The 288,358-nt window shown below is 44.1% G+C and overlaps 7 protein-coding genes and 1 pseudogene across 11 annotated transcripts in view; 4 read left to right on the top strand and 4 right to left on the bottom strand.

The window, feature by feature from the left end:
* The window catches only part of LOC119660813 (WASH complex subunit 4-like), a 141,277-nt gene extending 50,556 nt beyond the window's left edge, over nt 1-90,721 (bottom strand). Inside the window, exons 1-8 of the mRNA XM_038069654.1 lie at nt 90,561-90,721; nt 89,969-90,501; nt 89,689-89,913; nt 89,339-89,587; nt 68,672-68,854; nt 68,276-68,608; nt 67,567-68,206; nt 54,497-54,831 (exon numbers count right to left, since the gene is read on the bottom strand). Of these exons, the coding sequence (XP_037925582.1) occupies nt 54,497-54,831; nt 67,567-68,206; nt 68,276-68,608; nt 68,672-68,854; nt 89,339-89,587; nt 89,689-89,913; nt 89,969-90,501; nt 90,561-90,594 (2,532 nt within the window). The 5' untranslated portion in view covers nt 90,595-90,721. The remainder of the gene's footprint in view (nt 1-54,496; nt 54,832-67,566; nt 68,207-68,275; nt 68,609-68,671; nt 68,855-89,338; nt 89,588-89,688; nt 89,914-89,968; nt 90,502-90,560) is intronic.
* Nucleotides 90,722-114,615: 23,894 nt separating this feature from the next.
* LOC119660849 lies at nt 114,616-218,185 on the top strand (annotated as a pseudogene).
* Nucleotides 218,186-242,363: 24,178 nt separating this feature from the next.
* Nucleotides 242,364-244,632, top strand: LOC119660824. The gene is made up of 4 exons (XM_038069683.1): nt 242,364-242,991; nt 243,775-243,878; nt 243,940-243,978; nt 244,056-244,632. Exons 1-4 carry the CDS (start codon nt 242,906-242,908, stop codon nt 244,145-244,147), a joined length of 321 nt encoding a protein of 106 aa, XP_037925611.1. The 5' UTR covers nt 242,364-242,905; the 3' UTR covers nt 244,148-244,632.
* A 3,936-nt stretch (nt 244,633-248,568) lies between these two features.
* Nucleotides 248,569-248,991, top strand: LOC119660848 (sentrin-specific protease 1-like). The gene has a single exon (XM_038069746.1). The coding sequence runs from the start codon at nt 248,569-248,571 to the stop codon at nt 248,989-248,991; it is 423 nt and encodes a 140-aa protein (XP_037925674.1).
* A 1,169-nt stretch (nt 248,992-250,160) lies between these two features.
* LOC119660847 lies at nt 250,161-258,302 on the bottom strand. The gene is made up of 7 exons (XM_038069745.1): nt 258,278-258,302; nt 258,162-258,218; nt 257,897-258,093; nt 257,657-257,848; nt 257,377-257,601; nt 257,095-257,310; nt 250,161-250,208 (listed from the first exon to the last, which is right to left on the bottom strand). Exons 1-7 carry the CDS (start codon nt 258,300-258,302, stop codon nt 250,161-250,163), a joined length of 960 nt encoding a protein of 319 aa, XP_037925673.1.
* Nucleotides 258,303-259,494: 1,192 nt separating this feature from the next.
* LOC119660846 lies at nt 259,495-260,766 on the bottom strand. The gene has a single exon (XM_038069744.1). The coding sequence runs from the start codon at nt 260,764-260,766 to the stop codon at nt 259,495-259,497; it is 1,272 nt and encodes a 423-aa protein (XP_037925672.1).
* A 328-nt stretch (nt 260,767-261,094) lies between these two features.
* On the bottom strand, nt 261,095-263,437 carry LOC119660845. The gene is made up of 2 exons (XM_038069743.1): nt 262,129-263,437; nt 261,095-261,897 (listed from the first exon to the last, which is right to left on the bottom strand). The coding sequence occupies exons 1-2, from the start codon at nt 263,435-263,437 to the stop codon at nt 261,095-261,097; spliced, it is 2,112 nt and encodes a 703-aa protein (XP_037925671.1).
* A 13,905-nt stretch (nt 263,438-277,342) lies between these two features.
* The window catches only part of LOC119660819 (WASH complex subunit 4-like), a 113,384-nt gene continuing 102,368 nt past the window's right edge, over nt 277,343-288,358 (top strand). For 2 of the 5 annotated variants that reach the window (XR_005250490.1, XM_038069674.1), the window contains exons 1-3: nt 277,357-278,037; nt 278,097-278,629; nt 278,685-278,909. Coding sequence is in view for 4 of the 5 variants with exons in the window: in XM_038069674.1 (XP_037925602.1) it covers nt 278,004-278,037; nt 278,097-278,629; nt 278,685-278,909 (792 nt within the window). In the remaining variant the exon portion in view is untranslated. Of the gene's footprint in view, nt 278,038-278,096; nt 278,630-278,684; nt 278,910-278,941; nt 279,251-288,358 lie in introns of those variants that run through there. The other 3 variants (XM_038069673.1, XM_038069677.1, XM_038069676.1) reach the window with 3 other exon arrangements.

Genomic DNA, 288,358 nt, shown 5'->3' with positions numbered 1-288,358 from the left:
TAAGCTGGTGGATTCTTAACATGCGTAATTAGTTCGCATAACCCTCCATTCCAACGAGGCCTTGTGATGCGGGCAGCTTGCGCTGTTGGCAGCATGCGCCGTGTTCTGCCTTCTTGCCTTCGTGCAATTTGCACAATTAGCGGCTTTGTGTTTATTCGTACAGTCTCTGTACGAATGGCCCTCTTGCCCACAATGTGGGCAAAGTTCCTTCTCGGTGCAATTGCGAGCTACATGCCCATACTGCTGGCATTTGTAGCAGCGGGAGGTGTCCAAGTAGTCCTCCACTCTATGGGACATCCACCCAACATAAACCCTACCCCTTTCAAGAAGGTCCCTTCTGGTACTTGGGTGCACCTCGAAGACCCAATGCACTGTCGGCGCATCCCTATTCCCCGTCCTAAACAGTGCACGGGTGTCTCCACTCTTTTCTCCCGCATTTTGGGACTTCATCGCCTCCTCCACCTCCTTTGGATCCATCTCCCTTGGGATACCCGGAACAATAATCCTCGGTAGATTACCAGTTTCTTTCCGCGCCGATAGGCCTGCCTTCTCCAAACTGGTACTCGCTAAAAAAACCTTTAGGTCTTCCTCCGTTGTCGCTTCAACAATAACCCCGTTATTTTACGTGCTTCTCACGCCTTTGATTTTTATCCCTTGTGCGGCAGGGTTTATAGCCAGTTGGAGAGCTTTCCTCGCGTCGACTTCCGTATCGGCTGCAGTTATCCTAACTGCGACCTCTTGCTTCTTCTTGCTTATGGTCTCAATTGCCTTTGTTTTCGGCGGCGCTTTCATAGCAGCAACCTCCGCAAAGGTCGTCGGTACCCTTTTCTCAGCGGTAGGTAGAGCTCGCTAGATAACTACCGCTGGTTTGACTCCAATTCGCAGTCATAGCACGTTCGCTGCTTGTCCTGCAGCCCTTTGCACCCTCAGCTCACCATTCTTTTCTAGCAGAGCAACGCAAATCTTCTGCAAGTTCCCCCTTTCCTTTCTCTACTGTCTCCCCCTCAGCACTATCACTGGATTCGCTCAGGATATCATCCTGAAATCCAGCCCTCGTCAGTGGACCGCTACCCCCCTTGTTGAGCCCACGCTCTCTCACGAACTTATCCAGATCCTCCTCGGAGCCACTGGAGACATCCATTGCGGGGCCTCTCTCTTCCTTCACGTTTTTCGGCCTCTGGCCGCTCCCGTCTGCTATGTTCGCCATAGCTTCGATCATCGCTTCCTTAATAGTCTTCAGTCTGACCTTCGGTCGCTTTCGGATTTTTCCCCTTTCGTTTTCCGGAGGTCGCTCATAACGGCCTTCGAAATGCCCGCTTTCCGCTTGGGCTCCACTTTGTCCCCTTTTTGCACCAAAATTTTTAGAATTTCTACTTTTTCCCGTTACGGTAACCCCAATTTACCGAGAACGACAACCCTTTTTTCTCCCAACTAAGCCTATCCACCAAGACGAACAACTTTGCCTTAGTAACCTTTGCTCTAAAGCAAATTTTTGGTTACGGCAACCCCAATATCACCAGAACGGTAACACATTTTTTCCCGTTTCTGAGTAACTTCTATCCCCACTCTTTAATACAAGCAACTTTTACTCAGACACTTTCACTCTAGGATCACCTTTTAGTTACGGCAACCCTAGCGATGAAGGAATGGTAACACTTACCTGCCTACTCTGGGCCGCAGGTCCAAGCTCCGTCCACAGAGTACCCACTCCAGTACTTTGATTACGCCCACGAATGCTCCTTCTAGTCCAAAAAGTCCAAAGTTCGTTCAAATCCTCCCAGTGGAAAATTCCCAGAACAAAGCCGATTGTAACGGCTTTTTTAAAAAGTTGACAATTTTCCACAACACCACTTTTTTACGAAAGTTCACCTTGTTCTCACTGCACTTGCAACTTTTGGTGCACTTCGCACTCCGATTCGCACGTGCACTCGTGTTAACGAATTCGCTATGTATGGAAAATTTCCAAAACAAAAGCGAATCGTAACGGTTTTTCCCAAAAGTTCGAAATTTTCCACGAAGACACTTTTTTATCAAAATTCACCTTGTTCTCACGGCACTTGCCACTTTACGTCCACTTCGCACTTCAATTCCGGCAGTTAACGAGTTTGTAGTGAATGGAACATTCCCAAACAGGACGAAACGTAACGGTTTTTTTCAAATTCGAATTTAGTCGTCGCGGCACCTCAAAACACGGTCCACGCTCATACTTCACCACACAACGCAACAAAACAAATATCGCACTCAAATAACCCTCTAAAGATTAAATTTACACTCCGCCCGAGTTACGAATAGCGGGCTTGCGCTATTCAAAACGATAAATTTTAAGTCTCTTCCGCGAGACTTATTATTCGAAACGCCACTTTTATTAATTTAAAAGCACTTTATTATAAACTTCGAATAACACTGGTATTCTACTTAATACTATATCCCGGAACTAAGTATTACTATAAGAACTGAATTACAATAACCCGACTCGACTTCGATATAATGAGAACTGAGAACTAAATCTTTCCGAGGTATGAAGACCAAAACCAATACTGTCTAATGTTGGGATGAGTTCTATATTTATAGTGTTCCGGACAAAGGATGCAAAATGCTGATAGTGCATTTTGCATATTCTGTAATACGATATTTTAATTACGCGATGATCTTCATTTGATCTAGTTTGTTTATAGATCGAATGAATTCATCCATTGTTTGAAATGATGAAATAGTGATGACTCATCGTATTGAAGATACGAATTGGATATTGGAAAAGATAAGATGATGAGTCATATGAGATTGAACGGATCGATGTTTACATTAGTTAAGGGATGTTTACATATGAACTTAGGTTAGTGTTTACATTGGTTGAGGATGTTTATATATGTACTTATATTACTGATGATATGGACTGATGTCATCATCTGGATTATTGGTGAAGGTGACCTTGTGGTTAGGTACAAGTGTACTTGGTGTAATGGGTGTAAGGTCCTCTATAACTCCCGCGTAAAACACGTCTGTTCGCTTCGAATGTTCCCAGAGAACTAGTAGGTAGGGACATGAAAGTCCTGGGGGTTTAACGTGAGTACCTGCCGTGAAGGCATAATCCCACGGTCCTCTTCGGACACGGATTGATTTTGTGACCACAATGAGAGCCCCGCCATGCAAGCACAGCGGTCCTGGTTTATACTGAGTGCAGGCTCAGCATTCATACCAGTGGATGCGAGGCCTATCTAACACCTCTGCCGCAACTAAGGGGTATGGCGCCCGAGTTGTAAAACGCAACTCCACGCGTGAGCTCCGGGGAGCTCTGCCCGCGATGTAGGCATAACCACAACCACCATGAAACTCCCACTAGGGGGCCAACCGCAAATAACCGAACCGAGAGTACATCTTCCAGAATTTCTCCTGGAGATCCACTCTCGGAGGATTTTTAAGCGTGGAAGAACGCTGTTCCTCGTCCAGCACCTCCTTCACAAACATGCTTAATCGCGACATTAGTCTAGCTTCTAGATATGACTCCGACGGTGATTCCGGTGTCACATCATATGGTCCTCTAACCTGAGTCGCCGTGCTAGAAGTTCCCTGTTGGGTGTTGTCTGTCGCTGGATAAGCGGAATCTTCGCAGGTTGCCGAAATCCAACGCTGCTTTGTTCGTGCCCCTCGATTATGTGTCGACGCCCAGGCCCCTGCCCCTCGTTCATCTCCATTCGGCATTGGGTCACCTTCGTTCTCGGACATTTTGAATGAGAAGAAAAAGAAAATGAATAATGACAAAACAAAAAAAAAACCAAATTTATCTGTCAGAAAAAAAAACTACGACAAGAAAGACAAGAGCAAAGGGGAAAAAGAAAAAAAACAACAGCCAAATAAAACCAAAAATGCAGTAAAATGTACTCTGAGGACTCCTCCCTCTCTCTAATTTGTCAACTCCATAGTCAACTTCCGCAGAACTTCCGGATGACCAAAAAGCCATCCCAACCTCATAATTTTTTTTCCATCTGTGTGCAGAAAACTTCCACACACAGTGTTTTCTCATGAAGAGACAACAATCGAGTTGCTCCCCGTCGCAGAATATTAAATAAAAAGAACAAGCAAAAAAGGGATCGCGAGAATTCAATCTTCCTCGTCTGGAGTCAGAGAACAAAGTGAAGATGAATCATTGAGGACGGAACGGGACAGCATATAGCCGACTACCTGCGTATTCCATCAAGGATCCATCTCACCCGTCACTTCTTCCCTACGAAAAAGAAAGAATATTTAATTTTCTTCAAAATTCCGAAACGAAGAGATAGCCGTTTCACATAAAGGTAGGGAAGGACACTCCTCCGAAGCTCGGACGGCAATACCTTTCAGCTTATAGCCGCAAAGGCCCGTAGATCCAGAGGCTTCTGGGAGGCAATCACCTACGAGACGTATCTCAAGACGAACACAACAAACGACTAGCTCTTATGGTATTCTACCAAGGATAGGGCAGGAAACTCTACGTTACAAGGTGGGAAAGGAAATTGAGGCTTAGGAACACTTGCTTCCGGGGAAAAAGGCGTGAAACCGAAAACTAGAAATCTGAAGACAAGTGTACGTGGAGCCTAGCCGGGAACAATATTGAGAATCTATTGATTCTCTATCCGACACCACCAAACGAAGTTGTGAGCCGGAATAGGCTATCTTCCACTTGATTCAGGAAACCTTAAAAATAATAAATTATGCCTGAATCCAGGAAATGTTGGGCCCCACGTTGGGCGCCATTTGTAATGGTACGAGTGGAAATAGGAGATCAGGTGCACCCGGAACATTTCAAAATTATATGGAAAATCTACTTGCTGGCATACCCAACGTTGCAATCTATTTCGACGACATAGGCATTACAGGTCCAGATGAAGATAGCCATCTAAGATCATTAAGAGAAGTTTTTAAACGTCTGCGTGAAGCTGGTTTTCGTATCGAAAAGAACAAATGTAGCTTTTTTCAAGACAGTATCGACTATTTGGGCCATCAATTCAACCGAAAAGGGATCTATCCAGTGGAAGACAAGCTGATAGCAATCAAAAATGCTGCAATACCCACTAACAAGGAGTTACGATCTTTTCTGGGATTGGTCAATTTTTACGAGAAATTCATACCCAACTTACATGGAGCATGTTCCGAACTACACGCATTAACTGGTACAAAGTCGCAATGGCGATGGTCAATAAAGGAACAGAAACAATTTGATAATGTTAGACATATGATAGCTAGCGCCCGTCATCTAACTCCTTACGATCACACAAAACCGCTTTATTTGGCAACAGACGCATCCGATGTAGGCCTTGGTGCTGTTTTATATCATCAGGACGAGGCTAACAACGAGTTACCTATCGCCTACGCGTCACGAAAATTGAACGAAGCAGAACAAAAATACGCTACCATTGACAAGGAGGCATTAGCAATATTTTTCGCCGTGAAGAAATTTGATCCATATTTACGTGGGACAAAGTTTACATTAATTACGGATCACAAGCCGCTTCAACACCTGTTGGGAGACAAACGAAATTTGCAAAAAATCGTAAACAACCGTCTGACGAGATGGGCACTAATTTTAGGTGCATACAATTACGATATACAGTATCGTCAAGGCAAATACAATATTCTAGCTGATTGCTTATCACGCTTACCAAACGCACATGAAGCAATTTCGGAGGAAGCGCAGAAGATTCATAAAATTTATGCGGTAATTCAAACACGGAAGCTTGATGATATTGTACTAACAGAACAGGAACTTAGGAAGCAGACGAAACATAACCTAATATTACGACGAGTAATTGAGTTAATTGAGCGTCACTGGCCAGACACGAAGTGTATCAACAACGAGCTGAAACCATACTACGACAAACGGGAGGAACTATCATACGAAAACGGTATTTTGATGTGGCAAGGACGAATTATCGTGCCCGATAATCTTCAAGAAGTAACATTGAGGCATCTTCATACAGGGCATACAGGCATTGGCTCTATGCGTGCGTTAGCGAGGTACTATGTATGGTGGCCGAACATCGACAAGGACGTGGAACATACAGTCAAATCATGCATGGCATGTCAACGGCAACGCCCAAAACAATCTGAACTGCCAATCTACTTTTGGTCCCTGCCAGAGCATTGTTGGCAACGACTGCAGGTCCCTTCGAAGGAAAAATGTGGATTGTGCTTGTTGATGCTTTATCAAAGTGGGTAGAAGCAGATGTACTTTATGCTGCCACCACAAGAACTTTGTGCGAATTCCTAGAGGAGAAGTTTATAACATTTGGTTATCCGGAAATTATCGTGTCGGATAATGGTAGTCAATTTACGTCAGAAGAGTTTCGAAATTATTGTCAAAGTCATGGAATAAAACATGTAACGTCTTCACCGTACCATCCGAAAACCAACGGACTAGCCGAACGATTCGTACGAACATTCAAGGAGCGCATGAAAGCCAGTGAATATGATGGTTTATCACAACGTCAGCGCTTGCGCACATTTCTATTTACATATCGAAACCCACCACACTCCTTTACAGGGCAGGTACCATCTGAATTTTTGCTAGGTCGACGCCTGCGAACTTTATTTGACAATCTGAAGCCTAATGTACGGCGAGAGATGCATTTTAAACATGTAAAACAAAATCTTCAAGCAGAGCAGTCTAACAGAGAGTTCCTACCAGCACAACCAGTATTCGTAAAGACAGACATCGAGAAAATGTGGGAACCAGCCAACATAGTCGAAAGAACAAATCGATATTCCTACCGTGTTCGAAAAGGACGGTGTAGAAAGAAGACGACATGCAGATCATATCCGAGAACGGAGGGTACTACCACCATCAATCGACTTCCGGGATGTTTCAGATTTTAAGCGAAACAGTTTCCATTACCAATCTGCAAGCCCGACAGCAAATGATGAACAGGAACATCAGCAGTCTATGCAGCCCGCTATACCGTCGCATGAAAACGGAAACATGAGTGAACAAGGACAACACACCGAAGCACAACAAATTGAACATCCAGTACGGCGAAGCCAACGGCTAAGAAATCGACCCAAGAGACTAGTCGAAGAGATGTAAAATTACTGAAGGAAGGAGAAATGTAACAGTGTGAACTAGCCATTAAATGTAATACATAGTGTGAATTAACAATTAAGTTTACTACAACTGTATTAAATATACATTCAACTGTCAAATATTTTTTCAAATAAATATGATTCCACAACAAAAAGCAATATTGCACTTTAACAGTAGTGAAATAAAGTACATTCATTCCGGCTAACAAACTCTATGTAGCACATGCCGGATGTGCATTACCAAAATCAGCATAATCATGTTATAAAATATTGTAAAGAATGAAATGAAAGACACTAGTCTTTTTATCACGGGAATAAACGGTTCTTTTCTGAACAAAACTCTGTTTCATTTATTTTTTTACTCGACGTGTCTATCACACACATAACTCAGGCTATTTTCCCTATTCACCTAGCTACAATTCGTGAGTTGCGTGAATGGGTTGAAAAGTTTGAGAATCAGCAAGACTGCTTGGCCGTACGCCAGTTGGCTAAATTTTCGGGTCCAAAGCGACATTTGTCGGAAGTGGACGCTACCGAACCTTCTGGCGTACGCGGCAGCCCGAGTCGCCATGACATGCTCGAAGCAGAGGTCGAAGCGGTACAGCCCAGGGGTTGTTGGAACTGTGGGGATCTAGAACACCAATGGCAGGATCGTATGGGGGAGTTGCGTCGATTTTGCTATGGTTGCGGAACTCCTAATATCATGAAGCCACAATGTCCCCATTGCTCAGTGCAAAAAAAAATGGACAAATCGCTCCCTCGGGGAAGGGAGCCGCAAACCTCATATGCCACCACAACACTAGTCTCATCGACTCTCGGTCCGCCTTTCGTGTTGAAGCGGTCCGATAAACCAGATTTGACCCCACCACTAATGGTTTCAAGGAAACCAATGCTTTCGGTTCTGAGGCCGTTGCACGTAAGACTGCAACAATATCAAGCGGGCAGAGAACGGATCTTCGGAGTAGCAGAGATGGCGACGAAAAAACCGAAGCGCTCAACTCTTCGCTTACGCCAATATTGGATGCGAATAATGCGCAACCGTCGTCTTTACTACTCTGCCATTCTCACGAGTCGGCCCAATAACGATATTCGCCCGTATGCGGATGTCACAGTCTTGGGTGAGCGTGTTTCAGGACTGATTGATACTGGAGCCACTGTAAGTTGCTTAGCTTCGGATTTCGCCCGGAAAATTGTTAACGACGGTCGGTACAAATGGGAGAGATTACGCATCGATCTCAGGACAGCTGACGGGACTAGCCACTCGACAGTAGGCAGAGTGTCGGCTGACATCACGTTTCGTGATCGGACGGAATCGATGTCGTTCCTCCTTATCCCGTCGTTAACGCAAAATCTTTACCTTGGAGCTGATTTTGTGCGCAAGTTCGATCTCGCACAGGACTTATTTGTACCTTCCATTTGTTCAATCGAAAATGTCAAGAACGTCAATCAACACTAGTTGACGACACACCAGCGAGCAAGGCTCGAGGCTGTCATTGGCAGTTTTCCATCTTTCGAGTCGTAGGACGTACAAGTCTAACGACACACGTCATTGATGTCGGCGGTAACAAACCGATTAAACAGAGACACTTCTCAGTCTCTCCCCCAACGAAAAGCTCCTCTACGAAGAGATTGATAGGATGCTGGCTTTGGGAGTCATCGAAGAATCGCAAAGCGCCTGGTCTTCGCCAGTTACCCTTGTGGTGAAACCTGGTAAAGCACGACTTTGCCTTGATGCACGTAAAGTGAATAGTGTAACAGTGAAGGACGCTTATCCTTTACCTCTCATCGGGGGGATCTTCAGTCGTCTTCCGAAGGCTAGATTCATTACGAGTCTTGATCTGAAGGATGCGTTCTGGCAAATTCCTCTGGATGAGGCGTCCAAGGATAAGACCGCCTTCACCGTCCCAGGTCGGCCACTCTATCAGTTTGTGATCATGCCGTTTGGGCTCTGCAATGCACCTCAAACCGCGCAGCGACTGATGGATAAGGTCATCCCTGCCCACTTACGTCATCAAATCTTTGTATATTTAGATGACTTGCTGCTTATTACAGATACCTTCGACCGGCACCTGTTGCTCTTAAGCGAAGTGGCTCTCTGTATGAGACGCGCTGACTTGACGTTGAACATCCGGAAGAGCAAGTTTGTCATGAAGGAAGTTCGATACTTGGGGTAAATCATCGGTAACGGGACGATTTGTACCGATCCCGACAAGGTACACGCCATCAAAGATTTTTCGCGGCCGAAAACCGTCAAGCAACTGCGGCGGTTTCTTGGGATGTGTGGGTGGTATCAGCGATTTGTGCCAAATTACGCTTCGCTGACTGCACCGTTGACAGACATGCTTCAGAAGAAGCGTCAGTTTTGCTGGTCTGAGGAAGCTATCTCGGCCTTCGACGCTCTGAAAACGAGTCTCTGCTCGGCTCCAGTTCTGCACAGCCCCGACTTCTCCAAGCCTTTCGCCATACACTGTGACGCAAGTCAACATGGTATAGGAGCGGTGCTGATGCAGAAGACAGAGGAGGGACATGAAGTTCCTATAGCGTATATATCGAAAAAGCTTACACAGCCTCAGCGAAACTACACTGTCACTGAGCAGGAATGTCTGGTAGCGGTGGAGACAGTGCGCAAATTCCGAGCGTATGTTGAAGGCACCACATACGAAGTGGTAACTGACCACGCTTCGCTCAAATGGCTGATGAACCAGTCATTAAACACAGAAAGGGATCACAACATCTGGTTCCGGATTCTCTATCTCGAATGTATTCATCAGCGGAGGTGGATGCTTTGGAGAGAAGTGGGAACAACGCAGACGTGGACTTTGATTCACCACATTTTCGGTCTGCGAACTATTTGCAACTAATAGAGCGTATTAGGGAGAATATTGTCGTAAACACGCTAAACACAAAAACAAACACTAAACTGACAAATCGAATTGACACTGACAAGTTTGACAAGTTCCACACTAACAGGTTCCACCGACTGCAAGAAAATCCGGCGAATATTCGAGACCACAGTATACACGGTGACGTAAGTGTTCCCGCAAAGCGGAGGACATTCTCGCACACATTCGGCGAAGTATAACAAGCCGAACGCGAGCCTGCTACAAAAAAAAATAAAAAAAGCGAAATCGTGAGCGAGAGTATCGTATGTGCGAAAAGTGTTGCCGAGAGTGCGAAATTAGTATAACCGTGATTAAATTGAATTAGTAAAATAAAGTGTGTGTGTAAATAAAACGGAAAATAGTGTTTTTAATCAAAACGAACCCAGAACGCATATAACATTGGTGTCAGAAGTGGGATTAAAAAAAGAAAGTGAGTGTGAGTGACTCTGAACTGTGTGAAAAAAAAAACAGAGCAGTGTAAATAGTCGGAAATACCGCGAGATATTTATTCGCTTAAGGTGAGTGAGCCAAAGGCTGAGCTCGCGAAACGAGGATTGCCGACGCGAGGTAATAAAGCCAGCCTTTTAGCGGAATTAATAGAAGTCCTCACGAACGAAGGATTCGACCCGGATACCTACGAATTCCCGGAAGCGAAAGAATTATCGGATGACTCGGAAACTGAACAATTACCCGAGCAGGCGCCAACCAAAACCGACAAAATAATGGAAATGCTGTCAGCTATGACATCGACGATGAATCAACGACTCGAGCAACAAACTGTATCGATAAATTCAATAACATCAGCGATGAATCAACGATTCGAGGAGCAATCAACATCAATAACAGCATCGATAAATCAACGCCTCGAAGAACAAACTGTGTCGATGAATCAACGATTCGAGGAGCAGGCAACAAAGACGACGGTTATTACCGATCAACTGGCGAAAATCGATTCGAGGTTCTGCGAAGTCCGCGAGGAAATCCGGAAAACGGAAGAAGGCCTAAATGACAAAATCGAGAAAGTCGACAAACGAACGTTGCAGCTCAAGGAGGAAGTTGATGACAGAATCAAGGAACTAACCCAGCGGCTCGAGGGAATACAGCAGAATGGTAGCGTGACAATTGAACGAGCAGCGGTAAAGGGCCTGAAAGCCCCAATATTCGACGAACAAATTCCATGGGGCGTATACAAAACGCAATTCGAAGCAGCCGCCATTCATAACCGCTGGACCGATGAGGAGTGGGCGACCGCGTTGGTATTGGCATTAAAAGGACCAGCTGCCGCTATCCTCCAAACACTTCCTGCAGAGAAACAGAAGCATTATGGTGCTCTTATCACAACCTTGGAGACTCGATACGGTGACAGCAACCTAATCTCCGTCTATCGATCTCAGCTACGAGGACGAGTGCAGAAGCCTGGTGAAACACTTCAGGAACTTGCCCAGGATATCGAGAGGCTGGCACATCTTGGCTACCCAGAGAGTCCGGAAAGCCGCACCGTGCAAGGAGTCGACGCTTTCATCAATGCTTTACGAGACCCCGAGCTGAAACATGCCGTGACGATGGCCGAACAGAGAAATTCTGTCCAACAGGCGCTCTCGTACAGCCTACGCTACCTAGCCAGCAGAGAGCAGAGCAAAACCGCTGCAAAAGTTCGAGAGGTAGCTGAAGAACGGGTTCACGACTGCGAGTGTCGACGAGCCGAAATTTTAAAGGAGTCATCGGCAGCAGGAGTACCAAGATGCTGGAATTGTGGAGAAAAGGGTCACCTAAAACGTGACTGTAAAAAGCCACAACGGGCATACTTCTGCCAACATTGTGCAGCTATGCGCAGACGAACGGCGCGCAATTCTGCCTCTCCCGTCGAGGAAGCGGGAAACGAGTAAAAGCCAATTTCGTGGGGCAGAAGTTGGCTAATAGAATCTGTGGCCCCGACGACAACACCATCATAATCGCCCGTCTTCACAAAAACGATCATGACTTGAGCTTAAGCGGACGGATCAACAGCGAATGGCGAGTTATAACTATCGACACTGGCGCAATGAAGTCGATTCTGAGGCCAGACAAAGCGAATGTGAGGTTATTTGGATCCAGTAACTACGTGCTTAGAACAGCGACAGGGGAAGCAGTACCAGTACTAGGAGAGGTCAACCGAAAGGTTCAGCTTGGCGACCTGGAATTCAGGCACGATTTCCTAGTGGCGAATATTACTGACGAATGCATCATCGGAATGGATTTCCTCAAAGCGCACGACTTCTCACTCGACTTCAAAGAGCGACTCCTTAAGTGGCAGAACGTCGAAGTTCCGATAGAAATCACACATATGGAAGCTAAAAGGCTGCGAGTGATCATAGACAGCAATACGACCATTTCACCGTTATCGGAAAGTTTAATATCTGCAAAAATAGACGGCAATCCGCAAGGCCACAGGTTCTATCTCGTGGAGCCAACGAAAACGCCAGCCGTCAAAAATCTAATGCTGGCAAGAATACTGATCAAACCACGCGACGACAATGTAATACCGATAAGAGTCCTAAACACATCGGAAAGGCCAGTAGCCATAAAACAGGGTGACGTAATCGGTCTCTGCGAACCAGTGGCAACGATAACGAGGCTGGAATCGAGTGAAATTAAAGCTGAGGTGCCATTGCGACGAGTATCTACTGAGGTTCTGGAACCAACCCGGTTGTCAGCTGAAGAATATCAGAAGGCGGCGAATCTGGTGGACGAGTTTTCTGACGTCTTTGCCGAAAGCAGCGATGATCGCGGAAGGACGAAGCTGGTAACTCATCGCATCAACACTGGAGATTCAAAGCCTATCCGGCAGGCACCTCGTCGACTACCACTCGCTAAGCAACCTGAAGTCGACAAAATGATGGCCGACATGGAAAAACAGGGAATCATTGAGCCATCAAATAGTCCATGGAGGTCACCGGTGGTCTTGGTCAAAAAGAAGGACGGAAGCACTCGATTCTGCGTAGACTATCGGCAACTAAATGATGTCACTAAGAAGGATAACTACCCGCTGCCGCGCATCGATGACATTATGGATACACTTGCAGGATCAGTATGGTTTTCGACTCTGGACCTAATAAGTGGATACTGGCAAGTGGAAATCGAGGAAAGCGATCGAGAAAGACTGCCTTTTCTGTTGGATCGGGGCTATGGCAGTTTGTGGTGATGCCATTCGGTCTATGCAATGCTCCAGCAACGTTCGAAAGGCTGATGGAATGCGTACTTCGAGGACTAAGCTGGCAAATTTGTCTAGTGTATCTCGACGACATAATCGTGATCGGTCGGAGTTTCGAGGAACATCTGAAAAATCTTCGAGAAGTATTCCTAAGGCCACGATCTGCAAACCTAAAACTTAGCCCGAAGAAGTGCACCTTGTTTGCTAAGGAAGTAAAATATCTGGGCCATACAGTTTCTGCCGATGGAATTAAAACCGATCCGGATAAAATCAAGGCGATAAAGGATTGGCCAACACCGAAAGACAAACGTCAGCTACGCAGTTTCCTGGGGCTAGCCACATATTACCGACGATTCGTGAAGGGCTTCGCGCAAATCGCCAAATGTTTACATCAACTGACGGAGAAGCACCGGCCATACAAATGGGACGAGCAATGCCAGAATGCGTTCGATACACTCAAAGCTAAACTGATCGAAACACCCATGCTGGAATATCCACGACCGGGAGTAACCTTCACCATCGACACCGATGCCAGCAATATCGGGATAGGCGCAGTACTGTCACAGAAAGTGGACGGCGAGGAGAGACCAATTTCATTTTACAGCCGAGTACTGTCAAAGAGTGAAAGGAATTATTGCGTCACCCGCAGGGAATTATTGGCGGTTGTAAAGGCGACCAAACATTACCACAAATACCTGTATGGCCAGAAGTTCATAGTCCGGACCGACCATGGAGCACTACGATCGCTGTTAAATTTTAAAAATCCGGAAGGACAAATTGCCCGATGGATCGAACGATTGCAAGCCTATGACTTTGAAATCGTACATCGGAAAGGTCGCACCCACAGCAGTGCTGACGCATTATCTCGACGGCCTTGTCCACAGGATTGCAAACATTGTTGGAAGACGGAACACAAGGCGACCGAAATCGAAGTCAACGCGTTAGCGGTGGAACCAGAAATTGGATGGTCTGCGGAAGAAATACGCAAGGCTCAATTGGACGACGAGGACATCGGTTTAATCATTACAGCGAAGGAAAAGAGCCAGCGTCCTGCCTGGGCGGATATATCGAACAAAAGCGCCACGTTGAAGAGCTACTGGGCACAATGGGACTCCCTGCATATTGAAAATGGTGTCCTGAAACGGAAATGGGAATCACCGGACGGTCAGCAACATCGTATGCAGCTACTACTTCCACGTTCCAGGGTAAAGGAAGTACTGGCAGAACTGCACGAAGGCGCAACCGGAGGACATTTAGGTGTCAACAAAACTTTGGCGAAGGTTCGTGAGCGTTTCTACTGGATGCACGCGCGAGAAGACGTTGAAGACTGGTGCCGTAAATGCCATGCATGCGCGTCTGTCAAAGGCCCAAAACACAAACCTCGTGGAAAAATGCAGCTCTACAATGTGGGGGTACCCTTCGAGCGTATCGCCATCGATGTCGCAGGACCATTCCCAGAAACAAATGATGGTAACCGTTACACTTTAGTGATCTCGGACTATTTCAGTAATTGCCCTGAAGTATACGCAATCCCGAACCAAGAAGCAACCACGATTGCCGAACAGCTGGTGTTCAATTGGATAAGCCGTTACGGGGTCCCGAACGAAATCCATTCGGACCAAGGAAGGAATTTCGAGTCGCAGATATTCAGCGAAATGTGCAACTTGTTAGGAATCCAAAAAACTCGCACGACACCGTTACACCCTCAATCGGACGGCATGGTCGAAAGATTCAACAAGACCCTCAAGGACCATCTTGCCAAGGTCGTTAGCGAGAATCAACGCGATTGGGACCGCCATATTCCCATATTCTTGATGGCTTACCGATCAGCTGAACACTCGACAACCGGGGAGTCGCCCGCCACAGTAATTTTTGGAAACAATATCCGGATGCCAGCCGATCTGAAATTCGGAACACCGCCGGGATATTCAGGCATCATGTCGGAGTACGTTAGCGAACTGAAAAACAAACTGAATTATGTACACCACTTGGTAAGGAAACGGTTAGGAATTACCAGCGACCGCATGAAGACACGGTACGACAGGCGGGCTAATACCGCAGGTTTCCAGGCTGACGATCTGGTGTGGCTCTACAACCCGAAACGACAAAAAGGTTTATCACCGAAACTACAAGCGGACTGGGAAGGGCCGTACCTGGTGATTACCCGCATCAATGACGTCGTTTATCGTATTCAACGGCACGGAAAACCGAGAGCGAAGATGAAAGTGATACATATCGACCGTCTGGCACCATATACGGCTAACGACCCAACACATTAGAAGCGGCACCCTTTCGGGGCGAAAGGATTAAAGGGGGGGTAGTGTCGTAAACACGCTAAACTAGTGCTGCGACATCAATATCGATGTTTTCGAATTATCGATATTTTTGCTAATATATCGATGTTTTTTACATCGATTTTTTGATTCAGATGTTTATCACGTATCGATATTTTTGGTTCGATTTTTTAACTCGATATTCCTGGCAATATTCAATTATAATAAGTTGAGTTTGTGTGCGCTTGCGCGGCTTGCCCTCACATGTCCATGTACAACACGACGTCGTCCGTCCGTCAACGACAAAGTAAGAACAACGATCGGAGTTCGGCAGCCAACTACGGCACGCGCTTGCTGTTGCTTTTCTATGATACGGTTGCTACTTGAGTGACAGGGATAGTTATAGTGAGTTGAAGTTGTGCTTCTTTTTTGCCTTCATCGTGTTTCATGTGTATCGTGTCGTCTTCTCTTTATTATTAATTCGTCGTCGGATGTCGGGTTAAGTCTAAGTTCAAGTTTGTCTGTCGTAGGGAATTCATTTTAATTATATCGATCGTGTTGTAGTTTCGATGCGAAAAATTTTGGGAAAAATCGACTGTTGTGTCGAGCAATTAAAATGTATTCTTACTGGTGATTTTATTGAAACAATAGGAAGTCACTTGTAGAGTTGTAACTGTGAAATTCGGTAGAAAATCAGTGCTAAAATTGACACTTTTTCATTTTTCTTCGAGTTGATTGTGTTAGAGTTGAACTATCAAATCGCGTTTTAGACTCTGTTGTGCTGTAATGTCGCCCAAAAATTAACTATCCCGGTTCGAATTTTTCGGCCGAAATAAAATCAAATTAGCCCTGCATATTGACTTTTCGACAAACGGCGCCAGTTGCAAAATCTCACGGTAAGTGGAAAATTTCGTAAAGCCTTGTATGAGAAACCAGTAAGGACGTTATTTATACCCAGTTTTTACCCAATTTGCTCAATTTCCAATTATATTCTATTGTTCGGATAGCTTCTTTCAAAGTAACTTTAAATTAATGTGGAATATTCTGTACTCTTGGTGATGATTTTGATTCTTAATTTTCTTGCAGGCATTCCTATAGATTCATTCTTAGCTTCATTATGGCTCTTGCGCCTAAAAGCGAAGTGTGGAAGTTTTATGTAAGAATAAATGACAAAATAGCAAAATGCAATGTTTGCGGAAATAATATAAAAACAAGCGGAAATACCACCAATTTAAGATGCCATATAAAAACAAATCACAAAAACATTTTCGAAGAACACTTTAATCGCTCAAATCAAAATAACACATGAGTAGCTTCAAGTTTAGAAACACCAAGTGAAGCAGCAATTGAAATCGGAAATAAATCCACGAGTTCGACTTCCACATCCCTAACCGCTTCTTCCTCAAGAGCAAGCACGTTAAGCCCAAGTCCTTCGATTGCCAGTACCAGCTCGGGGTCCACGTGTATTTCTGTTAGTAATTATAAGCAGTATGGTTCCCTAAACCAAAGCTTCGCCAACATCAGTTCGTTTCGAGAAGGAGGAAATAAAAACTCCAAAATAACTGATGGGATTCTGTTTATGATTTGTCGCGATAGCGAACCAATATCGGTCGTCGAAAATGAGGGCTTCCAATATCTTATGAAATTAGTTGCTCCCTTATATAAAATTCCATTGAGAAGGACTTTCGACGAATTACTCGATAAGAAATACGAATTTGTTTCCAATATGTTAAAAGAAAAATTGTCAGGTATACAATACATTTGCTTGACAACCGATGTGTGGACAGAAACACATCAAACAAGAAGTTTTCTAGGAGTAACAGCCCATTATGTTTCAAATGATACTGACGACCTAAAACTTCAGGGTGTCACACTAGGGGTTTATGAATTAGAAGAAAGGCACACAGGAGAAAATTTAGCACAAACACTGAAGGAAATATGCACCAAGTGGAACATCAAAGATGATGTCGTTATTGCTGTCGTTACTGATGGAGGGAGTAATATGATTAAGGCTGTAGAATTGGCTTTCGACAAGAAAAGACACACCTATTGCTTTGCCCACCTACTAAATCTTCTGGCTCAAAAGTCCATTGAATCTCTCCCTCAGCTAAAAAGTTTACTGGAACAAGTGAAGACTATAGTCAGCTGGTTTAGAAGCAGTGTAATTGGAAGCGATGAGCTTAGAAAGAGGACTGTCAATTCTACTGAAAGGACTTTAATTCAATCGGTTTCCACAAAATGGAATTCCACGTATTATATGGTGGAACGATTTTTGGCGCTTCGGGAAATCGTAAGCAGTATTATAAACTTTAATACAACAGCTCCACCAATGATAACAGCGAAGGATGTAGAATTCCTTCAGGATTTTGTATTACTTTTTAAGCCAATCGAAGTTGCTACTAAAGAAGCATGTGGTGAGAAATTCGTTACGTCGAGTATGATCATTCCGATCGTACGCCTTTTAAGAAAAAAAATATCTGAAGCTTCAATCACAACGGACCTAGCAAAATCCCTGAAGAATAACATCTTTGCGGAATGGAATAAACGATTTCTTAACATTGAACACAACCAGCTTTTTGCAACAGCAACAATATTAGATCCTCGCTTCAAAAATTTGCATTTCGACGATAAAGCGGCATTAGGCAGTGTTATACGGAAGCTATCAAATGAATTGAGAAAAGACTTAATCGAGTCAGAATCCGATAGCGATGCACCTTCTCATTCTTCTGGGTCCAAAGGTAAATTCCTTTTTATATTGACATCAGACCAGTAGCTTCTGAAATTAAATATTATCCCAGAAAATGAATACAGCTTATGGGACGATCATCATAAAATGGTTCAGGAAGCTTGGAAATCTCGAAAAAAATCCAGAATAGTCGAGGAACTAGATACACCGAATTCGATACCACCCGAATTTTCAGTTTATTTGAAACAGCCTGTAGTACGACTTAAAGACTCTCCGTTCGAGGTATGGACTGAAATCGTTCACAAGGTAAGATAGCTAAAAAAAAAATTTATATGTGTATACAGCATATTTACAATCTAACAAATAATAGCTGTGAAATGCATTTTATTCGGTTCATCTTCTTTCTACAGGACTCATCGTTACTGAAAATGGTCAAAAAATATTTATGCGTTATGGCAACATCTGTTCCGTGTGAACGCGTTTTTTCAGCGAGTGGAAATATTGCAAACTGCAAGAGAAGCTGCCTCTTGGGAGAAAAACTACATAAGCTACTTTTCCTCAAAAGTGTAGATAAAACATTTTGGGGTCATAATTGATTTCGATAGTGCCCGGGTTTCGTTTCAATACTTTTATAATAAAAAAATGAAATAAAGGTTTTCTTTCTATTCGAGATACATTGTTATTTGTTTCCTTATTTAGATCTTGCTTTCTTTGCATTGATAAATCGAAAGAAATATCGATGTTTGCTAAAATCGCTGTTTTCATTCGATGTTTTTATCGGCATCGAAACATTCTAATTCAAACATCGATATTTAATGATATCGATATTTTTTGTCGATGTCGCAGCACTAGCGGGAACAACAGGCTTGGAAGCTTTGGATTCCCGAGGAGCTGACGATGGAGGTGATCACACGTGCCCATGATCATCTTTTGAGTGCACATGGGGGGGTTGGTAAAACCTTGGGTAGACTGCAGTTGTGGTTTTATTGGCCTAAAATGGTTTCTCAGGTCAAGGACTATATCTGCAATTGTGAAACGTGCAAGACGTCAAAAGCTCCTAACCAAACGCTCCGACCTCTAATGGGAAAAGCGCTCATCTCCGATCGAGTATTTCAACGTTTGTATATCGATTTGATCGGTCCATACCCCAGACCTCGTGTCGGAAATATCGGAACAATAGTCGTTCTCGATTCTCTCTCGAAGTTTTCATTTGTGGAGCTGATTAAACGGTTTACCGCCAACGTGCTGACTGAATACTTGGAGAAGAGAATCTTTCATGTGTTTGGAATCCCTGAGTCGATCACGTCTGATAATGGGGTACAGTTCAAATTCGTGGCTTTCAACGATCTTCTGAACCAGTATGGCATTCAACACATTTACACCGCTTTATCCTCCCCGCAGGCAAACGCCACGGAGCGAATAAATCGCTCACTGTTGGCTGCTATACGCGCTTATATCGGTCCTGATCAAAGAGATTGGGATAACAAGTTGTCATCCATCAACTGTGCCTTGCGTTCAGCGAAACACGTCTCGATAGGGACATCACCCTATCACGTCGTTTTTGGGCAAAGCATGGTCACCCATGGGAGTACCTACGCCCTTTTACGACGCCTGAACGCCTTACCTGATGCGACCTTGGAGGTCTGTTCTCAGGATAAACTTGCTATTCTGAGAGCAGAGGTTCAGGGGCGAATCCTCCAGGTAAGAGAGACACAGGAAAGGAGTTACAACTTGCGATCCCGAGCTCGTGAATTTCAGATCGGAGATGTCGTGTATAAGCGGCTCATCAACTTAAGCAGTGCAGCAAAGCGGTACAATACCAAATTGGATCGGAAGTTCGTGAAGGCGAAGGTAATCGGTCGAGTCGGAACGGTTCAATACGAGCTGGAGGACATGGAGGGTCGTAACCTGGGCATCGCTCACGCGAAGGACCTTAAGGCCTAACGTAGGTTTGGGTCTCGGGCTGCCTTTCCTCGTAAGCACACCAACACTCAGCCGCTATCAGCAGTGATGCCCTCACTGGTCTTCAGCTGTCTTTCCTCGAGCGGGTCTCGAAAACCCAGCTGCCCTGTAGTGACCGCGGCTGCGCGACGGGAGCGGAATCTCATTCGGCTCTTTCTTAATTAATTTGCTTAAACAATACATTTAATAGTGTGCAATTGCCTTAATGTTCGCCGCAGATTGCACATTATTGAATGCATTCGGGCGAATTGATCTTGACAAGAGGCGAATGATTTGCCGCATCCGCAGGCGCATGCGCATGTTGCCGCAACATTGCTTAGCGAGTGAGAAAGGCTATGTAGCGGGAACTGAAGCGGTGCGCGAGAAAAAGAACGGGGAGTTGGTTGGCTGGAGGAGCGTTGAAGCGATGCGGAAGAAAAGAACAAGGTGGAGGAGCGGTGCGCAAGAGGAGAGGTTGTTTTCTTTGGGAGCGTTGAAGCGGTGCGGAAGAAAAACGGTGGAAGACAAGAAAGTCGAGTGCTTTGTTTTGGGTACTTGAGTGTTTATGAGTGTCAAACACTGTGGAGAAATTCGGGAAAAATTTTCGCTAGTAGAAAAAGACCGATTTTGGACAGCTAAGAATCCGGTGCGGACCCACGCATCGGAATAGACACGTTGTGTTGTAGTAGTGAAGCGTGAGGGATCAAAGCGCATCAATTGCCGGAGAGATAACAGGCAAGCTAATTATATCTGGGAATGTAGAAATTACCGACATTGGCGACAGGGCGAATTGTGGAACATGGCCCATGGGTCAACTTTTTAGGAATACTCGGAATACTGATACCATGGGAACCGGGATAGCTCCTGGACTCTCACTTCGGGTGAACACCCGTTGTATGTGAGTACAGCTCGATTATTTGCGGTAGGCCCCCTAGAGCGAGTTTCATGGGGGTTGTGGTTATGCTCAAGCGAAAAGAGACCTTCGGGCGTCGGCGTGGTGTTACGTTTCAACACGGGTGCCATACTCCTTAGTTCGGTAGAGATTTAGGTATGTCTTGCATCCACCAGTATGAATGCTAAGCCATGTATTTGGTATAGACTGGTATCGTTGTTGCTTGTCTCAGCGGGGCTCTGATTGTAGTCAAAACATCAATCCGTATCTTAAGAAGACCCTGGGATTATGTCGCAAGACAGGTGCTCACGTTAAACCCTCAAGGACTTAACTGTCCTTCGCTGCTGATCGGACGTGTTTGCGCGAGTGGAGAGTTAATTTGATCTGTGCAGGGTGATTTGCGTACGAGATTCGTCTTTTTACGTTGTGCAGTGAAATCTGAGCGTGGACCGTGTTGTGAGGTGTCGTGACAAGTGAATTTGAATTTTTGAGAAAAAAAAAAAACCGTTGCGATTCGTTTTTGTTTTGGAAATTTTCCATACATTGCGAATTCGTTAACTGCGAGTGTACGTGGGAATTGGAGAGCAAAGTGCACGAAAAGTGGCAAGTGGAGTGGGAATAAGGTGGATTTTAATAAAAAAGTGTTGTTGTGGAAAATTTCCAACTTTTGAAAAAAGCCGTTGCGAGCGGCTTTTGTTTTGGGAATTTTCCACTGTGTGCAATTGAATGAAAGTAGACTTTTTGGACCAGAAGGAACATTTGTTGGCGGATTTAAAGTACTGGAGTGGGAACTCTGTGGACGGAGCTTGGACCTGCGACCCAGAGTAGGCAGGTAAGTGTTACCATTCTCTCAGGGTTACAGTTGCCGTAACTGAAAAGTGATCCTAGCGTAGAAGTGTCTAAGCGAAAGTTGTTTGTTTTAAAGAGTGGGGATTGAGGTTATCCAGAAACGGGAAAAAAGTGTTACCGTCCTGGTGATATTGGGGTTGCCGTAACCAAAAATTTGCTTCAGAGCAAATGTTACTGAGACAAAGTTATTCACCTTGGTGGATAGGCTTAGAAGCCGCCAAGGTTTGGAAAAAAGGGTTGCCATTCTCGGTAAATTAGGGTTGCTGTAAGGAAAAAAAACTTTTTAGGAAAAGTTGTTCTAATCTAGAGGTTGATTTTAAGGCGTGATTAAAATTTGCTCGTGGTAGTTGGCTTGAGTGAGAATTTTGAGTGAAATTTCGCTTTTGGTTGGTAAAGTTGATAAAGTAGAAATTTAAACAATTTTGGGGGAAAAGGGGGATAAAATGGAGCCCAAACGGAAAGTAGAGATTTCGAAGGCCGTTATGACCGACCTCCGGAAAACAAAAGGGGAAAAGTCCCCTGTGCGGAAGCGACCGAAGGTTAAATTGAAGACGAACAAGGAAGCTATGGCGAACATAGCAGACGGGAGCGGCCAGAGGCCCAAAAGTGCGAAGGAAAAGAGATGCCTCGCAATGGATGTATCCAGTGGCTCCGACGAGGATCTGGATAGGTTCGTTAGAGAGCGTGGGCTTAACAAGCGGGGTAGTGGTCCACTGACGAGGGCTGGATTTCAGGATGATATCCTGAGTGAATCCAGTGATAGTGCTGAAGAGGAGACAGTTGAGAAGGGAAAGAGGGGTGAAGGAACGTGGGAGCAAGTAAAAGGGAGCAAGAAGCGTCACGTAACGAGACCGGAACAACCCAGCAAGGGACCGGCGAAAGAACGACGGGCCGAGGGAACCTCCGATGAGATGTTCAAAGTCGTCAAAAGAAATCAGGGAAATTTGCCTGAACAAGCGGTACAACGTCGATAAAGCGGCGACCGCTGCAATCTTAAAGCAAGTAGAAAACTTGCAGAAGATTTGCGTTGCTCTGCTAGAAAAGAATGGTGAGTTGAGGGTGCAAAGGGCTACAGGACACGCAGCGAAAGTGCTGTGACCGCCAATTGAAGTCAAACCAGCGGTAATTATCCAGCGAGCTGTACCTACCGCTGAGAAAAAGGTATCGACGACCTTTGCGGAGGTTGCTGCTATGAAAGCGATGCCGAAAACAAAGGCAATTAAGGCCATAAGCAAGAAGATGAAAGAGGTATTCGCAGTTAGGATAACTGCAGCCGATAAGGAAATCGACGCGAGGAAGGCTCTCTAATAGGCTATAAACCCTGCCGCACAAGGGATAAAAATTAAAGGCGTGAGGAGCACGCAAAATAACGGGGTCATTGTTAAAGCCGCAACGGAGGAAGACCTAAAGATTCTTTTAGCTAGTACCAATTTGGAGAAGGCCGGCCTATTGGCGTGGAAAGAAACTGGTAATCTACCGAGGATTATTGTTCTGGGTATCCCAGGGGAGATGGACCCAAAGGGGGTGGAGGAGGCGATGAAGTCTCAAAATGCGGGAGAAAAGAGTGCAGACACCCGTGCACTGTTTAGCACCGGGAATAGGGATGCGCCGACAGTGCATTGGGTCTTCGAGGTGCACCCAAGTACCAGAAGGGACCTTCTTGACAGGGGTAGAGTTTATGTTGGGTGGATGTCCCATAGAGTGGAGGACTACTTGGACACCTCCCGCTGCTACAAATGCCAGCAGTATGGGCATGTAGCTCGGAATTGCACCGAGAAGGAAGTTTGCCCACATTGTGGACAAGAGGGCCATTCGTACAGAGACTGTACGAATAAACATAAAGCCGCTAACTGTGAAAATTGCACGAAGGCAAGAAGGTAGAACACGGCGCATGCTGCCCGCATCACAAGGCCTCGTTGGAATGGAGGGTTATGCGAACTAACTACGCATGTTAAGAATCCACCAGCTTAATATGCAGGGTTCAAGGACAGTGTCAAATGAGGTGGCAAACCTCATTAGGAAAAACAAAGTAGACATAGTGTTGGCACAGGAGCCATACGTCTACAGGGGAAAAGTTTGCTGCCTAGGCAGCACAACAACGGTCGTTGCAATGGAAAGTAGCGATACGAAATGCAAAGCAGCGGTCCTGTACAGAAAGGACCGAATAACTGCGCTTAAATTGAGCCACTTAAGTGACTCACACTGCATGGTAATGCAGGCCACAGGAGGGTTTGGGAGTATATACTTCATAAGCTTATATTTCCAGTACGCCAACAAAATAGAACCGGGGATACAAACTATGGAAAAGGCACTGGACATCATAGGTGATAAACCTATTATCATTGCCATAGATTCCAATGCGATCTCGCCCCTGTGGGACCCGGTATGTGCCAGGAGGCATCAGAATGATAGAAGATTGGCAAGAAGGAGGAAATTAGAGGAAGCAATTGCAAGGAGAGGGCTTATTATCCTCAATAAAACAAGTGAGCTTCCGACATATCGAGGGAATGTTCCGGGTAGAGAATCTTATATTGATGTAACTCTGGCCACGCCGGGATTGGCTATCAGATTGGTAAAGGAATGGAGGGTGGTAGACAGCCTTACATCCAGCGATCATAGGGTAATTGAAATTACTCTACGCAGGAATGAAATGCGCCCTGTGCGACCCAATAAAAGGCCTAGATTTAACATCGGGAGTGCCAGTGGGGAAAGTTCGAACGAGAGCTGAGGAGCACAGCGGAAACCCCCATAGAACTACTATGGACTGTAGGATTAGAGCTGAAATGTTCGCCGAGGAAATGCAGAAATGCATAATTGAAGCCAGTGAGAAGGGAATTCCTCGGAAAAAAATCCGGAGCGGAAATATACCAGGCTGGAGCGGGAAAATTTCAAAGCTAAAAGGCGATTTCAACAGGGCGAGAAGAAAGCTCCAGAAGACTAGGGATACTGTCGACTGGGACGCTAAGCTGAATTCATTTAGGCTTTCTCGTAAAGCATATAAAGACGAGCTACGCGAGTCCAAGCAAAAGAGTTGGACGAAGTTTGTCTCCGAAATTGGGAATGAAAATCCATGGGGAATTCCGTACAGGTCAGCCATGGGGAGACTCCGTAGGGAAGAACCCCTCGGTGCAATTAACACCGTGGGAGGGAAGACGGGAAATTGGATAGACACTGCAAGAGCCATGCTGAATGGTTTCCTCCCTGATGAAGAGCTCAAAATGGACACGGAAACTAAGCGTGCCTTCAGGCAATCCATCAGGAGATCTCTTAAGCACCGTAATGAAAATGAGGGAGGAAGTGTTGAAAGTGAAAGGCCATTCGAAATAGCGGAGCTGCTAAATGCAGTTAACCGCTTCCGAAATGGGAAAGCACCAGGGGCAGATCAGATTGGGGTTGAAATCTTCAAGCGTGCAATTTTGGCAGTCCCTCACGAGATGCTACGCATGTATAATCAGTGCCTCGAAGGGGAAGTCTTCCTTGATATATGGAAAATTGGCTCGGTCAGAGCCATCTATAAGGAAGGGGGTAAAAACAGGGAAGAAATAAAGTCTTACAGGTCTCTATATCTATTACCTGTAGCGGGAAAATTACTGGAAACACTTATTTTGAATCGGCTCGACCCAATACTGACGACCGGGACTCGTGTTAAACGCTGATATAAAGCCGCTCTCGGTGGTGGAAACTTTTAAATACCTGGAGGCAGTATACAACACGTCAGGAGCCCTATCTATAAACATCGGAGACTTCTGTTGAAATATTATCTTTTACATTTCATACAAAAACTAATTCTTTTCTACTTTTATTACTGTACCCTAATAAACCTTTTTCTTAGAAAAGAGATAAAGTCCGGAACTCATTCTTTTACTGTTTATACAAGTGTGCATGTAAAATGAGTTAGATAAATGCTTGTGGTACATATAGTTACATATCTGCTAGTTTTGTTCAATAAGTACAGTCTTCGATAGACCTTTTTCAAGTTAGTTAGTCACTCCTTGCTTAATAGAAAAGAATAAATAAAATTAATAATAGAAGAGAACAATTGTGCTTTCATTTAAATAGATTCTGTGCCAATATTTCAATAGGTTATGGGCCCAGTACACGTTGTGAATTAGTTTCGGTTTTGAAAAGTAATTTTGAACAATACAAAGACAGTGAAGAATAGTGGATTCGGTGAAAATTGAAAAACAATAAAATATAGGTAGTTATGAATCGTGCTAGTGCGAAAAGAAACATTAAACCCTTTGACGGTGAAAAATATAGTGTCTGGAAATTTCGAATTCGCGCCTTATTAACCGAATTAAATGTTGTGCAAGTTGTAGACAGTGAAGTTCCGGATGAAATAACCGAAGAGTGGAAAATTGCAGAAAGGACTGCAAAAAGTGTAATAGTAGAATATTTAAGTGATTCCTTTTTGAGTTTTGCAAAGGAAGAAAATACGACAAAAGAAATAATAAGTGACTTGGATGCAATATACGAACGAAAAAGTGTCGCAACCCAATTGGCTTTAAGAAAGAAGTTACTCTCTTTAAAGTTGCAAGGTGATACAAAACTGATAAAACCTTTCACTAATTTCGACGACATTATTCGCGACATGTTGGCGGCTGGCGCAAAATTAGATGAAACTGATAAAGTTGCACATTTGCTGTTGTCATTACCGAATTCGTATGATGGTGTGATAACTGCAATAGAGACATTATCAGATGATAACTTAAGTCTAGGTTTCGTTAAAACACGACTGTTGGACCATGAAGTTAAATTAACGAATGAGGGACGAAATTTATGTGAACAAGTGCTCCATGTTGAAAATGTGTCATACAATAAAAAGAAATTTAAGCAAAAAGGTGCTATGAATAAAAGCGACTTTAACAGACATAATAATAAAATTAATAAATTAAAATTCCCTAAAAATACAAGAAAATTTGAATGTCACCATTGTGGAAGGAAAGGGCACATCAAAAAGGACTGCTATTATTATAAAAACTCTAAATCGAAGTTCGATAAAAAGAATGAAACTATGGATAAGAAAAGTGAATCATCAGCAAAGAATGCTTACGCTTCGGGATTCGCATTTATGATTGGTGATAATTATGAGAGTGACCACGTGAAGAATGAAATAGAATTTGTCATCGATTCTGGTGCATCCGACTGTGGCGCGGCAGGATCTGCAGCATTCGAAATTTATTTCGTTGCGGATGCGGACGGGCCACATCACACTATTCGCACTAATTGTTCATTATATTAAAAGTTTAAAAGTGATAATAAAATTAAAGCCGCTGCAAGAGACGGCGTTGAGGTGTTTAGCATCGCGAGTTCTCCGTTTTCTTTGGTGTTTTTGGTCTGCGCTGGAGAGCGTCCGCTCCAGTCGTCGTTTTTCTCGGTTCGTGCGTGCATTTGTGGGTACGGCCTGCCGTGTCGGTGTAAATTTCACCGCGTTTCAGTATAAACTCACCGCGTCTGCATCACAAACTCGTACTTTTCAGGAAGAAAAATGTCGTTTGACAATAAAGACGCAGCAGGCCCATCGGACCCACAAGTGACCGCCCTCGCCGTACGCGTTCCTCCGTTTTGGCGGCGGAACCCCGAGCTGTGGTTCGTGCATTTGGAAGCACAGTTCCAAATGTCCGGCATCACATCGGACGCGACCCGTTTCAACTACGCGGTGGTCGGCCTGGACGAAGAGTCCATACTTCTGGTGTCCGACGTAGTGAAGTCGGCATCGTACTCGCAGCTCAAGAGCGAGTTGATCAGGCGCCTGTCGGCAAGCGAGTCGGCAAAATTAGACCACTTGCTGGCGGGTTTAACGTTGGGGGATCGAACTCCCAGCCAATTGCTTCGTGAAATGAGGCAATTGGGTGGGAGCAAGATCGGCGACGATCTGATCAAGTCGCTCTGGCTGCGTCGGCTCCCGGAGGGCACCCAGGCGATCCTAGCCTGCGTCTCCGGTTCCTTGGAGGAACTAGCAGCAACGGCCGATCAGGTACAGGTACGTTCGCCCAACCATAGCGGCCGTTCAACCACAGTCGGATGAGGTCAGCGACTTACGGCGCGAGATCGCGGCCTTAACTGCCAGCGTGGCCGAGATGCGGGCGACGTTGGACGCTCAGCGTTCGAGTGCCAGGTCGCGAGCTCGCTCACGGTCTGCCACACGAAAAGGGCGTTCGGGTAGCAGGTCGTCAAGACAGCCTGCGGACCAGGGTATTTGCTGGTATCATCGTAAGTTCGGAGATAAAGCGACAAGATGTACGCTACCTTGCAAATTCGCGCCTACCGCAAAAAACTAGGTCCGCGGGGGGTCTTGGCGACGGCCACCCAGAGCGCAGCGCCACGTCGCCTAACTATTTTCGACCCCCTCAGCAGGCGCAACTACCTCGTCGACACGGGTGCGGAGGTTTCGGTTCTTCCCGTACCCCAGCATCATCGACTATTTCCACAACCCCTCAAACTGGCGGCAGCAAATTCCTCCCGCATCAATACATACGGGTACAGGCAAGTGGACGTGAGTCTTGGCTTGCGTAGGACGTTTCCGTGGCGTTTCATCCTGGCGGATGTCAGCTTCCCCATATTAGGCGCAGACTTCTTGTGTCACTATGGGTTGCTGGTGGACTTGCAACATAAGTCCCTTATAGACCCCACAACCAAACTAAATTCGTCGGGCCAAATGGTATCTCACGCTGACAATAACCTTTCCGTTCTTTTGGAAGACATCTCCGACTCTCGTGTTCGGACACTCCTCCAAAAGTTCAGCCAGATAACTACCGAGTGTAGTCTCTCGAAACCAGTAAAGCACAATGTGCAGCACCACATAAATACTACTGGTTCCCCGATTTTCTCAAAGGTGCGTCCTCTACCACCCCAGAAACTGGCTATCGCGCGGAAAGAATTTGAACAACTTGTTCAACAGGGTATCTGCAGGCCCTCAAACAGCTGTTGGTCTTCCCCTTTACATATGGTCCCTAAGCCAAATGGCGAATGGCGTCCCTGTGGGGATTACAGAAGGCTAAACGCACAGACTGTTCCTGACCGATATCCGATTCCACTCATCCACGACTTTGCGCATCACCTCGCGAATTGCCGCATCTTTTCGACCTTGGACTTAGCCAAGACATACCACCAAATCCCAGTAGCTCCTGAAGACATTCCAAAGACGGCAATATGCACACCCTTTGGACTCTTCCAGTTCACCCGAATGACTTTCGGATTGTGCAATGCGGCGCAAACCTTTCAAAGGTTCATTCACTCAGTCCTGCGAAACCTCGATTTCTGTTTCGTCTATTTGGATGATGTTTTGGTCGCTTCTTCTACTGAGTCTGAGCACTTAGCCCATCTCGAGTGCATTTTTCAACGTCTCCTTGAGGCCGGTTTAGTCTTAAACGTTGAGAAGTGCAAATTCCTTCAAAAACAGGTGAGATTCCTCGGCCACTCCATTTCCTCTGAAGGAATACAGCCCGACCCAGACAAGGTGCAAGCAATCACAAGCTTCCCGCGTCCAAAAACAGTGAGGGAGTTGAGGAGGTTCTCGGGCATGCTAAACTTTTACCGTCGTTTCCTGCCCAAGGCCGCCCATCACCAGTCCGTTTTGAACGCGTACTTGTCTGGCCCCAAAACAAAAGACACACGAGAGATTGTGTGGTCTGAAGAGGCTGTCTGCGCGTTCAATAAATCCAGACAGCAACTGGCTGATGCTACACTTTTGGCATTTCCTCATCAAGATGCACCCCTAGCCGTTTTTGTTGATGCCTCTGACATCGCAGTAGGTGCTGCCCTTCACCAAAAGGTGGACCAAGTTTGGCAGCCGTTGAGCTTCTTCTCGAAGCAGTTGAATCCCGCTCAACGGAACTACAGCACCTACGATCGCGAACTGCTCGCCGCATACCTGTCCATCAAATACTTCCGTTTCTCCCTAGAAGGCGGGCCGTTCACAGTGTTCACGGACCATAAGCCTCTCACGTTCGCTTTGAAACAGAAGCCCGACAAAGCGTCCCCTCGTCAGCTTCGACACCTGAGCTTCATAAGCCAGTTCACGTCAGACATCCAGCACGTGTCCGGGAAGGACAACATTGTTGCTGACGCTTTGTCTCGTGTCTCCGAAGTTAACATCCCCGCCTCACTCGATTTCTCGGCTATTGCCAAGGCGCAAGTGGATGACGCAGCACTTCAGAGCCTCAAGTCCAACCCCAAATACAAATTTCGGGAGTTGCCCATCTTCGGCTCAAACCTCTCGCTCTGCTGCGAAGACTCGGAAAAGGGACCTCGGCCATACATTCCGGCCACATTTCGCAAGGAAGTGTTCCACGCAGTTCACGACTTGGCGCACCCCGGCATCAGGACAACAAACCGGTTAGTCACCGGAAAATACTTCTGGCCCTCCATGAACAAGGATATCAATTCCTGGGCCAGAGAGTGCATCGCATGCCAGAAGTGTAAAGTCTCCAGGCATGTAAGGAAAGAAGTGGGCTCATTCCCCCGCACTACCAAGCGTTTCCACACAATACACCTCGACATAATAGGGCCTTTGCGAGACTCGCACGGTTACAAGTATTGCCTCACAATCATCGACAGGTTCACGCGGTGGCCTGAGGCAATACCTCTGAAGGACATTACGGCGCAATCTTGTGCCGAAGCCCTCTGCCGAGAGTGGATACCTCGCTTTGGCGTCCCTGCAGTGATCATCACTGACCAGGGAATGCAATTTGAGTCCACCCTTTTCTCCGAGTTAGGCAAACTCCTGGGTTTTAAACGCCAGCGGACTACTGCATACCACCCGCAGTCCAATGGGATGCTAGAACGTTGGCACCGGACGCTGAAAGCCGCCATTATGGCACGCGACGACCCGTCCTGGACTCAAGTCTTGCCTCTCGTCCTACTCGGCCTTCGTACAACCCGCCGAGAGGAATTTGCTGCCAGCCCCGCGGAGCTGGTTTACGGGGAGAACCCAAGACTCCCAAGCGATCCGGTCTTCGACAAGAGATCGGGTCTCACGGAGTCGGGGTTGGTGCGTCTGCTGAGGGACAATCTCCGACGCATCAAAGCGCCACCACCCACTCGACACTCGTCCATACCTGCTTGTTCGCCCAAGGAACTGGACACGTGCACGCACGTGCTGATCAGGACGGATGCCGTCCGGAAGCCGCTGCAGCCTCCATATGAGGGCCCGTACCGCGTTCTCGAGAGGGGAGAACATTTCTTCCAGCTCGAGATCGGTGGTCACAAAAAGGCGGTCTCTTTGTCCAGGCTGAAACACGTGTGCGCCCCGAAGCAACGTCGTGTCCGTTTTGTGGATTAACGGCGAACGAAGTTCGGGGATCCGTCGCCGAAACCCCCTAGGTTTCGTCTGGGGGCGGAGTGATGTGGCGCGGCAGGATCTGCAGCATTCGAAATTTATTTCGGATGTTGCGGATGCGGACGGGTAGATGGCGCTGAACTCAGAAACTCTCCACTCACTCGTTTTCAGAACGCACCAGGGGAGTGGAGAACCAGCGGTAAAAAAATGCCGTTGGTTGGGACAGTAAGGACCGCATGGAAATAAGTCGGTCTCTTCTGTATCCAACCGCGGCTCCGAACACTTCGGCTCGCTCGTGACTTAAGTTTCAAATATCTCTTTTGCTGTTTCTTAAAACTAAAAATATCGTTTGTAATTTTTCTCTCTTAGAGAGTTGAATGCAGTTTTAGTACGACTACGCCACTACAATAGCAATTAACAAAGTGTTTAATCCATAAAGTAAAATTCAAAAATAAAATTGGATAAATACTTAACGAACACATAATAAATAGAGAAGATTTAGCAAAAGACTTTGAGAATCTTCAACATCCGTTGAAATTATCTGTGGCAAAGACTGGATCATTTATAACAGCAACTAAGAGAGGCAAACTGAACGTAATCAGCAAAATAGGGATACAAGGAGAATTAAAGGATGTTTTGTACTGCCCGGAAGTTCCATACAATCTATTATCTGTAACAAAAATGCAAGCAGCTGGAATGACGATAATTTTTAATGAACGTAGTGTCGTTGTTCAAAAAGGTGGTAAGACCTTGATGACAGGTGAGCATTTTAACAGTATTTTGAAATTGAATTTTAAAGTAGGAATTTGTAAGACAAAAAATATTGATCGCACTTTCAATGTTACAAAAGTCAATTATAGCCTGTGGCATCAACGATTAGGACATATAAGCAAACAAATGTTTATAGAATTGAAAAATAAACAAATGATTTATGATTTAGATCAAATTTGTAACATAAATCCTAGTGATGACTTGTGTGAAGCTTGCATTAAAGGTAAGCAAGCCAGGCTACCATTTAATAAAGAAAAGGATAAAAGTCATGTAAAAAGACCATTGTTTATTATTCATTCTGATGTTTGCGGTCCAATATCTCCTACGGCTATAAACAACAAAAATTATTTTGTGTTATTTGTTGATGAATATACACATTATTGTGTGTCATATACGATTGCACATAAATCCGACGTTTTCCTGGTTTTTAAAGACTTTGTGGCAAAAAGTGAAGCACATTTTGATTTAAAAGTAGTAAATTTATAGTGATAATGGAGGAGAATATCTATCAAATGAAATGAAGGACTATTGTTGTGAAAAAGGTATTACTTATCATTTGACAGTTCCGCGAACGCCACAGTTGAATGGTGTTTCGGAACGAATGGTAAGAACGATAACCGAAAAGGCTCGATCCATGATAATTAGTGCTTGTATGGATAAAATTTTCTGGGGTGATGCAGTTCTCACTGCTACCTATTTAATAAATATCACTCCAACTGGAGCCCTAAAACAAACCAAGACACCATATGAAATGTGGCATGGTAAAAAGCCACAAATAAAATATTTGAAGATATTTGGTTCTACTGTTTTTGTACATAACAAAAACAGTAGAACAAAGTTTGATGATAAGTCTTGGAAGGGAATATTAATTGGATACGAGCCAAATGGTTACAAAGTATGGGATGTTGAAAGAGAAAAGTATGCAATAGTAAGAGATGTAATTGTTGATGAACTTGATCTTATAAGATCAAGACCTATTGCGAAATGTGAAGGAGTTAATAAAAGAAACTCTGAAGATAAAACAGATGTTTCTGACAAAAAGTCAAAATCAGTAGAAGGTCAAGTATCTGAAAATATATCAGATAAAAATAATGTGCAAGTAGAAACTGATTCCGCTGGTATTCAGTCAAAATCAGTAGTTGACCGTGAAAAATCTGATAATAGTAAATCAGATGTGACAGATCCCATGAGTGAAAAAAATGAAAATGAAACTTCTGTAAAAGAGAATAATAGTCCGAATTCATCTGATAGTGATAAAAAAATTCCTAATGAACCAAGGAGAAGTGATCGAATTAAGTGTAAGCCATTGGTAAATTATAATGAAGATAATATAAATGATGATCATATTTTATGCGCTCAATCAATAATTTGCAAAATTCCAACTTCATATAATCAAATTAAAGATAGTGACGATAAAGATAAATGGAAGGAAGCAATCAGGGAAGAACTAAATTCTCTTTCAATTAATAAAACTTGGACTTTAGTACCAAGACCAGAAAATAAAAATATTGTTGATTGTAAATGGGTTTTTACAATAAAAAATGACGAATTTGGAAATCCATTAAAATATAAAGCACGCCTTGTTGCAAAAGGTTTTAGTCAGCAATACTTGGTAGATTATAATGAAACCTTCGCACCTGTTGCAAGAATTTCTAGTTTCCGATTCATGATTGCATTCGCCAATCAATTTAATCTACTAATTCATCATATGGATGTAAAGACAGCCGTCTTAAATGGCAAATTAAAAGAAGAAATTTATATGAAAGTTCCACAAGGAATATCATGTAAAGAGAATTTAGTTTGTAAACTGAATAAATCCCTATACGGTTTGAAACAAGCAGCAAGAAGCTGGTTTGAAGAGTTCGATCTTGCTTTAAAAGATAGAGGTTTTCGTAGTTCACCTGTTGATAGGTGTATTTATATTTTAGACAGAAAAGATATTTCGAAAAATATATATGTAGTACTTTATGTTGACGATCTTATGATTGTGACTGCTGATATTGATACATTAAATAATTTTAAAACTTCTCTAGATTCTCAATGGTTGATTTGAAAGAAATAAAGTTATTTTTGGGAATAAAAGTTACTAGGAATGGTGAAGAAATTACTTTAGATCAGAGTGCATATATAGAAACAATTCTGAAGAAATTTAATATGCAAGATTGTAAAGCGGTTTCCACTCGAAAGTAAATTAAACTATGAAGCTCTTAGTTTAGAAGAGAACTACAATGCACCTTCTAGAAATCTAATTGGATGCTTAATGTATGTAATGGTATGTACACGACCTGACTTGAGTGTAGCTGTTAATATTTTGAGCAGATACATGAATAACAATAATCAAGAGTTGTGGAAATATTTGAAGAGAGTATTAAGATATTTAAGAGGGTCCACTAACATTAAATTATTATTATATTAATAGGGTTTGTAGATTCTGATTGGGGTGGAGATACTAATACAGATAGAAAAAGTACCACTGGATATCTATTCAAATTATTTGAAAATTGTACAATAGCGTGGAATACTAGAAGACAAAAATCAGTAGCAGCTTCTTCTACAGAAGCAGAGTATATGGCTTTATTCGAAGCAGTTAGAGAAGCATTATGGTTGAAATCTTTATCAGAAAGTATCAATCTCCATATCCCAGAACCAATTATAATATATGAAGATAATGTTAATTGTATCAGCATAGCAAATAATCCGACCAATCACAAGAGATCGAAACACATTGATATTAAGTATCATTTTTCTAGGGAACAAATAGAAAGAAAAATAATCAAAGTTAGTTATATTTCAACAGATAATCAGCAGGCAGATATTCTAACGAAGCCCGTATCAGCAATCAAGTTTAAGGAGCTCAGAACCGCGATCGGCTTGGAGTAATATAAGGTACCTTAAGTGAGTGGTCTGATTAGGTTTTGACTGGGTTTTCCTAATCCTTGCAACAAATGTTGGACTACAGGTATTTTGTAATTTTCCCAGAACGAACATACAAAGGAATGACTCTAGCATTTTTGATATGATAAATTCTTAGAATTTAAAACATTACATTTCACACGATTAGTTTTTGAGGGGCAGTGTTGAAATATTATCTTTTACATTTCATACAAAAACTAATTCTTTTCTACTTTTATTACTGTCCGGAACTCATTCTTTTACTGTTTATACAAGTGTGCATGTAAAATGAGTTAGATAAATGCTTGTGGTACATATAGTTACATATCTGCTAGTTTTGTTCAATAAGTACAGTCTTCGATAGACCTTTTTCAAGTTAGTTAGTCACTCCTTGCTTAATAGAAAAGAATAAATAAAATTAATAATAGAAGAGAACAATTGTGCTTTCATTTAAACGGATTCTGTGCCAATATTTCAATAACTTCGACCGACAATTAACAACTATAATGGCGGCCCCGCTAAAGCCAGAACAGAGAATAAGAATTATCAAGCAACACCTGATACCACGATTCATACATCGCCTTACCACCCCAGAGGTCACTATACAAACGCTGAAACGGGTGGATAACGCTATCCGTCGAGCAGTAAGAAAAGCTATTCACCTTAACGAACACTGCGACAACCTGGCAATACATGCGTCTACCAAGTGTGGTGGGCTGGCAGTGCTCCAGTTCTCAACGAAGATCCCGGAGATCCTGTCAGCGAAGGGGAAGAAGATGCAACTTCTCCCACCCAAGCTCCACAAGCTGCCCACTTGCGACCGTGGCTGGCATAACAAATGGTTGAAACTGAATTTACCCTCTCGCCGGGACGGCAGGAAAAGGAACTGGAGCAATCCATCTCAGGTAATATATGCAGTGGGAAATTGCAAACACTCCAACACCTGGCTGGACTACCCCCCGGCTCACTGGTCGTCCAGTGATTATATTCGGGAGATTCACCTACGGCTAAATTTGCTGCCGTGCAGGAGAATATCGTCCAACCCAGGACAACTCCGGAAATGCCGCGCTGGATCTTATAAAAATCAAGCGGTATGTCATATCCTGCAAAACTGCCCATCAACACACTGACAGAGAATCACCCGACACAACCATATTGCTAGGCAGGTGGCGGTGACGGTCCGCAGGAATGGCTGACGCGTCCAGGAGGAGTCGCACATACGTGCTGAAAGCGGCATCCTCTATAAGCCTAACTTGCTGCTGCAACACAATAACGAGGTCATTGTGTCTGATGTTGGGGTACATTGGGAAGGCCCAACCCCACTACAGATCGCCTATGAGAACAAATTGTTGAAATATTCAACATTGGAATTCATCGACGTCGTCAGGACGCGATACCCAAATATGAACATCCAAGTGCTGCCCTTTATAATTGGAGCTCGGGGCGCTTGGTGCCATCTTAATAAATTCCTAAAAGACGCCATCCAACTCCCGAAAGGAAAGATCCAAGGGATCTTACATGGCACATACATATATGATTTCGGGGAACAGGTTGAAAGAATATTTGAGATAAGTGGCTTTTTTGAGTGAATAATTTTAATTTTGCAGGGCGTTTGGTAAATTAACTCTGGAACTGATTTCTTCTTCAGGAGAAAAATTTCTGGCGTTCCTTTTTCCACTCAATATTATTTTCAGGAGATTTAAGGGTGATTAAATTGAAAACTAAGGCTAATATTACGCGTCACTAGAAATGGCGGACAAAAGTAAGAAAAGAGTCAGGCCGAAGGCGAAGACTATGCGATGCCTGCGAAGAAAGAAAGGGTGTCACCTCCGTCTCCAAGGTTGGTCGACATGGAGGCGGACTCTGAAGCGGAGATGGATGAAGCTTTCTTAGCAAGATTGGGTTTGGAAGGAAGAGGGCGTAGCGCTACACCGGCGCTACGCATCGTGGGTATATCCACAGAAACAGAGAGTGAGGGTGAGCCAGAAAAGGAGGCGCATAAGGTGCCAGTGAAGGAGCAAACACCGGAAAAGGCCCAGAAGGAAAAAAAAAAACAGAGGAAGAAAAGGAAAATATAGGGAAAGAAAGAAGGGAGACAAAGGAAATGCCGCTGAGATGGTGTTTGACGCGGTAAAAAACATCAGGGAGGTGTGCCTGGACGAGCGGCACAAAGTCAGTAAAATTGCCACGGCGATAATTCTCTCAGAAGTTGAGAGAATGCAAAAGTCATGGTAGGGCTAATTTCGGATGTCAGCCGGAGCAAGGCGCAGCTCGAACTATATCGAAAAGGTGGAATAGGCAACCCGCAACCAGCTGCAAAGAAGCTCAAGCGATAACGACAAGAAGGAGAAGAAGTTAGGAAAGTAAATATTGCGACGCCGGCACAGAAGAGAATTGTAGAAGTACAACGACCAACGACATTCGCAGAAGTTGCGTCAGCAGGATCAAGAAACAACCAGAAGGCGAAAGTGATCGAGAGGGTAAACAGGAAAACTCCGGCGCTGTATGCCGTACGGATCACAGCAACCAGCGAGGATGTCAACACAAAAAAGGCGTTGTTCAAGGCCGCCAACCCAGCCAGGGCGAAAATTAACATAAAAAATGTGAGGAATAAGGGCTCAAATGGTGTAGTAATTGAAGCTGCCAGTGAAGGCGATTTGAAGGCTATCTTAAATAATAAGGAACTTGAAAAGGCAGGTCAGGCGTGAAAGACCAGGGAACGAATCCCAGAATGATAATAAGGCACATTCCTAGGGAGATGACGCAAAGCGAGGTGTAAGAGGCTCTCCTTGAGCAAAATTTCTCCGAGGGGCAAACTTCTACAAGAGGGTTTGAATTGGAGGTCCTCTTCAAAACAGGGAGATTTAATTCAAACAACGTACACTGGGTGCTAGAGGCTAGCCCCAAGGCAAGGAGGGCACTCTGGGAGAAAGGAAGGGTATATCTTTGCTGGACCTCTCATAAAGTCGGGGACTACCTAGATACGTCAAAGTGTTATAAATGCCAAAAGTATGGGCACTCGGCGAAAAACTGTGAGGAAAAGGAAGCATGTCCTCATTGCGGGCAATAGGTACAAGGAATGCCGCCATAAAAATAAGGTAGCAAGTTGCATTAGCTGCAAACGGGCCAATAGGGCAAACACCGGACATGCTGCAAACAGCGGGGACTGTCCGCAACACAAAGCATCGATGGAATGGAGGATTTCAAGAACCAACTACAAATGTTGAGAATCCATCAAATCAACATGCAAAGGTCGAGAACTATGTCAAACGAGGTGGCAAATCTGATACGAGGGAACCAAATTGTTATAATACTGGCCCAAAAGCCATATGAATATGGGAGAAAGTTTGCTGCCTAGGCAGCATCACAGCGGTTGTTGCAATCGAAGACAACGAAAGCAAGCCCAGGGCTGCAATACTGTACAGAAAAGATCGCATTGCAGCCCTCAAATTGAGTCACATAAGCGACTCGCACTGCGTAGTGGTGCAGGTGACTGGGGAATTCGGGAGTATATACTTGATAAGTTTGTACTTTCAGTACGCTTTCAATATAGCAGAAGGTATTGAAAAGCTGGAGAAAGCATTGGACGCAATTGGCGACAGGCCGGCTATTATCGGCATCGAAGTTATCACACTCTTAATCATGCGAATACACACAACGTGATCTATATGCACACGCTTCCCATAGGTAGTTCAGTTCATCAATCGATGCACCTTGAACTCGGTAACTAGGGTTTATTTATACTTGCACATTTGGCACTTTTATAGTTACAGTAATTGCACATTTACACACACATTTTGTATAAATAGAGTAAGTCTTAAGCAGTGTTGTGATTATAGAGAACAAATAAAGTTTATAAATCGAACGAGCGTTATTCTTTTACCATACCCACGGAAGGAAAAGATAACTTCGATGCCAACACTAGCTCACCCATGTGGGACCCGATTTGCGCCAGGAGAACGCAGAACGACCGAAGAATGGCTTGGTTGTTTTCAATAAAACAAGTGAGCTTCCAACCTACATGGGGAACATACTGGGAAATGAGTCCTATATTGACATCAATAGGGACATCAAAATTGGAGGGTGGTAAACAGCCTGACATGCAGCGACCATAGAGCGATTCGCTGGAATGTAACTGAACCTGCACAACCCAACAGGAAGCCTCGGTTCAATGCCAAGAAGGCGAAGTGGGAAAAGTTCCAACGCGAACTGAGGAGTGTAGAGGATTGCGCTCGCAATGAAATTACGCAAACGCGGATAATAAATGCAAGCGAAAAAGCCATCCCTCGGAAACAAATGAGAAATGGCAAAATACCAGGCTGGAATGAGGGAATTTCAAAGTTAAAGAAAGAATTCAACAAGGCAAGAAGAAAACTTCAAAAGACTAGAAATACGGCGAACTGGGATGACAATCTGAGAGATTTCAGGCTAAGGCGTAAAGCCTACAAAGACGAACTGAAAAAAACCAGACTGGAAAGCTGGAGGAAGTTCGTTACTGAAGCAGGAAATGCAAATCCGTTGTGGAGGGAGGAATCGCTCACATGCATTAAAGCTGGGGAGGGAACGATGGAAAACTGGAGGGACACAGCGAAAGCCATGCTGGCAGGCTTCTCCCCTGATGACAATCCACAAGAGGACACGGCGAATCAACGTGCTCTTAGGGACTCGATCAGGACCACGATGGAGATAAAGCGGAAGCTGAGAGGAGTCTTCGACCATCTTTGGTGGCCAGCGGTACTTAAAGAGCTGGAAAGAAAGGCTCATCTTCAGCTATCTACGAGACCGAAAGATAGCTATGGAAGACAATTTCGAGAGGGAAGAGAAAAGAGTTGGCAAAGGCTGCCCGCAGGGTTCTATACTCGGGCCAAGTTTGTAGAATCTTGTCTTTGACCAACTAGTCATCAAGCTGTCCAGTATATCGGAACAAATCACTCCGGTTGCTTACGCAGATGACATCCTCATCCTCATTGAGGGCAGAGGTCGAAGCGAAATTGAAGACCTTGCCCGAAAAGTCACAGACGATATTACCTCGAGGTGCAGCGATGTGAAACTTACGCTATCAGTGAGGAAAACGCAGGCAATCCTCCTGAAAGGGAAATTGTCCAGGAGGCGACAGCCGAAAGTGCAGGGCAGCAAATTGTTGCAGATCTAAAGTACCTGGGCTTATGGATCAGTGGGTGTAAGGGCATAAGCGACATACGACTGAACCCGCTAGCAAGGCAAAAAAGATATTCAGCCAGCTTGCCGGCCTTGCCAGTGAGTGGGGACTAGGAAATTGGGCAAACACTATCCTATACAAAGGGCTATCGCTGGCGATCTTAATTTATGGGGCGATAGGATAGGCACGGCATACGAGCGAAGCATATATAGGGCCCATTAGGTCAGCACAACGAATGGCGCTTCTCGCAGATACGGGAGCATATCGGACTACTTCGACTGAAGCGCTTTGCGTTCTAGCGGGGCAGCTGCCGATAAGGCTGGCGATAATGGAGAGGCATTATACATACATTCTGAGGAAGGGGATCAGCTTCTCGGTGAAAGACGAGGTTTTCAATGGCGAGCACTCCATAAGTATGAAAAGCAAGCTGACGGCAGCCATGATTAAACAATGGCAAAGGGATTGGGACAACAGTGAAAAGGGGCAAACTACAAGGTTGTTCTTCCCAGATATTGAAAGGAGGCTGAAAATGAATTGGATGATAACTCAATCATTACACACGCCAATTTCTATCAGGACATGGTGACTTCAAGAGGAAGTTAAGGCAATTCCAGCTCAGCACAAGTAGTCGCTGCGACTGCGGAGCACAGGAAACGGCACTTCACGTGCTATACGAATGTCTGGTTCATGATGTAGAATGGCATAGGCTGGTAAATTCAAGCATGGCCAGTGCACCCGGAGGACTTTGTTGGGCAGAAGCTGGGAAATTGGATGTTAGGATAATATAATTTCCTGGCCCTAGGGAACATAATGTTAAACTCTTAAGGGGAATACCATGGTAAACCTTTTAATGATAAATTTCTAGGGAGATTTTCATGCTGGTCTCCCAAGGAGATTTCCATGGCAAACTTTTAAGGAGTCTTGGGGAAATCTTAATTGAACTTGTCAATTGCCGGAGAGATAACAGGCAAGGTAATTATATCTGGGAATGTAGAAATTACCGACATTGGCGACAGGGCGAATTGTGGAACATGGCCCATGAGGCAACTTTTTAGGAATACTCGGAATACTGATACCATGGGAACCGGGATAGCTCCTGGACTCTCACTTCGGGTGAACACCCGTTGTATGTGAGTACAGCTCGGTTATTTGCGGTAGGCCCCCTAGTGCGAGTTTCATGGGGGTTGTGGTTATGCTCAAGCGAGAAGAGACCTTCGGGCGTCGGCGTGGTGTTGCGTTTCAACATGGGTGCCGTACTCCTTAGTTCGGTAGAGATTTAGGTATGTTTTGCATCCACCAGTATGGATGCTAAGCCATGTATTTGGTATAGACTGGTATCGTCGTCTTTTTACGTTATGCAGTGAAATCTGAGCGTGGACCGAATTTTTGAAAAAAAAAACCGTTGCGATTCGTTTTTGTTTTGGAAATTTTCCATCCATTGCGAATTCGTTAACTGTGAGTGTACCTGGGAATTGGAGTGCAAAGTGCACGAAAAGTGACAAGTGGAGTGGGAATAAGGTGGATTTTAATAAAAAAGTGTTGTGGAAAATTTCCAACTTTTGAAGAAAGCCGTTACGATCGGCATGAATTTTCCACTGGGTGGAATTAAATGAAAGTAGACTTTTTGGACCAGAAGGAGCATGACATGGACGGCGGATTTAAAGTACTGTGGACGGAGCTTGGACCTGCGACCCAGAGTAGGCAGGTAAGTGTTACCATTCTCTCAGGGTTACAGTTGCCGTAACTGAAAAGTGATCCTAGAGTAAAAGTGTCTAAGCGAAAGTTGTTTGTTTTAAAGAGTGGGGATTGAGGTTACCCAGAAACGGGAAAAAAGTGTTACTGTTCTGGTGATATTGGGGTTGCCGTAACCAAAAATTTGCTTCAGAGCAAAGGTTACTAAGACAAAGCTGTTCGCCTTGGTGGATAGGCTTAGAAGCCACCAAGGTTTGAAAAAAAGCGTTACCATTCGCGGTAAATTAGGGTTGCTGTAAGGAAAAAAACTTTTTAGGAAAAGTGGCTAGGAAAAAGTTAGGTTAGGTTAAGAGGTTGATTCTAAGGCGTGATTAAAATTTGCTCGTGGTAGTTGGCTTGAGTGAGAATTTTGAGTGAAATTTCGCTTTTGGTTGGTAAAGTTAGTAAAGTAGAAATTTAAAAAATTTTCGGGAAAAAGGGGGATAAAGTAGAGCCCAAGCGGAAAGTAGGGATTTCGAAGGCCGTTATGACCGACCTCCGGAAAACAAAAGGGGAAAAATCCCTTGTGCGGAAGCGACCAAAGGTTAAATTGAAGACGAACAAGGAAGCTATGGCGAACATAGCAGACGGGATCGGCCAGAGGCCCAAAAGTGCGAAGGAAGAGAGAGGCCCCGAAATGAATGTATCCAGTGGCTCCGAGGAGGATCTGGATAGGTTCGTTAGAGAGCGTGAGCTTAACAAGCGGGGTAGTGGTCCACTGACGAGGGCTGGATTTCAGGATGATATCCTGAGTGAATCCAGTGATAGTGCTGAAGGGGAGAGAGTTGAGAAGGGAAAGGGGGGTGAAGGAACACGGGAGCAAGTAAAAGAGAGCGAGAAGCGTCGGGTAACGACGCCGGAACAACCCAGCAAGGGACCGGTGGAAGAACGACGGGCCGAGGGAACATCCGATGAGATGTTCAAAGCCGTCGAAGAAATAATGGAAATTTGCCTGAACAAGCGGTACAACGTCGATAAAGCGGCGACCGCTGCAATCTTAAAGCAAGTAGAAAACTTGCAGAAGATTTGCGTTGCTCTGCTAGAAAAGAATGGTGAGTTGAGGGTGCAAAGGGCTACAGGACACGCAGCGAAAGTGCTGTGACCGCCAATTGAAGTCAAACCAGCGGTAATTATCCAGCGAGCTGTACCTACCGCTGAGAAAAAGGTATCGACGACCTTTGCGGAGGTTGCTGCTATGAAAGCGATGCCGAAAACAAAGGCAATTAAGGCCATAAGCAAGAAGATGAAAGAGGTATTCGCAGTTAGGATAACTGCAGCCGATAAGGAAGTCGACGCGAGGAAGGCTCTCTAATAGGCTATAAACCCTGCCGCACAAGGGATAAAAATTAAAGGCGTGAGGAGCACGCAAAATAACGGGGTCATTGTTAAAGCCGCAACGGAGGAAGACCTAAAGATTCTTTTAGCTAGTACCAATTTGGAGAAGGCCGGCCTATTGGCGTGGAAAGAAACTGGTAATCTACCGAGGATTATTGTTCTGGGTATCCCAGGGGAGATGGACCCAAAGGGGGTGGAGGAGGCGATGAAGTCTCAAAATGCGGGAGAAAAGAGTGCAGACACCCGTGCACTGTTTAGGACGGGGAATAGGGATGCGACGACAGTGCATTGGGTCCCATAAGGGACCTTTTTGAAAGGGATAGGGTTTATGTTGGGTGGATGTCCCATAGAGTGGAGGATTACTTGGACACCTCCCGCTGCTACAAGTGCCAGCAGTATGGGCATGTAGCTCGGAATTGCATCGAGAAGGAAGTTTGCCCACATTATGGTAAAGACGGCCATTCGTACAGAGACTGTACGAATAAACATAAAGCCGCGTACAGAGACTGTACGAATAAACATAAAGCCGCGTACAGAGACTGTACGAATAAACATAAAGCCGCTAACTGTGAAAATTGCACGAAGGCAAGAAGGTAGAACACGTCGCATGCTGCCCGCATCACAAGGCCTCGTTGGAATGGAGGGTTATGCGAAGTAACTACGCATGTTAAGAATCCACCAGCTTAATATGCAGGGTTCAAGGACAGTGTCAAATGAGGTGGCAAACCTCATTAGGAAGAACAAAGTAGACATAGTGTTGGCACAGGAGGCATACGTCCACAGGGAAAAAGTTTGCTGCCTAGGCAACACAACAACGGTCGTTGCAATGGAAAGTAGCGATACGAAATGCAAAGCAGCGGTCCTGTACAGAAAGGACCGAATAACTGCGCTTAAATTGAGCCACTTAAGTGACTCACACTGCATGGTAATGCAGGCCACAGGAGGGTTTGGGAGTATATACTTCATAAGTTTATATTTCCAGTACGCCAACAAGATAGAACCGGGGATACAAACTACGGGAAAGGCACTGGACATCATAGGTGATAAACCTATTATCATTGCCATAGATTCCAATGCGATCTCGCCCCTGTGGGACCCGGTATGTGCCAGGAGGCATCAGAGTGATAGAAGATTGACAAGAGGGAGGAAATTAGAGGAAGCAATTGCAAGGAGAGGGCTTATTATCCTCAATAAAACAAGTGAGCTTCCGACATATCGAGGGAATATTCCGGGTAGAGAATCTTATATTGATGTAACTCTGGCCACGCCGGGATTGGCTACCAGATTGGTAAAGGAATGGAGGGTGGTAGACAGCCTTACATTCAGCGATCATAGGGTAATTAAAATTACTCTACGCAGGGATGAAATGCGCCCTGTGCGACCCTATAAAAAGCATAGGTTTAACACCGGGAGTGCCAAGTGGGGAAAGTTCGAACGAGAGCTGAGGAACACAGCGGAAAGCGTCCATAGAGCTACTATAGACTGCAGGATTAGAGCTGAAATGTTCGCCGAGGAAATGCAGAAATGCATAATTGAAGCCAGTGAGAAGGCAATTCCTCGGAAAAAAATCCGGAGCGGAAATATACTAGGCTGGAGCGGGAAAGTTTTAAAGCTAAAAGACGATTTCAACAGGGCGAGAAGAAAGCTCCAGAAGGCTAGGGATACTGCCAACTGGGACGCTAAGCTGAATTCATTTAGGTTTTCTCGTGAAGCATATAAAGACGAGCTACGCAAGTCCAAGCAGAAGAGTTGGACGAAGTTCGTCTCCGAAATTGGGAACGAAAATCCCTGGGGAATTCCGTACAGGTCAGCCATGGGGAGGCTCCGTAGGGAATAACCCCTCGGTGCAATTAACACCGTGGGAGGGAAAACGGGAAATTTGGTAGACACTGCAAGAGCCATGCTGGATGGATTCTTCCCTGATGAAGAGCCAGAAATGGACACGGAAACTCAGCGTGCTCTCAGGCAATCCATCAGGAGATCTCTTAAGACCGTAATGAAAATGAGGGAGAAAGCGTTGAAAGTAAACGGCCATTCGAAATGGCGGAGCTGCTAAACGCAGCTAACCGCATCCGAAATGGGAAAGCACCAGGGGCAGATCAGATTGAGGTTGAAATCTTGAAGCGTGCAATTTTGGCAGTCCCTCACAAGATGCTGCAAATGTATAATCAGTGCCTCGAAGAGGAAGTCTTCCCTGATATATGAAAAATTGGCTCGGTCAGAGCCATCTACAAGGAAGGAGGTAAAGACAGGGAAGAAGTAAAGTCCTACAGGCCTATATGTTTGCTACCTGTAGCAGGCAAATTACTGGAAAAACTTATTTTGAATCGGCTCGACCCACTACTGACGAGCGGGACACGTGTTGCCCAACTTCAGTTTGGATTCCGTAGGGGGAAAGGCACTGAGGATGCCATCTTCGAAGTGAGCCGCATTGACAAGCCGTATGTTTTGGCAATTGCCTTCGATATTGAAGGAGCCGTTGACCACCTATGGTGGCCAGCGGTGGCGAAAGAGTTGGATGTGAGGGGGTGTGGTAGCGATAGAGGAAAATTTTCAGAGGGAAGAGAAAATAGTCACCAAGGGTTGCTCACAGGAGTCCATACTTGGGCCAAGTCTGTGGAACCTGGTGTTTGACGTGCCTCGAGGGAGGGGAAATGGACTCCACCGAGAATATATACAATACCTTATGATAACTTAAATATAATAAGGACGATATGTAGTCTACTGGAGCGTGGATAATTTGATGATGATGATGGTGTTATGATATTATGAAAATTTATTAAAGTTTATTTTACTAAGGTATATTGAAGATGTAGGATGATCGACATATAAATAGTGGCGTACCAGGTAAACTTGTAGCTTATGCAACGCATTTTGCTATAGCAAGTAACATGCAGGGTTCGAATATTACAATTCATTATAATGAGATATTATTCGAAAGAGTAATACTAAATGAAACCGCCACAATCATATGACAACTTATGAGATTCTAAGAATCGTATTAAGTTGAAAATTTTATACGACAGTATAAAGTTATAAAGAAATGAAGTTGGAAGGGCTTCAGAAGAAGATGAAAACACAGAGACATTATTCGATAGAGTAATAAGAAATGAAACCAAGTTATAGAAGGAAATAAGAAGGCTTTAATAAACAACAAGTAATATCATAGCATAACATCAGATTATAAGATTGACAAAAAGGAAGGATTAAAAGATGAAACCACCTTAAAGCATTTAATAAAATGCAATATGATTATTGAATAATGATGGCCGTATGAGTTATAGAGTATTTTCTCCAGAGAGTAATGTTCAGACTGGTATTTACGATGTTATTGAAATCGACTCAACCGAGAATCTATGCAATAGCTTATCATGGGATAAAGGTAATAAGGATGATTGTAATCTATTGGGACGTAGATTACTTGATGATGAAGAACGTTATACTAATAGAAGTCGCATGACTTCTAATAACTTATAAGATTTTAAAAATCATCGTATATTACCACCATATGAGCTATTGATAATTTTCTCCAGAGGGTAACGTTCATAATGTAACTGAGCATTTAGCAGTCATTGAAATAGACTACAGCGAGAATATACACAATACCTTATGATAACTTAAATATAATAAGGACGATATGTAGTCTACTGGAGCGTAGACTATTTGATGATGATGATGATGGTGTTATGGTGTTATGATATTATGAAAATTTATTAAAGTTTATTCTAGTAAGGCATATTGAAGATGTAGGACGGGAGGAAACATACATAAGAGTTTATTTTTTAAACTCATGCCATCGGCTTAATAAAGAAAATATATTATAAGTTGATTATATTAAGGTATAATGATATTATTGAATAAGGTAAAGATATCAGAGTTTAATGATCTTTAAAAACATCAAACAATCTTAATACAGAAGTACTCTTATCCGGAGCTGATATTATAAAGTATCTAATCTGACCAAGTAAACTGGAAGCAAGACAAATAGAAATGAAATAGATTATAAGATGTATAATGCGTTGAGCGTATTTTAGAATATAGTAGTTGGAGATATATTATTTTATAAAGTTTGATAATTTCAAAATGTTTGTTTTTCATTACGGCACAATGGAAAAAATGAGAGTCGATTATAAGGTCTATAATCATAAATCAATTGGCCATAAAGGCTGGATGTACTATTTAAAACGATGCATAATAAATTTCAATGGTATGAAGATGGCCGGGTCAAACGTTAATATTTCCATAACCACACGTATCTAACCTTTTGACTAGTGCCGACTATTGGGACATAGACTGAATTCCTTCTGTCCGTAGCTAAACCCGCAGGGCGGTAGTTCGCTGGCTAAAAGGTTCCGTTGCGGTTTTCCGCCTCGGCCTGATTCCAGTTAATCCGATGGGGAGTTCCGACCCCACGTACCCGAGGAGGGCGATCAGACCCGAGTCTGCACGGGGACTCATCTGAAGTGGCTTCGGTCACGAAACCTTACCAGGGGTATACTGGTACGATGGGAACCGGGGTAGCCCCTGGACTCCTATACTTCAGGAAAATTCCTGTCGTATTTGAGTACAGCTCGGTTGTTGCGGTTGGCCCCCTAGTGGGAGTTTCATCGGGGTTGTGGTTTATGCTCAAGCGAGAAGGGACTTTCGGGCCTCGACGTGGTGTTGCGTATCAGCACGGGTGCCGTACTCCATAATTCGGTAGAGTTTTAGATGATACTTGCATCCACCAGTATGAATGCCAAACCCATGCAAATTGACATAGACTGGTACCGTTGTTGCTTGTCGCAGCGGGGCTCTGATTGTGGTCACAAATTCAATCCGCGTCTTAAGAGGACCGTAGGATTAATCCTACGTTAAACAATAAGCCGTCCCGTAAGGGAGGGGGGTTTGGCCGCGAGGCTTAGGTACCTTCAATGGCTCATGTGCAGTAGAACACTAGGCTTGTCCGTAGCTAAACGTTTTTAATAAGGGATTATGATATGCGTAAAGTTTCCTATCTCATAGGAAAAAGTTGGAAAAAACATCAACACTTATAATCAAAGCATTCATGTATCATAGGAGAAACTTGGAAAAATCATCAACAGATGTAATAAAAAAATTTCCTATCTCATAGGAAAAAGTCGAAAAAATCATCAACACTTATAATAAAAATGTTCCCATGTCATAGGAAAAACTTGACAAAATCATCAACAATTCCTCGGAAAAAAATCCGGAGCCGAAATATACCATGCTGGAGCGGGAACCTGGTGTTTGACGGACTGATAAAAGGGTTATCCGACATTGCAGTGGAGATTACTCCAACTGCATATGCGGATGACATCCTCATCCTCATTGAGGGCAGGAGTCGATCGCACATCGAAAATCTTGCTCGGAACACCACAGAATACGTTAGCACCTGGTGCAAGGAAATGAACTTGAAACTCTCGGCGAATAACACGTAAGCAATCCTGTTGAAGGGAAAGTTGGCCAGAAGGCCCACTTTAAAAATCCAGGGTAATACGATACGAGTCGCATCAGAGTTAAAATACCTGGGGTTATGGTTAAGTGCTAGCACAAACTATCGCCGGCATATTATGGAGACAGCAGGCAAAGCCAAAAGGATATTCAGCAACTTTGTTGGACTTGCTAACTGCTGATTGGGGTTTAGGTCATAGGGTCAAGACATCATATATAGAGGATTGCCGGTTCCCATCCTAACGTATAGAGCGGTAGGGTTGGTAACCATTCACGAGCGGCACAAATATTGGGTCAGTTAGATCTGCCCAACGAAAGGCGCTCATGGCAGTTACAGGTGCATACCGGACTGTCTCAACGGATGCTCTGTGTGTGGTAGCTGGTGAGCTACCGATAAAGCTTGCGGCAATTGAGAGACACTTTCCCTATAAGCTTAGGAGGGGAGCTAGGTTCTCGTTTGAAGGAGAGGTCTTCAACGAGAGGCTGTCTGAGGGAAGGAAAGAAAAAGGGAGGCTGAGAGATATTAGCGAAAAGGGAAGAATTACGAAATGTTTCTTCCCAGATGTCGCAAAGAGAGTTAAGATGAAATGGCTCCATATCAACCATTATGTGAGTCAATTCCTTACGAGACACGGGGATTTTAAGAGCAAATTAGCTCAATTTGGGCTCAGCAGAAGCAGTGACTGCGACTGCGGTTAGGAAGAGACTGCACTACACGTGCTATTTGAATGTCCCAAGTACGAGGGTGAGCGTAATAGGGTGGAAATTAGATGTAGAAGGGACTTTGGGAAATGGCCTGTTTCCCCTGAGGAGTTGGTGGGGGAGAATGTCTTCCCCGCGTTTAATGATTTCTGCAGGGAAGCACTTAAAAGTAAAAAGGCTTCTAGGGTTTTAGACATAAGTGAGTTGGAAGTTGCGAATGAATCAAGAAGGGAGTGAATGAATATGTCAGTGAGTGAACGAACTTATCTAGGATATTAAGTGAAGAAGATTCTATAAGTTAGAGTGGGAGAATTGAATGAATGGACTAATGGGGCCACAGGGAGTTTGAATGAGTGTTAAATGGATGAGTTAGGATGAGAATTCCGATGGCAAGATCAGGGATGCGAAACGAGCATTGCTTGCAACTATTGTTGAACCATCCAGCAACACACTGGTAGAGAATTCCCCGGCACAATCATGTCTCTAAGAAGGTGGCGGTGGCAGCTAGAAAGAGCGGCTGCCAAGTTCAAGAGGAGCCACATATACGCGCCGCAAGCGGTATCCTCTACTAACCGGACCTATTACTGCTTCGCGATAAGGAGATCATCATATCGGATGTCGGAGTGCATTGGGAAGGACCGACTCCACTTCAGATCGCATACCAAAACAAGCTAGCGAAGTACTCTACACCTGAGTTCATTGATGCTGTCAGGACTCGAAACCCGAACAAAACCATCAGAGCCCTGCCCTTTATTGTTGGAGCTCGGGGTGCTTGGTGCCACCTAAATAAATTTTTGAAGGGTCCCATCAATCTCCCGGAAGGCAAAATACGAAGTATCTTGTAAGGCGTCCTCAAGGGAGGCATCGAGTGCCACCGTAGCTTTATGAGGCTGGTCTGGCGATGAAAATTTTTAATCTATGGACTACGACTGGTCGACACCTCAGTCGACACTGACTCTTTGAGGAACAATAAAATGAACTTTTGTATAATTGTACATTTTTGTATCTCATGAAAGTAGTATTAATAAAGAGTTTTCAATAGCCAAATGCGTCGTCATCTAATTAGTGACGCGCATGAATGGATTAACGAAATTGTTTGGAAATCTTAGAGATCGAATTTTGTACGATACGGTTTTTTTCCAATTGTGCCGTGTGTGTTTTTCTCAGTGGCCTATTGTGTGAATGGTTTGTTGTTTATGACTCTAAGTCATAAACAGAGTAATAAAGTGACCCTTTGCGGTACTTTGTGTTTTTGGTGCGAGTTGTTTACGACGTCGTAAACAAATTACGTTGACTAGTGAAAAGTGGAAAGTGTTTGGTGACCGCGTACGGTACAATATTGTGACAGGAGTTGCCGCCCGAATATTTTTCAGATTTTTTGGCCAGGGTTGCCATAACAGTTTTTTTTTCGGATAGAAAAGCTTAAAAAAGTGTTTCCGCCCTAAAAATAGTACTAGTAGCTATGAAGAGGAAGAGACTGTGCAACGGACCAGCAAGAAAGCAGATCTTGAGAGTGCGGTGAGAGAAAGGCGCTGCGGAGCACTCCAGTTCAGCTGAGAATGCCGTCGCCTCGGACTGCGAGATGAGTGGTTGCAGTCGGGGAGTCCATCAGGCTAAGGCAGAGAAGGCCAAGGTAGAGAGGAGTAAGAAGGCGAACCGCCCCAAGGTGGAGAATGCCAAGGAGGAGATGACGGAATGTGGGCAGATTGCTGGCAGACTTGTCACCATTCTGCTGGAAAGTGGCGCGACGCGGGAGGTCATTAATGCAGTCACCAATGCCGTGATTCTGCGTTAAAGCGGGCTTCTGAGCCGAATGGCCCAGAAAATTGCTAACTTGAGCGGGAAGGTGGAGGGGCTAATGGCTGCGAAGGGCAGTCAGGCGGTCCCGGCCGTGGCGGTGCCAGCTGCCGTTGGTGACAGGGTGGCGGCAGCGGCCAGTAGTCTGCCAGTAGTTCCCAAGCCGCCGGAGACTTGGTCGGTAGCGGTGAGGAGCTGAAACAAGGAGGCTTCTTCGAAGGAGGTGGCTTAAGTGGTGATGCGGGAGGTGGCTTCCGCGTTAGGGGTGCGGGTTCACACAGTGAACCCGTTGAAATCTGGGGGGGGTGGCACTTAGGGTGCCATCTGAAAAGGAGCGCAAAAAGGTGATGGAGAACCCCAAGTTCTCGGAGCACGACCTGGATGTGGCTGTGATCCAGAAACTTGGGCCTAGGGTCATAGTATATGACGTCCACTGCTGTATCAGTGCCGATGAACTAATGCAGCAGATACACGAGAACCATCTCGCGAAGGAGATGTTTGCGGAATGATTCCGCAAAGAAGTCAAGATAGTGAGCGTCCGATTCGCGCGGGTCCGGAGGCTGTGGGCAATGATGTGCTGGAGGGTACTCCAGCAGTTATACATAGGTTGACTACCGCTGACCGCGTGTATGTCAAGTGGTTTAGCTACCGAGCTAGATCACATGACTGCTTCCAGCTTGCTTCCGGTGCCTTGGGTTCGACGATAGGGTCGCTGACTGCAAGTCGAAAGACCATGTGCGGGTTCGTTGCTCACAGAGCGGCCATATGGCCTCCTCGTGCAATAACGAAGTGCACTGTAGGAACTGTGCGCTCCGGCCGGGCATATGCTGCGGTCGATGTTGTGCCCCATATACGCTGCACGGGTGGCTAGAGCCAACGCACGTCACTGAGCGCCATGTCGCTCAAACTGCTGCAACTGAACTGCGCCAGAGCGCATTAGCGTAGCTATGCTGCAGGAACCCTGGGCAGTCAATGACTGCGTCAGAGGCTTACCTGGCGACATGTGGGTGTTCACTGCTAGGAGGTCGGCCAAGGCGACCGTTATCGTAAATAATACGCGTCTAGATTGCGTCTGTGTCGAGAGTCTCACTAATGAGTGGGGCGTATGTGTCTCAATAACGGGGCCTTTAGGACGGTGGTACTGTTTGAGTATGTACTGTCCACCTACAGACGACCTGGAGCTGTATACCGCGTACCCGGATGAGGTGGTTCCACGTATTAGTGGAACGCCATTCATCCTGGGAATAAAATGTCCCGTCAAGTGTTTCCACGTTTGAAAGCTGCAGGGGCGTAAGTGATATCGACTTTACATGTGTTAATTTTGTAGCAAAGGCGTTTGTCCAGTCTTGGGGATTGTTGATTGGATGTAGTGTTAGTGGTCACACTCCTATTGAGGTCGTCCTGGTCAATAGGGGTGCGAATGTGAGTGCTGATCCCCCGCTTTAGCCGGTGCATTCGAATACGCGCGGGTGTAACTGGGGTGAATATGTTGCTCGGATGGAGGAGTTAGCCGGCCGCTCACCCTTCTCTGAGTTTGTCTTATTGTCTGTGTATGAAAAGGTTGCGTTATTGAATGAGTGGATGTGTAGCGTGAACGATGACATGCTGACGAAGCCCGAACGGAGGGCTCGGAAGCAGGTCACGTGGTGGACGAATGCCCTTCGTAATAAACGGAGGGAGTTCCGTCGCCTGAGGAAGAGATTCCAAAAGGCGCGTTGTCATAGTGATGTTCATTCTGTTGTTGATGTTGGCCAGCTTAGGCTCGCCTATATGCGAGGTGTGTTTCGTATAAGGTGTTGCTAAGAGAGCCGAAGGAAGACAACTGTAGGCGATTCGTCGGTGAGCACTGCGATGACCCTTGGGGTAGGGTCTACCGGATTTGCAGAGGGAAGCCCAGTCACGACATAGCTGGCATCAAGGTGAACGGAGAACCGATGCAGACTTGGCGTGACAATGTTTGTGCCCTGCTAAGTAAACTGTTTCCAAGATCCGACCCTTCGATGTCTCCGGACGGTCGCGCTCAGGAAGGGGAAGAAATTCCTCCCCTGAGGAGTTGTGAGATCGAGGAGAGCATGGCGAGGCTCAGGTCTCGGAAGTCACCTGGCTGGGATGCAATGACAGGCGAGATATGCAAAGCCATCGGGCAGGCCATCCCATCTTATGTCCAGTGTTTGTTTGAGTGTTGTTTTCAGTAGGGCTATTCACCTGCATTCTGGAAGAATGCCACCAGGGTGGTTGTGCTTCTGAAGCCGCCAGAGAAGGATAAGAGTAGTCCTCGATCGTACCGGGCGATATCTCTTCTCCCGGCCCTTAGCAAGGTCCTGGAGAGGATTATGGTCCAGTGACTGAGGGTGAAAACATCACATCTGGCGTCTGACAGGCAGTATGGCTTGAGGACTGGTAGGTCCACTGACGATGCCTTGATGCATGTTAAGAACTTTGTGGTCCGTTGTCCTAGCAAGTACGTCCTTGGTATCTTTGTTGATTTCAAAGGCGCATTTGATTATCTAAGTTGGTCGTCTGTGTTGTCCAAATTCGTGAGTGTGATTGCCAGGAATTAGCTCTGTGGAAGAGCTACTTCCATGGTAGGAAAGCATTCGTCCAAAGTGTCAGTGAGCGTGTGTGGATGAATGTTGGGCGCAGCTGCCCGGAGGGATCTATCGCACGCATATACTGTATACCTACATACACACTTGTCCGGTTGGAGTAATTGATATTCATATACAAATGACTAAAAAACTAAAACAAAATAATTCTTTGCGACCCCACTCACAAGAATTCATTTCGTTATGGTATTGACGAATTGATATGTGATGATGACGTCATGCAGGTTGTAGAGTGCAGGAAGTTCACAAAAAATTCTAAAGTTTCACCCCCTATAAATTTGTTAATAATAGTCGGATTTTCTTCAGACTTGACCAAATTGTGCGTAATGTTCTTACACTCCCACCAGTTTTCATGACAATCGGTCGAACCGTTTCCGAATAAATCGGGTGTGACAGACAGACAGACGGATAGACAGACACCGCCCTCTTCGGTGCCGTTTGACGTGGAATTTTGGGTATTCAGTTGCTTTGGCTTTGGTTTTATGTGCCAGGCATTCGTTGAACTTTTCTTCAGCCACTAGCTTACGTTCTTCTCTAGCCTTCCCTACTTCCTGTCACTTTGCGGAAGTGAAGTACAATGGAATGGAATGCTCAATATTTTCAAACAGGGTGAAGGGAGTCTCGGGAAAGCTGTAGACTTCTTGAATGGTGAGACTTTTTAAAGCGTCACGAATTTTAGTACGTTGCTTTGGATTAGTGACTGATATGCTCCTAAAGCTAAGCATCGGCTTGGGTGCCAACTCCGAAATTTCAGTTAAATCGCTGTAAGTTATTGAACTGGCGATTGAAGCTGACGATGCAGCAGGCTCGAATATTGAACTGAAGTTTTTCGCTCCGCCACATCGGAGACGCTTCCAAATAATTGCTGTCGCTGCCTTATTTTTTTTAATATTTCTTCATGGAAATTTTGCACAATATTATTCGAATATTATACCTGAATAAATAGATTTTAACTGTATCGTCAAAGAAACCTCACGAAACCTTAGAAAGGAAGCAATTCTTACCGTTGTGTTGATGATCCCTGTTCCATGCGTTCGTAGCGAGTTTGCAATATGACGAATTCCAATGGTGTTCAAATGCTTATTGTTGCTGGAGTATTCGATAAAAATTTGATTGTTCATATTGTAAAGATATTTTGAGACAAATATGTGAATATTTCTCATAATTTCCAAGACGTCAATTCCTTGTTCCAGTTGTTGCGTGGGTAAGTGATCTCCGATTGTAACTAAATTAAATTTATAGTTCCCTAGATGCCGCATTTCACTGTAAGTTCGCCAATCATGCAATGATATTGTTGTCAGGTTGTAGAACATGTTGCTCAGGTAGTTTTCAATCTGGTCTGAAAAGAAAAACAATGTATTGAAATATGCTAGAATTTTTAATATAAAATACAGATTTCGCAAGCACATTTTGTAACGAGATTCATTTCGCCTTATCTTTGTATAGCCACTGAATGACGTTCAGTGATGGCTTCGTGATTACTTAAATATGACCTAGATGCTACATGCGAGCTGATGCATTTGAATATGCGTAGGAAACATCAGACTGCGTGCGGGTATAATCGTTAGTTTATTTTTTTTTGAATAGGTGTTTCATATTCATGGTAAGGTAACCTAATTTAGTGGTAAGCAGAGTTGAGCATATTTATATTTTAATAGAAACAAATACGAATACATTCGTAAAACGGGTTTCTATGAATATGAATACAGTGATGTTGATCTTCGAACCAGTAAATATTTTCGGATTCACATATGAATACGACTGTATTCGTACTTAAAAACGTGAATACGGATGTATTCATATTTACGAGGGGGAATACGAATTATGTTGTATTTAAATATTAGTATTCGGCTGAATGTGCGTCCGAGCTCTCGAAGCGAACGGTCATCAAAAGCAGAAGTTGATCAAGAATCCAGAAGGAAGTATAACGTTCTGGACAGTGGTGCCATTTACGTCCGAAAAAGGTAACTATTATAAGAATATTGAACTAAACAATTTTTGCTACATTCCAGGGCTGCTGCGCACAACAGCAAGTACGGGCTTGGGGACAGGATGTCCGCCAAGAGGTGTAGAATGATACACCCCGAGGAGATGTCATCGGAAGAAGAAGGCAGCTCCCCAGAGTTGCAAGCATTGAACGCGACCCTCCTCGAAAAAATCGAGGGGCTAAAACAAGAAATGGCCGCGACGGTCCAGCAGCTGAACTGTCAGCAAAAAATTATAAAGCAGCTAGAGGATCGCTTGGCATCCCTCGAAGGGAGCATGCCAATCGCAACGTCGGAGCAGCAGCAACGACAACATCTGCAACATGGAGAACGCGAAAAACGACAACATCATCGTGAACAACGGCAACATCAACATGAACAACAACAACACGAGTTACAACTGCAGGAGCAACAACAGAAGGTCAAGATGGAGAAATGTGCGTCGTCATCCAGGAAGAAGGCGACGAATTCAACTTCGTCCAGCGGAGGAAAAAGAAAAACAGAGAAAAGGTGAGTGTAAGTAGAGTTAATGCCCCTCCAACAAACCCTCAGGCATCCTCTCCCCAAGCTACCCGCCCAAAAAATTTCAAAATTTCGCCCATCACTGGGTATAAAATCAATGTTCCTCAATTCTTGAGGGTACTAAAAGAGAAAGCAACCCTAAAAAATACGAGGGCCGATAGGACCCTCATTTTTCCTCAAAGCCTTGAGGATCATGCAGCGATCTTCAATCTTATTAAGGAAAAGAGACGGCATGCCACGACCAGTACCTCTCCGGCTTTAGGGACTCAGTCCTTAGTCATCCGTGGTCTTCATAGAGAGACAGACCCGGCTGACATAATGCGCGAACTCAACGAAGAATACCCGCACCTAAAGTTGAAAAGCGTGTCAAATCTAGTCACGCGAGCCGACAAACTCGCTCACAGCCTGAACCCGGCACTTCCGTTGAAGTCGCAATCGGGGCTGTTCATGGCTACTTTCGAGCCAGAACAAGATCTAAATGAAGCATTTAAGGTGAAATATATCCTTCACCAGAAAATTTCACTTCAAAAAGTCAAGCCGATTAAAGAAGTGCAGTGCTACAACTGCCAAAACTTCCGGCATATCGCCATCAATTGCTCCATCGTGCACCGGTGCGTGCGTGCACGAAAACTCATGTGCGAGGGGAATGCCCAAATCCCACCGCAGACAAACCAACTTGATGAAATTGCGGAAAAGATCATTCGCCCATACTAACGGATAAATTCAGGGCAGAATTAGCACCACAGTTAAAGCTGAAAAAATCACTGTCTCGCAAAACCTAACGGACAAAGAAATCGATGAGGCCATCATATTGGCTACTGATGCCATTAACTCTGCTACACGCAGAAACGCAAAGTTCCTCAAAATCGATGAGATTCAGTTCAATAAACTGCCGCACGAGATAATGAAACACCTGAAAGTCAGGCAAATCTCGCGCAGAAATCTCAAACGAAACTTCCACAAAAATGGCAACAGAATTAACGCGGAATATGAAGTGTTAATTTCTCAGATTAACTGCATTAGTACATTAATCTGTCAAATGGTGAAACAATTCCGTAACAAGGAACTCACCCGCAAGCTAGCGGATGTGAAACCCGGATCTAATATGTTTGAACACATAAATAGGCTAACAGGCCGCAACAGATCCAGAAACTTCGTTCTTACCAATGAAAACATCGGCAGTGACGCTAGGGAAGCTCAAATACTTGCGGAGTCTTTCCTAAATCAACTGAACTCTCCTTCACCTTGTAACAACCAGGCCGCCAGTTCTATTGTAGACACGACAATCAAAGACTTTCTTCATGAGCATTCACTCAAACTACCTTCTCCACCTTTAACCCATCCTGCAAACCAAATGACCCAAAAACCTTTTTGAGCTTATCATAGCTCGGAGCCATCAATGAATGCCTTAACGGCAAGAAAATCAACCGGACCAGATGACATAGCAAATACTGCCATCAAAAAACCTCCCTGGGGCATCAATGAAATTCCTTCTTGCAGTCTTCAACAACTGCATCAATAATGGTTACTTTCCCACTACTTAGAAAGTAGCAAAGATAATCGCCATTAAAAAAAAAGGCGGCTCCCACGAACCACAAAACTTCAGGCCCGTCTCTCTCCTCTCCAACTTGGGCAAGCCCTTCGCAAAAGCATGTACAGCGGGATTAGCCAACATTGCGATCGGAAAAACATTATTCCGACCCATCAATTCGGATTCCGGACAAAACACGGGACCCAAGACGCATTAAGCTGTCTTCACGATTCAGTGAGTAGCAGACTTAACCGTCAATAACAAGCCCACAGTAGTGTGTGCATTAGACCTTAAAAAGGCATTTGATTCCGTGTTGGTCCATGGACTCATCTTCAAATTAATCAGCCTTGATTTCCCTATCCCGGTGATTAGACTTATAATAAGTCTCTTCGAAGGCATTTTTGCGTCAGCGTGAAAAATGATTATTCCGATCTCCTATCGGTCACTTCTCTCTTAGAAAGAGTCTTCGAAAGAACAGAGAATCACCCCAATCCACTCATTAGGCAACTTTATCTGGAGGGTAACTCCACCCCATTGGCCACATTTTTAAGGCCTTGCCAAATTGTGAGCTCTGCATTAAAACCCGCCATTGTCTCCCTCTTCGACACTCCTTACCTGGTAGGGGCGCACAGAGGTTAAGCGCAAAATTGTGAGCACTTCAAAAACATTAAATATAAAAATTAGATTTAAATATTATTTATTAGATTAGATTAAGTTAGAATAAGTAAATAAGCCTTTTCCCATTCGAGGTGCAGGCGCAGTTTTTTTCAAATATATGTTCAGTTTTTTAATCATGAATTGTCAAGATCTATGTGTAACGTAAATACTCCGTAAATAGTAATGTTAGAGAAGGTCGGGCAGACCAAACATTGTAATAGCCACCCGTTTTTTTTAAATATTTAATTATGATACATAAGCTACATTTAGGCTAGAAATAATAAACAAACGCTTTGTATTCAATGTAAGCCACTGATTTTTTGAATAAATGATTTTAAATGAAATAAATGCGTCCGGATGGCTCTAGTGTTTAGGGTGCTAGGCTGTCGTAACGGAAGGTCGCGGTCCAAATCTCATTGGTGGCAGAAGGATTTGGTATCGTGACTGGATGTCGGATACCAGTCGACTCAGCTGTAAATGAGTACCTGAGTCAAATTAGTCAAATTAATCTACAGCAAAGCGTTTTCTTATCTACTGGCAGCAAGGCAGGCAAAGTTGCAGGGCTGCCCTTATATTTTTCTGACACAAAAGCCATGGATTCGTTTTAAGGAAATCTGCGGCGGCTAGGCTGTTCTTCGAGACCGAGAACCTGATAGCAAAATTGTTACAAGCAACGATTTTGGGATAATTCTGTTCCCAGGACCTTGTTGCGGTCAACTTACAATACCAGGTTAATGGCAAGAGGAGATACGCCATGATTACCACTGCTTCCTTACCATATCTCGGCAATAAAATGTTGGCGATTAAGGACTCCTTTGACTGTAGAAGATGAATCGGAAACTCTGAATCGCACACTTTTCAAATGCTTTGAAGAGGCTTGTCCCATTTCCCCGAAACCAAAACGGTAAAATGGTGAAATCAAGAGCTGGCAAGACTCAGCAAATCAACCAGACGACTTTTGAATCGTGCTTATAAAAGCAATAAGAATGAAGACTGGTTAGATTTCCGTAACTCACAACATGAATATAAGAAGCTCGTAAAGTGTTCGAAACGAGGTAGGTTTGTGATGCCGCCAGAGAGCACAGTGCCGATGAAACCTTCATTAAGTGGATCTATGCTATGCTATGTTGACCGCTACCTAACAACAGAAGCGACGGAAGGCTACTCCCAAAGAGATGCGCTATCGCCACTTCTCGTAAGTATATTGATCGACTCACACTACTATGACGTGGCTGGCCTAGTTGTTAGTCTTGATCTGGCAATGGTGTATACAACACGCCGATTTAATTGACAGTTGGTGTTTTAGGCATGAACTTTCAGTAAATCCGAATAAAACCTCAATGGTATTATTTACAAAAAGGAGGAAACTGAATTGCATTTAATGAGGGAAGGAGTGAAATACCGGGGTTGTATGTGTTTTGTTTTCTTTCGATTATATCGACGAAAGACTTCGCGAAGGTCCCATTTCGAGCAACGTGACGGAACGTTTTCTCGAATACTAGAGAAAAACTCCAGCTGAATATGGCCAACGTTTGAACGAATCCATGCCACTGGCCAATGAAGACTTATATAATGCTAAAAATCTCCATAACGAGTATTAACTAGTCATTTGTTTGCAGCAACTGTACAGCTATACAGTAAAACCTTTCTAAGTCAAATTCTTACTTGCCACGAAAAGTTTAGATTGACTAGAATTTTCCAAAAAAGAAGAGCTCGAGACAATCTTAATAATAAGACAATATTATATTGCCGATCATTAAAAAAAGAATCAATTACATATTCCCAATAGATTCAGAGAAAAATGTACTTTTCAGGAAAATTTAATATCTAAAAAAAAAAATGAAAAAAATAAACAACTTTCGACTAATTTTTGGATTTTTTGAATTTTTGAATCCACCTTAAGGACCATTCTAGTTTTAGAAAAATTTTCCCGTTTTTTTTTTCTTTTAACATATTTTGATAGATAATATGTTCAAGAATAACTATATAAAATATTGTATTGATGTCCACATTCGCTTTAATTCTATAAGCATATTTTGAAGCGTGCCTAAGGCGGCTTTTTCTCAAACATGACAAATATGAAACATCAGAAAACTGATGCGGTAGGTAGCACAGACAAAAATTTAGTGAAACGATTTAATGCAATTTTGTTTATATACTTATGCCATAATTATGTAACTACTGGATGCACTGGCAAATTTTTGAAATTTGCGATCATTTTCCCAACAAGAAACACGGCGAAAATCGCTAATGCTATATTCAACAGCTTCCCAAACTCCCAAAATTTACAATATATGGTCAAATTTAGATGATCAGATTTATTGAATTGATTTCAATTCATTTGGAAAGCATACTCCGTGAGCTTTTATCTCTCTCTATTCTTGCGATTTGCGGCGCCACCTCGTTTCCTTCTTTTTCGTAACCATGAAATTTTCATCTTAAGGATTCAAGTCTTTCTGGTTTCTTTTTTTGGAACGTATATCATTTTAATGCCCTGTTTTAAGCGTTCACACTAACACCTCTTAAGAAATTAAAAATCAAAATCGAATGTTCATGTAAGATGCATAATCTCTAAATTTTTAAAGTAACAGTTTTATTTCCGTTGTAAAGAATATTGTATTCAACGTGGTACATTATGCAATGATAAAATTATTTGCAAATTAGCGATTCATTTTTCGATTCATCCCTTATCGGGTATTTTTATTGTAGCTCATTCTCACCGTCGCTTTCGTTGCTTGAAATCTGGCCAACGTGTTCCAGAATTTGAGGTTCATCAAGAATGTAAACTATCAGAAATACCGTAAGGACACAATACAGTACCGTTAGAAGTCACCCTACTCACAAACTCCTCGATCGTTGCCATGCGTTTTTGATTAGGTTCCACGCACCATATTCTTGCAATCTGTCAAAACATTGATCTGCACTTAACACTGAATGTAGGTATTCTGAATAGAACCACTTTTAATAGACACTTTAGGCATAAATTTCGTATATCACAAATCCGGTCCCGTGGAGAACATCATGCACAAAACTGGATCTGGGGTGAGACTTCTGCGGGGTACACTATTTTTGCATTGAAATTTCTGTCTGACGTTAGTTTGTGAATATACTGATGCTAACACCAAACAGATCAAGAGACAAATCAGCGGAGTGGGAAAGGTGATGGAAAGCAAGAGAGGGGAAAATAAAATGGACGAACGATTAACGGTTTCGGTTCAACGGCCCAAATCGCCGAGAATTACGAGATAGTTACGTCACACGTGTTGGATATCCCCCGGGAAACCCTTTTACCAGAACCCGATACAAGATCACAATACGTTATTACGAAACACACCAAATATAATTAGGGTTTTACGCGAATTTGTAGGGAGAGTAAAACCCGTAATTAAAGGAATGTATCCTGGGTTTTTTTTAGCGATATATATAACTGGCTTTTCCAGGATAGTAACTAAGGACATTATGTAAATAGAAATAAGAAAGAGAAAGGAATAGAAAATAAATGTATAAATACGCTGACTCACAGCTTGTTAAAGCAGTCTGAGTCCGAGCTACATAATGATCTAAGTGTAAAATCGAGTTTTTTCTTCGTTATTCGCTCAAGAGGATGGGACACCGCAACCACGGCACCCTCTACACGTAACTGGCGCAGTCGGCCGTTCAACTACCAAGGATTTTATTTTCAGTGTTATATGCGAAAAAAAAAGTGGCGTGGGTGCAAGATTTAGTGGATGCCCTACCGACGTTGGAGCGTAAAGAAAATAATCCGCAAGTGAACAAATACAAAACGAAGAACATGGACTTCAAAACGATAACTGCACACATAAGCTCGTTGCCCAACTTCATGGGGGACCAGCACGATCTTCATACTTTTATAGGCTCGATCGACTCAATCCAAAAGATGATTCAGACTTTTTCAGAAGATCAACAAACGCTCATCAACTATCAAATCATGGGAAAGCTTCTGGGAAAACCGAAAGAAGTCGTCAACGCCTTGCCATCAACGCAGTGGACTTCGATTAAAGGGGCACTTCTATTGCATTTCGACGAACCGGAATCAGAATCCAGACTTATGGAGAAAATACTGGCAGCACACTTCACAACTCCCGCCGAACTATACGAGTATGTAAGTAAGTACTTGAATATTATTTGCAACAAAATTAAAACGAATGTTGCATATACAGCAGAACAAGCTGCAAATGAGATTAAATTAAGAAGGGAAATGGTGAAATATTGCTATATTGATAAATGTCCAGAGCCTGTAAGGGGAGTGCTCTGTGGGCATAAGCCCGACACTTTAGAGGCCGCTTACGCAGTTTTAGTGAATGCGGGATATCTTCGATTTAGTGTAAATCAGAACAGAAACTCATCCCAATACAATAATTATAGTAATACTTTCCGAAATCATGTTAGTAATCGTAATAACGCTCCGAATCAATTCAACCGAAACAGAAATTTTTCTCAATACGATAATACTTTTAGGAATCAAGTTAACCATAATCTTAATCATAATTACCCTCCGACTCAATTCAACACAAGCAGAAATTCTTCTCAAAATAATTATTCCAACAACAATTTTCGTAATCAAGTTTGTGAACCTAATAACAATCAGACTCAATTTAATCACCGTCAGAATTCAGGAAACTACAATCAGAGACCACATAGTCGGAATTTCAGGCGATCTTTCAATGCCTACCGATGTCTCAATGAATACAGCTACCACTTCAGGATCTTCATTACATATGGGCTTCGAAAAATTTTCGATTACCAGCCTCGGAAGACTCCCAATTCTTCGATTAACCATCGAAGGAAGACCTTTAAAATGTCTAATTGATACTGGCAGTACTCATTGCATTATGAACTCAAAATTAGTAGGTCATAATCGGCGATATCCATTAGATAAACCCTTCATCATGAGCACCATACATAAAAAAGAAGAAATAAGATATGGTTTAAAAACTGAATTTCCATCCGAGTTTCGTACAAAACATTATATTGGGTGGAAGTTAATCGATTTCGTATCCAATACATTCGACTGTATTATCGGTCAAAACGCCCTCTCCGGTACGCAAGCAATTTTAGACTTTTCAAAAAATATAATTACAATCAATAATATTTCACTGAGCTTTATCCAAGAAGGGGAAAATTATTCAATGATAGCAAACGAAGTAAGTAACATTTTTAATAAAGAGAGTTCTGAAAATCCCGAAATCTCAGTTAATCCAAATAATGAGACTAATTATACAACCGAAGAAGATTTAATGATAGAAAGAATTAAGGATGAATTTGCCGACATCCAATATGACAAACATAAGAAACTAACTTTCACTCACGAAATAAAGCATGAGCTGAAGCTAACGACTTCTGAACCCATATATCAACAAAATTATAGGTATCCGTACTCCCTTAGAGATTTCGTCAAGCGTCAAATAAAGGAAGATTTAGAACAAGGTATCATCGTACCGTCCAAGTCTCCGTATAATTCCCCAGTATGGGCTGTGCCTAAAAAAAGCAACGAACATAGGTTGGTGATCGATTTTAGAAAAACCAATAATTTAACCACTGCTGATAAATATCCGATTCCTCAGATCGACGATATACTTGGTCAATTAGGTAACGCTAATTATTTTACAAGTATACACTTGGCAAAGGGCTTTCATTAAATTGAGATAAGGCCCGAGGATAGGCATAAAACCGCATTTTCAACAGACGAAGGACATTTTGAATTCACACGGATGCCTTTTGGTCTAACAAATGCACCGTCAACCTTTCAGAGGTTGATGAATTCAATATGGAAAAATGTAAATGATAATATCAAATGCAATCAGTAAATAATTCGGAAAAAAATTGAATTAATTCGGAAGAAAGCAAAATCACAAGCACTCAGTTCACAGTCGATCGAATTGGCAACGAGAGTTACCCAGTAATCAAGACTCGACCACTATCTCGTTGGAATGGTGCTTCGAGCTCGAATTACGACACCACTTAAAATCCCCTCTGACAATCAGGTAAGGGTGAATACTGAAGCCATCTACAACACAGCACTCTGCGACACCTATAAGAAGTACATGGATCCCGCATTAACGGCATTCAACAGAGATCCTCGAGATGAAGCATCAACAACTGTTCTTCACAACCACCTGAAGAATATTATCATTGATACGGCCACAAAGATATTTGGCGCCAGCCGCAAAAGGAGTCGGAACGGCTGGTTTGACGACGAATGTAAGCTGGCTACGGAACGGAAGAATGCCGCATACCGAAAAATATTACATTCTCAAAGAACACGGGCACGCGCGCAGACTAATCACGAACTCCGTCGACAAGAGAAGCGACTTCACAGTACTTTGATGAGCTACTGACCAACCAGAACATCGACGAATTGGAGGTCCCGCCAACTGAAGACGACGGACAAATACTGCCACCACCAAGAATAGGAGAACCAGTCTGTGCAATTCATCGGCTTAAAAATCATAAGTCGCCAGGTGCCGATAGAATTACAGCCGAATTAGTTAAGTATGGAGGCGACCAATTACACCAAGAGGTTCATCAAATTGTGCTCAAAGTATGGGACAGCGAATCAATGTCTGAAGATTGGCAACGAAGCATTATCTGTCTCATACGTAAAAAGGGAGGTATCACACAGTGCAGCAATTATAAAAGTATCACGTTGCTGGGTACCATCTATAAGATATTCTCCGCTATCTTGCTAGGTCGGATAGCTCCATACGCTCAGAACACCATTGACCGATACCAAAGAGGCTTCTGCGGCAAGCGATGGAAAAGCTGTTGGAATATGGACTCCAGTTGCACCATCTATTCATCGATTTGAAAGTCGCCTATGATAGCATAGCCACGGTAAAACTGTACACGGCCATGAGAGAATTCGGTATTCCGACGAAATTGATAAGACTGACTAGGCTGACTGTGACCAATGTGCGAGGCCAGATAAAAGCAGCAGGATCACTCTCAAGACCATTCGACATCAACAACGGTCTACGACAAGGGGATGCCTTATCATGCGTCCTCTTTAACCTGGCCCCGCAGAAATTGATTCGTGATGCTGAGGTGAATACGAGGGGCACGATCCTCTTTAAGCCCACCCAACTACTGGCGTATGCTGACGATATCGAAATCATGGCAAGAACGACCCGAGACGTAAAAACTGCTTTCAATCAAATCGAGTAGGCGGCGCGAGAACTTGGGCTGCACATCAATGAGGCCAAGACAAAGTATATGGTGGCAATGTCAGCACCAAAAACCAACCAACAACATCAAACCGCACTGGTCAAACGGGAAGAATCAAAGTAGGAGACTACAACTTTGAGACCGTTGATAATTTCTCCTATCTAGGGTCGAAAATCACAACCAATAGCAACTAAAACGATGAAACTCGCGCACGGTTATTGTCAGCCAACAGAGCCTATTTCAGCTTACAAAAACTGTTCCGCTCGAAACGTTTCACCATAGGGTCAAAGCTCTTACTGTACAAGACAATGATCTTGCCAGTCCTCATTTATTCCTCAGAGGCTTGAGTTCTTAGGAAGAAGAATTGCGAACTCTTAGCCGCGTTTGAAAGAAGAATCCTCCGACGAATTTATGGCCCCCTACATGAGGATGGACGATTCCGTAGTCTACATAACGGCGAAATCTATGAGCGACACTATGACCGTCAGGGTGTGGATAGACCCCGGCTCAAGAGGTTACGATGAGCGGGTCACTTTATCCGTATGGGGTTAAAGGGTAGAAAAAGAAGACGAGGCAGATCCTGCCTGCGATGAGCGATGGCGTAGATCAGGACACCAGACAGCTTTAAAGGATACCGAATTGGCGGACCTCGACGCAAAACGGAGTTCCTTATTAAAGCAGGCCTAGACCGGATACCGGTTGTTGCGCCGTTGATGATGATGATTGTCCAGAACTCGCGAAACAGACATATGGGGAAGAGTCCTTACTATACGATTCGACGACATAAATCATTTTTGTTAGCCGGGAATTCATTTTAGATGGTCCACACTCTAAGAGACCATCAACGTCAAGCGGAAATACCGCTTAAAATGAGAACGATCTTCTCAGGTCAAATCGTCATATCACAATAGGAATGATGAGGGATGGGTTAAAATGGGGTGGAAAATCAAATCAATACTGTTCCTTAGTAGAATAAACAACCAACAAGCTTCCTCACTAGGATGAGAGCATCCAAAAGATGTGAGACATTTTTAAGGCTCTACCGGAGTGTCCGTCTTTCATTTCTATTACCAAATCTGAGGAGGACTCCGCAAAAATATAGATGCCGAAGAGAACTATAAGAGAACACTCTTGTTATTTGAATATAGGTCAACGTTTGGTATATGAAAATCCCTCACATTATTTTCTTATGATACATCCAAAATGCGACCCAGTTTGATCAATTGAGTCCTAGCTAGAGATTACTTGCGTACCTCTCACATAGGATGGACGCAGTTCCAGATAATCGCCACTTACCCTAAGTAGGGCAAGTGCATCAGTCAGACCTACGCATTCTGTTTTTGAGTAACAGTGGTGGTTATTTCAAGTACTACTTCAATAAAGCGGTACAATAAGAACATCAGAGCACAGTCTCAAGGTGGTATTTGTGTTGAAATGGTTGGACATCACGCTCGGTGATGTTAGCGATATAAACGACGACTCATAGGTATCCTTCAATGCTGACATTTATAAAAACCAAATTTGACTTAGCACTTACATCATCATTCTTTTTCGTCGCGGCTCGACGGTCGGTAAACAAAGTACCGTTCTTGTCATTAACGCAACAGAAGTGTTCCATATCCTGTGTGTTCGTGTCGGCTTTTGGCAAGTCGCTGCTTCCCAGTTAGCATTCTTATAAGTTTTTTTTATCTTTTTTATTGTTGAGGAGCTTGAAGTATAGGCATTTCTTTTCACGGACCCTCATTTCAAGATCATCATTCCAAAGCCAAGTATCTCGGTTGGTGTACTGCTTACCTGGCTTGTTGACCCCGAGGGTTGTAAAGACCGCTTTATGGATCGTGTCTTTAATTTGGTTCCACGATTCTTCCACTTTCGTAATGGTTGGTAACCGCGTAAGTGAGATCATTTCTTCTATTTTCTCACGAAATCGCCGCCTCACGCTGTTTGTTGGAAAACAATGTCTTGAAAAAATACTTCACCTTTCCCTAGACACAACATGCTGGTTTACTTGACTATGTTCACAACGCCTTGATATGCATTGCTTCCTTAAATTATTTTGCATTTCTTCAAAAAAAAAAGAAGAAAACTAGACTTTTATAACCTATAATTCCAATCCTATCGCCATTCTACCCAAAAAATGAGTAAGTTCGACCCAGTTAATACATATATATCGAAGCAAATTTTTCCAACTTACCTTTTAGAACCACGTGGAATCCATTTATCTGCACGGGAGAGATATTAACCAAATCGCGGCAATCTTCTAATCCATTAGTAAATGGATTGGGCTTGTTCTGTGCCAAATTCTCATGAACATGGATTCGGAGGAATGTCTCAATTTGTGCGCACAATTTAACCGCTACCTCCTGCCGATATTGTTTATAGTGCATTTTACTGAAGCTATCAATTGTCTTAAAATTGTTCATTGCATAGAGTTCTTCAAAATTTTTACTGCAAGTATCCGCTGATTGTACTAAATACTTCATTGACGTGTAGAACGCATGGGGCGTCAAACTTTGACTTCCTTTTATATCAATAACTTGCTTAAGATACACAATTAGGATAGACTGATGCCAATACATGAAGGATGGATCACATAATCGCTCAATATTTGATTGTAGGTCAGAAAGCAGAATAAGGCGGTTGAATATTTTATGAAGCTTTTGGAGGTGTTCTGGTGTCAAGACACGCATTGGATTAGCGAAGTTCAAAGCCAAGGATGCTATAAGCATTCGACATTTTGTCGCTGGACCGTATACACACTTCTCTGCTATTTGAAGGGCCGATAGTGTGTCCAGATTTCGTTCATTACGGGATGGCTGAGTTGCTAATTTTTTCTACCAAATAATAAAAATAAAAGGAGATTACTCAAAGTACATAACTAGTGACAATTCCAATAGTCTTACCTTCACTGTTGCGATAATGAATAGCGTCTTGTAGGTTAGATATTGTATTACACACTGTATGATCTGGCCGATTTTAACAAAATTATTTTGAAATGTCAATTGTGCAATCCTGAGGTACTCGATTAATTTGCATATTGACAGTAGGGTAGGTTTGGCCATTTTCAGGTGCAAAAGCACATGTAGATTTGTTATTGATTTAATCAGATTGGACAGCTGTCCGGCATATTTTAGACCTTGCAGGAAAAGGCCACAAAGATTTTTGAAATGAACCACCTGAAATTTATGTGTAGCGGAATTAAGGACGCTGTTCATCTTCAGGCACCAAGTGAGAGTCTGTGAATATAAATAGTTCTGATAGAAAGGAATCGATTATTAATCCTGAACTAGAATTATTACCAGTGAGCAATACTGCTTGGTTTCCTGTGAGATTACTTGGATTTTAGTTTGCAAATAAACTTGACGTAAGGATATCCTTTCTTGCAAGTATTTGTCGTAACTCTTCATGAGAGTCTGAGCATGTTTTTTGAGGAACTGTTCCGGACTCCACATAATGTTTCCGATCAATGTTATCCCAACGTTCTAAAACAAAGATACAGAAAAATGTAAACATGAACGGAAACAAACTGCTGTGTGTAATAAGGACTAACTAATAAAATTCTGATTTGATAAAAGAAAAAATATATATCAGGGTTTGGTCACACATAACTCTTATTACAAGCGATGTCATATTGTCATGACCCCGGCCATTAGGGGCAGATAAGATATCCGTCCGAATGGACTAGCACGAGCAAAATCGATCTCAACTACGGGGGGAAAGCTATTCCAAAATCCGAAGCGAAAAAAGCGATAATGGACGGTGCACAACCGCCCGTACCTGAGTGCCGATCAACTTAAGAGGCTTGCACCAAGATAAGTTTGAAATTCACTCTTATCGGGAAAACACTGCATATAAAAAAGGGTTAAAAATAGAAAGAGAATTTACGATTCAACCGCATTAATGTTTAACTGTGATCAGCAGTTGAAGGAGACCAGCTTATTTTTCTTCAGTTTTAAATGACTATAAGTGGCAACTTCCGCCGCCCTTCCCAAAGCAATTCCTACGAGAAAACAAAATCGGTTCAATGTTTATATGCAGCTTATCCTAGAGTTATGAAAATTTACAGTAATATAGACTTTAATATGAAGCATGATATCCCCAAGTTTGATCAAATCGGACTATTGCTGACAAAATTACAGTAGCTCAAAATTGTCTTTTCCGTGTAAAATTACTATTAACAAAGCCTTTCACATCTGAAGCGCCGCGATTCCAAGTTGCGGTGCACTCAGAACGGAAGTACAGGAAGAAGAAATTGCAGATTTTTGGCATTAAGAAAACGCTATGCGGTAGAGAGCAGTTAAGAGTTAAACGAATTTTCAATGCCAGTTTGGGAGAAGCCAATGGGAACACAGGGATTTACCATGAGTTCCGACTATTCCAACAAACTCCCATACATAATCCTAAGGAAACCTACTCCAAGCACTTGCACCCTCCTTTCCACAGTTATCAACCACTCCTCAACGCCCATTTCCCCCATTGATTGGGACACTGCTCTAGAACTACCAACCCCAAACACAAGTCACAACAGAATACCGGAAACTGAACGCTTCGAGTATAAAGGTGTTGTGTTCCTCTTATGTGAGGAACTCTCTATGCACGGTTTTCATTTGCGCATAATTGAAAATATAGAATGTTCCATCGTTAATTCCAGATGTACATACATATCAAAGATATAAATTTTGTGCTTATTCTAGGTAGGAAGTGTGTTCATCAATGCCATTGCACACGTATTATGGAATTGATGCACTTAGCTGAAAAAGAATGAATTACAATGTGTTCATCACCAGAAAAAGGTTTGCTATTGAATGGAAATTTTACCAAGTTCTGTCAGCATTCGACAATTTTGCATTTTTCATATATAGCCGGCACTGAGAACGAAGCCGACACTGTGCCATATTTACACATTTATTGCAATTCCAATTGCATTAGCAAGATGATATTTCATTGATTCTGCTGATATCTTAGTGTTGTAGAAGGAAGAGTCGGCGGCCATTTTGTGTGTTCGTGTAATGTGTAATAGTGTGTAATAGTAAGTACTTGCCGTGGTGGATGTCCCCGAGCAATATGCGATGAAACTCCTTAACAGCGGGAGAATCAAAATCGGATGGGTAGTATGGAGGGTACGAATGGGGATAGTCCCCACCAAGTGCTACAGGTGTCTGGACTATGGACACACGTCAGCAGCTTGCAAGGGTCCGGACAGGAGGACAGCATGCCGGAGATGCGGCCAAGCGGGTCATCAAGCGAAAACTTGCAAGGAAAGCGAGAGTTGTGTTCTCTGCAGGGATCGTGGTGCGTCTGCCGAAAGCGTCGCACACACTGCGGGCTCGGGACGGTGTCCGATCTTCAGGGCGGAATTGGAGAGGGCTAGGGTGCGAACGCCATGATCCGCATTTTGCAAATTAACATGCACCGGAGTGCAACCGCTCACCAGTTGCTAGCGCAGTTTGCTGCGGAAGTAAATGCTGATCTAGTGCTGATTAGCGAGCAATACCGAAACAAGGACCCGTCCTCATGGTATCTGGACTTATCGGGCACCGCTGCCATCTGGGTTCGGGACGACGTTCGACTTCGTGTTCTTGCCGAAGGCCGGGGGGACGGATTTGCCTGGATCCGGTGTTTAGGGATAACGTTTTTTAGCGTTTACCTGACGCCGAATGAGTCGATTCCGGACTTTCAACGCCGGCTTGATGCTCTGGAGGACGCCGTTTCGAGCACGGAGGGACGAATCCTGGTTGGCGGTGATTTTAATGCCAGGGCTCTTGAATGGGGCATGCCTCAATCAGACTCCAGAGGGAAACGGATTCTGGAAATGGCGGCGAACCGGCGAGAAACACCGGATCCACGCCAACGTTCGGCGCTCAAGTTGTGAAGGAAGCATTCCCGACATCACTTTTGCGTCGGAATCTCTGGCATCATCGGTGGACGGGTAGCGAGTCCTAGAAGACTTCTCGGCAAGTGATCATCAGTACATTGCGTTCGAAGTGCTTGACGCTACTTGCCGGCGAGCACCAACACGACGTTCCCCCTGCGTGTGGAATGTCGCGAAGGTGAACATCGGAAGGTTCGTCGAAGCTCTTGGAGCAGGTAGGGCCGCACTGGGGGGCACTCCGGGGGGTGGTGGTGTCGCAGCTGACACCGTCGTAAATTCAGTGATGAATCTGATAACGACGGTGTGTGAGGCTTTCATGCCCCGGAGAGGCCCCAGGTGCGACAAGCCTTCTATGTACTGGTGGACGGTGGAAATTGCCGACCTGCGGAAGGGGTGTCATAAGCTCCGCCGTTTAGCACAACGTTTGTACGCCAACGAGGAGGCATGTGCCATAAAGGCACAATATAGATCAGCAAAAAGGAGACTCCGCAGCGCTATAAATAAAAGCAAAGCTCGCGGCTGGCAAAATCTTGTTAATGAGGTGAATGATGACCCGTGGGGACTTGGCTATAAGCTTGTCACTCGGAAAATCGGGGCTCTGCGGAAGCCCTGCATACTGAGCACCGACCAGATGGACCGCATTGTGCGGGCATTGTTCCCCAGACACCCTGTACGGGTTGATGTAAACAGCGCGGAAAGCCTCGTGGATTGCCCCCTTTTCACAATGGGAGAACTCGAAGAAGCGGTTCTCACTATGAAAAACAGGAAGGCGCCAGGCCCTGATGGCATCCCGGCGGAAGTTTACAAACTGGTGTTCCGCCAACGGCCAGAATTGCTGCTCGAAGCGTTCAACGCGTGCTTGAAGGAGGACATTTTTCCTTCTCGCTGGAAAGTGGCCAGACTCGCGTTGATCCGTAAGGGTAAAGGAGATCCGGAGCTCCCGTCTGCATACCGACCGCTGCGTATGCTTGACACGGCCGGAAAAATGCTCGAGAAGCTCATCAGGGGTAGACTCGCTGAAGCGATCCGTGCTGCCGGGGACTTATCCGCAAGGCAGTTCGGGTTTAGAACAGGGAAATCTACAGTGGATGCTGTTATGGAGGTCGTAGATGCGTTTAATCGAGCCGGGGCGCACAGCCGCCGATCTCGACGGATAGTGCTCCTCATAACGCTTGACGTCAGAAATGCCTTCAACTCCGTAAGATGGACAGATATGCTAGGCACACTAGAGAACTCCTTTCACGTGCCAAGCTATCTCTTGCGGATATCGAGGGATTATCTGAAAGACCGCTCCCTGTTCTATGAGACGCTAGAGGGCCAGAGGAGGATGGAAATCACGTCGAGAGTAGCGCAGGGATCCATCCTAGGGCCGGACCTCTGGAACGCTTCCTACGATAGTCTGCTGAGACTCGATATGCCTGAAGAGTCGCGCCTGATCGGTTATGCAGACGACGTTGCGGCACTTGTTGCCGGACGCACTGTTGAACAGGCGCAAAGCAGACTTGGCATATTGATGCGACGGGTAAGCGGATGGATGACTGCTCACGGTTTGAACCTTGCGCTGGAGAAAACCGAAGTAGTCATCCTGACCAGAAGGAGAATCCCGACCTTGCGTCCCATATCGATCGGCGAGTTGACTATAGAGTCAAAACCAGCGGTTAAATACCTTGGTTTAATGCTCGACTCGAAGATGAGCTTCTTCGAGCAAATCGAAGCAGCAGTGGACAGGGCTGCAGCTGGAGTCGCGGCCTTGAGTCGGCTAATGGCGAATGTTGGGGGCCCTATATCAACTAGGAGACGTCTCCTCATGGGAGCAACGCAGTCCGTCCTTCTCTATGGTGCGGAGGTATGGGCTGATGCCCTTGACAAGGAGGTGCATCGTAAACCCCTAGCTCAAGTGCAGAGGCGGGGAGCTTTGCGAGTGGCGTCTGCTTATCGCACTGTCTCCGAACCGGCTGTGATGGTGATCGCGGGAGTGATCCCCGTTGCCCTCCTTGCCAAGGAGCGCAAAGCTATCTATCGCTGTAAGGGCGAAAACTTAAGAGAAGTGGTTGCCCGTGAAGAACGTCAACGCACCCTTAACGAGTGGCAAGTTTCTTGGCAAAATGAGCCAAGGGGCAAGTGGACTGCGCGGCTCATCGACAAATTAGACCCGTGGTTGAACAGAAAGCACGGTGAGATTGATTATTTCCTTACCCAACTTCTAAGTGGGCATGGAGGTTTTCAGTCTTACCTGCACAGGATCGGGAAGGCGCGATCTCCTGATTGTGTGTTCTGCAATAGAGTGCCGGATGACGCTGAACACACCTTTTTCTCTTGCGAGAGGTGGGATGGCCTCCGCCAGCAGCTTTATGCAGACACAGGGGAGCTCTCTCCAGACAACATTGTCAGAGAGATGCTGAAGAGCGCTGGCAGCTGGAATCGTATTGCGCATTATGTTCGGGCTCTTCTTACTACGAAGAAGATTGAACTCGACCGGCAGAGGGATGGGATGGTAAGGGGTTCCCTAAACTAACAACTCCCTTCCTCCCCTCCCCTCCCGTTGGTGAAAGGAATTCCCTGACTTGAAGGCTCCCAAAGCCGGGAGAGCGGGAGGGCTAGCCCGAAGTATTGTGTCAAACGGTTCCAGGCTAGTTCTCTGATGACAGGGAGGTGTTTAGTTGGTAGTCCGCCAGCGTGCTGTTGCGGGAGTCCAACACTCTGTGCGTAAACGCATTCACCTACCCTACTCCAAAAAAAAAAAAAAAAAATAGTAAGTACGTTGCATTTATCTTATGTATATTGGAATGATGACTAGTAGCGCACTTTATATATTGCGCACGCTGCTCTATACTTGATTTTGTAAATAATAAAATGTATTTCTTGCCGTTTTTCCGAAATATATGTGTGTGTTTGTTATATTTCATTCCCGAAATGTCCGTGTACAGTATGTATTAATGAATGATGATGATGACAACTTTTCCCCTTACAGCTAGACTCTTTTGCACGTTTCCGTATGCTAGATTTTTGAGAAATATGTGTGTACATATTGGAAAAACTTATGACATTCGTATGTACGTACAAGTATGCACTATTATAAGAGTGTTATGCAGACTATGATTGGAAGCGAATATATGTAGATGTTGATAGCTGTTCTATAGGAAATATATTTTTACACATGTGGCGAGTATGTACATAAGTAGTATTGTTGTATTTTCGTATTGCAGCATTTCTGTATTCGATATTCCCATTGCATATACGCGATTATAGATGCGATTTTGAAATTTCTAATTGGAAGTACATACATCATACCCTAGACATTTTCTTTATGTATTCCAATGTGTGTTCATCAATTCCATTGCGCACGTATTATGGAATTGATGCACTTAGCTGAAAAAGAATGAATTACAATGTGTTCATCACCAGAAAAAGGTTTGCTATTGAATGGAAATTTTACCAAGTGCTGTCAGCATTACCAAGAAAATAAAAAAATAAAAGTGATAGTATTGCACGCTGTAAACATGCTAGAATTTGTTTCGCGGAATATTTCAGTGATTTGCTTATTTTGGGTGTTTTTGAAAATATTCATGCGTCTTTGAATATTTTCGGGTTTAGTTTTTCTATGCAAATGGCGCAGTGAAAAATTATACATAGTGAAACCTCAACAAATTCGCAGTCAACGGTGAGTTGGAAATTTCAAAATTTTGAAATGTCATTGCCTATTGTTGGTAAACGGCAGTTGCTGCGTTTAGTAAAAAGTGAAAAGTAGATATTATTAGGGATGTTAGAAGGCCGCATATCAGAGGGAAATGCAGATATTGCCGAAAGCGTGCAAGCGGATTATTTCAATAGCAATAATCCACCTGAATTTAAAACATGTACCTATTAGTTTGAAGAAGATAATATTCTAGTATTAATTAAAGGGCTGAAAATTTTCCCATAACGGTAAAGCAAACGGCAAAGACCAGTCGAAATTCCTTGTCATTTGCCTTATTCTTATGACTTAATTTTAATTTGAATAGAAGTGACAGAAAATTCTAACGCATCCGTATATTATCAATTAAGATGGGAATTAAAATTTAAATATGTTAACTCGCATTGAAATGATCCTCACAATTTAAACCTGACTCCAAAGAAACTGGATTCCGTCAGACGATGGCGATCTTCCGAAAATCTCTTTTCGTAACAGCCAAAAAAGCTTTCTGCGGGGTTGTTCTGTAGTTATTTGTGCAGCAAAGCACGAAACAATATTTCATCGTCCTCCTTGATATTTCACGCGGCAAATTAGCTTTGACAGTTTTTTACTTTTATGTGTAACTGCCAGTTGCCAGGATACTGAACTTTCTTGGCTCGAGTTGTGAACTCACAAAATATGCGCAGGCTTTCCAATCTGTTTAAATTTGGTTGAAATTTAAAATGCTAATAATTTTAAACACATTTTTTTTTTTCAAAAGCGATCTTTGAGAGTTAGATTGCATCATAGAAGTGACTTTTGTCATTATTGAAAATAAGACAGGGAGTCTATTATTATTATGGGTAACTGCACTTAAATTTACGTGTTACGTTATACATTATATGTACCATTACATTATCTTTTCAGATTCGATTTCTGAAGAAGTTGCAAGTTTCATTTAACTGTTCAGTTTCCATTGGTGTTAAAGCTGGCCTTTGTACCGTTCCATTGGTGCATTGGTTGTAGAAAGTAAGAATACTTTGAAGGGATTTGGAAGGGAATGTAGTTAAAGGCAGCGTTTACACCGTTAGTGCTTTATTCCAGAGAATACTCTTATATTCTAAATCGCCCATACCTAGAATGCTAAAAATATACACAAAATAGCAACGGCCGTATTATGTAAAACTGTTACTAACCATAATTTATATTGAGCAAAAACAAGGAACAATCTAATTTGGTAATTGTTTTATTGAATAGTTAATTGATAACTTAGATAGATATTCAGCTCCTGTAGTTGATGGTATAGTGGTATATCCTCGCCACGTTACGGTTTCCTCATTCCCTGGCTCGCAGGAATCGCTTCTGCACTATGTTGGCAAATGTGAGCCAAAGTAACTTTCAGGCTCACCATAATGATGGTGATCAGAGGGTAGTATAGGTCCCAGGCCGAAACGTGGATTGGTACCTACGATGAAGCATAAAACCTGGGAAACGCCTACTGAACCAACACCGACAGCTCTACTACCAAACCCTATCTCAAGCTCCACGTGGTGACCGCTGGGAGCTCTTTCTTAAAGAATAGCTGCAGACGGAGAAGGATGAAGGCGGTACAAATTGTACCGACTGGTCCTCCAGGTTGGGGGCTGGGTAGGGCTGACAACCCTACACGGAAAACCGAAGTTATGAAGCACAGCAAGAGCCTCGGACTGGACGAATAATAAAACGGCGAACCCGGTAACGACAAAGGAATAACGATTTGCGCGTTTTTTCATGGAACGTGCGCTCTCTGTACAGAGATGAAGCTGGAAAGCAGCTAGCCAATACCCTGTTCCAATATATGGCTGATGTAACAGCGTTACAAAAGATGCATAACCGCAGTCAAGAGAGATCCTGGAAATGAAGCATCAAGAAATAATCTTCACGATCACCTGAAGATCTGATTTCCGAAAGAATGGACATATTGGAGCGATGGGTTGAGTATTTTGATGAACTACTGAACAACCAGAACATCGGCGAGTTGAAGGTCCTCCCAAATGAAGGCAACGGACAAATACTGCCAACCCCAAGTATAGAAGAAACAGTCCGTGCAATTCATCGGCTTAAAAATCATAAGCCGCTAGGTACCGATCTAATTACAGCCGAATTGCTTAAATATGGAGGCAACCAATTACACCAAGGGGGTCATCAAATTGTGGGACAGCGAATCAATGCCAGACGACTGGCGACGAGGCATTATATGTCTCATACATAAAAAGGGAGATATCACACAGTGCAGCAATTATAGAGGTATCACGTTGCTGAGTACCATCTATAAGATATTCTCCTCTATCTTGCTAGGCCGGGTAGCCCCATATGCCCAGAATATCATTGTCGAAGCAGGCTTCACTCCAAGCAAATCAGCAACAGATCAGATTTTCTCTCTGCGGCAAGCGATGGAAAAACTGTTGGAATATGGACATCAGTTGCACCATCTATTCATCGACTTTAAAATCGCCTATGATAGCATAGCCAGGGTAAAACTGTACACAGTCATGAGAGAATTGGGTATCCCGACGAAATTGATGACTGACTAGCCTGACTCTGACCAATGTGCGAGGCCAGATAAAAGCAGCCGGATCATTCTCAAGACTATTCGACATCAACAACGGTCTACGACAAAGGGATGCCCTATCATGTGTCCTCTTTAACCTGACCCTCGAGAAAGTGATGACGATATCGAAATCATGGAAAAAACGACCCGAAACGTAAAAACTGCCTTCATCCAGATCGAGCAGGCGGCGCGAGATCTTGGGCTGCACATCAATGAGGGCAAGACAAAGTATATGATGGCAACGTCAGCACCAGAAACCAACCAAATAACAACATCAAACCGCAATAGTCAAACGGGAAGAATAAATATCGGAGACTACAACTTTGAGACCGTTGATAATTTCTCCTATCTAGGGTCGAAAATCACAATCGATAACAGCTACGATGATGAAATCCGCGCACGGTTGTTGGCAGCCAACAGAGCCTATTTCAGCTTACAAAAACTGGTCCGCTCGAAACGCCTCACCATCGGGTCAAAGGTCTTACTGTACAATGATTTTGCCAGTCCTCATGTATTACTCAGAGACCTGGGTTCTTAGCAAGAAACTCTTGGCCGCGTTCGAGAAAAGAATCCTCCGAAGAATTTTTGGTCCCCTGCATGAGGATGGACGATTCCGTAGCCTACATAACGACGAAATCTATGAGCGATGCTTTGATCGTCAGGCTGTGGATAAAATCCGAGTCAATGGGTTACGGTGACCGGGTCACTTAATCCGTATGGATGAGGATAATCCAGCCCGGAAAGCCTATGAGGGCAATATCTATGGTAGAAAAGGAAGACGAGGTAGACCCTGCATGAGATGGAGCGACGGCGTAGGTCAGGACGCCAGACAGCTTTTAGGGATATCGAATTGGTGGTCCTAAGTGCAAAACCGGGATGTCTGGAGTTCCTTATTAAGGCAGGCCTTAATTGACGAGCGGCTGAAGGGCAGGCGCATCGCAATCTGTAGCGATAGTCAAGTTGCATTGAGGGCGTTGAGTAATACTTTGATCACTTGAACAATCATTCAGGAATGTAGAACCGATTGGATTCTGTTTCTAGATGCAATACGGTGGAATTACTCTGGGTACCAGGTCATTATATAGTAAAGGGAAATCAAATCTCGGATGCCTTAGCAAAAAGGCTTCAACTTCCCCCGTGCCGGGGCCGGAACCAGCAATTCGGGTGTCAGTAGCATTGGCTGATGCTGCTGTCGAAAACTGGGAACAAGCTTCCCATAATGACAGGTAGTGAAGCCTTAATTCTCCTGGAGCCATCAAACTCTTCCTATCAGAACCATACAAACATACAGCAGAGTGGAAAAGCAGAAAGACTTGCAGAAGTATTGTGGGCATTCTGACTGGCCAAATTTTACTAGCTTGGCATATGTTCAGAATGGGAATTATCCAAGATGATACGTGTCCATCCTGTAATGAGGAAGTGGAATCCACGGAACATTTTCCATGTGAGTGACCCGCATATAGACGCATCACATCCACTAACGGAAGTCCTGCAATACATAAACGGATCGCGATATTCCGTTAGACTGGGGAATCGAGTGCAATCGGCCACTAAGATCTGAGTGCCCAGAGGTTTTGCGTCTCCCCCACCTCAAACACACACATATATGAGGTCTGTTGAGTTCTATGCTTCTAATTCATTCATATTTTGCATATTTTTTATACTGTATAATATATTGCAATGTAAACGTAAGATATACGCGAGTCAATTAATGACCGCATTGGAATCTGCGAACATTATTCCACGTGCATGTAAATTGCAACCTAAGCAGATCAATGTCAAACATTTTTTCCCTCAAGGTAGGAAGGTGCATTGTACGCACTTTGTGGTAATCAACATTTTTTATTATTTTCGCATATGTCTACCTATGCACAACATTTGTATTTAAACTGATGGAGGAAAATAAACAGTTCAGTTCGATCGGAAATAAGCCACCTTTTTCTTCTTTTCTAGTGAGGCTGCTAAAGACGATCGAGCTTGGTACCTGAGTTGGTGTATCACCAAATCAAGAACGCTTTCCCCATTGGTGTTTCACCAAAGGGTCAACATTTATTAATTGGTCGATTGATGTTTCACCAAACGACACTGCCAGCAACTACATCGGTTGGTTGGTGTTTCACCAAACAACGCTAGGGAAGAAAATTGCGGCGAAAGAGTCGCAACATTTATTGGGGACCCCGGCGTGATATGGCGAAATGGATTTGTGGACCCAGAAGCAGGAAGCGATTGGGAAGCAGATAGATTCACTCGTGTCCAACTACCGGAAAGATGAACCGCCGAGAAAAACGTTGAACTATTTTCGGAGGCGACAACAAAAACTACTGCTGCTGTTCGAGCAAGGCGACAACCAAATACGAGAGCAGCTCGGGGATGATCAAACCCATCCATACTTTGCAAAGCGGTACAACCATCTCATGATGGAGGCCTTTCAAAAATACTCGGCGGAGTTTGCGGAAAATATTGAAATGCTGCAGGTTCAGTCGGAACACAAGATGATGGAGCAGCAACCAGCGGTCATCTCTCGTGAGGAACCCGGGCTGCAGAAACAGGTCAGACGACAACAGTCAATCAAATCAAATGCGCTTCTGGTGGAGCAATCCCGGCAATACTACGAGTTGCAGGGCACAACCATTCAGTGCTATTGGGATCAGATCGAAGAGATCCACAACATCTGGAAGGCGTCAGAGGAACCAGCGGCAACAGGACGCAATTTCGAGGCATATATTCAGGTGTGGGACAGCGAATCAATGCCTGACGATTGGCGGCATACATAAAAAGGGAGATCCCACACAGTGCAGCAATTATAGAGGTATCACGTTGCTGAGTACCATCTATAAGATATTCTCTGCTATCTTGCTACGCCGGATATGATAGCATAGCCAGGGTAAAACTGTACACGCCATGAGAGAATTCGGTATCCCGACGAAATTAATAAGACTGACTAGGCTGACCCTGACCAATGTGCGAGGCCAGGTAAAAGCAGCAGGATCACTCTCAAGACCATTCAACATCAACAACGGTCTACGACAAGGGGATGCCCTATCATGCGTCCTCTTTAACCTGGCCCTCGAGAAAGTGATCCGTGATGCTGATGTAAATGCAAGAGGTACGATCCTCTTCAAGTCCACCCAACTACTGGCCTATGCTGACGATATCGACATCATGGGAAGAACCACCCGAGATGTACAAACTGCCTTCATCCAGATCGAGCAGGCGGCGCGAGATCTTGGGCTGCACATCAATGAAGGCAAGACAAAATATATGGTGACAACGTCAGCAACGAAGACGAATCAACCAACAGCATCAAACCACACTGGTCAAACAGGAAGAATAAAGATAGGAGAATACAACTTTGAGACCGTTGATAATTTCTCCTATCTAGGGTCGAAAATCACAACCGATAACAGCTACGATAATGAAATCCGCGCACGGTTGTTGTCAGCCAACAGAGTCTTACAAAAACTGTTCCGTTCGAAACGTCTCACCATAGGGTCAAAACTCTTACTGTACAAGACTATGATCTTGTCAGTCCTCATGTATTCCTCGGAAACTTGGGTTCTTAGCAAGAAAAATTGCGAACTCTTGGCCGCGTTCGAGAGAAGAATCCTCCGAAGACTTTTTGGCCCCCTACATGAGGATGGACGATTCCGTAGCCTACACAATGACGAAATCTATGAGCGATACCATGACCGTGCGGTTGTGGAAACAATCCGGCTTAATAGGTTACGGTGGGAGGGTCACTTAATCCGTATGGATGAGGATGATCCAGCCCGGAAAGTCTATAAGGGCAATATCTATGGTAGAAAAAGAAGACGAGACAGACCCTGCCTAAGATGGAGCGATGGCGTAGGTCAGGACGCCAGACAGCTTTTAGGAATATCGAATTGGTGGACCTCGGCGCAAAACCGAGATGTCTGGAGTTCCTTATGAAGGCAGGCCTAGACCGTATACCGGTTTTTGCGCCGTTGATGATGATGATATTCAGGTAGAGCAGCAAGTTCAAAATACGCTCGCTATGATAGCAGAGGCAATTGATTCATAATCCACATAGCGGCCTGCTGCTACCAGCAATGTAAGTACCCATTTACCGAAACTTTTTGTGCCCAAGTTCGAAGGAGATTATTTAGAACGGCAGCAGTTGTTCGACCTGTTCACCCAGATGGTGGATAATCAGCCAATTCCACTATGTGGAAAGATGTGGAACCTGAAAATGAATATTGGAAGCGAAGCGGAACGTTTAATACGACATTTAGCTTTGTCGGATTTAAACTACGCAGCGGCTTGGAAATTATTGCAAGACCGATACAACAATCCTCGGCTTCTAGCAACATCAGATACACCATCAGCCGCAACTCTAAAGTCATTGCATGACACCACACAAGAGTGTCTTCATGGGTTGAAAAATTTGGGAGTTGCGGTGGATACCTGGGATCCACTACTCCTACACATAGTACTCAGAAAATTGGATAAAGCGACCCTCACGTTGTACGAGCAGTCGTTGACAAATCCTAAACAGTTGCAATCGCTGGCCGAGTTTCTGCAATTCCTAGAAACTGCCAGGAATATTACAGCGGAGGACAGCAAGCTACCAAGAACGACGATGTCAGTCACTACCGTCAGCGTAGGTTGCACAATGTGTAAAGAGGCGCATCAACTTTTTGCATACAACGACTTTTTGCGCTTGTCACCCACGGATCGTTTTCATCATCTCCGGAAACACGAGCTCTGCATCAATTGTTTGAAAGGTGGTCATTTTGCATCATCTTTCTCTTCGAGAGGGTGCACGAAGTGCTCCAAGAAACACAACACGCTGGTTCACTTTAAGCCCCGGGAAGAAACATCATCGGACGACCAAACGCAAAATCTTGAGAAAATTAGCTCGAGTCGATAGCTTTCTAAGGCGGCAAACGAGAAGGCTACATTAGCGGCGGTTAGCAACGACAGCGATGGGCTTGACTGTTACGTGTTCCTTAGTACAGCATTAGTTAACGTGAAGGGATCCGATGGAACTACAGTCAGCTGTCGAATGATCTTAGATTCTGGCTCACAAGTCAACATCGTATCAGAAAGACTATTGCGGAAATTAAATATGCCGCTAGCAACTAATTCTAAGCCAATGCGCCTACAAGGAGTGGGACATTTGAAGCTGAAGGCACATCCAAGAGTGAACGTTGAGGTTCAATCAGGAGTGACCAAGTATTCAACGAGAGTTGAAGCAATTGTTCTGCCTCAAATCGTGGCGCCGCAGCCTTCGCGAACTTTTGACGTCTCTACATGCAATGTTCCTAAAAACATTAAGCTATCGAACCCAAGGTTCAATGAATCGAGGCGAGTCGATATGCTAATAGGAGCAGAATACTACCATGAAGTTTTGTGCGTTGGACAAATCAAACTAGGGAAAAACTTGCCGCTGCTACAGAACACGTTACTTGGATGGATAGTTACAGGAAAGCTGACGGAAGAAGATGCATCTGTCGCTACATGCTGCATTTGCACGATGGACGAACTTCTAGAGCGCAGTATTGAGAGATTTTGGCAGATCGAGCAGCTACCAGAGGCCTCCGCAGCACAGACGCCCGCGGAGCAACAATGCGAAGAAATGTTCAATCGGAACACCCTCTTAAGCAATAATCAGTTCACGGTAAGCTTGCCATTCTCAGACAGTGCTGAGAAACTTGGATCTTCAGAGGACATCGCCATTATCAGATGCTATGCACTGGAACGTAAGCTTGCGAAGAATGGGGATTTGAGAAAGCAATACACCAAATTCATGAAGGAGTATCTTGGTCACATGAAGGAAGTCAACCCCGATCAGATACCTCACCCACATTATTTCTTACATCACTGCGTACTTAAACCAGATAGTACCAGCACAAAATTAAGGGTCGTATTCGACGCATCAGCAAAGACCTCTAAGAACGTCTCCTTGAACGACATATTGCATGTGGGACCAACCGTACAAGACGAACTTTTCACAATTTTATTGCGATTTCGACTGTCGAAGTTTGCATTCAAGGCAGACACACAGATGATGTACCGCCAGATTCGACTACAAGAAGGAGAAAGACGCTTCCATCTAATTTGGTGGAGAGAAGATTCAAGCCTACCTATGGAACCTATGGAACTTCATCTGCACCATATTTAGCGACAAGATGCCTTCAGAAGCTCTCATCTGAAAATGCTACAAAATATCCATTGGATTGCGAAGTCCTCAAAAGAAATTTTTGTATGAATGACTTGATGAGTGGCGCCAACAATCTTACAACTGCAAAGGAAATTCAAAGGCAATTAGTAACCGTCCTGAAAAAAGCAGGTTTTAAACTTCGAAAATGGAGTTCCAACCATAACAATCTTCTGCAAGAGGTCCCATCTGAAGATTTGGAGGTGCTTAAGACGCACAATGAAGCTTCAATAAAGACACTAGGAATAATTTGGCTGCTCCCGTTAGAGCTGCAGACACGGTGGTACAGATATCGGGAAGACTTGCAAAAGCTAGACAAAGTGAAGATCCTGAGACATGTGTTCGCTGAAGGAGTGCCAACGTCAGTAAAAATTTATACATTTGCGGATGCTTCGGAGAAAGCATATGAAACTGCGGCATACGTGAGGTCCATCAAGGCCGACGGTACTGTAATAAGCAGACTACTGTACTCAAGGTCTCGAGTAGCTCCCATAGCCAAGACCATAGTAGGGATGACAAGTCTCACAATTCCATGGGGTGAACTATGCGCCGCAATATTTGCCGCAGAGCTGGCATCCCGTATAAAAGCAGATCTTAAGATCGAAGGAGCTACTTCCTACCTATGGACGGATTCGCAGATTGTTCTTGGTTGGATTCACAGAAGCACGTCCAGCCTTTCTCGGCCGCTGAATCGACCGAATTCATGCAATATCAAACAAACGCCAGTGGCGGCATGTGAAGTCCGCTAACAATTTAGCAGATGTTCTCTCAAGAGGAACTACCCCAGACAAGCTTCTCGAGCACTACTTATGGTTCTATGGGCCATTATTCTTACATGGGTGAGAAGCATTGTGGCCTTCGTGTTTCAAGCCGAACACAAACAGGGACGAAGCAAAGGGGAAGAAGAAAGAAATCAGCTTGCCCAGTGAACAAGTCTAGAGCGGGACACTTTGGGAACTAGAGAACAGCAGAAGGTGGAAACATCGTTTGGCCGGTAATTTCGCAGCAAGAAGAAAGCAGCTTCGTGAATAAAATCGAACATTCAAATTCGTTTGGAAAGCTTGAAAGGGTGACAGCATATTGTCTCCGTCTCATAAAGCTTTTAAGAAATAAGGATGGCAAAACTGATCCTTCAAAAAGCACTCGGACACGTTCAAGGCTGGTGGTAAACAATAAACCATTGACTCGACAAGAATTGGATGCAACTTTAAGGCTTGAAAGCAATCCAGCAGCAAGGCTTCGAGGGTGATATAACTCATTCAAGACAGTACAAGGAAGTTGATAAGAAAAGTGCTCTTCTGGGACTCTCAGTGTTCCTGGACGAGGAAGGATTGTTACGAGTGGGAGGAAGGTTACAAGCATGCAATATTTCGTTCGAAGCCAAGCATCCTGCACTTCTACTTTACACGCATTTATTCGTGAAAATGCTGATGACGGATTTGCACGTAATGAATATGCATATAAGGCCTCAGGGCCTACTGGCAATAATTGTCTTATTCTGTTCTGGCCTATAAAGGGAAAAATATAGCACGAGCGATTGTACAACGGTGCACCTATTGTATAAAAGCAAGGCCAAGGATGTATACGCAAATAATGGGTAATTTACCACCCCATCGAGTTCAACTAGCGCGTCCTTTCATCAATTGTGGAGTCGACTTCTGCGGCCCCATCTGGATCCACTATCGTTCTGTTGCTTTAGCACCAAGGCTGCTCATCTTGAAGTTGTTAGCGTTTTGTCTACGGACGCTTTTCTTGGTGCTCTAAAAAGGTTCATTGGACTGCGCGGACATTGTCAGAACCTTTACTGTGATAATGCCACTAATTTCGTAGGGACGAAGCGTCAAATAACGGAACTGATGTCAACGATATACTCTCAAGATGCACAAGACACGATTCTAAAGGAATCCAGTGCAAGGCAAATTACTTTCCATTTTATCCCTCCAAGAGCACCACCCTTTGGTGGTTTATGGGAGCCTGCTGTCAAGTCGGCGAAGCATCTGCTGCAACAAAAGATTGTCTCAGCACCATTAACCTACGAAGAACTATGTACATTGAGCATCGAGATAGAAGCAATTCTCAATTCAAGACCCCTTACAACGCTATCAAGTGACCCAAACGATTTAGACGCATTAACGCATCCAATTACTGGAACTTGGTAGTTTATTTCAATCTGCAGCCATACAAGTCTGAAATACGAGCCTTAAAAAAGAGCACAGTAACCCTGCAACAGCTTTGCCAGCAGCTCCTCTTCAAGGGCCAATATGAACAAGTGGTTCATCACATTCGACACCGCTACTTACATCTCGCGTAAGAAAACGAGCTACTTGCTACGGAACGGAGGGGGGGGGGGGGTTATTCTAATTTATTCATATTTTGCATATTTTTTATACTGTATAATATATTGCAATGTAAACGTAAGATATACGCGAGTCAATTAATGACCGCATTGGAATCTGCGAACATTATTCCACGTGCATGGAAATTGCAACCTAAGCAGATCAATGTCGAACATTTTTTCCCTCAAGGTAGGAAGGTGCATTGTACGCACTTTGTGGTAATCAACATTTTTTATTATTTTCGCATATGTCTACGTATGCACAAAATTTGTATTTAAACTGATGGAGGAAAATAAACAGTTCAGTTCGATCGAAAATAAGCCACCTTTTTCTTCTCCTCTAGTGAGGCTGCTGGAGACGATCGAGCTTGGTACCTGAGTTGGTGTATCAGCAAATCAAGAACCCTTTCCCCATTGGTGTTAATTGGTCGGTTGGTGTTTCACCAAAGGGTCAACATTTACTAATTGGTCCGTTGGTGTTTCACCAAACGACACTCCCAGCAATTACATCGGTTGGTTGGTGTTTCACCAAACATTAGGGAAGAAACTTGGGGCAAAAGAGCCGCAACAGGCGGCATTTTGTCTTGAGTTTGAAGGGAACTAACTGATTATGGTCATGTGGGGTATCAAATGAAAGGAGAAATCTGAAAAAAAAAATCACACATAAAATCTAGACCCCAAAATACATCCGGTTCCGTATTCTATACAAATAAAGTTAATAACAATATATTGTCGTATTTTGTAAATTTATACGAAAACCCCACTTAAGTTCATCCTAGGAGCACAAAATTTGGCACCGGGTATAATACCGGACATAAATCTGCGAAGTTTGAAAGGAAGGAACTATTATTAACAAAGTTATTCAGAGTCAAATTATGGCATTTCAGCCTACTCAGTCTAATCAATTTCGTTGGGATACCGAATTCTCTCATGGCCGTCCTGGCTATGCCATCATAGTCGGCGTTGAAGTCGATGAAAAGATGGTGCAACTGTTGTCCATATTCCTACAGTTTTTCCATCGCTTACCACAGAGAGAAAATCTAATCTGTTACTGGTTTGTGATTTCTCTTTGGTATGTGCGGATGAGATTCTGGACGCATGGGGTTGGAGCAAGATAGCGGAGAATATCTTATAGACGGTAGTCAGCGACGTGATACCTGTATAATTGTTTCACTGCGCGATATTCCCCTTTTAATGTGTACGACATATAATGCCTAGTTACCAATCAGGCATTTTTTGAAGCTGGTGAACCGCTTGGTGTAATTGGTCGCCTCCATATTCGACGGAGTTCTTGGCAGGTCTCCGCGCGTGTCCGTGCCCTTTGGGAATGCAACATTACTCGGCATGTAGCATTCTTCCGTTCCATTGCTAGCTTACATTCATCGTCAAGCCAGCCGTTCCGACTCTTTTCCCGACTGGGGCCAAGTCTGTTTGTGGCCGTATTTATGATAGCGTTTTTCAGGTCATTGTGAGGGTAATTTGTTGATGTTTCATCTTCGCTTCTCTGTTGCGTGCGGTTATTGCGGCATGCATTTTCCCCTTATGGGCGTTGCGGATGGCTATGCTGTAGATCGTTTCAGTGTAGCTCTCACCTGATTGTCAGAAGGGATTCTAGGTGGTATTGCTATGAGAGCCCGGAGCGCCATGCCAACGAGATAGTGATCCGAGTCTATATTGGCACCCCTAAATATTCTGACATCAATCAAGGCTGAGAGATGGCGGTATTCGATCAACACGTGGTCAATTTGGTTGAAAGTGGTATCGTATGGAGAGGCCCACGCTTGTTTGTGGAGCCCTTCCGGGCAAACTAGGAACTTCCAACAACCATTTCGTGTGGCACTGGTAATTGAATAATCCGCGCACGCTCCATGAGAAAATTCGCAGATCGCTATTCTGTTGTCGCTGACGAGTTCGCCGTTTTAAAATCCAGCCTGTCCGAGGCTCCTTTTGTTGCTTCGTATATTCGGTTTTCCGTCTAGGGTTGTCAGCCCTACCCAGCCCCCAACCTGGGGACCAGTCGGTATAGTTTGTCCCGTTTTTAGGCGTCGGAGAGTCGCCTTCATCTTTCTCCGTCCGTAGCTGTCGTTAAGAAAGAGCTCCCAGCGGTCACCACGTGGAGGTGGAGATAGGGTTCGGTAATAGAGCGGTTGGTGTTGGATCAGCACGCATATCCCAGGTTTTATACTCCATCGTGGGTACCAATCCACGTTTCGCCCTGGGACCTATACTACCCTTTGACCCCAATTGACTGCAAATTATCGGAAGCACAAAATAAGGAAAATTAACTCTGGGAACTGGTAAATTTGCACGAATTATGCGGGAATACCAATTATCGGAACACTGTATGAATCAGATACAAAGATAAAAAACGTATCCGAGCAACTATACTTAATTCTGATCATGATCGACGAGGAGGTTTGCTGAAGAAAACTAACTTCAGAACTGAATTGGTCATTCAAACTCAGAACGAATTTTTCCAAGATGTGTGAAATATCGGTACTGATCATTTTTTTGGCCGAAAATTGAATGAACTTTGTGTGCCAACCAACGATCTGTTCATATGAATATATGTATAAAAATTAGGGTGGTCAATGGGTCAAGCGAATTTAACGATGTTTCAACGCACAATGCAGAAGGCCCACGTAACAAAAACGTAAATATCATTCTGGACCGTTTTCAAAGGATGATTGTGCTGTATACTGTCCAAATAGTATTTTTGCAGTTCAAAATTGTTGTTATATTTTGCTTCAGCATGGTTTGGAAGTTCACTGCAGAATCCACTTTAACATTATGTCGACCAGATGTTATTCATTTGCTCAGATCACCTTAGGTTATAGTAAATCAGGTAAATTCTACACATTTTTAATAAAGAACATTGAGAAAAGGACTTAAGCAGTTTTTATTTTTCCGGGGAGTCATGTTCATCACGTAAAACTGTTAACACATGCACGCATAATACGTTTGTGCCCACCTAAGTTCTCACACATTTCTCGAGATCAATTACCTCAACATCTGGTGTTAAAAAAATTACGCTAAGTGGAACTCTACGATCACTACACCTACACCGAATAGACAAAGCATACATGTCGCTAGCGCTTTAAGGGTCAAGTCTACATCTGCCTGCCCTCAAGATGAACGTCATACAATAATTCTGGTAGGTGTATGCAATTCGAACGAATATGAAAAAAGATAACCTAAACGAGAATCACAAATCTCAATAGTAGGCAGAAAAATCTAAAGGTGCAGATTCACCAGAATGATTAACAAACGGAACCTCTCATATGACCTGTGTAAAAAATTCAAAGTGGTTGTAATTAATGAAAGAGTCGTCCTTACCTTCGAATTGACATCCAATAGTTGCTTAAGGACTTTCTGTTCCAATTGTCCGAAGAAATGATGAAACAAAACGCATATTGCATTTATCCTAATTATCAATTCAGTTTCGTCCAAATCAGATAAAACGCTCGAAAATTTTTCAATTGACGTTAAATTAACACGAATATAGTCTTGGAAATGTCCTGATATTTCTGGTAAGGCCTTCGTCGAGATTTGCTCTTTTATTTTGAATATGCTATCCAGGAATGTCTGCCAAGAGGCATTTTATTAGTTACTTTCAAATCTCTAAGAAATTTCTATGCTTTGTATGGGGAGTGATATAGCTTCTAAATCATTGGTAAAGTACTAACCTGAAAAAGACTTCCCGCAAATAACATTTCCAGGGAACTGAGAACATTCGTAAGCCCACTGATTTCATATTCGGTGTACGGGTGGTTGAATCGATCCTTATTCCGACTTATTGAGTAGATTGCCTTCTTGTATGTTTGCCAGAAATTTTGGAGCCTCGAACTGACCAAAATTTCATCGAAAACAATCAATTGCAAGATGGTTTCACTAAGCCGATTAAAAACTTCCTGTGGGAATAATAAACTATTAAATTCCTCTAATGACTTGCAATTGGACACCTACCTGAAATTGCATTGCCAGCTGTAAGTCCAGTCTATTATCTATTGCACGGTAGGTAAACAGAGCCCCCAACTGTTGGAGAATCGTACTTGCAACAGTTATGCATCTTTGCGACAAGTACTGGACAGAATAAAGTAACTCCAACAAATCGCCCATTCCATTTAAGCACTCTTCTCCTTGCTCCTCGTACGCACATAGATGTTCATCAAAGTAAAGTAGCTTAAATTGATGCTGCCGCGCTGCAGTTTTAAGTTTTGTTCCCTCATCGCACAACTGTGAGAATGTTGCTAGAACTTTGTTGAGTGTTTTATTATCTGAATCAGCTAATCGAAATATTGAAATGCATTCACTGGGCGGCGTGTAAGATATGGTTATTGCTGGAATCTCTGCGGAACTTTCAATTTGTACTTTATCCAAATTTGAATGGAAATTTTCCGCGTGACCGTTAGTTAAGCCGTTCAGAAGCGATGTTAGCCTACTATCATAGTTATCGAGGAAACTGCCGAAGGACTTTAGTTGTGTTTCACCGGATGTCACTATAAATGAAACCAAACCAGTCAGTAATGATAGACGGGATCCTTGCTCCATTCTCTACCTTGAGCATCTTGATCCAAATTTTGCGTTAACATTTTTTACCCAACCGCCCCAGCACACAGATTTTAGAAATAATTGACACTCGCCTTGCCGAACTGTCACACTACACCAAAATAATGGATCAAAACATACTAACCCGTTCGTTCCTTTAGAGCTTTTTAAGTGTCATCGCGAGCTGCCGGTAGACATTCGTCGTACCGAACTAAAGGCCTAAACACAACAGCGAACTGACTGCGTGCGTGCGGAGAGAAAGAGCTCTGAAATGAAGTTCAGTCCACGGACTTCTATTAAGCAATAGACAAGTCCGATACGGGGAGATTATGGTTTCCGTGGCCCCGCGATTTGATGATGGATCTGGTACAATGGCCGAAAATAAGACTAAACTAAAACGTAAAAATTTTCGATATCTCCCTGCGTTTTTGAAATATCAAAGGTTGAAGGTTTCCAACTGGCCCCTAGCGAAAACATGTAGTTCGCTACGGTTCCGGTAGCCACCGGTTGTGATGATAGATTTTCGTAAAATGAAAAAAAATTAAACGAAAATAAAGTGTTTCGACATCTCGGTTAGCTTTCGGAATATTGAAAACTTTTCAATATCTCACTTAGACTTAGTCAAATTGACTCTCTCAAATTGAATTTCAGTTCATTCACTGCCATTTTATTATTCAATTTCAATTAAACAAACAACTTAATAAATTCTTTTGTTAAAAATATAGCTTACAAATCTTGAAGGTGGCTATGATTTCATTGAAAATCCCGCTCATTCCTATTCATTTTCGTGCGAATTTACTGTACACACACGACATCATAGTATATAAGTATCACTTTCTAAGAAGAAGCCTCACAACACAAGAAAATCAGGAAACTTTTTATACCGGACGCACCCAGCTTCTGGTTTCCTCACAACTTTTAGACAAATTTGGCTATAAAAGAACTGAAATAATAAAAACTTGTGGTTTCTTTTTCGTTGGTGTGGATATTTATTCTTGCAAATACCGATATTTCGGGAACGACTTGTTCCCTTCATCAGTGCTAACAAGAAGGGTACAAGTGGTTCCCGAGATATCGGTATTTGCAAGAATAAATATCCACACCAACGAAAAAGAAACAACAAGTTTTTATTATTTCAATTAATTAATCGTTGGAAACACAGCATAATTTCACTCAGATATAGAAGAACATTTATTGCGATTTGGCCAAGTTTTCTCCAGGAGCCGCATTTTTGAAGCCAGCCCAATGAAAACAAATCTGCTTGCGCATTTAACCTCTTCCGTCGTTACATCACATGCTATACAAATGGCCTATTTGGACTTAGCGAGGTCCTTTTCCGTCGTTGGATCAGCATATTACCTACCAAATGGTGTATTTGGCCTCGACATGGTTCTCTTCCGTTTCATCACTTCGCATTTGTGTACACAGCAGCAGGTTGTGGCGCGGCAGGATCTGCAGCATTCGAAATTTATTTCGGATGTTGCGGATGCGGACGGGTAGATGGCGCTGAACGTGGAAACTCTCCACTCACGCGTTTTCAGAACGCACCGGGGAAGTGGAGAGCCAGCGGTAAAAAAGTGCCGTTGGTTGGGACAGTAAGGACCGCATGGAAATAAGTCGGTCTCTTCTGTTCCCAACCGCGACACGGAACACTTCAGCGCGATCATAAAAAAAATATTATAATCAAAAAAGTAAGAGTTAAATAGTTAAAGTAAATCAAGTCAAATCATTACAAGTCCAACCTTTTCTTTGCTTTCGCTCCGATCTCGACTTTTCTATTTACTGTCCTCGACACCCGAAAGTTACAACGAAAATTCCCCGGACATCTCACAAGAGCGAGCTTGTCGTGCGAACGGACAATTTTCGATTCCGCCTCGTGAAGTGTGAAAAATTCTGTTTGATAAAAGTCTGAAGAGTTTCAGGGCTCCATCGGTCAGTCTCCTACAAGTGCGGAAAAAGTCATTTACTAAATTGGTGACCCCGATAAAAAAAAAAAAAAAAAAGTAACAAATTATCCGCCATCGCCCCAATTGGTGAAGTTCTATTGACGACAAAATTCGTCCGAGCAACACGGCAGAAATAGAACTCTCAAACGCCTTTCACACACCGGACCAGCCATCATTGCCACGAGATTCCGACAATCTTTGCAGGAAATACTATCCGCGTTTCAGAAGTGTTCCCAAGGTGTGTGTGCGGATTAAGGGCGTAAAAATCTGACGACGTTCGTCAACAAAAAGAAAGTGTCGACGAGATCTCCACATTGCATTCCTGTAAACGCCAGACATTTTTGCTTATCGCTTTGAATTGTGGCTGTGTCGCTCGCAGCTGTTCCGAGTCCGTGCCCAGCCCGCGATCAGGTTCAGAGCAATTGGGCGCTGCAGCGTTCGGAAAGGATAAGTTGAACAACCGCCCGGTCTCCTCGCCGTCAGTGGCCGCGTCATTGCCGTCGTCATTGTGCAGCAAACGGACGTCCCCAGGAACTACACTGTTGGAAGCCGCCGAAGTATCTAGAGCAGCAGAATTCTACATCATCAGCATCGACATCTCTAACAACCTGACCGCCAACACTTTCATCATCATCATCATCGTCGTCCTCGTCTCTTCAGACATAGCCACCATCGTTGCCACCGCAGACGTCGTAGCCGCTGCAGACGCCGTAGCCACCGCTACCACAGCGGACAATTAGGTCATTTACTAAATTACTATTTACTACTATACTACATTTACTACTATTTGCTAAATTAAGTGATTTCGTGCATACATTGTTACAACAAATTAATTTAAATATTGTAAATATAAAAAAAAAAAAGGAAATTAAAGCCGCTGCAAGAGACGGCGTTGAGGTGTTCCAAATCGCAAGTTCTCTGTTTTCCCGGTGTTTTTGGTCTGCGCTGGAGAGCGTCCGCTTCGGTTGTTGTTTTTCTCGGTTCGTGCGTGCATTTGTGGGTACGGCCTGCCGTGTCGGTGTAAATTTCACCGCGTTTCAGTATAAACTCACCGCGTCTGCATCACAATCTCGTACTTCTCGGTAGGAAAAATGTCGTTTGAAAATAAAGACGCGGCAGGCCCATCGGATCCACAAGTGACCGCCCTCGCCGTACGCGTTCCTCCGTTTTGGCGTCGGAACCCCGAGCTGTGGTTCGTGCATTTGGAAGCACAGTTCCAAATGTCCGGTATCACATCGGACGCGACCCGTTTCAACTACGCGGTGGTCGGCCTGGACGAAGAGTCCATACTTCTGGTGTCCGACGTGGTGAAGTCGGCATCGTACGCTCAGCTCAAGAGCGAGTTGATCAGGCGCCTGTCGGCAAGCGAGTCGGCAAAATTAGACCACTTGCTGGCGGGTTTAACGTTGGGTGATCGAACTCCCAGCCAATTGCTTCGTGAAATGAGGCAATTGGGTGGGAGCAAGATCGGCGACGACCTGATCAAGTCGCTCTGGCTGCGTCGGCTCCCGGAGGGCACCCAGGCGATCCTAGCCTGCGTCTCCGGTTCCTTGGAGGAACTAGCAGCAACGGCCGATCAAGTACAGGAGGTGTACGTTCGCCCAACCATAGCGGCCGTTCAACCACCGTCGGATGAGGTCGGCGACTTACGGCGCGAGATCGCGGCCTTAACTGCCAGCGTGGCCGAGATGCGGGCGACGTTGGACGCTCAGCGTTCGAGTGCCAGGCCGCGAGCTCGCTCACGGTCTGCCACACGAAAAGGGCGTTCGGGTAGCAGGTCGTCAAGACAGCCTGCGGACCAGGGTATTTGCTGGTATCATCGTAACTTCGGAGATAAAGCGACAAGATGTACGCTACCTTGCAAATTCGCGCCTACCACAAAAAACTAGGTCCGCGGGGGGTCTTGGCGACGGCCACCCAGAGCGCAGCGCCACGTCGCCTAACTATTTTCGACCCCCTCAGCAGGCGCAACTACCTCGTCGACACGGGTGCGGAGGTTTCGGTTCTTCCCGTACCCCAGCATCATCGACTATATCCACAACCCCTCAAACTGGCGGCAGCAAATTCCTCCCGCATCAATACATACGGGTACAGGCAAGTGGACGTGAGTCTTGGCTTGCGTAGGACGTTTCCGTGGCGTTTCATCCTGGCGGATGTCAGCTTCCCCATATTAGGCGCAGACTTCTTGTGTCACTATGGGTTGCTGGTGGACTTGCAACATAAGTCCCTTATAGACCCCACAACCAAACTAAATTCGTCGGGCCAAATGGTATCTCACGCTGACAATAACCTTTCCGTTCTTTTGGAAGACATCTCCGACTCTCGTGTTCGGACACTCCTCCAAAAGTTCAGCCAGATAACTACCGAGTGTAGTCTCTCGAAACCAGTAAAGCACAATGTGCAGCACCACATAAATACTACTGGTTCCCCGATTTTCTCAAAGGTGCGTCCTCTACCACCCCAGAAACTGGCTATCGCGCGGAAAGAATTTGAACAACTTGTTCAACAGGGTATCTGCAGGCCCTCAAACAGCTGTTGGTCTTCCCCTTTACATATGGTCCCTAAGCCAAATGGCGAATGGCGTCCCTGTGGGGATTACAGAAGGCTAAACGCACAGACTGTTCCTGACCGATATCCGATTCCACTCATCCACGACTTTGCGCATCACCTCGCGAATTGCCGCATCTTTTCGACCTTGGACTTAGCCAAGGCATACCACCAAATCCCAGTAGCTCCTGAAGACATTCCAAAGACGGCAATATGCACACCCTTTGGACTCTTCGAGTTCACCCGAATGACTTTCGGATTGTGCAATGCGGCGCAAACCTTTCAAAGGTTCATTCACTCAGTCCTGCGAAACCTCGATTTCTGTTTCGTCTATTTGGATGATGTTTTGGTCGCTTCTTCTACTGAGTCTGAGCACTTAGCCCATCTCGAGTGCATTTTTCAACGTCTCCTTGAGGCCGGTTTAGTCTTAAACGTTGAGAAGTGCAAATTCCTTCAAAAACAGGTGAGATTCCTCGGCCACTCCATTTCCTCTGAAGGAATACAGCCCGACCCAGACAAGGTGCAAGCAATAACAAGCTTCCCGCGTCCAAAAACAGTGAGGGAGTTGAGGAGGTTCTTGGGCATGCTAAACTTTTACCGTCGTTTCCTGCCCAAGGCCGCCCATCACCAGTCCGTTTTGAACGCGTACTTGTCTGGCCCCAAAACAAAAGACACACGAGAGATTGTGTGGTCTGAAGAGGCTGTCTGCGCGTTCAATAAATCCAGACAGCAACTGGCTGATGCTACACTTTTGGCATTTCCTCATCAAGATGCACCCCTAGCCGTTTTTGTTGATGCCTCTGACATCGCAGTAGGTGCTGCCCTTCACCAAATGGTGGACCAAGTTTGGCAGCCGTTGAGCTTCTTCTCGAAGCAGTTGAATCCCGCTCAACGGAACTACAGCACCTACGATCGCGAACTGCTCGCCGCATACCTGTCCATCAAATACTTCCGTTTCTCCCTAGAAGGCGGGCCGTTCACAGTGTTCACGGACCATAAGCCTCTCACGTTCGCTTTGAAACAGAAGCCCGACAAAGCGTCCCCTCGTCAGCTTCGACACCTGAGCTTCATAAGCCAGTTCACGTCAGACATCCAGCACGTGTCCGGGAAGGACAACATTGTTGCTGACGCTTTGTCTCGTGTCTCCGAAGTTAACATCCCCGCCTCACTCGATTTCTCGGCTATTGCCAAGGCGCAAGTGGATGACACAGCACTTCAGAGCCTCAAGTCCAACCCCAAATACAAATTTCGGGAGTTGCCCATCTTCGGCTCAAACCTCTCGCTCTGCTGCGAAGACTCGGAAAAGGGACCTCGGCCATACATTCCGGCCACATTTCGCAAGGAAGTGTTCCACGCAGTTCACGACTTGGCGCACCCCGGCATCAGGACAACAAACCGGTTAGTCACCGGAAAATACTTCTGGCCCTCCATGAACAAGGATATCAATTCCTGGGCCAGAGAGTGCATCGCATGCCAGAAGTGTAAAGTCTCCAGGCATGTAAGGAAAGAAGTGGGCTCATTCCCCCGCACTACCAAGCGTTTCCACACAATACACCTCGACATAATAGGGCCTTTGCGAGACTCGCACGGTTACAAGTATTGCCTCACAATCATCGACAGGTTCACGCGGTGGCCTGAGGCAATACCTCTGAAGGACATTACGGCGCAATCTTGTGCCGAAGCCCTCTGCCGAGAGTGGATACCTCGCTTTGGCGTCCCTGCAGTGATCATCACTGACCAGGGAATGCAATTTGAGTCCACCCTTTTCTCCGAGTTAGGCAAACTCCTGGGTTTTAAACGCCAGCGGACTACTGCATACCACCCGCAGTCCAATGGGATGCTAGAACGTTGGCACCGGACGCTGAAAGCCGCCATTATGGCACGCGACGACCCGTCCTGGACTCAAGTCTTGCCTCTCGTCCTACTCGGCCTTCGAACAACCCGCCGAGAGGAATTTGCTGCCAGCCCCGCGGAGTTGGTTTACGGGGAGAACCCAAGACTCCCAAGCGATCCGGTCTTCGACAAGAGATCGGGTCTCACGGAGTCGGGGTTGGTGCGTCTGCTGAGGGACAATCTCCGACGCATCAAAGCGCCACCACCCACTCGACACTCGTCCATACCTGCTTGTTCGCCCAAGGAACTGGACACGTGCACGCACGTGCTGATCAGGACGGATGCCGTCCGGAAGCCGCTGCAGCCTCCATATGAGGGCCCGTACCGCGTTCTCGAGAGGGGAGAACATTTCTTCCAGCTCGAGATCGGTGGTCACAAAAAGGCGGTCTCTTTGGCCAGGCTGAAACCCGTGTGCGCCCCGAAGCAACGTCGTGTCCGCTTTGTGGATTAACGGCGAACGAAGTTCGGGGATCCGTCGCCGAAACCCCCTAGGTTTCGTCTGGGGGCGGAGTGATGTGGCGCGGCAGGATCTGCAGCATTCGAAATTTATTTCGGATGTTGCGGATGCGGACGGGTAGATGGCGCTGAACGTGGAAACTCTCCACTCACGCGTTTTCAGAACGCACCGGGGAAGTGGAGAGCCAGCGGTAAAAAAGTGCCGTTGGTTGGGACAGTAAGGACCGCATGGAAATAAGTCGGTCTCTTCTGTTCCCAACCGCGACACGGAACACTTCAGCGCGATCATAAAAAAAATATTATAATCAAAAAAGTAAGAGTTAAATAGTTAAAGTAAATCAAGTCAAATCATTACAAGTCCAACCTTTTCTTTGCTTTCGCTCCGATCTCGACTTTTCTATTTACTGTCCTCGACACCCGAAAGTTACAACGAAAATTCCCCGGACATCTCACAAGAGCGAGCTTGTCGTGCGAACGGACAATTTTCGATTCCGCCTCGTGAAGTGTGAAAAATTCTGTTTGATAAAAGTCTGAAGAGTTTCAGGGCTCCATCGGTCAGTCTCCTACAAGTGCGGAAAAAGTCATTTACTAAAAGGTGTCGATTTGCTACAAACAACAAAATAAACAGTAATAAACGAGTGTTCTTATGTTGTCTAGAAGAACACTTTCGAACTAATATGTAAACACGGAAGGGTCAAAGAGAGGTGAATTGAAGAATGACATTACTTTTGGTTTTAGTATTCGAGAAGTCTCTGGAAAGAGCTAAAGTGTTCTAATCGAGAACACTTTACAACGCGCGGTTGCTCTTAAATTCGCTTTTAGATTATATAGGCAATTTAGAAAATAGAATAGTTAAAAGTAAAATATTGTAGTTTTGGGAATAAAAGTAAGTTTTTGAAAGTGGGAACACGGGTGTTCTTAATAAGTCCAAGAGTTGAGCAACGACGTAAGTAATAGTAACAAATCTTTAGGTTTTCTTTTTCAGGAGTTCGAATACCCTATCATTCCGCAGCTAAGTTCCGGCAGCCCAAAATGAGAGAAACCACGGTCATCAAACTCAAATCCAGGAGCTAGTGCGCGAGCTTATCCAACGCCCAAGCAAGCCCTGGATGAGGCCGTTTAGGATATCGCCGAAACATTTATACTCGAAATGCGCCACGAGAAGGTATTGTCTAACGCGTTGCATCCCCACCGAAAAGGAAACCCCTAGGTTCGTCAGTCCCGAAGTATCTATTGACTTCAAACCCCTCTTGGTGTGTAGTGACTCAGAAGAGTCTTAAAATACTTCTTCGCCGGTAAAATCCTACTCGGAAGTGTCCTCAGCAATTGACGTGTCAATGTCGTCTTCTCCGTCATCCGCACATTCATTGAAGCGAGGTCGCTTCGCGGGGTTAAATACCGTTTTTCCTCTTCCGGAGAAAATGAGGGCAGATCGATCTCATTAAATTTAACGCTTTGTATCAAGCAGGAACTGCATGATCTGAGGGCTAACATCATCTCTATACTTATCTAGGTACACCTTTCTGCAAAGGAACAGAGCCATATAAATTAAATTAATACAGACGAATCGTTATTTTTAAAAAAATTGCAAGGCAAAGCCGTCCGTCTTTATTTACAATATTAATTATGAGAAGTGAATAACTGAACTGTTTGCTTAATCGAACATTAAATATATATTCCAAAAGTGCTGATGCGACATTCAATTGAATGCGCGGTAAATGCATTTGGAGCTGTCGATGACCTGTCTGGAGTTGCTGACGATATTGGTTATTTGTCGATGACCTGTTTTCTTGCTGACGACCGCTGATGAATCGTGTCGTTAACTCCTCCCCCTCCCCTTAAGTAAGATAATCCTCTATCGTTAGAAATAGGGAAGAGTGTTGAACTTTGCCTACGTTTGGTTGGTAACTATAGGTGGGCTGAGAATGGATGGTGTGTTATTGTTTGCAGGATTTTAGCCTCTGAGATGGAGGGAGCTACTACGATTTCGGGACTCTTTCAGAGATATAACTTCCAAAGTAAGTATGCTGATGTTATAGCCTTCGGGAGGGCGAATAAACCATATGAAGCATGGTAGATGTTATTTTCAGTTTTCAGTATCTCGATCCTGTCCATGTTGTTGATGTGGATCTCTTTCAGCATTTCGAGCGAAAGATGCTGCCGCTGTAATTTCCCTTCCGATGTTGGTTGCAGTATAGCGGGAAGGACATGAACTGTTGACATTTCGCGAGAAACGTAGACTTGGTCTTCAATCATAATCGTGGTGTTATGGATCTTGACGAGGTAGGTTCCGTTAAGGTAGTGTGTTGTGTTTTCTGCTTCCAACCTACCACGGAATCCATTCAGAAGCAGGTTTCCAGGTGAGATTTCGTCGATGGTTGCTACCTTTATGTCGCTCGTCTTGTCGCAGGTGACATTCGAACTTTTCAGCAGTTTGGAAATACAATTACTGTTGCTGATCTCTATAACATCTGATTCCTTACAAAATATACAGATTATTAAAAAGTTTACAATCTTTCTTAATTCCATAGATTTTTTCTTCATTCTTCAGAATTTTATTGATTACAATTTTGTTAATTAGATTTTTCGTTCTGATTGGTTTAGGAAGCAATGTATCATATGTGTCATTCTTTCTGATAGGAATATTGATTATATAAAGAATTGATACATTGTTTGTGATTATCTTAATATCTGCTAGGCCTAATGCCTCTTCGATTGTCACAAATGGTAACATTTCTTTATTTAAGGTATCATGCTAATTTAGTTTCTTTTTTTTTTTATCAAAAATCATAGAGTATCAAAGAGTTAATGGTAACCATTTTCGCCCAATGTATTGCATAATTAAATATTAATTTTAATTCAGGTTTTCTTTAATCAGTTTGATTTGAAATTGAACTTCTGCTATTACATTATTATCTGGTTCGTTTCCTTCTTTCAATAGCTTTTCAATTTCATTTCTTATTTTTGTAATTTTATCCATACGCTGGTTATACAATACGTTGATTACTACTTGTTTATTATCATTTTGTAGGACATTGGTTATCTTTTCCTTTATTGTTACAAGATCTTTATGATCAGGGCTTCCGGTAAGCCACTTTCATGCGGAACCGTTAAGATTTAACGATCTTCTTACCTTTAAGGTTTTCAAATTTTGAACGAGAGTTTCAATTTATTGAAATTCGAGCGTCAAGTATCGGCAAAGAGGATAGTGCTGAATTATAGAAAGGTTAAGGCATAGTATATCTAATAGTAGTTTCTACCTGTGGTTAAGGATAGGCTGAATGTCCGTTATAAAATGTTCGTATTGGTCAAAGTCTATTATGTGTATTATTTTAAAAGTTCCGTCCCTTATTTTCGCCAGTTCTAGGTAAAAAGAGCTTACTTTGGAATTATTATAGTCCTGTATTTGTATAATTGTGTCAGTGGCGTGGCAAATGAGTCTGAAAATAAATAAATTTCAAATTTTATCTTTGTGTACTATCTTTCCGGATTCTGTTAAAATTGAGGGTGTTTCTGTTTTCTCGCACTAATTCTTGTCGATATCCTGGATTTAATTTCGATCCGATTCGTTTATTCTGTTTTACAAATACTACTTGCCCTGTCTCATAGTCTTTTATCGGCTGTAGGTTCTTGTTATGAGTGTTTAGGTCTTTAGTCCGTTTTAGTCTAAGTTTTTCTATATTGATCGTGCGAGCGATTTCTAGTTCCTCAGGGGTAAGATATTCTGTCAGTGGTGGAATGACTGGTGAAATTATACTCGTTAACCGTTCTCTCCAATAGTTCTTTAAAAGGGCGAGAAGGTCCTTCCTTTTTTAGGCATCTCACAATCTCTACATGTGTAGAGTGCCATCGTCCTACTTGGCCGTTTACCTCACTCTTGTAAGGGGGCGCACGGAAGAGTTTGATCTTCAACTCGTCCTCCATCATGGATGCTAAGGATGCGCTCCTTCCTTATTTATCACTACATTTTCGGGTATACAAAAGAAGAATAGAATATCCCGGAGAGGTCGTCGGAATTACTTTCGCTTGCGCGAACTTGGTAAATTTGTCAATGGCGATCGAAACAAAATTTTGGTAATTGTTTTCATTACCTAGTTTCAAAATGAACTGATTCCTAAAAAAAGTAACAGGAGTTTCCACAGAGGGAATTAGATTCTATGCAGAGTTCCCATCGCTGTGTTGTGCCTGAGTCATGAAATTTATTTCCGTGTTTTGAGGTTTAGGAGTCGAGTTATTGGACGCTTGGGGTGGCTTTAGAAGTGAATTTGCAACTAGGATTTGCTGCAGACGAATTAAGTGACCAAATGATTGCCAATATTTCTTTTTCTTTTGTGGCGTAATTTTCCTCAGTTTTACTGAGAGTTTTTGATGGAGGCTTTGCAATTTTCGCATAATCCTTGATAAACCGTCGGTAGTACCCTGACATACCGAGAAATGAGCGCAAATCTTTTAGAGTTCGAGGCGGTAGAAATGAAGCAATCGCCTTTACTTTTTTAGGGTTGGTCTTTATACCTAGTACGCAGACAATAACACCTAAGAATTCGATTTCCTTCTTGAGTAATTCACACTTGTCCAAATTGATCTTCATATTAACTTCTTCGAGAGTCTTGAGGACAATGTCAAGATTCTTAAAGTGCTCGTTTTGGTTCTTGCCGAAGCCGACAGCGTTTTCCAATGTGCTTCCTCAAAATATCGTTCAATGTCCTTTGGAAAATGGCAGGACCATTCTTTAACCCAAATGGTAGACGGACGAATTCGAAATTTCCGTTGTTAATGGCGAATGCGCTTTTCTCAATATCACATTCCCCCAAGAGAATCCGATAGAATTTGCAGTTTAAGTTGATTATTGAGAAAAACTCGTTTTCTCCCAGGTTTGAAAGGACATAATTAATGTCTAGTATTAGTTACGCGTCGGTGATTGCGACGGAGTTCAACTTCCGATAGTCAAGGACCATTCGGAATTTCTTTTCTCCTGACGCGTCCTGCTTCTTTTGAACAATCCATATAGGTGCAGTCCATATAGGTCTAAAAGTTTCTGAATTTATTTTTCCCCTCCCTTAAGGGCCAAGAAATATGGATAGGATTTAGCGTACACTGGATCATTCATAGCCGTACGAATTTCTCCCTTAACAGTGGTAGTGTAAGTCAGACTTTTGTTTGGTTCTGAAAATAAATTAAGGAATTTCCCTAAAGGAATTTTGAAACGTTTATTTTGATTTTCGGTCATGGTAGACGTTCGTAAATTCAGATGATTTACGCCATGCGAGGTTTGTTCTTTTAGAGGAACTTTGTGTTGAATAGTCATAAAGTCGTTATTAGTATGGATGACAGCCTGAAGTGCTTTCAAGCTATCGTTTCCAAATTTTCGAGCGAACATTTTAAGAGGTGGAAGTATGAAGTAAGTAAAATTTGTGCCTTTCGATTTGATGCCCAAAAAGATCGACATAAGCATGATACGTTATAGATATTGGTCCACCCACCGAGTTGTCTCTGAAAGGTTTTTCATTAGGAACAGGGTTTTTTATAAATATTGGCTGAATGTAATCATTATTCGACCCAATGGCGGTTAAGAATTTCAGTGTTTTCTGCTCTTCGCAGTGTACTCCATATAGGAGAGCGAAGAGGTTAACAATCTGAACAAGTCGGAATACCGGAAGCTCACGCTTCGGGTATAAAGGTTTTGTGTTCATCTTATGTAAGAAATTTCAACGCACATTTTTCTATCAGTATATAGCTACAAGTCCAGCCTATTCCTTCATATTTTTCCAAACTACAAAGCATGCATACATATTACAGCCATAGATATTATGCTCACCCTAAACAAACAAACTGCCTATTTCCGAATACTGTACATTTATATGCACGCATATAAACTCGTACCCATATTTCCGATTTACTTCGAGCAAAAAAGCATACATATGTACATATATAGTATGTATATTAAATACCGCTGGTTTAATGTACAAATATATCCACCCGCAAACTTCATTAGCACGCATGTACTACATACCTACATACACACATCTCTGTTTGGAGTCATTGAGATTCATATATAAATGACTAAAAAACTAAAACAAAATAATTCTTTCCGACCCCATTCCTATGAATTCTTTTCGTTGTGTTATTGACGAATTGATATACGATGATGACGTCATACACGTTGTAGAACGCACGAAATTCACAAAAAATGGCGAAGTTTCCCTCTAACTTTGTTAATAATAGTTGGCTTTTCTTCAAACTTGACCAAATTTTGCATTATGTTCTTTATTACACCCACGCCAAATTTTGTACTTCTGGAATGGACATAAGGGGGGTTGCCGGGTAAATTTCTAAAATGTGAAAATACACTATTATTAACTTTATTTGTGCAGATATCGGAACCAAATGTATTTTGCACTACTGTGATTTTTTCAGATTTTTCGGTTAGATAGGTTCTGAGAACGAGACCTGTTAGACCTTCTGATAGTCATATTTTGAGCCCTCACTCCCCTCTGTTTCACCTAATATAAAATATGAAACAAGTTTTGAAAAGCACTAATTGAGACCTCTCATTTTATACCCCACATGGCTACCTTTTATGAAAAAAAATTTTGCACCCTTCATTGACATGTATGGGGAGCCCCCTTAAACTTAACACAAAATGGCGCCACTTGCTGCATGCAAAGGGAACAGCAGATCACACACTCTTACCAAATTTCGTGACAATCCGTCAAGCCGTTTCCGAATAAATCGGGTGTGGCAGACAGACAGACACTGACTCGATTCTAATAAGGTTTTGTTTCACATAGAACATTAACAAGTCGAGAAACCGGAAGCTGGGCGCTTCAGGTATGAAAGGTTTTGTTTGTTTCTTCTATGAGTATATTTCAGTGTAGAACTATCCCATTTGTACGTAGCCCGTTAAGAATATGCATTTAGCATATCAGATTTAGTACTTCGGGTTCTAAATTTACACGGTAAGGCAACTTTGAGCTACTGTAACTTTGATACTAATAGTATGATTTTGATCAAACTTGGAGATAATATGCTCCATATTATATTTTATACTACTACCAACTTTTACAACTCTGACATAAACTCAAGGGGGGTTTTGCTCAATTTTCCCAAAAATACGGTAATATACTATTATTAACTTAATTTGAACAGATATCGATATGCAGAGTATTTTGAAGCCTGGGTAACGTATAGAGGCAGCTTCATGATTTTTTTCAGATTTTTCGGTTGAGTAATTTCTGAGAATAAGTCCGTTAAAGAAATCATCACTTTGCACCCCTTCCACTCCCCGCCTTTTTAACCAATCTCAAAACTAAGACCGGCTTCGAAAAGTACTAATCGAGACCTTTCATTTGAAACCCCATATGCCTATATTTGGTGAAAAAAAATTTTACACCCCCCTTTTACATGTATGGGGACCCCCCCACCCTAAATCTCAACGTAGGAGGATATTACTCACTGCATGTTTGGGGGTCTACAGTTCCCACCTTCTCACCAAATTTCGTGTCAATCGGAATAGCCGTTTCTGAGAAAAGTGCCTGTGACAGACAGACAGACGGACGGTTTTACAAACAAAACCTTAAAAATGAGTCTCGTCCTGTTGTTCCTCATTGCCAAGGTTATATCCGTCTATTATGTTAGGTTTGCAGATGTTTAATTGGCTGGTGATATCGTCCTATTGATAGTTTTCGTTACACTGATAGTCATAAGTATCGTCTGTGTGTGTGTAGGTTCTTGTTCTAGATTAAAGATCCTTTGCTGTTTGTTTGGTAGGGAAATTTTTTGAGATGTTGGACGTTTTTGTACAAACCGGTGTCGTTGCTCGAACTGCGGTCTGTTTTCATAGTTCAGAGTCTGTGACCAAATAGATTTATCGACGTTCATCGGTTTGTAATGACGTGGTTTAGGGGGGAGTGATCTACAGGGTGCGGCAGCATAACTTCCTTTTTTAAAATGCGCGCCACTCAGTTAGTTGATGTCATAGCGGAGCGCTAGTGGTCTCGTTCGAGAGGGGATACTGTAAAGTTTTGTCCCGACATGGTTCAGTCGCCATCATGCGTTGGAATAGTGAGGAGCGTGCCTTTGCCGTTAAGGTTTACTTTTCAAGCGGATTTTCGGTTATTGCACCACAGCGTGCATTTCGGAACCGCTTTAATTTAGCCCCGTTGGCTCCCGTCCCAGACCGCAAATCAATTGTTACATGAGTCACTATATTCAGACAAACTGCAAGTGCGACAAAAGGAAGAACTGGAGTCCCTCGGCCCGTTAGATCACTTGAGAACATTGAAGCAGTGAGAGCGTCAATGTTGCGATCGCCACGGCGTTCTGCGCGCAACCCGCATCTGCCCTTGGACTATCCGATCGTTCTGTGAGGAGAATTCTTCGTGATGATCTTCATTTTCATCCCTATAAGATGGCGATAGTGCAGGAACTTTCAGAACGTGACTTCAATTCTCGGATGAACGCGTGTGAGCTTCTTCTTGATGTCGTTCCCGAGCGTGCTATTATTTTTTTTAGCGATGAAGCCCATTTTCATTTATGTGGGTGAACCGTCCAAGAACCCTACAAGATTTGAAGACCAACATCCAAGAAGAAATTGCCAACATAACACCTGCTATGCTAACAAGAGTCATGACAAACGCCAGAAATCGGTTTACGCAATGTATGGAGAATGGGGGACGTCACCTAACAAATTTGATCTTCAAAACAATGTAAATAAAAACTTTAGACATGTACCTACATTATAAAAAATAAATAAATATTTTCTGATGCATACAATCGTTTTTATTGAGTTTTGAAAAAAGGAAGTTATGCTGCCGCACCCTGTATAATTATCGTTTGGAATGCTATTAGGAAAAGGTTGTCTACGGAATTGTGATGGCTGTGAAGCACTAGAGTTGTTGAGTAATTCTGGGTAGAGATCACGTTTCGGAATTCGGGGTGTTGCAGCTTGCTGTTGTGGATTATACTCTTTGGGTGGAACGGGTGGCGACACATTCGAAAAATTTTTTGTAAATGTGAATTATCCAAGTTATTCGCATGTTGTGTCTTATAGTCTATATTTTGGAGTTTTAAACAGAAGTGTATCGCTTGTGGAAGATCACCATTTAGACCGCGCACGAAAGTATCTAATAACTTATCTTCGTAACACTGTCTCATATTACGAAGGGATTCCCGTCCCATTTTCATTGATGATAACTTATTCAGAATGAAAAACAAATGGTGGTACACAATTTGGTAAAACTCGTGAATACTATTATTGCCTTGCATGAGGGTCGTCATCTGATACACAAGAGTACCAAGATTACCCTTTTCGGCATAGTGCAGCGTTAGACACTTTGAGATTTTTGGCCAATTTAACGGGATATTATAGGACTCGAGAGCAATGTCGGCCTGCCGAAATATTTGGGAGCACCTTTCTACACTCTTTTCCCACGATAAGAATTCACTTGGATCACCACAGAATGCCCGTAAACTTTTCTTAATGTCCGGAATTTCATGCATGCCGGATAAATCTCTTTCCGCGTTGACATTGATAGGTACATCACATTCATTATTCGAATCTGATGCGGGATTCATGAAAAAATCGAAAATTTGCCTCCTTCAATTCTCAAGGATTCAGTCACTATTCGCGTTATCAATAGTACGAGGTCCCTGTTCTCTTGTACATGGGTAATGTTTGAAGGATTGTTAGGAGTAGGAAAATCCTGACTCTCAACTTCAACTGGGGGTTCAAGATAGTGGGCCCAAGAAGATTATTGTGGTTGGACATCCCGAAAGGCAAGAGTCACTTCAATTAAGTAACATCAGAAAAATATAAAAAACACACGGAAAAAAATCACTTTCACTTGAAAATTCCAGTCTAAAGATAACCACTTCCTATGTTTCACAAACAATTATTAGATTGTTGCACATGAAATGGCCGATTTGGTAATCAAGTGCGGTTAATTGCGATGTTGCTGTATCAAACCACCACCAGTTGGCGCTGTTGGTGTCGGCCAATGAAGTCTGACTACTCCTACATTTAATCAAGGAGTCATTTCAGTTTTGACCATCGTTGTAATAACAGTGAATAGAAAGGAAAAGAGGATAGAAAGAGCCAAGAACGTATACTTTTCCTGTATGAATTCAAACTCGGTCATAAAGCAGCGGAGGCGACCAAGAACATTAACAGCGCATTTGGAGCTGATACGGTAAGCGAACGAACCACACGGTGGTGGTTCGAAAAATTCTGGTCAGGCGATGTAAACCCTCAACATGAGCCACGTGGACATCCAGGACCATCGATTGATAACGACGAGCTGCGTTTGCTAGTCGAATCCGACACACGTCGGTCTGTGAGAGACATTGCAGAGAAACTGGGCGTACACTATTCGACAGTTTCCCGGCACTTGCAACAACTTGGAAAGGTGAAAAACCTCGACAAATGGGTTCCGCATGCCCTTACGGAGCAAAACATGGCGCTTCGAATGGAAATTTGCAGTTGTTTACTCACCTGCAACAGAAGCGATCCTTTTTTGCACAGAATAGTGACATGTGATGAAAAGTGGATATTATACGACAATCGTCGCCGACATATGCCAAAACCGAGCCTCCATCCGAAGAAGATAATGGTGACTGTTTGGTGATCTACAGCTGGAGTTATCCACTATTCTTTTTTGGCACCTGGAGAAACAATAAATGCACAGAAATACTGTGCCCAACTCGAGGAAATGCACCAAAAATTGAGTATTCAACGGCCGACATTGGTCAACAGAGATGGTGTGATACTCCTTCACGGCAATGCACGACCTCATGTATCCAGAAAAACGGTTCAAAAGTTGAACGAATTGCAATATGAGACTCTGCCTCATCCACCATATTTTTATTTTTTAAGCATTTGGATAATTTTTTGACGGAAAAACAATTTAGGCTATCAAAATTGCCTTCAACAAATTTATCAACCCCCGGCAGTTGGACTTCTACGAAACTGGCATACATGCTCTTGAATGTCGTTGGGAGAAGTATTTTGAATCGACTGGCACCTATTTTGATTAAATAAATAAATTTTTGTAAGCTTTACATTCGTTTCAAATTTTAGTACCATAACGACCATTTCATTCGCAACAACCTAATACAATACTTAAACCAATTAAAGTTAAATTTCATCACTAATTCTTGTTTGTTGTAATATTTGATTTTGCAAGTTATGAATATTAATGTTGCAAATTGAAGATAACTTAATTTCTAAATAATCGAAATAATAATGAATTTTCATCCTGCTTCCTGGATTCCCTGCGGATACTTATGGCCCCTCTTGTTATATATCCTACGGTCTGCGGGTGAACCGCTTCCTTCGAACTGAGGGCGGCTGTTAGTGAAATTAACACCCGTTTACCTAGGCTACTAGGGACCCTAATTCCCTCAAAAAACACCACTTTTGCCGGCTTGGTTATTGTGCGATTAATTAATTCTCGTTATGGTGGCGGTACTTGTTTTCGCGAAGAAATTTCACTTTTTCCCGTTTTTCGGAGGTATATTGGATCACTTCCGAGTCTCAAGAAGTAACTTAAGGGGGTCATCCCGTGTGAAGGCCGTTTTTTGCCTTTTTTTAGACATTTTTTGTGAAGAACTGGATAAAGATACAAATACGAAATCTCACCATAGCTTTCCTAATACCTTGAACGTGCATAGTAAGTTTTCCAGCTCGATCGCTTAATTCGTTATTGAAATACAGAGCAATTTATACACCCATCTCCAAAAGAAGGTGTTTTTCTGCTGCCACGCTAGAGAGCGTTGCGATCATCTTAAAGAAAAACAGTAAATGGCATTTTATCGTACAGACTTAACTACACTCCGAAAACTAGGATTATTAAAAAATATTAAGAGCTAAACTTTTGGTGCCGTGTTAAACTTTCTTTTGGGAATTTTGGTGTTTTATCATGGTTTCTCCAATGAATAAAAAAAAAACTACTGAATCAATCGCAATTATCCTAGTTTGCGGACCGTAGAAATATGTTCTGAATAAGTGGTGAAAATTTCAAAGAATTCGTTTGATAGATTTTGGGCTATGGTGGGAGCAGATTTTCAATATGCAGTTTCGAGAAAAACGCATTTAAAAAGTAGAATGCGATTTTTAGCCATAAAACCTTAACTGGCCATTAATCTGTTATACCTAGTCCATAGACCTTTAGGTTCTTCAAGAAACACATCCATAGCCTTGGTTTCAATTCTTTTCCTTTTAGCGAAGTCATTCGAAAGTCATTCGCTTTATTACGGCGATCGACATAAATCTGGCATGAGACTTATCACGTGTTTAATACTATAATTTCCGAATGACTCCGAATATCAAAAAGTCACTTTACACATCTATTATACACTATATCTAGATACAATTGATGCCAAAAAAATTCGATTGCGCGGATCCAACACACGGGATGATCCCTGTAACGAGCTTTTAAAAGACTTTTGCTCGACCAGTATCCTTTTACGCGATACTTAACGATACTACTTTATGCGGTGTCGCGAAAAGCGGTCCTTGCTCGGGCGCCAGTTAAATTAATAAAAACCAATCGTTATTTTTAAAAAAATGCAAGGAAAAGCCTTGCGTCTTTATTTACAATATTATTATTAATATTAATTATGTGAAATAAATAACTGAACTGTTTGCTTAATCGAACATTAAATATATATTCCGAAAGTGCTGATGCGGCGCTCAATCGAATGCGCGGTAAATGCATTTGCACCTGCCATGACCTGGTGATTGATTATTTGTCGATGACCTGTTTTCTTGCTGACGACCGTGTCGTTGCCTCTAGTGCTGATGAATCGTGTCGTTAAAAAAGTCTTTTTTGGTTCTCTAAATGCGTGTGTTGTGTGTGTAGGCTAAATGTGATAGTAGGCTAACATCGCTTCTGAACGGCTTAACTAACGGTCATGCGGAAAATTTACATTCAAATTTGGATAAAGGACAAATTGAAAGTTCCGCAGAGATTCCAGCAATAACCATATCTTGGTTGTATTGTATTTCCAAATTGCTGAAAAGTTCGAATGTCACCTGCGACAAGACGAGCGACATAAAGGTAGCAACCATCGACGAAATCTCATCTGGAAACCTGCTTCTGAATGGATTCCGTGGTAGATTGGAAGCAGAAAACACAACACACTACCTTAACGGAACCTACCTCGTGAAGTTCCATAACACCACGATTATGATTGATGACCAAGTCTACGTTTCTCGCGAAATGTCAACAGTTCATGTCCTTCCCGCTATACTGCAACCAACACCGGAAGGGAAATTACAGCGGCAGCATCTTTCGCTCGAAATGCTGAAAGAGATCCACATCAACAACATGGACAGGATCGAGATACTGAAAACTGAAAATGACATCTACCATGCTTCATATGGTTTATTCGCCCTCCCGAAGGCTATAACATCAGCATACTTACTTTGGAAGTTATATCTCTGAAAGAGTCCCGAAATCGTAGTAGCTCCCTCCATCTCAGAGGCTAAAATCCTGCAAACAATAACACACCATCCATTCTCAGCCCACCTATAGTTACCAACCAAACGTAGGCAAAGTTCAACACTCTTCCCTATTTCTAACGATAGAGGATTATCTTACTTAAGGGGAGGGGGAGGAGTTAACGACACGATTCATCAGCAAATAACTAGAGTCAACGACACGGTCGCCAGCAAGAAAACAGGTCATCGACAAATAACCAATATCGTCAGCAACTCCAGACAGGTCATCGACAGCTCCAAATGCATTTACCGCGCATTCAATTGAATGTCGCATCAGCACTTTTGGAATATATATTTAATGTTCGATTAAGCAAACAGTTCAGTTATTCACTTCTCATAATTAATATTGTAAATAAAGACGGACGGCTTTGCCTTGCAATTTTTTAAAAATAACGATTCGTCTGTATTAATTTAATTTATATGGCTCTGTTCTTTTGCAGAAAGGTGTACCTAGATAAGTATAGAGATGATGTTAGCCCTCAGATCATGCAGTTCCTGCTTGATACAAAGCGTTAAATTTAATGAGATAGATCTGCCCTCATTTTCTCCGGAAGAGGAAAAACGGTATTTAACCCCGCGAAGCGACCTCGCTTCAATGAATGTGCGGATGACGGAGAAGACGACATTGACACGTCTGTGGCGCGGCAGGATCTGCAGCATTCGAAATTTATTTCGAATGTTGCGAATGCGGACGGGTAGATGGCGCGGAACTCTCCACTTGTGGCAACCGAAACTGACTTTTCCCCTTCTCAATTTCACCGCTTGGAGTGCTGCACATCGCAAGTGGACAACCGCCGTGATCATTTTAAAAAAGTCGTTCCGTCCGTCTCCACGATTGAAGTTGTTCACGTTGTTTCTGTCTGTGCACTTTATCGCGTCTCAATAAATTTATATTTACGCTGTAGTTAGCGAACGAATATTTGTGTTTCATTATCGCGCTACTACACACTCACGCATTTTAGAACGCACCAAGGGAGTGGAGAATTAGCGGTGGAAAAATGCCGTTGGTTGGGACAGTAAGAACCGCATGGAAATAAGCCGGTCTCTTCTGTTTCCAACCGCGGCGGTGAAACATTAATTTTCTTACCATCTGTTTTGTATCGCCCTTCATAATTAAAGCAAAATTTAAATATTCAGTATACGTTAAAAGAAAATAAAAATACTTTAAGGAGAAGAAAGTTTTTGAGAAACATCATAAGTTGGCAACGTGCTAAACGTCAATTGCTGAGGACACTTCCGAGTAGGATTTTACCGGCGAAGAAGTATTTTAAGACTCTTCTGAGTCACTACACACCAAGAGGGGTTTGGAGTCAATAAATACTTCGGGAGTGACGAACCAAGGGGTTTCCTTTTCGGTGGGGATGCAATGCGTTAGACAATACCTTCTCGTGGCGCATTTCGAGTATAAATGTTTCGGCGATATCCTAAACGACCTCATCCAGGGCTTGCTTGGTCGTTGGCTAAGCTCGCGCACTAGCTCCTGGATTTAAGTTTGATGACCGTAGTTTTTCTCATTTTGGGCTGCCAAAACTTTGCTGCGGAACGATAGGGTATTCGAACTCCTGAAAAGGAAAAGCTAAAGATTTGTTTCTATTATTAATGTCGTTGCTCAACTCTTGGACTTATTAAGGACACCCATGTTTCCACTTTCAAAAACTTACTTTTATTCCCAAAACAAAAATATTCTAAAAAGAGTCAAGCGACGACGGCTTTACGGTTTCTTACCAGGGCAGAGGCAAATCGTCAGACGCTGCCTCACCTCTGCCCTGGGAGCAGCTTGACCGTAGCGGCTCGCAGATGTTGAATGCTCCTTTATATAATTCGTAGAATACGACATGCCTACGAATTATATTGAGCGCAAATCCGTCTTATTGACCAGAGCTTGGCCAGAGCTGAAATATTCGTTTTGAGAATGAAGGGGGTCCTAAGTCCGCATCAACTTAATGCAGGACCGGACCAGTGGTGCGGTGAGGCAGCGTCTGACGATTTGCCTCTGCCCTGGTAAGAAACCGTAAAGCCGTCGTCGCTTGACTTTTTTTAAAAGTTTGGGTGCAAGCCCTAAGCGAGGGGTCCGTGGACCAGAAAAGAGGGAGTAAGTTGCTCCCCAATTGGTCCGGCCCTGAATTAAGTTGATGCGGACTTAGGACCCCCTTCATTCTCAAAACGAACAATATTCTACTTCTAACTATTCTATTTTCTAAATTGCCTATATAATCTAAAAGCGAATTAAAGAGCAACCGCGCGTTGTAAAGTGTTCTCGATTAGAACACTTTAGCTCTTTCCAGAGACTTCTCGAATACTAAAACCAAAAGTAATGTCATTCTTCAATTCACCTCTCTTTGACCCTTCCGTGTTTACATATTAGTTCGAAAGTGTTCTTCTAGACAACATAAGAACACTTGTTTATTACTATTTATTTTGTTGTTTGTAGCAAATCGACACCTGCTGCTGTGCACACAAACGCGAAGTGATGAAACGGAAGATAACCATGTCGAGGCCAAATACACCATTTGGTAGGTAATATGCTGATCCAACGACGGAAAAGGGCCTCGCTAAGTCCAAATAGGCCATTTGTATAGCATGTGATGTAACGACGGAAGAGGTTAAATGCGCAAGCAGATTTGTTTTCATTGGGCTGGCTCCAAAAATGCACCTGCTGGAGAAAACTTGGCCAAATCGCAATAAATGTTCTTTTATATCTGAGTGAAATTATGCGGTGTTTGCAACGATTAATTAATTGAAATAATAAAAACTTGTTGTTTCTTTTTCGTTGGTGTGGATATTTATTCTTGCAAATACCGATATCTCGGGAACCACTTGTACTCTTCTTGTTAGCACTGACGAAGGGAACAAGTCGTTCCCGAAATATCGGTATTTGCAAGAATAAATATCCACACCAACGAAAAATAAACAACAAGTTTTTATTATTTCAGTTCTTTTATAGCCAAATTTGTCTAAAAGTTGTGGGGAAACCAGAAGCTGGGTGCTTTCGGTATAAAAAGTTTCCTGATTTTCTTGTGTTGTGAGGCTACTTATTAGAAAGTGATACTTATATACTATGATATCGTGGGTGTACAGTAAATTCGCACGAAAATGAATAGGAATGAGCGTGATTTTCAATGAAATCATAGCTACCTTCAAGGTTTTTAATCTATATTTAGAAGAATTTATTAAGTTGTTTGTTTAATTAAAATTGAATAATAAAATACAATCAAATGGCAGTGAATGAACTGAAATTCAATTTGACGAGAAACTAAGTGAGATATTGAAAAGTTTTCAATATTCTGAAAGCTAATCGAAGGGTCGAAACATTTTATTTTCGTTTAATTTTTTTTTCCGTGCGAGTCCGTCATTAAATCGCGGGCCTACGGAAAACGTAATTAAATTTGTGTTTCGAATATGAGTTAGTTCGAAAACTTGGACTTTCGATATTTCGAAAAGAGTGGGAGGATATCGAAATTTTTTACTTTTTAGTTTAGTCTTATTTTGGGCCATTGTACCAGATCCATCATCAAATCGCGGGGCCACGGAAACTATAATTTCCCCGTATTGCGTATCGGACTTCTCTATTGCTTCATAGAACTCCGTGGACTGAACTTCATTTCAGAACTCTCTCACTCCGCACGCACGCAGTCAGTTCGCTGTTGTGTTTAGGCCTTTAGTTTGGTCCGACGAATGTCCCCTGGTGGATCGTGAAGACACTTAAAAAGCTCTCGAGAAACGAATAGGTTGGTATGTTTCGGTCCGTTATTTTGGCGTAGTGTAACGGTCCGGCAAGGCGAGTTTCAATTATTTCTAAAATCTGTGTGTTGGGGCGGTTGGGTAAAAAATGTTAACGCAAAATTTAGATCAAGATGCTCAAGGTAGAGAATGGAGCAAAGATCCCGTCTATCATTACTTACTGGTTTGGTTTCATTTATAGTGACATCCGGTGAAACACAACTAAAGTCCTTCGGCAGTTTCCTCGATGACTATGATAGTAGGCTAACATCGCTTCTGAACGGCTTAACTAACGGTCACGCGGAAAATTTCCATTCAAATTTGGATAAAGTACAAATTGAAAGTTCCGCAGAGATTCCAGCAATAACCATATCTTACACACCGCCCAGTGAATGCATTTCAATATTTCGATTAGCTGATTCAGATAATAAAACACTCAACAAAGTTCTAGCAACATTCTCACAATTGTGCGATGAGGGAACAAAACTTAAAACTACAGCGCGGCAGTATCAATTTAAGCTACTTTACTTTGATGATCATCTATGTGCGTACGAGGAGCAGGGAGAAGAGTGCTTAAATGGAATGGGCGATTTGTTGGAGTTACTTTATTCTGTCCAGTACTTGTCGCAAAGATGCATAACTGTTGCAAGTACGATTCTCCAACAGTTGCGGGCTCTGTTTACCTACCGTGCAATAGATAATAGACTGGACTTACAGCTGGCAATGCAATTTCAGGTAGGTGTCCAATTGCAAGTCATTAGAGGAATTTAATAGTTTATTATTCCCACAGGAAATTTTTAATCGGCTTAGTGAAACCATCCTGCAATTGATTGTTTTCGATGAAATTTTGGTCAGTTCGAGGCTCCAAAATTTCTGGCAAACATACAAGAAGGCAATCTACTCAATAAGTCGGAATAAGGATCGATTCAACCACTCGTACACCGAATATGCAATCAGTGGGCTTACGAATGTTCTCAATTCTCTGGAAATGTTATTTGCAGGAAGTCTTTTTCAGGTTAGTATTTTACCAATGATTTAGAAGCTATGTCACTCCCCATACAAAGCATCGAAATTTCTTAGAGATTTGAAAGTAACTAATAAAATGCCTCTTGGCAGACATTCCTGGATAGCATATTCAAAATAAAAGAGCAAATCTCGACGAAGGCCTTACCAGAAATATCAGGACATTTTCAAGACTATATTCGTGTTAATTTAACGTCAATTGAAAAATTGTCGAGCGTTTTATCTGATTTGGACGAAACTGAATTGATAATTAGGATAAATGCAATATGCGTTTTGTTTCATCATTTCTTCGGACAATTGGAACAGAAAGTGCTTAAGCAGCTATTGGATGTCAATTCGAAGGTAAGGACGACTCTTTCATTATTACACCACTTTGAATTTTTTACATAGGTCAGGTGAGAGGTTGCGTTTGTTAACCATTCTGATGAATCTGCACCTTTAGATTTTTCTGCGTACTATTGAGTTTTGTGATTCTGGTTTAGGTTTTCTTTTTACATATTCGTTCGAATTGTATACACCTACCAGAATTATTGTATGACGTTCATCTCGAGGGCAGGCAAATGTAGACTTCACGCTTGAAAGCGCTAACGACAAGTATGCTTTGTTTATTCGGTGTAGGTGTAGCGATCGTTGAGTTCCACTTAGCGTAATTTTTCTAACACCGGATGTTGAGGTAATTGATCTCGAGAAATGTGTGAGAACTTAGGTGGGCAAAAACGTATTATGCGTGAATGTGTTAACAATTTTACGTGATGAACATGACTCGGAAAAATAAAAACTGCTTAAGTGCTTTTCTGGATGTTCTTTATTACAGATGTGTAGAATGTACCTAATTTACTATAACCTAAGGTAATCTAAGCAAATGAATAACATGTGGTCGACATAATGCTCTACAGCTAGCATTGAACAAAATAAAATGGATTGTGCAGTGAACTTCCAAAACAAGCTGAGGCAAAATATAACAACAATTTTGAACTGCAAGAATACTATTTGAACAGTATAAAGCACAATCACCCTTTGAAAATGGCCCAGAATGATATTTACGTTTTTGTTACGTGGGCCTTCCTCTTCGTTAAATTCGTTTCAATAGCCTTAAATACGGTTTATAGATATCGCTTGACCCATTGACCATCCTAATTTTTATACATATACTCATATGAACAGACCGTTGGTTGGCACACAAAGTTCATTCAATTTTCGGCCAAAAAATGATCGGTATCCATATTTCACACATCTTGGAAAAATTCGTTCTGAGTTTGAATGACCAATTCAGTTCTGAAATTAGTTTTGTTCAGCAAACCTCCTCGTCGATCATGATCAGAATTAAGTATAGTTTCTCGGATACGTTTTTTATCTTTGTATCCGGTTCATAGAGTGGAGTCCCGATAATTGGTATTCCCGCATAATTCGTGCAAATTTACCAGTTCCCAGAGTTTATTTTCCTTACTTTGTGCTCTCGATAATTTGCAGTCAATTGGGGTCAAAGGGTAGTATAGGTCCCAGGGCGAAACGTGGATTGGTACCCACGATGGAGCATAAAACCTGGGATATGCGTGCTGATCCAACACCAACAGCTCTACTACCAAACCCTATCTCCAGCTCCACGTGCTGACCGCTGGGAGCTCCTTCTTAACGACAGCTACGGATGGAGAAAGATGAAGGCGAGTCTCCGACGCCTAAAAACGGGACAAACTCTACCGACTGGTCCCCAGGTTGGGGGCTGGGTAGGGCTGACAACCCTAGATGGAAAACCGAATATACGAAGCCACAAAAGGAGCCTCGGACAGGCTGGATTCTAAAACAACGAACTCGTCAACGACAACGGAATAACGATCTGCGAATTTTCTCATGGAACGTGCGCTTTCTGTACAGAGATGCCAAGCAAATAGTCAATACCTTGTCCCAACATAGGGCTGATGTAACAACGTTGCTGGAGATGCGTTGGACAGGCACCGGTTTCCTCGAGAAGCGCCACTACACCATATATTATAGTGGCCATCCAGTAAACCATGTGTTCGGAGTAATTTTCTTGGTCAGTCAAAAAATGAAACCTGCTGTTATTGATATTGAAAACATAAGCGAACGGCTATGCACTCTGCGCTTGCGAGGCAAATTTAGAAATATAAGCCTCATTAACATTCACGCCTCTACAGGGCAGACTGCAGATTCGGAGAAGGATACCTTCTACGAGGCAGTAGAACGAACCCTCGAAGCTCGCCCCAGGTACAATATCAAAATTTCAACAACCAATTGGAGACGGAGCCATTCTTCATATATATGCTTCATATACTTCGGGATTGCAACAGCCAAATAGGAGGGAGTCCGCATTGAGGCGATACGTTGACTCCCATAGCTTACATCAAAATACAAATGATAACGGACTGCGGATTATTCAATTACAAGTGCCACACGAAATGGTTGTTGGAAGTTCCTAGTTTGTCCGGAAGGGGTCTACAAACAAGCGTGGGCCTCTCCATACGGGACCACTTTCAACCAAATTGACCACGTGATGATCGAATGCCGCCACCTCTCAGCCTTGATTGATGTGAGAATATTTAGGGGTGCCAATATAGACTCGGATCACTATCTCGTTGGAATGGCGCTGCGGGTTCGAATAACAATACCACCCAGAAGCCCTTCTGACAATCAGGTGAGAGCTAACACTGAAACGATCTACAGCATAGCCCTCCGCAACACCCATAAGGGGAAAATGCATGCCGCAATAACCGCATGCAACAGAGATGCTGAAGATGAAACATCAACAAACTATTCTCACAATGACCTGAAAAACGCTATCATAAATACGGCCACAAACACACTTGGCCCCAGTCGGGAAAAGAGTCGGAACGACTGGTTTGACGATGAATGTAAGCTAGCAACGGAACGGAAGAATGCTACATGCCGAGTAATGTTGCATTCCCAAAGGGCACGGACACGCGCGGAGACCTGCCAAGAACTCCGTCGAATATGGAGGCGACCAATTACACCAAGCGGTTCAGCAGCTTCAAAAAATGCCTGAGGATTGATAACTAGGCATTATATGTCCTATACATTAAAAGGGGAATATCGCGCAGTGAAGCAATTATACAGGTATCACGTTGCTGACTACCATGCATGCACCATCTTTTCATCGACTTCAACGCCGACTATGATAGGATAGCCAGGTTTTCGTATAAATTTACAAAATACGACAATATATTATTATTAACTTTATTTGTATAGAATACGGAACCGGATGTATTTTGGGGTCTAGATTTTATGTGTGATTTTTTTTTCAGATTTCTCCTTTCATTTGATACCCGACATGACCATAATCAGTTAGTTGCCTCCAAACTCAAGACAAAATGGCGCCATTCGCTGTTGCGACTCTTTTGCCGCAATTTTCTTCCCTATGTCTATGTTTGGTGAAACACCAACCAACCGATGTAATTGCTGGGAGTGTCGTTTGGTGAAAAACCAATGGACCAATTAGTAAATGTTGACCCTTTGGTGAAACACCAACCGACCAATTAATAAATGTTGACCCTTTGGTGAACCACCAATGGGGAAAGCTTTCTTGATTTGGTGATACACCAACTCAGGTACCAAGCTCGATCGTCTCTAGCAGCCTCACTAGAGAAGAAGAAAAAGGTGGCTTATTTCCGATCGAACTGAACTGTTTATTTTCCTCCATCAGTTTAAATACAAATTTTGTGCATAGGTAGACATATGCGAAAATAATAAAAAAATGTTGATTAGCACAAAGTGCGTACAATGCACCTTCCTACCTTGAGGGAAAAATGTTCGGCATTGATCTGCTTAGGTTGCAATTTCCATGCACGTGGAATAATGTTCGCAGATTCCAATGCGGTCATTAATTGACTCGCGTATATCTTACGTTTACATTGCAATATATTATACAGTATAAAAAATATGCAAAATATGAATGAATTAGAAGCATAGAACTCAACAGACCTCATATATGTGTGTGTTTGAGGTGGGGGAGACGCAAAATCTCTGGGCACTCAGATCTTGGTGGCCGATTCCACTCGATACTCCAGTCTAACGGAATATCGCGATCCGTTTATGTATTGCAGGAATTGCGTTAGTGGATGTGATGCGTCTATATGCGGGTCACTCACATGGAAAATGTTCCGTGGATTCCACTTCCTCATTACAGGATGGACACGTATCATCTTGGATAATTCCCATTCTGAACATATGCCAAGCTAGTAAAATATGGCCAGTCAGAATGCCCACAATACTTCTGCAAGTCTTCCTGCTTTTCCACTCTGCTGTATGTTTGTATGGTTCTGATAGGAAGAGTTTGATGGCTCCAGGAGAATTAAGGCTTCACTACCTGTCATTATGGGAAGCTTGTTCCCAGTTTTCGACAGCAGCATCAGCCAATGCTACTGACACCCGAATTGCTGGTTCCGGCCCCGGCACGGGTGAAGTTGAAGCCTTTTTGCTAAGGCATCCGAGATTTGATTTCCCTTTACTATATAATGACCTGGTACCCAGAGTAATTCCACCGTATTGCATCTAGAAACAGAATCCAGTCGGTTCTACATTCCTGAATGATTGTTCAAGTGATCAAAGTATTACTCAACGCCCTCAATGCAACTTGACTATCGCTACAGATTGCGATGCGCCTGCCCTTCAACCGCTCGTCAATTAAGGCCTGCCTTAATAAGGAACTCCAGACATCCCAGTTTTGCACTTAGGACCACCAATTCGATATCCCTAAAAGCTGTCTGGCGTCCTGACCTACGCCGTCGCTCCATCTCATGCAGGATCTACCTCGTCTTCCTTTTCTACCATAGATATTGCCCTCATAGACTTTCCGCGCTGGATCACCCTCATCCAAACGGATTAAGTGACGCGCCCGCCGTAACCCATTGACCGGGTTTTATCCGCAGCCTGACGATCAAAGCATCGCTCATAGATTTCGTCGTTATGTATGTTACGGAATCGTCCATCCTCATGTAGGGGGCCAAAAATTCTTCGGAGGATTCTTTTCTCGAACGCGGCCAAGATTTTCTTGCTAAGAACCCAGGTATCTGAGTAATACATGAGGACTGGCAAAATCATTGTACAGTAAGACCTTTGACCCGATGGTGAAGCGTTTCGAGCGGACCAGTTTTTGTAAGCTGAAATAGGCTCTGTTGGCTGCCAACAACCGTGCGCTGATTTCATCAACGTAGCTGTTATCGATTGTGATTTTCGACCCTAGATAGGAGAAATTATCAACGGTCTCAAAGTTGTAGTCTCCGATATTTATTCTTCCCGTTTGACTATTGCGGTTTGATGTTGTTGTTTGGTTGGTTTCTGGTGCTGACGTTGCCATCATATACTTTGTCTTGCTCTCATTGATGTGCAGCCCAAGATCTCGCGCCGCCTGCTCGATCTGGATGAAGGCAGTTTTTACGTTTCGGGTCGTTTTTTCCATGATTTCGATATCGTCATCATTTTCTCGAGGCTCAGGTTAAACAGGACACATGATAGGGCATCCCTTTGTCGTAGACCGTTGTTGATGTCGAATAGTCTTGAGAATGATCCGGCTGCTGTTATCTGGCCTCGCACATTGATCAGAGTCAGCCTAGTCAGTCTTATCAATTTCGTCGGGATACCCAATTCTCTCATGGCTGTGTACAGTTTTACCCTGGCTATGCTATCATAGGCGATTTTAAAGTCGATGAATAGATGGTGCAACTGATCTCCATATTCCAACAGTTTTTCCATCGCTTGCCGCAGAGAGAAAATCTGATCTGTTGCTGATTTGCTTGGAGTGAAGCCTCCTTGGCCAATGATATTCTGGGCATATGGGGCTACCCGGCCTAGCAAGATAGCGGAGAATATCTTATAGATGGCACTCAGCAAGGTGATATCTCCCTTTTTATGTATGAGACATATAATGCCTCGTCGCCAGTCGTCTGGCATTGATTCGCTGTCCCACAATTTGATGAACCACTTGGTGTAATTGGTTGCCTCCATATTTAAGCAATTCGGCTGTAATTAGATCGGTACCTAGCGGCTTATGATTTTTAAGCCGATGAATTGCACGGACTGTTTCTTCTATACTTGGGGTTGGCAGTATTTGTCCGTTGCCTTCATTTGGGGGGACCTTCAACTCGCCGATGTTCTGGTTGTTCAGTAGTTCATCAAAATACTCAACCCATCGCTCCAATATGTCCATTCTGTCGGAAATCAGATCTTCAGGTGATCGTGAAGATTATTTCTTGATGCTTCATTTCCAGGATCTCTCTTGACTGCGGTTATGCATCTCCTGTAACGCTGTTACATCAGCCATATATTGGACAGGGTATTGGCTAGCTGCTTGCCAGCTTCATCTCTGTACAGAGAGCGCACGTTCCATGAAAAAACGCGCAAATCGTTATTCCTTTTTTGTTACCGGGTTCGCCATTGTATTATTCGTCCAGTCCGAGGCTCTTGCTGTGGCTTCGTAACTCCGGTTTTCCGTGTAGGGTTGTCAGCCCTATCCAGCCCCCAACCTGGAGGACCAGTTAGTACAATTTGTACCGTTTTTAACGCGGGAGACTCGCCTTCATCCTTCTCCGTCTGCAGCTATTCTTTAAGAAAGAGCTCCCAGCGGTCACCACGTGGAGGTGGTGATAGGGTTTGGTAGTAGAGCTGTCGGTGTTGGTTCAGTAGGCGTTTCCCAGGTTTTATGCTCCATCGTGGGTACCAATCCACGTTTCGGCCTGGGACCTATACTACCCTCTGATCACCATCATTATGGTGAGCCTGAAAGTTACTTTGGCTCACATTTGCCAACATAGTGCAGAAGCGATTCCTACGAGCCAGGGAACGAGGAAACCGTAACGTGGCGAGGATATACCACTATACCATCAACTACAGGAGCTGACTATCTATCGAGGTTATCAATTAACTATTCAATAAAACAATTACCAAATTAGATTGTTCTTTGTTTTTGCTCAATATAAATTATGGTTAGTAACAGTTTTACATAATACGGCCGTTGCTATTTTGTGTTTATTTTTAGCATTCTAGGTACGGGCGATTTAGAATATAAGAGTATTCTCTGGAATAAAGCACTAGCGGTGTAAACGCTGCCTTTAACTACATTCCTTTCCAAACCGCTTCAAAGTATTGTTACTTTCTACAAACAATGGAAGTAATATTAATTTCCTTAAACGTACGGACGAAATGGTACAAAGACCAGCTTTAAACACCAATGGAAACTGAACAGTGAAATGAAACTTGCAACTTCTTCAGAAATCGAACCTGAAAAGATAATGTAATGATACATATAATGTATAACGTAACACGTAAATTTAAGTGCACTTACCCATAATAATAATAGACTCCCTGTCTTATTTGCACTAATGACAAAAGTCACTTCTGTGATGCAATCTAACTCTCAAACATCTTTTTTGAAAAAAAAATGTGTTTAAAATTATTAGCATTTTAAATTTCAACCAAATTCAAACAGATTGGAAAGCCTGCGCATATTTTGTGAGTTCACAACTCGAGCCAAGAAACTTCAGTATCCCGGCAACTGGCAGTTACATATAAAAATAAAAAACTGTCAAAACTAATTTGCCGCGTGAAATATCAAGGAGGACGATGAAATATTGTTTCGTGCTTTGCTGCACAAATAACTACAGAAAAACCCCGCAGAAAGCTGTTTTGGCTGTTACGAAAAGAGATTTTCGGAAGATCGCCATCGTCTGACGGAATCCAGTTTCTTTGGAGTCAGGTTTAAATTGTGAGGATCATTTCAATGCGAGTTAACATTTTTAAATTTTAATTCCCATCTTAATTGATAATATACGGATGCGTTAGAATTTTCTGTCACTTCTATTCAAATTAAAATTAAGTCACAAGAATAAGGCAAATGCCAAGGAATTTCGACTGGGCTTTGCCGTTTGCTTTACCGTTATGTGAAAATTATCAGCTCGTTAATTAATACAAGAATATTATCTTCTTCAAACTAATAGGTACATGTTTTAAATTCAGGTGGAGTATGGCTATTGAAATAATCCGCTTGCAAGCTTTCGGCAATATCTGCATTTCCCTCTGATATGCGGCCTTCTAACATCCCTAATAATATCTACTTTTCACTTTTTACTAAACGCAGCAACTGCCGTTTACCAACAATAGGCAATGACATTTCAAAATTTTGAAATTTCCAACTCACCGTTGACTGCGAATTTGTTGAGGTTTCACTATGTATAATTTTTCACTGCACCATTTGCATAGAAAAACTAAACCCGAAAAAATTCAAAGACGCATGAATATTTTCAAAAACAGCCAAAATAAGCAAATCGCTGAAATATTCCGCAAAACAAATTCTAGCATGTTTACAGCGTGCAATACTATCACTTTTATTTTTTTATTTTCTTGGTAATGCTGACAGAACTTGGTAAAATTTCCATTCAATAGCAAACCTTTTTCTGGTGATGAACACATTGGAATTCATTCTTTTTCAGCTAAGTGCATCAATTCCATAATACGTGTGCAATGGCATTGATGAACATATTTCCTACCTAGAATTTGCACAAAATTTATATCTTTGATATGTATGTACATCTGGAGTTTAGGAATTAACGAAAGAACATTCTATATTTTCAATTATGTGCAAATGAAAACCGTAGATAGAGAGTTCCTCACATAAAAGGAACACAACACTTTTATACTAGAAGCGTTCAGTTTCCGGTATTCCAACTTGTTTTTGGGGTTGGCAATTCTAGAGCGGTGTTCCAATAAATGGGGAAATGGGCGTTGAGGAGTGGTTGATAACTGTGTTCCCATTGGCTTCTCCCAAACTGGCATGGATGTGAAAGGCTTTGTTAATAGTAATTTTACATGGAAAAGACAATTTTGAGCTACTGTAATTTTATCAGCAAAGATGCCGTCTTGGAACGACCTGCCCTCCCTGTACTTTGGAGTGTAAGTACATCAGGGAAGGTCTTGTCTCCATCAGTAGCATTCTCTTTTAATACTTCTACTATACTCCTTTTCTTCACTCATACCTCTGTTTTGATCTTGAAGTAAGAGGTCGGAGGACATGGAGCTGCCCTAAGTAAAATGTAGCTGCATCTCCATATTGGATGCTCATACTATAATATATCCAAATGAGAGGGGTAGCTGCTCCCATACGAGTAGTCTCAGCCACCTATATGCAAATCTGGTAGTAATATAGGAAACCAGATATGCATTAAGATTGCTACACCAGCCTTACGGCAGATAGTGACAGCAACAAATAATAGGATGAGCTTGTAGCCAGAACACAACAGAAAAGCGCTTGCCTGACGACAAGGACCTGTACTGTGAGTGGGAGGACCTTGTAAGAGAGTAACAGCTGTTGGAGTTTCGTGGATATCTCAAAACGAGAACACTTAATTAGAGAATGGTCACAGGCGGATAGTCCCGGGTCAAGCCAGCTTGCAATGTAGAATGCAAGTTGTCGCCCAAAAATCGAAAAGTCTCCTACCTTGATCCTTCCCGTTTGACCAGTGCGGTTTGATGTTGTTGGTTGGTTTTTGGGGTTGACGTTGCCACCATATACTTTGTCTTGCCCTCATTGATGTGCAGCCCAAGATCTCGCGATATCGTCAGCATAGGCCAGTGGTTGGGTGGACTTAAAGAGGATCGTACCTCTTGCATTTACCTCAGCATCACGGATCACTTTCTCGAGGGCCAGGTTAAAGAGGACACATGATAGGGCATTCCCTTGGCGCAGACCATTGTTGATGTCTGATTTTGAGAGTGATCCTGCTGCGTTTATCTGGCCTCGCACATTGGTCAGAGTCAGCCTAGTCAATCTTATCAATTTCGTCGGGATACCCAATTCTCTCATGGCGTGTACAGTTTTACCCTGGCTATAGTATCATAGGCGACTTTAAAGTCGATGAATAGATGGTGCAACTGGAGTCTACATTCCAACAGTTTTCCCATCGCTTGCCGCAGAAGCCTCTTTGGTATGGGTCAATGGTGTTCTGAGCGTATGGGGCTATCCGACCTAGCAAGATAGCGGAGAATATCTTATAGAGGGTACTCAGCAACGTGATACCTCTATCATTGCTGCACTGTGTGATACCTCCCTTTTTATGTATGAGACAGATAATGCCTCGTTGCCAATCTTCAGGCATTGATTCGCTGTGCCATACCTTGAGTACAGTTTGATGAACCTCTTGGTGTAATTGCTCGCCTCCATACTTAACTAATTCGGCTGTAATTCTATCGGCACCTGGCGACTTATGATTTTTAAGCCGATGAATTGTACAGACTGGTTCTCCTATTCTTGGTGGTGGCAGTATTTGTCCGTCGTCTTCAGTTGGCGGGACCTCCAACTCGTCGATGTTCTGGTTGGTCAGTACCTCATCAAAGTACTGTGAAGTCGTTTCTCTTGTCGACGGAGTTCGTGATTAGTCTGCGCGCGTGCCCGTGTTCTTTGAGAATGCAACATTATTCGGTATGCGGCATTCTTCCGTTCCGTAGCTAGCTTACATTCGTCGTCAATCCAGCCGTTCCGACTCCTTTTGCGGCTGGCGCCAAATATCTTTGTGGCCGTATCAATGATAATATTCTTCAGGTGGTTGTGAAGAACAGTTGCTGATGCTTCATCTCGAGGATCTCTGTTGAATGCCGTTAATGCGGGATCCATGTACTTCTTATAGGTGTCGCAGAGTGCTATGTTGTAGATGGCTTCAGTATTCACCCTTACCTGATTGTCAGAGGGGATTTTAAGTGGTGTCGTAATTCGAGCTCGAAGCACCATTCCAACGAGATAGTGGTCGAGTCTTGATTGCTGGGTAACTCTCGTTGTCAATTCGATCGACTGTGAACTGAGTGCTTGTGATTTTGCTTTCTTCCGAATTAATTCAATTTTTTTCCGAATTATTTACTGATTGCATTTGATATTATCATTTACATTTTTCCATATTCGTTACTTTCCTCGTGGTATTAACTACTTCGGGTCTGTAATTAACAAAGTGAAGGTGTTTTCTTTTGCTGAATTCAATTGAAAATTACAGTCGGAAAAACTTTTTGTCGGAGTAACTTTTTGTCTGTGCATAATAGTTCACCTGCGATTTGCATATTTGTAGTCAATTATTTTATATTTTATTTTATTGAATAATGGCGTCACCTCCAATCTACGACATCCGATGCGCATAGTGTAACGAGCCTGAATCCGTGCGCTCTAAGTTCCTCGATTGCGACGGTTACTGCGGGAAATCTTACCACATCAAATGTCTAGGTATTCCTGCAGTATTCTTAGAGATTCGAGCAAAGTTCGCTAAAAACATGTCTTATCGCTGCAACACTTGCCATGGCTCCACGCTATCTGATGCAATACAGTTGCTCAATAAACAGTCCTCGACCTTGGCCGCCATTCAGCGCGCCGTTGAGACTTCCGCTTTGGTACCGAAGTCAAATGGATTCCCTCTACCGGCGGATTCTACTGTATCTTCTGTACCTCCAGCTGTGTCTACATCTCCTTCTGCGAAGGACGACCATACCAAGGCCCCCGATTCAGCCCTATCACTGAATTCCGCCGAAAACGTGAACCGCAACACTGGTGCAGTGCCAAAAATGCAGCGATCGACGTCGTCATCTGCATGTTCTTGACATGTGACTTCCGAAAAGGCGGAACAATGTAGCCTCAACATCATCTCAGGAGTCTATGCACCAGGCTTCTCATTCTGTATTGAATTCGCCTGCAATGCCCTACTACATCAGAGTTACTTCCACTGGCTCTACACCCCTAATACAGCGGCCCCCATGCGACGAGTTACGGTCCACCGAGCCTCCGATCCTGTCTCGTTCCATCGCGCCTACGACGGGACAATATCCGCAGCCTCCTCAGCAAGTTTTGAATTGGAACACAGCCGCCCCACTTTCTGACATCGTTCTTGTCGCCAACGAAGCTCCGCACTCTCGATCTCTTCCTTTCCAACCTCCCCGAGCGCCACCTCTCTTTATTTCCTGGCACATCCCCGTATGTAAAAACCGACGCTCACCATCCTGCGGTTGAATTTGAAGCGGAGCTCCCTCGTTCAAAACCCAAAACCCAAACCCAAGTTCAACTTCCGCAAAGCCAATTTTGGCGGTCTGAACTCAGCTTTAGCGTCTTTCAACTGGGTACATATATTAAGTAATTCATCGTGTGATCAAGCTCTTAACACCTTCTAGAATATCGTCTCTGATCTCCTCTCCTGTTATGTCCCTTCTTCCCCTCCCTGCCTACGTTCTTACCCAACTTGATTCACAACGGAACTTCATATTAACATTCGCTTGAAACACACACTGAGGAAGAAGTTTCGGGCTTCTAAAAATGACGCCGACCTTGCTCACTTTAAAGCTATACGATCTACTGTGAAGTCAATGGTCAGAAAAGCACGTAAAAGGTACCTATTGAGCGTCGAAGCCGCCCTTGCCCGCGGTAACTTAAAACCCTTTTGGTCTCACGCTCGCAACTCTCGTAATCCAACTCAATCTGTCCCTTCTTCTATCAGCTTCGCTGACTCCACTTCCAACTCCCCACAACAATCCTGCGACCTTCTCTGCACCTACTTCTCTTCAGTGTTTTCTCCCTCGAGTCCTTCACCCTCTACACCTTTCATAACCACAGCCTCCTCCGAATCACTAGCTATTCCTCTTCTTAAGCCTTCCTTGGTTGAGTTCCTCATTGGTAACCTTGACCCCAATGTCGGACCTGGCCCCGATGGGCTTCCTAATCTCTTCCTCCTTAGCTGTAGAAAACACATTTCCCTCCCCCTGTGTATAATCCACAACAAAAGTCTAGACGAATGCTACTTTCGCCGTCTCTGGAAAGAGATCCTTATCATTCCTATACTCAAGAGCGGAGATCCTTCCCTTGCTGTGAACTACCGCCCCATTTCCTTTCTCTCCTCTTGCTCCGAAATCCTAAAAAGATACGTCAACGACTGGTTGACCGCGCACTTCGGTCACCTCATTGTCAAAGAGCAGCATGGTTTCGTGAAACATAGATCAACGGCTTCAAATCTTCTGGTCTTTACGAAATTTGTTGCTAAACGCTTGAATTCACGACAAGAGGTACATGCTGTTTATACTGATTTCTCCAAAGCCTTTGACACCGTTGACCATAACATTCTCCTCTCTAAACTTTCTTCGCTAGACTTCCCTCTCTCAGTCATCTCCTGGCTTTCCTCCTATCTCTCATACCGTTCCTGCAAAGTTTCTTTTCATGGTCATCCATCTCGTTCCTTCTCTCCTTCCTCTGGTGTTCCCCAAGGCTCTACACTTGGCCCCCTACTCTTCCTGTTTTTTATCAATGACCTCGCCTCCATCCTCACCTGTCCGTATTTGCCTTACGCAGACGACCTTAAATTGTTTGCCTCTGTTTCGTCTTCATTGGACTGTGCTCTCTTACAATCCAATCTTGATAATTTAGCCCGTTGGTGTTCGGTCAACACTGAATGTCAACAAATGCCACTGGATGCGCTATTCCCTGAAACCCTCCCCATCATCCTTTTCCTATTCTCTCAGTGGTCAACCCCTTTCACTACTGACCTCCTTCAAAGACCTGCGTGTAATATTCGACGATAAACTTCGTTTCAATTCCCACTTCGTTGACATCATCAATAGAGCTTTCAAAATGTCTGGTTTTATCCTACGTTCCTCGTCCGACTTTACCTCAATCCAGCCCTCCTTAACACTCTTCAATTCCCTTGTCAAAAACATCCTTGAATATTGCTGTGTTGTCTGGTCCCCCTACCGCATCCGTGACGGCCGCGCTCTTGAAGCTGTACAACGCAAATTCACCCGGACCCTCTTTTACAAAAAGAATCTTCCACGGGTTGATTATCCGTCACGACTCCGCACCCTCAATCTCCCCGCCCTACAGCAACGCCATATCTTCCTTGATATGTGTACTCTTTTCAAACTCTGCAATGGTCTGATGGACTGCTCCGCCAACTCGGATATTACTCTCCGTATCGCCTCGTCTCATAACACACGTAATGCGGACATTTTTGATGTACCCTTCGCCGAGCTCGAGATTTACTTTCACTCTCCGATCCCGAGGTTTTGCCGGTCCTACAATGCCCTACAGCTTGGTTCCTTTGACTCGATGTCCCTCTCTAGCTTTAAGCGCAAAATATGCCATTGACTTGCTCCTCCCTCTGAGGACAATATGTAATAAGAAATTTGCTTTCTGTGTATTGTCCTCATTAAATAAATAAATAAATAAATTGGTCCCTCTCACATTCATCAAGGCTGAGAGGTGGCGGCGTTCAATCAGCACATGGTCAATTTTGTTAAAAGTGGCTGACTAAGAAACCTACTCCGAGCACATGGTTTACTGGATGGCCGCTATAATATATGGTGTGGTGGCTCTCCAGGAAACCAGTCCCTGTCCATCGCATCTCTTGCAACGCTGTTACATCAGCATTATATTGGGACAGGATATCGGCTAGCTGCTCAGCAGCATTCGGTCTGTACAGGGAGCGCACGTTCCATGAGAAAATGCGCAAATCGTTAATCTGTTGTTGTTGCCGGGTTCGTCGTTGTAAAATCCATCCTGTCCGAGGTTTCTTTTGTGGCTTCGTAACATCGGTTTTCCGTGTAGGGTTGTCAGCCCTACCCAACCTGGAGGACCAGTTGGTATATTTTGTCCCGTTTTTAGGCGCGGGAGATTCACCTTCATCCTTCTCCGTCTGCAGTTTTTCAAAAAGAAAGAACTCCCAGCGATCACCACGTGGAGGTGTAGATAGGGTTTGGTAGGAGAGCTGTTGGTGTTGGTTCAGCAGGCGTTTCCCAGGTTTTATGCTCCATCGTGGGTACCAATCCACGTTTCGCCCTGGGACCTATACTACCCTTTGACCGTCCTGTACAATGTTGCGCCAGATTCCACTGCGTCATGCTGTGTAACACATAAAGAAAGCTCAACTTCACTAACGGGGCACTCAAAGGACTGCTACTTTTTCAGGTTTTTTGTGAAACAAAACCTCATTATAATCGATTCGCTGTCTGTCTGTCACATCCGATTTATTTTTTCACAGAATGTGGTCATGTGAGGTATCAAATAAAAGGGCTCAATTAGTACTTTGCGAAACTTGTCCCATATTTGATATAGGGTGAAGCGTAGGAGAGCGATGGTTCAAAATATGACCTCTAAAAAGTGAAACAGGTCTCGTTCTCAGAACCTATCCAACCGAAAAATTTGAAAAAATCACAGTGGTGTATCTAACCGATATCTGCACAAGTAAAGTTAATAATGGTATATTAGCATATTTTAGAAATTTAGCCGGACATTCCCTTAAGTTCATGGAAGATCTACAAAATTTGGCACTTGCATGGGGCATAGCATAAGGCATAACTTTGGGTATATGTAGTAGTATTATTAATAAAGTTATAGAAGGGTGAAATTTTTACATTTTGTGTGAACTTCGTGCATTGTAAAACGTGTATGACGTCATCATAACATATCAATTCGTCAAAACCACAACAGCATGAGCTCACGTGAATGAGAGGTTGCAGGGAAACATATCATTCTAGTTTTTTAGTCATTTGTATATGAATATCAATTACTCTAGACAGATATATGTATGTATTTATATGGTTTTTTTTTTTTATGGATCGAGGTGGAAATCTTAGAAAGACGCTGCTGCGCCAGGTTGCCGCAGTGTGTGGGATTCACACCCACTAAAACAACCCCCACTCTTCCTCCCCTTCCCGCGGGACCACCGTGAAGTATTACTTCGCGGGGGAGGCTCTGGTTCGCTATACCAGCTCGTCCATGTCACGTCTCCGTCGCGCCGCCTTGCGAGCACGACCCAACTCCAGGAGTTTTATCTGCACCACGGCTACTGCCTCATTTACCGCCATCCAGTTTTCCTCCGACTTCAACATCTCTTCCACCAGGTTGGAGGGCTCGATGTCCGCCCCTAAGATGCTGTTCAACCTCCTTTTCTGTTGCAGAAATCTGGGGCAATGGAACATTACGTGCTCCGGGCACGCTGATTAGTTTTGCGGACGACTTGGCGGTAGTTGCAATTGCAAAGCATCCCGAGGACGTGGAGCTTTATGCAAATGAAGCCGTTCATACCATCAAGTCATGGTTACGAATTGCCAAGCTGGACCTGACGGACGAAAAGACGGAGGCGGTCCTCATTACCAACCGTAGGAAGAACAACACGGTTACCATCCAGGTTGGTAATCGTGAGGTCGTCTCAAAATCGGTTGCCAAATACCTGGGGGTGATGATCGATGCCAAGCTGAGTTTCAAGGGACACTTGGATTATGCGCGAGAGAAGGCAGCAAATGCCAGCTCATCCCTTACAAGGATGATGCCTAACGTGGGAGGGCCGAAGTCTCATCGCGGGAGTGGTGAGGTCGATCCTGCTATACGCGGCCCCTGTCTGGGCGGGAGCGTTGAACCACGCTGTCAACCGGAGGAAGATATGTTCGGCATACCGGCCAATTGCGCTAAGGGTGTGCAGCGCATTTAGGACGGCGTCGACGGAGGCAGTGTGTGTTATCGCAGGAATGATCCCTATAGATCTTCTAGCGAGCGAGGCACACTGGCTCTACGAAAAACGGAAGGCAAATTCAGCCGAGGTGAATGCCGATTTCCGAAAAGCCATCAGGAGAGAGTTGTGTGGCAAGTGGCAACAACGATGGGATAACTCCGACAAGGGCAGGTGGACCCATACATTGATCCCGTGTATCGAGAAATGAGTCAACCGAAAGCACGGAGAATTGAATTACCACCTGACACAGGGCACGATGGCTATAGGAAGTACTTGCATCGCTTCGAGTTGGACGAGTCTCCCAACTGTCCTGAATGCGGTGCTACACTCGAGGACCCGGAGCACGTAATGTTCCATTGCCCCAGATTTCTGCAACAGAAAAGGAGGTTGAACAGCATCTTAGGGGCGGACATCGAGCCCTCCAACCTAGTGGAAGAGATGTTGAAGTCGGAGGAAAACTGGATGGCGATAAAGGAGGCAGTAGCCGTGGTGCAGATAAAACTCCTGGAGTTGGGTCGTGCTCGGAAGGCGGCGCGACGGAGACGTGACATGGACGAGCTGGTATAGCGAACCAGAGCCTCCCCCCCGAAGTAATACTTCACGGTGGTCCCGCGGGGAGGAGCGGAAGAGTGGAGGTGGTTTTAGTGGGTGCGGATCCCACACACTGCTGCAACCTGGCGCAGCAGCGTCTTTCTAAGATTTCCACCTCCATCCATAAAAAAAAATGCATTGAACCAGCGTACTTTATATGTACATATGTATGCTTTTGTCCACGAAGTAAATCGGAAATATGTCTACGATCAATTTATATACGTGTATAAGCATAGTATTCGGTAATAGGCAATGTTTGTCTGTTTAGGGGGAGCATAATATCTACGTCTGTAATATGTACGTATATTTTGAAGTTTGAAAAATAAATGAAGGAATATTTTGGGTGGAAAAATGTGCATAGCAAGTTCGTGACATAACACCTTTACACCTGAATCGTTAGCTTCCGGTATTCTGACTTGTTTAAAACTAAGGATTGAGCGTGTGATAGGGACTAGTGAATACCTACATTCAGTGTTAAATGCAGATCAATGTTTTGATAGATGGCAAAAATATGGTGCGTGAAACCTAATCAAAAACGCATGACAGCGGTCGAGAAGTTTGTGAGTAGGATGACTTCTAACGGTACTGTATTGTGTCCATACGGTATTTCTGATAGTTTACATTCTTGATGAACCTCAAATTCTGGAACACGTTGGCCAAATTTCAAGAAACGAAAGCGACGGTGAGAATGAACTACAATAAAAATACCCGATAAGGGATGAATCGAAAAATGAATCGCTAATTTGCAAATAATTTTATCATTGCGTAATGTACCGCGTTGAATACAATATTCTTTACAACGGGAATAAAACTGTTACTTTAAAAATTTAGAGATTATGCATCTTACATGAACATTCGATTTTGATTTTTAATTTCTTAAGGGGTGTTAGTGTAAACGCTTAAAACAGGGTATTAAAATGATATACGTTCCAAAAACAGAAACCAGAAAGACTTGAATCCTTCAGATGAAAATTTCATGGTTACGAAAAAGAAGAAAACTAAATGGCGCACAAATCGCGAGAACAGAGGGAGATAAAAGCTCACGAAGTATGCTTTCCAAATGAATTGAAATCAATTCAATAAATCTGATCATCTAAATTTGACCATATATTGTAAATTTTGGGAGTTTGGGAAGCTGTTGAATATAGCATTAGCGATTTTCGCCGTGTTTTTTGTTGGGAAAATGATCGCAAATTTCAAAAATTTACCAGTGCATCCAGTAGTTACATAATTATGGCATAAGTATATAAACAAAATTGCATTAAATCGTTTCATTAAATTTTTGCCTGTGCTACCTACCGCATCAGTTTTCTGATGTTTCATATTTGTCATGTTTGAGAAACATGAGTCTTAGGCACGCTTCAAAATATGCTTATAGAATTAAAGCGAATGTAGGCATCAACACAATATTATATTATAGTTATCCTTGAACATATTATCTATCAAAATATGTTAAAAGAAAAAAAATGGGAAAATTTTTCTAAAACTAGAATGGCCCTTAAGGTGGATCGACTTTCAAAAATTAGTCGAAAGTTGTTTATTTTTTTCATTTTTTTTAAATATTAAATTTTCCTGAAAAGTACATTTTTCTCTGAATCTGCTGGGAATATGTAATTGATTGTTTTTTTTAATGATCGGCAATATAATCTTCTTTTTCTTCAGCCTTTATCCCGTTCACAAGCGGGGTCGGCTCGTCGTGATCGGCTTCGCCATTTGGCTCTATCGAATGCCTGACCTGGGCGCAACCTCGAGGCTTTCAAATCCCCATCCAGCGTATCAAGCCACCGTTGCTGCGTTCAGACCAATCTTGGCAAGTGAATTCTCGTTTGCACGAATTGCGTGACGAAGACGCCTCTCTCGCAACTTTTCCACGATCGGTGCAACCCCATAACGATCGCGGATATCCTCATTTCGGATGTGATCTAAACGTGTGACGCCACTAGTCCAACGTAACATCTTCGTCTCCATTACCGCAAGACGTCGTTCATTGTCTTTTATGGTCGGCCAACACTCAGAACCATAGAGAGCGACTGGACGGACGACATTGCGGTAAATTTTAGATTTGAGACGTTCGTTGATACGTCGATCACAAAGGACACCAGATATGGAACGCCACTTCATCCAGGTTGCGTTAATGCGTGAAGCAATTTCATAACGCAGTTCTCCATTGGCTGATAGCGTTGACCCGAGGTATTTAAATCGCTCAGTTCTGGGCAGATCACTGCCGCTGACAGTGATTGTGCCTGTTTCATAGGGATCGGTCGTCAAAAATTCAGTTTTGTTTAAATTCAATCTGAGACCGTGTTGAATGAGGCGATCATTCCATTTTTGAACAAGTTGCTCGAGATCATTTTTGCTATCAGATGCTAGGAAAACATCATCTGCATAAAGCAGTGTGTAGGGCGCTGGACGTTGGATATCCCGTGTGACGGTGTCCATAACAAGCAGCCTTGATGAACTCCAACAGAGACACGAAGCGGTTTTGATACACCCGCCATGCTTCGAACTTTACTTTTCGGATCGTGGTAGAGCAATTGAACCCAGCGCACGAGTTCTTCTGGCACGAAGTGTTGTCGTAAAGCATACCAGATGAGTTCGTGTGGTACACGGTCAAACGCTTTCTCTAGATCCAGAAAGGCAATGTAAAGAGGGCGATGCTTCTCACGGTGTTTCTCCATGAGTAACCGCGCAGCGTGTATTGCGTCAGTAGTTCCGCAGTTCTTGACAAATCCGGCTTGATTCACGGTTATTTCAACGATTTCGCGAATACGGTTGTCAAGAATGCGTTCAAAAATCTTCATGGTATGGGAAAGTAACCGGATCGGACGGTAATTTGAACATTCTGCTGGGCTACCTTTCTTTTTCCATATTGGAACAGTGGTACTTTCTTGCCAGACAGATGGTGTTCTTCCTTCCTGAATAACCCGGTTAAAGAATTCACTGAGCCACAGTGTTGGGTCCCAGCTCTTTGCTTTCCAGAGCTCAGATGCGATGTCGTCAGGTCCTGTTGCTTTCCCCGATTTCATTTGTTTTATTCCCTCCTCGACTTCAGTTGCGCTGACTGGTGGAACTGTTCCAAATGTCGGCAATGATTGTGGAAGTGGAGGATGAGCAAATTCTTCAGTTGAAATCTGCTCGAAGTATTCTCGCCATCTATCCGTTGCGGCTCGACGGTTGGTAAGCAAAGTACCGTTCTTGTCATTAACACAACAGAAGTGTTCGATATCCTGTGTGCGTTCATCACGGCTTTTAGCAAGTCGATACAGATCTCTCTCGCCATCCCGAGTGTCCAGTTTATCGTAAAGATTTTTGAAATGGTTCGCTCGGGTGACAGCGACCGCTTTCTTTGCTTCCCGGTTGGCCTTTTTATAAATTTGCCAATCAGCAGGCGTTTTATCGTCGAGAAATTTGTGGTAGAGGCGTTTCTTTTCACGGACCTTCATTTCAACATCATCATTCCAAAGCCAAGTATCTCGGTTGATGTTCCGCTTACCCGGCTTGGTGACCCCGAGGGTTGCAGAGGCCGCTTTGTGGATCGTGTCTTTCATTTGGTTCCATGATTCTTCCACATTCGCAATGGTTGGCAATCGTATGAGTGAGACCGTTTCTTCTTTCTTCTCACCAAATCGCCACCATTTAATGCGTGGCGGGCCAGTGCGTTCCTCACGCTGTTTTATCGGTGGCTTAATTCGCAGGACGGCAATCAACGGCCGATGTTGAGGTGCGATGGTCTCATAGGGAACGACTTTGCAATCAGTGACAGTGGTAAAATGTTGGCGTCTTATGAGAATATAGTCGATTTGCGTTTTATTGTTCCCACTATAAAATGTGGGAAGATGAGACAATCATTTGATGAACCATGTATTGATAAGTACAAGGTCATGGGTGTCCGCAAAATTGATTATACGCTCGCCACCTTCATTGCGCGCTCCGAACCCCTTTCCCCCATGGCACCTGTTACCGTCTGCCTTTTCACCCACATGGCCATTAAGGTCGCCAGCAATGATTATGTAATCGTCAGCAGGCACGTGACAAGTCTTTTCATCGAGAAGTTGCCAGAAGGCACCTTTCTCGGCATCAGGTTGGCCTGTCTGTGGTGCATACGCGGTGAAGAAGTGAATAGTGTGATCAGCTGATATAATGGTGAGCTTCATCAGCCGATCATCAAATCGTTCGACTTCTTTAATGGCATCACGGAAACCCTCTGAGATGGCAATGCCAACACCATATTGAGTGTGTGGGTTACCAAAATAGAGAAGTTTGTAGCCATTTTTACCGCGTTCGCGTTCAATGTCGCAGCTTTTGGCACCAGACCATCGGGTTTCTTGCAGAGCGCAGATGTCAATGCACCTTTTCCGAAGGGCTCTTGCGAGTTCCTCCGTCTTTCCAGTTAGGGTACCAACATTTAGCGTGCAGACACGTATTTGTTTTGTTCGTTGTGTGCCGACTAACTTGCTTACGTCCTGACGCCGTCCATGCGTCAAGAACCCTTGCCCATTTCTCGACAGGACCGGGGCCCGTCCTACCGCGTCGACTGAGGTGGACGCCCTAGCATTTCTCCGAGGCCTGTGACTTAATCCGATCATCACGTTTGTAACGACATTGTATGCATTTTCTTGGTCGAGCTGTCGCGGGGCCTGTCACCAAGAGAGATCAGGTAGGATTTAGCATAGTAGAATAACTCCAACTATACTCTATTTATCTCTTTCCCTGATCTCAGCATTATTTTTGTTTTATTGAGGATAGTACAGAGTACGTTGCCTCAAACCCTCCTCCTTTACCTGGGCTTGGGACCAGCATACTATGTTAATAGCATGGCGGAGTTTGATCGGCAATATAATATTGTCTTATTATTAAGATTGTCTCGAGTTCTTTTTTTTTTTGGAAAATTCTAGTCAATCTAAACTTTTCGTGGCAAGTAAGAATTTGACTTAGAAAGGTTTTACTGTATAGCTGTACAGTTGCTGCAAACAAATGACTACTTAATACTCGTTATGGAGATTTTTAGCATTATATAAGTCTTCATTGGCCAGTGGCATGGATTCGATCAAACGTTGGCCATATTCAGCTGGAGTTTTTCTCTAGTATTCGAGAAAACGTTCCGTCACGTTGCTCGAAATGGGACCTTGGCGAAGTCTTTCGTCGATATAATCCCGCAGCTTCTCACCAATATTGCAGTCCGATGATTGTGGAAAGGTTTTGAGTAACTTCGGGCATGGATGGAACGTCTTCGCGAGTAACGAAGAAAAATTCCAGCCGAATATGTCCAACGTTTGCTTCTTGGGAATATCCAAACAGTGAAAAGCGGTAAAACAATCAAATTGAAAAAGAATTTTGAAACGTCAACTTTTTTGAGCTTCTTGTGGTGGCCGAAGCCTAGTTAACTTTTCCGTATATTTAACTTTTTCGAGTGTTAATTTTTCTTTTTACCATTTTTTAGCTCTATCCGGATTTAAATTTTGCATACGAAAATAGTACTTTCGTTCGGTCTCAGTAAGGATTTTATTTTATCCTTTTTCGTTTATTTTCTTTGCATTGCATCCAAAAGACTGCACGTTACGTTCTTGTAAAAGAAAACAAAACACATACAACCCCGGTATTTCACTCCTTCCCTCATCAAATGCAATTCAGTTTCCTCCTTTTTGTAAATAATACCATTGAGGGTTTATTCGGATTTACTGAAAGTTCATGCCTAAAACACCAACTGTCAATTAAATCGGCGTGTTGTATACACCATTGCCAGATCAAGACTAACAACTAGGCCAGCCACGTTATAGTAGTGTGAGTCGATCAATATACTTACGAGAAGTGGCGATAGCGCATCTCTTTGGGAGTACCCTTCCGTCGCTTCTGTTGTTAGGTAGCGGTCAACATAGCATAGCATAGATCCACTTAATGAAGGTTTCATCGGCACTGTGCTCTCTGGCGGCATCACAAACCTACCTCGTTTCGAACACTTTACGAGCTTCTTATATTCATGTTGTGAGTTACGGAAATCTAACCAGTCCTCATTCTTATTGCTTTTATAAGCACGATTCAAAAGTCGTCTGGTTGATTTGCTGAGTCTTGCCAGCTCTTGATTTCACCATTTTACCGTTTTGGTTTCGGGGAAATGCGACAAGCCTCTTCAAAGCATTTGAAAAGTGTGCGTTTCAGAGTTTCCGATTCATCTTCTACAGTCAAAGGAGTCCTTAATCGCCAACATTTTGTTGCCGAGATATGGTAAGGAAGCAGAGGTAATCATGGCGTATCTCCTCTTGCCATTAACCTGGTATTGTAAGTTGACCGCAACAAGGTCCTGGGAACAGAATTATCCCAAAATCGTTGCTTGTAACAATTTTGCTATCAGGTTCTCGGTCTCGAAGAACAGCCTAGCCGGCGCAGATTTCCTTAAAACGAATCCATGGCTTTTATGTCAGAAAAATATAAGGGCAGCCCTGCAACTTTGCCTGCCTTGCTGCCAGTAGATAAGAAAACGCTTTGCTGTAGATTTATTTGACTCAGGTACTCATTTACAGCTGAGTCGACTGGTATCCGACATCCAGTCACGATATAAAACCCTCTGTCACCAATGCGATTTGGACCGCGACCTTCCGTTACGACAGCCTAGCACCCTAAACACTTGAGCCATCCGGTCGCATTTATTTCATTTAAAATCATTTATTCAAAAAACCAGTGACTTACATTGAATACATAGCGTTTGTTTCTTGTTTCTAGCCTAAATGTAGCTTATGTATCATAATTAAATATTTAAAAAAGACGGGTGGCTATTACAATGTTTGGTCTGCCCGACCTTCTCTGACATTACTTTTTACGGTGTATTTACGTTACACATAGATCTTGACAATTCATGATTACATATATTTGAAAAAAACTGCGCCTGCACCTCGAATGGGAGAAGGCTTATTTACTTATTCTAACTTAATCTAATCTAATAAATAATATTTAAATCTAATTCTTATATCTAATGTTTTTGAAGTGCTCACAATTTTGCGCTTAACCTCTGTGCGCCCCTACCAGGTAAGGAGTGTCGAAGAGGGGGACAATGGCGGGTTTTAATGCAGAGCTCACAATTTGGCAAGGCCTTAAAAATGTGGCCAATGGGGTGGAGTTACCCTCCAGATATAGTTGCCTAAAGAGTGGATTGGGGTGATTCTCTGTTCTTTCGAAGAATCTTTCTAAGAGGTTGAGAGCGAACTCTCGAAGAGGTTTAACTTTTGCTTACCTGTACACTTCGGCGTTGCGGCCGCACTTCTTGGTTTTCCAATGGCACAACAAGCCGACGCAGTGTCTCAAAATTCTGCGCTCGAAGGACTCGCACTTCTTCATAGCTTTGGTCGAGCAAGAGATCCATGCATAGGCTCCGTAGCAAAGAATCGGTCTTATGAGGACTTTGTATAGAGTCAGTTTAGATTTAGTGTAAAGTCCTACTCTAGAATAGAGTAGATCGAGTAGATTTTACTTAGTGCACCGCGTGCTCTGCTGAGAGCAAGATTAAGGTGGGGGTCGAATCGTAGGTGTTCATGAAATAGCATTCCCAGGTATTTCATTTGTTCTGAACTGTTTACTACGGTATTCCCGATGTGTAGCTTTAAGCGTTTCGCTTTTCTGTGGATAGATCTAGATCCCAAGTATCTGGATTTTCTCCGAAGAGTAATAACCTGTGTTTTGGCCTCGTTGATTTTTATCCCTCAAGTCTGGTAGTACTTGCAAAGATTTGTTAAGTATTTCTCTATAGCATTAGCTGCCTTACCGGGTCGGAGGCTCGACGAGAAGATAAGCGTGTCATCAGCAAACTGTAATAGTTCTGTGTCGCTCTCTGGGATTAGAGCGTCGGCTGTGAAAATGTTGTAGAGTGTAGGTCCTGAAATGGATCCCTGCGATACTCCAGAAGTGACCGATGGGGGATCGGAATAATCATTTCTCACGCTGACGTAAAAATGGCTTCGAAGAGACTTATTATAAGTCTAATCACCGGGATAGGGAAATCAAGGCAGATTAATTTGAAGATGAGTCCATTGACCAACACGGAATCAAATGCCTTTTTAAGGTCTAATGCACACACTACTGTGGGCTTGTTATTGACGGTTAAGTCTGCTACTCACTGAATCGTGAAGACAACTTAGTGCGTCTTGGGCCCCGTGTTTTGTGCGGAACCCGAATTGATGTTTCGGAATAATGTTTTTCCGATCGCAATGTTGGCTAATCCCGCTGTCCATGCTTTTGCGAAGGGCTTGCCCAAGTTGGCGAGGAGAGAGACGGGCCTGAAGTTTTGTGGCTCGGGGGAGCCGCCTTTTTTTTTAATGGCGATTATCTTTGCTACTTTCTAAGTAGTGGGAAAGTAACCATTATTGATGCAGTTGTTGAAGACTGCAAGAAGGAATTTCGTTGATGCCCCAGGGAGGTTTTTTGATGGCAGTATTTGCTATGTCATCTGGTCCGGTTGATTTTCTTGCCGTTAAGGCTTTTAGTGATGGCTGCGAGCTGTGATAAGCTCAAAAAGGTTTTTGGGTCATTTGGTTTGCAGGATGGGTTAAAGGTGGAGAAGGTAGTTTGAGTGAATGCTCATGAAGAAAGTCTTTGATTGTCGTGTCTACAATAGAACTGGCGGCCTGGTTGTTACAAGGTGAAGGAGAGTTCAGTTGATTTAGGAAAGACTCCGCGAGTATTTGAGCTTCCCTAGCGTCACTGCCGATGTTTTCATTGTTCTTGGTAAGAACGAAGTCTCTGGATCTGTTGCGGCCTGTCAGCCTATTTATGTGTTCAAACATATTAGATCCAGGTTTCACATCCGCTAGCTTGCGGGTGAGTTCCTTGTTACGGAATTGTTTCACCATTTGACAGATTAATGTACTAATGCAGTTAATCTGAGAAATTAACACTTCATATTCCATGTTAGTTCTGTTGCCATTTTTGTGGAAGTTTCGTTTGAGATTTCTGCGCGAGATTTGCCTGACTTTCAGGTGTTTCATTATCTCGTGCGGCAGTTTATTGAACTGAATCTCATCGATTTTGAGGAACTTTGCGTTTCTGCGTGTAGCAGGGTTAATGGCAACAGTAGCCAATATGATGGCCTCATCGATTTCTTTGTCCGTTAGGTTTTGCGAGACAGTGATTTTTTCAGCTTTAACTGTGGTGCTAATTCTGCCTTGAATTTATCCGTTAGTATGGGCGAATGATCTTTTCCCCAATTTCATCAAGTTGGTTTGTCTGCGGTGGGATTTGGGCATTCCCCTCGCACATGAGTTTTCGCGCACGCACGCACCGGTGCACGATGGAGCAATTGATGGCGATATGCCGGAAGTTTTGGCAGTTGTAGCACTGCACTTCTTTAATCGGCTTGACTTTTTCAAGTGAAATTTTCTGGTGAAGGATATATTTCACCTTAAATGCTTCATTTAGATCTTGTTCTGGCTCGAAAGTAGCCATGAACAGCCCCGATTGCGACTTCAACGGAAGTGCCGGGTTCAGGCTGTGAGCGAGTTTGTCGGCTCGCGTGACTAGATTTGACACGCTTTTCAACTTTAGGTGCGGGTATTCTTCGTTGAGTTCGCGCATTATGTCAGCCGGGTCTGTCTCTCCATGAAGACCACGGACGACTAAGGACTGAGTCCCTAAAGCCGGAGGGGTACTGGTCGTGGCATGCCGTCTCTTCTCCTTAATAAGATTGAAGATCGCTGCATGATCCTCAAGGCTTTGAAGAAAAATGAGGGTCCTATCGGCCCTCGTATTTTTTAGGGTTGCTTTCTCTTTTAGTATCCTCAAGAATTGAGGAACATTGATTTTATACCCAGTGATGGGCGAAATTTTGAAATTTTTTGGGCGGGTAGCTTTGGGAGAGGATGCCTGAGGGTTTGTTGGAGGGGCATCAGGTTGAATTCGTCGCCTTCTTCCTGGATGATGACGCACATCTCTCCATCTTGACCTTGTTGTTGCTCCTGCAGTTGTAGCTCGTGTTGTTGTTGTTCATGTTGATGTTGCCGTTGTTCACGATGATGTTGTCGTTTTTCGCGTTCTCCATGTTGCAGATGTTGTCGTTGCTGCTGCTCCGACGTTGAGATTGGCATGCTCCCTTCGAGGGATGCCAAGCGATCCTCTAGCTGCTTTATAATTTTTTGCTGACAGTTCAGCTGCTGGACCGTCGCGGCCTTTTCTTGTTTTAGCCCCTCGATTTTTTCGAAGAGGGTCGCGTTCAATGCTTGCAGCTCTGGGGTGCTGCCTTCTTCTTCCGATGACATCTCCTCGGGGTGTATCATCTTACACATCTTGGCGGACATCCTGTCCCCAAGCCCGTACTTGCTGTTGTGCGCAGCAGCCCTGGAATGTAACAAAAATTGTTTAGTTCAATATTCTTATAATAGTTACCTTTTTCGGACGTAAATGGCACCACTGTCCGAACGTTATACTTCCTTCTGGATTCTTGATCAACTTCTGCTTTTGATGACCGTTCGCTTCGAGAGCTCGGACGCACATTCAGCCGAATACTAATATTTAAATACAACATAATTCGTATTCCCCCTCGTAAATATGAATACATCCGTATTCACGTTTTTAAGTACGAATACAGTCGTATTCATATGTGAATCCGAAAATATTTACTGGTTCGAAGATCAACATCACTGTATTCATATTCATAGAAACCCGTTTTACGAATGTATTCGTATTTGTTTCTATTAAAATATAAATATGCTCAACTCTGCTTACCACTAAATTAGGTTACCTTACCATGAATATGAAACACCTATTCAAAAAAAAATAAACTAACGATTATACCCGCACGCAGTCTGATGTTTCCTACGCATATTCAAATGCATCAGCTCGCATGTAGCATCTAGGTCATATTTAAGTAATCACGAAGCCATCACTGAACGTCATTCAGTGGCTATACAAAGATAAGGCGAAATGAATCTCGTTACAAAATGTGCTTGCGAAATCTGTATTTTATATTAAAAATTCTAGCATATTTCAATACATTGTTTTTCTTTTCAGACCAGATTGAAAACTACCTGAGCAACATGTTCTACAACCTGACAACAATATCATTGCATGATTGGCGAACTTACAGTGAAATGCGGCATCTAGGGAACTATAAATTTAATTTAGTTACAATCGGAGATCACTTACCCACGCAACAACTGGAACAAGGAATTGACGTGTTGGAAATTATGAGAAATATTCACATATTTGTCTCAAAATATCTTTACAATATGAACAATCAAATTTTTATCGAATACTCGAGCAACAATAAGCATTTGAACACCATTGGAATTCGTCATATTGCAAACTCGCTACGAACGCATGGAACAGGGATCATTAACACAACGGTAAGAATTGCTTCCTTTTTAAGGTTTCGTGAGGTTTCTTTGACGATACAGTTAAAATCTATTTATTCAGGTATAATATTCGAATAATATTGTGTAAAATTTCCATGAAGAAACATTAAAAAAAATAAGGCAGCGACAGCAATTATTTGGAAGCGTCTCCGATGTGGCGGAGCCAACAACTTCAGTTCAATATTCGAGCCTGCTGCATCGTCAGCTTTAATCGCCAGTTCAATAACTTACAGCGATTTAACTGAAATTTCGGAGTTGGCACCCAAGCCGATGTTTAGCTTTAGGAGCATATCAATCACTAATCCAAAGTAACGTACTAAATCTCGTGACGCTTTAAAAAGCCTCACCATTCAAGAAGTCTACAACTTTCCCGAGACTCCCTTCACCCTGTTTGAAAATATTGAGCATTCCAATTATTGCTGATTATACAATTTATGAATCTGGACAATATTTTCCGGGGAGATTCATTAGAGGATACCAGAATCAGCTTTAATGTCGACAAATTAGTTGAAGTTGTAGTTGCAAGGCAAGCATGTCATAAAACATCTTCCAAATAACCTTGGACTTCTACTTCACTTCCGCAAAGTGACTGGAAGTAGGGAAAACTAAAGAAGAACGTAAGCTAGTCGCTGAAGAAAAGTTCAACGAATGCCTGGCACATAAAACCAAAGCCAATGCAACTGAATAACCAAAATTCCACGACAAACGGCACCGAAGAAAGAATCGCTTAGCGATATCAAATAAACACTTTTAGTGGATAAACCTGAATCCGAGTGGAATGTTAACACGTGAGCTCCAAAACGGTGTAAAATTAATTTAAGCATTGTTGCGATCAAAATTTCATTGTTCTACGAAGTTTCATAGTTTGCAAGGATCGCATGTTCTTCTTGTAGAATTAAAGTAAAACACATCAGACTGCAAGAGTGGCCTCTTTCTCCTCCAAAAGAACAGAACGCAGCAAGAGATGGCCCAGGACCCTTTTCCTTCTCTTCCATTTGCATGTTTTTAAAGTTTTGTGTGAAACAAAACCTTATTAGAAACGAGGCGGTGTCTGTCTATCCGTCTGTCTGTCTGTCACACCCGATGTATTCGGAAACGGTTAGACCGATTGTCATGAAAATTCGTGAGAGTGTAAGAACATAACGCACAATTTGGTCAAGTCTGAAGAAAATCCGACTATTATTAACAAAGTTATAGGGGGTAAAACTTTAGAATTTTTTGTGAATTTCCTGCACTCTATAACCTGCATGACGTCATCATCACATATCAATTCGTCAATACCATAACGAAATGAGTTCTTATGAATGGGGTCGCAAAGAATTATTTTGTTTTAGTTTTTTAGTCATTTGTATATGAATATCAATTACTCCAACCGGACATGTGTGTATGTAGGTATACAGTATATGCGTGCGATAGATCCCTGCGGGCAGCTGCGCCCAACATTCATCCACACACGCTCAATGACACTTTGGACGAATGCTTTCCTACCATGGAAGTAGCTCTTCCACAGAGCTAATTCCTGGCAGCCACACTCACGAATTTCAGACAATACAGACGACCAACTTAGATAATCAAATGCGCCTTTGAAATCAACAAAGATACCAAGGACGTACTTGCTAGGACAACGGACCACAAAGTTCTTAACATGCATCAAGGCATCGTCAGTGGACCTACCAGTCCTGAAGCCATACTGCCTGTCAGACACTAGATGTGATGTTTTCACCCTCAGTCGCTGGACCATAATCCTCTCCAGGACCTTGCTAAGGGCCGGGAGACGAGATGTCGCGCGGTACGACCGAGGACTACTCTTATCCTTCTCTGGCGACTTCAGAAGCACAACCACCCTGGTGGCATTTTTCCAGAATGCAGGTGAATAGCCCTACTGAAAACAAAACTGGACATAAGATGGGATGGCCTGCCAGATGGCTTTGCATATCTCGCCTGTCGTTGCATCCCAGCCAGGTGACTTCCGAGACCTCAGCCTCGCCATGCTCTCCTCGATCTCACAACTCCTCAGGGGAGGAATTTTTTCCCCTTCCTTAGCGCAACCGTCCGGAGACATCGAAAGGTCGGATCTTGGAAACAGATTACTTAGCAGGGCACAAACATTGTCACGCCAAGTCTGCATCGGTTCTCCGTTCACCTTGATGCCAGCTATGTCGTGACTGGGCTTCCCTCTGCAAATCCGGTAGACCCTACCCCAAGGGTCATCGCAGGGCTCACCGACGAATCGCCTACAGTCGTCTTCCTTCGACTCTCTTAGCAACACCTTATACGAAGACACACCTCGCCTATAGGCGAGCCTAAGTTAGTCAACATCAACAACAGAATGAACGTCACTATGACAACGCGCCTTTTGGAATCTCTTCCTCAGGCGACGGACCTCCCTCCGTTTATTACGAGGGGCATTCGTCCACGACGTGACTTGCTTCTGAGCCCTCCGTTCGGGCTTCGTCAGCATGTCATCGTTCACGCTACACATCCACTTATTCAATAACGCAACTTTTTCATACACAGACAATAAGACAAACTCAGAGAGGGCTGAGCGGCCGGCTAACTCCTCCATCCGAGCAACATATTCACCCCAGTTACACCCGCGCGTATTCGAATGCACCGGCTAAAGCGGGGGATCAGCACTCACATTCGCACCCCTATTGACCAGCACGACCTCAATAGGAGGGTGATCACTAACACTACATCCAGACAGCAATCCCCAAGACTGGACAAACGCCTTTGCTGCAAAATTAACACATGTAAAATCGATATCACTTACGCCCTTGGAGCTTTCAAATGTAGAAGCACTTGACGGGACATTCAGACAACAAATGGTGCTTAATCAACACTTTGGACAATACCTCATCCCTACATATAGCACGGTGGCAAGATGTACGCAAGGCAATCTTGCTGTGCCACATAGGGGAGACCGCATTCGCGTCTATTCCCAGGATGAATGGCGTTCCACTAATACGTGGAACCACCTCATCCGGGTACAGTACATACTCAAACAGTACCACCGTCTTAAAGACCCCGTGATTGAGACACATACGCCCCACTCATTAGTGAGACTCTCAACACAGACGCAATCTAGACGCGTATCATTAACGACAACGGCCGCCTTGGCCGACCCCCTAGCAGTGAACACCCGCATGTCGCCAGGTAAGCCTCTGACGCAGTCATTGACTGCCCAGGGTTCCTGCAACATAGCCACGCTAATGCTATTCTCGCGCATGTGCTGGCCGAGATCATACATCACGGCAGCCGCTCTGGCGTAGTTCAGCTGCAGCAGTTTGAGCGACATGGCGCTCAGTGACGCGCGTTGGCCCTAGCCACCCGTGCAGCGTATATGGGGCACGTCATCGACCGGAGCATATGTCCGGCCGGAAATCCCCGGAACGCACAGTTTCTACAATGCACATCGTTACTGCACGAGGAGGCCATATGGCCGCTCTGCGAGCAATGAGCGCACACATGGTCCTTCGCCTTGCAGTCGGCGACCCTATGGTCGAACCCAAGGCAACGGAAACACGCTGGCAGCATATCGTGCGACCTCGCCCGATAGCTGAACCACTTCACATAGACCCGCTCAGCAGCGGTCAACCTATCAATGACAGCTGGAGTACCCTCCAGCACGACGTTACTGACTGCCTCCGGACCCGCGCGAATCGGACGGCTAACAATCTTCACCTCCTTGCGGAATCGCTCCGCAGACATCTCCTCCACGAGATGATTCTCGTGGATCTGCTGCATCAGTGCTGATGAGCTGACGTCATATATTATGACCCTAGGTCCCAGTTTCTGGGTCACAGCCACCTCCAGGCCGTGCTCCGAGAACTTGGGATTTTCAACTACCTTCTTCCTCTCTTTTTCGGAGGGCACCCTAAGGGCCACTCCTCCAGATTTCAACGGGTTCACAGTGTGAACCCGCACTCCTAACGCAGGAGCCACCTCCCGCATAACCACCTGGGCTACCTCCTTAGGGGAAGCCTCCTTGTAGCGGCTCCTTACCACAACCGACCAGGTCTCCGTCGGCTAGGGAACAGCCGGCAGATTACTGGCTGCAGCCGCCACGCTAATACCAGCGCCAGCTGGCATCGACACACTCGGGACCACCTGGCTGCCCTTTGCAGCCATGAGCCCCTCCACCTTACCATTTAGCCTAGCGATCCTCTGCGCCATACGGCTCAGAAGCCCGCTATATTCCAAAATGACATCATTGGTGATAGCACCAATGACCTCGCGAGAAGCACCATTTTCTGACAAAATGCTGACCAACTTGCCAGCAATTTTGCCACATTCAACCATCTCATCTGGTTCTCCAGTGACCTCACCTACGTTAGGGCTAGTCGCCTTACTGCTCCGCTCCCTTTTCGGCTTCTCAACCTTGCCCTTCACTGCCCCTCGAGTACCACCTCCCACCTCGCCGTCCGTGGAGCTGGCATTATCCGCAGAGCTACCTACCTCTGCCGCAACCTTCTTCTTCTTCTGGGCTTTTGCCAGAATCTTCTGTACAGCGTGCTGCAGATCTACCTGCATCTCCTGCTGTGCATCGCTACCCTCCTCGCTACTACTACTTCTTAACTTCTGTCAAGCCCTGACACCGAAAGTACAACCCTGCCGGGAAGTCAGTCGAGTGAGAGGAACGAGAGCGATAAGTTCGAATAAAGCGCGTCCGTTTATTTAAATTCTCGTGTTGTGATTTATTATACCAAAAATCCCATGTCCACACATCCTTGACAGATCAGAAGTGGGATCTTTTGGTTAAATACACAATCGCCGTAATATCGTAATCGTAAAATTGAAAAGTAAAAAAAAAAGAGAAAAAAAAAAAAGAGTAACATTTTCGTTTTCGACGTGATCAACCGCCGCCGCCGCCATTGTTTAGTCATCGATAACATTCGCTCAGCCACCGACTATCTTTGCCGTTTGTCGTTCTATTCACCGAAACAAACTTGGCGATTCGAATATCGTCACAATCCACCGTACGCCGACGCCGCTGCTTAGCAAACGACAGATATTGCTAAGCCGTTGTATATTCGTTTAGCTTTCGAAACAACCATCGCGAAACCGCCGTGTGTCTCTTCGTCGTACTCAGGGAAACAAACGAAGTGCCGCCTTGTTCGCTTGTGTTTTAAAAACCCTTTTTTTTTTTTTTATTGTGCCGTTCATCATTCTAAACACAATGCCTTTGATAAAAGCGGAATCTCTGAAAGTAGGAACATTGAGAGAACTGCTACGGGAGAGAGATTTATCGACAAAAGGAACAAAAGCCGAGTTAGTAACACGACTTATTGAAGGCGCTGGCACCGACGAATTCGATATCGAAGACGAAAGCAATGAGCTCAAATTGCTCCGAGATGTCGTGAGCTCGCTTGCAGCCACAGTCGAGAGCCTTTCAAAGAAAATTGATAGCAAATCGGAGAAGCACAACTCGGATATCCCTAAGAAAATCGTCTCCGACGATCATTTCAATCATTCTCATTCAATCAGAGATATCGTTGAACTTCTTCCTGATTTTGAACCGACAAAAACTTCGTCATTAACCGCCAAAGCGTTTATTCAACGAGTCCGACAGCTAGCCACAGCATACAACTGGAGCGAAGCCGCTGTGGTATTTGCAGTACAAACGAAACTCAACGGTCCGGCGAAATTGTGGTTCGACTCTTGTGGATTAATATTCGAAAACTTAAAAGACTTTGCCGAAGCATTAGAGAGCGAATTTCCCCATGTGGAGAACGAAGCCGACATCCATTTTCGTATGAGTTCGTATATACGAAAACCGACAGAACCAGTCATCGACTTTTTCTACCGAGTTTACGCCGAGGGAAGAAAAGGACAAACATCGGATGCCGCTATCATTCAGTATATCCGACGTGGGCTGAATCATGGCCCTCTTCAAAATGCCATCGCTCCATTAAATTTTCAAACAACGAACGAATTGTTAGACGCGGTAAACCGATTTTTAGCGAATCGTCAAAGATTGCCAGAGGCATCGCAACGAAAACCGGAAAACGACGGACATTTCGAACCCATTAAGAAACTGACAGCTACCCCAGTGAAAAACGCGAACCGTGTTTGTTATAATTGTTTTAAGCCGGGACATATTTCGGTGAATTGCCCTCAGCCGCAGCGACTTGAACGATGTGCAAAGTGTTCAAAGACAGGACATACAACTGAATTTTGTAAAAGTGTCTCGCCCGCGAGTCGCAATATTAATCAAGTGGTATCGGACGGAGTGCCAGATCAAGTGTCTCGGGAAACCGGTCGCATCACGAAAAACATTCTATTAGACGATATGGTCGTCGATGCCTTTATTGACCCGGGCAGTGACAGAACTCTAGTGCGCGAATCAGTTGCAAGAAACTCAATACCGTGTGACCCCATCATTCTTAAGGGATTTGCGGGTGGTTCGTTTGTTTGTGATAAAAAAATAAATGCGGTGATTACCATAGACGAGTGCGTTGTCAACGCTGTTATTTACGTTGTGAATGACAATCTAATTCCTAACGCGCTACTACTAGGTTCTGACGTATTACTGAGTAAAAACCGTCGAATGATTATCGATTCCGATGGATGCCGTTTCGAAACTATTAAGCCGTTAAATATTAAACCTGAAACAGAATTGTCAAGCAACGAAAAACGACAGTTTAACGAAATGATTACGGAATTTCGACAGTGCTTTGCCGAAACAATACCTGAAATGGGAAGGTGTCAAACGAAGCAGATGGATATTCAACTGATACACGATAAACCAATCCAAAGCCGCGCATACCGTATCCCGTTAGCGAAACGTCAAGTGGTGGACCGTATCGTACAGGAGCTTCTAGATAATGAAATTATTCGTCACAGCAACTCGACTTACTCTTCACCCATCGTATTGGTGAAAAAACAGAATGGTGAAGACAGATTGTGCGTCGACTATCGAGCGATTAATGAAGCAACAAGAAAACGCCCGTATCCTATGCCAACTGTCGATGAGATCATGTCTCAAATTGCTGACAGTACCTACTTCATAACATTGGATCTATTTTCTGGCTACTATCAAATAGAACTCACTGAAAGCTCAAAGCAATATACAGCTTTCATAACTCATAACGGCCAATATGAGTTTAATGTTATGCCGTTCGGTTTGGTTAATGCTCCAATGGAGTTTCAGAGTGTTATAAGCGGAATCATCAGACAAATGAAATCGAAACGTGTGATCAACTACATCGACGAGGTTATAATTGGTTGCCGAGATATTGCTGAAGGAATGGATCTTCTGAGAGAATTATTGACTGTCCTGAAAAACGAAGGCTTAACCCTACGACCATCGAAGTGTACATTCTTCGCTCGAAAAATAGAATTTTTAGGACATACCGTCTCCGAAAATGGTATCATGCCCGGTACTTGTAAAATCAATGCCGTTGTGAATTTCCCGACTCCGACCTCAATTACCGAAGTTCGAAGTTTTCTCGGTCTTACCGGTTTCTTCCGAAAGTTTGTGCAAAATTATGCGCTAATAGCAAAGCCGTTAACGTCTCTATTGAGAAACCAAATTCGAGAATTCAAATGGACCGAAGAGTGTGAAATCGCCTTTAATTTGCTGAAGAAGCATCTGAGTGAAGAACCAGTGTTGGCGCTATATAAACCGACGTCCTTCCACGAAGTTCACACTGACGCAAGCATGATTGGTTTGGCCGGAATACTCATGCAGTCAGAAGACCAACTTACATGGCGAGCCGTATTTTACTATAGCAGACAGTGTACAGACGCAGAACAGAAATACCATAGCAACGAACTGGAGGTGTTAGCAATAGTGGAATCACTGGAACGCTTTCGATTCTATTTGCTGGGGAAAAGGTTTCGAGTTATCACAGACTGTAATGCGATATCGAGTACAAAAACGACGACGCCATTAAATCATCGAGTGGCCAGATGGTGGTTAAAACTTCAGGAGTATGATTTTGAAGTCACACATCGTTCCGGAAGCCGAATGCATCACGTAGACGCATTAAGCCGTAAGCCAGCCGAGCCATCTGCCCATCCCAATACCGTTGCCGATCTTATTATGGTGGTCGAGATAAACGAAAACGATTGGTTAGCATCAATGCAACGTCAAGATCCAGTTTTGAAGGGAATTATCGATGTACTTTCCGGAAAAACACAGTCCACACAAGAATCACAGCTTAAAACTAACTATAAACTGAAAAACGGGAGATTGATGCGACGCTTGGGCAGTGACCTAAAATTTGTCGTACCCAATCCTGTGCGCTGGCGAGTAGTGCGCAGTCACCACGATGATGTTGGACACCCTGGTTGCGAGAAAACACTGGCGAGACTTCGAGATTATTTTTGGTTTCCAATGATGCGTCGCTATGTGAAGTCGTATTTAGCGTCGTGTGTTGAATGTTGTTTCAACAAGATACCAACCGGAAAACGTGAGGGAAAAATGTACTTCGAAGAGATCGAGCCGATCCCTTTCCGATGTCTACACATTGATCATCTGGGACCGTTTCCACGTAGTCGAAAGGGAAACTATCACATTATTGCTATTAGTGATCCCTTTAGTAAATATACGATTCTGCGAGCAGTCCGAACCACCAACGCTAAATCCGTTATAGCACTCCTGATTGACGTTTCTGCTTATTTTGGACTACCGAAGCGAATTATCAGTGATCGAGGCAGCGCCTTTACAGCAAAAGAATTCGAACAATACTGCGATCGTAACGATATTCTTCACATCAAGGTTCCAGTCCGTACGCCTCGGGCAAATGGGCAAGTAGAGAGAGTTAATCAAACTATACTCTCCCATCTGCGCTGCTCAACGGAAAACCGACACGAATGGGACACTTTACTACCCATGATCCAGTGGTCCTTAAACTCCCAGAAACATTCAACAACCGGATTTACACCGAATCGAATCGTCTTCGATTTTGAACTGCGAGATGTAATTGCTAATCGAATGATCCAGGCCTTAAACAACGATACCGATACCGAGACGACCTTAACATCAATCGAAATTCGTCAGAAGGCTGCAGAACGAATCATGAATGAAAAAACACGTTGGAAGCTAAGATTCGACGCGAAACACAAATCACCTACGACGTACGAAGAAGGAGATCTTGTGGTTGTGGAAAACGTTCCGACCGCAACAGGCGAATCGCACAAGTTGGAGCCAAAATATAAAGGTCCCTATATAATTTCGAAGGTTTTACGACACGACCGGTACGTAATAGAGGACCTTGCCGATACTCGAGGTCGACGACGCTATAGTTCTGTCTACACGAGTGACAAGCTCAAGCCGTGGTGTTACTTGAGTCCGGAGATTGACTGCTACGAGGAGTCCGATGAAAACGATGAACCTGAAATCGGGTCGATTTCAATGTCAGGAGAGGCCGAGCTGTCAAGCCCTGACACCGAAAGTACAACCCTGCCGGGAAGTCAGTCGAGTGAGAGGAACGAGAGCGATAAGTTCGAATAAAGCGCGTCCGTTTATTTAAATTCTCGTGTTGTGATTTATTATACCAAAAATCCCATGTCCACACATCCTTGACACTTCCTTGCGGAATCGCTCCGCAGACATCACCTTCGCGAGATGATTCTCATGAATTTGCTGCATGAGCTCATCAGCACTGATGCAGCAGTGTACGTCATTTATTATGACCCTAGGTCCCAGTTTCTGGGTCACAGCCACCTACAGGCCGTGCTCCGAGAACTTGGGATTTTCAACTACCTTCTTCCTCTCTTTTTCGGAGGGCACCCTAAGGGCCACTCCTCCAGATTTCAACGGGTTCACAGTGTGAACCCGCACTCCTTACGCAGGAGCCACCTCCCTCATGACCACTTGGGCCACCTCTTTCGGAGAAGCCTCCTTATTCCGGCTCTTTACCACCACCGACCAGGTCTCCGCCGGCTTTGGAACAGCCGGCAGACTACTGGCTGCAGCCGCCACCCTAACACCAGCGGCAGCTGGCACCGTCACAGCTGGGACCACCTCACTGCCCTTCGCAGCCATGAGCCCCTCAACCTTCCCTGACAACTGCGCAATTCTCTGCGCCATTCTGCTCATAAGCCCATTGTATCTCAGGATTACGTCATTTTTGACTGCACCAATGACCTCCCGCGACGCTCCACTCTCAAGCAGAATGCTGACAAGTTTGCCAGCAATCTGTCCGCATTCAGCCACTTCGTCAGGATCTACCTTCACCTCCTCCACCTTTGGACGGCTTGGCTTCTTCTTACCGTCATTCTTGGCCTTTGGGGCCCCCCTACTGCAATCACCCATCTCACTGTCAGATGAAACGACACATTCCGAAGAGCTAGAGCACCGTGCATCACTTTTCTTCTTGCGCTGGGCCTCAACCAAAATCTTCTTCACAGTGCTTTGTAAGTCCACCTTCTTAACAGAGGGCTGCACAGCAACATCTTCCTCAGAACTACTCAAAGGGCACTTACCTGAAGACTCCTTGTGAGCCCGTTCAGCTCCCGACGACGTCCCTGTATCCATGGGACGCGTTTCGCCCTTCTTTTTCCTCGGTGGCATTATTCCACTATCTGGCACTATTAAACTGGGCCTCGGAACAATATAATCAAGAAAATTTAAAATACAAATTTTTTTTAACACGACAACCCTAAAAAAATAGGGCGGCAACACTTTTTTTAACTCAAGAAACCCCGTTATGGCAACCCTGGCCAATTCAATAAAATTTTCCCGGGCGGCAACTCTGACACTTCATTGCTCAAGTGTACGTAGCACGTCACTACTAGTGTACCGTAAGCGGTCACTCAACAGGTAAAGTGTTCGCACTAGATAAAACGTAATTTGTTTACGACTCAACGTCGTAAACAACACACCGTTCACTAAGAAATCACTTTGAATTTGGGGCAACGCTCGAAAATAATTCGGAACACGGCAAAAACACGTCTAAACGCATCGGATGCAAATCGACGAGTAGTAGATAGGGACAGTGAAGCCCATAGTGTTTTACGTAGGCACCTGTCGTGAGACTTAATCTTACGGTCCTCTTCAGACACGGATTGATTTTGTGACCACAATCAGAGCCCCGCTGAGACAAGTCACAACGGTACCAGTCTATACCAAGTGCATGGCTTAGCATTCATACTGGTGAATGCAAAAATTACCTAAATCTCTACCGAACTATGGAGTACGGCACCCGTGTTGATACGCAACACCACGTCGAGGCCCGAAGGTCTCTTCTCGCTTGAGGACAACAACAACCACCATGAAACTCCCACTAAGGGGGCCAACCGCAAATAACCGAGCTGTCCTCACATACAACAGGAGTTCACCCGAAGTATGTGAGTCTAGGGGCTTTCCCGGTTCCCATGGTACCAGTATACCCCTGGTAAGGTTTCGTGACCAATTTGCCACTTCAGATGAGTCCCCGTGCAGACTCGGGTCTGATCGCCCTGATTAGGTCTTTGGAGCATTCGCCTACTGAATCACGGCCGGCAAACCAAAGTAATTACAGCGTCTCCCGGTGCCACCACTATGGAGGTTCTCCTCGATCACTTGGTTTTGGTTTGGCCGATAGGGTTGCCGCCCCATCTTCTTCACCGCCACCTCTGAGCACCAAGTAGATAGGGACATGGAGTCTGTGTCTACTGCACTGTGCCTTTGGAGTGCCTGAGCCTTGCGGCCGTACCTCCTCCCTTTCGGGACGGCTTGTTTTCTGGCTGGGCCAGATGGTAGATTTCTTGCAAGGGTGCGTCCCTGCGAGTCCCTCACCGGGGGATGCGACTCTAGCTTGTCGACTTGTTGAACACCACAACCATCTCGAGTCCAACACCAATGTTGAGTTTCGCGCTAGACCTTACTCAACCCCGAGGTACGCGTTCCATGTAGATTCCTCGACATCCGGTGCGATCATCCGTTCGACAGCCTTTAGGCTATTCTCGTAGATTAAGGAAACGCATTTCCGAGCTCTACGTGGGCTCATTACCTACAACAATGGTTGCAGGCAATGCTCGTTTCACGTCGCTGACCTTGCCAGCGGACTACGCGAGTCTTCTCACACACCCTCCCTAATTCTCATTCTAACACCCATTCAAACTCCCTGTGGCCCCATTCATCCATTCATTCAACTATCTCACTCTAATTTGTATCCCTCTCTTAATATTCTAGATAAGTTCATTCACTCACTGGCATATTCATTCACCCCTTCCTGACTCATTCGCAACTTGCAACTCACTTATGTCTAAAACCCTGGAAGCCTTTTTATTTTTAAGTACTTCCCTGCAGAAATCATTAAACGCGGGGAAGACTTTCTCCCCCACCAGCTCTTCAGGGAAAACGGGCGATTTCCCAAGCTCCCTCCTACATCTAATTTCCACCCTATTACGCTCATCCAGCCTGGTATGTTTCCGCTCCGGATTTTTTTCCGAGGAATTGCCTTCTCACTGGCTTCAATTATGCATTTCTGCATTTCCTCAGCGAACGTTTCAGCTCTAATTCTGCAGTCTATAGTAGCTCTATGGGCGCTTTCCGCTGTGCTCCTCAGCTCTCGTTCGAACTTTTCCCACTTAGCACTCCTGGTATTAAACCTAGGCCTTTTATTGGGTTGCACAGGGCGCATTTCATCCCTGCGTAGAGTAATTTCGATTACCCTATGATCGCTGGATGTAAGGCTGTCAACCACCCTCCATTCCTTTACCAATCTGGTAGCCAAGCCCGGTGTGGCCAGAGTTACATCAATATAAGATTCACTATCCGGAACATTCCCTTGATATCTCGGATGCTCGCTCGTTTTATTGAGGATAATAAGCCCTCTCCTTGCAATTGCTTCCTCTAATTTCCTCCCTCTTGCCAATCTTCTATCGTTCTGATGTCTCCTGGCACATACCGGGTCCCACAGGGGCGAGATCGCATTGGAATCTATGGCAATGATAATAGGTTTATCACCTATGATGTCCAGTGCCTTTCCCGTAGTTTGTATCCCCGGTTCTATTTTGTTGGCGTACTGGAAATATAAACTTATAAAGTATATACTCCCAAACCCTCCTGTGCCCTGCATTACCACGCAGTGTGAGTCACTTAAGTGGCTCAATTTAAGCGCAGTTATTCGGTCTTTTCTGTATAGGACCGCTGCTTTGCATTTCGTATCGCTACTTTCCATTGCAACGACCGTTGTTGTGCTGCGAAGACAGCAAACTTTTCCCCTGTAGACGTATGGCTCCTGTGCCAACACTATGTCTACTTTGTTTTTCCTAATGAGGTTTGTCACCTCATTTGACACTGTTCTTGAACCCTGCATATTAAACTGGTGGATTCTTAACATGCGTAATTAGTTCGCATAACCCTCCATTCCAACGAGGCCTTGTGATGCGGGCAGCTTGCGCTGTTGGCAGCATGCGCCGTGTTCTGCCTTCTTGCCTTCGTGCAATTTGCACAATTAGCGGCTTTGTGTTTATTCGTACAGTCTCTGTACGAATGGCCCTCTTGCCCACAATGTGGGCAAACTTCCTTCTCGGTGCAATTCTGAGCTACATGCCCATACTGCTGGCATTTGTAGCAGCGGGAGGTGTCCAAGTAGTCCTCCACTCGATGGGACATCCACCCAACATAAACCCTACCCCTTTCAAGAAGGTCCCTTCTGGTACTTGGGTGCACCTCGAAGACCCAATGCACTGTCGGCGCATCCCTATTCCCCGTCCTAAACAGTGCACGGGTGTCTGCACTTTTTTCTCTCGCATTTTGGGACTTCATCGCCTCCTCCACCTCCTTTGGATCCATCTCCCTTGGGATACCCCGAACAATAATCCTCGGTAGATTACCAGTTTCTTTCCACGCCGATAGGCCGGCCTTCTCCAAACTGGTACTCGCTAGAAGAACCTTTAGGTCTTCCTCCGTTGCCACTTCAATAATAACCCCGTTATTTTGCGTGCTCCTCACGCCTTTGATTTTTAAAATTTGTGCGGAAGGGTTTATCGCCTGTTGGAGAGCCTTCCTGGCGTCGACTTCCTTATCGGCTGCAGTTATCCTAACTGCGAATACCTCCTTCTTCTTCCTGCTTATGGCCTCAATTGCCTTTGTTTTCGGCGACGCTTTCATAGCAGCAACCTCCGCAAAGGTCATAGGCACCCGTTTCTCAGCGGTAGGTACAGCTCGCTGGTTTACCGCTGGTACTACCGCTGGTTTGACCCCGATTGGCGGTCGCATCACTTTTGCTGCTTTTCCTGCAGCCCTTTGCCCCCTCAGCTCACCATTCTTCTCAAGTAGAGCAACGCAAATCTTCTGCAAGTTTTCTACTTGCTCCAAGATTGCAGCGGTCGCCGCTTTATCCACGTTGTACCGCTTGCTCAGGCAAATTTCTCTAATTTCTTTCACCGCTTTGAACATCTCGTCGGATGTTCCCTCGGCCCGTCGTTCTTCCGCCGGTCCCTTGCTGGGTTGTTCCGGCGTCGTTACCCGACGCTTTTTGCTCCCTTTCACTTGCTCCCAAGTTCCTTCAGCCCCCTTTCCCTTCTTTACTGTCTCCCCCTCAGCACTATCACTGGATTCGCTCAGGATATCATCCTGAAATCCAGCCCTCGTCAGTGGACCGCTACCCCCCTTGTTGAGCCCACGCTCTCTGACGAACTTATCCAGATCCTCCTCGGAGCCACTGGAGACATTCATTGCGGGGCCTCTCTCTTCCTTCACGTTTTTCGGCTTCTGGCCGCTCCCCTCTGCTATGTTCGCCATAGCTTCGATCATCGCTTCCTTAATAGTCTTCAGTCTGACCTTCGGTCGCTTTCGGATTTTTCCCCTTTCGTTTTCCGGAGGTCGCTCATAACGGCCTCCGAAATGCCCGCTTTCCGCTTGGGCTCCACTTTGTCCCCTTTTTGCACCAAAATTTTTAGAATTTCTACCTTTTCCCGTTACGGTAACCCCAATTTACCGAGAACGGCAACTCTTTTTTCTCCCAACTAAGCCTATCCACCAAGCCGAACAACTTTGCCTTAATATCCTTTGCTCTAAAGCAAATTTTTGGTTACGGCAACCCCATATCACCAGAACGGTAACACTTTTTTCCCGTTTCTGGGTAACTTCTGTCCCCACTCTTTAATACAAGCAACTTTCACTCAGACACTTTCACTCTAGGCTCACCTTTTAGTTACGGCAGCCCTAACCCTGAAGGAATGGTAACACTTACCTGCCTACTCTGGGTCGCAGGTCCAAGCTCCGTCCGCAGAGTACCCACTCCAGTACTTTAATTACGCCCACGAATGCTCCTTCTGGTCCAAAAAGTCCAAAGTTCGTTCAAAGCCGATTGTAACGGCTTTCTTAAAAAGTTGAAAATTTTCCACAACACCACTTTTTTACGAAAGTGCACCTTATTCTCACTGCACTTGCAACTTTTGGTGCACTTCGCACTCCGATTCGCACGTGCACTCGTGTTAACGAATTCGCTATGTATGGAAAGTTTCCAAAACAAAGGCGAATCGTAACGGTTTTTCCCAAAAGTTGGAAATTTTCCACGAAGACACTTTTTTTATCAAAATTCACCTTGTTCTCACGGCACTTGCCACTTTACGTCCACTTCGCACTTCAATTCCCGCAGTTAACGAGTTTGTAATGTATGGAAAATTCGCAAACAGAACGAATCGTAACGGTTTTTTTTCAAATTCGAATTTAGTCGTTGCGGCACCTCAAAACACGGTCCGCGCTCAAACTTCACCACACAACGCAACAAAACAAATATCGCACTCAAATAACCCTCCAAAGATTAAATTTACACTCCGCTCGCGTAAAACACGTCTGCTCGCTTTGAATGTTCACAGAGAACTTGTAGATAGGGACACGAAAGTCCTGGGGGGTTTAACGTGAGTACCTGCCGTGAAGGCCTAATCCCACGGTCCTCTTCGGACACGGATTGATTTTGGGACTACAATCAGAGCCCCGCCATGCAAGCACAGCGGTCCTGGTTTATACTGAGTGCAGGCTCAGCATTCATACCAGTGGATGCGAGGCCTATCTAACACCTCTGCCGCAACTAAGGGGTACGGCGCCTGAGTTGTAAAACGTAACTCCACGCGCGAGCTCCGGGGAGCTCTGCCCGCGATGTAGGCATAACCACAACCACCATGAAACTCCCACTAGGGGGCCAACCGCAAATAACCGGGCCGAGAGCACATCCTCCAGGATTTCTCCTGGAGCATATGCTCTCAGAGGGCCATCCCGGTTCCCATGGTACCAGATAACCTCCGGTGAGGCTTCGTGGCAGAGCCACTTCAGATGAGTTCCTTGCAGACCCGGGTCTGATCGCCCTCCTCGAGTACGTGGGGACGGAACTCCCCAACGGGTTAACTGGAATCAGCCCGAGGCGGAGAACCGCAACGGGACCTTTAACCAGCTAACTACCGCTCTGCGTACAACACAACACAAAGGACATCACAAGACAACACTAACACCAAACGCAAAACTGGTGGCTGTCCACCACGGCCACTAAGCCATTCGCCCATCAACTGCAAGCGAAGCAGCGTCGAGGAGCTCCATCCTTCGTCGGAAGGCAGCACTCGCGAATGCATTAGCGCGTTTAAGCGTCTCACTGCTAGCAAGGCACTGGCTAACATCGTAGATGTCGTCTAGATTGCGGATGTCACTGTACGCTGGACAGACACAGAGAACATGTAACCAGTCCTCCGAGTCAGCCCCACACAAAACACAGCCCTGACTGGAGGCAAGGTTGCGCTTGAAGAGGAACTCATTCAAGCTACCATGCCCAGTCAGGAGGAAGCCCATCTCTAGCCCGAAGTCCACGACGGAACTTCCTCTGGCAGACACATTCCTAACGTACTTATACGTGACCCGACCTTTCCCACATTCGTTCCATCTAAGCTGCCACTTAAATGTTACACTCTCGTTTAACAACTTCTTGACCGCAAACGGTCCTAACCCCTCCACCTGATTAGCAGCTACTAAATCTGTTTGCAGCAAAGGTACGCCCCTCCTGATCCTGTAGGCCGTGGCACGCCGAACTACCTCCAGATGAAGAGGAGGAACACCCAACAATACCTGCATGGCGTCGGTCGAGACCGTATGACACACAGGAAGACACGCTAACAAAGCCACTCGTTGACAAGCGTAGAGCAGCTGCCTGCCCTTCACCGTCAGCGCCAGATCATACAACATAGGGGACCCATACGCAGAACATGCAAGGAAGAGCCCCACATAAATGGATCTAGCAGCTCTCCTGCTTAGACCCCACTCACGCCTCATCACTCGCCTCAACATTCCCACCATATTAGTCAAACGTAGCCTGAGCTCGCGCAGGTGCGCGACCAAGCCCATGCGTTCCGCGATCGTGACTCCCAAGTAGGTCACTTTCTGCTGGATCTTTAAAGACCCTCCGATCAACTTGACACAAGGCGAACGACGTAGGATGCCTTTAAGCATCATCCCGATGGTCTTCTCCGTTGAGATCGCGACACCGACTTTAATGGACCACGCGTTAACGATGCGCATGTATTCGGCAGCCTTCTGCTCGAGCTCAAGGCGATTGCTCCCCTCAACAAGAATGAGGAGATCATCCGCGTATGCAACACATTCAGCCACGGAAGAAAGCTCACCCAGCAGTTCGTCCATCATCAGATTCCATATAAATGGACCTGCGATAGATCCCTGCGGGCAGCCGCGCTCAACATTCACCCACACACGCTCGTTGACACCTTGGACGAATGCCTTTCTACCGTGGAAGTAGCTCTTCCACAGAGCCAATTCCCGGCAGTCACACTCACGAATTTTGGACAACACAGAGGACCAACTTAGGTAGTCAAATGCGCCTTTGAAATCAACAAATATTCCAAGGACGTATTTGCGAGGACAACGGACAACAAAATTCTTAACATGCATCAAGGCGTCGTCGGTGGACCTACCAGTGCGGAAGCCATACTGCCTGTCAGACGTCAGATGGGATGATTTCACCGCCAGCCGCTGGACCATAATCCTCTCCAGGACCTTGCCAAGGGCCGGGAGAAGAGATATCGCCCTGTAAGACCGAGGACTACTCTTATCCTTCTCCGGCGACTTCAGGAGCACAACCACCCTGGCAGTCTTCCAGAATGCAGGGAAATAGCCCTCCCGAAAGCAACACTCTAACAAACACTGGACATGAGATGGGATGGCCTGCCAGATGACTTTGCACATCTCGCCTGTCATCCCATCCCAGCCAGGTGACTTCCGAGACCTGAGCCTCGCCATGCTCTCCTCAATCTCACAACTCCTCAGGGGAGGAATTTCTTCCCCTTCCTGAGCGCGACCGTCCGGAGACATCGAAGGGTCGGATCTTGGAAACAGTTTACTTAGCAGAGCACAAACATTGTCACGCCAAGTCTGCATCGGTTCTCCGTTCACCTTGATGCCAGCTATGTCGTGACTGGGCTTCCCTCTGCAAATCCGGTAGACCCTACCCCAAGGGTCATCGCAGTGCTCACCGACGAATCGCCTACAGTCGTCTTCCTTCGACTCTCTTTGCAACACCTTATACGAAGACACACCTCGCCTATAGGCGAGCCTAAGCTGGTCAACATCAACAACAGAATGAACGTCACTATGACGCCTTTTGGAATCTCTTCCTCAGGCGACGGACCTCCCTCCGTTTATTACGAAGGGCATTCGTCCACGACGTGACCTGCTTCTGAGCCCTCCGTTCGGGCTTCGTCAGCATGTCATCGTTCACGCTACACATCCACTTATTCAATAACGCAACTTTTTCATACACAGACAATAAGACAAACTCAGAGAGGGCTGAGCGGCCGGCTAACTCCTCCATCCGAGCAATATGTTCACCCCAGTTACACCCGCGCGTATTCCAACGCACCGGCTTAAGCGGGGGATCAGCACTCACATTCCCACCCCTATTGACCAGCACGACCTCAATAGGAGGGTGATCACTAACACTACATCCAGACAACAATCCCCAAGACTGGACAAACGCCTTTGCTGCAAAATTAACACATGTAAAATCGATATCACTTACGCCCTTGGATCTTGCAAACGTGGAAACACTTGACGGGACATTCAGACAACAAATGGTGCTTAATCAACACTTTGGACAATACCTCCCCCCTACGTATAGCACGGTGGCAAGATGTGCGCAAGGCAATCTTGCTGTGCCACATAGGGGAGACCGCATTCGCGTCTATTCCCAGGATGAATGGCGTTCCACTAATACGTGGAACCACCTCATCCGGGTACAGTACATACTCAAACAGTACCACCGTCCTAAAGACCCCGTGATTGAGACACATACGCCCCACTCATTAGTGAGACTCTCAACACAGACGCAATCTAGACGCGTATCATTAACGACAACGGCCGCCTTGGCCGACCCCCTAGCAGTGAACACCCGCATGTCGCCAGGTAAGCCTCTGACGCAGTCATTGACTGCCCAGGGTTCCTGCAACATAGCCACGCTAATGCTATTCTCGCGCATATGCTGGCCGAGATCATACATCACGGCAGCCTCTCTGGCGTAGTTCAGCTGCAGCAGTTTGAGCGACATGGCGCTCAGTGACGCGCGTTGGCCCTAGCCACCCGTGCAGCGTATATGGGGCACGTCATCGACCGGAGCATATGTCCGGCCGGAAATCCCCGGAACGCACAGTTTCTACAATGCACATCGTTACTGCACGAGGAGGCCATATGGCCGCTCTGCGAGCAACGAGCGCACACATGGTCCTTCGCCTTGCAGTCGGCGACCCTATGGTCGAACCCAAGGCAACGGAAACACGCTGGCAGCATATCGTGCGACCTCGCCCGATAGCTGAACCACTTCACATAGACCCGCTCAGCAGCGGTCAACCTATCAATGACAGCTGGAGTACCCTCCAGCACGACATTACTGACTGCCTCCGGACCCGCGCGAATCGGGCGGCTAATAATCTTAACTTCCTTGCGGAATCGTTCCGCAGACATCACCTCCGCGAGATGATTCTCATGAATTTGCTGCATGAGCTCATCAGCACTGATGCAGCAGTGCACGTCATTTATTATGACCCTAGGTCCCAGTTTCTGGGTCACAGCCACCTCCAGGCCGTGCTCCGAGAACTTGGAATTTTCAACTACCTTCTTCCTCTCTTTTTCGGAGGGCACCCTAAGGGCCACTCCTCCAGATTTCAACGGGTTCACAGTGTGAACCCGCACTCCTTACGCAGGAGCCACCTCCATCATGACCACTTGGGCCACCTCTATCGGAGAAGCCTCCTTATTCCGGCTCCTTACCACCACCGACCAGGTCTCTGCCGGCTTTGGAACAGCCGGTAGACTACTGGCTGCAGCCGCCACCCTAACACCAGCGGCAGCTGGCACCGTCACAGCCGGGACCACCTGACTGCCCTTCGCAGCCATGAGCCCCTCAACCTTCCCTGACAACTGCGCAATTCTCTGCGCCATTCTGCTCATAAGCCCATTGTATCTCAGGATTACATCATTGGTGACTGCACCAATGACCTCCCGCGACGCTCCACTCTCAAGCAGAATGCTGACAAGTTTGCCAGCAATCTGTCCGCATTCAGCCACTTCGTCAGGATCTACCTTCACCTCCTCTACCTTTGGACGGCTTGGCTTCTTCTTACCGTCATTCTTGGCCTTGGGCCCCCCTACTGCAATCACCCATCTCACTGGCAGATGAAACGACACATTCCGAAGAGCTAGAGCACCGTGCATCACTTTTCTTCTTGCGCTGGGCCTCAACCAAAATCTTCTTCACAGCGCTTTGTAAGTCCACCTTCTTAACAAAGGGCTGCACAGCAACATCTTCCTCAGAACTACTCAAAGGGCACTTACCTGAGGGCTCCTTGTGAGCCCGTTCAGCTCCCGACGACGTCCCTGTATCCATGGCACGCGTTTCGCCCTTCTTTTTCCTCGGTGGCATTATTCCACTATCTGCCACTATTAAACTATCTGGCATTATTAAACTGGGCCTCGGAACAATATAATCAAGAAAATTTAAAATTCAAAATTTTTTTAACACGACAACCCTAAAAAAATAGGGCGGCAACACTTTTTACACTTTTTTTTAACTCAAGAAACCTCGTTATGGCAACCCCGGCCAATTCAATAAAATTTTTCCCGGGCGGCAACCCTGACTCTTCACTGCTCAAGTGTACGTAGCACGTCACTAATAGTGTGTCGTAAACGGTCACTCAACACTTTACCTTTCGCACTAGATAAAATGTAATTTGTTTACGACTTGCGTCGCAAGCAACTCGCACCGAAAAACAATGTACCGTAAAGGGTCCCAGTAATTACTTGTTTACGACTCAACGTCGTAAACAACACACCGTTCACTAAGAAATCACTTTGAATTTGGGGCAACGCTCGAAAATAATTCGGAACACGGCAAAAACACGTCTAAACGCATCGGATGCAAATCGACGAGTAGTAGATAGGGACAGTGAAGCCCATAGTGTTTTACGTAGGCACCTGTCGTGAGACTTAATCACACACGGATTGGTTTTGTGACCACAATCAGAGCCCCGCTGAGACAAGTCACAACGGTACCAGTCTATACCAAGTGCATGGCTTAGCATTCATACTGGTGGATGCAAGAATTGCCTAAATCTCTACCGAACTATGGAGTGCGGCACCCGTGTTGATACGCAACACCACGTCGAGGCCCGAAGGTCTCTTCTCACTTGAGCAAAACCACAACCACCATGAAACTCCCACTAGGGGGGCCAACCGCAAATAACCGAGCTGTCCTCACATACAACAGGAGTTCATCCGAAGTATGTGAGTCCAGGGGCTTTCCCGGTTCCCATGGTACCAGTATACCCCTGGTAAGGTTTCGTGACCAATTTGCCACTTCAGATGAGTCCCCGTGCAGACTCGGGTCTGATCGCCCTGATTAGGTCTTTGGAGCATTCGCCTACTGAATCACGGTCGGCAAACCAAAGTAATTACAGCGTCTCCCGGTGCCACCACTATGGAGGTTCTCCTCGACCATTTGGTTTTGGTTTGGCCGATAGGGTTGCCGCCCCATCTTCCTCACCGCCACCTCTGAGCACCAAGTAGATAGGGACATGGAGTCTGTGTCTACTGCACTGTGCCTTTGGAGTGCCTGAGCCTTGCGGCCGTACCCCCTCCCTTTCGGGACGGCTTGTTTTCTGACTGGGCCAGATGGTAGATTTCTTGCAAGGATGCGTCCCTGCGAGTCCTTCACCGGGGGATGCGACTCTAGCTTGTCGACTTGTTGAACACCACAACCATCTCGAGTCCAACACCAATGTTGAGTTTCGCGCTAGACCTTACTCAACCCCGAGGTACGCGTTCCATGTAGATTCCTCGACATCCGGTGCAATCATCCGTTCGACAGCCTTTAGGCTATTCTCGTAGATTAAGGAAACGCATTTCCGAGCTCTACGTGGGCTCATTACCTACAACAATAGTTGCAGGCAATGCTCGTTTCACGTCGCTGACCTTGCCAGCGGACTACGCGAGTCTTCTCACACACCCTCCCTAATTCTCATTCTAACACCCATTCAAACTCCCTGTGGCCCCATTCATCCATTCATTCAACTATCTCACTCTAATTTGTATCCCTCTCTTAATATTCTAGATAAGTTCATTCACTCACTGGCATATTCATTCACCCCTTCCTGACTCATTCGCAACTTGCAACTCACTTATGTCTAAAACCCTGGAAGCCTTTTTATTTTTAAGTACTTCCCTGCAGAAATCATTAAACGCGGGGAAGACTTTCTCCCCCACCAGCTCTTCAGGGGAAACGGGCCATTTCCCAAGCTCCCTCAGTCTCTTCCTCACCGCAGTCGCAGTCGCTGCTTCTGCTGAGTCCAAACTGAGCTAGTTTGCCCTTAAAATCCCCGTGTCCCGTAAGGAATTGACTCACATAATGGTTGATATGGATCCATTTCATCTTAACTCTCTTTGCGACATCTGGGAAGAAATATTTCGTTATTCTTCCCTTTTCGTTAATATCCCATTCCCTCTGCCATTTCTTCAAGATGGCGTCTCGCAGCTTCCCTTTTTCTTTCCTACCCTCAGACAACCTCTCGTTGAAGACCTCTCCTTCAACCGAAAACCTAACTCCCCTCCACACACACAGAGCATCCGTTGAGACAGTCCGGTATGCACCTGTAACTGCCATGAGCGCCATTCGTTGGGCAGATCTCATTGGCCCAATATTTGTATCGCTCGTGAATGGTGCCCACCCTACCGCACCATACGTTAGGATGGGAACCGACAACCGACATATATGATGGATTTGGCCCTATGACCTAAACCCCAATCAGCGTTAGCAAGTCCAACAAGGTTGGTGAATATCCTTTTGGCTTTACCAGCTGTCTCCATCATATGTCGGCGATGGTTTGTGCTAGCACTCAACCATAACCCCAGGTATTTTAAGTCAGATACGACTCGTATCGTATTGCCCTGGATTTTTAAAGTAGGCCTTCTAGCCAATTTTCCCTTCAACAGGATTGCCTCCGTTTTATTCGCCGAGAGTTTTAACTTCATTTCCTTGCACCAGGTGCTAACGTATTCCGTGGTGCTCCGAGCAAGATTTTCGATGTGTAATCGACTCTTGCCCTCGATGAGGATGAGGATGTCATCCGCATATGCAATTGGAGTAATCTCCACTGCAATGTCGGATAACCCATTTATCAATCCGTCAAACACTAGGTTCCACAGACTTGGCCCAAGTATGGACCCCTGTGGACAACCTTTGGTGACTATTTTCTCTTCTCTCTGAAAATTTTCTTCTATCGCTACTCTCCGGTTTTGGAGGTAGCCATAGATGAGCCCATACAGTGCAGGTGCACACCCCCTCACATCCGACCACCCCACCATAGGTGGTGAAAGGCTCCTTCAATGTCGAAAGCAATTGCCAGGACATACGGCTTGTCAGTGTCCCGCACAATGTGGTTCACTTCGAAGATGTCATCCTCAGTGCCTTTCCCGCTACGGAATCCAAACTGACGTTGGGCAACATGAGTCCCGCTCGTCAGTAGTGGGTCGAGCCGATTCAAAACAAGTCTTTCCAGTAATTTGCCTGCTACAGGTAGCAGACATATAGGCCTGTAAGACTTTACTTCTTCCCTGTCTTTACCCCCCTCCTTGTAGATGGCTCTGACCGAGCCAATTTTCCATATGTCAGGGAAGATTTCCTCTTCGAGGCACTGCTTATACATTTGCAGCATCTCGTGAGGGACTGCCAAAATTGCACGCTTCAAGATTTCAACCTCAATCTGATCTGCCCCTGGTGCTTTCCCATTTCGGAAGCGGTTAGCCGCGTTTAGCAGCTCCGCCATTTCAAATGGCCGTTCACTTTCAACGCTTTCTCCCTCATTTCCATTACGGTGCTTAAGAGATCTCCTGATGGATTGCCTGAGGGCACGTTGAGTTTCCGTGTCCATTTCTGGCTCTTCATCAGGGAAGAATCCATCCAGCATGGCTCTTGCAGTGTCTACCCAATTTCCCGTTTTCCCTCCCACGGTGTTAATTGCACCAAGGGGTTCTTCCCTACGGAGCCTCCCCATGCCTGACCTGTACGGAATATCCCATGGGTTTTCGTTCCCAATTTTGGAGACGAACTCCGTCCAACTCTTTTGCTTGGACTTGCGTAGTTCGTCTTTATATGCTTTACGAGAAAGCCTAAATAAATGCAGCTTAGCATCCCAGTCGGCAGTATCGTTAGCCTTCTGGAGCTTTCTTCTCGCCCTGTTGAGATCGCCTTTTAGCTTTGAAACTTTCCCACTCCAGCCTGGTATGTTTCCGCTCCGGATTTTTTTCCGAGGAATTGCCTTCTCACTGGCTTCAATTATGCATTTCTGCATTTCCTCAGCGAACGTTTCAGCTCTAATCCTGCAGTCCATAGTAGCTCTATGGGCGCTTTCCGCTGTGCTCCTCAGCTCTCGTTCGAACTTTTCCCACTTGGCACTCCTGGTATTAAACCTAGGCCTTTTATTGGGTTGCACAGGGCGCATTTCATCCCTGCGTAGAGTAATTTCGATTACCCTATGATCGCTGGATGTAAGGCTGTCAACCACCCTCCATTCTTTTACCAATCTGGTAGCCAAGCCCGGTGTGGCCAGAGTTACATCAATATAAGATTCACTATCCGGAACATTCCCTTGATATCTCGGATGCTCGCTCGTTTTATTGAGGATAATAAGCCCTCTCCTTGCAATTGCTTCCTCTAATTTCCTGCCTCTTGCCAATTTTCTATCGTTCTGATGTCTCCTGGCACATACCGGGTCCCACAGGGGCGAGATCGCATTGGAATCTATGGCAATGATAATAGGTTTATCACCTATAATGTCCAGTGCCTTTTCCATAGTTCATATCCTCGGTTCTATTTTGTTGGCGTACTGGAAGTATAAACTTATAAAGTATATACTCCCAAACCCTCCTGTGGCCTGCATTACCACGCAGTGTGAGTCACTTAAGTGGCTCAATTTAAGCGCAGTTATTCGGTCTTTTCTGTATAGGACCGCTGCTTTGCATTTCGTATCGCTACTTTCCATTGCAACGACCGTTGTTGTGCTGCGAAGACAGCAAACTTTTCCCCTGTAGACGTATGGCTCCTGTGCCAACACTATGTCTACTTTGTTTTTCCTAATGAGGTTTGTCACCTCATTTGACACTGTTCTTGAACCCTGCATATTAAGCTGGTGGATTCGTAACATGCGTAATTAGTTCGCATAACCCTCCATTCCAACGAGGCTTTGTGATGCGGGCAGCTTGCGCTGTTGGCAGCATGCGCCGTGTTCTGCCTTCTTGCCTTCGTGCAATTTGCACAATTAGCGGCTTTGTGTTTATTTGTACAGTCTCTGTACGAATGGCCCTCTTGCCCACAATGTGGGCAAACTTCCTTCTCGGTGCAATTGCGAGCTACATGCCCATACTGCTGGCATTTGTAGCAGCGGGAGGTGTCCAAGTAGTCCTCCACTCGATGGGACATCCACCCAACATAAACCCTACCCCTTTCAAGAAGGTCCCTTTTGGTACTTGGGTGCACCTCGAAGACCCAATGCACTGTCGGCGCATCCCTATTCCCCGTCCTAAACAGTGCACGGGTGTCTCCACTCTTTTCTCCCGCATTTTGGGACTTCATCGCCTCCTCCACCTCCTTTGGATCCATCTCCCTTGGGATACCCCGAACAATAATCCTCGGTAGATTACCAGTTTCTTTCCACGCCGATAGGCCGGCCTTCTCCAAACTGGTACTCGCTAGAAGAACCTTTAGGTCTTCCTCCGTTGCCACTTCAACAATAACCCCGTTATTTTGCGTGCTCCTCACGCCTTTGATTTTTAAAATTTGTGCGGCAGAGTTTATCGCCTGTTGGAGAGCCTTCCTGGCGTCGACTTCCTTATTGGCTGCAGTTATCCTAACTGCGAATACCTCCTTCTTCTTCCTGCTTATGGCCTCAATTGCCTTTGTTTTCGGCGAAGCTTTCATAGCAGCAACCTCCGCAAAGGTCATAGGCACCCGTTTCTCAGCGGTAGGTACAGCTCGCTGGTTTACCGCTGGTACTACCGCTGGTTTGACCCCGATTGGCGGTCGCATCACTTTTGCTGCTTTTCCTGCACCCCTTTGCCCCCTCAGCTCACCATTCTTCTCAAGTAGAGCAACGCAAATCTTCTGCAAGTTTTCTACTTGCTCCAAGATTGCAGCGGTCGCCGCTTTATCCACGTTGTACCGCTTGCTCAGGCAAATTTCTCTAATTTCTTTCACCGCTTTGAACATCTCGCCGGATGTTCCCTCGGCCCGTCGTTCTTCCGCCGGTCCCTTGCTGAGTTGTTCCGGCGTCGTTACCCGACGCTTTTTGCTCCCTTTCACTTGCTCCCAAGTTCCTTCAGCCCCCTTTCCCTTCTATACTGCCTCCCCCTCAGCACTATCACTGGATTCGCTCAGGATATCCTGAAATCCAGCCCTCGTCAGTGGACCGCTACCCCCCTTGTTGAGCCCACGCTCTCTGACGAACTTATCCAGATCCTCCTCGGAGCCACTGGATACATCCATTGCGGGGCCTCTCTCTTCCTTCACGTTTTTCGGCCTCTGGCCGTTCCCCTCTGCTATGTTCGCCATAGCTTCGATCATCGCTTCCTTAATAGTCTTCAGTCTGACCTTCGGTCGCTTTCGCACAAGGGATTTTTGCCCCTTCGTTTTCCGGAGGTCGCTCATAACGGCCTTCGAAATGCCCGCTTGCCGCTTGGGCTCCACTTTGTCCCCTTTTTCCACCAACATTTTTAAAATTTCTACTTTTTCGCGTAACGGTAATCCCAGTTTACCGAGAACGGCAACCCTTTTTGCCCAACTAAGCCTATCCACCAAGACGAACAACTTTGCCTTAGTAACCTTTGCTCTAAAGCAAATTTTTGGTTACGGCAACCCCAATATCACCAGAACGGTAACACTTTTTCCCCGTTTCTGGGTAACTTCTGTCCCCACTCTTTAATACAAGCAACTTTCACTCTAGGATCACCTTTTAGTTACGGCAACCCTAACCCTGAAGGAATGGTAACACTTACCTGCCTACTCTGGGTCGCAGGTCCAAGCTCCGTCCGCAGAGTACCCACTCCAGTACTTTAATTACGCCCACGAATGCTCCTTCTGGTCCAAAAAGTCGTTCAAATCCTCCCAGTGGAAAATTCCCAGAACAAAGCCGATTGTAACGGCTTTCTTAAAAAATTGAAAATTTTCCACAACACCACTTTTTTACGAAAGTGCACCTTATTCTCACTGCACTTGCAACTTTTGGTGCACTTCGCACTCCGATTCGCACGTGCACTCGTGTTAACGAATTCGCTATGTATGGAAAGTTTCCAAAACAAAGGCGAATCGTAACGGTTTTTCCCAAAAGTTGGAAATTTTCCACGAAGACACTTTTTTATCAAAATTCACCTTATTCTCACGGCACTTGCCACCTTATTCTCACGGCACTTGCCACTTTACGTCCACTTCGCACTTCAATTCCGGCAGTTAACGAGTTTGTAATGTATGGAAAATTCCCAAACAGAACGAATCGTAACGGTTTTTTTCAAATTCGAATTCAGTCGTCGCGGCACCTCAAAACACGGTCCGCGCTCAAACTTCACCACACAACGCAACAAAACAAATATCGCACTCAAATAACCCTCCAAAGATTAAATTTACACTCCGCTCGCGTAAAACACGTCTGCTCGCTTTGAATGTTCACAGAGAACTTGTAGATAGGGACACGAAAGTCCTGGGGGGTTTAACGTGAGTACCTGCCGTGAAGGCTTAATCCCACGGTCCTCTTCGGACACGGATTGATTTTGGGACCTACAATCAGGATCCCCGCCATGCAAGCACAGCGGTCCTGGTTTATACTGAGTGCAGGCTCAGCATTCATACCAGTGGATGCGAGGCCTATCTAACACCTCTGCCGCACTAGGGTACGGCGCCCGAGTTGTAAAACGCAACTCCACGCGTGAGCTCCGGGGAGCTCTGCCCGCGATGTAGGCATAACCACAACCACCATGAAACTCCCACTAGGGGGCCAACCGCAAATAACCGGGCCGAGAGCACATCCTCCAGGAATACTCCTGGAGAATATGCCCTCAGAGGGCCATCCCGGTTCCCATGGTACCAGATAACCTCCGGTGAGGCTTCGTGGCAGAGCCACTTCAGATGAGTTCCTTGCAGACTCGGGTCTGATCGCCCTCCTCGAGTACGTGGGGACGGAACTCCCCAACGGGTTAACTGGAATCAGCCCGAGGCGGAGAACCGCAACGGAACCTTTCACCAGCTAACTACCGCTCTGCGTACAACACAACACAAAGAACATCACAAGACAACACTAACAACAAACACACAAAACTGGTGGCTGTCCACCACGGCCACTAGGCCATTCGCCCACCAACTGCAAGCGAAGCAGCGTCGAGGAGCTCCCTCCTTCGTCGGAAGGCAGCACTCGCGAATGCATTAGCGCGTTTAAGCGTCTCACTGCTAGCAAGGCACTGGCTAACATCGTAGATACCGTTCAATACGTGAACGCCCATGTCGTCTAGATTGCGGATGTCACTGTACGCTGGACAGACACAGAGAACATGTAACCAGTCCTCCGAGTCAGCCCCACACAAAACACAGCCCTGACTAGAGGCAAGGTTGCGCTTGAAGAGGAACTCATTCAAGCTACCATGCCCAGTCAGGAGGAAGCCCATCTCTAGCCCGAAGTCCACGACGGAACTTCCTCTGGCAGACACATTCCTAACGTACTTATACGTGACCCGACCTTTCCCACATTCGTTCCATCTAAGCTGCCACTTAGATGTTACACTCTCGTTTAACAACTTCTTGACCGCAAGCGGTCCTAACCCCTCCACCTGATTAGCAGCTACTAAATCTGTTTGCAGCAAAGGTACGCCCCTCCTGATCCTGTAGGCCGTGGCACGCCGGACTACCTCCAGATCAAGAGGAGGAACACCCAACAATACCTGCATGGCATCGGTCGAGACCGTATGACACACAGGAAGACACGCTAACAAGGCCACTCGTTGACAAGCGTAGAGCAGCTGCCTGCCCTTCACCGTCAGCGCCAGATCATACAACATAGGGGACCCATACGCAGAACATGCAAGGAAGAGCCCCACATAAATGGATCTAGCAGCTCTCCTGCTTAGACCCCACTCACGCCTCATCACTCGCCTCAACATTCCCACCATAGTAGTCAAACGTAGCCTGAGCTCGCGCAGGTGCGCGACCAAGGACATGCGCTCCGCGATCGTGACTCCCAAGTAGGTCACTTTCTGCCGGATCTTTAAAGACCCTCCGATCAACTTAACACAAGGCGAACGACGTAGGATGCCTTTAAGCATCATCCCGACGGTCTTCTCCGTTGAGATCGCGACACCGACTTTAATGGACCACACGTTAACGATGCGCATGTATTCGGCAGCCTTCTGCTCGAGCTCAAGGCGACTGTTCCCCTCAACAAGAATGAGGAGATCATCCGCGTATGCAACACATTCAGACACGGAAGAAAGCTCACCCAGCAGTTCGTCCATCATCAGATTCCATATAAATGGACCCGCGATAGATCCCTGCGGGCAGCCGCGCTCAACATTCACCCACACACGCTCGTTGACACCTTGGACGAATGCCTTTCTACCGTGGAAGTAGCTCTTCCACAGAGCCAATTCCCGGCAGTCACACTCACGAATTTTGGACAACACAGAGGACCAACTTAGGTAGTCAAATGCGCCTTTGAAATCAACAAATATTCCAAGGACGTATTTGCGAGGACAACGGACAACAAAATTCTTAACATGCATCAAGGCGTCGTCGGTGGACCTACCAGTGCGGAAGCCATACTGCCTGTCAGACGCCAGATGGGATGATTTCACCGCCAGTCGCTGGACCATAATCCTCTCCAGGACCTTGCCAAGGGCCGGGAGAAGAGATATCGCCCTGTACGACCGAGGACTACTCTTATCCTTCTCCGGCGACTTCAGGAGCATAACCACCCTGGCAGTCTTCCAGAATGCAGGGAAATAGCCCTCCCGAAAGCAACAATCTAACAAACACTGGACATGAGATGGGACTGGCCCGCCAGATGGCTTTGCACATCTCGCCAGTCATCCCATCCCAGCCAGGTGACTTCCGAGACCTGAGCCTCGCCATGCTCTCCTCGATCTCACAGCTCGCCAGGGGAGGAATTTCTTCCCCTCCCTGAGCGTGACCGTCCGGAGACACCGAAGGCTCGGATCTCGGGAAAAGTTCACCTAGCAGAGCACAAACACTGTCACGCCAAGTCAGCATCGGTTCACCGTTCACCATGATGCCGGCTACGTCGTGACTACGCTTCCCTCTGCAAATCCGGTAGACCCTACCCCAAGGGTCATCAGAGTGCTCACCGACGAATCGCCTCCAGTCGTCTTCTTTCGACTCTCTTAACATCACCTTATAAGACGAGACACCTCGCCTATAGGCGAGCCTAAGCTGGTCAACATCAACAACAGAAACATCACTTAGACAGCGCGCCCTTTGGAATCTCTTCCTCAGGCGACGGACCTCCCTTCGTTTATTACGAAGAGCATTCGTCCACCACGTGACCTGCTTCCGAGCCCTCCGTTCGGGCTTCGTCAGCATGTCATCATTAACACTACACAACCATTCATTCAACAATGCAACCTTCTCATCCACAGACAAAAGGACAAACTCAGAGAGGGGTGAGCGGCCGGCTAACTCCTCCATCCGAGTGACATACTCACCCCAGTTACACCCACGCGTATTCCAACGCGCCGGCATAAGGGGGGGATCAACACTCACGTTCGCATCCCTATTGACCAGCACGACCTCAATAGGAGTGTGATCACTAACATTGCATCCATTCAACAATCTCCAAGACTGGACAAACGCCTTTGCTGCAAAGTTTACACAAGTAAAATCTATATCACTGACGCCCCTGGAGCTTTCAAATGTAGAAACACTTGACGGGACATTCAGACAAAACAAATCGTGCTTAAGCAACACTTCGGACAATACTTCCCCCCTACGTATAGCACGGTGGCAAGATGTGCGCAAGGCAATCTTGCTGTGCCACATAGGGGAGACCGCATTCACGTCTATTCCCAGGATGAATGGTGTTCCACGAATGCGTGGAACCGACCTCATCCAGGTACGCTATATATAGCTCCAGGTCGTCTGTAGGCGGACAGTACATACTCAAACAGTACCACCGTCCTAAAGGCCCCGTGATTGAGACACATACGCCCCACTCATTAGTGAGACTCTCAACACAGACGCAATCTAGACGCGTATCATTAACGACAACGGCCGCCTTGGCCGACCCCCTAGCAGTGAACACCCGCATGTCGCCAGGTAAGCCTCTGACGCAGTCATTGACTGCCCAGGGTTCCTGCAACATAGCCACGCTAATGCTATTCTCGCGCATATGCTGGCCGAGATCATACATCACGGCAGCCGCTCTGGCGCAGTTCAGCTGCAGCAGTTTGAGCGACATGGCGCTCAGTGACGCGCGTTGGCTCTAGCCACCCGTGCAGCATATATGGGGCACGTCATCGACCGGAGCATATGCCCGGCCGGAAGTCCCCGGAACGCACAGTTCCTACAGTGCACGTCATTACTGCACGAGGAAGCCATATGGCCGCTCTGCGAGCAACGAGCGCACACATGGTCTTTCGCCTTACAGTCGGCGATCCCTATGGTCGAACCCGAGGCAGCGGAAACACGCTGGCAGCATATCATGCGACCTCGCACGATAGCTGAACCACTTCACATATACCCGCTCAGCAGCGGTCAACCTATCAATAACAGCTGGAGTTCCCTCCAGCACGACATTGCTGACTGCCTCCGGACCCGCTCGAATCAGGACGGCTGACGATCTTCACCTCCTTGCGGAATCGCTCCGCAGACATCTCCTCCGCGAGATGATTCTCGTGGATCTGCTGCATGAGCTCGTCGGCGCTAATGCAGCAGTGCACATCATACACTATTACCCGAGGCCCCAGTTTCTGGGTCACAGCCACCTCCAGGCCGTGCTCCGAGAACTTGGGATTTCTCAACTACCTTCTTTCTCTCTTTTTCGGAGGGCACCCTAAGGGCCACTCCCTCCAGATTTCAACGGGTTCACAGTGTGAACCCGCACTCCCAATGCAGGAGCCACCTCCCGCATAACCTACCTGGGCTACCTCCTTAGGGTAAGCCTCCTTGTTGCGGCTCCTTACCACAACCGACCAGGTCTCCGTCGGCTTGGGAACAGCCGGCAGACTGCTTGCCGCAGCTGGCTACTCTGGCACCAGCGGCAGCTGGCATCGTCACGGCCGGGACCACCTGACCGCCCTTAGCAGCCATGAGCCCCTCCACTTTCCCGCTCAACTTAGCGATCTTCTGCGCCTATTCTGCCCAGAAGCCCGCTATACTTCAATATCACGTCATTGGTGACTACACCAATGACCTAGCGCGAAGCACCAGTTTCCATAAGAATGCTGACTAATTTGCCCGCAATCTTGCTACACTCCGCCATTTCTTCAACCTCCTCCTCATCCACCTTGGGGCGGTTCACCTTCTTACTCTTCTCTGCCTTCTCTTTCTCAGGCTTGCCCTGTTGGGCTCCACGATTGCCACCAACCATCTCGCAATCCGAGGAAACGACACTCTCCGCAGAACTGGAGTGCTCCACAGCGTCCTTCGTACCCTTTTTTGTCTTCTCCTTCTCAACTTTGCCCTGTTGGGTTCCACGATTGCCACCTACCCATCTCGCAATCCGAGGCAACGACACTCTCTGCAGAATTGGAGTGCTCCACTGCGCCCTTCTTCTTCCGCTGCACATCGGCCAGGATCTTCCTCACGGCACTCTCAAGATCCGTCTTCTTGCCGGCCCGTTTCACTGCCTCCTCCTCATCCGAACTACTTCTACTACTTGGGTACTTACCCGCTGGCTCCTTCCGAGCCCGCTCAGCCTCCGACGACGTACCTGATTCCGCTGGAAGGCCATCCCCTTTCTTTTTACGTGGCGGCATGCTTAGTTTTTCTCACTGCACACTTCGAATCCAAGCCAAGAACAATATTCACCAAAATATTCGCAAAAGCAAAATTTTTCGCACGGCAACCCTAATTTTTTTTAGGGTGGCAACCCTTTTTTCCACTTTTTTCGACCCGAAAAAAAAACAGTTATGGCAACCCTGGCCGCGCAATTTCGAAAAATTTTCCGGGCGGCAACCCGGACACTCACTCTTCACAATAGTGTACCGTAACCGGTCACTCACACTTTTCCACTTTCCTAAAACGTAATTTGTTTACGACTTGTGTCGTAAACAACTGGCACAAACACTATAGTGTACCGTTAAGGGTCACTCTAATTCGTTTGTTTACGACTTTGCGTCGTAAACAACTACACGATTCTCAAAAATTTACCGTAAATGGTCGCACTTAATCACTTGTTTATGACTTAGCGTCACAAACAACTCACTTTCCACTATATGGGCCACTAAAAATCACTACGAATCACGGTCGGAATAGAACTACTGGTAGATAGGGACAGTGAAGCCCATAGTGTTTTACGTAGGCACCTGTCGTGAGACTTAATCACACACGGATTGGTTTTGTGACCACAATCAGAGCCCCGCTGAGACAAGTCACAACGGTACCAGTCTATACCAAGTGCATGGCTTAGCATTCATACTGGTGGATGCAAGAATTGCCTAAATCTCTACCGAACTATGGAGTGCGGCACCCGTGTTGATACGCAACACCACGTCGAGGCCCGAAGGTCTCTTCTCACTTGAGCAAAACCACAACCACCATGAAACTCCCACTAGGGGGGCCAACCGCAAATAACCGAGCTGTCCTCACATACAACAGGAGTTCACCCGAAGTATGTGAGTCCAGGGGCTTTCCCGGTTCCCATGGTACCAGTATACCCCTGGTAAGGTTTCGTGACCAATTTGCCACTTCAGATGAGTCCCCGTGCAGACTCGGGTCTGATCGCCCTAATTAGGTCTTTGGAGCATTCGCCTACTGAATCACGGCCGGCAAGCCAAAGTAATTACAGCGTATCCCGGTGCCACCACATGGAGGTTCTCCTCGACCACTTGGTTTTGGTTTGGCCGATAGGGTTGCCGCCCCATCTTCCTCGCCGCCACCTCTGAGCACCAAGTAGATAGGGACAGAAGGAATCTCGTTAATCCATTCATGCGCGTCACCAGACCAGCCTCATAAAGCTTCGGTGGCACTCGATGCCCCCCTTGAGGACGCCTTGCAGGATGTTCTGTACGCTTCTTTCCGGAAGATTGATGGCATCCTTCATAAATTTGTTCAGGTGACACCAAGCACCCCGAGCTCCAACAATGAAGGGCAAGACTCTGATGTTACTGTTTGGATTCCGAGTCCTGACAGCCTCAATGAATTCAGGAGTGGAGTATTTCGTAAGCTTGCTCTGGTATGATATTTGGAGTGGGGTCGGTCCTTCCCAATGCACTCCAATATCGGAAATGACGATCTCCTTGTCACGCTGCAGCAATAGGTCAGGCTTGTAAAGGGTGCCGCTTGCGACACGTATATGCGGCTCCTCTTGTACCTGCCAGCCGTTCTTCGTGGCTGCCACCTCCACTTTCCTAGCGACGTAGTTGTGTCGGGCAATTCTCTGCCAGTGAGTTGCTGGGCAGTTCTGCAGGATGTGGCATACCGTTTCGTTCTTGTAGCAACCGGCGCGGCATTTTCGGAGGTGCGCCGGATTAGTAGGTATGCTCCTACATGGCAGAAGGTTGAGCCGTAGGTGAATTGCCCTTATGTAGTCGCTGGACGACCAGTGAGCCGGGGGATAGTCTATCCAGGTGCTGGAGTGCCTGCAGTTTCCAACTGCATGCAATCCGTTGCCTGAAAAGGATTTTTCCAGCTCTTCTTCCTGCCATCTCTTTAGCTCCCGTCCAGATGGTAAATTCATCTTTTGCCATTTGTTGTGCCAGCCACGGTCGCAAGTGGCCACCTCGTGGAGCTTTGGTGGGAGAAGTTGTATTTTTTCCCATTTTGCTGACAGGATCTCTGGAATCTTACTCGCGAACTGGAATACTCCCAGCCCACCACACCTGGTGGATGCATGTATTGCCAGGTTGTGGCAGTGTTCAGTCAAGTGTATGGCCTTCCTTACTGCTCTGCGAATGGCCTTGTCCACCCGTTTCAGAGTCTGTAAAGTGACCCCTGGGGTGGTAAGGCGATATATCATACGCGGTATTAATTGCTGTTTTATTGTCCTCAGCCTTTGCTCGGGCTTTAGCGGGGCTGTCATTATCCTTGTTAATTTCTGATCAATATCTTTGATGTTTATAGATGAGGCTCCCGATGCATTATATTCGCTCCCCAGGTATTTGAATGTTTCCACTACGGAGAGTGGCTTCACCTCGGCGTTCCCTATTTTGAAGGTCGATGTTGTGTGGTGGAAGATTTTCTTTTTCCCCGGGACAGTCGATGCCTCGATTGAGAAACACTTATCAATATTGATTTCGAGGCCTCTTTCGTTAAAAAATGATGTTACTTTAGCGAGAAGAGCTGCGGCATCCTTCCCGCTGTCCGCCAGAAGGACAATGTCGTCCGCGTATGCCAGGCAGGGGGTGCCTTTCGGTGACATCTCGCACAGTGACGAGATCAACTCATCAAGGACGAAATTAAATAGCGATGGTGATGTCGGGTCGCCCTGCTTCAGTCCTCTGTTGATGTCCAGCTCCACAACTTGGGCTCCATTAATCTAGATATTCGTGCTCGCAGTCTGTAGATTTGACATCAGTAGTTCTTTGGTTTTTCCGTCAATACCCACGCGATCGATGGCCCTGGATACCACTTCATGTGGTATGGTGTCGAAAGCCTTTCGCAGGTCGATGGAAATAACTGCGAAAGGTCGGCCTTTCTTGGTCTTATACCTTATAAAATTCCTTAGGCATAAAGTATTAACCCAACAGCCATCGATGTGTGTAAATACGGTCTGGAGTTCATTGATTTTAACTGAGGCCAGACGTGCTGCCATTACCTTATTGAAGAGCCTTAGGACATGAGACCCGATCGTAATTGGTCTCCAATTGTTAATGTCGTCTAGCCCGGTGTCCTGTTTTGGCACAAGGACGGTGCGATTGGTGTTCAGCACTGGGGGCACCCTTCTTGTGAGCAGCATTCCATTAAAGAGCACTGCTAGCGTTGTCGTTGGAATTTTCCTCATCCTGGTAATGTCAATTCCGTCCAGACCAGGTGAGGAATGTTTAGCCTTGTTGACATAGGTCTGGATCTCCTCACAGGAAATAGGTTGGTATAGAATTGTCTCTCGTTTCCTGTCTGCTATCGGGATTGACGTCCATTGCGCAGCACTGAACAATTGCTGGTAGTGCGATCTTATTTGGGGGTGCTCGGGTGTCCTGGTGACCGTATTTAGAGACTTACCATCCAGCAGCCTCTGGGCGGTCTCCTTAAAGTTTTTTCTGAGGCACCGTTGCATCTCCTTAAATTCCCACGCTCTTCGACGCCGTCCGGATGTCGGTGGTTGGACGGTGTTGGGATTTCCATGTCGCCTATTTCCGCCATTCCGGGGGTTGATTGCGTCACGATGTTTCCCGTATTTTCCAAGGACAGCTGCTGTCCAGTCCTCGAAATTTGATATTATTTCTTCAGGGGGTGACGTCGTTAGCGCTTGGCAAATGTTAGCCAAGAAATCCGGTAGCTGGTGTTCTTCGGCCAGTGATTTGATGTAAGTTTTGACCGGATCTGTCGGAACCTGTCCCCGTTGCAGTATACGCTGTGATAGCCGCCTCAAGCGGTCGCGCCATCCCGTTGTTTGTTCCGGCGTTTCGCTAGCTGTTGATTGTGAAATTCTCTCGCGTAATACTTCAGATCTCCTCCTGCTCTCCCGAATAGACGTCAGGAGTCGCTGATACTCTGGGGATTTTCTTTTCCCTTTTATGGCATCTATAGACCTTTCCACAATTGTTGTTAAGAGAGTCATAGTTACTCCCGCCGTTTACCCGCGCTTACTTGAATTTCTTCACTTTGACATTCAGAGCACTGGGCAGAAATCACATTGTGTCAACACCCGTTAGGGCAATCACAATGCTTCGTTTTAATTAGACAGTCGGATTCCCTAAGTCCGTGCCAGTTCTGAATTAATTGTTAATTGATAGCCGTTAGAAATTTATATAGAATAATCTAATAAATTATTAGCAAGAAAGTTCCGTAATTGGTTATGTAAACTGCTATCCCGGGAACAGATACAATTGCTTATATCCTAATCTCTCCAGAAAGAGTACATAAACCATAATCTTACTTCCCAATCAAGCCCGACTATCTCAATCTTCAGAGCCAATCCTTATCCCGAAGTTACGGATCTAATTTGCCGACTTCCCTTACCTACATTATTCTATCGACTAGAGACTCTTCACCTTGGGGACCAGCTACGGCCTGTTGAGAAATTTGCGTGCCTTCTCACTGGCTTCAATTATGCATTTCTGCATTTCCTCGGCGAACATTTCAGCTCTAATCCTGCAGTCTATAGTAGCTCTATCGACGCTTTCCGCTGTGCTCCTCAGCTCTCGTTCGAACTTTCCCCACTTGGCACTGCCGGTGTTAAACCTAGGCCTTTTATTGGGTCGCACAGGGCGCATTTCATCCCTGCGTAGAGTAATTTTAATTACCCTATGATCGCTGGATGTAAGGCTGTCTACCACCCTCCATTTCTTTACCAATCTGGTAGCCAATCCCGACGTGGCCAGAGTTACATCAGTATAAGATTCTCTACCCGGAACATTCCCTGGATATGTCGGAAGCTCGCTCGTTTTATTGAGGATAATAAGCCCTCTCCTTGCAATTGCTTCCTCTAATTTCCTCCCTCTTGTCAATCTTTTATCACTCTGATGCCCTCTGGCACATACCGGGTCCCACAGGGGCGAGATCGCATTGGAATCTATGGCAATGATAATAGGTTTATCACCTATGATGTCCAGTGCCTTTCCCGTAGTTTGTATCCCCGGTTCTATTTTGTTGGCGTACTGGAAATATACACTTATGAAGTATATACTCCCAAACCCTCCTGTGGCCTGCATTACCATGCAGTGTGAGTCACTTAAGTGGCTCAATTTAAGCGCAGTTATTCGGTCCTTTCTGTACAGGACCGCTGCTTTGCATTTCGTATCGCTACTTTCCATTGCAACGACCGTTGTTGTGCTGCCTAGGCAGCAAACTTTTTCCCTGTAGACGTATGCCTCCTGTGCCAACACTATGTCTACTTTGTTTTTCCTAATGAGGTTTGACACCTCATTTGACACTGTCCTTGAACCCTGCATATTAAGCTGGTGGATTCTTAACATACGTAGTTAGTTCGCATAATCCTTCATTCCAACGAGGCCTTGTGATGCGGGCAGCTTGCGCTGTCGGCAGCATGCGCCGTGTTCTGCCTTCGTGCAATTTTCACAGTTAGCGGCTTTATGTTTATTCGTACAGTCTCTGTACGAATGGCCGTCTTGTCCATAATGTGGGCAAACTTCCTTCTCGGTGCAATTGCGATCTACATGCCCATACTGCTGGCATTTGTAGCAGCGAGAGGTGTCCAAGTAATCCTCCACTCTATGGGACATCCACCCAACATAAATCCTATCCCTCTCAAGAAGGTCCCTTCTGGTACTTGGGTGCACCTCGAAGACCCAATGCACTGTCGACGCATCCCTATTCCCCGTCCTAAACAGTGCACGGGTGTCTGCACTCTTTTCTCTCGCATTTTGAGACTTCATCGCCTCCTCCACCTCCTTTGGATCCATCTCCCTTTGGATACCCCGAATTATAATCCTCGGTAGATTACCAGTTTCTTTCCACGCCAATAAGCCCGCCTTCTGCAAACTGGTACTCGCTAAAAAGCCTTTAAGTCTTCCTCCGTTGCGGCTTCAACAATAACCCCGTTATTTTGCGTGCTCCTCACGCCTTTAATTTTTATCCCTTGTGCGGCAGGGTTTATCGCCTGTTGGAGAGCCTTCCTCGCGTCAACTTTCTTATCGGCTGCAGTTATCCTAACTGGGAATACCTCTTTCTTCTTCTTGCTTATGGCCTCAGTTGCCTTTGTTTTCGGCGGCGCTTTCATAGCAGCAACCTCCGCAAAGGTCGTCGGTACCCTTTTCTCAGCGGTAGGTACAGCTCGCTGGATAACTACCGCTGGTTTGACTCCAATTGGCGGTCATAGCACGTTCGCTGCTTGTCCTGCAGCCCTTTGCACCCTCAGCTCACCATTCTTTTCTAGCAGAGCAACGCAAATCTTCTGCAAGTTTTCTACTTGCTCCAAGATTGCAGCGGTCGCCGCTTTATCGACGTTGTACCGCTTGCTCAGGCAAATTTCCCTTATTTCTTTGACGGCTTTGAACATCTCATCGGATGTTCCCTCGGCCCGCCGTTCTTCCGCCGGTCCCTTGCTGGGTTGTTCCGGCGTGGTTACCCGACGCTTCTTGCTCTCTTTTACTTGCTCCCATGTTCCTTCACCCCCCTTTCTCTTGTCAACTGTCTCCCCTTCAGCACTATCACTGGATTCACTCAGGATATCATCCTGAAATCCAGCCCTCGTCAGTGGACCACTACCCCGCTTGTTAAGCCCACGCTCTCTAACGAACCTATCCAGATCCTCCTCGGAGCCACTGGATACATCCATTGCGGGGCCTCTCTCTTCCACAGGCTCTGAGACCTGCCTTTTCAATTTTCTTATTATTTAAAATCGCCTTCAAATCGCCTTCACTGGCAACTTCAATTACTACGCCATTTGAGCCCTTCTTCCGTGTTCTGTCTTCTTGCCTTCGCACAATTTGCGCAGTTACCGGTTTTATGTTTATTCGTACAGTCTGTGTACGACTGGCCCTCTTGTCCACAATGTGGGCAAACTTGCTTCTCGATGCAATTCTGAGCTACATGCCCATACTGCTGCCATTTGTAGCAGCGGGAGGTGTCCAAGTAGTCCTCCACTCTATGGGGACATCCACCCAACATAAACTCTAACCCTTCCAAGAAGGTCCCTTCTGGTACTTGGGTGCACCTCGAAGACTCAATGCACTGCCGGCGCATCCCTATTCCCCGTCCTAAACAGTGCACGGGTGTCTGCACTCTTTTCTCTCGCATTTTGAGACTTCATTGTCTCATCCACCTCGTTTGGGTCCATCTCCCTTGGGATACTCCGAACGATAATCCTCGGTAGATTACCAGTTTTTTTCCACGCCGATAGACCGGCCTTCTCCAAACTGGTACTCGCTAAAAGAACCTTTAGGTCTTCCTCCGTTGTCGCTTCAACAATAACCCCGTTATTTTACGTGCTTCTCACGCCTTTAATTTTTATCCCTTGTGCGGCAGGGTTTATAGCCTGTTGGAGAGCCTTCCTCGCGTCGACTTCCTTATCGGCTGCAGTTATCCTAATTGCGACCTCTTTCTTCTTCTTGCTTATGGTCTCAATTGCCTTTGTTTTCGGCGGCGCTTTCATAGCAGCAACCTCCGCAAAGGTCGTCGATACCCTTTTCTCAGCGGTAGGTAGAGCTCGCTGGATAACTACCGCTGGTTTGACTCCAATTGGCGGTCATAGCACGTTCGCTGCTTGTCCTGCAGCCCTTTGCACCCTCAGCTCACCATTCTTTTCTAGCAGAGCAACGCAAATCTTCTGCAAATTTTCTACTTGCTCCAAGATTGCAGCGGTCGCCGCTTTATCGACGTTGTACCGCTTGCTCAGGCAAATTTCCCTTATTTCTTTGACTGCTTTGAACATCTCATCGGATGTTCCCTCGGCCCGTCATTCTTCCGCCGGTCCCTTGCTGGGTAGTTCCGGGGTCGTTACCCGACGCTTCTTGCTCCCACGTTCCTACACCCCCCTTTCCCTTCTCAACTGTCTCCCCCTCAGCACTATCACTGGATTCACTCAGGATATCATCCTGAAATCCAGCCCTCGTCAGTGGACCACTACCCCGCTTGTTAAGCCCACGCTCTCTGACGAACCTATCCAGATCCTCCTCGGAGCCATTGGATACATCCATTGCGGGGCCTCTCTCTTCCTTCGCACTTTTCGGCCTCTGGCCGCTCCCCTCTACTTAAAGTCAACCTCCGATTGGAACAACTTTTCCCTAGCGACTTTTCCTAAAAAACATTTTCGGTTACGGCAACGCTAATTCACCGAGAACGCCAACCCTGGGTGGCTTCTAATTTTCACTCAGACACTTTCGCTCTAAAATCACTTTTTAGTTATGGCAACCCTAACTCTGGAAGAATGGTAACAATTACCTGCCTACTCTGGGTCGCAGGTCTGAGCTCCGTCCACAGAGTACCCACTCCAATACTTCAAATCTGCCCACAGATGTCCTTCACGTCCAAAATCCAGTTTTCTTCGATTCCACCCAGTGAAAAATTCCCAAAACGAAAGCCGATCGTAACGGCTTTTTCAAAAGTTGGAAATTTTGCACAACAACACTTTTTTATTAAAATCCACCTAATTCGCACACCACTTGTCACTTTTCGTGCACTTTGCACTCCAATTCCCACGTACACTTACAGTTAACGAATTCGCAATGTATGGAAAACTTCCAAAACAAAAACGAATCGCACCGTTTTTTTTTTTTTCAAAAATTGGAATTTACTCGTCACGACACCTCACAACACGTTCCGCGCTCAGATTTCTCTGCACGACGTAAAAAGACGAATCTCGCACGCAAATCACCCTGCACAGATCAAATTAACTCTCCGCTCGCGCAAACACGTCCGATCAGAAGTGAAGGACAGTTAAGTCCTTGAGGGTTTAACGTGAGCACCTGTCTTGCCACTTAACCCCAGGGTCTTCTTAAGACACGGATTGATTTTGCGACTACAATCAAAACCCCGCTGAGACAAGCAACAACGATACCAGTCTACACCAAATACATGGCTTAGCATTCATACTGGTGGATGCAAGACATACCTAAATCTCTACCGAACTAAGGAGTACGGTACCCATGTTGAAACGCAACACCACGCGGACGCCCGAAGGTCTCTTCTCACCTGAGTAAAACCACAACCCCCATGAAACTCCCACTAGGGGGCCTAACGCAAATAATCGAGCTGTACTCACATACAACGGGTGCTCACCCGAAGTAAGAGTCCAGGAGCTATCCGGGTTCCCATGGTATCAGTATTCCGAGTATTCCTAAAAAGTTGACCTATGGGCCATGTTCCACAATTCGCCCTGTCGCCAATGTCGGTAATTTCTACATTCCCAGATATAATTACCTTGCCTGTTATCTCTCCGGCAATAGACAAGTTCAATTAAGATTTCCCCAAGACTCCTTAAAAGTTTGCCATGGAAATCTCCTTGGGAGACCAGCACGAAAATCTCCCTAGAAATTTATCATTAAAAGGTTTACCATGGTATTCCCCTTAAGAGTTTAACATTATGTTCGCTAGGGCCATGAAAGTCCTGGGGGTTTAACGTGAGTACCTGCCGTGTAGGCATAATCCCACGGTCCTCTTCGGACACGGATTGAATTTGTGACCACAATCAGAGCCCCGCCATGCAAGCACAGCGGTCCTGGTTTATACTGAGTGCAGGCTCAGCATTCATACCAGTGGATGCGAGGCCTATCTGACACCTCTACCGCAACTAAGAGGTACGGCACCCGAGTTGTACAGCGCAACTCCACGCTTGAGCTCCGAGGAGTTCTGCCCGCGATGTAAGCGTAACCACAACCACCATGAAACTCCCACTAGGGGACCAACCGCAAATAACCGGGCTGAGAACACATCCTCCAGGAAGTCTCCTGGAGCAAACGCTCTCAGAGGGCCGTCCCGGTTCCCATGGTAACAGATAACCTCCGGTGAGGCTTCGTGGCCGAAGCCACTTCAGATGAGTCCCTTGCAGACTCGGGTCTGATCGCTCTCGTCGAGTACGTGGGGACGGAACTCCCCAACGGGTTAATTGGAATCACCCGGGGCGGAGAACCGCAACGGAACCTTTAACCAGCTAACTACCGGTCTGCGTACAACACAACACAAAGGACATCACAAGACAAAACAAACACAAAACACACAGGACATCACAAGACAACACAAACACATAACACACAGGACTGGTGGCTATCCACCATGGCCACTAAGGCCATTCACCCAACAACCGCAGGAGAAGCAGCGTCGAGAACCTCCCTCCTTCGTTGGAAGGCAGCACGCGCGAAAACATTAGCACATCGAAGCGTCTCACTGCTAGCAAGGCACTGGCTAAAATCAAAGATACCGTTCACCACACGAACGCCCATGTCGTCTAGATTGCGGATGTCACAGTACGCCGGACAGACACAGAATATGGAACCAGTCAGCCCCACATAAAACACAGCCCTGACTGGAGGCAAGGTTGCGCTTGAAGAGGAACTCATTCAAGCTACCATGCCCAGTCAGGAGAAAGCCCATCTCAAGTCCAAAGTCCACGACGGAACTTCCTCTGGCAGACACATTCCTAACGTACTTATACGTGACCCGACCTTTCCCACATTCATTCCATCTTGCCACTTAGATGTTACACTCTCGTCTAACACCTTTTTGACCGCAAGCCCTAGCCCTTCAACCTGATTACTATCTACAAGATCTGTTTGCAGCAAAGGTACGCCCCTCCTGATCCTGTAGGCCGTGGCACGCGGGACTACCTCCAGATGAAGAGGAGGAACACCCAACAAAACCTGCATGGCGTCGGTCGAGACTGTACGACATACAGGAAGACACGATGACAACGCCACTCGCTGACAAGCGTAGAGCAGCTGCCTGCCCTGCACCGTCAACACAAAATCATACAACAAAGGGGACCCATACGTACAACATGCCAGAAAGAGCCCCACATAAATGGATCTAGCAGCTCTTCTGCTTAGACCCCACTCACACCTCATCACTCGCCTCAGCATACACAGCAATTTAGTCAACCGTGGCTTGAGCTCGCGCAGGTGCGGAGCCAAGTACATGCGTTCCGCGATCGTGACTCCCAAGTATGTCACTTTCTTCCGGTATTTCAATGGAACTCCATTGAGTTTAACGCATCATCGCGGCGGTTTTTTTCCGTTGAGACCGCGACACCGACTTTTAAAGACCACGGGTTAACGACGCGCATGTACTCTGTACCCTGCTGTTCGACCTCACGCTGAGTGTTCCCCTCAACAAGAATGAGGAGATCATCTGCGTAGGCAACACATTCAGCAACGGTCGAAAGCTCACCCAACAGTTCATCCATCATCAGATTCCATATAAATGGACCTGCGATAGATCCCTATGGGCAGCCGCGTTCCACGTTCACCCACACACGCTCATTGACACCTTGAACGAATGCCCTTCTGCCATGGAAGTAGCTCTTCCACAGAGCCGCAGTCACACTCACAAATTTTGGACAACACAGACTACCAACTTAGGTAATCAAATGCGTCTTTGAAATCTACAAAGATTCCAAAGACGTATTTGCGAGGACAACGGACAACAAGGTTCTTGACATGCATCAAGGCGTCGTCGGTGGACCTATCAGTACGGAAGCCATACTGCCTGTCAGACGTCAGATGGGATGTTTTCACCTCCAGTCGCTGGACCATAATCCTCTCCAAGACTTTGCCAAGGGCCGGGAGAAGAGATATTGCCCTGTACGACCGACCGGTAGACCCTACCCCAAGGGTCATCACAACGCTCACCAACGAATCGCCTCCAGTCCTCCTCTTTCGACTGCCTCAACAAATATTTATAAGACAGGACACCTATAGGCGAGCCTAAGCTGGTCAACATCAACAACAGAAACATCACTTAGACAACGCGCCCTTTGGAATCTCTTCCTCATGCGCCGGACTTCCCTTCTCTTTACACGGAGAGCATTCATCTACCACGAGACATGCTTCCGAGCCCTTCGTTCGGGCTTCGTCAGCCTGTCATCATTCACACTACACATCCGCTCATTCAACAGGGGTAATCTTGCTGTGCCACTTAGGGGATACCGCATTCGCGTCAATGCCCAGGATGAATGGTGTTCCACGAATACGCGGAACCACCTTATCCAGGTACGCAATACGGCTCCAGGTCGTCTGTGGGTGGACAGTACATGCTCGAGCAAAACCACCGCCCTAAAGGCCCCGTGATTGAAACACATATGCCCCACTCGTTAGTGAGACTCTCAACGCAGACGCAATCATTAATGACGACGGCCGCCTTGGCCGACCCCCTTGCAGTGAAGAGCCGCATGTCTACAGGCACACCTCTGACGCAGCCATTGACTGCCCAGGGCTCCTGCAACATGGCTATGCTAATGTAATACTCACGCATATGCTGGCCGAGATCATGCGTCACGGCAGCCGCTCTGGCGCAGTTCAGCTGCAGTAATTTGAGCGACATGGCGCTTAATGGCGGGCATTAGCCCGAGCCACCCGTGCGGCGTAGATCGGATAAAGCATCGACCGGAGCATATGCTCGGCCGGTAGACCCCGGAACGCACAGTTCCGACAATGAACCCCATTGCTGCAGGAGGAGGCCATATGGCCACTCTGCGAACAACGAGCGCAAACCTGATCCTTCGCTCGACAGTCAGCCACTCGGTGGTCGAAACCCAGACATCTAAAACATGCAGGGAGCAAGTCATGCGACCTGACCCTGTAACTAAACCACTTCACATATAGCCTTTCAGTGGATATCAACCTATCTATTACTCCTGGGGAGCCCTCAATAACAGCATTGCTGACAGCCTCAGGACCAGATCGTATTGGGCGACTAACTAACTTCGCCTCTTTCTTGAACCGCTCGAAGGACATCAGGTCCCCCAAGTGGTTCTCGTGAATCTGCTACATAAGCTCGTCGGCGCTAATGCAGCAGTGCACGTCGTACACTATGGCACGCGGTTACAGCTTCTGGGCCACTGCCAATTCCAACCCATGTTCGGAGAACTTCGGGTTCTCCACAACCTTCCTACGCTCCTTTTCGGAGGGCACTCGTAAGGCCACCCCTCAGACTTCAACGGGTTCTCCGTATGAACACTAACACCTAAAGCAGGGGCAGATTCGCGCATCACCACCTGCGCAACTTCCTTTGCGGAAGCCTCCTTATTGCGGCTTTTCACCACAACCGACCATGTCTCGGCCGGTTTTGGGACCGCAGGCAACTCACCGGCAGCAGAGGCTGCCGGTCTACTACCACCGACTGACTTGATCACCGGCAAGGGAGCATGCTGGCTACTCCTCGCAGCCATCAGCCCCTCCACCTTCCCTCTATACAGAGCAACCTTCTCTGCCATCTTCAACAGCAGATTGGCGTACTCCAAGATCACTTGCGAGACAACCTCACCCATTGTCTCCGTAGAAGCACCCCCCTTCACCAGAATCTGGACAAGCCGATCGTTTATCCTCTTCCCTTCTTCCATCTCCCCTCCTTCCATCTTCCCTCCTTCCATCTTCCCTCCTTCAGTAGGCGAGCAGGAAGGCTCACCCCTCCTCGTTTTCTTTCCCCGCTTCTTCATAACTGGCCCAACCACCTCACTACCAGAGGCCGAGTCAGTGCAACTCTAACCCTCCTCCCCAGCCTTTTTTGGGACCTTCCTCCCTGCTCCAGCGTCAGTCAAGTTAACTTTTTTCACCTGGCCGCAGTCATGAAGAGCCTCCATCTCGCTCTCGCTCGACGTCCCACCCTTACCTGCCGGCTCCTTGCGTACTCTCACCAACTCTCTCTCAGCCTCTGATGACGTCCCCGCCTCGTTGGGACCAGCACCCTTCTTTTTTCTCGGCAGCATTCTCCAAAGCACGTTTTTGTCCAACAGAAACACTCTTGCACTGACAGTAAGTTAAATCAACCATAAAAAACAAAAAAAAATTTTTCTTCCCCAAAATATGCCAACCCCAAAAATAATTTTGCGGGCGGCAACACTTTTTTCGATCAGGAAACAGTTATGGCAACCCTGGCCCACACAAATAAAAATTTATACCGAGCGGCAACCCTGGCACCACCCACTTCGCCTGTTCAGTATTTATTTGCACGACGGCAACAAAAATTTCAACACCTGCGGAACTAAAAACTCTCGCGAGTTAAGGTTGTTGGAAGGAGAAACTCCAAAAAATATAATTCTCAATTTATTCGGACAAAGTTTCCACGTTTAGATAGTAATTACAACTCCGCTCTTACGTGCTAAAGTTACAATTTTATATATTCTAAATCTGCTTACACAGGTGGGTCACGTAAAATGCATATCCGGCATGTGTCGTTGGAATTAGCTCGAATCGTTGGTTCGATGATCTGCACATTTTGCTGAGTGGGTGGTTAGAATGTTTAGCTGGTTCGATGGCATGTGTTGCATTGTCGGAAGGTATTAGATGTTAAGGGGTGATCCCGTAACTCGCGCGTACACAATTTACACAACCCAATTTCCCGCGCAAAAAACACAATTCACTAAAAATTATTAAACCACAGCACAATTGGCGCGCAAAGCACAATCCGAAAACACAAGAGAACACAATCGAAAAATCGCAGTCAAACACGGACACGGGACGATCCAAAGACACATCCGCACTTATCGAGCTCAAATCGAAAAGTCAGTAATGTTCCCTAGGGCCAGGAAATTATATTATCCTAACATCCAATTTCCCAGCTTCTGCCCAACAAGGTCCTCCGTTTCCGCCGTTGCCTGTGCTCCGCAGTCGCAGCGACTACTTGTGCTGAGCAGGAATTGCCTTAACTTCCACTTGAAGTCACCATATCCAGATAGAAATTGGCTTGTGTAATGATTGGTTATCATCCAATTCATTTTCAGCTTCCTTGCAATATCTGGGAAGAACTACCTTGTAGTTTGCCCCTTTTCACTGTTGTCCCATTCCCTTTGCCATTGTTTAATCATGGCTGCCCTCAGCTTGGTTTTCATGCTTATGGAGTGCTCGCCATTGAAAACCTCGTCTTCCACCGAGAAGCTGCCCCGCTAGAACGCAAAGCGCGTCAGTTGAAGTAGTGCGATATGCTCCCGTATCTGCGAGAAGCGCCATTCGTTGTGCTGACCTAATGGGCCCTATATATGCTTCGCTCGTATGCCGTGCCTCTCCTATCGCCCCATAAATTAAGATCACCAGCGATAGCCCTGTGTATAGGATAGTGTTTGCCCAATTTCCTAGTCCCCACTCGCTGGCAAGGCCGGCAAGCTGGCTGAATATCTTTTTTGCCTTGGTAGCGGGTTCAGCCGTATGTCGCTTATGCCCTTACACCCACTGATCCATAAGCCCAGGTACTTTAGATCTGCAACCATTTGCTGCCCTGCACTTTCGGCTGTCGCCTCCTGGATAATTTCCCTTTCAGGAGGATTGCCTGCGTTTTCCTCACTGATAGCGTAAGTTTCACATCGCTGCACCTCGAGGTATTATCGTCTGTGACTTTTCGGGCAAGGTCTTCAATTTCGTTTCGACCTCTGCCCTCAATGAGGATGAGGATGTCATCTGCGTAAGCAACCGGAGTGATTTGTTCCGATATACTGGACAGCTTGATGACTAGTTGGTCAAAGACAAGATTCTACAAACCTGGCCTGAGTATAGAACCCTGCGGGCAGCCTTTGCCAACTCTTTTCTCTTCCCTCTCGAAATTGTCTTCCATAGCTATCTTTCGGTCCCGTAGATAGCTGAAGATGAGCTCATAGAGCGCAGGTGCGCACTCCCTCCTTTCCAGCTCTTTAAGTGCCGCTGGCCACCAAAGATGGTCGAAGACTCCTTCAATGTCAAAGGCGATTGCAAACACGTAGGGCTTTTGACTGTTCCTAACAATACTCTCTACTTCGGTGCCTTTCCCCGGAGGGAACCCAAACTGTCGCTTCGCAACCCTAGGTCCTTCATCAAGGAAAGACTTCAGCCTGTTGAGGATGAGCCTTTCCAGCAATTTGCCAGCCACCGGGAGTAAGCATGTTGGCCGGTACGACTTCACCTCTGCCCTGTCCTTTCCCTTCCCCTTATAAATCGCTCGAATCGATCCCACCTTCCATATCGCAGGGAAGACTTTCTCCTGCAGACACTGGTTATACATTCCCAGTATCTGGTGTGGAATCGCTTCGACCGCTCTTTTAAGGATTTCCACCTCGATTTGGTCAGCCCCTAGCGCCTTACCGTTCCGAAATCGGTTAACTGCAGCTTCCAGTTCTGCAATTTCTAACGGCCTCTCAGCTTCCGCTTTATCTCCACCGCGATCTTCTATCGTGGTCCTAGTCGAGTTCCTAAGAGCATGTTGATTCGCCGTGTCCTCTTGTGGATTGTCATCAGGGGAGGAGCCTGCCAGCATGGCTTTCGATGTGTCCCTCCAGTTTTCCGTCGTTCCCTCCCCAGCTTCTTTCTTTAACTTTGAAATTCCCACATTGCAGCCCGGTATTTTGCCATTTCTCATTTGTTTCCGAGGGATGGCTGTTTTGCTTGCATTTATTATGCGCGTTTGCGTAATTTCAGCCAGCGCTTCTGCGCCCGTTGCAACGTTTTCATTGCGAGCGCGATCTTCTACACTCCTCAGTTCGCGTTGGAACTTTTCCCACTTCGCCTTCTTGGTATTGAACCGAGGCTTCCTGTTGGGTTGTGCAGGTTCGTTACATTCCAGCGAATCGCTCTATGGTCGCTGCATGTCAGGCTGTTTACCACCCTCCAATTTTGATGTCCCTATTGATGCCAATATAGGACTCATTTCCCGGTATGCTCCCCGTGTAGGTTGGAAGCTCACTTGTTTTATTGAGAACAACCAAGCCTTTGTTCACAATAACTTCCTCCATTTTTCTGCCGCTAGCCATTCTTCGGTCGTTCTGTGTTCTCCTGCCGCAATTCGGGTCCCACATGGGTGCGCTAGTATTGGCATCAATGCCGATAATAGCCGGCCTGTCGCCAATTACGTCCAATGCTTTCTCCGGCTTTTCAATACCTTCTGCTATATTGAAAGCGTACTGAAAGTACAAACTTATCAAGTATATACTCCCTAATTCCCCAGTCACCTGCACCACTACGCAGTGCGAGTCGCTTATGTGACTCAATTTGAGGGCTGCAATGCGATCTTTTTTGTACAGTATCGCAGCCCTGGGCTTGCTTTCGTTGTCTTCGATTGCAACAACCGCTGCGATGCTGCCTAGGCAGCAAACTTTCTCCCGTATTCATATGGCTTTTGGGTCAGTATTATAGCAATTTGGTTCCCTTGTATCAGATTTGCCACCTCGTTTGACGCAGTTCTCGACCTTTGCATGTTGATTTGATGGATTCTCAACATTTGTAGTTGGTTCTTGAAATCCTCCATTCCATCGATGCTTTGTGTTGCGGACAGTCCCCGCTGTTTGCAGCATGTCCGGTGTTTGCCCTATTGGCCCGTTTGCAGCTAATGCAACTTGCTCCCTTATTTTTATTCCGGCATTCCTTCTAGCTATTGCCCGCAATGAGGACATGCTTCCTTTTCCCCACAGTTTTTCACCGAGTGCCCATACTTTTGGCATTTATAACACTTTGACGTATCTAGGTAGTCCTCGACTTTATGAGAGGTCCAGCAAAAATATATCCTTCCTTTCTCCAAGAGTGCCCTCCTTGCCTTGGGGTTAGCCTCTAGTACCCAGTGTACGTTGTTTGAATTAAATCTCCCTGTTTTGAAGAAGACCTCCGATTCAAATCCTCTTGCAGAAGTTTGCCCCTCTGAGAAATTTTGCTCAAGGAGAGCCTCTGGCATCTCGTTTTGCACCATTTCCCTGGGAATGTGCCCTATAATCATCCTGGGATCCGTTCCCTGATCTTTCACGGCTCTGAGACCTGCTTTTTCAATTTTCTTATTATTTAAAATCGCCTTCACTGGCAGCTTCAATTACTACGCCATTTGAGCCCTTGCTCCACATTTTTTATGTTAATTTTCGCCGGCATTGAACAACGCCTTTTTTGCGTTGACATCCTCGCTGGTTGCTGTGATCCGTACGGCATACAGCGCCGGAGTTTTCTTGTTTACTCTCTCGATCACTTTCGCCTTCTGGTTGTTTCTTGATCCTGCTGACGCAACCTCTGCGAATGTCGTTGGTCGTTGTGCTTCCACAATTCTCTTCTGTGCCGGCGTCGCAATATTTACTTTCCTAACTTCTTCTCCTTCTTGTCGCTGTCGCTTGAGCTTCTTTGCAGCTGGTTGCGGGTTACCTATTCCACCTTTTGGATATAGTTCGAGCTACGCCTTGCTCCGGCTGACATCCGACTTTTTGTATTCTCTCAACTTCTGAGACAATCGTCGCAGTGGCAATTTGACTGACTTTGTGTCGCTCGTCCAGGCACACCTCCCTGATGTTTTTTACCGCGTCAAACACCATTTCAGCGACATCTCCTTTGTCCCCCTTCTTTCTTTCCCCACATTTTCCTTTTTTTCCTCCGGTTTTTTTTTTCCTTCTGGGCCTTTTCCGGTGTTTGCTCCTTCACTGGCTCCTTTTCTGGCTCGCCCTCACTCTCTGTTTCTGGGGATATATCCACGATGCGTAGCGCCCGTGTAGCGCTAAGCCCTTTTATTTCCAAACCCAACCTTGCTAAGAAGGCTTCATCCATCTCCGCTTCGGAGTTCGCCTCCATGTCGACCAACCTTGGAGACGGAAGTGACACCCTTTCTTTCTTGGCAGTACTCTTCTCCGCATGTTCCCGCATCGCTATAGTCTTCGCCTTCGGCCTGACTCTTTTTTTACTTTTGTCCGCCATTTCTAGTGACGAGTAATATTAGCCTTAGTTTTCAATTTAATCATCCTTAAATCTCCTGAAAATAATATTGAGTGGAAAAAGGAACGCCAGAAATTTTTCTCCTGAAGAAGAAATCAGTTCCAGAGTTAATTCACCAAACGCCCTGCAAAATTAAAATTATTCACTCAAAAAAGCCACTTATCTCAAATATTCTTTCAACCTGTTCCCCGAAATCATATATGTATGTGCCATGTAAGATCCCTTGGATATTTCCTTCCGGGAGTTCGATGGCGTCTTTTAGGAATTTATTAAGATGGCACCAGGCGCCTCGAGCTCCAATTATAAAGGGCAGCATTCGGATGTTCATATTTGGGTATTGCGTCCTGACGGTGTCGATGAATTCCGATGTTGAATATTCCAACAATTTGTTCTCATAGGCGATCTGTAGTGGGGTTGGGCCTTACCAATGTACCCCAACATCAGACACAATGACCTCGTTATTGTGTTGCAGCAGCAAGTCAGGCTTATAGAGGATGCCGCTTTCAGCACGTATGTGCGACTCCTCCTGGACGCGCCAGCCGTTCCTGCGGACCGCCACCTGCCTAGCAATATGGTTGTGTCGGGTGATTCTCTGTCAGTGTGTTGATGGGCAGTTTTGCAAGATATGACATACCGCTTCGTTTTTATAAGATCCAGCGCGGCATTTCCGGAGTTGTCCTAGGTTGGACGATATTCTCCTGCACGGCAGCAAATTTAGCCGTAGGTGAATCTCCCGAACATAATCACTGGACGACCAGTGAGCCGGGGGGTAGTCCAACCAGGTGCTGGAGTGTTTGCAATTTCCCACTGCATATATTGCATTACCTGAGAAGGATTGTTCCAGTTCCTTTTCCTGCCGTCGTTTAAGCTCCCGGCTAGATGGTAAATTCAGTTTCAACCTTGACGAATAGCGTTATCCACCCGTTTCAGCGTTTGTATAGTGACCCCTAGGGTTGAAAGGCGATGTATGAATCGTGGTATCAGGTGTTGCTTGATAATTCTTATTCTCTGTTCTGGCTTTAGCGGGGCCGTCATTATAGCTGTTAATTGTCGTTCGAAGTCTCCGATGTTTTTAGATAGGGCTCCTGACGCGTTGTATACTGCCTCCAGGTATTTAAAAGTTTCCACCACCGAAAGCGGCTTTATATCAGCGTTTCAACACGAGTCCCGCTCGTCAGTATTGGGTCGAGCCGATTCAAAATTAGTCTTTCCAGTAATTTTCCCGCTACAGGTAGTAGACATATAGACCTGTAAGATTTTATTTCTTCCCTGTCTTTACCCCCTTCCTTGTAGATGGCTCTGACCGAGCCAATTTTCCATATATCAGGGAAGACTTCCTCTTCGAGGCACTGATTATACATGTGCAGCATCTCGTGATGGACTGCCAAAATCGCACGCTTCAAGATTTCAACCTCAATCTGATCTGCCCCTGGTGCTTTCCCATTTCGGAAGCGGTTAGCTGCGTTTAGCAGCTCCGCCATTTTGGCCGTTTACTTTCAACACTTCTCATTTTCATTACGGTGCTTAAGAGATCTCCTGATGGATTGCCTGAGGGCACGCTGAGTTTCCGTGTCCATTTCTGGCTCTTCATCAGGGAGGAAACCATCCAGCATGGCTCTTGCAGTGTCTATCCAATTTCCCGTTTTCCCTCCCACGGTGTTAATTGCACCAAGGGGTTCTTCCCTACGGAACCTCCCCATGCCTGACCTGTACGGAATTCCCCATGGATTTTCGTTCCCAATTTCGCAGACGAACTTCGTCCAACTCTTTTGCTTGGACTTGCGTAGTTCGTCTTTATATGCTTTACGAGAAAGCCTAAATAAATGCAGCTTCGCGTCCCAGTCGGCAGTATCCCTAGCCTTCTGGAGCTTTCTTCTCGCCCTGTTGAAATCGCCTTTTAGCTTTGAAACTTTCCCGCTCCAGCCTGATATATTTCCGCTCCGGATTTTTTTCCGAGGAATTGCCTTCTCACTGGCTTCAATTATGCATTTCTGCATTTCCTCGGCGAACATTTCAGCTCTAATCCTGAAGTCCATAGTAGTTCTATGGGCGCTTTCCGCTGTGCTCCTCAGCTCTCGTTCGAGCTTTTGCCACTTCGCACTCCTGGTGTTAAACCTAGGCCTTCTATTGGGTCGCACAGGCGCATTTCATGCCTGCGTAGAGTATTTTCAATTACCCTATGATCGCTGGGTGTAAGGCTGACATGTGATGCCTTGTGATCCGATGGTGATCGGTCTCCAGTTGTTAATGTCCTCCAGCCCGATGTCCGTTTTTGGCACAAAGACAGTGCGGTTTATATTAAGCACCGGGGCGCCCTTCTTGTTAGGATCATTCCATTGGAGAGCACGGCTAGCGTTGTTATCGAGATTTTCCTCATTTTGGTGATGTTAATCCCATCAAGACCAGGTGATGATGGCTTTGCTTTTTTGATGGAACCCTGGATCTCCTCACAGGTGATGGGCTTGTAGATATCTCTGCTTCCTCTTCGATCTTTGAACTTTGAGCGCAAGTACAGAGACGAGGAGCTTTGCGGCTGGCATCTGCGTACCGCACTGTCTCAGAACCGGCCGTAATAGTGATCGCGGGAGGGATCCCCCCTTCTTGCTAAGGTGCGTCAAGCCATATACAAACGCGAGGGAGGTGGTTACTCGTGAAGAACGGTAACGCACTCTAGGCGAGTGGCAGCTCTCGTAGAGGACTGCGCGGCTTATCGGCGACTTAGATGCCTGGCTGAATCGGAAGCATGGTGAAACTGACTATTTCCTTATCCAATTTTTTAGTGGGCATGGAAGTTTTCAGTGTTCTCTGCACAAGATTGGAAAGGCGCGATCTCCGGATTGTGTGTTTTGCAATGAAGTTGTGAACGACACCCACCACACTTTTTTTCTTGTGGGTGGTGGGATGGGGTTCGTCAGCAGCTCTATTTAAACACAGGGGATCTCTCTCTAGACAACATTGTCGAAGAGATGCTGAGGAGTGCTGACAGATAGAGCCGTGTCGCCCGTTACGTTTGGGTCCTTCTCGTTGCTATGAAAATAGAGCTCGACCGGTAGAAGAGCCGAATAGCAGGGAGTTCGTTGAACTGACAGTTCCCTTCCTCCTATTCCCTCGCGTTAGTGAAACGAATTTCCTGATTTGAAGGCGGGAGAGTTCGGGGACTAGCCCGAAGTAATGTAAAAAACGGTTCCAGGCTAGCTCTCTGACGATGGGAAGGAGTTTCGTTGATAGTCTGACGACGTACCGAACCGGGAGTCCAACACTGTGTCCGTAAATGCATCCACCTACCCTACCCAAAAGAAATTCCCCTATGTTTCACCCGATATCAAATATGGGACCTGTTTCGAAAAGTACCACATTGACCACATTTTATGAAAAAAAAATTGTACACCCTCCGTTCACATGTATGGAGAGCCGCCGTTAAACTTAACATAAAATGGCGCAACTTGCTGCATACAAAGGGAACAACAGATTACATTACCAATTTTCGTGCCAAACGGTCTAGCCGTTTCTGAATAAATTGGGTCTGACAGACAGGCAGACACCGACTCGATTCTAGTAAGGTTTTGCGTTTTGTGTTTATAAAGAGATTTGAGTGTGTATTTGTCCCATTAGTATGTAGCACGTAATATACGCATTAATTATGTGAAAGTATCCACTTTCAAGTAATATTGACATTCAATTTGCATTGCAGCGATTTTCACCAAATTTGGTTTATATTGCTGTTAGTACCTTGCACGTAATATATGCATAAATTATGTGAGAATATCCATTTCACATGATAATGCCTTGAATTTGCACAGTAGCGACAGCTTTGACCTATTATAACTTTGTTACTGATAGTGCGATTTCCACGAAATTTTGTAGGATCATGTCATAAATTACGTTCCTGCAACTTCCTCATTCTAGGATGAACTTAATGCGGGTTTTGCATTCATTTATAGAAAATAGTAGTAATATACTATTATTAGCTTTATTTGAACAGATATGTATTGTATTTCGGAGCCTAGAGAGCCTAGTGGTAACCTCTTGATTTTTTTCAGATTTTTCGGGCAGTTTCTGAGAATTTTGTGTAAACACAAAACTATTAAAGTCGGTTTATTGTCTGTCTGTCTATCTGTTCGTCACACGCATTTTTCTCGAAAGCGGCTATAGCGATTGACACCAAATTTGATAGAATGGTGGGAACTGTGAACGCTCACGCATACAGTGAGTTACAACCTTTTACGTTGGATTTAAGGGGGGGTCCCCATTCATGCAATACTAACACTTAAATTTGACGAAGAATTATGTAACTCACTGCATGCCTGGGCGTGGACAGTTCTCACCTTTCCACCAAATTTGTTATCAATCGTTATAACGGTTGCCGGGAAAAAAATGTGTGTGACAGACAGACAGACAGACAGAGAGTGAACCGACTTTAATAAGGCTTTTTGTAAAACAAAAAGGGCTGGGGAGAAGTGGATTCTTCATGAATAGAATTTTAATATTTCACTTGAATTTCAAGTATTCTCATTTATTATTACGTCAGCATCTTATTTGGATAGCTTACGATGCAGTAAATTCGCACGAAATTGATAAGTTTGAACTCCTATTAACTTCAACACTAATAACCGGATTTGCAAGAAACTTGGGATCAGTATGCGCGTTACTGCCTCCATGCCGGTGCGGTACTTTTAGGTGAATTTCTAAAAGTTGGTAATAGCTAATTTGACTAGATATCGGAATGGGACATATTTTGAGGTTCGTATTTCATAGAGCTGTTTCACCCAAAACCTTAAAAAGGGTTGCAGAGAAGTAAATTCTTCATAAATGGGGCTTTAATGTTTCAGGCGAATGTGAATTATTCTCATTAATTATGACGTCAGAATCTTATTTGCATGGCTTAAGTATAGCTTTGATAGTAATAGCTGGATTTTCATGAAGCTTAAGGGGGTCATCCCGTGTGAAGGCCGTTTTTTTTGGCTTTTTTAAAAATTTTTTGTGAAGAGCTAGATAAAGATACAAATACGAATTTTTCACCATAAATTTATTGATATCTTGAGCGTGTATGGTAATTTTTCCACGCCGATCGCATAGTTGGTTATTGAAATACAGAGCAATTTATGCACCCATCTCCAAAAAAGGTAATTTTTCTGCTGCGACGCTAGAGGGCGCTGTGATCATCTTAAAGAAAAAAAGTAAACGGCATTTGCGCGTACAGACTTAACTGCGGTCCGCAAACTAGGATTATTAAAAATTATTAAAAGCTAAATTTTTGGTGCCATGTTAAACTTTGTTTTTTGTGAATTTTGGCGTTTTTTCACGGCTTTTTCAATGAATAAAAAAAACTGAACTGAATGAATCGCAATTATGCCAGTTTGCGGACCGTAAAAATACGTTCTGAATAAGTGGTGAAAATTTCAAAGAATTTCGTTTGATAGATTTTGGGCTATGGTCGCAGCCGATTTTGAACATGCAGTTTCGAGAAAAACGCATTTAAAAAATAGAATGCGATTTTTAGCCATAAAACCTTAACTGACCATTAATCTGCTATACCTAATCCACAAACCTTAGGTTTCTTGAAGGTACACATTTACAGCCTTGGCTTCAATTGTTGGTCCGTTTAGCGAAGTCATTCGAACGTCATTCGGATCGATAAATACGAGCTTTATTACGACATCGACATAAATCTGGCATGTGATTTATTACGTGTTTAACACTATAATTTCCGAACAACTCCGAATATCAAAAAATCACTTTGCCCATATATTGTACACTATATCTAGATACAATTGATGCCACAAAAAAAAAATTCGATTCCGCAGATTCGACACACGGGATAACCCCCTTAAGGCAGTATTATGCGCGATGTTGTCCTCTATGCTGTTGCAAAATTTTGTACTCCTAGAATGAACTTACGGGGTTTTTGCAGGCAAAAAAATTGGTAATATACTATTAGCAGATATCTGTATGGGATATATTTTGAGGCCTATACTTCATATCAGCGCACCATCCTGATTTTTTTTCTGATTTTTGGGCCAGGTAGTTTACGAAAATGGGTCCTGTCTCCCTTTAAGTGCGCATACTTTGACTCCTTACTCAGAGACCTTACAATTCATTTCAAAACTAATATCAGATTCGGAAAGTATTAATCGAGACCTTTCATTTGAAACCCCACATGATTATATTCGATAAAAAAAAATTGTTCATCCCGCCTTTACATGTATGGAGAGCCCCCCTTTAGACTCTACGTAAATTTTTGTCACTCACTGTGTGCGTGGGATTTCATAGTTACCATATGTCCCCCAAATTTCATTCGGATTGGTTTAGCCATTTTGCAAAAGAATGTGTTTTACAGACAGATAGACAGTGAATCGATTTGAATAAGGTATACAAAACTTAAAAATTAGATTAAGAATAAAAAAATAAAAGATTTTTTATTGGAGATAATTACTAGTTAATTGTTAAGATTTTTCTTAATAGGATTAGCTTTAGTTTAATTAGGATGTGTAATTAAATTCGTGTAATTAAAAAGCTATAATTAAATTTAACCAGGAATATCATCAGTCACATAGAATATTTTAATTCATACATGAAAAAACTTTCTCATGACTGACCATAGCCAAGGTGTGCTACTAACCGGTAAATATACTAAAAAAAATGTGATACAATTTATTATAACCTATTAACAATTAGTCAAACCCGATATGCATTGGTTTTATATGAAAATTTACTTCAAGTACTTGTGCGAGTTTTCTCTAGCAGAAGCACACAAGTGAAACCTGATATGCATAAGGTTTCTATGAGAAAGTTCATTCATGAAACACACCAACTGATATCAAAAACTATGTATCGACTTGAGTTAAAAGATTATTGAACTATCCCATGCACTTATTTGTAAAATATCCCAGACAAAAATTTTAAAAGCAAAATTGAATGTATAAATACCTTGTAAAGTAGTAATAAGTTTCAGAGAGAAAATAAAGATCGCTACTATCAAATCGTAATTTATTTTTTTCTCAAACCTTTCCCACGGATAATAATCCCTACTGCCATTCGGGTTATTATCTTATTATTTTGATCAAGTAAAAGAATCTGGACCGGACTCACCTACTGATCAAATCTCCGTTTGGTCCGTCGAGCTTTTACTGACGAGTAGTCTCCCGGACTACGAATAATCCCGGGCATTACACCCGTAGAACCCTCAAAGTCAACTTTCCTTTTCCACTTCCACATCTACCCAAGTCTCCAACTTTCCTAGTCGCCTCACAGAACTAGACCATCCTAAGTCCTAGAATTGTCTAAAGAGAAAAATATTCGAGGATACAAACCAATTAGGGCCAAGACACTGCTAGAGAACCAGGCAGATGTCATTAAGGAGGTGTAGACGTTAGAGAAGAATTACAGAAAGGACGGTATAGGTCGTAAGACACCCGAAAATTCAGAAAGGAAGATTAGAGGAACTGACGAATGAATACTATGTCATCGATCAGAACCTGATCCGAATGTTAAAAGCAAAGGAACCCTAGTTTACCATCCACCCAGAATCGGAGCCAAAATTAGCACCGGTAAAAGCCTTGCGTCAGAAGGATCAGCAAAATATCACTGGTTGCGCCACCGTGGAAGCAGCGGGGCCGGCAGGCATCGAAACAAGTGGTATGGCTAGGAAAACTGGCGAACGGGCTGACAATTCACAGGTGTACATACCTCAGGAGCTACCAAAGTTGCCATTCATACAGATTCCGGGATTCACAGGGGCCATCAAGGAATGGAGTCAGTTCATGGAAATTTTTAAAGCGGTCTTTCATTCGAACCGTGCGCTAGGGAATATACAAAAAATATAGTACTTACTCGGGTACTTGCAAAGCACCGCAAAGGAGGCGGTGTCACATCTGCAGTTAACCAGCAGCAACTGTGAAGCTGCGCTAGCTATCCTGGAAGAAGGGTTCGCGAATACCCGGCAAGCGGAAACGGAATACATGGACTCCATCCTCAACATGAAGAAGCTCGACTACAGGCCCGCAGTCGATACTATGGCCATGTATATCACAATTTGGAATTGTCTGGTTGGTCTCCGTTATCTGGGATATCCGGCAATGGAGTGGGATCCGATAATTATAAGAATAACAGTTCGGAAATTTGATAACGAAACACTTCGCATCTTTGAGAAGAATATGGGGGATCTCAAAGATTTTCCCTCAGTGGACAAGCTCTGTGCTTCTTTGTTAAAGAGACATCAGCTTCTCGTAGCCAGCAAACAACAGCCGACAGCACGACAAATCGCGAAAAAAAAATAATTTACGACGCTGTCGAAAAGGGGCTGTTCTTGCTGTAAAGGGGAACATTATATATATCCGTGTGACACCTTCAATAAACTTTCGGTCGATGAAAGATGTGAATTAATAAAACAGCAGAAACTGTGTCGAAATTGTCTGCCACACGCCGATTCAAAACAATGCACCAGCAAAACCCATTGCTTGGAGTGCAATAAATTCCACCATACCTTGTTGCACTATAAGAAGGAAGTACAGGCAACATAGAGGAGGCGTTATATTGGCAACAGAACTAGTGAGGACCAGCGGCTCGGATGGAGGAAGCGTTACACTTCGGGCTTTGATGGATGCAGGATCACAAGCCTCATTCATATCATCAAAGCAGCAAACAACTTTAGACTGGTTAAGTGTAAAATGTTCGCGTCGATAATGGGAATCGGTGATGTATAGGCGGCAACCATCCGCATATATTAAAGATTGCCCTAAACTTCCAGTTGAGCGTAGAGGTATATGTGCTGGATTCCCTGACAACTCTTCTGTCAAATGAAGATTCTATGGTCGACCAGCCTGAATGGACGAATAAATTGCGACTCGCTAATCCCGCATTTAACACAAAAGCAGGCATTGATTTGATACTAGGCGCCGATGCATATGAAGAGATCATCGGAAGACGCATGAAAAAAAGGGAATCCGCTAATGGTACAAGAAACAAAGCTCGGTTGGATATTATCAGGCAAAGTGTCCGCGAAAGAGAATCAAGTGAAGACCGTGTTATCAAACATATCGACCATCGAATTCAACCGCGCTCAATTTTTTGGCTCACACAGTCCCCCGGAGGACTTACCAGCTAACAACGAGTACGAAATAATGTACCAAAGCTCTATGATCCGACAAGCTAACGGAAGATGCGCAGTGACTCTACCCTTAAAAGAGGATAAAAACTGTCGCCCCACCTCCAGAAACAGGGCGTTTCCTTGCTTTAAGCAACTGGAGAGGCGCCTAGGTAGGGATCCCCAGTTACACGAGGAATATCACAAGGCCATCAGTTAGGGCATATCGAGCAAGCAATCCCTTTCATTGGAGGAGATAGGGACGTCTATTACCTTCTCCATCATCCGGTTATCAAATTAGGAAGCTCCACAACGAAAGTACGGTCAGTTTTTAATGCGTCAGCGAAGACAACAACCGGGGTAAGTCTAAATGACAAGCTGCATACTGGACCTAAGCTGCAAGAAGATTTGGTCCAGATCTTACTAAAATGGAGGAAACGGGAGTTCGCGATCTCAGCAGATATCGAAAAGGTGTTCCGGATGGTGAAAATGCAGCCCTGTCACAGGAGTTTACAGCGGGTTCTGTACAGGCCTCCAGAGATGTAACGATTCAGGAATACGTCCTCACGACTGTCACGAGGTCAGAACATTACACCAGTTGGCGCAGGATGAAAAGGTAACATATTCTGTGACGGCAAAACACGTAAAGGAAGATTTCTACATGGATAACTAAGCGGTGCGGGATTAAGGAAAGCAGCAATGAACCTGATCAAGAAGATGACTTCGTTGTTAAGCTCAGGCGGTTTCAATCTGCGAAAGGGCTTCCAACGATCCGAGCCTATTGGACGGGATCCCAGAGGCCGCCAAAAAATCAGGTCTGTGCGAGATCATGCAGGAGTCCACAATTACAACACTAGGGCTAATGTGGGATTCGACCATTGATAATTTTCGCCTGAGATTGATCAAATACGGTCCAGAGAAGAAGTTAACGAAACGCCATGTATTATGGCTGGCATCAGTAATCATAGTTGCGAAGATTTTAATGCAGAAGATCTGGCAAGCGGAAATCGGATGGGATGACATCCCCCAGAGGAAATTCTAACTGCCTGGAAACGTATCCCATTACCATAATTGGAAGATTGCCGCATACCTCGCTGGATTGGTTACTCCGAGAAGCTACGAAGTGAACTACACGGGTTCTGCGACGCATCGGAATCTGCATACGCCGCAGTCATCTATAGTAAGTCTATAGTAGTGGTGTCGTTGCCCTGTACTAAAGCCCGTGTGAAGCCTTTGAAAACGAGATTGGAGCTCAATGGGGCACAACAACAACATCGACTTTGCAACTGCAAGAGGCGTGTGCTGTTGGAGTGACTCGACGGTCGTGCTGGCCTGGATAAAAAAGGAACCGGAGAAACTAGATAATTACGTAGCAAATCGAGTGGCTAAGATTCGTAATATCAGCCAGACGATATGGACCTTGGGACATATCAGATCAAAGGAGAACCGCACAGATTGTGCTTCGCGAGGTATCACCTCGAGCGAATTACGCAAACATCCTTTATGGTGGAATGGGCCGCAATGGCTTTTGGATAAAGGACGGCGGACGGAAGTTGCTTGTTTTACGGGAATTTTGGGTTGAATTCCAGCTATTGAAACGCTATTCAAGTTTTCCGAAACTCGTGAGAGTGGTAGCATATATCACTCGATTCTCCTCATGATTAAAAGGACCGAGCACCGTAGCCGAGTACGAGCAAAGTCAAAGAAGAGTTCCACAGCTTCTCCAACAATCAGTCTTGGCGGAAGAAATTGATGCGGTTAAGAAAAGACTAAGAAAATTACATCCATTCGTCGATCAGCAGGGGCCTGCTGAGGGTTGGAGGTAGACTTCGAAACGCAAATATCGCCGAAGATCATAAACATCCGATCCTACTACCTCGGGAGCATTACGTTACGCCATTAGTTATTCGTGAAGCACACAAGCACACTCTTCATGGTAGCGCCACGGCAGTCCGCAATATATTAAGAATGCGCATGGGCGATCTACCAACGGTCCGGATCACACCAAGCCCGGATTGCATTGTGGCGTGGACTACGCCAGACGCTCCAAGACACGAATGTCAAAGGGTCGATCAACAGCCACGCTGAAGAGGTATGCCTGCGTTTTCGTCTGTATGGTGACGAAGGCGGTGCACTTAGAACTGGTGAGTGATTTAACGACAGAAGCCTTCGTAGCTGCTTTTAAAAGATTTACGGCATGGCGTGGGTTATGTGCTGAAATCTACAGCGATCCTGGTACCAATCTTGTTGGAACCAATAATCAAATGGGCAAGGAGATACAGCAAGCGATAATATCCGCGTCAGAGAGAGCCGCGACAATATCAGCAAAAGACGGGGTTATCTGGCATTTATCCCAGTGCTACGTCACATTTTGGTGGATTGTGGGAGGCAGCTGTGAAATCGGCAAAACGACAGCTAAAATGCGTTTTCGATGGAGCACGATTTTTACCAACCTTCGAAGAATTTACAACAGTGATGTGCCAAGTGGAAGCGCTAGTGCCCCTCTCAAATAATCTCGACGATTTTGAAGCTTTGACACCTGATCTTTCTTTGGTTCAGCGTCCATTGGAAGCCATACCAGGGGTCGACAGGACCCAACGCGACCTGTATGCACGATGGCAGCAGATCAAGACGTTACATCAGCTGTTCTGAAAGAGATGGAATCGGGAGTACCTGCACCACTTGGAAACCCGAGTCAAATGGGACCAACAGACTTCCAACTTGAAGCTCGGTCAGCTAGTTCTCATTAAGGAAAGAAAAATGCTGCCGGCAAAATGGCCTTTGGCTTGCATCAGCGTCATTCACCCTGGGAGCGATGGAAAAATAAGAGCCGTCACAGTCCGATACTATGGATCATTGGAGAAGCAGGTTGGCATTGTGAATCTATGCCCGCTGCCACTCGGTCTACCCCACAAACCCGAGGTAGAGAATCCTGCCGCTCCATGTAAGAGTAATGACAGGACCTCAACTGGAAAGAAAGTAGTGGCAAAAAGAAGATACCGATTGCCGTCGCCGACCCCGAACACCTTGAGGCCAAAAAAACTGCGACAACGGCGTACGTCCAGAAGTGGTAAAGCGTACCTAGGCACGGTTACTCAACAGAACGAGATTATCCTTATCATTCAGGATGCTGTTCGCAAAGAACATTTCCACCGAGGACTATGAAATATGGAAGCCGGACGCTGGATACCACGTCGAGAAACTGCGATGCTCTCGGCTCATTCGAGGAGAGTTAAGAATCGAAGTGCACTTTCCGATTCGAGAAATGATAAGGGATCGTCAGAACATGAATGACGTCTTGGGCCAGTCAAACGCAATGTGCAGGAAAGCCACGAAGGTAGAAACCACGACCCATTGTGACGTGCTGATAAGGAATTTTAAATGCAAGGATACTACCCGCAAGACCGATGAGTTGCTCGAGCTCCCAGCCCCCAAAGGAAGGAGAGGTTTATTGGGCAAGGTACTAACCGCAGTTTTTGGAGTTAACGAGGATGTTTACAATGACATTGAGAACCTCCGCCAAGGACAACTTACCATGTTGCAGTCGATGACCCAGCAGAACGTCTTGATAAACACGCGGGTAGAAGCTTACAAGACCGCACTATCTCATCGATTGAGAGAGTTCATCCATAAATAGTCATCGAATCAGTGAACAAAATGAACAGCTGGTTTGCCAAAACGGATTCGGGCAATCTGAATGTGCAGATTGTATCCACGTACTTGACAGTCGTGGACTACTTCGACGAGCTAAAGACGAAATATAGTCGAATCGTGTCCGCATTCTACGGCCACGGTGATTTATTGGGTCTCGTAGGCAGAGATGCACTGACAACCGCGATCAAGGATGTCCTGACCAAGAGTAGCCGTTGTATGAAATCCAGAGAATTCCATACGAACGACTGTCGTTACAAAAGGACGAAGAACAAATTCGAGTGTTCGGGTATTTTTGCATAATCGGTAAACACGAATGCAATCTGCTACACGTAACAGCTGTCTTTCGGGCCATAGGAGGGGGCCGTTACCTGGTGTCGACTTCAATCAAGGTAACTACTTCGACTACTTGATCAGTCCTCGCTTGCATCATGTCTTCGGCAGGACAAAATCTCCTTATGCGCACCAAAAATAACAAAAAATATGGACGACATATCAAACTGTGTGCTGGATGCAATCTACGAAAGTCCAAATAAACCAAATTGTTACTTGCAGGATGTCATGAACAACGCCACGATCTAGAAGGAGTTAATGGTGGAGACCAGCTGGTTATATGTCACCAGCGGCTCTACAATATGTTCCATAACTTGCAAAGGGCAGAGGCACGAGATGGCCCTGAACGACGTGGGGATAGTGCATACTAACGACGACTGTACTATCCACGCAAACGGCATGGTCCTCCGATAACAGTGTCGGAAACAAGGAGGGTAATGGAAGCCTTCACGAGAATAATTTACCCTGTGAACTTGACGAATGTTACCCGGCTACGTTCTACTCCGATCTCCAAGGTTAGATCTCCGATACCTACAAAAGAACATCATCATCATCACCATTGGGTTAGCATGGCAACAAATTTCGCACTCAGTACAACGTCCATCCTACTGGGCCTGCTGGCAATTACTTGTCGAAATCGTATCCCCACCTGCTGTCGAATCCATTCAGGTAAACCGCCAAGGTGGACGCCTGGAAATTCAAATCAATCAGAGCGAGTGATGCCATTATATCATCAGTTACGTAATTTGGCCAGGACTTCAGACGAATGTACTACAGCAAACGCGCCCCCGCAGTCTGTTAAAATTTATCTTAACAGCCAACATTGCTAAGATATAGCAAATAGGATTAGCTTTAGTTTAATTAGGATGTGTAATTAAAAAACTATCAATAAATTTAACCAGGAATATCATTAGTCACATAGAATATTTTAATTTATACACGAAAAAACTTTCTCATGCATGACCATAGGCAAGGAGTGCTACTAACCGGTAAATATACTAAAAAATATGATACAATTTATTATAACCTAATGGGGCAATACAATTTATTATAACGTAATGGGCATGGATCCACCTCCATCCACTCCAGTTCGGAATCCGCGGAAGACAGATTGGGTAATGTATAAAAGAGAATTGAGAATTGATCCCTGGGAAGCGCATTAAATCCATTGCTGGAATTGAGAAGACAACCCAGATGATCATAACTAGAATGAATGAATCTTTCGGAAGGCTATCCACTCAAGATGCCAAAGAAGGGTAAACTACCATGGTGGAACTCGGATTTAGCAAAACAGAGGAGAACGACAAGGATGCTCCTCAATCGTGTTCTGAAGGGTGAATCAGGCGCTAGCTGTAATAGCTATAAAGAGGCACAGAAGGCTCTAAAAAAGAGCATAAGATCGACTAAACGATCATCTTGGAGACGCGATTCTGGTTAAAGAACGTAGTCAGAAACTGGGTGATTTACGTTTATAGAACGGGAAGTACACAGAAAGTGATGAAGAAACAGCAAATTATTTCCTTGAAGTGCACTTCACAGGCAGCAACCCGAATCTAATCTCGGGGCCAACAGGGACATACAGCCCTCAACCGAGAGACTGGAATCTGGAATGCAAAGTAGTATCACTGGAGCGAGTAAAATGGGCATTTAACTCGTTCCATAGGTACAAGTCTGCAGGTCCGGATGGCATCATCCCTGCGCTAGTAATAGAGGGAATGGATGCCCTGGGTCTACACATTTGGAATATATATCCCGCATGCCCAGCACACGCTTATATTCCAATTAAATGGCGTGATGTGAAGGTGTTATTCATTCCAAAACCAGGAAAACCCACCTACACAGACGCAAAAAGCTTTAGACGGATCAGTCTAACGTCATTTCTGCTGAAAGGACTAGAAAGACTAGTAGGTCGGTTCATAAGGAATACACACATTCCTAAGTGACCACTTCACCATAGGCAACACGCCTACCAGAAAGGCAAATCCACGGAGACAGGACTCCATGAAGTTACGGCAAAAATTGAAAAGGCGATGTTCGAAAAAGAATACGCCTTAGGCGCATTCATGGACATCGAATGTGCCTTCAATTATGTCTCATTCGCGGCAATTTGCGATGCGGCACGACAGCATGGAATCGAACCGCTGCTAATCAGCTAGATCCTTCACATGCAAGAGTGGAGAAAAATCAACATATCGGTCAGCCAGAAGTCTATTGAAGTAGGATGTCTCAGGGGCTACCCACAGGGAGGGATTCTCTCTCCACTGTTGTGGTTCTTGGTAATGGATACCCTGCTGTGGCTCCTCGAGAACAAAAAAGTCTTCACGCAAGCATTTGCGGACGACCTAACCGTAATAATTACCGACAAGTTTGCAGACACAGTATATGACCGCTTGAATGCAACTCTGCATGAAATCCACAGCTGGCTATACGCTACCCACTTTAGCAGGGACGAAAATTCAGCTAGCACAAACAGTCAAGTACTTAGGAGTACATTTCGACTCCAAGCTAACGTGGAAGCATCATATCCAGCAAAAAAATCAGAAATCCTGCAGATTGTTCTGGTGCTGTAGGAATGTGATAGGTAAGACCTGGGGACTTTCACCCAAACGGATATATACATCCATAATAAAACCCATTTGGATGTATGCACGCATCATCTGGTGGCCAAGACTGAACTTTGCTAACAGCAGGAAGCTGCTAACGCTGATGCAGAGACTTGGTTACCTAAGTATTACTGAAGCAATGAGTAGTACGCCGACTGTGGCACTTGAAGCTATTCTACGAGTAAATTTATCCCCCATTCACTTGGAGGTGAAACGGAAAGCAGCTAACGACGCATATAGGCTCGATACCATTGGGGCGTGGAAAGGCGGCCAATCACACGGTTATGCGTCTATCTGGAAATTCATTGACAAACATCCGGTAGCACTGATGCCGACCGATCATATGGTTTCATGATTTGTCCTTGAAAAGACACACTGTCGTAATCAGCAAAAGAGAAGAATGGTCGACAAATGCCCATGAGTTTTTTCAGATTACAGACCTAATAATCTTCACCGGGGGGTCAGTCATGGAGGGTGGACCGAGCGCAGGGGTCTTCTCGGAGAATCCGATTATAGAATTGGCCCGACCCCTCGGAAAAATGACGACCATATTCCAGGCGGAGATATATGCCATCTCATTAGCAGCAGAAGAATGTCTGCGACAAAGATGGAGGCGTCGCACTATTCGAATCTGTTCCGACAGTCGGGCGGCATTATCAGCACTAAATAGCAACCACATTTCAAGCCAGTTGGTGTTGAGTTGCCATCAGGTGCTGTTGAAATTTGGCCGACTGAACGAAACGTTTCTAATGTGGGTGCCGGGGCAATCTAACATCGCCGGTAATGAGGAGGCTGATAGACTGGCTCACCGAGGGTCTGGATCCACAATGGCGGGGCCAGAACCAGCTCTTGGAATCCGAACATCTACTGTCAAGTCTACTCTGAAATTGCAAGAATTCACGCAACCGAGTGGAGAAATTCAAACTCTTGCCGGCAAGTGAAAATCCTTGTGAAAGAGCCTAGGGCCACTGGAGCTTCATTTTTGTTGTCCCTTAAGAAGTGGGACATGAAAACTCTAGTAGGGCTTTTAACGGGGCACTGCTCCTTAAACTACCATATGCAAAAGATTAGGGTGGTGGTTTCGGCTATGTGCAGCCAATGTGAGGGGGAGGAGGAGACGGCTCTGCACTTTTTGTGTAGTTGCCCGGCATCCTCAGATCTCAGACGAAGACACCTTGGCAAGGTTTTCTTTAATGAAGAATCTGCACACTCTCTGCCTCTGGAGAATGTTCTCAGATTCGCTAAAGCTTGCGAACACCGTAGGCGGGGAGCCATTGAATAGACAATTTACGGGGATAGTACAATGGGCCTAACAAGGGCCTGAGTGCTCGGAGCTGCGGCTACCCCCAGGAAACTAAACTAACTAACTAACCATTTGGGTTATTATCTTATTATTTTGATCAAGTAAAAGAATCTGGAGCGGACCCACCTACTGATCAAATCTCCAATATTCTTTTGGATATGTAAAACTATAAGAAAGATTGTAATTGAAATACTTACCAGATTTAAGTATGAATGCTTAATTCTAAGCTAGTTTTTTTACATGCATTACGTATAAAGGATTATCATGAATAGAAGTTAGATTGTTTTGTTCTAGCCCTCCCCAGGAAGGCGTCAGCCCACCTGATTATTTAGGGTTCCCCCTATTATACTTGAAGCGACAGTGGGGGAACGTTTAGATTGCACTGAGTTGCCGCATGGCCACTATGTCATCTGGTCCCCAATAAAGAGGAAAGGGAGACGGGGCCACTTGTCGCGTAGGTGCCCGAATCAGCTCAGCACTAGTCATTGCCCGCCCATCCCGCGGCGTTAGTTTTTTCGTGATGTTTGCCCCTTCCCTTATTAGGCCGTTTGGTAATTTACTTCTTTGGTATAAAAAATGTCACTGGTTTCAACCCGCCTTGGAACTTCACGTCTCTAATAGAGTAGTTTACCCCGGGTGGGTTTAGTTTGTTTTTTTTTTACTATTGAGTCTAGGCACGTGAGTAAAATCTCTGTGTCCTGACTGGAAGATAACATTTCAGAACCAAGTACCACGGCCGCCATCTCGCCGAACTGCTAGCATTCGGGTTAGCTCCAGTACATGCTGTCCGGTTCCATATATTATTTCGCGCAGTCGGTGTTCACGACTGGCAAAGCTGTTAGGGAAGTTTGGTTAGTTGACAGCCTTTTTCACCGTATTGGGGCCAAGGTGATGCAACGCCGTACATAATTATTATTCTTTTACCACAGTGAACATATTCTATAATTCACAAAGTAAATGCATATACTTCATTGCTTAAAGCAGATTTTAAAAGATGTATGTAGTATCTTAAGCAGCCAGAAGCCTCCATTATACCAAAAAAAAAAGAAGATATATGAGTAAATATTTATTCATTAATCGACAAATTTCCAAAATGCTGTGGAAACCATAACATACATATTGCACTTTAGTGAAATAGTCGCTTTGAAAAGCTGTTACTTTGTAGAAACTAAAAGTTGTTGAAGTGTTGGATAAATTGCTTCATATCACAATTCTCTAAATATTCGGACTGCATTTACAAGCCTAACTGTTTCGCGAAAAATCAATCTCTTAATTCCGCTCCGGCATTAAGTTAATGCGGACTTAGGACCCCACAGTTCTCAAAAAAAATATTTTCAGCTCTGGCCAAGCTCTGGTCAATAAGGCGGTTATGCGCTCAATATAATTCGTAGTCATGTTGTGTTCTGCGAATTATGGATTCTGCACAACCTAGAAGTCTCCCTTTCACCTTCCAATGTCCACGAACACCCCCATCGCACACTCACCCTTCAGAGTTGCATCCTCTATCTTTGAAACCAAAGAATGAAGAGCACACTCACCGGACTTTCCACGTTGGTAAGGGATGCGACTTTAGCGCATTCCCACAATGTGACGCTCAACCAGTCTCTCCAGAAATTTCAGCGAAAATGATGTTAGGCTGAAGTTCTTTGGAATAGAATAGTCATCTTTCCCAGGATTTGGTATGAAGACTACCTTCACCATCTGCTAAGAGGAAGGCACGTAGCCCAGAGCAAGACATTCTCGAAAAATATTTCTTGGAAGTTTCTCTAAGCGCTCTATACCCTCCTTTAGCATCGCTGGGTAGATGCCATCCATACCAGGTGCTTTGAAGTGTTCAAATGATAGTACAGCAGTTCTCGTTTTTCCATTGGTAACAACCGTTCTCGCAGTGTCCCAATTCCCCTTGTAACACCTTCATGATGAAGGGTTTGCAGAAACCGCCAATTCTCTTCTTCCCACTTCTGAGACCTGTTCTCCCAAGTGGTGTACTTCCAAGAGAGTCTGTATAGACTCAACTCTGGAGTTCGTGAAAGTAGTATCCGGTTTTCTATGAGAGTCCAACTTGGCCGACTCATCCTTATTAAGGATTCTGCACAACCTAGAAGTCTCTCTTTCACTTTCCAGAAATAGCCAATTCTCTTCTTCCCACTACTGAGACCTGTTCTCCCGAGTGGTGTACTTCCAAGAGAGTCTGTATAGATCCAACTCTGGAGTTCGTGAAAGTACCATCCGGTTTTCTATGAAAGTCCAATTTCGCCGACTCATCCTTATTAAGAACTCTACACAACCTAGAAGTCTCCCTTTCACTTTCCAGTTCCTCACAGTACGCTCTAAAAGAGTCCCGTTTCGAACGTTTTACGAGCCTCTTATATTCACGCTGTTAGTTCCGGAAGTTCAGTCAGTCTTCATCTTCATTGCTTTTGGAAGCACGATTTAGAAATCATCTGGTTGATTTCCTGAGTCTCTGCTGTTCTTGGTTCCACCATGGAACCGTTTTACCACTTTGGCCTCGGGAAATAGGACAAGTCTCTTCAAAGCTCTCTAAAAGTGTGCTATTCAGAGTTTTCAATTGATCTTCTATCACCAAAGGAGTCCTTAGTCGCCTAGGAAGCTCAACTTTGTTGCCAAGAAGTTCACTGAACTTTGTCCAATCCGTTTTCCTAGGATTCCGTCTTTGTATTACAGGCTGTTCGACAGTAATAGACTAAATTCTAAGTAACGGTGATCTGAGAATGAGACTTTATCTAGTACTCGCCAGTTTCTAATTAACTCTAACAACTTTGTAGTGCAGATTGTTACGTCAATTACTTCACTTCTTCTTGGGCCGACGCTCTTGAACCAGAAATATATAAGGAGAGTCCTGTAACTTTGCTAGCTTTGCCGCCAGTAGATAGGAAGAACTCTTTGGCATGCTGCAGGTTGATTCGACTAACTCTTATGTTTGTAGCCATAAGTGCAGTCTAATACGAAACCGCCGCTAACTGAAAAGTCTGCTGCGTTCAGGGTGGATCTCACCGGGGTTACCAGCTCCTCGCCTTCCACCGAAAGTTCCGCTTTCTTTGGATATAGCCATCGATTTCTTTGGATATCGCCACACTTAGTGGTGTAGCAACGTCCATGTCCTCATTCGCTAGAAACTTCGCCTTCTTCGCAGTGCCTTCCGTTGTCGTCGGGAGCCCTCCCAGATTCATGGAGTCCGGGCTGCATAGATCTATTTTCACATATCGGCGTTAGACCAGTTGCGTCCCTTCCCTTTCTTATGCTTTTCCTGGTACCGGCGGAGGAGAAGGTTCTGACAAGCAAGCCTGTAGTCCCTTCTGCTTTGCGGCTGAAGTTTCCCTCTGCCGAGCCTTCCTCCCTCGTTTCTTGGAAGAGTTAGGTAACATTGTCACCGACCGACTAGCCGTAGTCAGATTCCCAGTTGCTCTCATTAAAGGAGATGCTGTACTATCCTTTTTGGCTGACCGCGTCGTAGACACCGGGTGTAGGTTTTCCACTGAAGTGGAGAGCCTGTCTTGCATAGATTTCTCCGTGGGGGAACATGAATTAGGTGAGGTCTCCAAAATCCGTGCGTCGGGCACGACCTGATTTCTCAGAGTCGCGGGTGGATTCGAAGTCTGTGACTTCTTAACACTTGGAGAGTTACAATCCTTTGTTTCCATCTTCATGTGTTTTTGGCCACTCCTAGTGTAGTAGTAAACAATCACAAGCTCCCTCACCACGACAAGGTGATGTCCGAGAGGGGAGCTGCTCAATAGTAATAGTCAATTGTGTGGTAGACCTACTGCGCTGCTCAATAATAGTAGTCAAACAGCGTTGCAGTGTCCTTATCAGATACCTATCAGTCTGAGTTGAATTGGCATCCTAGTAGAATTTAACATTTAGAATACTAGTAGCAACCTTTCCGCCAATTAGGAGATGGTATATTTGGAAAATGGTCGACCAAGCCCTGTCTGGTAAATTATGGCTGACTATGAAAATTTCGTTTTATTTCAATAGCGTCTAAGTTTAACCTACATCCTTTCATAACATCTTAAACAATTTGGTTACTCCTACAGGTCAATTTTGCGTACCAGTTTGTGCGTAAGAAGCTTTACACATTCTCGCAATTTCTCTACGATGAACATATCAAATCGCGACTTATGAAAGATTTGAAATATTTTCGCGGTGGCGCGAAAGATGGCAAGGATCGTTCTGCATCGTAAATGTATAACTACGAACGTGCCGATAGCTTTAACAAGGGCATACGGAAATTTGGCCTAACTCCTGATGGTCAAAGCTATTTGGATCTCTTTCGTCAATTAATTAGTCATATTGGAAATGCCATGGGTTATATACGCCTCATGCGCTCAGGAGGTATCCATGCCAGTTCGAATGTGAGTGTGTATTTGCCGAAATTAGACGACAATCTTGATTTTGCGAAAGCAACATGTGCGACTATGAAAGCTGCTGAGAACCTGGAGAATAATATACAGAATTTGTCGAAATGTTTCAGTGATGAAACGGAATATTTCAAGGTAAATGGTGCGAAAAATCCACAATTGGTAAAGAACTAATCCTCCTTTATGTTTCAGCTCCTAATCGAGGCGTTCACACCATTCTTTCGGGATCCGAAAAACATGCGCTTACGCAATTTTTACTTGGTCGTTCCGGCCGTCACCATCAATTTCGTTGAATACATATCAATGCGAAGGACAAAATCCATAAAAGGGATAAACAGGGTGTTCTCTTTGTAGACGATGGACTAGCTATTGGATTCGCCTATCTTTTACGACTCCTCAACCAAACCAGTGAATTCAACTCTTTGCACTGGTTTAAGTCCGTCAAAGAACATTTTATTAACGAAAAATCAAAAATTATTGCACAACGAACAAACCACATTGCTGGAGCAACTGGCGCTGGCGGCAATGCAGGCTCGCCAAATGATGATAAGCTGCAACAAACACTTACATTATCAGAAAAACGAATAAATGCGCACCAAATGGAATTCAATTTATTGTATTATAATATACAAAGCTCTAAAATATTTTTTCGTGAATAAAGAACTAGCTTTTATATTAAATTAAATTATTATGTGTTTGCATCCTATAGCTGTCTAGACCCTTGACTTTTCTTTTTAAGATTATAAGTGAAACAAATAATAATAACAATAATCGTTGGCGCAACAATCCATATTGGATTAGGGCCTTGAAGTGTGTTAGAGCATTTCATTCAAGACCGTAAAGGTACTCTACAGTAGACTGTAGGAGGCAATGTGAAACGACTAAACCGATTGTCGCAAAATTTAGTGAGAACGTATACGAAAGGGGGTGTACATTTTTCATTCATTTATCAAACGAGAGGGCTCGAATAGTATTTTTCGAAATTGATCTTATTTTTGATATTAGGTGAGAATATTCAAATTGTGTGCCTCAAAAAGTGAAGCAGGGCTTGTTCTCAGAACCTACCCAACCGAAAAATCTGGAAAATATCAGAATAGCGCATTTGTATGGTCGCTTTCGATATATTATCGGTATTCGGTATATTACCATATTTTAGAAATTGACCGAAACCTAATAAACGTAAATTAAATCGTCGCTTATTACTTTGATTCGTTTAAACGAATAAATTACAAAGTTTTTTTTTAAATAAAAACCGAATTTTATATTTAGTTACCCTTATTTAATAAAATGATTTCATTAATTCTTAACCGATTTTTTAAAAATCTGGTGGATCCAAGACCTACCAAATCTCTACCGAACTAAGGAGTACGGCACCCGTGATGAAACGCAACACCACGTCGACGCCCGAAGGTCTCTTCTTGCTTGAGCATCACCAACAATCCCCATCCAACTCCCACTAGGGGGCCAACCGCAAACAACCGAGCTGTACTCATATACGACAGGAATTCTCCCGAAGTATATGAATCCAGGGGCTACCCCGGTTCCCATGGTACCAGTAAGTTTCGTGGCCGAAGCCACTTCAGATGAGTTCCCGTGCAGACTCAGGTCTGATCGCCCTAATTAAGCCTTGGAGTATTCGCTTACTGCATCACGGCCGGCAAGCCAATGCGATACAGCGTTTCCCGGTGCCACCACGTGTAGGTTCTCCTCTGCCACTTGGTTTTGGTTTAGCCGACAGCGTTGCCACCGCGTCTTCCTCCCCCCAACCTCTGAGCACCTGGGTAAGGAAGTAATCAATCTCACCGTGCAATTGGGTTCAACCACGGGTCTAATTTGTCAATGAGCCGCGCAGTCCATCTGCCCCTTGGCTCTTTCTGCCAAGAAAGTTGCCTCTTGGTAAGAGTGCGTTGACGTTCTTCGCGGGCAAAGATCTCTCTTAAGTTCTCGCCCTTACGGCGGTAGATAACTTTCCGCTCCTTGGCAAGGAGGGAAACGGGGATCACTCTCGCGATCACCATCACAGCCGGTTCGGAGACGGTGCGATAAGCAGACGCCACTCGCAAAGCTCCACGCCTCTGCACTTGAGCAAGGCGTTTACGATGCATCAGCCCATACCTCCGCACCATAGAGCAGAACCGACTGTGTTGCTCCCATAAGGAGACATCTCATAGTTGATATAGGGCCCTCGACATTCGCCATTAGCCCACTCAAAGTCGCGACTCCAGCTGCAGCCCTGTCCGCTGCTGCTGCACGGGAACGGTCTTTCAAATAATCCTTCAATATCCGCAAGAGATAGCTTGGCACGTGAAATGAGTTTTCTGTCCATCCGATGAGATCGGCGGCTGTGTGCCTCGGCTCGATTACCCGCATCTATGACCTCCATAACAGCATCCCTGTTCTGAACCCGAACTGCCTTGAGGATAAGTCCCCGGCAGCGCGGATCGCTTCAGCGAGTCAACCCCTGATGAGCTTCTCGAGCACTTTTCCGGCCGTGTCAAGCATACACAGCGGTCGGTATGCAGACGGGAACTCCGGGTCTCCTTTACCCTTACTGGTCAACGCGAGTCTGGCCACTTTGCAGTACCAAGGCGAAAATGCCCTCCTTCAAGCAGGCGTTGAACACTACAAGCAGGAATTCTGGCCGTTGGCGGAACACCAATTTGTAAACTTCCGCCGGGATGTCATCAGGATCTGGCGCCTTCCTGTTTTTCATAGTGAGAACCGCTTCTTCGAGCTCTCTCATTGTGAAAGGGGGGCAATCCTCGATGCTTTCCGCGCTATTTACATCAACCCGTACAGGGTGTCTGGGGAACAATGGCCGCACAATGCGGTCCATCCGGTCGGTACTTAGTACGCAGGGCTTGCGCGGAGCTCCGATTTTCCGGGTAACACGGCCCAACGGGTCCTCATTCACCTCGTTACCAAGGTTCTTGCCAGTCACGAGCTTTGCTTTTATTTATAGCGTTGCGGAGTCTCCTTATTGCTGATCTATACTGTGCTTTTATGACACATGCCTCCTTGTTGGCGTGCAAACATTGTGTCGTATGGCGAAGCTCATGACACTCCCTCCGTAGGTCGGCAATTTCTGCTGTCCACCAGTGTATAGAAGGTTTGTCGCGACTGGGGGCCCTCCAGGGCATGGAAGCCTCACACGCCGTCGTTATCAGGTTCATCACTGAATTTACGACGGTGTCAGCTGCGATACTATCTCACACTATGGTGATGTCAGGAATGCTTCCTTCACAGCCTAGGCGCCGAAACGCTGGCGTGGATCTGATGTTTAAAACTACGAGCCCGGCTCTCGCCGGCATTTCCAGAATCCGTTTCGCTCTGGAGTGTCAGTGAGGCATGCATTGTCCTTCCGTATGGAAGACACCTCGTTTCCCGTATGGAAGACACCTCGGCTCCGTTGTCTTTCATTTCATCATATCACTACGGACTTCCGCGAATGTCTTGCCTTCCATCGGCTTAATGAGCAGAGCCGACGGTCTAGACCTTCTTCGCTTCTTCGTCTTTTCTACTCCTGGCTTTTGACTGGCAGCCTCCTTGTCTTTGGACAGAGGTGTCTCTGGCGGAGGAGCCAGTTGTTTCTTTTTTTTCTTATTTGTCTTCTTTTTTTGGCCCTGGAAACTACTTCGATAAAGTCTTCTTCGGGCATACTGTCTTCCTCCCGTTTTTCCCCAGTTCGCGTTGCAGTGCAAGCAGCGTTCTCAGCGGGGAGTACGGCTCTTACTGCTCTCCAATCGTCTTCCGCTGCTTTCTACGTTCATCTATAGAAGGAGATGCGGTCCAATAGTTCCTCCAGTTCTATCAGTCCGTTTTTGACGCCTTTGCTGACGTTCTTCTGGAGGAACGTTGCCGACCGCATACGCTTCACCACTGCCGCGCATATCCTGATGAGCCTTTCCTCTTCGGCTCTAGCGAGGACGGTCGACTGTACTTCCACTCGGTTTGTGTCCGAATCCATCTGCTCAGGATTAGCGATTCTGATTGAGCTTACTTCCGGAACAGAGGCATTATAAGGTATTGGAAGTTATTTGCGCGCCCGGATGTGACATCGGGTATGCCAGCCCTCGCTGCCTCTTGCGTTGATCGCTGCGGTGAACCACGCATTTTTGTGCTCTGCCCAAACGCACTCAGCTCTTCCTCCTTTGCTGTTGTTTCGTCCATTTTTTGTAAAAAAAGTAACCAGCGCATCGTGTGTAAGGGAGCGGGCCGCAATAGTCAGGAACCGGTGTACCCTCGGGGACACAGCCCCTACTCCAGTTCCCTGAGGCCTGACCTATGCTTAGCTGATCCCGGAATTCACGGGCGGATCAGCGTTCGCTCGGGGCTACGCGTTCTACTAACACCGGTTCAATGCACACTACCCGACCAGGGTCCCGAAGGGGCTGGCTCTTGATATACGTCACAATTTCCACCTTGGCAGAGCTACGCTCACATCACCCCGTCGACGCCGACAGAGAGTTGTCGACGGCTCCGGAGACTTCCAGTGTGTCCCGACGTGTACTGTACGAAGCTTTCTCGAGGCTACTACCTAGGACGCAGGTATACTGCCAGCTAGTGGGTCAGAACTACTTATTCGGGCATCTCGGGGACGTCACACCCCGTATCGTAAGCTACCCATTAAAAGTCCCTAACGACCCCTGAGGGTACAGCTCGACAAATGCAAAAGATGTTGAAGCCACAATTGATTACATTTAATCGATGAATTGATTGCATTTGTGGTCCACGGAGTTCTCTTTTTTGGGTTAAACACCCAAGTTTTCCAAAAAAGTTGACTGACCATTACGTCTAGGGCAGAGGCAACTCATGAGACACTGCCCCACGTTACTCCCAGAGCAGAGATGAGGCAGCGTCTGATGAGTCGCCTCTGCCCTGGACGAAACCGTCAGTCAACTTTTATGTTTATTTGTTAGTAGTTTGTTAGCAGTTTATCATATACCAGTCACCTCCCCGTATCCGAATAGCTCAGTGGTTAGAGCACCGGGTTGTCATACGGAAGGCCGCGGTTCAAATCTCGTTGGTGACAGCGGGATTTGTATCGTGACTTGAGGTCAGATACCAGTCGTCTCAGCTGTGAATGAGTACTTGAGTCAAATCAGGGTCATAATAACGGGCGAGCGTAATGCTCACCACATTGCCTGCTACAGTATACTGTAGTGTACCGTTACGGTCTTGAATGACGTGCTCTAACACACTTCAAGGCCCTGATCCAATATGGGTTGTTGCGCCAATGGTTATTATTATCAGGAAACCATATGATCGGTCGGCATCAGGCTTGCCGGATGTTTGTCAATGAATTTCCAGATAGACGCATGACCGTGTGACTGGTCGCCTTTCCACGCCCCAATGGTATCGAGCCTATATGCGTCATTGGTTGCTTTTTGTTTCACCTCCAAGTGAATGGAGGATAAATTTAGAATAGTTTCAAGTGCCGCAGCCGGCGTAGTACTCATTGCTCCAGTAATACCTAGGTAACTCTGAATCTATGTTAACAGCTTCCTGCTGTTAGCAAAGTTCAGTCTTGGCCACCAGGCGATGCGGGCATACATCAAAATGGGTTTTATTATGGATGTATATATCCAGTATATCCGTTTTGGTGAAACTCCCCAGGTCTTACCGATCGCATTCCTACAGCACCAGAGCAATCTGCAGGATTTCTGATTTTGTTCCTGGATATGATGACTGTTGTGCCAGCTGTATTTCCGCCCCTGCTAAAGTGTGTAGCGTACAGCTGCCTCACCTGACGTTCGTAGTTAACATAACTAGTTCCGTCTTCGTAGCGTTCGCCGTGAGTCCATTGCGGAGGCACCAGCTCTGGATTTCATGCAGAGTTGCATTCAAGCGGTCACATACTGTGTCCGCAAACTTGTCGGTAATTATTACGGCTAGGTCGTCCGCAAATGCTTGCGCGAAAACTTTTTTGCCCTCCAGGAACCACAGCAGGTTCATTACCAAGAACCACAACAGTGGCGAGAGAGCCCCTTTCTGTGGGCTGCCCCTGAGACATCCAGCTTCTGGCCGACCGATATGTTGATTTTGCTCCACTCTAGCATGTGAAGGATCCAGCTGATTAGCAGCGGTTCGATTCCATGCTGTCGTGCCGCATCGCAAATTGCCGCGAATGAGACATAATTGAAGGCACATTCGATGTCCATGAATGCGCCTAAGGCGTATTCTTTTTCGAACATCGCCTTTTCAATTTTTGCCGTAAGTTCATGGTGTCCTGTCTCCATGGATTTGACTTTCTGGTAGGTGTGTTGCCTATGGTGAAGTGGTCCTTTAGGAATATGTGTATCCGTTATGAACCGATCTACTTGTCTTTCTAGTCCTTTTAGCAGAAATGACGTTAGCCTGATCGGTCGAAAGCTTTTTGCGTCTGTGTAGGTGGGTTTTCCTGGTTTGGGAATGAATAACACCTTCACATCACGCAATTTAATTGGAATATAAGCGTGTGGTGGGCATGCGGGATATATATTCCGAACGTGTAGACCCAGGGCATCCATTCTCTCTATTACTAGTGCAGGGATGATGCCATCCGGACCTGCAGACTTGTACCTATGGAACGAGTTAAATGCCCATTTTACTCACTCCAGTGATTCCAGATTCCAGTCTCTCGTTTCAGGGCTGTATGCCTCTGTTGGCCCCGAGATTAGATTTTGGATGCTGCCTGGGAAGTGCACTTCAAGCAATTACGAAATCTATACGCCTGTGATCCGAGAGTGTGATATTGTTTGATAGTCTCCACTCTCTTATCAGAGCCGCGATGTCAGGGGATGCCACCGTGATGCTGATGACCTCTCGCCTGACCACGTTGAAGGAAGTGGGTTCATTACCAAAATTAAAGATCTGCAAATCGGTTCCTTCTAGATACTCCAGTAGTCTCGATCCTCTTGCATTGATGTTGGAACTTCCCCAGCATATGTGGTGAGCCTCTGCTTTGCCATAGTGGATAGATCTGATGAATGTTCTACTGGGAACGTCTTCAGCGTCATAGGGAAAATATGCAGAGCACTATATCCCTTTATCTTCCTGTTGACTTTTTATGGTTAGCTTAGCCGATGTGGTGTCACCATCACATAGGTCGTTAACCAAATTAGCCTGGAAGTGTTTTGAGAGTACCATGCAGGAGCGGGATTGATCGCTTCCATTGGCATACAACATACAACTGATAAGCAACTGACTGCACAGTCGTCGCTTTACAATGTTGCAAATTTATTTGGAAAATGTGGCACCTCATCTACGTTTCAGATGAAGATGCCGTGAGCTGCCCGTTCATTTCCATGGTTATAGGAGCCGACACTTGTAACGTGGCGGTCCCTAGCCCATAGTAGAGCCGGCAGCCCGATTTTTCTCGAACCTTCTTAACATCGGGTTCGGGAACGCCGATAGTGAGAACAGTTCCCGGCCTATCGGCTCTCTCTCCTGTTTTGCTGCCTAGCAGCAACCAGGTGGAAGTGTTGATTTTGTTCTGCACACCAAGTTGTTCCAGAACCCCAGCACCATTCCGTTCTTCTTCTGGAAGCCAGAGGAAGCACTTTTTGAACGATGGAAGCCTTCAAGGTTAGTCGCGCACCCTCCCACACATCGTTGAGAGAGGAGCAGCTCTGCCTGAGCCACTCGTTCGTGTCTTCGGCGGCGAAATTTTGCCGTAACATTTTACGGTATCTACCTACCGACTCAAAGCAAAGCTTAATGTCTTGCGGGGATGCAGTCCTTACAGTTGGGAGGAGTTTCTTCCAAAGCTGTTCGCACCGCTCAGTATCGTAATCAGATGGAATAGAGTCGTCATACAGGACCCATCCATCGGCTTCAATAGCCTTGGCTGCAAATGACGGCCTAGCCGTTGCCGGCCGAGCCCCCTTTGCTGCCTTTTGTGTCGAATTGTGTGTTTGGTTAAATATGGAGGCGACCAGTTACACCAAGTGGTTCATCAACTTGTGCTCAAGGTATGGGACAGCGAATCAATGCCTGACGATTGGCAACGAGGCATAATCTGTCTCATACATAAAAAGGGAGATATCACACAGTGCAGCAATTATAGAGGTATCACCTTGCTGAGTACCATCTATAAGATATTCTCCACTATCTTGCTAGGCCGGATAGCCCCATACGCCCAGAACATCATTGGCCCATACCAAAGAGGCTTCACTCCAGGCAAATCAGCAACAGATCAGATTTTCTCTCTGCGGCAGGCGATGGAAAAACTGTTGGAATATGGACAACAATTGCACCATCTGTTCATCGACTTTAAAGCCGCCTATGATAGCATAGCCAGGGTAAAACTGTACACGGCCATGAGAGAATTCGGTATCCCGCCGAAATTAATAAGACTGACTAGGCTGACCCTGACCAATGTGCGAGACCAGATAAAAGCAGCAGGATCACTCTCAAGACCATTCGACATCAACAACGGTCTACGACAAGGGGATGCGCTATCATGCGTCCTCTTTAACCTGGCCCTCGAGAAAGTGATCCGTGATGCTGAGGTGAATGCAAGAGGTACGATTCTCTTCAAGTCCACCCAACTACTGGCCTATGCTGACGATATCGACATCATGGTAAGAACCACCCGAGACGTACAAACTGCCTTCATCCAGATCGAGCTGGCGGCGCGAGATCGTGGCCTGTACATCAACGAAGGCAAGACAAAATATATGGTGGCAACGTCAGCACCGAAGACGAATCAACCAACAACATCAAACCGCACTGGTCAAACACAAACACGAAGAAGAATAAGGATAGGAGAATACAACTTTGAGACCGTTGACAATTTCTCCTATCTAGGGTCGAAAATCACAACCGATAACAACTACGATGATGAAATCCGCGCACGGTTGTTGTCAGCCAACAGAGCCTATTTCAGCTTACAAAGACTGCTCCGCTCGAAACGTCTCACCATAGGGTCAAAGCTCTTACTGTACAAGACTATGATCTTGCCAGTCCCCATGTATTCCTCGGAAACTTGGGTTCTTAGCAAGAAAAATTGCGAACTCTTGGCCGCGTTCGAGAGAAGAATCCTCCGAAGAATTTTTGGCCCACTACATGAGGATGGACGATTCCGTAGCCTACACAATGACGAAATCTATGAGCGATACCATGCCCGTCAGATTGTGGATAAAATCCGGCTCAATAGGTTACGGTGGGCGGGTCACTTAATCCGTATGGATGAAGATGATCCCACCCGGAGAGTCTATAAGGGCAATATCTATGGTAGGAAAAGAAGACGAGGCAGACCCTGCCTAAGATGGAGCGATGGCGTGGGCCAGGACGCCAGACAGCTTTTAGAGATATCGAATTGGTGGACCTCGGCGCAAAACCGGGATGTCTGGAGTTCCTTATTAAGGCAGGCCTAGACCGGATACCGGTTGTTGCGCCGTTGATGATGATGATGTGTGTTTGAATGGTTTTTTTGGTGGGTTCCTATCGTATTTAGATTGCTAACAGATCTCTCAAGAATTAATGTAGTCTTAAACGAGTTCTTTAAGTCAGGGATAATAGTATGATTATTAATAGATAATTTCTTATAGGGCACAGATCTGGAATCCTGCCCATGGAAGCGACAGTATGGAGAATAAAAAATTCTAGTCGGAAAAAAACTTGGAATACATACAAAAGAGCTCTAAGATATGAAGCCGATCGTTTCGGAATATCAGTTACCGAGATTAATCGAAAATATTAAAGTGGGCATAATGCGGTTTTCAACTATTCTTTCATAATTTTCTGCGTTGATAATAGCTTTTAATAACCCGAAGCGACCCACCCCGCTGAATGTTATGGTTGCCCACATCATTACTGCATACAGTTTGTACAAGACACTGGAGGTTAATTATTTTTGGGCTAAGAACGTACTGCCAGATCCGAACAAATTAATTGGGGACTTTAACAAAACTAGATTAATTGTGTAATTTCAAGTAGGACTTCATGACTTTCATCCCCGAAGTGTTGAACGAATCATCATGGTCGATCATATTTCTCGTATTCCAAAAGCAAAGAACTAATAGCATCTCGTTTCAATCCTAACTAAGTGGTAAATTTGGCGTCCGGGCAAAGTGTAAATTATGTTGCACAACCACCAAGTTTAATACAGAATGCTTGGGTTGTTTGAAGGTGTGGTAGTTACCATAAACTCCTACTGAGGGCATAATGCATCAGTCAGTTTCTCAAGGAAAATCGTAAAAGTTTGCATCTTCGTAGGAAATATGAAAGTTTAATGATTAGGAAACAGATGTATAGCCCAGTTTAGAAAATTGGCCACCGTCGATCATTCAGATTCATCTGCCCTTAAGTCACACTTTATCGAAGTTGCCTAAGATTTTCAAAATATGTACTAGAATTCTTGTTTACATATATTCCGTACAATAAACACTTCCTGCGCTACTGGAATGTAACGGTACGCTAGGAAGCAATGTGGTCAGTGTTGTGCTCGTTCAGGGTTATTACTCTGATTAAACTAAATTACTTATTTACAGCTTAATGCACGTTTGTTTCTGTCTTCGATGAGTTTTCCTCCCGGGATTTTTCACCTCGAAAACCAATACTCACGCCCGCTCGTCATTTCAATTGAAGTGAGACAATACATCTACCTCTCCCTTGGAAATAGCGTGATCGCAAGTAGTACATATTGCTTCATCCCTTTTATTCATTCGTGAGCATAGCTTGGTTGCCAACTACTTGTACAATAACTTTCCCTTGATAAGCCGGTTCCGTTCGGCTTTCGGTTATACTATTCATTTTGGATCTTACCATTGACTTCAATTGCTAGGTTATTAAATCAATCACTCCTCATGGCGCCATAGCGGATAATAGCTCAGTAAGCTTTATTTTGTGTTAAGGTGTTAGGAGTCTTGGCCTGATAGTACCTAGCGGATGAAATTATTCGGGAATCTTTTATGTGCTAGGTAGCCAACATACTTCCAAATATCATCTGTATCTCTTGTGTGTAAATATACCGGACAGACATGAATAAAACAAAAAAAACATGGAAGATTCCACCTAAAACAGCCAATGTTTTTTATAAAAAATTCCAAAATCGCAATTTCGAAAGTTATTATCATTCCTTATAAGAATTGAGTAAATTCTTCTTTCGAGTGAGGGTTACTTGTTTCTGTACATCTCATTTATAACAAAATTCCTTTGGTAGATAAGTTGTAAAATTTACTATGCTTCTGCTCTCTTTTGTTGAAATTTCAGATAGAGAAATGTTATCAAATTGTATTGTTGGTATTCTTTCATATTTTGTTTGCATTGTTTGAAATTCACGTTTTTGTTTATTTTGTTTTACTTAATAGAAGCTATACCGAAGGGAAAATATACATCAATTAAAGATTTTGTATTTATTTTTACTAAGAATTCTTCGAAAACTATATACATTGTACTTAAAAATCATTCAAGGAAACTAGCAGTATTTTTTTTAATTCACTATGTTTTTTTCTTTCTGGATAAAGAGACAGGTAGAGCAAATTAGCATTATCCTTTATCTACTTTTTATTATATAGGGTAAAATTAAACCCTTTTTGATGTTTATAAATACATTTAATCTCAATAAAACCATGGATATTTTTTCTTTCTATTTTGAACATACTTTAATCCAAAACAACTTGCAGCCTTCATTAAGAGATTACACATGTGCACCAAATGGACACACTTGATTCTGATATTCGTCATGCGAATATAGCATTAATTTGATTATTCAGTAAAACAATATATAATTTCTGCCACTTTGCATTTTAGAAAAAAAGTTATCTAATGCAAAGAATTGAAAACTTTTGAAAATATAACTTACTTTGTTTTTTTTCAGATCTTAATAGACACTTTTGTTAATTTGTTTGCATGTTTAAACACCTTCTGTTCTTTTAACTTTTCTTTCTATTTTGGTTATGCCAAGGGCATCAGACGGACGAAAAGCTGAAACCTTTCGAGAATATTAATTCACTACAAAGTAGATGATCTCGCAAGGAACTTCTTTGATTGCATATATTTGAAACTCGTATATTCTTAAAGGAACAGGCTGGAAAAATTTCCTTTAAAAAAAATGTTTTTTTATAAAGTCCAACTGCAGGATAATTCCAAACACTCCTTACACCATCGAATCGCTTCCAATTTGATCATACCTCTCCACTTCTGATATAAACTCATTATAATTAAATGCCGCTGCGTGCTTCTCAGATTATTGTATTCATCTCTTTCTCAAATCACCAATTCGGTTTCCACGCTTGGTGCTAATACTATTGAAGAAATAAAACTCCTCCATTACATAGCTTTCGCCTAGCTTAGGTTCAAACAATGGGGGGTTTGAACTTAGATGCAATTTGCACCCTTGTTGTGTTTGCCGCTTTGGGTCACGCTACTCGCAGGGAAGAGCTGAAGCAATGTCTGATGAGTTGCCTCTGCCCTGGACGAAACCGCCGGTCTTTCTTTCTAAATATGAAGAAGTTAATCTATAACAGATACAAATAAGTCGGGATACCGGAAGTTGGCCGCTTCAGGTAAAAGGTTTTGTGTTTATCTTATGTGCAAATCTCCATACGCACGGCTTTCCACTCGTACAAAGTTAAAAATGCTAAATATTCCTTGTTGAGTTGCTAAACTCCAGATATGTACATACATATCAAAGTCGTCAATATTGTGCTAATCCTAAATAAACAAACGTTGCTCATTCACACTGATCTAAAGCTTTTTCATATTCCACCTTAACCCGTGCAAAAAACAATACAAATATGCCTCGTGCAAAAAATAATACAAATACGCAGTTAAAGTAAATACCACTGGTACTAACGAACATACCTGCTTATCCTTAAACTTACTTACAAACCCATGTCTCTCGAGTAATTGATAATGATATACAAATAACTAATCAAGTCGGAAAACCGGAAGCTTCACGCTTCAGGTATAAAAGGTTTTTTGTTTCCCTATTTGAGGAGCGATGAGTACATGACAGTTTCGTGTGCATATACTTAAAAATTCCATTGTCCTCTGTTTGAAGGAGTCGCCTGTTCCCTTCAACTCCAGCGTCTCTGCCTGTTCCCTGCCCAGTCGACCAATCACCGGAGTTGTTTTCCTAGAGATCAGCAGGTCTCTCCGCCTATGCGTAAATGTTCTCTTATTGCCTAATACTTATCTGCTCTTCCAGGCCGTATCCTTAGCCAACTTCTAGCTAATTCGCAACACCTTTTCATTTTATTCCACACAGTTTTATTACTTTTGCAAAAATTTCTAACAATTATTCTTATTGCACTAAATTCTTCGACTGCCTTTGGTCTAGGTGAAGACCGCGACCTCGCGCCCGGCCGTTCAGACACGCACTCAAATCAATCGACAGAGTCAACTCATCATTCCACCTATTCCGCCAGCAATTTCGCGTAGGGAAGGGAGTGCAAGTAATTACATAACAAAAACTTGCACTCTGGAAAAATTGTCCTATGCCATATACAGGGCAGTTGCGCCCTTCTTACATGCTTTCATAGTTTTTGACAATTGCATCGTCCTCATGCTGCTTGGACACAACCTCTCTTATCTAGGCTTACGGGTACCCTATCAATCTGATTTAAAGCGTCTTCCATAACCTCAAGTTTCGTGAGAGATTTCTTTGTCGTGCATTCATCATCATCATCAACGGCACAACAACCAGTATCCGGTCTAGGCCTGCCTTAATAAGGAACTCCCTAAAATCTGTTTGGTGTCCTGACCTACGCCATCGCTCGATCTTAAGCAGGGTCTGCCTCGTCTTCTTTTTCTACCATAGATATTGTTCTTATAGACTTTGCGGGCTGGATCATCCTCATCCATACGGATTAAGTGACCCGCCCACCGTAACCTATTGAACCGGATTTTATGGTCGCTCATAGATTTCGTCGTTATGTAGGCTACGGAATCGTCCATCCTCATGTAGGGTTCCAAAATTCTTCGGGGGATTCTTCCCTCGAACGCGGCCAAGAGTTTGCAAATCTTCTTACTAAGAACCCAAGTCTCCGAGGAATACATGAGGACTTGCAAGGTCATTGTCTTGCACAGTTCAAAGCTCTACCTTATGGTGAGGCGTTTCGAGCGGAACAGTTTTTGTAAGTTGAAATAGGCTCTGTTAGTTGGCAACAACCGTGCGCGGATTTCATCATCGTATCTGTTATCGGTTGTGATTTTCGACCCTAGATAGGAGAAATAATCAACGGTCTCAAAGTTGTATTCTCCTATCTTTATTCTTCCCGTTTGACCAGTGCGGTTTGATGTTGTTGATTAGTTGGTTTTTGGTGCTGACGTTGGCACCATATACTTTGTCTTGCCTTCATTGATGTGCAGCCCAAGATCTCACGCCGCCTGCTCGATCTGCATGAAGGCAGTTTGTATGTCTCGGGTGGTTCTTCCCATGATGTCAATATCTTCAGAATAGGCCAGTAGTTGGGTGGACTTAAAAGGGATCGTACCTCTTGCATTTACCTCAGCATCACGGATCACTTTCTCGAGGGCCAGGTTGTCGTAGACCGTTGTTGATGTCGAATGATCTTGAGAGTGATCCTGCTGCTTTTATCTGGCCTCGCACATTGGTCACCGTCAGTCTATTCAGTCTTATCAATTTCGTCGGGATACCAAATTCTCTCATGGCCGTGTACAGTTTTACCCTGGCTATGCTATCATTGGCGGCGTGAATGAGAAGATGGTGCAACTGGTGTCCATATTCTAACAATTTTTCCATCGCTTGCCGCAGAGAGAAAATCTGATCTGTTGCTCATTTGCCTGGAGAGAAGTTTTTTTGGTATGGGTCAATGATGTTCTGGGCGTATAGGGCTATCCGGCCAGCAAGATAGAGGAGAATATCTTATAGATGGTACTCAGCAACGTGATTCCTCTATAATTACTGCACTGTGTGATATCTCCGTTTTTATGTATGAAACAGATAGTACCTCGTTGCCAATCGTCAGGCATTGATTCGCTGTCCCATACCTTGAGCAGAAGTTGATGATCTACTTGGTGTAACTGGTCGCCTGCATGTTGTGTGTAGTAAATTTCATCCTCATTCTCCTACCTTAATATGCTTGACTACGACATTTGGCTTTGTTTGATAGAACTTTACCATATAATTTATATAATTTTATGTTGAAATACAATTTAACATCTTCAACATGTTTAGATTTATGAGCATTACATTATTTCACTTTATGGTTTTGAAAATTTTACAGATTTGATATAGTTCCTTTTCTCTTTGTTTTTCATGGCCATTTACATTCTTTCTATTTAGCAATTGCTATTTATATGCGTTTTTGAGTTTGCCTTATTCTATGCGCTTTTTACTTCCTTTTTTTCCGGCTACCAACGCATTTACGACCTAGCACACGATTTTGCACAGGTTTGTTTCCCTTTTCACCGACTACTTGCCATACAATTTTACCCAGGTCAACTAGTTAATGACTGAACTTAAGGGGGTCATCCCGTGTGAAGGCCTTTTTCGAAAAATTATTTTGGAGGACTGGATAAAAGTAGAAACGCGATTTTGTCTCCATATATATATTGGTATCTCTAGTATATGTGGTAAATTTTTCAGCTTGATATTGTAACTAGTTTTTGGAATACGTGTCAATTTATGCACCCATCTCCGAAAAAAGGTGTTCTTCTGCTGCCACGCTGGAGGGCGCTGTGTTCATCTGAGGAAAAAAAGCTAAACGGCATTTTAATGTGGACAATATTCCACGGTCCGCAAACCAGGATAATTAGAAAATATTAAAAGGTAAATTTTTGGTGGGCTTTTAAACTTAGGTTTTTGGATTTTGGTGCTTTTTACGGCTTTTTTTATGAATAACAAAAAACGACCCGTCCGATTGCTATTATCCTAGTTTGCGGACCATAGAAATATGTATTAAAGAAGTCGTGAAAATTTCAAAGTATTTAGTTGGATAGATAGCCGATTTTCAAGATGCAGTTTCGAGAAAAACGCATTTGAAAATTTAAATGTGATTATCAACAGTAAAATTTTAATTCACCATTAATCTGCTATACCTGGTCCATAGAGAGCGCACCCTCCGTTTCTTCAAAAAAGTCTTGTAAGGCCGATTGTTGCTCTCTAGTTTCAATTCTGGCTCTTTTAGCGAGGTCAGTCGATCGTCGTTCGGACCGCCAAATTCGCGCTTCATTACGGCGGTCGACATAAACCAGACATATGTGACCAACTTGACATCCCATTGTCACTAGGATTTTGAGAATGCCATTGAATCCTTCATTGAAAATAATAACAGTCAGAAAAGTGGCTATTTCTACGACCTTGGCCCCAGAATGAAGGTATTTAAGAGCGAAAATCCAGCTCAATGCATTTAACGACTCATTGTTATTCTGGGTCTCTGCTTCTAAACATCTGTGCAAGAGATCATCTCGTGACAAATCTTCGTAGATTGATTTGATGACTGTTTGAACTTCTTCAGTCAAAGGTGCCTTCTCGTGGTGGAAACTATCCAGTTCTCCTTTAGCTTCCGCTTTGCGCCATTTGCACAAACTGTCCTCGCTTGCTGGACAATTTTGATGCTGAGGATTTTCGTTTGTAGAACATTTATGGAAGAAAGTTGCCCAAATTTCTTGTTTCATTCCTTCTATCGAATTTGCATGCCGGCCAATAGCTAGCCCAAAAAATGTAGTGAGGCCGTTAATAACCTTATCAGTAAGTTTTCCAGCACCTTTTCCACCAATGCTTTTGTGATTCTTCTTAGCATTTCTAAGCCGCGTTCCCATTCTTTTCTGGACATGTCCTACGCATTCCTTTTTTACTACCACGTATATTTTATTATTTGCAGAAATTTGCAGAAATACCAGAGGAAACTCCAGCAAAATCCAATATACAATATACAAAACTTGTCGCAATTGGAACATCCATGTTCATGCTTGCTAAAAGTTTCTTTGCTGATGTTGAGGCGAAGTCCTTTTTCTTCTCTGATAAGTATCGATTCCCATGAAATACTCGTTGTTTAGTGCGAGCATGACGTTGAACGTTAGAGCGATCTCCCTTCGTACGCTCCATTTAAAGAAATCACTGAACACACAAACAGCACAATACTTACAACAAAATATAACTGAGTATAGCTTGAAAGCCTTTCAGTGCTCACTCTAGACTGGATTATCCTTTCTATTCCAAACAGCAAATAAGTTTAGACAATTGATTGGTTTTCCATCTTTTTATATTTATACCTGTGTTCGAATTTATAAGGCTCAGGTAAAAAACTAACAGGTAAAAAAAGATTCGATGCTTTTTCATCGAGTACTCTCGGCTGCAAACTTCTTACCTGTTTGACACTGTAATTTCTGAAAGACTCGGAATATCGGAAAATCCCTTTCCCACATATTCTCCACTATATATAGATACAATTCATGCAAAAAAAAAAATCGATTTCTCCAACCCGACACACAGGATGACCCCCTTAAACTAGCGGTTGAACCATTGTTAGTAGTGAACCGTCTATATTTACATATGGAAAAACACCTTGATTAGTGAGTTTGTATACTATTTATACTTAATAGGGGTTTAGTACTTTGAATTTGTGCTAATTACTATTAAAGTATGTACATCACTCTTCCTTTTCGCGAAGGAGAGACTAATTCCAGTCACTCCGTATACGGACGAACAGGTCTCTGGTGCGGCATCATCTATCCTAGTCGCCGCTTGGCTCCAACTCCCTGGTTGCCTATCTTCTAATGATAGGTGTCTAATAAAGGTAGGAGGACTATCCTTTCCCCCGGCTTTTTTCTTCATTGCCCATACCAGTATCCCCACCAGGGCGGCGCCTAATAGCACCCCGTCCCTGGCGCAAACGTGCGGAATGTACTGCCCCAACTCAACTCCTTCGCGAATCCCCCTCCCGTCACTTTAGCTTCTTTTTGGCTTGAGATTCAAGTCTTGGCAGCTTGAAGCTGGATTCCCGAAGATCAAACCGCGGTTTTGCGGTCTCATATACCTCAGTTCAGTTAACCGTGATTGCCCAGGGAATTTCTTTCACCTTAGAAGAAACTGCATCCAAGGTGCAGTAATTTAATTCCACGAACGTGACAGGGAATCGGATCTATAGTTGGGTGCCGTTGCAGCTGGTCGGCATCCTGCCCGTCCCTCCCTTGCAAATAATAATAATAATAACCGTTGCCGCAATAATCCAATTGGGTCAGGGCCTTGAAGCGTGTTAGAGCACTTCATTCAAGACCGTAACGGTACACTACAGATTACAGTACCTTGCAGGAGGCCATGTGGTCAGCATTGCGCTCGCCCGAGATTTTTACGCTGATTTAACTCAGGTACTTATTCACAGCTGAGTCGACTGGTATCCGACGTCAAATCACGATACAAATTTCACTGCCACCAGTGAAATTTGAACCGCGACCTATGACAGCCTTGTGCTCAGCTATCTGGACGCAGAATCACTCCTAAATTTTCCTTGACATGACCGATATATGTTCCGTTATCCCACTGCTTCACTACGTACAATCTCGTGGATGCAATACGGCTCAGTACGAACCAGCTTTGCCTTATAGAAATGAGGAAGGATCTCAGTACCATCCTCCTAAAAGAAATATTTCTGCTTCTCTGGTCCTACGAACAGGACTCGAAATGGCACATCAACTCTAAGATTCCAAGAATGCTTTTTCGCATCAGGCGCGGCAACAATTGCCACATGTCTGAACTTCTCTTTGTATGTAAGAGGGGTCAGATACTCTATGGTGACTAACACATTCTGGAGCCATGTTGCCACTATATGTTCATCAAATATTTGGTCGGGCCCATTCAACTCTGGCAACATGATCCGAAGCAGCTTTTTATTAATACGATTTACATACTTCGCCACCTCCCTTGTGGAACGAATGATGCGCAACCGGTCATGTTTAGCGCTGATTTCCATTATCAGAGTTCTGATCACCATGGAAAATTCTAAAATCTCTTGTTTCAGCATTGTTTTCCCCTGCTTGCTCCATTAGCCTCTTGATGTGCCCTCGACTAGCTGATACTCAAAGTTCGTGATATTAAACGTCAAAGCTGCAATCTTAGCCTGCTGATACTTCATACCCTCCACTCCTCACTCGCGCACTTTACAATTCATGTCGAATCTGATCAGATTCGGAAAGTACTAATTGAGACTTTTCATTTAATACCCCGCATGACTATATTTGATGACATTCCCCCTATTTTGTTTTACACAAAACCTTAAAAAGGAAAACTAAAATGTCCCCTTGGACCCCGCCGTTCATATAACTTCACTTTAACCGATGATGACGTCATACGCCTCTTAGAGTGCAATAAATTATCGTGATATGCAAAAGTTTCAAAGCCCATTACATTGTTAATAATGGTTGGATTTCATTCAAACTCGTTAAAGTTATGCCTTGCATTATTCTTAAGGCCAGTGTCAAAACTCGTACTTCTAGGATGAAACCAACTAATAATATGCTATTATTAAGTTCATTTGAGCAGATATGGGAATGAGATGTATGTTGATACCAATATTTCGCATACATGGACCTCTCTGAATCTTTTCAAATTTTTCGGCTGGATAGGTTCTGAGATCGTTCTCTGCCCTGCTTTACTTCTAGGGCCATCATTTTAAGCCTTCATTCATGCTAATCATTCCACACTAATGGCATGAAATTTGGCATGCATATGCGTGAAATTTAGTAGAATGAACTTGGGTGGTTGTCAGTTCATTTATAAAAGGTAGTAATATAATACTAGCAAATATATTTGAGCAGATATCGGAATGTGGCATATTTTCAGGCCTAGATTTCATATAAGCGTTCGACTCTGTTTTTCGCCGATTTTTGGTTGGGTAGTAGCCGAAAATGACTTCTGCCTCATTTCAATTGCGCGCACTTTACAATTCACGCTAAAACTGTTATCAGCTTCAGATTGTACTCATCGAAACTTTTCATTTCTTACCCCATACGACTACATTTGGTAAAAGAATTTTACATCCCCTCTTTCATGTACCTTTAAACCCCACCTAAATTTGTGTCACCCACCGTAGGCGTGGAATTTCATAGTTTCCATACCTCCACCAAATTGCAATCAGATCCATTTAGCCGTTTTGGAGAAAAGTGCGTGACAGCCACACGGATAGACAGTGATTCGAATTTAATAAGGTTTTGTTTTGCATAAAACCTTAAAAAGGACTGGGGAGAATTCTTCATGAACAGAATTTTAATATTTCACTCGAACATCAATTATTCTCGCTAATTATGACGTCAACATCTTATTTGCATGGGTTAAGATGCCGCAAATTCCCGCCAAACGGATAAGCTTGAACTGCTATAATTTTGACACTAATAGCGGGATCTCCATGAAGCTTGACACGGAAATGCGCGATAATGTCCTCAATGCTGGTGCATTACTCCTAGGGTGAACATAAGTTGGTTTCTGAGTTAATTGTTATAAGTTACTTATACAGTATTAGGAAGTTTATTTGAGCAGATATCGGAATGGGACGTATTTTGAAGCTTAGATTTCATATATTTTTTGGATTGGTTAGCTTCCGAAAACGAGTTTTGTTTCACTTTAAGTGTCCACCTTTTGTTTCCGTACTTGCCAACTTTCCAATGTACGGCAAAGCTAATATCAGTTTCGCAAAGAACTAATCGAAGCCTTTTATTCGATACCCCACGTGTCAATATTCGGTGAAAGAAAAAATTTCATGCCCCTTTTACATCTATTGGGAGCCTCGTTTAAACCCCAAGTAAATTTATTTTACTCGCTGTGTGCGTTGGATTTTATAGTTCCCATGCGTCCACCAAATTTCAATTCGATCGGCTTAACCGTTTTGGAGAAAAGTGCGTACGGCAGACAGTGATTTGATTTCAATAAGGTTTTGTAATATCTGAAACTCCAGAGTGTCAAAACCGCTTTTACTCGAATTAATCTAAGCCGACAAGGAAAGTAAAGGACATATGTTGTATTGTTGAAAACGATTTAATCATTGCAAGTTCATATATTTCACATTTACGATAGTTAATTAATTTAATTTTGTCAATGAAGCAATATTTCAATTGGACTTTGCCACACGCGTCCAGTTTGCGGTTCCCTTGTTGTTTTTGTATGTTTCTATTTAAATTCTAACGGTCAAAATTGTTCTGCAAGTTTTAATTTTCGTTTTTTTTTTGTAATAAAAATGAGCAGTTTCGGATTAATGAAAATATACAGCGAGGAAGTTTACGGAATGTGGATTCCTACGTGTACGAGTATTTCTCGTACATGTAGGAAGATGAGAGAGATTAGATCGAACTTTTGGAATTGTTTATGTTATATCTTTCCAAAAACTAACTGCGTGAATATTACATTATATTTTACAGACTTAAATAGACAATACAATACAAACAAGTCGGGAAACCGGAAGCTTGACGCTTCAGGTATAAAAGGTTTTGAGTTTCCCTATGTGAGGAGCATAACGTAGTTCTCCATTGGCTTTTAGCATTGAACCGAGATATTGAAATCGTTCAGGTCTGGGCAGGTTACTGCCATTGCCAGAACTGAGCAATTTAAATATTTCGAAGGGCAGGTTACCGACATTGCCAAAACTCAGCGATTTAAATATCTCGAGGGGCAGGTTACTGCCATTGCCAGAACTCAGCGATTGAAATATCTCGAGTCTATGCTATCTGCCAATGGGAGAACTGCGTAATGAAATTATTTCACACATTAACGCAACCTGGATGAAGTGGCATTCCCCAACTGGTGTTCTTTGTGATCGACGCATCAGCGCACGTCCCAAATCTAAAATTTACTGCAATGTCGTCCGTCTGCCGCTCTCTATAATTCTGAGTATTGGCCGACTATAAAGGTCAATGAACGGCGTCTTGCGGTAATGGGGACGAAGATGTTGCATTGCACTGGTGGCGTGACACGTTTTGATTACGTCTGAAATGAGAATATCCGCGATCGAACGAGTTTGCACCGATCGTGGAAAAACTGCAAGAGAGGCATTTTCGATGGTGTGGTCACGTAATTCACACTAACGAGAATTCAACAACCAGTATTGGTCAGAACATCGAAAGCAATGGTAAGCAACCAAAAAGCCGGCCAAAACAATGGTGGCTTGATATGCTGGATCTGGATGAAACCTGGCATGTGTATGCACGAGGCTGTCCTCTATGTCGGTGCAAAATTTAGTACACTTAGGATGAACTTAAGGGGAGTTTTTTAGTCTATTTCTAAAAGTTGATAATATACTATTAGTAAATTTGTTGAGCAGATGCCGGAATGGGACATCTCTCGAAGATTAAATTTCACATAAGTGTTTTACACAAAACCTTAAAAAGGGCTGCAGATAAATATATTCTTCATAAATGTGACTTTAATATTCCACACGAATGTCAATTATTCCGGGTAATTATGACGTCAGCATCTGATTTGCCTGGCTTTGGAAGCAGTAAACTCGCGCGAAATTGCTAAGTTTGAACTGCTATAACTTGGGCGTTAATTGCCTGATTTCCATGAAATGAAGCACACATATACGAAATATTGTCCCCTATGCTGGTACAAAATTCTGAAGTCCCAGGATGAATCTTTAGCAAATGACTTTTTCCGCACTTGTAGGAGACTGACCGATGGAGCCCTGAAACTCTGATACTAGTAAGAACTAAACGAGTTACTTATTGTTCGCTTGAATTCCCGCTGGCAGTTCAAATAAAGTCTCAACCTTTTTAGTTTTTAACTTGCTGTAATTTTCCAAAACTAGCTCAAAATTGATACTTCATTCCTCTGATATTGGAATTGAATAATTTCACTGGAAAACTTTTCTTTTTCTCTGAACATTAATGAACACGATACTGTACACTCTCTTAAATTAACTCTTAACTGCAATGATTTGACTTGATTTACTTGAGTGTGTGAGTTTAATTATAATATTTTAAATTTAAGAGGAAAACGCTAAAACTTTATTCAGTCACGAGCGATGTGACGTTACGTGTGTCTCGCGCCGCGGTTGGATACAGAAGAGACCGACTTATTTCCATGCGGTCCTTACTGTCCCAACCAACGGCATTTTTTTACCGCTGGTTCTCCACTCCCCTGGTGCGTTCAGAAAACGAGTGAGTGGAGAGTTTCGGAGTTCAGCGCCATCTACCCGTCCGCATCCGCAACATCCGAAATAAATTTCGAATGCTGCAGATCCTGCCGCGCCACAAATCTAAGGGGGGTTTTTCAGTAAATTTCTAAAAAGTAGTAATATACTATTAGTAAGTTTATTTGAGCAGATATCGGAATGGGACATAGTTTGAGGCCTAGATTTCATCTAGGCGCACTACCCTGATTTTTTTCGGATTTTTAGGTTGGGTAGTTTCCGAAAATGAGTCCTGTCTCACTTCAAGTGCGTACATTTTGACTTCTTACTCACACACTTTGCAATTTATGCCAAAACTAATGTCAGTTTCGGAAAGTACAAATCCAGACCTTTCATTTGATACCCCACACAACTATATCCGGTGAAAAAAATTTTTGAATCCCCCTTTTGCATGCATGGGGAGCCCCCCTTTAAACTCCACCTAAATTTATGCCACTCGCTGTATGCGTGGGATTTCATAGTTCCCACCTGTCCGCCAAATTTCGTTCAGATCGGTTTAGCCGTTTTTGAGAAAAATGCGTGTGACAGATAGACAGACGGACAGACATTGAATCGATTTTAATAAGGTTTTGTTTTACACAACCTTAAAAATGTTAGGCAATACTTTCTAGTTAATAATTATTATTTGAATTGTTTGTTTATATGTACATCATATCGATATTAAATTCGCCCGAAGGTGACGCTCCATCGACTTTCCTAGACCCCAACTTTTTAACATTTTCCTCCACGATATTCCCCTCCCTCCCGTAAACTTATCCCCCATGCCAACGGCAACTCAGGTAGCCACTCACCCGTCCTTTTCCCCTAACGACAATGGTCCTCCGCGTCAGGACACCATCCTATATGCGAGCGGTCTCAAGCTCTCGCTAGCCTGTCTCTCTCAAACTCCTAACTAATAGCTATATAATCTATATATAATCGCTTATATCAACCGGTGGGCCTTCACCGTTAAATTCTCTTAAGTCTGAGGTTATTTACTTTATAAACAACAACGAGAAGTTCCACTGGCGCACAGTGCCAGAAAACAATAATCCGCATTTACGCATTGCCAGCCACACGCTCAAGCTGAAACCAAACATTACATACCTGGGAATCTCCCTCAACACCAAACTTAAATCCAACCCTCACGTCAGATCTACTCTTGCCAATGCCTCCAAGACCTCAGCTACCTTAAAAAACCTCCTCTCATCCTGGGCCCTGTTTCCTTGCACCAAAACTCTTATTCGTTCAATCCTGACCTATGGTTTCCCAGCATGGGGTACTATGTCACCGAACGTAGCAGAAGCACCCCAACGCTTTGAAAGGACGATACTCAGGAAATCTTTACCTAGTCTAGATGGAGACAATCAACATTAATTAACCTGTACAATATGTGATATCTGTAATCATTAACTTCTCTCCTAAATTAAGGGCCATTGGTTTACTACTTTGTTGTCAGGTACCGAGGCATTGACCGGATTCATTACTGGTGGTGGTTTTGGGACGTCGGTCACGTGCGATGGCGTTAGAGTGCCCAGTTGAATGTTTACTCGGCTTGGTAAGGCTGCTTTTCTGGTCCTTCGAAAAACGAACTAACTCAACAACAACACAGCACCGACTACCAACATAGTCGTCACAGTATAGATGGAGTAGCTGTGTGTAGCCATGACCTGATCGTGCTCGGCCAATTGTCGGAATTCGTCAGCTTAGATCCTTCCGATGTCCACTATGGTTGATCGAATGTATTGGTGGTTTCCTACTTTGATAGGAAACAAGGCCTTAATTTTGTTACCCGATGTTTGAAAGTCAGTTAAATTAAGATTTCGATTAGCTGGACTTAAAGAAATTTAAAGTGCTAGCTCTAGTCCGTTGAAAGGGCAATTTTTGAGAAAATTCTGGTTGCCTGGCAAAACCGAGATGTCTATTAATTGCTGCAGAACGTAGCTATTTTTCCCAAATAACATGTTCATAAATTCCACAATCTTCCTTAGTTATGTCGGCAGTGTCGACTATGAAAGGGTACAATTTTCCCTGGAAGAGGTCGTCCAGTATGCTAATATCTGCTCTCTACTTCCATTAGTTTCAAGTTTATAAATGTCAGTTATTCGTGAGCCTTTACCCGACATAAAGAACTTGGATTTCCCGGTTTGTTTGGGTTGCAAGATTACTAAAACCCGATTTTTATAGATAGTAGATGTCGCTTAACAGTTTCCGTTCCAGCGGTCAAGTTCTGTAGCGACTGTGTGGTGTTCTGAATCTTAGTTGCCATAACCGTGGTTTGCTGATGGAGTAAGTTAAATGCTTGCGATTCCTTAAGCTGTAGTATTAAGAGCTGCTGAGCTGCGTCTTCGTTGTCCATGGAGACAAATTCCCAGTTTGCAAATCTCCCTATCGCATTGGTAGCTGGTTTGGGTCGACGTTCCGCTTGTACCAGATGGAGCAGGTGCTTGTTATTCGACTTCAAATTATTGGTTAGCGTTTTAGTTTCCTATGTCATTGATGACAATTTAAATTGCAAGGAGGATGATATTTCCTTTCGGTTGTTAAGTGGCATAATTTTCCTACCTTCTTTTTCTATTGCTCGATTAGACATATTCCGGTCGTCAAATCCATTCTGGAAAATCTTGTTAGGAAAGTGCAATTATCCCGACAAAACCAAACTTTTTGGTTAGTTTCGAAAATCACGGGCGTTGCTTTCATCGGTATGATCGCACATGATTGATGGGCTAAGCAGCTTACTAATTGGCTCTTCGTTCTTCATATTAATAAAATGCTGACTATTCTGGAATTAAAGCACGTGATTGGTTCTCGGAATAGGAGTAATCAAAGAAAGGTTTTAACCGGTTGTTGGAAACCTTTTGCTTCCTGTTTTTAATTTGGATCTCTGTAGTTAAAGGGCTTCTTATTGAGATTACCTCGTAAGGGCCCATTCAAATTGGGGAAAACTTTTTCATAAGAATTCTCTGGCCAATAGGCGTAGTCGTCGAAGTCATTTTTAGATTCGTTGGAAGTCTAAAGATATATCCGAAAAGAGACGTAAATGGGACTTGTTTCATCGATGTGTGCACTGTGCAGTTGTGGATATGCATTGCTACAATAACCATTAATCCTAATTCAGACCATTGAGATCCACAAAAGACCATAGATATTCCGCTGAGGGCTTGTGCTTTAGTGACCCATTCGTCTGCGGGTTGTACGGAGCGACATGTAACTTTTTTACTCTCAGCATTATACACAAACTACCATTGTCGGTCACCAAGATTTTTGGGATTTGGGATTTGGCATCGAGCAAATATAAATATTTTGCCGTTGTTTCGACTTCAATGTCTGGTATAGCTACGCAGGTCATCTTGACAAGTCAAATTATATCTATTTCCAAAATATGTTACAGGTAATGGCCCCCCGATATTCATGTTGACCTTCTTGAAAGGTAAGGTTGAGGTGTCGCTAAGATGCATACGCATCTTTGTTTCTCTCGAATGTTAATTTTTCTGACATTTCAAACAGTTTTTGACGTGATGACGTCTTATAAATCGATTAGCATTGGCTGCACGCATGAAAAAGTGTCCTCCTTTGCGGCGATTTCAACACAAGCGTGAAAAATGATGATGCATTCCTCAAGTACATGAACGATACGTACACCTCGAATGCGTATCAACAGTTAATAAGTCAACAACGCTTCGAGGAGCAACCATCGATTTGACTTTTTCAAGACACATTACACTTGAAACATTCCCCTTGATTTCATCCTTTTCCTATCATCGGCCTATCCTTAACAGAATAACGCAAATTGGAAGATCATAAATATGACACATGTCTATAAGTTGTAAATCAATTTTTAATAGCACATTGTTACTTGTAATTAATCTGTATAATGTAAGTAAAAACATATTTGAATTAACGACTGTAAATAAATGTTAATTAATTGAAAAAATTGTAATTTTCAATGAACTCCTTCTTTGTATTATACAAAATAATAATAAATCAGTGAAGAAGGGAAGGATTTTCCCATTAACCTACCACCGGTCACCACCAACAGCGCCCCTTTAGTTTTTAAGTAGGTAGGATCGTCCGAGCCTAAATGCTTGGCACTTAGTGCTAGTATTAGGTAAAATCCGGCATCTGCCGAGATTGTGATAACTCGGGAAATAATTCAGTGATAATAATTCAATTTAATTTATAAAAGTATGCAATTTTTCAAAAATGTTTCTTTATGAGGGGTTATCACGTAAAACTATCGTCCGTAAACCGACTTTACAAACAGCCAATTTTTATGTAGTTCTCAATGTCGCCCATCATACTCTTCCAGTGGGACTAATTGCGTATTCGCATGTACGTCTTTGTCGCGCCCTGATGGCCGTCCAGGTGTGAATCATGAAAATTTTGTAGTATGTCGGATTTCGTTGCGATCGGTGAGGAGATGGGTTTTTGACATTTACATTGCTGCTTGCCACTTTTTCTTGGGATTCCTCTGTTTTCCTGTCAGGGTTATTGTTTCTGGCTTGGCTTTTGGTTAATACGGCAAGGATATCCCTTTTGCTTTCGAGATGAGGCATTCTGTTGAGAGCATCTACGTTGACTGCCCTTTTTATATTCAATCTCATAATCGTACTCAGACAGCTTAGTTCGGTGTAAACCTTGAAAGGCCGTCCGAGAAGTTATGCTCTAAGATTTTTGGTTCCCCACACTATTGCCAGCAGTTGCCAGTTTTTGTCAAGATTCGAATAGCGAATGCCACACGTCTTTTTCGCCAGAGTTTGTCTGGGAAAGCACGACACCTAGCGTCGTTACTCGAGTGCGTTGTCAGAGAGAAACATTTGGTAAAATCCGGATATAACAGCAATGGAGGTGAGCAAATTGCTTTTTTAATGTTTCGAAATGACTCCTGACAATCTTCAGTCCTGACAAATAATTCCTCCTTCCTCAAAGGTTTATTTTTAGGCGTCGCCATTTTTGCGAACACAGAACATAGGCAGTTCTAGCTGGATCGGGTAGTGCACCTTCCACCGTACATTTATGTCCCAGGTATACTTACCCGGCAAAGAAACCTCCACTTATCAATGTTCAATTCCAAACTATTTCCCAGTTGAGCTAGTATTTCCTCTCTCTTCGGAAGCGGGAAAGCATCCTTTACTGTGACTGCATTTGATTTGCGGAAATCAGCAACAACTCTCCACCTCTTGGCTTCACCAGAATATGATAGGAACTAGTCAAAGAGGTAAATTACAGGGAGATTTACTTGGTGTTATAATCCCTCTCTGGAGCATCTCTTCCACCTATTTGTTGATTTCCTCGTTCTGCGCCTGTGGTAGCCGAGCTGATGTTTTGTAATTATCTTGTGCTGTAATGTGGAAGTTTAACTGAGCTGATTGCCGTCTGAATAGAAAATGTCATTATATCTGATCTAGATCATTTATAGCATTAATTTCTTCGTTATTAAGACTTCCTTCAATTTTAATTTTACTAGTAGCAACTGGACGCGAATTTCTGATTTTGTTGAATGGCATATCAAATTATAAACGCCGACAAATTCGAAACAAACGTATTAACAAAAAATAGTTCGATTGAGAAAATAAATATAGATTAGAGATCCGATATAGCAACCATTCTGGAACAGAAGACGAATATGACCATATCCCTATAAAAGACGGAATAGTAAATCTATATAAAACTCAAATAATAATAGTAGAGAAAACAAACAAACAGAAATAAAATTCATACATAAAAAACGAAAAATATACATAGACCAATCTGACATAATTAACAAAAACAATTTAATGTTGTTTAATGTTTATATTGAGAAAATACATACCTGAAAAAGCACATATAGGTATATATTGCAAATTATACGATCATGAATGAAACGTAGTTCAACAAATTATAACAAATCTTTATTCCAATAACAACGACCTAAAATTTATCAAATGTACCGAACTTGCAATTGACTTAATCAACGAAGAACAATGTCACGACAAAATTACAGAAATACACGAAAACACAAATCACCGTGAAATAACAGAAAACTACGACGAAATCAAAAACAAATTCTACTACAATGGGATACTCAGACCAATAATCAAATATATAAATAATTGTGACATATGTAACCAAATAAAATACGACTGACAACCAGTAAAACCAGAATTTCTAGTTTCCGAAACCCCAACAGATATTAACGAAATAATACACAAAAATTGACTATTCTTTACCACCATACATAAATTTCCCAAACACTTATACGTAAAAGAAACTACCGATCAAAATGCCATAACCTTTATCCAATCATTACGCGAAAGAAACGCAAATTTAGGTAAACCCCTCAGAATAATTGCAGACAATGAATTCAATATGATAAACATTAAAGAATACCTGAAATCTGAAAACATCGAAATACATTTTACTTCCCCTAAATCACATTCAGGAAATTCCGACATGAATAGATGTTATAGTACCTTTCTGGAACATATCAGGACTTTAATTAAAACAAAACCATCCTTAAACATTAGTGAACAAGTACTAAAGTCAGTAAAATATTATAACAATATAATACATTCCACAATTGAAGCAAAACCCTTGAATGTTCAATATGGAAATATTGAAAAATCTAAATTACGTATAATAATAACCGATAAAAAACTAAAATGAATAAAATATCATAACAAAGCTAGAGACCTTAGACCAGAAAATGAAAATGGAGAAATATACATAAATAACTACGAAAGTGAAAGACATAAAGAAAAACTAAAGTTCAGAAAAGTAAAACTTACTCTTGACAAAAATGGTAATATCTTCGCAAACAAATAAATAAAATTTAGCCAAGCAGAATAAAAAGAACGAAAAAGTTCAATAAAACACAAATATCATTATCATCATCATCAACGGCGCAACAGCCAGTATCCGGTCTAGGCCTGCCTTAATAAGGAACTCCAGACATCCCGGTTTTGCGCCGAGGTCCACCAATTCGATATCCCTAAAAGCTGTCTGGCGTCCTGACTTACGCCATCGCTCTATTTTAGGCAGAGTCTGTCTCGTATTCTTTTTCTACCATAGATATTGCCCTTATAGACTTTCCGGGCTGGATCATCCTCATCCATACGGATTAAGTGACCCGCCCACCGTAACCTATTGAGCCGGATTTTATCCACAACCTGACGGTCATGGTATCGCTTATAGATTTCGTCGTTATGTAGGCTACCGAATCCGTCTATTCTCATGTAGGGGGCCAAAAATTCTTCGGAGGATTCTTCTCTCGAACGCGACCAAGAGTTCGCAATTCTTCTTGCTAAGAACCCAAGTCTCCGAGGAATACATGAGGACTGGCAAGATCATTGTCTTGTACAGTAAGAGCTTTGACCCTATGGTGAGATGTTTCGAACGGAACAGTTTTTGTAAGCTGAAATAGGCTCTGTTGGCTGACAACAACCGTGCGCGGGTTTCCTCATCGTAGCTGTTATCGGTTGTGATTTTCGACCCTAGATAGGAGAAATTGTCAACGGTCTAAACGTTGTATTCTCCTATCCTTATTTTTCCCGTTTGACCAGTGCAGTTTGATGTTGTTGGTTGGTTGGTTTTCGATGCTGACATTGCCACCATATATTTTGTCTTGCCTTCATTGCTGTGCAGCCCAAGATCTCGGTTCGCTTCCCGCCGGCTCGATCTGGACGAAGGCAGTTTGTACGTCTCGAGTGGTTCTTCCCATGATGTCGATATCGTCAGCATAGGCCAGTAGTTGGGTGGACTTAAAGAGGATCGTACCTCTTGCATTTACATCAGCATCACGGATCACTTTCTCGAGGGCCAGGTTAAAGGGGACGCATGATAGGGCATCCCCTTGTCGTAGACCGTTGTTGATGTCGAATGGTCTACAAAGTGATCCTGCTGCTTTTATCTGGCGCCGCACATTGGTCAGGGTCAGCCTAGTCAGTCTTATTAATTTCGTCGGGATACCGAATTCTCTCATGGCCGTATACAGTTTTACCTGGGCTATGCTATCATAGGCGCCTTTAAAGCCGATGAATAGATGATAGAAACACAAATATCAGTAACAGAAAAATATAATACAAACGTAACAACAGAACAGGAACAAATAATCGAATATACTCTAAAAACAAACACAGATAATTCAATCATAACAACCACATTTAACTTAAATATAACTAAAAAGGACATCAATACCCTAACAAACAACAATTGGCTAAATGATCAAATAATAAATTTCTATCTAAACCTAATAGCGGAAGATAACACAAACAAACCTAATTTACCAAAAATCCATATAATGAATTTCTTCTTCGTACCAATGTTAAAAACTTTGGGATACAACACAGTTAAGAGATGGACAAGAAAAATTGATATATTCACAAACAACCTTATAATAATCCCTGTACACAAAAACAATAACCATTGGACTTTAGCTACCATAGATCTAAATAACCGAATCTAAAAAATATATGACTCATTAGGAGAAACAGATAATAATACACGAAAATGATTCTGCGAATATCTAGAAAAAGAATCATTGGATAAACTAAATAAACCCTTAGACATTTCCGATTTTATTATAATAAACAAGAAAAATATTCCAAACCAAACTAACAGTAATGATTGCGGAATTTTCACATGCACATTTGCTAAAACCATAGCCAAAAATAAATCAATAAATTTCACACTGGAGGACATCCCCATTCTTAGAAAAAGAATAATATTTGAAATATTCCAAGGCACACTTCTTCCATAATTACAGATCATTTCATTAAAAATTTCTCCTCAAATAACAGAGCACCTTAAAATAATCGATTCTAATAACCAGGCGATAATAGAAAACATGAATAAACAAATTAAAATCAATAACGTATTTCAAAATACTTTATTTATAACACTCAATATTAATCAAACAAATCAAATATTAGAACAACTCTCCGAAAACGCCAATAACTCAAATAAACAAATTACTAATAAACATACAACTTAATCAAAACCTCGACTCAATAAAAGACGAAATTGAAAAAATAATAGACAACATTAATTCAGCGCGAACAGAACTAATGTCGCATTCTATTTTAACGAAAGATGAAATTTCAGATCAAAAAATTTCCTTTGATGAACTTAAAGACATAACTATTAACGTATTTGCTAAAGAAAACATAATTATATTTGTAATTAATATCCCTATACTTACTCAACCAATACTATCTTACTATGTAAAACAAATACTTAATAAAAATAATGAAACCTTAAACATAAGAATAAACGATGTAACATTATACCATGGAGAATATTACGAAACACAAAAACTTGTAAAACAATTAAAAAATAAACTAAAATGCAATAAATCAAATTGCATAATTCTAGCTAACAATGAACCAAATTTAATAGAAATAGAAAAAGGATTATTATACATAACAAATATTAACAGAAAAATTATACAAAATTGTAATGAAAAAACTTACCAATTAAATGAGCATTATATTACCAGATATACACAATGTAAAATACAAAGCCTTGGCAAACTATACAGTAACGAAATTAAAAAATTCTCTAAATTTTGAAAAATTAAAATCAACGATATAAAAGAAATAAATGAAATAAAATGTAACAATAAAAAAAAGAATGTTATTGATTCGGATCAATTATAATAATCATATCATATATTGCAATTCGCTTTTACAAAAGAAATAATATAAAAATAAAATTCATAAATAATAAACAAATAGAACCTGAAATAGAACTAAGTAAAATAAAAATTGAGGACAACAAGAAACTTAAGGTAGGAGGAGTTACACAGGACCTTACACCCATTAATATAAGTACGCCTAGTACACTTGCACCTAACCCCAAGGTCACCTTCACCAATAGTCCAGATAATGACATCAGCCCATATCATAACAAGTAATCTATAATGTAAACATTAATATAAGTTCATATGTAAACATCCCCCAACTAATGTAAACATCAATCCGATCAATACCATACGGCTCATCGCCTTATGTATTCCAATATTCAATTCATATCTCAAATATGATGAGTCATCACTATTTCAAACAATAGATGAATTCATTCGATCGACATAATATAAACAAACTGGATCAAAAGAAGATCATCATATATACAAAATATTAAATTACAGAATATGCAAAATCCATTATCAGCATTTTGCATCCTTTGTCTGCAACACTATAAACATAGATCTCATCTCAGTCTTATAAGTTTCCTTCAGTTCAGTTCACAAGGCAGCTAGTTCCGTTAAAGTCGAGACCGGTTAGTTACTTTAGTCCGGTTCAGTTTCAGGCAGGTTCCGTTCAAGTCACTTTAGTTCCGGGAAGTTAGTTCATTATAAGGTATTCCATTATCACTTCAGTTGAGACTCTTGTTCAGTTAATTCAAGGACGTGCTTGGGAGGACAACAGACAACAAAGTTTTTAACATGCATCAAGGCGTCGTCGATGGACCTACCAGTACGGAAGCCATACTGCCTGTCAGACGTCAGATGGGATGATTTCACCCCGAGTCGCTGCACCATAATCGTCTCCAGGAACTTTCCAAGGGCCGGGAGCAGAGATATCGCCCTGTACGACCGAGAACTACTCTTATCCTTCTCTGGCGACTTCAGGAGCAAAACCACCCTGGCAGTCTTCCAGAATGCAAGGAAATAGCCCTCCCGATAGCAACAATCAAACAAACACTGAACATGAGAAGGGATGGCCTGCCAAATGGCTTTGCATATCTCGTCTGCCATCCCATCCCAGCCAGGTGACTTCCGAGACCTGAGCCTCGCCATGCTCTCCTCGATCTCACAATTCCTCAGGGGAGGAATTTATTCCCCACCTTGAGCGCAACCGTTCGGAGACTCCGAAGGCTCGGATCTCAGAAATAGTTCACCTAGCAGAGCACAAACACTGTCACGCCAAGTCAGCATCGGTTCTCCGTTCACCTTGATGCCAGCTATGTCGTGACTTCGCTTCTCTCTGCAAATCCGGTAGACCCTACCCCAAGGGTCATCACAGTGCTCACCGACGAATCGCCTCCAGTTGTCTTCTTCCGACTATCTCAACAACTCCTTATATGACGGGACACCTCGCCTATAGACGAGCCTAAGCTGGTCTACATCGACAACAGAATCAACATCACTTTGACGACGCGCCTTTTGGAATTTCTTCCTCACACGATGGACCTCCCTCCGCTTAGTACGGAGAGCATTCGTCCACCACGTGACATGCTTCCGAGCCCACCGTGCGGGCTTCGTAAGCATGTCGTCTTTTACGCAACACAACCACTCATTCAACAATGCAACCTTATCATCCACAGACACACGGACAAACTCAGAGAGGGGTGAGCGGCCAGTTAACTCCTCCGTCCGAGCAACATATTCACCCCAATTACACCCACGCGTATTCCAACGCGCCGGTATAAGGGGGGGAGCAACACTCACGTTCGCATCCCTATTGACCAGCACGACCTCAATAGGAGTGTGATCACTAACATTGCATCTATCCAACAATCTCCAAGACTGGACAAACGCCTTTGCTGCAAAGTTTACACAAGTAAAATCTATATCACTGACGCCCCTGGAGCTTTCAAATGTAGAAACTCTTGACGGGACATTCAGACAAAACAAATCGTGCTTGAGCAACACTTCGGACAATACTTCCCCCCTACGTATAGCACTGTGGCAAGATGTGCGCAAGGCAATCTTGCTGTGCGACATAGGGGAGACCGCATCCCCGTCTATTCCCAGGATGAATGGCATTCCACTAATACGTGGAACCACCTCATCCAGGTACGCTATATACAGCTCCAGGTCGTCTGTAGGCGGACAGTACATACTCAAACAATACCACCGTCCTAAAGGCCCCGTGATTGAGACACATACGCCCCACTCATTAGTGAGACTCTCAACACAGACGCAATCTAGACGCGTATCATTAACGACAACGGCCGCCTTGGCCGACCCCCTAGCAGTGAACACCCGCATGTCGCCAGGTAAGCCTCTGACGCAGTCATTGACTCCCCAGGGTTCCTGCAACATAGCCACGCTAATGCTATTCTCGCGCATATGCTGGCCGAGATCATACATCACGGCAGCCGCTCTGGCGCAGTTCAGCTGCAGCAGTTTGAGCGACATGGCGCTCAGTGACGTGCATTGGCTCTAGCCACCCGTGCAGCGTATATGGGGCACGTCATCGACCGGAGCATATGCTCGGCCGGAAGACCCCGGAACGCACAGTTCCTACAGTGCACGTCATTACTGCAGGAGGAGGCCATATGGCCGCTCTGTGAGCAACGAGCGCACACATGGTCCTTCGCCTTGCAGTCTGCGACCCTATGGTCGAACCCAAGGCAACGGAAACAAGCTGGCAGCATATCGATCTAGCCCGATAGCTAAACCATTTTACATAAACACGCTCAGCAGCGGTTAACCTATCTATGACGGCTGGAGTACCCTCCAGCACGACATTACTAACTGCCTCCGGACCCGCGCGAATCGGACGGCTAATAATCTTAACTTCCTTGCGGAATCGTTCCGCAGACATCACCTCCGCGAGATGATTCTCATGAATTTACTGCAAGAGCTCATCAGCGCTAATGCAGCAGTGCACATCGTACACTATCACCCTAGGCCCCTGTTTCTGGGTCACAGCCACCTCCAGGCCGTGCTCCGAGAACTTGGGGTTCTCCACCACCTTCTTCCGTTCCTTCTCGGAGAGCACCCTAAGGGCCACTCCCCCAGATTTCAACGGGTTCACAGTGTGAACCCGCACTCCTAACGCAGGAGTCACCTCCCTCATGACCACTTGGGCCACCTCTTTCGGAGAAGCCTCCTTATTTCGGCTCCTCACCACTACCGACCAAGTTTCCGTCGGCTTGGGAACAGCCGGCAGACTGCTGGCCGCAGCTGCAACCCTGGCACCAGCGGCAGCCCGCTATACTTCAGAATCAACGAGAAATATTTGAAATATAAATTAGAATAAATCTAAAAGTACACAAGCACATTACACAAGAGTAAAAATTACGGCGTTAGATACTGATGATGTCCTGTGACATAAATAGCGATCAGATTTTTATGCATTCAATATTTCGTGTATATTATCACTAGTAACATCAAAGGACACAGAGCATGCATGAAGTAGTCTATGAGATTAAATCCTGGTTAGAGAATGCTGGTCTACAGCTCGCAGAACATAAGACGGAAGTAGTACTTATTGCCAAGTGCAGAAAGTGCACTTTCATGAAGATCAAAGTTGGAACGCAAACAATTCATTCCAAGCATGCGCTTAAGTACTCAGGCGTAATGATTGAGCAGAGGTTAAACTTCAGATTGCAGAATAGAAGGTATGTTCCTCCCACTCTGCAGTCTGCCCTGTAGGGGCGTGAATGTTAATGATGCTTATATTTCCAAATTTGCCTCGCAAGCGCAGAGTGCATAGCCGTTCGCATGTTTTCAAAACCGATAACAGCAGGTTTCATTTTTTGGCTGACCAAGAAAATTACTCCGAATACATGGCTTACTGGATGGCCACTATAATATATGGTGTAGTGGCGCTTCTCGAGGAAACCGGTGCCTGTCCAACGCATCTCCAGCAACGTTGTTACATCAGCCCTATATTGGGATAAGGTACCGACTATTTGCTTGGCATCTCTGTATGGGAAACGCACGTTCTGTAAAAAAATTCTCAGATCGTTATTCCGTTGTCGTTAACGAGTTCGTCGTTTTAGAATCCAGCCTGTCCGAGGCTCCTTTTGTGGCTCCGTATATTCGGTTTTCCATCTAGGGTTGTCAGCCCTACCCAGCCCCCAACCTAGGGGACCAGTCGGTATAGTTTGTCCCGTTTTTAGGCGTCGGAGACTCGCCTTCATCCTTCTGCGTCCGTAGCTGTCGTTAAGAAAGAGCTTGCGCCCTGGGACCTATACTACCCTTTGAACCCAATTGACTGCAAATTATCGGGAGTATAAAGTAGGGAAAATTAACTCTGGGGACTGGTAAATTTGCAAGAATTATGCGGGACTACCAATTATCGGGACTCCATTGTATGAACCGGATACAAAGATAAGAAAAGTATCCGAGCAACTATACTTAATTCTGATCACGATCGTCCAGGGGGATTGCGGAAAAAAACTAACTTCAGAACTGAATTGTTCATTCAAACTCAGAACGAATTCAAGCAGTTTTTATTTTTCCGAGGAGTCATGCTCATCACGCAAAACTGTTAACACATGCACGCATAATACGTTTTTGCCCACCTAAGTTTTCACACATTTCTCGAGATCAATTACCTCAACATCTGGCGTTAGAAAAATTAAAGTGGAACTCTACGATCACTAAATCTACACCAAATAAATAAAGCATACTTGTCGTTAGTGCTCTGAAGCGTTAAGTCTAAATCTGCCTGCTCTCGAGATGAACGTGATACAATACTTCGGGTAGGCGTATGACATTCAAATATAGAAAAATATTACCTAAACGAAGATCACAACCAGTCGGGAAACCGGAAGCTTGACGCTTCAGGTATAAAAGGTTTTGTGTTTCCCTATGTGAGGAGCATAACGTAGTTCTCCATTGGCTTATAGCATTGACCCGAGATATTGAAATCGTTCAGTTCTTGGCAGGTTACTGCCATTGCCAGAATTGAGCGATTTAAGTATCTCGAAAGGCAGGTTACTGCCATTGCCAAAACTCAGCGATTTAAAAATCTCGAGTCAACGCTATCAGCCAATGGAGAACTGCGTAATGAAATTGTTTCATGCATTAATGCAACCTGGATGAAGTGGCATTCCCCAACTGGTGTTCTTTGTGATCGACGTATCAGTGCACGTCCCAAATCTAAAATTTACTGCAAAGTCGTCCGTCTGCCGCTCTCTATAGTTTGAGTGTTGACTATAAAGGACAATGAACGGCGTCTTTCGGTAATGGGGACGAAAATGTTGCATTGCACTGGTGGCGTGACACGTTTTGATTACGTCTGAAATGAGAATATCCGCGATCGATATGGGTTTGCATCGATCGTGGAAAAACAGCGAGAGAGGCGTTTTCGATGGTGTGGTCACGTAATTCACGCTAACGAGAATTCAACAACCAGTATTGATCAGAACATCGAAAGCAATGGTAAGCAACCAAAAAGCCGGCCCAAACAATGGTGGCTTGATACGCTGGATGGAGATTTAAAGGTCTCGCGATTACATCCTGATCAGGCATTTGATAAAATAAAATGATGAAACCGATCACCACGAGCCGACCCCGCTTGTGAACTGAAGGCTTAAGAAAAAGATGTGAGGAGCGACGAGTGCACGACAGCTCCGTGTAATATAGCTAAAAACTCCATTGCCTTCTATTTTCTAGAAAGCGATTTAAATAAATCACTTGATGGAAAGCCCTCTGTTGATAATAGTCAACCTCATACGCTTCACGCCCTGAGGTTAATATTATTAGCGAATGAAAGCAATTTAACCAACATCAAATATAAAAAGGAGGCTACGGAGAATTAGATTCTTCTTGAATGGAATTTTAATATTTCACTCGAATTTCAATTATTCTCGTTATGACGTCAGCATCTTATTTGATAAATTTGAATTGCTATAACTTTCCCACTAATAGTTGGATTTCCATGAAACCTGGCATGTGTATGCACAAGGCTGTCCTCTATGTCGGTGCAATTTGGTACACTTAGGATGAACTTAAGGGGAGTTTTTTAGTCTATTTCTAAAAGTTGATAATATACTATTAGTAAATTTTTTGAACAGATACCGGAATGGGACATCTCTCGAAGAATAGATTTAACATAAGCGTTTTACAAAAAACCTTAAAAAGGGCTGCAGATAAATAAATTCTTCATAAATGTGACTTTAATATTCCACGCGAATGTCAATTCCGGGTAATTATGACGTCAACATCTGATTTGCATGGCTTTGGAAGCAGTAAACTCCTGCGAAATTGCTAAGTTTGAACTGCTATAACTTTGGCGTTAATTGCCTGATTTCCATAAAATTTAGCACATATATACGAAATATTGTCCCCTATGCTGGTACGAAATTCGGAAGTCCTAGGATGAATTTAAGGGGGCTTTTTCAGTAAATTTCTAAAAAGTAGTAATATACTATTAGTAAATTTATTTGAGCAGATATCGGAATGGGACATACTTTAAGGCTTTCATCTAGGCGCACTACCCTGATTTTTTACGGATTTTTAGGTTGGGTAGTTTCCGAAAATGAGTCCTGTCTCACTTCGTACATTTTGACTCCTTACTCACGCACTTTGCAATTTACGCCAAAACTAATGTCAGTTTCGGAAAGCACAAATCGAGGCCTGTCATTTGATACCCTACGCAACTATATCCGGTAAAAAAAAATTTTTGAATCCTCCTTTTGCATGTATGGGGAGCCCCCCTTTAAACTCCACCTAAATTTATGCCACTCGCTGTATGCGTGGGATTTCATAGTTCCCATCTGTCCACCAAACTTCGTTCGGATCGGTTTAGCCGTTTTGGAGAAACATGCGTGTGACAGACAGACAGACATTGAATCGATTTTAATAAGGTTTTGTTTTACACAAAACCTTAGAAATCGAAAGGTGCAGATTCACCAGAATGATTAACAAACGCAACTTCTCATATGACCTGTGTAAAAAATTCAAAGTGGTTGTAATAATGAAAGAGTCCTCCACAATTGACGTTAAATTAACACGAATATAGTCTTGGGAATGTCCTGATATTTCTGGTAACGCCTTCGTCGAGATTTGCTCTTTTATTTTGAATATGCTATCCAGGAATGTCTGCCAAGAGGCATTTTATTAGTTACTTTCAAATTTCAGCTTCTAAATCATTGGTAAAGTACTAACCTGAAAAAGACTTGCCGCAAATAACATTTCCAGAGACTTGAGAACATTCGTAAGCCCACTGATTGCATATTCGGTGTACGGGTGGTTGAATCGATCCTTATTTCGACTTATTGAGTAGATTGCCTTCTTGTATGTTTGCCAGAAATTTTGGAGCCTCGAACCTACCAAAATTTCATCGAAAACAATCAATTGCAGGATGGTTTCACTAAGCCGATTAAAAACTTCCTGTGGGAATAATAAACTATTAAATTCCTCTAACGACTTGCAATTGGACACCTACCTGAAATTGCATTGCCAGCTGTAAGTCCAGTCTATTATCTATTGCACGGTAGGTAAACAGAACCCCCAACTGTTGGAGAATCGTACTTGCAACAGTTATGCATCTTTGCGACAAGTACTGGGCCGAATAAAGTAACTCCAACAAATCGCCCATTCCATTTAAGGACTCTTCGGTAATGATTGCTGAGTGGGGCTTTTACAGGAAATCACGTAGGAAATTAAAAAATTGGTTTAAACTGACGCATTTCGGCTTAAGATAGCATAGCATAAGCATAAGCATAAGTTTTATTCCCTCATCGCACAATTGTGAGAATGTTGCCAGAACTTTGTTGAGTGTTTTATTATCTGAATCAGCTAATCGAAATATTGAAATGCATTCACTGGGCGGTGTGTAAGATATGGTTATTGCTGGAATCTCTACGGAACTTTCAATTTGTACTTTATCCAAATTTGAATGGAAATTTTCTGCGTGACCGTTAAGCCGTTCAGAAGCGATATTAGCCTACTATCACAGTTATCGAGGAAACTGCCGAAGGACTTTAGTTGTGTTTCACCGGATGTCACTATAAATGAAATCAAACCAGTAAGTAATGATAGACGGGATCTTTGCTCCATTCTCTACCTTGATCTAAATTTTGCGTTAACATTTTTTACCCAACCGCCCCAACACACAGATTTTAGAAATAATTGAAACTCGCCTTGCCGAACCGTTACACTACACCAAAATAACGGATCAAAACATACTAACCTATTCGTTTCTCTAGAGCTTTTTAAGTGTCTTCGCGATCCACGAGGGGACATTCGTCGGACCAAACTAAAGGCCTAAACACAACAGCGAACTGACTGCGTGCGTGCGGAGTGGGAGAGTTCTGAAATGAAGTTCAGTCCACGGAGTTCTATGAAGCAATAGACAAGTCCGATACGCAATACGGGGAGATTATAGTTTCCGTGGCCCCGCGATTTGATGATGGATCTGGTACAATGGCCCAAAATAAGACTAAACTAAAAAGTAAAAAATTTCGATATCCTCCCACTCTTTTCGAAATATCGAAAGTCCAAGTTTTCGAACTAACTCATATTCGAAATACAAATTTAATTACGTTTTCCGTAGGCCCGCGATTTAATGACGGACTCGCACGGAAAAAAAATTAAACGAAAATAAAATGTTTCGACGCCTCGGTTAGCTTTCAGAATATTGAAAACTGTTCGAGAAACGCTTCAAATACAATGTTCGAAAAATGCGTTCTTTGAAAATACTGGGACCGGACTTCTTTGAACATTCAACCAAATTCACGGTTGGGTGAGAACGAGTTGATATCAAAACAAAACACAAAGATTAGTGTTAATTGATTAATTTTATTGCCCGCACAAAGCACGATGAGAAAAAGAAACGAAAAAACGAAACGAGAACGTGAAAACAGAAAAAAAGCGTATTGCGCGTGAAAGATGATAATAAACGTCAAGTGGAGATCTCGATAGAAATCAGGGAAATCAGTGCGAGTACACACGATTTCAAATTGTTTTGCCCTTGAGCATGAGCGAGATGTACCGAAAATCCGATCAGCTGTGTTTGACATACCGCCCGGACTTGCCAATGTATTGGTGAGATTGGCAAGTTTTTGCTTATGTATAAGTGAATACGTGAAACAACTTTTTGCTATATGGGTGAGCACGTCGTAGTAGCAGAATAGCAAAAGCTCACCGATCTCTCTCTTACCAATACGATTTGACGAAGATTATGCCTTTTCCTTGTTTAGGGTCTCTGATGTGTACAGATAAGCTTCTGCAAGCACATTTGCAAGTTGGGTCATTTTTGTAAGGGTACCGCCTATAGTAGATCTACTGTGCTGCCGACGATCGCATTTCCATGTCTTCATGAGAGACATCAAGTGGTAAGAATGAAGGCCACTGGTGAGAAGGTTTGGTTAGCCAATCTGGACCTGACCACCATAGAGAGTGCTTCATGAGTTGAGAGGGGTTTAAACCCCGTGATGCGCAATCAGCTGGATTCTGCTTGGTGGAGATGAATTTCCACACTGCTGACGGTGAGATTTCATGAATGTCACGTACTCGATTCTTGACAAATTCCTTCCAACGGGTGGGATCACTGTTAATCCATGCGAGGGTGACCGATGAATCTGTCCACAAAGTAACTGGCACGTTGATCAAGTTGAGAGCCTTTCGTGTGCGTGAGATGAGCTTCGCGAGGAGTAATGCGGCAGATAATTCTAATCGAGGAATTGTGAGACGTTTGAGAGGAGCAACTCGAGTTTTTGCACAAACAAGAGTTACTTTTGATTGCTGATTTGGATGAGAAACTCTGATGTATACTGCTGCAGCCATTGGAGTTTGTGATGCGTCTGAAAATCCGTGTATCTCGACATGTGAGAGGTCAGATGTGAGATTGAGCCAGCGTGGAATTTTGAGGTTTGCAAGATCAACCAATTCACTCCTGAACGTCTTCCAACGATGAGTTATCTGAGTAGTTAGTGGGTCATCCCATCGAATCTTTTCTAGCCATAAGTCCTGCATCAGAATTTTGGCTCGAACAATGACTGATGAGATTAATCCAAGAGGATCAAACAACTGAGCTGTTTCTGACAGTATGATGCGTTTCGTGATGGCCGAAGTTTGAAATATATGGCCTGTAAAAGTCAAAATGTCCGGAGAACATTTCCAGGACATTCCGAGAATTTTACACGTAAACTCATCGAACTGGTGAGATGTATTGCTGCTTAGACTTGATGAGTTGACTTTACAGAACGATGGATGATTGCTTTTCCACTTCGCTACTGGAAAACACCCGGTGAGACAGAGCGCTTCAACCTGAGACGCGATTTCATTGAGACGTGAGAGAGTATCAGCACCTCCAGTGATGTCGTCGACGTAGCTACCCTTTTCAAAAGGTTCGATTGCTAACGGGAACTTGTGGCCCTCGTCGCTGAGAAGTTGTTTAAGAACGCGACATGCTAAGTATGGTGCTGGCTTTGTACCATAAGTAACGGTTGTAAGATCGTACAGTGCAGGCTCGCTGGTGCTTGATTGATGATCCGTCCGAAGTATTCTCTGGAACTTCCAGTCATCTGGATGAACATCTATTTGACGGAACATTTTGGTAATGTCCGTTGTAAAGATGAATTTGTACTGCCTTACATACAGCAGTACATCGAAAATGTCTGCTTGAAGTTTCGGACCGGTCTGCAACGTATCGTTGAGTGAAATTCCTGTGCTTGATTTACAGGACCCGTTGAATACGACCCTCAGCTTCGTGGTGAGACTATCTTCACGCAATACGCCGTGGTGAGGAAGGTAAAAGCTCTCAGTAGGTGATGACTTATCTTCTGAGACTTTTTTCATGTGACCCAGCGATTCGTACTCTTTTAGAAAATCTGAGTACAACTTAAAAAACTCAGGCTGGTGAGAAATGCGTTTGATGAGCCTATTGAGCGATTTTTCTGCGATATGCTTCGTTTGTCCGAGTTGTGGAGCATTCGATTTGAAGACGCACCACATACCGACCTGCAGTGTCGCGAGTATGTGTGCTCTGCAAATGTGCTTCACATTCTGCTTCTTCGACGCTGAGCGAATCCTCCCGATGAGACGAGACATCCTCAATTTCCCAGAATTTGGAGATGTTGTCATGTAGCTGCTCATTTGAGATTATGAAACCAGTATGGGAAGGTGCACTGGATGATGAGCCATCGACTGGACCAAGAATTGTCCATCCAAACATGGTGTTAAAAGCCGTAGGCTCATTTGGTGAACTGGATTTAACTCCAGATCTTAAGATTTTGCCGTAGGAGTCTGCACCGATGATAATAGCAATCTTTCCAGGTGAGAGAAAATCAGGGTCAGCTAGTTCCAGATTATGAAGATGAGGCCAATTCTTTGCGAATATTTCGACTGACGGCAAGTTAACGGTGAGATTCGGGAGAATGTGTGCGTTGAACTCTGCCTGTTGAGTTGAGAATCTTGATAACAATGTAAAGTTGACAGCTCCTTCTGTTTCTCCAGATGAGACACTACCTACTCCAACAATTGGAATGTAGACATTCGAGACAGCGAGGTTGAGAGTGCGGAAGAGTTCCTGAGAAATGAGGGTGATCTCCGATCCTGGATCGATGAGAAGTCTTACTGGGTGAGAATTCCGTGACGATGTTAAGATGAGAGCTTGAGCAGTTGCCAGCAAAACCGTTGGACGAGATATGATTTCCGATTTGAGGTGTTGATGAGACTTTCGCACTGAGTTGAAAGATGCTGAGATGTAAGATGATGACGCTAAATCCTGGAGATATGAGCTGTCAGTTTGAACTGACTGATGAAAACTCCACCAAGGTCAATCTTGTGTTGCCTTTTCCTGGCTGCTGGACGTTGTTGGATTAGCTAAGCCGGGTTGAGTGTTCTGATGAGACGGCTTGCTGAAGAAGCGGGAGTGGTGCAGCATTGAATGATGTGGCGCGCTACAAATCTTACAGCGTCTTGTACTGCGGCAATCTTTCACTTGATGCGTACCCAGACAGTTAATGCAGAGGGCACGAGATGTTGCCAGATGAAACCGTTGATTTGCGTCTAATGTCTGGAAATTCGGACATCCTACTACAAAATGATTTCCTCCGCAACAAGAACAGTAGTTCGACTTAAACGATAGCGTTGATTTGACCTCGGGTTTCGGCGATTGGTTGTCAACATCTGGCTGAGAAAGATTGCAGCTCGACTGATAATTCGCTGATGAAATAGATGAGTTAGATGTTGGCTTAAACTTCACAAACTGAGCAGAGTTCGAATGAGATGATCGCGCCACATGCACATGAGATGCTTTGGGAGATTGTTGTTTCCCAGTATTGATTCTTCCAGGCTGAGTCTTATCTTTGCCTTTCTGAATCAGTCTACCTTCCATGGTTTCTAGTGCGCGTGCGCGGCACATTAGAAAATTAGTGAGTCGCTCTAATGCTGGATACTTTGTTGATGATCCCAGTGTGAGCTCCCAGTCCTCACGGGTTTGCAGATCCAGTCGATGAGTTATGAGATGTACCAGCAGCTGATCCCAATGTTGAACTGGCGATCCTAGCGCCCTAAGTGAATTGAGCACCTCGGTCACTGTGTTGATGACAGTGTTTAGTTCCTTCGAGGTCCTGGACGCCATCCTTCGAAGCGTAAATAGTCGATTCAACTGTGCAGAAATGAGAAGCCGCTTGTTCTCATATCTATTCTGCAAAGCTGTCCAGGCCGAGTTGAACGCCTCATTAGTAATGGGAATGTTGGCGATGAGAGATGCAGCATTTCCTTGAATACTGGTTGTGAGGTAGTGCATTTTGTCAACCTCGGTGACACCCTGTTTCTCGACGACCGACAAAAATAGCGATTTGAACGACGGCCAATCGATGATATTGGCAGAGAATTCTGGTGGCTTGATTGTCGGTAAGGGTGCACGCTGCTGTACCGACTCTTGAAAAGAGGCTTTGAAGGCTGCTGAGGGATGAGAACGAGGCTCCAGCTCGTTTATGCGTGCCTTGAGAGCGGATTCCGCTTTGACGAACTGCACCTTGGCTTTTAAGAACCATTTGTCCTTAAAGTAAGGAATTTCTAGAGGCAGTTCGGCCTTCGAAGTCATGATCTTATGATCGCGAGATATTTTCTCCCAGGCATCAGTAACTATGACCAATTTAGATTCAGCCTCGAAGTTGGTAAGCTGAGCGATAGCACCGCTGTTCACTTCTGTGGTTATCTGCTCCACGTATTCCAAATTAATCTGTTGGGCTATAATTAGCTTTGTAATAGCCATATTTAACAGATGAGAAGACGATTTAAAAGTTCGTAAAACTGAGAATGTGAAATGTTCTTCGTATTGTAATACGCGCACTTACAGGATCGCACCACTGAGTCTAAAATCGCACTTCACAATAACTAGTTCGGAGCACTCGGCAATAACTCGAAGTTGAAGGCAGAAACTACACTCAACACAGTTTCTTACAAAATGAAAGCTTAAAGAAGCCCGAATCCGGCTCGACGGACCAAAAAATGTTCGAGAAACGCTTCAAATACAATGTTCGAAAAATGCGTTCTTTGAAAATACTAGGACCGGACTTCTTTCAACATTCAACCAAACTCGCGGTTGGGTGAGAACGAGATGATATGACAAACAAAACACAAAGATTAGTGTTAGTTGATTAATTTTATTGCCCGCACAAAGCAGGATGAGAAAAAGAAACGAAAAAACGAAACGAGAACGTGAAAACAGAAAAAAAGCGAATTGCGCGTGAAAGATGATAATAAACGTCAAGCGGAGATCTTGATAGAGAACCGCTGTAAATTTACACAAACAGTCAGCGCTAACGCAGAGATGAGATGAGAAGCGGGAGATTTGAACAAAAATTTTTCAATATCTCACTTAGTTTCTCGTCAAATTGAATTTCAGTTCGTTGACTGCCATTTGATTGTATTTTATTATTCAATTTTAATTAAACAAACAACTTAATAAATTCTTTTGTTAAAAATATAGCTTAAAAACCTTGAAGGTAGGTATGATTTCATTGAAAATCACGCTCATTCCTATTCATTTTCGTGTGAATTTACTGTACACCCACGACATCATAGTATATAAGTATCACTTTCTAATAAGTAGCCTCACAACACAAGAAAATCAGGAAACTTTTTATACCGAAAGCACCCAGCTTTTGGTTTCCCCACAACTTTTAGACAAATTTGGCTATAAAAGAACTGAAATAATAAAAACTTGTTGTTTCTTTTTCGTTGGTGTGGATATTTATTCTTGCAAATACCGATATTTCAGGAACCACTTGTTCCCTTCGTCAGTGCTAACAAGAAGGGTGCAAGTGGTTCCCTTCGTCAGTGCTAACAAGAAGGGTGCAAGTGGTTCTCTAGATATCGGTATTTGCAAGAATAAATATCCACACCAACGAAAAAGAAACAACAAGTTTTTATTATTTCAATTAATTAATCGTTTGAAACACCGCATAATTTCACTCAGATATAAAAGAACATTTATTGCGATTTGGCCAAGTTTTCTCCAGCAGCCGCATTTTTGGAGCCAGCCCAATGAAAACAAATCTGCTTGCGCATTTAACCTCTTCCGTCGTTACATCACATGCTGTATAAATGGCTTATTTGGACTTAGCGAGGTCCTTTTCCGTTGTTGGATCAGCATATTACCTACCAAATGGTGTATTTGGCCTCGACATGGTTCTCTTCCGTTTCATCACTTCGCATTTGTGTACACAGCAACAGGTGTCGATTTGCTACAAACAACAAAATAAATAGTAATAAACAAGTGTTCTTATGTTGTCTAGAAGAACACTTTCGAACTAATATGTAAACACGGAAGGGTCAAAGAGAGGTGAATTCAAGAATGACATTACTTTTGGTTTAGTATTCGAGAAGTCTCTGGAAAGAGCTAAAGTGTTCTAATCGAGAACACTTTACAACGCGCGGTTGCTCTTTAATTCGCTTTTAGATTATATAGGCAATTTAGAAAATAGAATAGTTAAAAGTAGAATATTGTTGTTTTGGGAATAAAAGTAAGTTTTTGAAAGTGGAAACACGGGTGTTCTTAATAAGTCCAAGAGTTGACCAACGACGTAAGTAATAGTAACAAATCTTTAGCTTTTCCTTTTCAGGAGTTCGAATACCCTATCGTTCCGCAGCTAAGTTTCGGCAGCCCAAAATGAGAGCAACCACGGCCATCAAAGTTAAATCCAGGAGCTAGTGCGCGAGTTTAACCAACGCCCAAGCAGAATAGTCCCTGCATGAGGCCGTCTAGGATATCGCCGAAACATTTATACTCGAAATACGCCACGAGAAGGTATTGTCTAACGCATTGCATCCCCACCGAAAAGGAAACCCCTTGGTTCGTCACTCCCGAAATATTTATTGACTCCAAACCCCTCTTGGTGTGTAGTGACCCAGAAGAGTCTTAAAATACTTCTTCGCCGGTAAAATCCTACTCGGAAGTGTCCTCAGCAATTGACGTGTCAATGTCGTCTTCTCCGTCATCCGCACATTCATTGATGCAAAGTCGCTTCGCGGGGTTAAATACCGTTTTTCCTCTTCCGGAGAAAATGAGGGCAGATCTATCTCATTAAATTTAACGCTTTGTATCAAGCAGGAACTGCATGATCTGAGGGCTAACATCATCTCTATACTTATCTAGGTACACCTTTCTGCAAAAGAACAGAGCCATATAAATTAAATTAATACAGACGAATCGTTATTTTTAAAAAATTGCAAGGCAAAGCCGTCCGTCTTTATTTACAATATTAATTATGAGAAGTGAATAACTGAACTGTTTGCTTAATCGAACATTAAATATATATTCCAAAAGTGCTGATGCGACATTCAATTGAATGCGCGGTAAATGCATTTGGAGCTGTCGATGACCTGTCTGGAGTTGCTGACGATATTGGTTATTTGTCGATGACCTGTTTTCTTGCTGACGACCTTGTCGTTGACTCTAGTTATTTGCTGATGAATCGTGTCGTTAACTCCTCCCCCTCCCCTTAAGTAAGATAATCCTCTATCGTTAGAAATAGGGAAGAGTGTTGAACTTTGCCTACGTTTGGTTGGTAACTATAGGTGAGCTGAGAATGGATGGTGTGTTATTGTTTGCAGGATTTTAGCCTCTGAGATGGAGGGAGCTACTACGATTTCGGAACTTTTTCAGAGATATAACTTCCAAAGTAAGTATGCTGATGTTATAGTCTTCGGGAGGGCGAATAAACCATATGAAGCATGGTAGATGTTATTTTCAATTTTCAGTATCTCGATCCTGTCCATGTTGTTGATGTGGATCTCTTTCAGCATTTCGAGCGAAAGATGCTGCCGCTGTAATTTCCCTTCCGGTGTTGGTTGCAGTATAGCGGGAAGGACATGAACTGTTGACATTTCGCGAGAAACGTAGACTTGGTCATCAATCATAATCCTGGTGTTATGGAACTTTCCGAGGTAGGTTCCGTTAAGGTAGTGTGTTGTGTTTTCTGCTTCCAATCTACCACGGAATCCATTCAGAAGCAGGTTTCCAGATGAGATTTCGTCGATGGTTGCTACCTTTATGTCGCTCGTCTTGTCGCAGGTGACATTCGAACTTTTCAGCAGTTTGGAAATACAATTACTGTTGCTGATCTCTATAACATCTGATTCCTTACAAAATATACAGATTATTAAAAAGTTTACAATCTTTCTTAATTCCATAGATTTTTTCTTCATTCTTCAGAATTTTATTGATTACAATTTTGTTAATTAGATTTTTCGTTCTGATTGGTTTAGGAAGCAATGTATCATATGTGTCATTCTTTGTGATAGGAATATTGATTATATAAAGAATTGATACATTGTTTGTGATTATCTTAATATCTGCTAGGCCTAATGCCTCTTCGATTGTCACAAATGGTAACATTTCTTTATTTAAGGTATCATGCTAATTTAGTTTCTTTTTTTTTATCAAAAATCATAGAGTATCAAAGAGTTAATGGTAACCATTTTCGACCAATGTATTGCATAATTAAATATTAATTTTAGTTCAGTTTTTCTTTAATCAGTTTGATTTGAAATTGAACTTCTGCTATTACATTATTATCTGGTTCGTTTTCTTCTTTCAATAGCTTTTGAATTTCATTTCTTATTTTTGTAATTTTATCCATACGCTGGTTATGCAATACGTTGATTACTACTTGTTTATTATCATTTTGTAGGACATTGGTTATCTTTTCCTTTATTGTTACAAGATCTTTATGATCTGGGCTTCCGGTATGCCACTTTCATGCGGAACCGATAAGATTTAATGATCTTCTTACCTTTCGGGTTTTCAAATTTTGAACGAGAGTTTCAATTTGTTGAAATTCGAGCGTCAAGTATCGGCAAAGAGGATGGTGCTGAATTATAGAAAGGTTAAGGCATAGTATATCTAATGGTAGTATCTACCTGTGGTTAAGGATAGGCTGAATGTTCGTTATAAAATGTTCGTATTGGTCAAAGTCTATTACGTGTATTATTTTAAAAGTTCCGTCCCTTATTTTCGCCAGTTCTAGGAATTATTATAGTCCTGTATTTGTATAATTGTGTCAGTGGCATGGCAAATGAGTCAGAAAATAAATAAATTTCAAATTTTATCTTTGTGTACTATCTTTCCGGATTCTGTTAAAATTGAGGGTGTTTCTGTTTTCTCGCACTAATTCTTGTCGATATCCTGGATTTAATTTCGATCCGATTCGTTTATTCTGTTTTACAAATACTACTTGCCCTGTCTCATAGTCTTTTATCGGCTGTAGGTTCTTGTTATGAGTGTTTAGGTCTTTAGTCCGTTTTAGTCTAAGTTTTTCTATATTGATCATTCGAGCGATTTCTAGTTCCTCAGGGGTAAGATATTCTGTCAGTGGCGGAGTGAATGGTAAAATTATACTCGTTAACCGTTCTCTCCAATAGTTCTTTAAAAGGGCGAGAAGGTCCTTTCAGAGTGCAGAGTGCCATTGTCCTACTTGGCCGTTTACCTCACTCTTGTAAGGGGGTGCACGGAAGAGTTTGATCTTCAACTCGTCCTCCATCATGGATGCTAAGGATGCGCTCCTTCCTTATTTATCACTACATTTTCGGGTATACAAAAGAAGAATAGAATATCTCGGAGAGGTTGTCGGAATTACTTTCGCTTGCGCGAACTTGGTAAATTTGTCAATGGCGATCGAAACAAAATTTTGGTAATTGTTTTCATTACCTAGTTTCAAAATGAACTGATTCCTAAAAAAAAGTAACAGGAGTTTCCACAGAGGGAATTAGATTCTATGCAGAGTTCCCATCGCTGTGTTGTGTCTGAGTCATGGAATTTATTTCCGTGTTTTGAGGTTTAGGAGTTGAGTTATTGGACGCTTGGGGTGGCCTTAGGAGTGAATTTGCAACTAGGATTTGCTGCAGACGAATTAAGTGACCAAATGATTGCCAACATTTCTTTTTCTTTTGTGGCGTAATTTTCCTCAGTTTTACTGAGAGTTCTTGATGGGGGCTTTGCAATTTTCGCATAATCCTTGATAAACCGTCGGTAGTACCCTGACATACCGAGAAATGAGCGCAAATCTTTTAGAGTTCGAGGCGGTAGAAATGAAGCAGTCGCCTTTACTTTTTTAGGGTTGGTCTTTATACCTAGTACGCACACAATAACACCTAAGAATTCGATTTCCTTCTTGAGTAATTCACACTTGTCCAAATTGATCTTCATATTAACTTCTTCGAGAGTCTTGAGGACAATGTCAAGATTCTTAAAGTACTCGTTTTGGTTCTTGCCGAAGCCGACAGCGTTTTCCAATGTGCTTCCTCAAAATATCGTTCAATGTCCTTTGGAAAATGGCAGGGCCATTCTTTAACCCAAATGGTAGACGGACGAATTCGAAATTTCCGTTGTTAATGGCGAATGCGCTTTTCTCAATATCACATTCCCCCAAGAGAATCCGATGGAATCTGCAGTTTAAGTCGATTATTGAGAAAAACTCGTTTTCTCCCAGGTTTGAAAGGACATAATTAATGTCTGGTATTAGTTACGCGCCGGTGATTGTGACGGAGTTCAACTTCCGATAGTCAAGGACCATTCGGAATTTCTTTTCTCCTGACGCGTCCTGCTTCTTTTGAACAATCCATATATGTGCAGTCCATATAGGTCTAAAAGTTTCTGAATTTATTTTTCCCCTCCCTTAAGGGCCAAGAAATATGGATAGGATTTAGCGTACACAGGATCATTCATAGCCGTACGAATTTCTCCCTTAACAGTGGTAGTGTAAGTCAGACTTTTGTTTGGTTCTGAAAATAAATTAAGGAATTTCCCTAAAGGAATTTTGAAACGTTTATTTTGATTTTCGGTCATGGTAGACGTTCGTAAATTCAGATGATTTACGCCATGCGAGGTTTGTTCTTTTAGAGGAACTTTGTGTTGAATAGTCATAAAGTCGTTATTAGTATGGATGACAGCCTGAAGTGCTTTCAAGCTATCGTTTCCAAATTTTCGAGCGAACATTTTAAGAGGTGGAAGTAAGTAAAATTTGTGCCTTTCGATTTGATGCCCAAAAAGATCGACATAAGCATGATGCATATAGGAGAGCGAAGAGGTTAACAATCTGAACAAGTCGGAATACCGGAAGCTCACGCTTCGGGTATAAAGGTTTTGTGTTCATCTTATGTAAGAAATTTCAACGCACATTTTTCTATCAGTATATAGCTACAAGTCCAGCCTATTCCTTCATATTTTTCCAAACTACAAAGCATGCGTACATATTACAGCCATAGATATTATGCTCACCCTAAACAAACAAACTGCCTATTTCCGAATACTGTACATTTATATGCACGCATATAAACTCGTACCCATATTTCCGATTAACTTCGTGCAAAAAAGCGTACATATGTACATATATAGTATGTATATTAAATACCGCTGGTTTAATTTACAAATATCCACCCGCAAACTTCATTAGCACGCATGTACTACATACCTACATACACACATCTCTGTTTGGAGTCATTGAGATTCATATATAAATGACTAAAAAACTAAAACAAAATAATTCTTTCCGACCCCATTCCTATGAGTTCTTTTCGTTGTGTTATTGACGAATTGATGTACGATGATGACGTCATACACGTTGTAGAATGCACGAAATTCACAAAAAATGGCGAAGTTTCCCTCTAACTTTGTTAGTAATAGTTGGCTTTTCTTCAAACGTGACCAAATTTTGCATTATGTTCTTTATTACACCCACGCCAAATTTTGTACTTCTGGAATGGACATGGGGTTGCCGGGTAAATTCCTAAAATGTGAAAATATACTATTATTAACTTTATTTGTGCAGATATCGGAACCGAATGTATTTTGCACTACTGTGATTTTTCAGATTTTTCGGTTAGATAGGTTCTGAGAACGAGACCTGTTAGACTTTCTGATAGTCATATTTTGAGCCCTCACTCCCCTCTGTTTCACCTAATATAAAATATGGAACAAGTTTTGAAAAGCACTAATTGAGACCTCTCATTTGATACCCCACATGGCTACCTTTTATGAAAAAAAATTTTGTACCCTTCATTCACATGTATGGGGAGCCCCCTTAAACTTAACACAAAATGGCGCCACTTGCTGCATGTAAAGGGAACAGCAGATCACACACTCTTACCAATTTTCGTGACAATCCGTCAAGCCGTTTCCGAATAAATCGGGTGTGGCAGACAGACAGACACTGACTCGATTCTAATAAGGTTTTGTTTCACATAGAACCTTAACAAGTCGAGAAACCGGAAGCTGGGCGCTTCAGGTATGAAAGGTTTTGTTTGTTTCTTCTGTGAGTATATTTGAGTGTAGAACTATCCCATTTGTACGTAGCCCAGATATCAGAGCATATCAGATTTAGTACTTCGGGTTCTAAATTTACACGGTAAGCAACTTTGAGCTACTGTAACTTTGTTACTAATAGTATGATTTTGATCAAACTTGGAGATAATATGCTCCATATTATATTTTATACTACTACCAACTTTCACAACTCTGACATAAACTCAAGGGGGGTTTTGCTCAATTTTCCCAAAAATACGGTAATATACTATTATTAACTTAATTTGAACAGATATCGACATGCAGAGTACTTTGAGACCTGGGTAACGTATAGAGGCAGCTTCATGATTTTTTCCAGATTTTTCGGTTGAGTAATTTCTGAGAATAAGTCCGTTAAAGAAATCATCACTTTGCACCCCTTCCACTCCCCGCCTTTTTAACCAATCTCAAAACTAAGACCGGCTTCGAAAAGTACTAATCGAGACCTTTCATTTGAAACCCCATATGCCTATATTTGGTGAAAAAAAGTTTTGTCCCGACACGGTTCAGTCGCCATCATGCGTTGGAATAGTGAGGAACGTGCCTTTGCCGTTGAGGTTTGCTTTTCAAGCATATGTTCGGTTATTGCAACACCGCGTGCATGTCTGAATCGCTTTAAGTTAGCCCCGTTGGCTCCAGTCCCAGATCGCAAATCAATTGTTACATGGGTCACTACATTCAGACAAACTGCAAGTGCGACAAAAGGAAGAACTGGAGTCCCTCGGCCGGTTAGATCACCTGAGAACATTGAAGCAGTGAGAGCGTCAATGTTGCGATCGCCACGGCGTTCTGCGCGCAAACACGCATCTGCCCTTGGACTATCCGATCGTTCTGTGAGAAGAATTCTTCGTGATGATCTTCATTTTCATCCCTATAAGATGGCGATAGTGCAGCAACTTTCAGAACGTGACTTCAATTCTCGGATGAACGCGTGTGAGCTTCTTCTTGATGTCGTTCCCGAAGGTGCTATTGTTTTTTTAGCGATGAAGCCCATTTTCATTTGTGTGAGTCGGTTCCCGTGTTTATGTGAACCGTCCAAGAACCCTACAAGATTTGAAGACCAACATCCAAGAAGAAATTGCCAACAACACCTGCTATGCTAACAAGAGTCATGACAAACGCCAGAAATCGGTTTACGCAATGTATGGAGAATGGGGGACGTCACCTAACAAATTTGATCTTCAAAACAATGTAAATAAAAACTTTAGACATGTACCTACATTATAAAAAATAAATAAATATTTTCTGATGCATACAATCGTTTTTATTGAGTTTTGAAAAAAGGAAGTTATGCTGCCGCACCCTGTATAATTATGGTTTGGAATGCTATTAGGAAAAGGTTGTCTACGGAATTGTGATGGCTGTGAAGCACTAGAGTTGTTGAGTAATTCTGGGTAGAAATCATGTTTCGGAATTCGGGGTGTTGCAGCTTTCTGTTGTGGATTAAACTCTTTGGGTGGAACGGGTGGCGACACATTCGAAAAATTTCTTTGTAAATGTGAATTATCCAAGTTATTCGCATGTTGTGTCTTATAATCTATATTTTGGAGTTTTAAACAGAAGTGTAACGCTTGTGGAAGATCATCATTTAGACCGCGCACGAAAGTATCTAATACCTTATCTTCGTAACACTGTCTCATATTACGAACGGATTCCCGTCCCATTTTCATTGATGATAACTTATTCAGAATGAAAAACAAATGGTGGTACACAATTTGGTAAAACTCGTGAATACTATTATTGCCTGGCATGAGGGTCGTCATCTGGTACTCAAGAGTACCAAGATTACCCTTTTCGGCATAGTGCAGCGTTAGACACTTTGAGATTTTTGGCCAATTTAACGGGGTATTATAGGACTCGAGAGCAATGTCAGCCTGCCGAAATATTTGGGAGTACCTTTCTACACTCTTCTCCCACGATAAGAATTCACTTGGATCACCACAGAATGCCCGTAAACTTTTCTTAATGTCCGGAATTTTATGCATGCCGGATAAATCTCTTTCCGCGTTGACATTGATAGGTACATCACATTCATTATTCGAATCTGATGCGGGATTCATGAAAGAATCGAAAATTTGCCTCCTTCAATTCTCAAGGATTCAGTCACTATTCGCGTTATCAATAGTACGAGGTCCCTGTTCTCTTGTACATGGGTAATGTTTGAAGGATTGTTAGGAGGAGGAAAATCCTGATTCTCAACTTCAACTGGGGGTTCAAGATAGTGGGCCCAAGAACATCCCGAAAGGCAAGAGTCACTTCAATTAAGTAATATCAGAAAAATAAAAAAACACACGGAAAAAAATCACTTTCACTAAAAAATTCCGGTTTAAAGGTAACCACTTCCTATGTTTCACAAACAATTATTAGATTGTTGCACATGAAATGGCCGATTTGGTAATCAAGTGCGGTTAATTGCGATGTTGCTGTATCAAACCACCACCAGTTGGCGCTGTTGGTGTCGGCCAATAAAGTCTGACTACTCCTGCATTCAATCAAGGAGTCATTTCAGTTTTGACCATCGTTGTGATAACAGTGAATAGAAAGGAAAAAAGGATGGAAAGAGCCAAGAACGTATACTTTTTCTGTATGAATTCAAACTCGGTCATAAAGCAGCGGAGGCGACCAAGAACATTAACAGCGCATTTGGAGCTGATACGGTAAGCGAACGAACCACACTGTGTTGGTTCGAAAAATTCTGGTCAGGCGATGTAAACTTTCAAAATGAGCCACGTGGACATCCAGGACCATCGATTGACAACGACGAGCTGCGTTTGCTAGTCGAATCCGACACACGTCGGTCTGTGAGAGACATTGCAGAGAAACTGGGCGTACACTATTCGACAGTTTCCCGGCACTTGCAACAACTTGGAAAGGTGAAAAACCTCGACAAATGGGTTCCGCATGTCCTTACGGAGCAAAACATGGCGCTTCGAATGGAAATTTGCAGTTGTTTACTCACCTGCAACAGAAGCGATCCTTTTTTGCACAGAATAGTGACATGTGATGAAAAGTGGATATTATACGACAATCGCCGCCGACCAGCACAATGGCTAGATCCTGATGAGCCATCGAAACATATGCCAAAACCGAGCCTCCATCCGAAGAAGATAATGGTGACTGTTTGGTGATCTACAGCTGGAGTTATCCACTATTCTTTTCTGGCACCTGGAGAAACGATAAATGCACAGAAATACTGTGCCCAACTCGAGGAAATGCACCAAAAATTGAGTATTCAACGGTATCCAGAAAAACGGTTCAAAAGTTGAACGAATTGCAATATGAGACTCTGTCTCATCCACCATATTTTTATTTTTTAAGCATTTGGATAATTTTTTGGCGGAAAAACAATTTAGGCTGTCAAAATTGCCTTCAACAAATTTATCAACCCCCGACAGTTGGACTTCTACGAAACTGGCATACATGCTCTTGAATGTCGTTGGGAGAAGTATTTTGAATCGACTGGCACCTATTTTGATTAAATAAATAAATTTTTGTAAGCTTTACATTCGTTTCAAATTTTAGTACCATAACGACCATTTCATTCGCAACAACCTAATACAATACTTAAACCAATTAAAGTTAAATTTCATCACTAATTCTTGTTTGTTGTAATATTTGATTTTGCAAGTTATGAATATTAATGTTGCAAATTGAAGATAATTTAATTTCTAAATAATCGAAATAATAATGAATTTTCATCCTGCTTCCTGGATTCCCTGCAGATACTTATGGCCCCTCTTGTTATATATCCCACGGTCTGCGGGTGAACCGCTTCCTTCGAACTGAGGGCGGCTGTTAGTGAAATTAACACCCGTTTACCTAGGCTACTAGGGACCCTAGTTCCCTCAAGAAACACCACTGTTGCCGGCTTGGTTATTGTGCGATTAATTAATTCTCGTTATGATGGCGGTACTTGTTTTCGCGAAGAAACTTCACTTTTTCCCGTTTTTCGGAGGTATATTGGATCACTTCCGAGTCTCAAGAAGTAACTTAAGGGGGTCATCCCGTGTGAAGGCCGTTTTTTTTGCCTTTTTTTAGACATTTTTTGTGAAGAACTGGATAAAGATAATACAAATACGAAATCTCACCATAGCTTTGCTAATACCTTGAACGTGCATAGTAAGTTTTCCAGCTCGATCGCTTAGTTCGTTATTGAAATACAGAGCAATTTATACACCCATCTCCAAAAAAAGGTGTTTTTCTGCTGCCACGCTAGAGAGCGTTGCGATCATCTTAAAGAAAAACAGTAAATGGCATTTTAACGTACAGACTTAACTACACTCCGAAAACTAGGATTATTAAAAAATATTAAGAGCTAAACTTTTGGTGGCGTGTTAAACTTTCTTTTGTGAATTTTGGTGTTTTATCATGGTTTCTCCAATGAATAAAAAAAAAATACTGAATCAATCGCAATTATCCTAGTTTGCGGACCGTAGAAATATGTTCTGAATATGTCGTGAAAATTTCAAAGAATTCGTTTGATAGATTTTGGGCTATGGTGGGAGCAGATTTTCAATATGCAGTTTCGAGAAAAACGCATTTAAAAAGTAGAATGCGATTTTTAGCCATAAAACCTTAACTGGCCCTTAATCTGTTATACCTAGTCCATAGACCTTTAGGTTCTTCAAGAAACACATCCATAGCCTTGGTTTCAATTCTTGTCCTTTTAGCGAAGTCATTCGAAAATCATTCGCTTTATTACGGCGATCGACATAAATCTGGTATGAGACTTATCACGTGTTTAATACTATAATTTCCGAATGACTCCGAATATCAAAAAGTCACTTTACACATATATTATACACTATATCTAGATACAATTGAGGCCAAAAAAATTCGATTGCGCGTATCCAACACACGGGATGACCCCTGTAACGAGCTTTTAAAAGATTTTTGCTCGACCAGTATCCTTTTACGCGATACTTAACGATACTACTTTATGCGGTGTCGCGAAAAGCGGTCCTTGCTCGGGCGCCAGTTAAATTAATAAAAACCAATCGTTCTTTTTAAAAAAATGCGAAGAAAAGCCTTGCGTCTTTATTTACAATATTATTATTAATATTAATTATGGGAAATAAATAACTGAACTGTTTGCTTAATCGAACATTAAATATATATTCCAAAAGTGCTGATGCGGCGCTCAATCGAATGCGCGGTAAATGCATTTGCACCTGTCGATGACCTGCTGATTGATTATTTGTCAATGATCTGTTTTCTTGCTGCCGACCGTGTCGTTGCCTCTAGTGCTGATGAATCGTGTCGTTAACTTACATTGGTATAAGAAGCGGGATGACCTTGGACATTTGATTAAATTTTTCAAAGGTCTTTTTTGGTTCTCTAAATAATTGGTATTATTGATTGGATTAGATTCTTCAACCTATTCATCTTTGCTGTGATTTGTTCACAAATGAACAGTACTAAGGCTGAACATTTATTCAATGCCTTCGTACTGTTTTGCGCTGCCGGTGCATATCCTCGATGTTGAAGAATCCTCACATTTCTGGATGTATGACCATAGTTCCAGCTTGTTTTTTCAAGTTTACTCTCAAAAATAAACCAAAATAAACTTACCGTCCTTACAATATAAACCCAGCACGGTTATACTCATTTGCCCGGACCGTTTTACTTTCGCCACCTAGTACCATGTTACTGTGCGAAGCGGATACTTCAGCTATTTCTCGATAATAGTTGTAGTAATCAACTATTGAAATTTAAATGGGTATGGAGATGTTCATCTAAAGGATCGAAGAAAAAGGGTTCTATTTGATGCCACAAAGTACTAAACCAGGCCATCGGCACGTTTTTCAAAGGCATTTCTTGACGCATTAAAGTACGTGACCTGGCTACAATAACAATTTTTTTCGCCACCAAGATGCAGGTTACAGATGCCTATATACATCTGCTATCTTTACGTCATCATCGAGGTAGCTCCGAGCTTAGCCAAAATACAATAGTTGATTACTACAGCTATTGCTACTTGATATAAAGCAGCTTTTCGAGCGGTGATAGGCGGAAATTTGCAGGATGGCCTCAAATTGAATGAGATGGATCCGCCATCATTCTCGTGGTGCATTTCGAGCATAAAAGAGCAATAAATATTCTTTTATAGCCAAATTTGTCTAAAAGTTGTGAGGAAACCAGAAGCTGGGTGCGTCCGCTATAAAAAGTTTCCTTGAGTTGTGGGGCTACTTCTTAGAAAGTGATACTTATATACTATGATGTTGTGGGTGTACAGTAAATTCGCACGAAAATGAATAGGAATGAGCGGGATTTTCAATGAAATCATAGCCACCTTCAAGATTTGTAAGCTATATTTTTAACAAAAGAATTTATTAAGTTGTTTGTTTAATTGAAATTGAATAATAAAATGGCAGTGAATGAACTGAAATTCAATTTGAGAGAGTCAATTTGACTAAGTCTAAGTGAGATATTGAAAAGTTTTCAATATTCCGAAAGCTAACCGAGATGTCGAAACATTTTATTTTCGTTTAATTTTTTTTTCATTTTACGAAAATCGATCATCACAACCCGTGGCTACCGGAACCGTAGCGAACTACATGTTTTCACTAGGGGCCAGTTGGAAACCTTCAACCTTTGATATTTCAAAAACGCAGGGAGATATCGAAAATTTTTACGTTTTAGTTTAGTCTTATTTTGGGCCATTGTACCAGATCCATCATCAAATCGCGGGGCCACGGAAACTATAATCTCCCCGTATTGCGTATCGGACTTGTCTATTGCTTAATAGAAGTCCGTGGACTGAACTTCATTTGAGAGCTCTTTCACTCCGCACGCACGCAGTCAGTTCGCTGTTGTGTTTAGGCCTTTAGTTTGGTACGACGAATGTCTCCTGGCGGCTCGCGATGACACTTGAAAAGCTCTACAGAAACGAATAGGTTAGTATGTTTTGGTCCGTTATTTTGGCGTAGTGTAACAGTCCGGCAAGGCGAATTTCAATTATTTCTAAAATCTGTGTGTTGGGGCGGTTGGGTAAAAAATGTTAACGCAAAGTTTAGATCAAGATGCTCAAGGTAGAGAATGGAGCAAAGATCCCGTCTATCATTACTTACTGGTTTGGTTTCATTTATAGTGACATCCGGTGAAACACAACTAAAGTCCTTCGGCAGTTTCCTCGATAACTATGATAGTAGGCTAACATCGCTTCTGAACGGCTTAACTAACGGTCACGCGGAAAATTTCCATTCAAATTTGGATAAAGTACAAATTGAAAGTTCCGCAGAGATTCCAGCAATAACCATATCTTACACACCGCCCAGTGAATGCATTTCAATATTTCGATTAGCTGATTCAGATAATAAAACACTCAACAAAGTTCTGGCAACATTCTCACAATTGTGCGATGAGGGAACAAAACTTAAAACTGCAGCGCGGCAGCATCAATTTAAGCTACTTTACTTTGATGAACACCTATGTGCGTACGAGGAGCAAGGAGAAGAGTGCTTAAATGGAATGGGCGATTTGTTGGAGTTACTTTATTCTGTCCAGTACTTGTCGCAAAGATGCATAACTGTTGCAAGTACGATTCTCCAACAGTTGGGGGCTCTGTTTGCCTACCGTGCAATAGATAATAGACTGGACTTACAGCTGGCAATGCAATTTCAGGTAGGTGTCCAATTGCAAATCATTAGAGGAATTTAATAGTTTATTATTCCCACAGGAAGTTTTTAATCGGCTTAGTGAAACCATCCTGCAATTGATTGTTTTCGATGAAATTTTGGTCAGTTCCAGGCTCCAAAGTTTCTGGCAAACATACAAGAAGGCAATCTACTCAATAAGTCGGAATAAGGATCGATTCAACCACCCGTACACCGAATATGCAATCAGTGGGCTTATGAATGTTCTCAATTCTCTGGAAATGTTATTTGCGGGAAGTCTTTTTCAGGTTAGTACTCTACCAATGATTTAGAAGCTGAGATTTGAAAGTAACTAATAAAATGCCTCTTGGCAGACATTCCTGGATAGCATATTTAAAATAGAAGAGCAAATCTCGACGAAGGCCTTATCAGAAATATCAGGACATTTCCAAGACTATATTCGTGTTAATTTAACGTCAATTGAGGAGGACTCTTACATTATTACAACCACTTTGAATTTTTTACACAGGTTATATCAGAAGTTGCGTTTGTTAATCATTCTGGTGAATCTGCACCTTTCGATTTTTAAGGTTTTGTGTAAAACAAAACCTTATTAAAATCGATTCAATGTCTGTCTGTCTGTCTGTCACACGCATGTTTCTCCAAAACGGCTTAATCGATCCGAACGAAATTTGGTGGACAGATGGGAACTATGAAATCCCAGGCATACAGAGAGTGGCATAAATTTAGGTGGAGTTTAAAGGGGGGCTCCCCATACATGCAAAAGAGGGATTCAAAAATTTTTTTCACCGGATATAGTTGCCTAGGGTATCAAATGAAAGGCCTCGATTTGTACTTTCCGAAACTGACCTTAGTTTTGGCATAAATTGCAAAGTGTGTGAGTAAGGAGTCAAAATGTACGAAGTGAGACAGGACTCATTTTCGGAAACTACCCAACCTAAAAATCCGAAAAAAAATCAGAGTGGTGCACCTAGATGAAATCTAGGCCTCAAAATATGTCCCATTCCGATATCTGCTCAAATAAACTTACTAATAGTATGTTACTACTGTTTAGAAATTTACTGAAAAAACCCCCTTAAATTCATCCTAGGACTTCCGAATTTTGTACCAGCATAGGGGACAATATTTCGTATATATGCGCTAAATTTCATGGAAATCAGCCAATTAACGCCAAAGTTATAGCAGTTCAAACTTAGCAATTTCGCGCGAGTTTACTGCTTCCAAAGCCATGCAAATCAGATGTTGACGTCATAATTACCCGGAATAATTGACATTCGCGTGGAATATTAAAGTCACATTTATGAAGAATCTATTTATCTGCAGCCCTTTTTAAGGTTTTTTGTAAAACACTTATGTGAAATCTAATCTTCGAGAGATGTCCCATTCCGGTATCTGCTCAAAAAATTTACTAATAGTCTTTTATCAACTTTTAGAAATAGACTAAAAAACTCCCCTTAAGTTCATCCTAAGTGTACTAAATTTTGCACCGACATAGAGGACAGCCTCGTGCATACACATGCCAGGTTTCATGAAAATCCAACTATTAGTGGAAAAGTTATAGCAATTCAAACTTATCAATTTCGTGCTAATTAACAGCATTCTAAGCCATACAAATAAGATACTGACGTCATAATTAACGAGAATAGTTGAAATTCGACTGAAATATCAAAATTCCATTCAAGAAGAATCTAATTCTCCCTAGCCCTTTTTTATATTTGATGTTGGTTAAATTGTTTTCATTCGCTAATAATATTAACCTGAGGGCGTGAAGCGTATGAGGTTGACTATTATCAACACAGGGCTTTCCATCAAATGATTTATTTAAATCGCTTTCTAGAAAATAGAGGGCAATGGAGTTTTTAGCTATATTACACGGAGCTGTCGTGCACTCGTCGCTCCTCACATCTTTTTCTTCAGCCTTCTGTTCACAAGCGCGGTCGGCTCGTGATGATCGGTTTCGTCATTTTATTTTATCAAATGCCTGATCGGGATGTAATCACGAGACCTTTAAATCCCCATCCAGCGTATCAAGCCACCATTGTTTGGGCCGGCTTTTTGGTTGCTCACCATTGCTTTCGATGTTGTGATCAATACTGGTTGTTGAATTCTCGTTAGCGCGAATTACGTGACCACACCATCGAAAACGCCTCTCTTGCTGTTTTTCCACGATCGATGCAAACCCATATCGATCGCGGATATTCTCATTTCAGACGTAATCAAAACGTGTCACGCCACCAGTGCAATGCAACATCTTCGTCCCCATTACCGCAAGACGCCGTTCATTGTCCTTTATAGTCGGCCAACACTCAGAACTATAGAGTGGCAGACGGACGACATTGCAGTAAATTTTAGATTTGGGACGTGCACTGATACGTTGATCACAAAGAACACCAGTTGGGGAATGCCACTTCATCCAGGTTGCATTAATGCGTGAAACAATTTCATTACGCAGTTCTCCATTGGCTGATAGCGTTGACTCGAGATTTTTAAATCGCTGAGTTCTGACAATGGCAGTAACCTGCCTCGATATGGCTCGAGATATTTAAATCGCTCAATTCTGGCAATGGCAGTAACCTGCCCAGAACTGAACGATTTCAATATCTCGGGTCAATGCTATAAGCCAATGGAGAACTACGTTATGCTCCTCGCATAGGGAAACACAAAACCTTTTATATCTGAAGCGTCAAGTTTCCGGTTTCCCGACTTGTGATCTTCGTTTAGGTTATATTTTTCTATATTTGAATGTCATACGCCTACCCGAAGTATTGTATGACGTTCATCTCGAGGGCAGGCAGATTTAGACTTAACGCTTCAAAGTACTAAAGACTAGTACGCTTTATTTGTTTGGTGTAGATGTAGTGATCGCAGAGTTCCACTTTAATTTTTCTAACGCCAGATGTTGAGGTAATTGATCTCGAGAAATGTGTGAAAACTTAGGTGGGCAAAAACGTATTATGTGTGCATGTGTTAACAGTTTTGCGTGATGAACATGACTCCTCGGAAAAATAATAACTGCTTGAATTCGTTCTGAGTTTGAATGAACAATTCAGTTCTGAAGTTAGTTTTTTTCCGCAATCCCCCTCGTCGATCGTGATCAGAATTGCGTATAGTTGCTCGGATACTTTTCTTATCTTTGTATCCGGTTCATACAATGGAGTCCCGCATAATTCTTGCAAATTTACCAGTCCCCAGAGTTAATTTCCCTTACTTTGTACTCCCGATAATTTGCAGTCAATTGGGTTCAAAGGGTAGTATAGGTCCCAGGGCGAAACGTGGATTGGTACCCACGATGGAGCATAATACCTGGGAAATGCCTGTTGAACCATCATCAACAGCTGTACTACCAAACCCTATCTCCACCTCCACGTGCTGACCGCTGGAAGCTCTTTCTTAACGACAGCTACGGACGGAGAAGGATGAAGGCGAGTCTCCGACGCCTAAAAACGGGACAAACTATACCGACTGGTCTCCCAGGTTGGGGGCTGGGTAGGGCTGATAACCCTAGATGGAAAACCGAATATACGAAGCCACAAAAGGAGCCTCGGACAGGCTGCATTCTAAAACGACAACGGAATAACGATCTGCGAATTTTTTCATGGAACGTGCGCTTCCCGTACAGAGATGCCAAGCAAATAGTCGGTACCTTGTCCCAATATAGGGCTGATGTAACATCGTTGCTGGAGATGCGTTGGACAGGCACCGGTTTCCTCGAGAAGCGCCACTACACCATATATTATAGTGGCCATCCAGTAAACCATGTGTTCGGAGTAATTTTCTTGGTTAGCCACAAAATGAAACCTGCTGTTATCGGTTTTGAAAACATGCGAACGGCCATGCACTCTGCGCTTCCGAGACAAATTTGGAAATATAAGCGTCATTAACATCCACGCCCCTACAGGGCAGACTGCAGAGTGGGAGGAACATACCTTCTACGAGGCAGTAGAACGAACCCTCGAAGCTTGCCCCAGGTACGATTTCAACATACTTTGGGATTTCAACAGCCAAATAGGAAGGAGTCCGTATTGAGGTGATACGTTGATCCCCAAAAGCTTACATCAAAATACAAATGATAACGGACTACGAGTTATTCAATTAGCAGTGTCACACGAAATGATTGTTGGAAGTACTTGGTTTGCACGGAAAGTGGTCCAGGAACAAGCGTGGGTCTCTCCAGACGGGACCACTTTCAATGAAATTGACCACGTGTTGATCGAACGCCGCCACCTCTTAGCCTTGATGCATCTCAGAACATATAGGGGGCCAATATAGACTCGCATCACTATCTCGTTGGCATGGCGCTGCGGGCTCGAATAACAATAACACCGAGAATCCCTTCTGACAATCAGGTTGGCGCTAACCCTAAAACCATCTACAGCATAGCCCTCCGCAACACCCATAAGAGGGAAATGCATGCCGCAATAACCGCACTCAACAGAGATGCTGGAGATTAAACATCAACAAATGATCCTCACAATCACCTGAAGAACGGTGTCGTAAATACGGCCAAAAACATGGGACTCTTACCCACTAAAACCACCTCCTTCTCCTTCCACTCTCCCCGCGGGACTCCTATTTGGTATTACGTCGCGGGGCTGGATCAGAATTTATTCTGCCCTCATGTTAATATTCGTGTTTCTCTCGCGTTCATTCTTTCGGATGACTTGTTGCGAAAGTTTCAGCTCGTGCGAACTGTCGCCGAAGGATAGGAGATTCTCTGGTGAGATACGTTCCATCGTAAAGTCGTTGTATTTCTTTCGCTAGAATCTCAATCGGGACCATACCTGCTATCACGCAAGCTGCTTCATTGGATATTGTTCTGTAAGCGCAACATGTTCGGAGTACACTTATGCGATACGCAGCTCTAATCTTACTCTTATTTGTTGCATTTTTCAGTTCATCTGCCCATACTGGGGCTGCATACAGTAGGCCCAAACTGACCACCTTCAAAATAAGGAGTCGACGGCTCGGCCTTGGGCCACCTATATCTGGTAGCATTCTCGCCACCACCGCTCCGATGTTATTTGGCTTGGTTACCCTCTACATGCAATCTGAAGTTTAACCTCTGGTCAATCATTACGCCTGAGTACTTAAGCGCATGCTTGGAATGAATTGTTTGCGTTCCAATCTTGATCTTCATGAAAGTGCACTTTCTGCACTTGGTAATAAGTACTATTTCCGTCTTATGTTCTGCGAGCTGTAGACCAGCATTCTCTAACCAGGATTTAATCTCATAGACTACTTCATGTCCATAAAGTTCGACATCTTCGAGAAGGCGTGCAACAACTGTCACACCAATATCGTCCGCGAAAGCAATGGAGGCCACACCAGTAGGAAGGTCTAGGGTCAGTACTACGTTATACATAACAATCCACAAGAGTGGCGCTAGGACAGACCCTTGTGGAACTCCGCATGTCGTTTGGTATAATTTCATTCCTTCATCTGATTTGCAGCACAGAATCCTATCGATTGCGAAGTCGGCAACCATACGCACCAGGTAATTCACCATGCCTAAGTTGATTAGGGACTGAAGTATCTTGCTCCATCTAGCGAAATTGAAGGCACTTTTCACATTAAGTGTAATCACTGCACAACATTTTCCCTCGTAAAGTGCGGTCTTAGCTGTGTTAGCTACTAGGCCAAGTGCATCCGTTGTAGGCCTCCTCTTTCGAAAACCGAACTGATTTTTCGCGAGACCGCCATCCTTTTCGGGAATTTGAATTAATCTGTTATAGATTACTCGTTCGAATAGTTTACCAGCATTATTTAGAAGGCATATAGGCCTGTAGGACGAAGCTTCCTCCAAAGATTTATTTGGCTGTCTGTTACACCCGATTTATTCGGAAACGGCTTGACCGATTGTCGCGAAAATTGGTGAGAGTATGTAATCTGCTGTTCCTATTTTGTGTTAAGTTTAAGTTACATATGAATAGAGGGTGCAAAATTCTTTTTCACAGAATGTGGCCATGTGGGATATCAAACGAAAGGGCTCAGTTAGTACTTTTCGAAACTGGTTCCACATTTGATATCGGGTGAAACATAGGGGAGCAAGGGTTCAAAAAATGACCATCAAAAAGTGTAACAGCTCTCGTTCTCAGAACCTATCCAGCCGAAGAATCTGAAAAAAATCACAGTGGTGCATCTCTACGAAATCTAGGCTTCAAAATACTTCCGGTTCCGATATCTACACAAATAAAGTTAATAATTGTATCTTTCCACATTTAAGAAATTTACCCGGCAACCCCCTTATGTCCATCCCAGAAGTAAGGGATAACATAATGCACAATTTGGTCAAGTTTGAAGAAAATCCAACTATTATTAACAAAGTTATAGGGGGTGAAACTCTGCCATTTTTTATGAATTTCCTGCACTGTACAACCTGTATGACGTCATCATCACATATCAATTCGTCAATACCACAACGAAATTTTTTCTTATGAATGGGGTCTTAAAGAATTATTTTGTTTTAGTTGTTTACTCATTTGTATATAAATATCAATTACTCCAAACAGATATGTGTGTATGTAGGTATATAATATATGCGTGCTAATGAAGTTTGCGGGTAGTATCTAATTCAGATGGATACATTTATACATTAAACCAGCGGTATTTAATATATAATACATACTATATATGTACATATGCATGCTTTTGCGCACGAATTAAATCGGAAATATGGGTACGATCAATTCATACATATATCATATATATTGTTTTTTTTTTTGTGTGTACACGGAGATGGAAAATCTTAGAAAGACACGTCCGCCGCAGCTCCGCCGCAGTTCCGCCGCCCAAACGGCGGAACAACAGCGGTCTCTCCAGCTCCAGCCCCGCGGGACCACCATTGAGGTATTACTTCGCGGGGTACGTTTGCTCTTAGGCACTCATCCTTCTCCTATTTGCAGCTTTCCTCCTTCTTCGTTCCTTCTGCAACTCCTCCTGCATTTGGATGATTGCGGAGCCAACCGCAAGCCAGTTCTCCTAGGACTCCAGCATCTCAGTAACCAAGCTCTCCGGGGTCCCGCTCCTGCCCAGCACCTGGTTTAAGCTCCTTCTCTCCATCGCAAATCGTGGGCAGTGAAACATCACATGCTCTGCATCCTCCGGTATGCCATCGCATCTGGGACAGTTCGGAGAATCATCCAACCCAAAGCGGTGCAGATACTGCCTGTAGCAACCACCGTGCCCCGTGAGGAACTGGGTAATGTGGTAGTTGGTCTCCCCATGTTTTCGCTCAAGCCACACCCTAATGTTGGGAATGAGCCTGTGCGTCCACCGACCTTTCGCAGACTCGTCCCATCTGCGTTGCCAGAGATCAAGCGACTCTGACCTTGCCGCATTTCTACGCTGTGCATGCCCCTCCATGTGTCTTGCATTGTACAGGACACTCATTTCTTTGGCCAGAATGTCAACCGGGATCATGCCTGCCACCACCAATACTGCCTCATCTGATGTGGTTCTAAAAGCACTGCAAACCCTCAAAGCCATCCGCCGGTAAACCGAGTTCACCTGCTTCCGTCTCTGAGAGTGTACAAGCGCCTCTGCCCACACAGGCGACGAGTAGAGCAGGATAGAGCGCACTACTCCGGCTAGCACCAACCTCCGGCAATGTTTCGGCCCACCAATATTTGGCAACATTTTTGCAAGTGCCGTGGTGGCACTGGCTGCCTTTTGGCATGCATACTCTAGGTGCTCCCTAAAACTCAATTTGGTATCAATTATTACCCCCAAGTATTTGATAGCCGGCTTTGATACGACCGTATGTCCACCGACCTCCACTTTTACAGTGTTATTTTTCCTGCGTTTCGTTATTAAGACCGCTTCCGTTTTCGCGTCCGCCAAGGTCAGCCCGGCCTTTTCTAGCCAGGACTTTACCGCTCTCACTGTTTCTGTTGCGTAAACCTCCACATCTTCTGGGTGTTTTGCTGCCACAACCACAGCTAGGTCATCAGCAAAGCCGACAATCGTAGTCCCCTCTGGGACGGGAAGAGCAAGCACCCTATTATACATGATATTCCACAACAGGGGACCAAGTACCGATCCCTGTGGTACCCCGGCTGTGACAATGTACTCTTTGGGGCCCTCATCCGTCCCGTACCAGAGAGTCCTCTCTGAGAGGTAGTCTTCCACCAAATCCGCTAAGTATCCGGGGACACCTATGTCAGCCAACGCCACCACGGCACAGCAGCCGCCAGAAATCAGTGCACCTTTTGCCAGGTTTACCACCATGCCAATTGCGTCGACCGTAGAGTGGGCGCGTCGGAAACCAAACTGGCGTTCCGACAAACCATTGTTGGCTTCGACGATGGGCAGGAGTCTGTTGTAGATGACTCTCTCCATCATCTTCCCCATTGTATCCAACAGGCAGATAGGACGATACGACGCTGGGTTTCCAGGTTGCTTGCCAGGCTTCGGAAGCAACACCAACTTTTGCTTTTTCCACTGGGCAGGGAATATTCCTTCTTTTAGGCACGCCTCGAAGGTGTTGACGAAAAGGTCGGGCCTAGTCTTCACTGCCAGTTTCAAAGCTCGGTTGGGGATGCCATCTAAACCTGGGGCCTTGTTGTCACCGAACCTATCACATATTTCCCGCAGCCCCTCCACAGTTACAGGCGGTATTATGCCGTCATTTGGCTGGACAAAAACTTGCCTTCCCCTATTTTCGTGGTGAGGGAACAGAGTGGTAACAATCTGTTTCAGGAGGCGCGGACAGGTCACCTGGGGTGATTTCCGCAGCCTTTTCATCACCACTCTGTAAGCCTCGCCCCAAGGGTTTATGTCGGCCTGGTCGCACAGCTGTTTGAAGCAGTTCTTTTTGCTCCTCCGAATGGCTTCTTTTAGGCGGGCACGCAATTGCTTGTGTGCCTCCTCTCGACCGTCGCCACCGGGTTTTCCCCTGAGCCTCTGGCAAAGCCTCCTTGCCCGAAAACATGCGGCTCGCAAACTTGCGATTTCGTTGTTCCACCAGCAGTTGGGTTGCCTACTGGGGAGCAATCGCCTTCTGGACATAGTAGCATCGCATGCTTCCGTCATCCATCGAGTGATCTGGGTGGCTTTCTCTCCAGCCGTACCATTCAGGAATATGTCGGATTTGAGCACCGCGGAAAACGTGTCCCCCTCGAACGCTTTCACTGTCCAGCCAAGCATACCACCCGGCATTTTGCGAAAACTCTTTTTCGAGCTCGATCCGCCCTTGATCTCTATGCAGATTGCCTGGTGATCGCTGTGAGTATAGTCCTCACTGACATGCCAAGCGATTCTACTGGCTAAAGTGGCACTCACGTATGTCAGGTCCACTATAGACCCCAGGCCCCTTCCCCGGAAAGTGTACGAAGACCCAAGATTCGCCAGTACCACGTCCAGCTCCGCGAATGCTTCGAGGAGAACACGTCCCCTGACATTAGTTATCCGGCTGCCCCATTCAAGAGCCCACGCATTGAAATCGCCTCCTATTATGATCGGCCAACGTCCTCTTGCATCCAAAACAAGAGCTGCAAGCATCCGCTCATACTCGACGAGTGTAGCACTGGGTGGAGCATAGCAGCTGTAGATGTGGATTCGCTTTGATGAAGCCCTCCTCCGGGTGCTCCATTATTTCCTGGAAGGCTTGTTCTCCACAAGTCCACAGCGCTGCTTGACCCGTTTGGTCTTTGATCCAAACGCTACCACCGCGGTTTCGGTATGGTTCACTTAGTATGGCCACGTCGATGTTTTTCTCGCGGATGGTTTGCGCGAGTAG

This window comes from Hermetia illucens, chromosome 7 (genome assembly GCF_905115235.1).
Source record: "Hermetia illucens chromosome 7, iHerIll2.2.curated.20191125, whole genome shotgun sequence".
Classification (NCBI taxonomy): Eukaryota; Metazoa; Arthropoda; class Insecta; order Diptera; family Stratiomyidae; genus Hermetia; species Hermetia illucens.
Note: the sequence above shows the minus strand (reverse complement) of the source record. Positions and strands in the feature narration are given on the sequence as shown.

Excerpts from the sequence above, each read along its gene's own strand:
- LOC119660824 (XM_038069683.1), top strand. The coding sequence starts at position 242,906 with ATGGAGACAAATTCCCAGTTTGCAAATCTCCCTATCGCATTGGTAGCT. Across the intron at positions 242,992-243,774 it reads GCTTGTACCAGATGGAGCAG|CATTATACACAAACTACCAT; the intron begins GTGCTTGTTATT and ends TTTTACTCTCAG. Across the intron at positions 243,879-243,939 it reads TGTTTCGACTTCAATGTCTG|GTAATGGCCCCCCGATATTC; the intron begins GTATAGCTACGC and ends AATATGTTACAG.
- LOC119660848 (XM_038069746.1), top strand. The coding sequence starts at position 248,569 with ATGATAGAAACACAAATATCAGTAACAGAAAAATATAATACAAACGTA.
- LOC119660847 (XM_038069745.1), bottom strand. The coding sequence starts at position 258,302 with ATGTTAACGCAAAATTTAGATCAAG. Across the intron at positions 257,849-257,896 it reads GCTATCTTAAGCCGAAATGC|CCCCACTCAGCAATCATTAC; the intron begins GTCAGTTTAAAC and ends TTCCTGTAAAAG. Across the intron at positions 257,602-257,656 it reads AGCTGGCAATGCAATTTCAG|GAAGTTTTTAATCGGCTTAG; the intron begins GTAGGTGTCCAA and ends TTATTCCCACAG.
- LOC119660846 (XM_038069744.1), bottom strand. The coding sequence starts at position 260,766 with ATGTTCCGTCAAATAGATGTTCATCCAGATGACTGGAAGTTCCAGAGA.
- LOC119660845 (XM_038069743.1), bottom strand. The coding sequence starts at position 263,437 with ATGGCTATTACAAAGCTAATTATAGCCCAACAGATTAATTTGGAATAC. Across the intron at positions 261,898-262,128 it reads TTGCCGCAGTACAAGACGCT|TGCGAAAGTCTCATCAACAC; the intron begins GTAAGATTTGTA and ends CTTTCAACTCAG.